The 288,358-nt window shown below is 38.4% G+C and overlaps 1 protein-coding gene and 1 long non-coding RNA gene across 6 annotated transcripts; one reads left to right on the top strand and one right to left on the bottom strand.

Annotated features, from left to right (window-relative positions):
- Positions 1-88,898: 88,898 nt before the first annotated feature.
- Positions 88,899-178,069, top strand: LOC141276035 (uncharacterized). Its single transcript, XR_012324887.1, has 3 exons — positions 88,899-89,013; positions 89,542-89,731; positions 177,756-178,069. It is a non-coding gene; the product is annotated as an uncharacterized lncRNA (long non-coding RNA).
- ADGRG6 (adhesion G protein-coupled receptor G6) lies at positions 143,812-280,603 on the bottom strand. Of its 5 annotated transcripts, XM_033867787.2 has the most exons (26): positions 280,151-280,600; positions 272,389-272,489; positions 216,279-216,620; positions 213,418-214,041; positions 204,770-204,838; positions 202,419-202,502; positions 196,453-196,538; positions 193,227-193,279; positions 192,143-192,205; positions 188,586-188,728; positions 185,549-185,660; positions 184,149-184,213; positions 183,344-183,554; positions 181,869-182,040; positions 180,371-180,511; positions 177,983-178,102; positions 176,281-176,326; positions 174,696-174,802; positions 169,930-170,057; positions 168,731-168,999; positions 167,456-167,552; positions 165,063-165,346; positions 153,066-153,167; positions 152,273-152,425; positions 149,104-149,149; positions 146,588-146,724 (listed from the first exon to the last, which is right to left on the bottom strand). In XM_033867787.2, coding segments are annotated over exons 1-25 (3,588 nt in total). In that variant the 5' UTR covers positions 280,153-280,600; the 3' UTR covers positions 146,588-146,724; positions 149,104-149,135. The 5 variants fall into 5 exon arrangements, with proteins under 5 accessions (XP_019807294.2, XP_019807295.2, XP_073645765.1 ...); XM_019951735.3 differs by lacking the exon at positions 149,104-149,149 and having other exon boundaries at positions 143,812-146,724; positions 280,151-280,603; XM_019951737.3 differs by lacking the exon at positions 202,419-202,502 and having other exon boundaries at positions 280,151-280,596.
- Positions 280,604-288,358: the final 7,755 nt, after the last annotated feature.

Below are 288,358 nucleotides of genomic sequence, written 5' to 3'. Positions count from 1 at the left end.
TAACAAGGACAGCATTTATTAGCACTTCTACAACCTTGGAGGCTCAAAGAACAGCTGTTTTACCTAATTCAGTGTTTTCCCCTCCAGTGGGAAGATGGGCACAGCAAGACTTCCTCATAGGAAGAAGGCTGGGGTGAGAGGTTAGGTGAGGGATAGAAATACTCTCTTCCACCTGGTTATTTTTCCACCTCAGTGCCAACTATGTTTCTCCCTGGAATTCCTCAGAAATGCTGACCATCACTCAGTGCTTCATCTTGCTTATAATAAGCTCTCCGTGTGTCCTTTTACATCTCTCTTACAGCTTAGCAACCTGGCTTGCTAGTCACACCGGTCATCTAGATGCAAGAATGTAAACATACAGTGCTCTGATAGCCAGAACATCACCCCACAAAAAGGAGTGGATAGGGCTTCCCTGGTGGCGCAGTGGTTGGGAGTCCGCCTGCCGATGCAGGGGACACGGGTTCGTGCCCCGGTCCGGGAAGATCCCACATGCCGCGGAGCGGCTGGGCCCGTGAGCCATGGCCGCTGAGCCTGCGCGTCCGGAGCCTGTGCTCCACAACGGGAGAGGCCACAGCAGTGAGAGGCCCGTGTACCGCAAAAAAAAAAAAAAAAAGGAGTGGTTAAGTTCATCAAAGAATAGTGGGGAAGAGAAGACAGAGATCCAGTTTTCTAAGGAAAATACTTCAAAGTAAAATAGTTCCCTAAAGAAAAACTGTCCTCTTTTGCAACCTACAGAGTTTTCAATTGACTGCAGCCTCTTTCTCTCCTAGAGAAGCAGCAAGCACAGCAGAGTAAGGTGCAGTGGTTTTCTGTGGAGCAGTAGGGTTCCTACCTCGGCTCATAGGGTAGGAGTCACATTCCAGAAGTGGTGAGCATCTACCTTCTCCTGCAGCTGAGCTCCCTGAGCAGCTTGGATGTGGGAGTCCTGAATGGAGCCCAGACTTTGGGAATTACGGCAAAGTGATAACTCCCAGCAATAATTTTACCTGGATAGTTCCCCATCTTTCTAGTGCTGAGTCCAGTGTTAGGCATATAGTAGGTGTTAGTAGCGTCTTTAATGAGAGAGAGGGAGATGGCTAGGATCCTAAAACCCTGAATCTTCCACTGCCTGCCTACCACCTTTGCAGGTCCTCAGGGAAGCAAGAAGATGGGACCCTCCAGGAAAAATAACACTCTATTCCTAGCTGAGGTTTTGGCTGTAAACTTTTATGTAGCTTCCTATTGAGAAAATGATTTGCACAGCACATTATCTATGAGGTATCTGTTACCCAGACTAGACGTTGGAGAGCAGAGCTGTCGACAGTTTTCCCACCCTTAACCTCTTCCTGAAGCTTCTTTTACAAGGTCTAATCACTCAGCAGCTCAGAGGTCACTTTCTCTCTCAAGAGACTGCCACCACCATTTTCCTATTGTAAGAAAAAGGGACAATCCAAAGGAAAATTCCCTAAAGTGGGATTTCACCAAAGCAAAAGAATTTTTTGTAACTTTGATCCTTTCTGGGAATGCTCCGATCTCTAGTTAAGCTTGCCTAATTTTTAAATCTATGACCTTCGTCCAAATTTTTCTCAATGTAGATTAAGCAGCTGGACAAAAGTTCTACCTTTAGCTCTTTGTTTGTGGAGGTTGGAATACGCATCTCACATATGATTTGCATGAATCAATGAAGAAACACAGAAACTCTGCCTCTGCACTTCTCTTTCCAGATCTCGAGATCATATCTGTACTGGCAGAGGATCTCCAAGCTACTGTTAATACAGAATCCAAGATAGCCAAGCCGGTGTCATCCTTCCAATAATTACACTAAGTGCTGGTAATTCACAAAATATTTTGGATCATTCAAATAGCAGTGACTGACAAATTTACTTCAATCCTGGTTGTATTTGGGGATCCTTAATAAGAATTACTTTTGATCAACTCTTATATTAACATTACTTTTAATAATCAAACACCTTACAGTACATCTAAATTATCTCATTATTATAAAATGGGAGTCTCTCTTGGTGATGTGAAATACGTTTTATGTCAGATTCAGTCACCCCCAGCTTTGCATGAAAACGTTGGAGGAGTTACAGTTCATTTTAAACATGATAAAATGTAGTCAGTTTAAAGGATGAGAAGGCCCAGGCAAAAATCCTGTTTCAAAAACAGCACCATAGCACAGGTAGCTTTATGAGAAGTAGGAACAACTGAAGATATGGTTAGAATAAAGAAAAACAGTGATGGAATCCTTAGGGAGTAGAGAGAACCTTATCGATGAATACATATGAAACACCTTAGGAGAACTCTCAGAAGTAGCTGGGAAATGTTTGAATAGTAGATGCAACGCTTGAAAAATTAATTTTGGTTATTCTTCTGGGGACCGTATGTACTCTAGAAAGAGAAGGTAGAAAAGAATCACACCACAGAAAGGAAAGTTCAAGGTCATCAAGTTCAATGCTCTCATGTTAAAAATGGCAACTAGAAATTTTTAGAGAAGGAAAGTATCTTAAAGGATCATCTGATCTTATACTCCCACCCATTTTACAAATGAGAAAACTGAAGCAGAGAAAGGTGAAGTGGCTTGCTGGAAGTTACATGGTTGTATTTGGAAGCATTACTACCCAGCTTTGGAAGGCATTATGTCTACTTACAGGGATTCAAAGATTGACAGCTTCAGTGCCCTGTCAGAGCAAAAGAGTAAGAGTTTTCAGCAAAATAAATTTTCATTCTGACTTCAACTATTATCTAGTAACTTCAAGACAAAAATTTTTTTACTGAATTGACATATCTAAGTGCTAAAATTAAAAAAATACTAAAACGAAAACCTCCTTTCCTTGGATTCAACAAATTAATGTATAAACCATATGGCACTATTCTACAGTGCATGCATATTCATTCAACACACATTCAAGAAGTATTTTAAGGGAGAACATTTTGCTTCCTGCCCTCCAGACAGTATCATTTTAATTAGAATGATCAGATTTGGGCATAAAACTAAACAAAACTACAGTACAGGGCAATAAGTGACAAGTGCTATGTGAGGTATATAAAAGAAGTTGCACAGGATTGGAGATTATGGAAATTCACTTCTAGCTTCTGGGATTGGAGAAGGCACCATGGAGAACACATACTTGAGAAAGGACATTGGCTAATAGGTGAAATTTTGTTACCGAACCAAACTTGGGTCTGCTTGCCCAAAGCAAAACAAAGCTAATCTACTGACACTGGCTCGTGGTGAAGGAAAGCACAGCACTTATTTGCAGGGCACCAATCAAGGAGAATGTGCAGCTTGTGCTCAAAAAACCCAAACTCTCTGATGGATTTTAGGGAAGGGTTTTTAAAAGCGACATTAGGGGTGAGTGTTGCAGGGTGCCTGATCAGCTTGTGGACATTCTTCTGATTGGTTAGTGGTGAGGTAACTGGGTGGTATTTTGGGAGTTAATATTATCAACCTTCTGGTTCTAGCCAGTCTATAATCTACATTCTTGTGTCAACTTCTTCCATCTGGCGGGGGTTTTAGTATCTGCAAAACAACTCAAAGCTATAGCTCAGAATATTATCTATAGCCCTTGAGGAGGAACTAAGGGTCTTTGACTTTGTTTTATGGCTAAACTACTATTATTTTGTCTTGCTTGATTGCCTTCCTTTGTTTCTGCATTTTCTCGCTTCTCTAATTAAATTTGCTCTTTGGAACTTGGGAAAAGCGGAGGAGGCTAAAGCTTTTCTACAGACGAGAGGCAGGGGACATGGGGGCCTGCCCCTGGGAATGCCCCATAGGGTCCTGCTTGGTTTCAATTTCAATGGATGAAAATATAAGAAACAAGAGAGGTTTGGTTTTGGCAGAATAAGTTAATTAAAAGAGGAAAAGGATAATAACAGCAATACAAATAAATTACCATTTATTGAATGCCTACTGTGTTACATATGTGAGTTCATAAACTCTTCATGACAGTCTTCAGAAGTACTTATTATTATTCCTATTTAACAGAAGAGGAAACTGAAGTTCAGGGAGGGAAAATAACTTGCTCAAATATATACAGTTCGTAAGTAGTTTGACTTTGGCTCTGTTTGATCCCAAAGCCTCAGTTATGACCTCCAAAGACCTCTAACAAAATAGGAAAACCACAGCTAGTATCCACAAGTCCTCAAGAAATCAGGATGGCTCTAGTTAGGTGCTAGCACTGGTGAGTCAAGGGGAATATAGAGACAAATTTGACTTGGTTAATTCCATGGCCAGTAGTGAAATCTCAGATCTCCTGACTACTGGGCAAAGTTCTGTCCATTAAATACTTTTCAGCTATTAAAACCAAGAGAGTTAGAAAAAGGCAAAAGGTCAATGCAGAATACATTTCCCTTAATAAACATGTATTTAGAATTGTTAAGTTTTAAAAAAGTACTTGAATCATAACATTGTGAATTTTAAGCCAATATGGATGTGTGGAGAAGCTTAATACTATTTAAATGTTTTCTTTTTGAAAATTAAATATGTGTGAAAGCTGGCTTCTGTTTCCCAATGGCCTCCCACAGTATTCATCCAAAAAAATATTGGAAGCAATTTTATTTGCCTTATTCTTGTGGAATAAGCCTCACTTGCCATACATGTGCTCAAGGGACCAGGGAGCAGCACTCAGCATCCTGTAAGTTAAAAATTTTTGTTTGAAGTCCACCATCTGAAAAGAGACCTCAACTTTGCCTGATAGAGACTCATCTCTAAGTCATCAAAATGCTAACTGAAGCACCCACAGGCAATATCTCTTCCATTTTCCATCTCTTGAATTATGTCTCTGACATTTCCCTTCCGTTGAGATGAAAGGCCAGATTGCCATCTGGAGTCTCTATGTTAAGGTTAATAATTACTCTTTCTATTTTTACTGCTGGTGCCACCTGGGGAGAAAACTTCCTGATTGACCACGATGAATCTCCAAGGGGATCAGGGGTGTTTCCTTATCTGAGTGTCAAGAAAAAGACAGACAACAATCTTTCTGGTTTGGTTAAAGAGCAGCATTTTCCAGAGGCCAGAGGTCCCTCCAGCTTATGGTCGAATGACTTCTCTTGTGAACAGAGAAACCAAGAGTTGTGTCTGCCTAGTCATTGCTTCAGGCTGCCCTGCTCTTCCTTGGCAGGGAAAGACATCATTAGCTAAGGGCAGGAAAGCCCCGAGAAAGTAGGTACACTGATTTCCAGATGGTAGTGAGGATGTCTGTGCAAACAACTGGTTATGGGTGATATTGCTGTTTGAAAGGAACCTGGATTTCTGTCTTAAATAAATACTGCTAGGACTCGCCCTTGATCAGAATGAACTGTCAGTTGTGTTCCAGAAGGACAAGTTTCAGCAACTGTGGAACAGTGGAGTGAGCTCTTCAGAGACAGAAGACCAGGCTGACTTTTATAGAATGACCTCAGGAAAGACCAACATCCCTGGAACCCATTTTCAAGTGAAAAGTTGGCGTAGAATACCTAGACCACTGAGTGATTTGGTGGATTAAATATGACAGTGCTTGAGAAGCATTTGACACATAGCAGGCATTAATTCCTCCACCCCTTGGTTTAACTGAATATTGCTCACATTTTGACCCATTCACAGAGGCATATGGGTAATTCCTATGTCTTTCATCTTTTATCCACAAAATGAAATATTTTACCCCAACGCTCTCTTGACCTGGGGCCATAACTCAGTAGCCCCTCATGTGGGTAGGATCTTTTCTTTTCCTTTCTCTGACTTTGGCTTCTTTGCCATAATTATTGCCATCTCTATCAACGCCATTATCACTAAGACATCTGCCACAAAACTAGCAAAAACCACTTTATCATATAACATTTATTGAATTTGCTTTGAGGTAACATTGTTAGGTTTTGAGGATTTAAATGTAAGGGGAATAGTTTTCTCATTCAAAAGACTTGCAGTCCACGTAAGAAGCCCACATGTTTCTTCTTGCTTCTATTCAACCAGTCCTTGGGGAATCCTATTATTAAATGCTGATCCTTGAGTACCTGTCTTTTTAATATCTAATGTAACAAAATAGGAAGTGTATATAAAGTAATTCTGCTAGATACCAAAGTATAGAAAGTGCTCGTGAGGTGCTTTCCGTTGCAAGCCCAACTAGCTAGTTCTTTCGTGGAATGCCAATTTTTTTCTTGAAAGAACAACTGACAGACTAGTTACGGTTATTCAGATTTGGGTATTTGGCAGACATTTTCTTTAAAATTAATAAAATCAATTAGTTCAAGGAAAATAATTATCACTCTTGGTTGCTAATGGTACAACAACAGCTTTCAAGCAAAAATTAGAATTTTAAAAAACTTGTATCTGCCACTTTTAGCATGACAGTTTTTCAATACTTAGAAAGTTTCTGATGAAATCAGTGGCGATTTTAATGAATGTGACTTTTTAAATATCGATTGATAAATATGTCAACGTTTAGAAGATGTGCTAACTAACTCAGGGAACCAATATGAGTTTTTGCAGATGAAAGATCCATTTAAAGTGAAGTTAGATTTATGAATATTAATGCAATGGATCATGAAACTTAATTGATATCATTTCTGACTCTATATTGCAACCAACCTTTAAGAAAGTGCCACTTGTCAACTTTGCCTATTGTAGCGAAGAAGAATATTCACAATTATCTAAAAAGACCATTGAAATACTCTTCTATTTCCAAAGGCATATTTGTATAAGGCTGGATTTTCTCCACATACTTTAACTGAAACAACATATTGCAACACACTGAATGCTGAAGACATGAGAATCTAGCTGGCTTTTATTAAGCCAGATATTAAAGTGATTTGCTAAAAATATTTTAAAACGCCACTCTTCTCATTATTTTTTGTTTTGGAAAATATGGCAAACTAAACAAACTATATTACTTATATTACTATGTAATGCGCTTATTATTTTAAGATGAATTAATAAATATTTTCAAATTCTCAGTTTTCATTTTTCATACTGTTAGTATTGATAAATACAACCCATAAGCAGAAGTTATTTGCAATGCTTAATAATTTTAAAGAGTATAAAAGGAAGCTTAGACCAATATGTTTGAGAACCACTTTTACTGGGTTTACTCCATTTTAAAAATGAGACACAACTACATACAGAAAAGTGCAAAGCATATAGATATATAATTTAACAAATGCCATTAAATGACTTCTTCCATATAACCTCTCTGTGGTCAAGAACGATGCTGCAAGCCCCCCCAAACCCCAGTCTGCCCTTTTAAATCACATACCCTCCCTCCCATCTTTCATTGGTTTATTCTCAAATAAATTTAAAAAATTATTTACACTTATAAAGAGCTTACTATGTGCCAGACACAGCCCTGAGTGCCTTAATTTATTTAATCCTTCTGTCCAACCCTGTGAGGCATTACTACCATCCCAATATATTGTTGAGAAAATAATGGCGCTTAAGTGGCTGGCCCAAGGTCAAGTGATGACTCAGCGTTTAAACACAGACAATCTGGCTGTAGCGTCTAGCTAGTGGAAAACTTAATTATTGTATTGTCTCCCTCTAAAACTTTAGATTCTTGGCTTGAGGTTCAGGGACCACTCAGGTGATGTGATTCTGTGCAGCAAATCGAGAGCAGGCTTGTGAATAGAACTACTGAAGGTGGAGATGATGGGCTTTATCAGCTCTGGGTCACCCTCACTCTGAGACTGTAGCCCTAGTGGAGGAGAGAGGGGCTCCTCTTAGACTCCCCATCCTAGGCTTGTTTTGGGCTTTGACTTCTTTTTTTTTTTTTACATCTTTATTGGAGTATAATTGCTTTACAATGGTGTGTTAGTTTCTGCTTTATAACAAACTGAATCAGTTATACATATACATATGTTCCCATATCTCTTCCCTCTTGTGTCTCCCTCCCTCCCACCCTCCCTATCCCACCCCTTTGGTCACAAAGCACCGAGCTGATCTCCCTGTGCTATGCGGCTGCTTCCCACTAGCTATCTACCTTATGTTTGGTAGTGTATATATGTCCATGCCACTCTCTCACTTTGTCCCAGCTTACCCTTCCCCCTCCCCAGATCCTCAAGTCCATTCTCTAGTAGGTCTGTGTCTTTATTCCCATCTTGCCCCTAGGTTCTTCCTGACATTTTTTTTTTTCTTAGATTCCATATATACGTGTTAGTATACGGTATTTGTCTTTCTCTTTCTGACTTACTTCAGTCTGTATGACAGACTCTAGGTCCATCGACCTCATTACAAATAGCTCAATTTCCTTTCTTTTTATGGCTGAGTAATATTCCATTGTATATATGTGCCACATCTTCTTTATCCATTCATCTGATGATGGACACTTAGGTTGTTTCCATCTCCTGGCTATTGTTGGGCTTTGCCTTCTGACTACTACCCACCCCCCGCCATAGAATCATCAAAACCAAAACTCAAATTCCCAGAGACTGGCAAATGTTTTCAGGGCAAAAGTATCTTGCTAGTTCTTCAGTGCCTTCTAGAAATATTTTAAAATATGCTTCCAGGCATTTTTAGATGTTTTCAGTAGAACATCTGGTCTGATTACTTAGCTTGCCATATTACATATTAATACAAAACTCCATACTATATTAAATTGAATCTCTATAAACATAATAAATGTTAATATATGTGCTTGGGCCTTGAGAGTTTGATGATATTCAGTGCTTTTCTGGGCTTTAAAAATAGCACCTTGACCTGTCAGTAATTTAGGGTTTTATCCATTTATTTATTCCCTGCCTGTTGCTAAAAGAGCTTTATGCATGTTTTCAGAATACCCTTCACAACTTCCCTAAACATTTTTCTGTGTTGTAGAGTGTAGCTCAGTGCCCATCAGTTTATATCCATAGCTGTGGTACTTTGCACTTACCCACAATGAACTCATCTGCCATTTTATCCCCATTCATTGGACCAAGTTAAATCTCCATGTACTCCTCATTAATTTGGTGTTTTCACTCTTCCAAAGAGTTTAACGCCGTCAGCGTTCCTCCCCAACTTCTCCGTGGCACTTACTTATTATGTGAGATTAGTGAGAGTACTGATCTTTCCCGTGGTTTAAAATCCTTCATCCGTTGGGGTGCTCATTTATTCCTACCCAAGGCATTTCTCTGTTCTTGATATATCAACTTCTTTTCTAGTCACCAGGCAATGGCAGGAATAGTCATATTGTGACTCAAGTTTCATGATGGTTTTTGAGCAAACTTTTTTTTTAGCTTTTTTTCTTTATATCATTATTGAGCAAATTTTTTGAAGGTTTTTGGATGTTCTGATTATATTTACTGAGTTCTATTTTACCTAGAAATTGATTTACTGTCAGAGAACTCTCTGATGTGTTAGGAAACTATGTTCCTTTTCCCTCTATAGGTAAGGTTTTAGTAAATATTTCATCATTCTCTCATTTTTTATAGATTCCTTTAAAACAGAAAAAAACAATTTGGTGTTTGTAACTGCAGAATGGGCTCCAAAATGGACATCAAGAAAGTAGCTTAGACTGAGGGACAGCCCCTGGAAACCCAGCGTGTCACTCTGGCGACCTCACAGTCACCAGACACCTGAGCTCTTCATTGTGGTTCTCTTCTGCCACATCTAAATAGCATTGAGAAGTCACTGGGTTACCTGCACTGCTACTATCTTTTACCTTTTCTGGAAGTAGTTTGATCGACATTTTTTGTTTGTTGGTTTCTACATCAATCTGGCAGAAACAGGCAAAGGTCAAGAATCAGAGTTATCCAGTGACCTTTTGAATAATCCTAGCATCAAATTGTTTCCTTAAATGACACAAGTGCAGCTGACCTCTCCAGAGTCAGAAGCCCCAGATGTAACAGCCTCTGGGAGCACGCCCTTCCCTGGAGAGGGTCAAGGCTGAGGCAGGGCCCTCAGACAATTTCGAGTGGCTGGTGATCTCAGCTCTCATTCCCTTCTCATCTGTACATGTCTACAGTTGCAAGTGATTAGATGACTCTTTAAACAAAACTATTTTGCACTGTACATTTTTGTCCAGGTCTGGGTCTCAAGAATGCCAGCCTCAATATTTGTGAGAGGAGAAGATGATTTTTTGTAATGCCAGTGTTGGAACACTCTGCTGAGCAGGACAGATAGTCCACTGCCCAGTAATTTTCAAAACCTCTTATTTCTCTTAAAGGAAAAGATAAAGGAGTTATCCCTTTCTCTTCTAAAGTGATAACTGGAAAAAGTAAAGGCTTGCTCTTAGTGGGCAGAATTGTGGGCAGAGTATAGGAAAAACTACACCTCTGCACATAATAGTAACTCAGGAATGTCTGTTGGAGGAATCCAACAGATAATAAAAAAAAAATATCCTCTCGCCAAATCTGGGTAATTTATGGACATAAATGGAAGGTACCTGTGCTAGTTAACTTTATGCGTCAACTTGACTGGCCCATGAGGAGCCTAGATATTTGGTCCAGCATGACTCTGGCTGTGTCTTTCAGGGTATTTCTGGATGAGATTACCTTCTAAATCAGTAGGCTGAGTGAAGGGGATTGTTCTTCTTAATGGGGGTGGGCTGTTCCTCTACTCAGCTGAGGGCCTGAATAAAACCAAAAGGTTGACCCTTCGGCAAGTAAGGGGGATCTCCTTCTGCCTGACTGTCTTGAGCTGGACATCAGTTCTTCCTTGCTTTGGACTAGAATGCAAGCATCGGCACTTTCTGGCAGCGTTTGGATGGAAACTCAACCATTTGCTCCCCTAGGTCTGCAGCCTGCTGACTGCAGATCTGGGCTTGTCAACCTCTGTAACTGCATAAGCCCATTCCTTATAATAAGTAAGTAATTTACTTGGTTGTGTTTCTCTGGAGAACCCTGACTAATACAGATTTTGGTAAAGGAGAAGAAAGGACACCAGGACTTGCTCTCCCTCTCCCTCTCTCTGCCATGTGAGGATGCAGTGAGAAGTCACCATCTACAAGCCAGGAAAACAGCCTCACCAAAACTGGTAAAACTTCAGCTGGTACCTTGATCTTGGACTTTCCAGTCTCCAGAAATGTGAGAAAAAAATTTCTGTTGTCTCAGCCACCCTGTCTGTGGCATTTTGCTACAGCAGCCTGAGCAGACTGAGACAATACCCATTGCAATTCTTCAGAGAATCTCTAAATAGTCCAGAGGTAACAAGATAGCAAAGCATATGCTCACTGCCTCATGCAGGGTACCTAGAAAGACTACATTCACTTTTCAACTTCAGTAATGTCAATGCAAGTGATCTGTACAAGGCATTGACAGTTGAGAGTGTTTCAGTGTAACCCTACTGTACAATTCTTATTTCAGAATGCTTGGCAAGCAAAACATAACTACCTCGAGAAGATGAGCTGTCCTTTTGGTGACTGTGAGAAAAGAAAATTCAATTTGCTTTTCAAGGGCTCTTTAAAGATTGTTTATATCAGAACTGTAGCTTAAGTAATGATATAAACAATCCTTAAAGTCCTTGTAAAGCTTCTACAGCTATACGAGGACTCTGTGAAGACAAAATGATCAGGTGACTTGCAGAGCTGAGAAGCGGAAGGACTGATAACTTTCTTTCCAGAATTCTGTTTATAAGCCATCCACACTGAATAAAATAAGCAAGTTACGCAGCAAAAATGGCCTTTGCGAATCCTCAAATTTCTATGTTCATACGATGTCCTCTATCCAACTTTTAGTTTTAGAGCCTAGGGAATATGAAGAGAATTTTCCAAGATCTTAGGAGATGGAGGGGAAAAAAAGACCAAAGGGCTGGAAAATAAAGAAGAGGAACAGTTAGAGAAATCAGAATCAGCTAAGAAAATTCGTGCAGCAATAAAATGTCTCTATTTGTCCAAAGTCCTATTTTTAGCAAGGTGATGGACAGTCTGTTTCTTATTCTACCTGAATAATGAAACTGGAATTTTTGAAGTTGAAGAGATTTATATTAGAAACAAGGAGAAATGATCTCACTAGAAGTGGCAATATCTACTCACAACATAGAGGCATGGTCATCTGAGTCTCCAAAAAGAGTCTTGGGGGCTTCCCTGGTGGCGCAGTGGTTGAGAGTCCGCCTGCTGATGCAGGGGACGTAGGTTCGTGCCCCGGTCCGGGAAGATCCCACATGCCGTGGAGCAGCTGGGCCCGTGAGCCATGGCTGCTGAGCCTGTGCGTCCGGAGCCTATGCTCCGCAACGGGAGAGGCCACAACAGTGAGAGCCCCGCGTACTGAAAAAAAAAAAAAAAAAAGAGTCTTGGTCTTAGGGCTTGTTATGGCCTCAGCACAGTCCTCTGGCCTGCAGAGCCAGAGCTGCCATGATGGTCTGGAGTAGCCAGTCAAAATGACCACTGGACAAATGTAGAAATAGCCCCTGTCAATGCTAAGTACAGAATTATAACTATTTTCTCACCATTCCCCCAAATCCCATTTTGTTTAAATTTTCAAGAAATGTTAGTTAAATAGTAGATATACTGGCCTGACTTCTTTACATTATTTCAATTTTCCAATTGATGGATACATAAACCGAGTCCAATCTATGTTAAATAATGCAAAGAATGGTTAAAAAGTCTATGTGAGGAAACTTCACACAGAGAGCTGGCTGAATTTTGGTCTGCAAGGATTTAGACAAAGCCCACCCAGAGACTGAAGACTGGAATAAACGACCTTTGCAATTCCTACTAGCCTCATGATTCCATAGTTTATATGGTAGTTTACAACAGGGCCCCAACCTCTGGGCCATGGACCAGTACCAGTCCGTGGCCTGTTAGGAGCCAGGCCGCACAGCAGGAGGTGAGTGAGTGAAGCTTCATCTGTATTTACCCATCACTCGCATTACCGCCTGAGCTCCACCTCCTGTCAGATCAGCGGAGGCATTAGATTCTCACAGGAGCAAGAACACTCCTGTGAACCGCGCATGTGAGGGATCTAGGTTGTGCACTCCTTATGAGAATCTAATGCCTGATGATCTGAGGTGGAGCTGAGGCGGTGATGCTAGTGCTGGGGAGCGGCTGCAAATACAGATTATCCTTAGCAGAGAGGTTTGACTGCACAGAGACCATAATAAATCAACTGCTTGCAGACTCATATCAAAACCCTATCAGTGAGTGGCAAGTGAAAAGAAGCTCAGGGCTCCCACTGATTCTGCATTATGGTAAGTTGTATAATTATTTCATTATACGTTACAATGTAATAATAATAGAAATAAAGTGCACAGTAAGTGTAATGTGCTTGAATCATCCTGACACCATCTCCCTCCCCCAGTCCGTGGAAAAATTGTCTTCCACGAAACTGGTCCCTGGTGCCAAAAAGGTTGGGGACCGCTGGTTTACAACACAAATAATAAACAATAGTTTTCTATTGGAGAAGTATCATGCTCTACAATAGTGAGTGTTAAGAACTGCTGTTTTCCCAGATCTTTTCATCATAAGAAAATAGCAGAGACTTTACATAAGGGGAAAATTAAAGGCAAAGGGATTTAGAAATTTTAATATTCAAGACTATGTTATTCATTTAAAAGAAAGGTTTAAAATGAGTTGTGGTGGCTTTGTAATGCATCAACTTGGCTAGGCTGAACTACATTTCCCAGAATTCCTTTTCTTGTAGGTTTTCTGCTGTTCAGCCCCAAGGGATAATCTTGGAAGATTTAGAGAGCAGAAAGGAAGCAGCAACCATTTTGTGCTTCTGACTCACTGATGCGCTGACTTAGCCTTTTGGCTTAAAGAAGCATCTGGGTCTGTACCTGCTTTACCTTTCCCAAGATTCTTCTCCACCTTCTCTGACTCCTGGGCCAGATATAGGTGTTTATCTTCATGGCTTCTGCAGGATATCCATACCATTAATGCCAGAAGCAATAGGAACCAACACATTTCAGTCCATCCTTCTGCGTTCCAGACCCAGTTCTGTGTGCCTGAGCTCCAGCTGGGTCTTGCTCTCTCTGACTTTATGACTGTTTATCTTTCCTGACTGCCTGCACTCTGGACTTAGAGCAACCACATCAGACATGAAGACAATAACCTTGCAAAAACCGCTTAACCAGTTCCAACAATTGTGAAATCCCCTAAAACGTACTTACATGTGTAAATCTCCTAACGGTTCTGCTCCTCTGGTTGAACCCTGGCAGGTACCCATGATAAAACTCTTCCAAGAGGGTTAGACATCAGGTGAACATTTAATGAAATGAGTAAATGCCTCCACTAAGATTAGAAATGTGCCGTCGAAGAATCTCAGCTCCTTCTATAATCAAATCACTTCCTTAAACGTCATTGGAGCCAAACCAAAAGAGATGAGCTGATACAGAAAACTATTTAACTATACTCAAGTCATTTGGTACTCTCTTTTAAATACGGATGGAGAAATACTCCCATCTCACACATAGGGAAAACTGAAGTTCGAAAGCTTAAATAAACCTGGGCCCCTGGTTGTGCTAGAAGGCAGTTCAAGGTTGAGCTTTTATGATACCCAGATGGTTCCATTTAAAGTTGGATGAATGGAGGAAAACTGTGATGGTTATCAGACTGACTTCCTGGACCCAGATGGAAGGAAATTTTATACATGGTGTATGCTAGACACTTGATGATTTTGTTCTGTACCACAGGGAGCAGTGACTTCCCACAGAATGTATAACAGAAAAACAAACACAGAATAATGTCACATAGAAGTCAGTGTGTATATATACACACATACATATACACAATTATTATAGCTAACATTTCTATAACACTTTGGTTGTATTAACTCAATTAGTCATCCACATATGCTGTGGCAAAGATATTATTATAGCTATTTTTCAGAGAGGAAAGCAAAGCACAGTGGGATTAAGTGACTTGACAGGGTCACACAGAGGTATACGGTGGAGCTAGAGCATGATAACCAGTGGAGAGCAGCTCCAGGGCTTCTGTGCCTGTGGGTTCACCTCTGATAACTCACTTGCAATTGTATGATACATGTGGCTGTGTAGCTTTGTGAACCTGATATTCACCATTCTTAATAATCCGGCTACAAATTCCTTTTCCAACCCTGTCTTTCTCCTCTCTCTTAAACGTTACATTCCTTATGTTCCAGCAAAGCTTTACTCTTTTCATAGTTTAGTATTTCTTTGTCTTATCACAGCATATAGAAGCCTCAAGGGATTCAGATAAATAGGCTAAGGTCAAGATACTTCCCTAAATTCCTAAAACCCACCCAATCCTTTCTTCCCTTTGCATCTTTAGTGATGCCATCCTGCTTCCTGGGAGGCCTCACTCTCTTCCACCCTCACCCACTCTGTGTTACTGTGATTTCTAGAAAATCTACCCATTTCATAGAGCACCCATTTCTTATAGTTTGAATAGCACCCCCTTCAGAATACATTCTGAGTCCCTTCCCAGAAGACAATCTCTCCTTCTTCAGAATTTTCGCAGCCCTGCTTTTTATGGATCACAGCATTGTGAAGCAATTTATAAACTTGCTTTATATTCATGTTAGCAGATCGTACATAGACCTACATCACAAATTTTAGCCACATTTAAAGACCCATCTTGGCACGCGGGTATTGTACTCTTTTTGTCTGTGGTTGCTCACTGCGTCTGCTCTCACTTTAAGGAAGACAAATTAAAAGTGCCATTGAGTGCTCTGTATGTGAAACCATTCCTCACTGAGCTCCCGGTGATAGATGTGACCACTGCGGAGGCCAGTTAGTTTTTCTTTATACTGTGGACACAGCCTTCTGCCTTCTCTGTGCAACTGCTTTTGATATTCCCAGATGAGAATCCCTGCTGTTTCTCACCAAGCATTTTATTAATACCTCTTCTCTACTATTTATCACATTCTGATAGTCCCCTGAGTACATCATCCATCCTCCAATAAAGAGTAACGTCCCTGAGACTAGAAACATATTTTATTCATCTCTACATGATTCCTGGAACAGTACATTGCATATGAGATGCTCACTGATTTTATTTGTTTAAATTTAAAATCAACTGTCTTCAGGCTTAATTTATCTAGAACAAAATACATCAATTGTAAGTGTACAGTGCGATGAGTTTTGATAAATGTAAACATTCATCTCCCAGTCAACATTTCCATCACCCACTGGTTTAGCAAGGGAGGACGAGGTCGGCGAGAAAAGCTTGGTGGTAAAGAGAAATTTGTCACAGACATTGTTTAGATATAATGATTTTAAAAATCCGACTTTTTTTGGTACATGTTATTCTTGTTTTAAAATCTCTGCAGACAATATACCCACTTTATGGCCAGTAACCAGGGTAGATCGTGCCCACTGCCTGCCCTTGGCATACCACTGCCCTCCCTCCTGCTGCTCTGAGGGTCCTTCTGCCTCCCTACCTCCAGGAAACCATCTGCCTCCTTTCTGCAAGAATAGATTATTGTTTTTCTGTTCTAGAGCTGCATATGAATGAAATCATACAGAATATACTCTCTCGTGTCTGTCTTCTTTATTCAGCGTGCTTTTGAGATTCATCCACATTCTCATGTATTATTAGTCTATTCCTTTTTATTTCTGAGTAATAATTCCATTGTATGAATACGTCACAAATTTCTAACTATACTCTTGTTGATATACTTTTGGTTTATTTCCATTTTTGGCTCTTAAAAATAAAGCTTCCATGAACATCTTGTACAAGTTTTTTCGTAAAATTTTCGTGCACATTTAACTTTAAGAAACTGCCAGTTTTTCTAAGTGATTTACAAATTTATTTTTTTACTTCCACAATAATTGCATGAGAATTCCAATTGTTCTGTATTCTCATCAACATTTGGTGCTCACTCTTTAAAAATTTTAGGCCTTCTAGTGTATATAAACTGGTATCTCATTGTGGTTTTAATTTAGTGAGCTGACGATTAATGATGCAGATTATTTTTTCACTTGCTTAAGGCCATTCATTTATCTTTTTTCATGAGGTGTCTGTTCAACTATGTTGCCAAATTTAAAAAATTAGGTTGTATTTCTTCTTACTACTGCGTTTTAAGAATTCTTTATATATTTAGGATACGGGTCCTTTGCATTTGTATATGTATTATAAACATTGCATCCTAGTTTGTGATTTGCTTGTGCATTTTCTTAATGATATCTTTCAAAGAGCAAAAGTTTTCAATTAGATGAATTCAAATGTTTTACTTTTTTTCTTCAGGTTTACTGCTTTTTGTGTCTTGTCTAAGAAATGTTCGCCTAACCAATGTTGAAAAGATTTTTCACCTATATTTTCATTGAGTCGTTTTACAGTTTAAATGTGGTCTTTACCACATTTAGCAATAAAATTTGTAAATGGTATGAGAGTAAAGGTTAATTTTTGCTTTCTAAATTTCAGTACTATTTGTTGAAAATGTAATCTTTCCATCCATTGAATTTCCTTGGCACCTGTGTCAAAAATCACTTGACATTTGTGTGGGTCAATTTTTGGACTTCCTTTGAACTATATGTTTATTCTTATGATATATTATCATGACTCAGGTAACATTTTAGTGATTCTTAAAACCTAGTAATGTACACTCTCTAATATAAGTCTTATTTTTTCAAAATTGCTTTTTATATCAAGGTCATTTGCAATTCCATATAAATTTTCAAATTAGCTTGACACTTTATACCAAAAAAAAAAAAAACCACTGGGATTTTGATTGATACTGTGTTGAATCTATGTAAGAATGTGGAGGGAACTGACAACTAAATATCAAATCATTTGATGCATGAGAATGATATATTTCTCCATTATTTAGGTCTTTGATTTCTATAATCAGTGTTTGCAGTTATCAACATACAGCTCTTGTACATAATTTTTTTTTTTTTTCTGTGGTACGCGGGTCTCTCACTGTTGTGGCCTCTCCCGTTGCGGAGCACAGGCTCCGGACGCACAGGCTCAGCGGCCATGGCTCACGGGCCCAGCCGCTCCGCGGCATGTGGGATCTTCCCTGACTGGGGCACGAACCCGTGTCCCCTGCATCGGCAGGCGGACTCTCAACCAGGGAAGCCCAATAATTTTTAAGCTTTATATTTATGCATTTCATGGTTTTAATTGCTGTCATATGTGGTACTTTAAAGTTTGACTTCTAAGTGTTCATTGCTAGTATCTAGAAATACATTTGATTTGTGAATATTGGTCTTATACCCTGAGGCCTTGCTAAACTCACTTATTAGGCCTAGGAATTTTTGTAGATTCTTTGGAATATTTTATGTAGATGATTTCTTTTTTGGTGACTAGATACATTTTATTTTCAATCTCTATAATTTTTATTTCTGAATCTTGGCTTATTGCACTGGCTATCACCCCCAGAATAATATTAAATTGAAGCAGTAACAGTATACTGCTATGTCTTCTTTCTGATCTTGGGGGTAAAAAAACCAGTATCTCATCATCAAGTATGATGGTAGCTATAGTTTTTTCATAGATGCCTTTTTTCAAGGTGAGGAAATTCCCTTCTATTCTTACTTTGATGGGAATTTGTTTTTGATCAGGAATATATGCTCAGTTTTGACAAATGCATTTTCTGCTTCTACTGAAACAAGCAAATAGTCTATTATTTTCAGCATGTTGATATGGTAAATTACATTGATTTTTGAATGTTGAACCAGCCTAACATTCCCACATGATTGTGATATATTTTAAAATACATTTTTGGACTTGATTAGCTAACATTTTGTGGAGGATTTGTGGATTTATATTCACTAGGATTTTGGCATATAGTTTACTTTTATTGTAATGTCTTGGTCTGGTTTTGGTATGTGAATAATGCTAGCATCATAAAATGAGTTGGGAAGCTCTCCTGTTCTTCTACTTTCTGGAAGAGTTTGAATAGAATTGGCTTTTAACAATACTTAAAAAACTATATCTAAATTCTTTTAGCAGTTTGTGTGGTTTCGGGTATCTCTTCCTCTGTCCTCTGTCCAAAGGAAGCAAGTGCTTGCATCCACCTCTACTTACGGTGCTTATCTTTCCTTAGAGTTTAGGTTAACTGGTAATTATGTGACCTCTGTGATGGCTTCAAGAAAAGTAAGATTGTATAGATTATCTGAATTTTTCTTTTCTTTTTTTTTTTTTTTTGCGGTACGCGGGCCTCTCACTGTTGTGGCCTATCCCATTGCGGAGCACAGGCTCCGGACGCGCAGGCTCAGCGGCCATGGCTCACGGGCCCAGCCGCTCCGCAGCACGTGGGATCTTCCCGGACCGGGGCACGAACCCGCGTCCCCTGCATCGGCAGGCGGACTCTCAACCACTGCGCCACCAGGGAAGCCCTGAATTTTTCTTTTTATTAAGCAGGAGCACTGTTTACTTTCTTGGTTTCTACCTCTATCATCTAATTGTTTACAGCCAGAAGGAAAGTCTGATTCCAGTTATTCCACTGTGACTAGAATTAGTCCAGTAATTTTGTTATAAATTAATTATAAATAGATACCAATGATCAAAATGAGACTGAGTATGGATGGATTGGAATAAAACTACTTTGACTAAAGCTTTATATTTGTAAATGAAAAAAGCACATATCAGTATGTCTGGCTCAGTTTTTATTTTCTAGGTTCTCAGTAGGATTGTGATAATTTTCACGTTTTTACAATCTTTTCCCTAATATATATCATCAAAGGTCCCTGATACACAGCTGTGTAAGGCACATCTGTGGATTTCTGTAAATAGTTCAACCATAACGGTGAGTTTCATTTCATGCTCAGATCAACTGTACATACACATAATGAAAATTTACTGGTATATATTTGTCTCTCAGTCCAGCCTTCCCAGGGGACAGATGAAAAAATGAAATAAATCCTATCAGCATTTTTACAACTTTTAAGGCAAAACCCAGTATACTTTTAAAGAAAATAGGAAGTATATTATAGTGGTCAAGGGACCAGAAGAGATAGAGGTACCCAAAGAAGTGCAGATACCCCAGGACACAAATGTTCTGGCGGCACACCTTTTCTAGGCATTTTTAAAGTCTAATTCTTGAATACCACAGGGGAGTTTCCTAGCAATGTGACCAAATTTATTATTCACAAGTTACGGCTCTGAAAGGAAGTCATGTGTCCAGGAAAATCTGGAACTGATTGTGAATTTCACTCCTACTTTGGGTGGGAGTCTTCTTTGTATCGAAAATACTTTGCTATCAGCTTTGAGCATTCAGTAGGTGCTCGATACATGCTTGTTAAATAAATCATTGTGAATGTTGAAGGCAGAGCTTTGAAGGCTTCTTCCAGCCCAGTGCTTCGCCCCTCTTAGGCTGTGCTTTCTCTCTCACCAAACAAGTACAGAGGCCTTTTATGGTAGGGTCATTTCCTGGGAAATTACCTAAAAATCAAGTGTGAAATTGATGCTTTAGTTGTAAATGAATATTTCACAGTATCGTAGGGCCAGTGTTCTTTATATTTCAAAGTCAAACTGTTTCTGTACAGAGTCAGCCCTCAGTACCTGTGGGTTCGGCATCCATGCTTCAATCAACCACGGTTTGAAGATCTTTGGGCAACCATGGATAGGCAGGGCCGACTGGACTACGCCCTTTTATATAAGGGACTTGAGCATCTACAGATTTGGGTAACTGTGAGGGATCCTGGAACCAGTCCCGAAGGGAGACCTAGAGAGGACTGTATTCTAACCCCGGACTATGAAGAAGAACCGTAATATGTACTGTGCAGCATGTAGCACATTCTTTCCAATTTGCTGCAGGTACATTAAAGGCATATATGCAAGCCGTTTAGATGCACAAGTCAGAATGACCAGGTCTTCTGTCATTACTCAGAGGTGAGGGGGCAGGGAACCACTCGGTCACAAAGCACTTCAGAACTCCCAGGAGATATCAATAAAATGAGACATGCCATATATAAAATATAATTATACAGCTCCCAATAGTGTTGTTTTGAAAAGATAATAACCCATTTAATATTCTGAAATGGCTTTGCCCAGACAGCATTCTTTGGAACATCTTGCACTTTCTTTGACCTCAGTCTCTAAGGTCTTCCAGCTTTTCAAAAAATTCTGTAATTCTTTGGACTTTGTGAGGAAAACAGTGAAGACTTCTAATTGTTGAAATGGGATTTGCTCAGAATTTCAAATTGCTTAACCAGCTAAAAGGGATAAAACTTGTTCTCCACTGTTCACTTTTTTTTTTAAATTTTAACACCTTTATTGGAGTATAATTGCCTTACAGTGGTGTGTTAGTTTCTGCTTTATAACAAAGTGAATCAGTTATACATATACATATATCCCCATATCTCCTCCCTCTTGCGTCTCCCTCCCACCCTCCCTATCCCACCCCGCTACCCGAGCTGATCTCCCTGCGCTATGTGGCTGCTTCCCACTAGCTATCTATTTTACATTTGGTAGTGTATATATGCCCATGCCACTCTCTCACTTTTTCCACTGATCACTTCTTCCCCTTCCACCCTTTTCTTATACAATGTTGTAAGCAAAGCATGGCTGTGCATCCAATTAGGGGCCTATTTCTTAACCTATGTCATTTACCTTGGAAATGAGGAAATGTACTCCTATTACTAATGATAATGACCTCCTTTTACAAACATTTCATTTACCTGACACATGCTCATAAGTCATTTGAGAAATAGGAATTAAATAAACTAGGATGTGTGGTAACATAGAATAGAGTTTTAAACAGAAGGCCTGGGTCAAACTTCTGGAATTCGTAGCTTTGTAATCATGGAAGGTGGTTTCTTAAATTATCTAACCATGGTTTCTTCATTTATGTAATGGGCAGAATATTATCTGCTTTACCTATTTCATGGGGTTAATAGAAAGATCAAATAAGATTATCAATATCTATCTATCTATCTATCTCTCCCCTACCCACATTAGCTAGGCTATAGTTTCAAATTCTTCCAGAAATTTTATACAAGCAATTTTTATACAATGTTTAAATGTAATATAATGTTTTGATAGTAAAGTGAATAAAAAGTAATAATACTAATAATGAATAGCAATCACTTTTGTGACACCTCTTTTGTGTCACATTTAATCCTTACACCTGTCCAGTTGAGGAAACTGATGCTCAGAGATTCCTTTGCCCTAGTCATACAGCCAGAAAGCCCAGCAAAGTAAAGCTCATGTTCTATACATCACTGTGTCCCTCTCTATCTCTCTGGATGGCAGAGTCAAAGGGACAATCAAGGAAATAAAGAAAACAAGTGACATGGATGGACATAGAGATTGTCATACTGAGTGAAGTAAGTCAGACAGAGAAAAGTAAATATCATATGATATCACTTACGTGTGGCATCTAAAAAAATGATACAAATGAACAGAAATAGAGTCACAGATGTAGAAAACAAACTTACAGTTACAAGGGGGGGGAGTGAGAGGGAAAAATTGGGAGATTGGGGTTGACTATACATACTACTAAAATAGTTAATTAATAATGACCTACTGTATAGCACAGGGAACTCTACTCAATTCTCTGTAATGACCTATATGGGAATAGAATCTAAAAAAGAGTGAATATACATATATGTATAACTGATACACTTTGCTGTAAGGCAGAAACCAATGCAACATTGTAAATCAACTATACTCCAATAAAAATTAATTATAAAAAAAGAAAACAAGTGATAGGCTTAGATTTTAAAATAATCCAGTAATAAAACCCTACATGAATAGGTGATGTGGAAAGGATTTCTTACCCAGATCACTGAAGATCTTATTGCAGGTGATTTATAATCTTAAAAGTCTGGTATTTATGTATCTGACATGGAGTGATAGGGACTTTTCAGAGCCTAACCCACTTCAGTTATAGCACACTCTATATTAGGACAAACTGGATGAGAAAAAGCTTAAAGTACTCCCCCTTACCCCCAAGGTCACCTCCAAGCAAGGAGGCAGGCAGAGCTTGAATATGCTCTCTACAACATTTGTCTTTACAGCCCTGGGGCAAAGGGTCCCAAGATTTTGGAGGAAAGTTAAAAGAGTTACTGTCCCAAGGGCACCAGAATACTGCATCTATTCAAACAAACAAGTTGGCAAATAAAAATTTTGTCTGGACCATAGCAAACGTTGAAACTTGTGATAGAGGTTTAACCTCAGTGGCAGCCCTAGAGTAAATGAAATGACACCAATAGATGGTCTCATCAGATAAGAACTTTTAAGCTAATAGTCCAGAAAGAACAATGAATTTTTCAATTATTTTATTTAAGAAGAAATTAAGTGTGAAGCATGAGACTGTACAAGCGCCCATTTGGCAGGAGTTTTGGAATAATATTTGTAAAGATCAGACGTCATGTTACATTTCAAATTAACTTTTCCATGTAAATTTAATTTTATATGGAGAGACATTTTCCATGTTTTACTGGTGCCGTCTGGAAAAGACTGAACTTTAAAGTGAATTCCAGAGAGATGGTAAAATCTTCAGACGAGGGTTTGGGGTAAGCGTATTCTTAGGGCTGCTACTGCTTTTCTTGTCCACTGGCAAACTGTTTTGAAACAGTTTGTCTTGTTTGGTCTGATTTTTAATATCTTATTAGAGAATAATGTAGGGTCTTGAGCTACAAGAATATATAGACTGTCACTGTCAAAAGAAAACTGCACTTTTTATTTACAATAATCTTTCTGATTCCAATATATATTCTGAAAAATTAATACCCAGTCATAAATATGACCTATTCTCTTTTTCTTATTCTGTCTATCATCTATCTATCTATCTGTCTATCTGTCTTACACTCAGATAGAGCATTACCTGACTATGCGTAGAGCATTACAAGCTTCTAGCCAGAGTTTTTCTTTTTTTTTTTTTTCCATTTTTATTGGAGTATAATTGCTTTACAATGTTGTGTTAGTTTCTGCTGTGCAAAAAAGAGAATCAGCTATACGTATACATATATCCCCATATCGCCTCCCTCTTGAGCTTCCCTCCCACCCTCCCTATCCCACCCCTCTAGGTGGTCACAAAGCACCGAGCTGATCTCCCTGTGCTATGCAGCAGCTTCCCACTAGCTATCTATTTTACATTTGGTAGCGTGCATATGTCAATGCTACTCTCTCACTTCGTCCCAGCTTCCCCTTACCCCTCCCCGTGTCCACAAGTCCATTCTCTCTCGGCCACTAGCTTCACCAGTACCGTTTTTTTTAGATTCCATATATATGTGTTAGCATAGGGTATTTGTTTTTCTCTTTCTGACTTACTTCGCTCTGTATGACAGACTCTAGGTCCAACCACCTCATTACAAATAACTCAATTTCATTCCTTTTTATGGCTGAGGAATATTCCATTGTATATATGTGCCACATCTTCTTTATCTATTCATCTGTCGATGGACATTTAGGTTGCTTCCATGTCCTTGCTATTGTAAATAGTGCTGCAATGAATATTGTGGTACATGTATCTTTTTGAATTATGGTTTTCTCAGGGTATATGCCCGTTTGTGAGATTTCTGGGTCATATGGTAGTTCTATTTTTAGTTTTGTAAGGAACCTCCATACTGTGCTCCATAGTTGGCCAGAGTTTTTAAAAATGACGTTGCTTTAGAGAAGGAGTAGCTCATTGGCTCATTATGATGCTGCTATGAGTTATTTCTTTATCAGAGTTTTTCTGTTGTACTGGATGACTTGTGGATGCAAAAAGACATGGTCAAAGATATACAGAATGGACTTTGGTGTGAGAAGACTCACACTTATTCATGCCATTGGGCAGAACTCTGGCCCTGAAAAAAAAGCCAAAAAATTCTCAATAAGCCATGTAGCCATGAGGTGACTTCAAATCACCAAGATCATCTATTTTATTTCTCTCTGGATGGTCTAAGGCAGGGACCACTAAGTCAAGTATTTAGAGGAGACTCAGCAGGTGACATTCATAAGCAAAGCGAGCCTTATAAGGCAGTGACAAACTTGAGAGTACTTTGGATGTGTAGTTCTATTTCCTTAGGTTTAAAAAAAAAAAGGTGGAATTCTGTATTACGATGTGAAATCTTCCAAATGTAAGATCTTTGCTCTATATTTTTATTAATTGCATAGATCATCAAAACAATATTATTAGGCTAGCATTGGCCTTTGGCTTCAATGTACCTTGTCTCTAAAATGCTTGATTCCTGTGCTTCATATGTCAATCCTAATCTCCCAATTTGTCCCACCCTCCCCTTCCCCCACTATGTCCATACGTCCCTTATCTATGTCTGCATCTCTATTCCTGGCCTGTAAATAGGCTTGTAGGTTCATCTGTACCATTTTTCTAGATTCCACATATATACATTAATATACAATATTTGTTTTTCTCCTTCTGACTTACTTCACTCTCTATGACAGACTCTAGGTCCATCCACATCTCTACAAATGACCCAGTTTTGCTCCTTTTTATGGCTGAGTAATATTCCATTGTATATATGTACCACATCTTTTTTATCTATTTATCTGTTGTTGGGGACAGGAAGCTCAGCTCGGTGCTCTGTGATGACCTAGATGGGTGAGATGGGGAGGAGGGAGGGAGGTCCAAGAGGGAGGGGATATATGTATACATATAGCTGATTCACTTCACTGTACAGCAGCAATTAACACAACATTGTAAAGCAATTTTACTTCAAAAAAAAGAAAACTAAAAGAAAAACTAAAAAAAAATAAATAAAATACTTGATTCTAGGTCTTTCTATATAGATAGAGTGAGGAAAATCAAGCAGCATGGGATGTGTGTGTTTATTATTCCTTCATTTATTTTACATTTATAGAGAACATACTATATCCTAAGCCCCAGTTCTACTCATTTTGTATACAGTTGTGAACTAAACAAAGTTCCTACCTTCATAAAATTTATATTCTTGTGAGTAGGAGTGGTAAGACTGCTAAAAAAAAAAAAAAAAAAAGTAAAGACTGGAAAGAAATGACATGAACAGCAAAGATCCATAAAATTTTTTGAGTGGTGTCAGAGTTTCTTCCTTCTTATCTCACAGACAAGGAAATGACTCCCATAGAGGTAAATGAATTACTCAAGACATAGCAAGTTACTGGGAGAATCCAGGTGAGAGCCCAGGGCTGTCTTTGTAAGCGTGCAAACTGTGCATTACACAGGACCCCATGCTTGCTTTGATGCTCTGTTGTCACTATTCAGAAAGTCTTAATCATTTTATCTTTGAACTTGTGATTTGTAAGAGAAATGCATGGAGTGTGTGTTGTTCTTTGTTACTTCATTTGCACATAGCATGTGGTATCCCTGATCACAGTCTTCTGGTAGACCCACGATGCATGGAGTTCAACAAGATTCAAAGCAAGTGCAAGGTACGCATGTTAGCTCTACGACTGAGTAACTGTGGGTGGTGGGGGTGGGGATCCTGACAGCCCTGAGAGACTACCCATTCCATTCCAATGAGAACTTGCTTTGAACACAGGAAGGCTCTGGCATTCTAAGAAAACACAAACAACCAAAGAACCCTATCATATCCTTTCTTAGTTATGTGAGTTCCTTGTATTAGTTAACCCCTTATGCTGAACATGATCACACAGAAGGAAAGGTAAAGATAGTGCAACCCATAGTTCCTCTTCTTTTTGATCTTTCCTTACCTCTAAGGTAGAGAGTATTGGTAGGACATGGGTGTATCAAGAATTGAAATAAAAACAGTTGAGTTAAAAAAGCAAAACGAAACAGTTGAGTTAGTTCTGTGCAGAGTTTCCACTGTCTGGTAAGAAGGAAAAACATATGCATGTAAAAAGTATTAAATATGAATTGTGTGATTTCAGCGATTTTGCATATGACTTATATGCCCTTATATTTGCATAAGGACAAATTAAAACTTCCCATGCCCAATATTATGGTAAACGGCAAAATTCATGCCAGTCATTTAAAATGTTAATTTTTCTTTACTTAGCACAATATTAAATAGAAATAAAAACACCATGATGCAGAAGAAAGCAAATAGCTTATATTTTATTACCTTCAATTACTCTTTTTTTCCTGCTTTTTGCCAAGGGTCCCTGCATTTTATTCTTGCACCGGGCCCTGAAAATTGTGTCGCTGGCCCTGCTACACCTAGGTTAGAATCCTTTCTCCTAACTTCTAAGTCACTATACCCACTATGCTCTGGTTTGGTGGTCCAGATTTTAATGGTGATGATTATAAGCCTAGAGCAAAGAAACAAGGAAGACTTGTTTACATAGTTTTCAGTTTACATAAGAGTGATCATAACCAAGATTTCATGGTTAAATATTAATGCATCCACACTTGCCCATCTTTGGTCTGTTCTGGGCTTTTAATTCGTTAGTGCCCTGCTCATGAGACAAAATAAGGTAGTGTAAAATGACAAGCAGAACATACAACAATTTATGTAAATTACCGCTTCTTTTAGTTAGATCATTGAAAATGTGATTATCTGACGTGGAAATAAAAGAGCAGTTCTTTGTCTTAGTTGGAAATAAATGATGAGAATGTAAGGTGCCCTTTTCCAAAGAGAGGGTCTTTTCAAATAGCACATTGTCATTCATTTTTGTAGAATCATTCTGAAGAAATAATATTTGCTCTTTCTTCTTTTCATTTTCAAAGCTCTTAACATACAAACTTGAAAAGATTTCGAGAGGCATTTATATGTCTTAAGAGGTTGCATATGAACCTAGAGACAATTCAGTACCTTGAACAGTGTAAGGCATTAGCCCTGTGTCTTAGTTTGCTGCCGTGATAAAATACCACAAACGGAATGGCTTAAACAACAGCAATTTGTTGTCTCACAGTTCCAGAGGCTAGAAGTCTAAGATCAAGATGTCATCAGAGTTGGTTCCTTTTAAGGGCTATGAGGAAGAATCAGATCTATGCCTCTTCTCGAGCTTCTGGTGGCTTGCTGGCAATGCTTTGGCATTCCATCGCATGTAGAAAGAAACATCATTCTGATATATGCCTTCATCTTCATTTAGTGTTCTACTTGTGTGTGTATCTGTCTCCAAACTTTCCTTTTTAATAAGGGCACCAGTCATATTGGGATAGGACCAACTCTCACAACCTAATTTTAATTCGATTACCTCTGTAAAGATCCTAACTCCCAGTAAGGTCACTTCTGAGATACTGTGGGTTAGGACCTCAATCTATGAATTTTGGCGGAGGGGACACAATTCAACCCATAAAAACCTGACATCTCTGCAAATATTAAACGTGGTCAGACAAGGAACGAAAGTCTTCTGTGTCCAGTCTCCATCTGGATCCTGATTAATATTCAATTCTTCAGTGGAGGCTGAGTCGTAGAAGACTCAGAGGTTGACATCAAGGTGAGGGAGACCAGCAGAAGGACGTGTCCCCTGCACCCCAAGACATCAGTTGTCTGAGCAGAAGGACATGTCCCTTCACCCCACCGCATCAGTAGTTCCAGACATGTATGCCAGGGACAATCATTGATAATAAGAATGGGAAAAATGAGGTCTTTGTGTAATCAGCAGTCACAGTTACACTTTTTTCCTTTGTCATAGAACAAGGTCTTAGCCACTGGTGACTTTGTGTGTGTGAGAGGGTATATTTTAAAGGAGTCAGAAAGATGTGAAAATGTTAGAGAGGCATGCTCTCCAGAAGACAGTAGAATTGATGGACAGCTAAATACCACCCCTACCATGTGCCATGGTTTAGATATCTGACAATGCCCGAAACATGGTGGATATTCAGGAATTTTTGAATTTTTGTTGACTAAACTAATAAAACTAATGAATGAGGGCTATGTTTCTTACATACTATTTTCAACTTCTTACTTCCTGATTTTTTTTCTCTGTAGTCTGGATCATAAAAATGAAGGAAAGGGATATTACATGATGGAGGAAGGGGATATTTTCATATGCTTAGTTCATGGCCCACTGTCATCCCTGACCACTTTTACCCACAGCTCACATGCTTTTAATAAAGAAGGTTGATTCCTGCAGTGCACAGCCAAGTTTACTAGATGTGGATTGTTTAACTTTCCCCTGCTCTCAGAAATTCATTTGACTTAGAGCTAATCAGTATGCAGACGTGTGTTTGTGACCGGTTGTGACCGAGATTGATGACCTCTTTTCCATCCTACCATTTGTTGCCTAAGCCTTTTTATAGACTTTGTATGGTAGGGCAGACTCTTCACCAAACCCACTTTTGGACATCTATTCTAAACTGAAGAAAGAAGTCATAATTCTATTTTTCAATTTAGTTTGACTTTGTGGATAGGGAATAGTCATGGCATTAAATGAGATTACCAGGAAGAGAGTGAAGAGAGAAAGGCTGAGAAAAGGGCCAAGAGAGAAACCATTATGTATGGCCTAAAGAAGCAAAATTCTTCTTTCAGCTGATCCCTGATTTAGGATTTGATGTCCCTTTCTGAAATATAAACAACTTTGATTCAGTTGAGGTAAAATCTTGGTCATATCATCTGTAAATTTATAAATCCATGAGAAACTTCTACTGCTTTCCATGATCGACATTCTTGTATTTCTCAATTTCTTCCCTGCAAACCAAGAACCCGTGCTTTTAATCAATGCATCAGACTTCCTCCCGTGTCTGTATTCCTCTAGATGGTAAGTCTCATTCACTTTTCTAATCTCTTTTCTCAGACATTACGGAAACCAGAAAATGGTTTAAAAGATAAGTAAATCATTCAATAACTATTATCCAGGGGCCTGTATTTTAATTTTAAAAGGTCCAAGTAAGCATGGACCTTTGAGTAAACTAGCATTCAGGTTTTGAGAAAGAATAGGTTAAATAACCTATTAAGTTTGTAGACTAGGCTTTCACAAATGTGCTCATATTATCTTTTTTCTTCCCATATCAACAATAGCTATCCCAAACCTTTTTCTCATTAAAGTTCCCAACTTCATCCATGTCCCCATCACGTTTACTGTTCACCACAGATCCTCTTACATTGCAGGCTGCCAGTAGATAAACTTTTCCGCTTCCCTCATATTCATGTTAGGACTTATTTAGAGGGTTACCCATCCTTCTGACTTTCCTACATTTTTCTAAGGAAGAAATGTACTTACCCAATTCCAAGGCCAGACCTTATTAAAAATTGCATATGAGCCTATGATCCTTTCTTAAACTAAGATGATAGAACAATCATAAAGTGTCAGTTGAATGGAAGTTCAAAAGGAGATTCAGTGACTTTTTGAAGGTGTGATATTCATGTTCGTATCCTCAGTACAGGGTCTGGCATACAGTAAATATCCAATGTGTGCCTTCTCAAACAAATTGGAGTAGGATGGAGGATGGATTTCTAGCTCAGATTAAAAAGGAAAGGCTATGTAACACAGTCAGAATTATAGGAAGTACAAAGAATGCTGGAGACCACAGGGCTCTTAAGGGGGAGGAGAGAGAAAAAGGCACTGGACATCAGTGCTTCTCCCTTGAAGTTTGGTCTCTGACAGGTGTGGGGATCTTTGGTGTCGCTCTCCACGGATGCCGACAACTAGCTTCTGCTCTTGTTCAGATTTATTTTAAGGTGTCCTTAGAGATTCTAAGATGCCATGATTCTTACAGTAAAAGAAAAGGTAGAAAGATAATTAATGCATCTTAATCATTTCAAGCATCTCATAAGAGCCCTTCAGTTTTCAAACTTGCATAAATATTTAGTACTCTTGCCATATATTTCAGCACTTAGCATATTTTGCATGTATTGGGAAAGTAGTGAGCAATGATCATTTGTTAAATGAACTCAAAAAAAAGTGTGTCTCTGAGAGACAAACTAAGACCAGAAACCATTATTCTATAGTACAACCAACCAGCTGAGTAATGCAATTTGATTGTCTCAGCACCTAGGGAGTAGATACAAGAAACAAACAGATGGCTCAATTGACCTGAGAGAGAGGATTGTCTAGGTTTGGTGGGTTGAGGCACACGAGGGTTTGGATAAGAATGCAGAGGGAAATGTTTGTCCCTGCTGGATGGAGAGTTAGGCAAACCAGGAGAGCCACCATGGAAGGACTAGGGGACTGAAGTGTGACACTATCAAAGAGAAGATTTGATGAGAAAGGTGAGTGGATTGAGGAGTAGGATTAGAAAGTCATGGCCTCAGAATGAAATATTTTAAAGTAGAAGAGTTCAGAAAATGGATGAAGGGCCAATGTTGCTATGCATTGTTTGATGAAATGGAATGAGCAAAGTCAGTTGTAAGATTTATTTGAACTCTCCTTGTGATTCTCTGCTGTCCCGTAGCTGAGGGATTAAAGTGGCCGGTGGAGACACATTTCTCTGCCTACAGTGCATCTCAAGTCATCCTAAGCAGGATGCTGAAGAGCAAGGTGTAAGAGAGGCTGTCTTAGGCTCAGTCCTCATATTCTCAAGGAACCTCTTATAGGAATATGCCCATTTGTGCTGGGCTCCGAACTGACTGCTCCCAGCTAGCCCATCCTTCCTGTCAGTCCTGGTCTATTCTCCCGAGACTATGCTGATCTTTGAATATGCCAACTGGCCTGTGCTTTTAGAATCTAGGACATCTTTAGTCCTTCTCCTAACTCTTAGGTGTTGAACCTAATCTCTGTTTAGAATCTACTTATCTACTTTCCCCACTTATATTTTGGCCTTAACTCTTCTCTCTAAACTATCGTATTTTTGTTTCCTTCCCTACAGTAGGTGACCTCACAGCTGTGATTCCCTCCCCTTACAGGATGTCAATGTCTGTCAAACTCTTTTGGTTTAGCTAGACATCAGGCTCTCTTTTCTTTGAGTCTATTCCATTTAGTTGCCTTTCAAGACCTTATTTAACATCTCTCAGGGATTCATTTCCAAAAGTATCTGCTCTTTTCAGTCTTAGTTGGAAAGATCTAAGAAATGAGTCCACACTTAGAATATTTTATCTCATCTTATTTTTACCTAATTTTTCTAAAATATGGCAACAAAGACACCATTTAAACAAGTGGGATAAATTTTTTAAGGCAGAAAGATCTTTCCTTGTGTCCTCAAATCATAATAGCTGGAACTCTAAGGGTAAGGAAGAAAGCCATCGCTGCCTCTCCCTCGGCTATTTCATAGCAAGACCAGACTAGCCTAGACAAAGAATAAGTCTGGCAGATAATATTCCTTACTCAACACAGTAGCTCAGAAGGTCTGATAAGGATGTTCATGGGCAATTTCTCTTCCTTGAAAACTGCTGTTTAATCTTGCTGACCTTTCTTGGAACGCTTGGAGGAAACATGTCCAGCAGTGGGAACTCTCCGCAGTTATGGGAGCAAGGAGACTATGCTACCGAGTGAGACTGACTTTGGAACGATGCCTGGGACCCCCCAGAAGGCACTCAGGATCCTAGAGTTAGCAGCTCTCATCCATGTCTTAAGAGACAGCTGGGTTAGGGGAGTGAGAAGTATTTTGTTCTCTAAGCAAAAAGCTTCAGGCTTTGGAAATCTGTGAGTATATTTTGCATATTCAGAATTGCTTTTACTTTCACAAGAATTAACTTTTTATTCTATCATAGTGTGTTTGTTTTGAAGATTTTGTCTTTTTTAAGCCTCTTTCTTTTCAGTTATTGTTTTTAGGTACTGATTTTAAATTGTTTTTATTCCTAACCAAGTAAAAATATTTGTTTCTTCAACTTTTTCTATGCCACTGGGGAAAATAATGCTTCAGATTTATGGACATTTGGCCAAACACCCCACCAATGCTTCTTCATATAAACACATCTACTGGTGACAAGTTTCCAAGGATGATACTCAACTCTGGCCCACGCACGAGAAAAAATGTCCTCTGGTGTGGAGCCCATGCAAAGTAGCCTTCCTATCGTGCGAGTGCAGGAAATGAGGTTGCTCTGCCCTCTCTCATATTTCCACCACCACAGTTCCTTCACAATGCAGAATCCTCAGTTTGACATGAGCCTTAGCACTTACATAGATATATTATTTCTTTGGACCACCTTTAATCAAAATGTCTTAGATAAAACGCTCACCCCTACACCCTACAGATACTCCGAAGTAAAGTACTCGCCACAAAGTTAACTTGGGAGACACAGTTGGGAAGTTAATTCCTGGCAAAATAGTTTGATACTACAGGAAATCATGTCATTTTTTTTTTGGAAATTCACAATATGTATTAATAAATTAAAACCTCTGAAAAGTCCTATAGCAATGAAATGTCTTTCATATTTTTAATCCAGTGTCTCTCAAACTGAGATATGATCCCTCTTTCTTTCCTTTTGCATAGCACCTGCTCACCTCAGGTCAAACCCAGTCATGACAGCCTATGGGACCTCTGTAGAGTGTGCTGGGCTGAACAGCCCTTTGGCTTTCTTCCACCTGCCCACACTGAGTAGCATGCTGGGATGTTGTCTGGGAAGCTCCTTATTAAACTCATTGAAAGGCTGCTGTTTATCTTCACGACTGTCCAGTTTTCTCTTCATGAAACTCAGGCAGAATTTTTTCCCATCTCTCAGTATCAGAAAAATCATGACATCTTTGGGTAACAAATACTCTTTTATTTTATGGACTCTGTCTGTATTTTGTCTTCTTTGTGCTGGTAGATAAAAAGGTCAAATTTTGAGCCTCTTGGACTGGACTCTCAACATGCAGTTTATTTACTAACCTATTTCCTTACTTAATTTAATTTTCCCCAAACACTTTTTTTTCTTAACATTCTTGCTTATTTGGTTATTATAATGTTGCCCTATTCTAGTGTATGCATTTTATAAATTAATGTGCATTGCCATTGTAATAAGGAGGGATATAAAACATCATTGTTTAAAATTTCCATTAAGGGTTATGAATGAATGAGATACTTGGGCTGATCAACTTTAATATAACTATATTAGACAATATACTAGATGCTTTGAAGACTATCAAATTCAGGAAAATAGCTATCCTAGAAGCTTTACAGTTTTCACTTTTACATTTAAGACTGTGATCCATTTTAAATTAATTTTTGCATATAGTGTGAAATAGGGATGAGATGCGATCTTTTTCCATATAGATATCCAGTTGTTCCAGTACAATTTTGTTGAAAAGAACTTTGTTTCTCATTAAATTACACTGACATCTGTTATAGGCTGAATGGTGACCCCCCTCCCCGCAACAATATCAAGTTCTAATCCACAGAACCTGTGCACATTATCCTGTGGTAAAGTTGTTTTTGCAGATGTGATTAAGTTAAGGCTCTTGAGATGAGGAGATTATCCTGCATTATCTGGGTGGACCCTGAGTGTCCTAAGTGTCCTGCTAAGAGAGAGGCAGAGGGGGACTTCCCTGGTGGTCCAGTGGTTAAGAATCCTCCTTCCAATGCAGGGGACTCGGGTTTGATCCCTGGTTGGGGAACTAGGATCGCACATGTCGCGGGGCAACTAAGCCTGCGTGCCACAACTACAGAGCACGTGAACAACAACTACTGAGCCCGCGCGACACAACTAGAGAGAGAAGCCCATGGGCTGCAACAAAAGATCCCGCATGCCACATTGAAGATCCCGCATGCATCAACTAAGACCTAACACAGCCAAATAAATAAATAAATAAATATTTAAAAAAAGAAAAAGAGAGAGAGAGAGGCAGAGGAAGGTTGGACACGGTCAGAAGGCAAAAACAGAGAGAGGTTGAAGCTGGCTTGGCAAGTGGAGGAAGGGACTGAGACAAGGAATGTAGTTCCAGAATATGGAAGAGGTAAGGAATGTATTCCCACAGACACAGTTGTGAGAGTGACCCTGTCAACACCTTAATTTCAGCCCAGTGATACTGATACTGGACTTCTTGTCTCTATACATGTGAGAGGATTTAAAGAAAGCAAAAATCTTTGGCGATGGTATAAGTCATAGAGCAGGAAAGAAATGAAGCCTAGCATGAAGGAAGTCTCCTCTCCCACTTCACGGGGCAGGAAGCAAAAGACACTCTGGATTTGGGGGACGCATTTGAGGAGAGACTTAAGGAGACTAGACTAAAGGTGGAGATGCTACCTGAGGTCTCTTGGGACTAGCATCCTTCATTCCCTAGGCCTGCCCGGGATGGAGAGAGGTGAGGCAAAACAAACCTCAGACAACGTGAGGTGAGAATCCGAAAGCAAAGAAGGCTGTGCTCCACTTTCTTTTTTGGAATACGAGGGCTCTGGAAGCCAGCATAAAGTGGGCATGATCAGGTAGCCATAATCCAGGGAGATTTCCAGGCAACTGGGTTGCCTGGAAGATCCAGGGGAGTTTCACGGAAAGCAGCTGATAGTTTCTGAGCACCTAAGGAGGATGAGGGAAAGTACAGAGGTAAATGGCTGACTAAAGCTTGAGTTTGAGATAAAGAAGCTGAAGAAGGCAGGGAACTCTCATCTGGAGGCAGTGAATAATTTCATCGTCTTTTGTGATGGATTTTGGCACAGTGCCCAAAAGACCAACTTTAGCAGGTATTGGCTGAGGATGCCTGGTGGTATGGCGGGCTTATGGCCAGAGATTATGGGCATGAGATATTTCCAACCAACGCCCCAGGGGCATTGTTTAACTTTTTCTTGGTGCCAAGAAAGTGCAACATAGGAACCTCCTTGGGAACTCAGGTCAAGTTTGGGCTTAATAATAAAGAAAAGGAAAGGGAAGAAACCTCCAAAAACTGAATATGAACCCCGAAGTGTCTAAGTATTAGAAAGTAACTGAGATGAGATTTCAATTTATTAATAAAAGATCAATGGATTGCTCTAGATTTATTAAAATTGGATAAAATAATAATTTTTCACTCTGTGGAGATTGGGAGCTTTAGAAAAAAGTTGAATTTTGATATAAGAAATAAATAATAAAGTTATATTTAAGCAATTCAAATATTACCGTGTAAATTTGGACACTGCCAAATACATGTATACATTAATTTCTATTGCAACAATAAATAGCTAGCATTTCCATTTTATAGTTAATAAAAGTTAGGCTCAATGAGTTAAGTAAATTGTCTACGTAAATATAGTTTAAAAAGATAGAATTCAAATCTTGCTCCATTTAACTTCCAAGTTGTGTCCTTTCCATTGCTTACACATGCCTCCAAGGGAGAAACCGCTATCAAAAACCTATTAACACCACAGAGAGCTGACCTCACTCTCCTCAGCCTCAGTTTCTCCATCTTGAAAATGAAGATCCTCCTAGACATAAAAATTTATAATTCTATACTATGGTGTGGCAGAAAGAACTCAGTAATTAATTTTCCTGCAAGATACTTTGAGAGTTACCATCTTGATTATGGTAAAGTTGAAATATGAAAAAGTTGAGAAATTGTATGCAGAGCTCAGGGGAAAGCTTAGCATATGACATTCTCATTTTCCCTACTTGTTGGTACATTTGTTTTTGCTTTTAGGAATGGGAGCAGGGAGTCAGAAAAGCCTTGACTAGCTACCAGCATTAGCCAACTTTAAGGGAGATAAAGTAGTTGAATTCTTCTTTTCTTTCTTTCTTTTTTTTTTTTTTTTTTTTGCGGTACGCGGGCCTCTCACTGTTGTGGCCTCTCCCATTGCGGAGCACAGGCTCCGGACGCGCAGGCTCAGCGGCCATGGCTCACGGGCCCAGCCGCTCCACGGCACGTGGGATCTTCCTGGACCGGGGCACGAACCCGCGTCCCCTGCATCGGCAGGCGGACTCTCAAGCACTGTGCCAGCAGGGAAGCCCGTGAATTCTTCTTTTAAAGAAAGGACTCTGCAATGCTTATCTGCTTCAAAGTGACTGGTGGGAACTAACCTTTATAAAAAGTTGTCAGACTTCTAATCAGTCTAAAATTTTCTTCTCAACTAATCTTTTATTATAGAGTTGGAGTTGCAAACACCTTCTTCAATTGTGGTAAGAATCAATACGGGAGAGAGAAAATAGAGTTTGTAGAAAATTTCCTTTATTCTTCCATAAGCATTGAGAACAAGCATATTCTTCAAATAATACAACTCAGTGCAGAGATATATTCTTCATTGCTCCATTGGGACTCCCCTCCCACTTATTCACTTTTAAAAACCCTTAAATTATAGTTTAACCAGAACTTCTTTAATACCCACCACACGCAATTAGACAAATTCTAAGATTCTGGTAACTAACATATTAGGAAATAACAGATATTAAATCTGAAACTTAGAAAATCAAATACATGGGGAAAAAATGACCATATTTTAAAGTAAGAGTATAAGAACAGGAGTTGCTAAGAAACTACTATCACTGAAGTTTTCCTTGGAAATACCCTATTTTAAACTTACAGTGAAGATGAACAAGGTGGGCAGAGTATGCACAGCTACAAAACAAATGCAGTGATGAGTTACAGAAAAAAGAGGAATGCAGTTTGTAGTCCACAGGATCAGATTTGTGGATCTAAGCAATTCTCAGCAAATATCTGTATGTTCTTCCTATTTTGTTAACTTTAAATTGAATTATAGCAGTTTTACTTTGTAAAGTTAGTAGTTGACAAAAGCAAATTATATAGAAGAACTCTAAAATTAGTTTCCCTAACTGGGTAAGATTTACCTCATCCATCTGAACCAACCAACTTCGCCATCCTTAGAGCCAAAAGAATGTGGATATTGGCCTATTTTAATAGTTCTAGTTCAGACAGAAGTCTACTATGCCCCAGAACTTCTCCCAACGATAAGCTGAGGCATTTGCAAGGTTCACCTTGTTTATTTCTTCTCTCTCAGAAATTACATTCTACACTGACTGATACCTAATATATGAAAACCATTGTTTCATATATTTGGGGGTCTTTTGGGGGGGATTTTGGTTTTTTGTTTGTTTGGGTTTTTTTTTTTTTTTTTTGATTTTTCAGTTATGAAGGTAAATCTGGTTCCTGTTACTCCATCTTGGCTGGAAGAGAAGTCAATTTAATTTTATTTAATCTCATCTTTTCCCCTGTCTCATGAACCATTTCCTGGCTTTTGCCTTAGTGTAAAGAAGTTAGTATCAGTAACATTTAAATTAGTTTGGTCCCATCTCTGACTGCTGCTCTTAAGTCCCAGGTATACTTAATTCTGTCTTATAATTATTGGGCATTTCCACTGCAAGTCTCTGGCACTGCAGTGCTCGAAATGACAGCCACTTCTCACATGGACTACTGAGTGCCTAAAGTGTGGCTAATCCAAATTGAGGTGGCCTATAAGAGTAAACTGCACACTGGACTTCAAAGATTTCCTACAAAAAAGTAAAATATCTCCTTAATAATCTCTTACATTTATTACACTTTGAAATAAATATATTTTACACATGATTTCATGTTTCTCCTTACTTTAAAAAAATTGTTTTAAATGAGTGCACTAGGAAATTAAAAATCACATATGTGGCTTACATTATGTTTCTATTAGCGCTTTCCAGAACACTTTCAAATTAATTTGTAAACATCTGCTCTTAATCCGAGAACCATCTCTATGTCATTGGCATTTAAAGATCAGAAAATGTGTGAAAATGAAAATGGAGAGAAACCTAAAGAGATGATTTGAGTTGTAATCTCAGTTCTCTAGGAAGACGATCACAGTGACTTTTGTAAAACTTTGCCACTTTTCCACAGGCTCTGATTGGCTTTTCTGCCACTCTCTGCAGGTAATCTTTCTGTCCTCCGAATTTTCCTCTGTCTGTTTCAACTTAAATATTCTTTCAGTTCTTTCTCAAACTGTGGCCTTTGCTTCAGCAGTAATAAAATTACTTGGAAGTTTGCTAGAAATGCAAATTATAACTCGTTAGTGATTCAAAAACTCAGCAGGTGGAGCCCAACAATCAGGGTTTTAACAACATTTCCTGTTATTTCAATGCATGCTCCTGCTTGAGGACCACTGCTCAGTATGAGGAACCATAGTTAACATGCTAAACATGTCGATTGTCTTCAAAGTCACCACCAGCTCCCCTTTTTGACTTCCTTATTTCTATTAACCTTTCTACTTGTCATCAAGGTGCAAAACGTCAGTGTCAATTCATCCTTCCCCCTCAAACCCTATGTTCAGAAAGTCATCAACTCCTGCCATTACTGATGAGCAAGTACCACAGCTTGGACTAAATATGCCCTCATTCAGTGTCTCCTTTTTCTCTCCTTCCTGCTATATTCTTCCTGCTATATTCTTATTCTCTCCTTCCTGCTATATTCTATATTCTCTCCTTCCTGCTATATTCTATATTCTCTCCTTCCTGCTATATTCTTCCTGCTATATTCTTATTCTCTCCTTCCTGCTATATTCTATATTCTCTCCTTCCTGCTATATTCTTCCTGCTATATTCTATATTCTCTCCTTCCTGCTATATTCTATATTCTCTCCTTCCTGCTATATTCTATATTCTCTCCTTCCTGCTATATTCTTCCTGCTATATTCTTATTCTCTCCTTCCTGCTATATTCTTATTCTCTCCTTCCTGCTATATTCTTATTCTCTCCTTCCTGCTATATTCTTATTCTCTCCTTCCTGCTATATTCTTATTCTCTCCTTCCTGCTATATTCTTATTCTCTCCTTCCTGCTATATTCTTATTCTCTCCTTCCTGCTATATTCTTATTCTCTCCTTCCTGCTATATTCTTATTCTCTCCTTCCTGCTATATTCTATATTGAACTACTTTTTCTGTAATGCTCTACTTTGATCAAGTTGTTCCCACTGGTTAGAAACTTGTCCTTACTCTGGAGAACTTACCCATTTCTAACTTCCCAGCGGTCAAATGACCTGTTCTTAAAATTAGAGTTCAAAAGCCACTTTGGGGAGGTTTCCAGTCTTCTCAAATCTACAGTTATTTCCCTCTTTCCTAATTGAGCAAAATCTCTACCTCTTTCCACCGTTAATTTTATTTTTATCTCTTTCATTACTCTACCACGTGTTTTACCCTTCTAGTAAATTATAAATTTCTTGAGGGCAGGCTTCAAGTCTGGTTTATCTTGTTATCCTCTAAGAAATAAGAAAGGGGGAACTAATATTTCTCACATAAACGCCTGTACCAGGGCTTTTGCACTTTCTATCCCTTGTGCTTCAAATATTCTTCCCCCAGTATCTTTATGGTTCTTCTGCTCACTTACTTTAAGTCTCTTCTTAAGTATCACCTCACAAAGAAAACTTCTCCCCCTTGTTGTCCTTTTGTCCTCTTGTCTTATTTTTCTTCATAAGACTTATCCCTAGGTAAGACATATAAAAATATAGGGGCTTCCCTGGTGGCGCAGTGGTTGAGAGTCCACCTGCTGATGCAGGGTTCGTGCCCCAGTCCGGGAAGATCCCACATGCCGCGGAGCGGCTGGGCCCGTGAGCCATGACCACTGAGCCTGTGCGTCTGGAGCCTGTGCTCCGCAACGGGAGAGGCCACAACAGCGAGAGGCCCGCGTACCAAAAAAATAAATAAATAAATAAATAATAAAATAAAATAAAATAAATAAATATATATAAAGATAAAAAGATATATATTTTTCTTTTTGATGACTGCTCTGTTTCAAGTATCTTGAATTAGAATTATTTGTTGAATGAATGAATTTAATTCCTGAACCTCAATCACTGCATCTTTAATGGTTAAACCATTATACGTACTTGTAAGAGATTGGGAGAATAAATGAGGTGACAGAAACACATCATGGAACCACATCTGACACATGCCCACCCATAGTAACTGATTATTATTATTTTATTATTTCATTAGTATATACTGTTTTGGGTTCTTGCCCTTTTGCCCTTAGACTGTAAGTTCTCTGTGTGCAATTACTTTGGATAATTAGTTTTTGCATATCAGAAAGAGGTATTCAATAAATAATTCCTGAATGCATGACCTTAGCAGTGTCTGGATTGCAGTTTCTTCACTTGTAAAACAAGAGAATTGAAATCTCCCAAGTCTTTTCAGGCTGTGTCTTTTCACTAAACAACTTGTTAAAAACCCCATGGTCTGATAGTTTGGAGGCAGAAGTTGGAGTATAGAGACTGCTCCTTTTAGTGATATAGTCTTCAAATCTTTACAATATCCTCAGTGAGAAACAGACATACGCCTCTTGGATTTGATATTTGCCAAAACCCCTAAATATCCTCTTATTCTTTTCCATATAAAAACGCACACATACATATTTCTTCTCCATTTCCTCTTGATTGAACTTAGTTCTTCTTTCTGCCTTTCTGGATCCCACCCCTAATACATTCTTATGATCAACCAACCAACTTTTTAAAACCGCTGAAATCTTGGTGTCATTTGGTGTGGGTTGTGCTGTACAGTGTTTCTAAGAAGTTATGTGACAATTGAGGCTCATTACAGCATTTTAAATTAGGTACCCTGAGTGTGAGAACAAAAACAGTTGTTCACAGAGCTGGGCTGGAATTCTGTCTTTGCTGGGCTGAAATTTCTGCACATCTCTTTGAGCAAGCATGTACTCCTCTCTGCTATGATTTCAGTGAACTTTCTGCCGGTTCCTGCAGATCCTACATTCTGTCTGGCTGACTAATGATATATTCCCTTTTTTCTTGAGCCATCCTATGATTTCATCACATAAATAGTAGCTTGGTTTCTTTCCTTGAATACTTGGAATGCTACCTTTTATTTGGATTGCCTCAGACATCAGTAGAATGAGATCTGAGTCATGATTTATTTGACCTGTTTGAAGGCAGAAAAGCAGAGGCATATTTCTGATGAGAAAGAGGCTTGCTTCTAACAAAATAAGTTATTCTAAAACTAACCACACATATTGTCATTGCTTCAGAATGACACAAAGGGTCAAGGCAGCAACCCCAAATCCCTATATACACCTAAAGGGGCAGCCATGCCTTGCTTTGGACATTATTGTCATGCTGAACCATATGGACCCAATTTTGCCAACACTTCTGATTATTCAAGAGAAAATATAAATCCAGATTTTAATGTGAATTTTTCTGATTTCACAGATTGACAATGAATTAACTTGAAAACAACAACAATATTTAAGTGCTAAACAAAATACGTCTGTGACCAAAGGCTATTAGTTTATAATCTCTGGTCTATCCATCCCACAGGTTTGGCTTTTTTTTTTTTTTTTTTTTTTTGTGGTACGCGGGCCTCTCACTGTTGTGGCCTCTCCCGTTGCGGAGCACAGGCTCCGGACACACAGGCTCAGTGGCCATGGCTCACGGGCCCAGCCGCTCCGTGGCATGTGGGATCTTCCCGGACCGGGGCACGAACCCGTGTCCCCTGCATCAGCAGGTGGATTCTCAACCACTGCACCACCAGGGAAGCCAGGTTTGGCATTTTTAAATGAAATAATCAAACAGGATATTATCACTGTCTCTTAAGTGTTTGTGGAGAAATACATCTTTCAGAACAATGTTATGACAGACTCTTCTCTAAATATCTTCCAGTTCCTTGAGAGTCTAAAAGGAAGTAAAACTTGCATCAGTTGCCTGCTATATGCAAGACAATGTGGGAGGTACAAAGCCGTCTAAGTCATCATCTTTCTCTTTCGCTTTCCTCAAGGAAGTAATTATTTAGTTTGGAGAAACAGACATTATACATTCTTTCTTATAAAGTACCATTCCTCCAAAACATGACAAATGTAATCACCAAAGAAGTATTTCTATAAGCTCTAACAATTTCTAAGAATTCAAAGGGGGCTGTAGAAGATAAACATGAGGACGTGTTGATCCGAGTAGACCTTATGAAGTGGAAAGCACAGATCAGACATGAACAAGAGGGTAGGAAAAGTAGATGGTAAGGAGCAAAACTGCAAAGATGGGATTGCATCTAACATTATTTGTGGGTAATTGAGAAAACCCGTCCATTGGAAACTAAGGGTTTATGTTGAGGAGTAAGGGGGTGAAAATGTGTTTTCCAAATTTGGCAAAAACAAACCAAAAAAACCCACACAAACATTTTGAAAACTTAATTATGAGGCTGAAATATTTGGGCTGTCCAGTCGTGGCTATGAAGGTGGACACATCAGCCTATCTTAGGCTTTTCCTATCTAATACTTTAATCTGAGTTAATTCTTTTTGTTTGGATTCTGTGCTCACCAAGCAATACTTCAATTCTCACTTGACATTCCTGTGAGCTTATGAGATTGACCCTAAGAGATGATACCTATTAGGTCTCAGACATTTTTGATCCAACTGTTTTGACCCTGCTGATTTTGCTCTTTGCTCTAAGGAAATATATATATTCACTGTTATATATTTTTATCTTAATTATATATGTTTATCATCAACTGTATGTACGTATACAGTTGATGATATATATATATACATATACACACAGATATATACATACATACATAGTATAATGATATACATTTGTGTGTATATACACATATCTAATGATAATTTTTACCAAATATTATTTTTCAGGTAAAAATTCATTAAGCTAACTTAGTTTATTGTTGATTTCCCTCTAAAGAGCTGTCATACCATTTTGAATTCTCTTTTTCCATTTTTATCTTACTAAAATTATTTCCAGTGGGATCAATTAATTTTACTACACATTTGATTTGATCACTTTTGAAATCCACAGTGTTTTATGCTGTATAAGTTCTTCCTTTTAGAATTTTCTCTTTTATGGTTATTATTTCTCCAAGTCTGATTTTCTGAGATCAAATTACTGCTATAACTTTTACTAAGATGTCTCATTTTTCTATAAATACTTGGACAATAACAAAATTTATAGGCCAGTCTAGCTATTTATATTTTATTATTTCTGTTAAATCTATTTTTGGATTCAATAGTATTCATTATGAGTTGGACAAGAGACTATTAGTTTATTTCTTAGTAAGTCTGTGAGATGATGGTGAGAGGTTTTTTCCAGACATTTCATGATTAAGTTTTTTTAGGCTTTTAAAATTCTGTTATTAATCACTTTATTCCATGGGCTTCTGATCACATTGTGTACTATGTACTCACCATCCTTGACATTGGTGTGGACAAAAAACAAACAATGGGGTCAAATTAATGGCATTGAAAGGTACTCCTTGATGTACAGCCACCTTAGACTTCATGGTGACCTTCTAGTTTTATACGACTGTCTTTTGAGCTTGCATTCATTTATTCAACAAGTGTTTACTAAGGACCGACTATGTGTCAGACATACCACTATGCAAATATAGTGGTGAGCGTGTTCCCAAGCACCTGTGCTCTTAGAGCTCACAGCCCAGTGGGGAAGACAATCCATTAAGTAGTTCCAATAATGTATGATGAGTTTTATGATAAGGAAAATGCTGGGGACCATGGAATGCAAAACCTAATCCAAACTGAGAGCCAGGGAGGCCCTTCTAAAAAAGTGATGTTTTGGCTGAGGTCTGGAGGATGAGTAGCAGTCAGCCTGATGAAAAGGAAGAGGGATGTGGTGGAAGGAACAGCATTATAGAGAGTTGTGTCACTAGAACATAAGAGTCAGAGGAGAGTGTGTCAGGACATGAGGTAGGAGGGAGGAGGAGATAAGATCGTACAGAGCCTTGTCAGCTATTTTAAAGTTCATCTAAAACATACTTGGAGCCCATTAAAATATTTTAAGAAGAGTGACATGATGGACTGAGAGAACAGTGTGGAGAATGGGCTAAAGGGTCCAAGGCTGGAAGCAGAGAAGCCAGTTAGGATGGATGGCTATTGTGAGGGGGAGAAATGATGTTGACTTGGTTAGCATACTGGTAGTGAGAATGGAGCGAGTTAGAGAGATTTGAGTATTTGGGAGGTAAAAGTGATTGGGTAATTGATGAGTGGCAGTGGGAATGGGTTGGGAGGGGGGGAACAACTCAAGAGTCGAGTTCCAGGTGATCACCTTGCATGACTAAAAAGTGAGTGGAGTGATTTGCTCCAGAAATAGCTAGTTTGGGGAATAATATAACATGTTCAGATTTGCAGTGTCAGTTTCAAGTGTCCATGAGATATCTAAGTGTCCATGTTCAGTAGATAGTCGGAAATAAGGTTGTGGAACTCTTGAGGGAGAAGTAGAAGGGAGATATTGAGAGTAATCTGCATATGACTGTTAAATAAAGCCATGGGCATGGATAAGAATGCCTTGGGACAGTGATTAGAGTAGGAAAGGCCTTGGGCCCCTGGTAGCACTCTGAGGATCACCAGTACCTGAAGGGGGGAAAGAAGTAGGTGACTCTACAAAGGACATTGAAGCATGGACACAGAAAGGAAGAGAACCAGGAGAGAGGGATGCCAGGGAAACCAAAGTGCTGAAAGTGCAAGCAAGGTGGGGGTCTGGAAATGTTCATTGGAGTTAATGACATGCTGGTAGTGGATTTTGGTGGGGCAGGAAACTAGATTGAGCAGTAAATGGGGAATGATGGGGTAAAAACAATGAATTCAACAAGTTTGCTTGCAAAGAAGAAGAAAAGAAATAGAACCATAGCTGGAGAGAAATATAGGGCAGAGAAAAAGATGTTTGTTTTTGAAAGAGACACGAAGGTATTTAAATGATGATGTAAAGACATCCGTTAAGATAGAGAGGATGAAGTTATGGAAGAGAAAAGAGAATAAAGAGATAGGGAGATAGAGGCCTGCAAAGCAGGAAACATTTCAAATGAGAGCACAGAGGTGGGGTGGCCCTTAAATTTCAAAGAAACAAATATGAACAAGTAAGTCCATATCATTTTTCCTCATGGACCACTGAAATCCACCTTAGCATTTTTCTTGGCCTCTGTGCTCAGAAATTCCTAACCACGTCTCTCTTTTATTTTTGAGATGTTGCATTTTGACCTCTTCTCTTCCCTTTCATTCACCATTCTCTATGTTAAATTCTTCCTCCTTTCCCCCTGTGAATGCATAAAGATGTCACATCTCTATGCTTTTTAATGAAAAAGAAGAGATGCTGGAGTCAGATGGCTGTGGATTTAACAGTGACTCCGTCACTCATATTTGTAGTTTCACTTTGGACAATAACCTAAACTCTCTAAGACCTGCTTTCTTATTCATAAAAATGGATATACCATTTTGAAAATTAAATGAGAGAACATTGTAGACTCTTAAGTGTATTCATTTTCCTTCTTTTCCCTTATAAAGAGTTATCCCCCTCAGCTGGCAATCATCTGCATGATTTACAAAAGCATTTCCAAGTTTTGGGACTTCCCTGGTGGTCCAGAATTTAGGACTCCGCGCTTTCACTGCTGTGGCCCGGGGTTCAATCCCTGGTAGGGGAGCTAAGATCCCGCAAGCCATGGGAGCAGCCAAAAAAAAAAATAATAAAGCAATAATAATAACGGGACTTCCCTGGTGGCACAGAGGTTAAGAATCCACCTGCCAATGCAGGGGACATGGGTTTGAGCCCTGGTCTGGGAGGATCCCACATGCTGCAGAGCAACTAATCCTGTAAGCCACAACTACTGAGCCTGTGCTCTAGAGCCCACGAGCCACAACTACTGAAGCCCACGCACCTAGAGCCTGTGCTCTGCAACAGGAGAAGCCACCGCAATGAGAAGCCCGTGCACCACAATGAAGAGTAGCCCCTGCTCGGCACAACAAGAGAAAGCTTGCACGCAGCAACAAAGACCCAACGCGGCCAGTAAAAAATAAATTAGTTGATTAATTTTTTAAAAAAGCTTTTGCAAGTTTTTCATTCAGTCTCATCTTATTTTTATTTTATCTGAATGCTGGTTTCGTCCTCATCCTAACAGTCATCTTAAAAGTCCCAAGCTCAGTGGGTCATCTGTTGCCATTCTTTAAATCAAAATTTTTCTGATAGGAGGAAAGAAATTTGGGGGGTGGGGAGGGAGGAGTTAGGGCAGAGTCATTTCTAAACTTCAATCTATATGCTTATAATATATAGCAAAGAATCAGAAAAAAAATAGCATAGGTTAGACAGAAGCAGAAACTTCAATCCTGGTTTCAATACCAGAGGACATTATTGACTATCTTAAATGAAATTGTTCACTTCCTCCATTTAAAAAAAAATTTACAGGGCTTCCCTGGTGGCGCAGTGGTTGGGAGTCCGCCTGCCAATTCAGTGGACACGGGTTCGTGCCCCGGTCCGCGAAGATCCCACGTGCCGCGGAGCGGCTGGGCCCGTGAGCCACGGACGCTGAGCCTGCGCGTCCGGAGCCTGTGCTCCACAACGGGAGAGGCCACAACAGTGAGAGACCCGCATACCGCAAAAAAAAAAAAAAAAAAAAAAAAAAAAAAATTTACAAAGCAACGCTGCAGGTCTTTTGAAAGGACTGGGGAGACTAGTGAATTTTTAAAAAATCAAGCTCTTAAAATAATAACTGTAACCCCAAGGTAACTTTGTTTCTGTGCAAATATGTTGATTTCTGAGACAGAGAGTAAAACTTGGGAGCAGCCAAAGACCTCTTAGTGTAAACAAATAGCTCAGAGACAACCATTGGTTTTTCAAGTGGTCTAGACCAAATCTTGTTTTCAATGAGAGTTCTATCTTGTCATAGGAATTTTGTACCTGACAGATATGAGATGTTAAAAGCTGTATATAAATCCTGTTTTAAAAAATTATTTGATGGGAACAAAATTAATCACTTCTCCTCATTTTAAAAACACAGGTTCATTTATGCATGAACCAGATCATTATGTCAATACTCACCTCACAGTATGATTCTTTTCTTCATGTTTCTATGTAGTTTTAAAAGGTGGTTTTCAACAGGAGCATATGTAATATTTCAACTCCTGGGCTGTGGGATGGGTACTTGGGGGTTCATTATAAAGTCTACTGAAATCAAAGCAAAGTACGAAGCCTAGACTATTCCTCTGACCACTTTGTTGGAGGCCCTTGAAGTGCCTGAAGTGCAAATACTTCTAAGGGGAGTAACTGCTCTGATTCAAGATAAATACAGAGTTGAAGACGGGGGGAGAAATTAAATCCTGGGAAATCAGAAAAGGAAATGTAGGGAAAGGCGCTGTAATACATTACACTACAGAGTTTTTCAAGCTGTTTTTATTTAAAATAAAATAACATGCAAAATGCAACTTATCTTTTAAAAATATGTAGGTGTTGGGAAGCATTTCCTTTTTGGGGTGGGGGCAGTTGGCTTCTCTTCACTCCCTCTAGAGCTGTGAACTCTCTCTAACTTGGAGACTAATCTCTCACTACATCTCATTTCCGAACTTCATGAAAAACGAGGTGTCAGACACCGAAGTGATTTCAATTTGGCTAACAGTTCAAGAAACTAAACTACTGATTGCTTTGTAAAAGTCTCTGTCCTGAACAGAGTAACTGAACACTGTACAACTATTTTAGAATAGAAAATTCAACTGATGGCTTTAAAAGTAATTGGAAAGTCCTTAAATTGGCCAAATTCAATGCTTGTTACCCTTTAGGCTGTCCTTCACATGCTGCCCTTCACATGCAGCCCTGTGAGATTATTTCAGAAGATCCAAACTCTATTTCCCATTTCAGTTCTGACTTGTACTTGCAAACATGCTCTCTTCTTCCTTGATTTTCTCCATACCTATTTACTCAAAGAGCTATTTTGGAGTAAAATAATGGAAAAGTGATCTTGGCAAGACAAAGAAGCTGCAAAAGGAATGAGAGGATTTGAAACGCTACTGAAAACAAGAATCTTTAAAAATAAATGTTTTTAGGGGAAGAGGGTAGACCTGTAGTCCATACATCAACCTACGGTTTTCAGGACTCTTAAGATCTGGTTAAGTTTGCTTTGAATGACCTCCCAAGATTTCTATGAATTTTGGGGAGGGTATTTGTACCATCTCATGATGACCTCTGATTTGGACTTTTGCCTCTACTGATTTATTATTTTTGACTTTGCATCTACAATTTCATTTCTCTCTACCATAGATGGTTCCCAGAGATGCATGAGGTCACTATTCTTGATTCCTATGACAAATCTATTCACAAAGTCCTGCTCATGCACTGAAAACTTTGCTGAAAGTTAGAGACTTTTTTTTTAGGAGCAGAAAAAAATTACATAGACTAATTTTTTTTTACAATAAACAAAGATGTAAACATCTCTGTTATTAAAGATCCTACAGCTAATCTCCTGTGTTTCTTGATCATCTTTCCTCTCTTCTTGCCACCCTACCATCTCCTTTTGACTCTTCTACTCTCTCTCTCTCTAAGGAGAAAACTTGATCCTCCCATTTCAGGTGTTTCCAGCCTTCCTTGCTTTTGCATACCTAACCATTCAACTAAAATTTTGAAATTTCCTATTAGTTTTTAGATAAGATATCGTTCTTTTTCCAAGTACTTTTGTGAAAGACAGGATGGGAATTAGGTTTGGGAAAGTAGGGATCTATACCTCTTCTTGTAGCCTTAGTGGCAGTACAGTCCCAGTGTTTGCCTCTTCATCGTGGTCTTTTGTCAGCCTTCCCCTTACTCTTTGAAGTCCAGCCACCCTGGCTTTCTTTATGTCTGTTAAGCTCACTGTAGTAGTGATCCCCAAAAGATGCCCACCTCTTAAATCACGGGAATCTGTAACTGTGTTAGGTTACAAGGTGAAAGGGAATGAAGGCTGCAGTTGGAATTAATGTTTCTAATCATTTGACTTTAACATAGGGAGATTATCTTGGATTATCTAGGTGGGCTCAATGTAATCACAAGGATCTTTAAATGAGGAGGAGGGAGGCAGAAGAACATGTCCGTGTGATGCAGTGTGATACGGTTCGACCTGCCATTTCTGACTTTCAAGATGGAGAAAGGAAACCTTAAGCCAACGAAAGCGGGTAGCCTCTAGAAATTGGAAAAGGCAAGGAAATCAATTCTTCCCTGGAGCCTCTGGGAAGGAAAACAGCATTGGCGGTACCTTGATTTTAGCCCGTTGACACCCAGTGTAGACATTTGACCTCAAGAACTGTAAGATAATAAATCTGTGTGGCATCTTTTCTGTCATTCTGCCTCTTTTCTTGCCTTTTTTTCTTGGAATAATTATTGTATTTTGTGGAATTCTACCTTATTTTCTCTATTGGTTTTTAGTGTACTTCTTTGCACTACTTATGTATATATATATAGGCTGTTGTAAAGATCATAATGTGCATCCCTAAAACATATACAGCTGATATTTCATATGAAATATAAGAACCTTGTAATAGTGTAGCTTATTTTACCCCCATTATTTGTGTGAGTTCTTCACATACATTATGTCCACATACATTATGTGCCTCACAATATGGCATTACAATTTTTGCTGTAAACAGTCATATAACTTTTAATGAAAATAAGAAAAAAATTAGTCTTTTATATTTACCCACATATTTGCCATTTCCAAGGCTTTTCATTCTTTCATGTAGATGAAGTTTCCATCAGATGTCATTTCCCTTCAGCTTAAAGAACTTCCTTTTTTCATTTCTTGTAAGCTCTGATGGCAATGAATTCTCTTACTTCTGTATTACATGCAACAGTCTTTAGTTTGCATTCATTTTTGAAGAATATTTTCTTTGAATGTAGAATTCTGTGTTAATAGTCTTTTTATTTTCTTTAGGCACTTTGAAGATGACATTTAATTGTCTTCTGTCCTCCATTATGGCTCTTGAGATGGAAACCAGGATTCATATCTTGGTTCCTTGTATGCAATGTGCCATTTTTTTTTCTGACTTCCTTCAAAGTTTTTTTTAGCTTTTATTTTCAGCAGTTTGACTATGATGGGCCAAGGTAGGGGTGTGTGTGTGTGTGTGTGTGTGTGTGTGTGTGTGTTTGTGTTTAAGTTATCTTGCTTGGTATTCACTGAGCTTGTTTGGTCTCTCAGTCAATTTTTTTGACCAAATTTAGAAAAGTTTTGGTAAATATTTCTTTAAAGTTTCCTCCATTGTCTCCTTTTTATTCTCTCCTTGTAGGACTCTAATTACTTGTAAATTAGAGTTTTTATATTGCCCCACACTCAAGAGGCTCTGTTCACTTTTGTTGCTATTGTTCATGATCCTTTATTCTCTTTTCTTAAGAATGAATAATTTTTATTGTTCTATCTTCAAGTTGACTTACTCTTTCTTCTACCATCTCTACTCTGCTGTTAAGCCTATCTAGTCAAATATTCATTTAGGTATTATATTTTCTAGTTCCAGAACTTCCACTGTGTGTTTTATATCTTTAGCTTTATTGATAAATGCTCTGTAAGTTCATTTATTATGGCCCAATTTGTCTCGAATATATTTGTAATACACTAAGGTCTTTGAATATATTTTTGTCTCGAATATATTTGTAATACACTAAGGTCTTTGAATGTATTTGTAATACACTAAGGTCTTTGAATATATTTTTGTCTCAAATATATTTGTAATACACTAAAGTCTTTGAATATATTTTTGTCTTGAATATATTTGTAATACACTAAGGTCTTTGAATGTATTTGTAATTGCTCCCTTAAGGTTCTCATCTGCTTTTGGCAAAATATCCGTTATCTCAGAGTTTGTTTTATTGACTGCTTTTTCCTCTCTCCTAAGAGACACATTTTCAGGTCTTTACATGTCTAGTAATTTTTATTGAATAATTTTTGTATTAGTTTTCTAGGACTGCCACAACAAAACACGACAAACTTGGTGGCTTAAACAAGAGAAATTCATTTTCTTACAGTGTCTTAATCTCTTCCTCTTATAGTGGCACCACTCATACTGGATTAGGGCCCACCATAATGAACACTTTTTAAGTTAATTGCCTCTTTAAAAGTCCTGTCTCCAGGGCTGCCCTGGTGGCGCAGTGGTTGAGAGTCCGCCTGCCCATGCAGGGGATGCGGGTTCGTGCCCCGGTCCGGGAAGATCCCACATGCCGCGGAGCGGCTGGGCCCGTGAGCCATGGCCGCTGAGCCTGCGCGTCCAGAGCCTGTGCTCCGCAACAGGAGAGGCCACAACAATGACAGGTCCGCATATGGCAAAAAAAAAAAAAAAAAAAGTCCTGTCTTAATACAGTCACATTCTGAGGTACATATGAATTTGGGGGAACACAGTTCATCCCATAACAATGGATATCATGAAAAATACATCTTAGAACTGTTGATTCTGTTATATCTAATTCTAAAAAAAATGTCAATTTTTGTTTGTTTGTTTTAAAAAGCAATAATCTTGGCTAGAAACAAATCCATACTCTCTCTTGAAGGGAGCAACAGCTGAGATCTTCTCTCAGCTTGTTGTTGTTTTATCTTCCAGCTGTTGCTTTTTGCTGAAATCCTTGAAGTCTACCTTACACATGAAGTCTACCTTACACCTGCATAAGTAAGTGTTCAGGCATGAAATTGAATGATGTTTGTGCTCAGATTTTGCTGTTCTCTCTCCTGTAGTTTTTGCCTTTCTGGAATTATCTTCACATTTTTCAGCTGCTTTGGCATCCCTGAACCCTGCACTTTGACCTTTAAACCAGTAAAATCAAGGCTTTCTGCTCCACTTCCTGATATCCCTGTACTGTGTAGACTGAAAGGTCTCCTCAGGGGAAAAGCCATATAAGGACAAATCTCACCTAGTACGATTCCTTTCTTTCACGGTTCAACTTTCTCCCAGTTTCTGTCTGATTTGATTTGTTCTATGGCACCTTCAATCATATTTTAAAAACTGTTTTATCCAGAGCATATAATTTTTTTTTCTGTGGGAATGTTGGTCTGATACAAGCTGCTAGTTTATTACCAGAATTTTAAAATAAATTTTGAATTTTTTGAGTTGTTTGTGTAAATACAGAGACAAGACACAAGATAAGCATATTTGATTTAAAATCCCATGTTAGAGGGAAGAGATATGGGAACATATGTATATGTATAACTGATTCACTTTGTTATAAAGCAGAAACTGACACACCATTGTAAAGCAGTTATACTCCAGTAAAGATGGTAAAAAAATAAAATCCCATGTTAGTCTGAATGTCTTATTAGAAATATTGTATTGAAGTGATATGCACTTGTGTCTTCAAAAAGAAGCAAGAATACATGGCAATTATGATGGAAAAGCAAGGAGCAACAAAGAGAAAATGAGCTAAAATAAAAGATGAGATCAAGGCAAATGTGCAAGTAAAGGAGACTCAGATAAAGTAAGGAATGCAAGGAAGCTCCAAATGCAGTGGCAAAACCAAAGTTTATGCATTTGAAGAAGTAAAGATAAAAATTGGGAACATAGCAAAAGGAATCAATAATTGCTATGGTCTGAATGTGTCTCCTGAAAATTCATAGGTTGAATCCTAACCCACAAAGTCATGGTATTGGGAGATTAGGCCTTTGGGAGGTAATAAGTTTATTACGGCAGAACCCTCATGAATGGGATTAATGCCTATTAAAGAGAAATCCCTCACCCCTTCTGCCATGTGAGGATACAACAAGAACTCCGCAACCTGGAAAAGGGCCTTCACTCTCAACCATGCTGCACCCTGATCTCAGACTGTTAGCCTCCAGAACTGTAGGCAATAACTTTCTGTTGTTTATAAGCCACCCAGTCTGTAGTATTTTGTTATAGCAGCCTGAGCAGACTAAGATGGTAATGTAATTTAGAGGATCAGTTTGAAACATTTCCAGATGGTCAATGATGTTGAGAATTGTGAGAGGAGATTATAATCACAGAGGAAAGAGAATAGTGGTCCATAATTAGAATTCTGTTTGTTGTAAAGGAAGAAAGGTAGATGAGTGGAATAAAAGCAATAATTAAAAGTACAAGAGAGAGTGCATAGAAAAAGAACTTGAGTCTACAAATCAAATAGAGCTTTTCACTTACCACATGTGTGTCACTATTGCAGGCTCTGGGCGTACAGTAGTGAACCATACAGGGAGGGTCCCTGCAACGGCAGATTTTCTGTTCTCACAGAGGTAGAAGTGCAATAATCAATAACTAAGTTAATAACATATATAATTTTAGATATTTATAATTGTCATGAAGAAACATACGTTTGCAAAAGAAGGATTATTCTCCAGGGCAGTACTTTACAATTTTTACATAGAATAACACACTAGAAAGGGAACTATTTCTATGACATAGTGGGGTAAACTTGAGGGAATATGAGAGTGATTATATATATTTACATATATATACACACATACAGTTTTGTTAAGCAAAATAGAATGCCAAGATTATAAAATAAAATAAATGCTGATATGGTAAAATACTTTTTTTTTTTTTTTTTTTTTTTTTTTTGCGGTACGCGGGCCTCTCACTGCTGTGGCCTCTCCCGTTGCGGAGCACAGGCTCCGGATGCGCAGGCTCAGCGGCCATGGCCCATGGTCCCAGCCGCTCCGCGGCATGTGGGATCCTCCCGGACCGGGGCACGAACCCGCGCCCCCCCCGCATCGGCAGGCGGACCCCCAACCACTGCGCCACCAGGGAAGCCCGTAAAATACTTTTAAAATTAAAATATTCCCCAAATATTTTTTTTAACATCTTTATTGGAGTATAATTGCTTTACAATGGTATGTTAGTTTCAGCTTCACAACAAAATGAATCAGTTATATATATACATATGTTCCCATATCTCTTCCCGCTTGTGTCTCCCTCCCTCCCACCCTCCCTATCCCACCCCTCCAGGCGGTCACAAAGCACCGAGCTGATCTCCCTGTGCTATGCGGCTGCTTCCCACTAGCTAACTACCTTACGTTTGGTAGTGTATATATGTCCATGCCTCTTTATCGCTTTGTCACCGTTTACCCTTCCCCCTCCCCATAGCCTCAAGTCCATTCTCTAGTAAGTCTGTGTCTTTATTCCTGTTTCACCCCTAGGTTTTTCATGACATTTTTTTTTAATGAGCACTTGAACTTACTTCTATGAACGTTAGTTTTTATTCTCTGGTTAAATGTATCCACAATTCCTAGCCACAACTTTTTAAGGATAATTTCTTTAGATAATTTATCATTACCACTGACAATAAACTTTGTTTACCCAAATAGATGATAACAAATTTAAATTTTAAAAAATAGCCACCCCAAATTTTACAACAGTTAAAATGATATTTAAAAAAAACTAAGAGCTCTTCCTTTTATTTCCCTGACAAATGCACTCTTGAAATAAATTGTGATAAAGCAAACGGGTTTATATGTAATTAAAGTTTGTATATCAATATTTAAAAATAACAAAAGCTCTAATTTGCAGTTTGTGCTGCATCACTAGAACAACCATTCTGCTGCTGGCTTGAAAGGCACATTAAACACAAAAGCATGGGAATACCCAAAATATGTGGTAATAGAGACTTGGGGCTGCTGCCTGGGCATGTTCCTGCTCTTGTTCCTTAACATTCAGCCTCAATCTTAGCTGCACAACCTGCTCCTTGGGCATCACTACATGAACCCCCTAGCAGCTGCAAGGCCTTTTGTCTAGACAGGCAGCAGATCACTCTCCAGGTGGATGCTGAATCAAATTCCTAAGTGATAGAGCGTTTCTTTGACCAGGCTCTGTGTACTGTGGTACAGAGAAAAGATGTTGTTATTGCATTCGTTGTTGCCAGAGTCATGTTGTCAGACTCTGTTCAGGCTATTCCCTGAGCAGTCCCAGAAAAAGCTCCCAATGCAGGGGCCCCGGGTTCGATCCCTGGTCAGGGAACTAGAGCTCACATGCCACAGCTAAAGGATCCCGCATATTGAAACGAAGATCCTGCATGCTGCAACTATGACCCAGCACAGCCAAATAAATAAATAAATAAATAATATTAAAAAAAAATTGCTGCTCAAGGTTGGAGGTAACCTATCTGAAATTTCCAGCAGCCTCAAGCTCCATGAATGATTGAAGCCTTAGTAGGTCTAGGACACAAGAGTGCTTATTAGTTGGGAAACTGTTTTAAAGTACAGAAGTCAATAGATGGTTATTTCCCCAATATACCAGTAGCTGAAACTTGTGTTTGGTTTTTGTTAATAATTCTTTGATTGTCTAAAATATTTGCTTTCTGTATGTTGATGCTATGTTTGGGGACATGTAAATGTCCTTGATTACTTTTGTTTTGTTATTAATTATAACTTTTACCAATTTACGAAAAGATTCCCTTCCTCATTGTAATTATAAGTTTACTTTGTCTGGATGGAAATACCATAACTCTGATCTCTTTTATGTTTAATATTTGCCTAATAAGTTTTATTCTTTTATATTGAACATTCCTTTGTCATTTTGATTTATATATTAGGAGCCTAGCAGCCTAGGTAGTTTTATGTTTCTTCTGTGTGTTTGTCCTTTAGAAAGGGATGTTTTCCTCTTTACTATTTTTATTGTCTAAACAAATTTACTTATTTTTTCCTCTGTTATTTTACCTTATGCTTCCCCTTTTTGATCTTTCTTGGTATTTATTGCATTTTATTAAATCTTTTATTTCTGTTTTATTCCTGTTAGCCACATATCTTTTTCTAGAACATTTATAATTTTATTACTCTCTTTCCCTGGACCTTTATGTTGATCATAAATCGTCTTGACTCTCAATATTTTAAACTCATTCATGTTTTAGTTGAAACTGTGGGAGACACTTAAGTTGATAGTTCACAGATCAATTTATTTTGTGCGTTGTCAAGTCTATTCATTAATGCCTCCAATTCAGATATTAATTTTGGTTCTGCATTAGAAGACTATTTTTATTTCAGAGTGCTTTCTTTTTTATCTGTCTTCATCTTAATGAATTTTCTTGGTAATTTCCTACTCCTTTTTCATAGTTGCCATGTAGTCTGACTCCTTTTAATGACATTAAGAAAATGCCATTTATAATTATTTTTTCTTTCTTACTTGAAGTTATTTTTCAAAGGCAAGCCTTTTCACTGAGTCTTTGGAACTATGTTTATATTCTCTTATAAATCAGTGTCATTTCTCTAAAGATTTGTTACATATTCTTGAACGTGAAGAGATTTAGTTAAATCTAGAATTTGCTCAGAGTCATGAAAGTCGATATGTGAATTCTCATTTAGTGCTCATCTAATGGTTGACCATTTACCCATTTTATCTAACCTGGAAGTGTTCACTAAAAATATTTGAAAACACATAGAAAGGCGTTGGTCAGAGATGGTTTATCAAGAGAACTGTTTGAAGTGAAGGGAATGAATTAGGTAATCACTCAAGACTAAAATTCCTTAGAACTCCCTCCTTGCTATTATTTATTAATGGCCCTGCCCACCTCTCATAACACCAACCTGGGGAGTTCCAAGAAGATAGTACAGCATGTGCCTTTGACTAGCAGCTCTGTGGAAAGTTGTGGTTGCTTGCACTGGATGACATCATTTCCTGGAGAATTCAAGGAGTCAACGTTTTAAAAAAAAATCTCTAACACTTTCAAAATGAGCATGAATTTTTTGCATCACTCTTTGCTTTGGGATTAGCAATACTAAGACAGCTGCAATAGCAAGAGAAATTTAAAACCTAGCCAACCACAAAGTTAAATACCAGGTTTCTACTCTTCCAAAACTCAGGAGAGAGTTATGAACAAGTCAAAACTTGTCAAGTGCTTCAGAAATTGGAATGTGTGAGGTGAGTTTTAGGTAAGCAGTGAAACAAGGTTAAATTGTCAGCTTCCATCAACATACTGAAAGTTTAAAGAAAACTCAGTGGGATTGACAACATTTATCACAACGTAATTTGCTTTGGTTGGCCTTCATGCTGGCAAAGGTCAGGAAGCTGGCAAAATAGGCTACATTTCAAAAGGTTTTACAATTTCCTTGGAAAAAAAGAATTCTTCCCCCAGTTAATTTGTTTTCTATTTGTTGTGTTAGGCTCTAAACTTGCATATTCAAACCCTGCATGGGAGTAGGTGTTTCTGGGGAGGATGAGCTGAGAAAAGCATGGATGGATGTGGTTTGGGAAAAGAATAGGATGTAAATTTCAGAACAGCAAAATGACTGTCTAAAACCACTTCAGAGAGAAGGAAGTGGCTTAGTGACAACATCTCAGGTGTGGGAAATGAGCTGAGATGCCTTTGATTCCATGGTGCGAAGAGAAGAATCTTTGCTTATCATTAAGCTGCTCAGACTCTTCCACCCCTTTCTTCCGGCCTCCCTCTCATGTTCTGTGAGTTCAGTCCTTTGGAAAATAAATCTTGCTGTTCCAGCATTTAACATCATGCCATTTGCTCAGCGATGATCAGGATCAGAAAAAATATCTCATCAGCAATTTAGATATTAATCATAAGTTTTTGAACTTTTTTGTGGTACGCGGGCCTCTCACTGTTGTGGCCTCTCCCGTTGCGGAGCGCAGGCTCCGGACGCGCAGGCTCAGCGGCCATGGCTCATGGGCCCAGCCACTCCGCGGCATGTGGGACCTTCCCGGACCGGGGCACGAGCCCGCATCCCCTGCCTCAGCAGGCAGACTCTCAACCACTGCGCCACCAGGGAAGCCCAAGTTTTTGAACTTTAAACAGATACTTGAACTCAGTGGCAAATCTTAATTTAGATAAATAAAAATGCACACGAGAGGTTTCCATTGTAGCTCAAATGCTCACAAGTTATTTGGTTTCTGCGTCTGTGGCACCTGTAAGGGGGAAGGAGTTCTTTGGTGCTGCTTTGCATTTTGGTACTTCTGGGTAAACACAGGCTGTGAAGAATATGTAAGGTGATACCTCATTATGCAACTTCTGTGAATTTCAGGAAAATGTGATGCTTGATGTTTGATCAGAGCTGTTATCTCTTTTTCTCCACAGCTCTGTTTCACACCCATTGATGAGTCAGAGCAGACTCTCAGGAAAAAAAAAAAAAAAATGAAATGGTACCCCAGAAGTTTTTAGTTACTGCTACAAGTACACTTATTAAAGAAGCCATAGAGGGATTTCTGAATCAAAGGGAGACTGAAATGTCATTGGTTAAAAATGGAGTAAAAGGGGCTTCCCTGGTGGCGCAGTGGTTGAGAATCTGCCTGCTAATGCAGGGGACATGGGTTCGAGCCCTGGTCTGGGAAGATCCCACATGCCGCGGAGCGACTAGGCCCGTGAGCCACAACTACTGAGCCTGCGTGTCTGGAGCCTGTGCTCCGCAACAAGAGAGGCCATGATAGTGAGAGGCCTGCGCACTGCAATGAAGAGTGGCCCCCGCTTGCCACAACTAGAGAAAGCCCTCGCAAAGAAACGAAGACCCAACACAGCCAAAAATAAAAATAAATAAATTAAAAAAAAAAAAAAAAATGGAGTAAAAGGTTTCTCCAGAATGCAGAAGACAAACTCTCAGCATTTTCTCAATGATGCTCAGTTATGTAAGAAGCAAGATCATCATCAGAATGTTTCTTTGGTGAATATGTGAATATAGAGAACGATTTTAAAAGGAATTCAGGGACTTCCCTTGTGGCACAGTGGTTAAGAATCCGCCTGCCAATGCAGGGGACACGGGTTTGATCCCTGGTCCAGGAAGATGCCACATGCCGCGGAGCAACTAAGCCCGTGAGACACAACTACTGAGCCCGCCTGCCTAGAGCCCGTGCTCCGCAACAAGAGAAGCCACTGCACTGAGAAGCCCACGCACTGCAACAAAGAGGAGCCCCCGCTCACTGCAACTAGAGAAAGCCCGTGAGCAGCAACCGAGACCCAACGCAGCCAAAAATAAAAAAATAGATAAAAAGTAAAAAGGAATTCAGATAATCTCACAAAGAGACCTTCAGCTGAGAGAGGGATAACCTTGCTCACGGGATAAGGCACTTATAGTCCCATGACCAACAGTATTCTCACTTGGTAATTCTGAATACACTCTTGATAAAATTCTGATGCAGCCCCTTTTTCTATGTTCCATGCAGGTTATGTGCTAGTCATAACTTTTCTTTTTAATTTATCTTTTATTGAAGTAGCGTTGGTTTATAACATTACATAAGTTTCATGTGTGCAACATTATATCTCTATTTTGGTACACAGTACAGCTTGCTCACCACCAAAAAGTGATAACTTTTGTTTTCTTTATAAACATGCATATTCGACAGATTTAATATATGAATGCCAAGGACTTCGGCTAAACTCTAGAGCAGGGTTTCTGACCTCTGCACTATGGACATCTGGGGCTGGATCACTCTCTGTGGTGGGGACTGTCCAGTGCATTGCAGGGTGTTTAGCAGCATCCTTGGCCTCTACCCACTAAACACGGGTAGCATCTCCTCTGTCCCGTCCTGCTCAGTCACAACAATAAAAATGTCTCCAGACATTGCCCAAACCGAAGCTGCTCTAGAGTTCCTTTGGTCATTTGTTTATAAGAAACCTTTAAGTTGGTCAGTCATTTACAAATTATTATATTGCATTTTATGAAGGCCAACTTCCCCTGCTGACTAACTAATAGTCCCTGAATGGCAGAATCTATTTTTTAAAAAATCAGCATTTATTATCAAGATTCTGACTTCTTAATGGCAGATGGATTCTGCTATATAATGTATTTGGTGCAAGGTTCTGAGAAATGGAAGGCTATAATACATGCAGTTTTTTCTTAAAATCTAGATTTTTTTTTTTACATCTTTATTGGAGTATAATTGCTTTACAGTGGTGTGTTAGTTTCTGCTTTATAACAAAGTGAATCAGTTATACATATACATATGTTCCCATATCTCTTCCCTCTTGCATGTCCCTCCCTCCCACCCTCCCTATCCCATCCCTCTAGGTGGTCACAAAGCACCAAGCTGATCTCCCTGTGCTATGCGGCTGCTTCCCACTAGCTATCTATTTTACATTTGGTAGTGTATATATGTCCATGCCACTCTCTCACTTTGTCACAGCTTACTCTTCCCCCTCTCCATATCCTCAAGTCCATTCTCTAGTAGGTCTGTGTCTTTATTCCTGTCTTACCCCTAGGTTCTTCATGACATTTTTTTTCTTAAATTCCATATATATGTGTTAGCATACGGTATTTGTCTTTCTCTTTCTGACTTACTTCACTCTGTATGACAGACTCTAGGTCCATCCACCTCATTACAAATAGCTCAATTTCGTTTCTTTTTATGGCTGAGTAATATTCCATTGTATATATGTGCCACATCTTCTTTATCCATTCATCTGATGATGGACACTTAGGTTGCTTCCATCTCCTGGCTATTGTAAATAGAGCTGCAATGAACATTGTGGTACATGACTCTTTTTGAATTATGGTTTTCTCAGGGTATATGCCCAGTAGTGGGATTGCTGGGTCTTATGGTAGTTCTATTTGTAGTTTTTTAAGGAACCTCCATACTGTTCTCCATAGTGGCTGTACCAATTCACATTCCCACCAGCAGTGCAAGAGGGTTCCCTTTTCTCCACACCCTCTCCAGCATTTATTGTTTCTAGATTTAAAATCTAGATCTTTTTATGCGTGGCAGAATCCCTTCATTGGCTCTACAGCTCATTTTCTCTTATATTTTCATGTACTCAACTTCCATTATTCTCCTTTACCTGATGTCAGCCCTCCTCAGGTCTCCTGGATAAACAGTGGCAATTGCTTACATACCTTCTCATTTAAATATTTAAATATTTAAAATACATTTAAATATTTGATATTTAAAATTATCCATCAATTGCTGCTGTCTACTCTGAAACAGGCATCACATAAAAATCTCAAAACCTTCCTTCCCCTTCTTTACATTATTCATTATCTAAAGAAAAATCTGGCTTCTTCCTGAGGGGGGTGGTGAAAAAAGAGTTCTTTCTTTGCTTCAAAGTTCCTTTTTCCAAAACACTGTAATGTCACTGGACACATTGTGTTACTAGTCATATGTCTGTCTTTCTCACTAGACAATGAGCCATTTGAAAACTTTACTGTCTATTTCATTCTGTGTTTGCACGTGCCTAGCACAGAGGCAAACTGTTAGGCAGTATTGTTAAATGAATTGTGTTAGGTGAACAGAGTTGTAAGAAGATGGTACTGTAATTCTAGAAGCTGCCCCAGAGGGTGACTGCTTAAGTCATTAGACATCTAATCACACTTCTCTTCTCCTGTCTCACCATTAAGCCCAACTCTCTCCCTTGTCCTACCTCACATACTCAGGGCAAATAGAATTCTGGAGCTTTTGTGTTTTGATTATGGGTACTATAAAATGTGATTCAAGGCTGAAGTGGGAAGGGGAATTTAGAAGAAAGAATTGATTAGGCAGAGGTATGTCACTATCAAGTTTAGAATAAGGAATGATGCACATTGAAATATGAAGCCCTTCTAACAAAAGGAATTAAGTGAATTAACTTTCAGGAAAGAAAGGGGCCATATAATCTGTTTGTAAATTTTACTTTTAGAACATATAGAGCCTAACGTCTTAAAACAGTAAAGTTTCTAGGTTAATACTGGAATACTAGGAGGGGGGATGGGGGCAGGGGAGGAAGGAGTTAAGCGTTTTCCCCCATGTCTCAAATTTGACCTTTTAAAAGACCTCCTCAAGGGTGCAGGTCATAAAAGATAGCTTAAGATCGAGTGATAGTTAAATAAGAAACTAAACCCACGTATTCCTAAAGAGACTCAGTCTCTAGAAATAAAATTTGTGATTGAAGAGTGATGGCATCTAGATCATATCATTCTAGAGCCAGGAAGGACTCAAGTCTCCTCGTTTGTGACATGAGAGGTTAGAATAGATGATTGTTATATATTTTTCTCGAGATCCTATAACATTTTGAATCAATTGAGGATGATTTGATTTGAAAAGCAAAACTAAAATCAAAACCAAAAAGCACCTTTTCATAAAATTCTTCAGGAGCACATCTCCTGTATGCAGTGATAGATAGGTGAATTCAAATTAGGTGTCTGCAGAAACAATATGATGTCGGAAGAGGCTGAGAATGATGCTAGGTAGCACAGAAAAATTTACAAGGAGTGATCACTTGGTAAAAATACATAAAAATTGAGAGCACCTCAGTGTTCGTAGCAGTACTACTTACAATAGCCAAGATATGGAAACAACCTAAGTATCAATCAACAGAAGGGGATGTTCTGGCCTGGTCTTTTCAATAATAGAGATGGATTTAGTCTGGTGCATCATAATACCCTCTTGCTTGTTCTTCTTTGTGGCCTTGGAAATAGGATTTCTGAGCAGCTCGCACATAGTCTGAGGTCATGGAACTGTATTAGACTAACAAGGGCCAGGGTCTTGTTTTTGGCCTCCTAGGTGAGGGGATCTCTCCAGGTGAGGGAAAGGTCACATAAGGAAGGTTCAGTGAGCATGCACCCAGCTGTTAGGGCAGAGGTTCTCAGTGTCACCTGCATCACTGCCCCTGGGGAGGGTGTTCAAAATGCAGATGTCTAGGCCCTTCTCCCAGAGATTCTGATTTTAAAAGTTATACGTTGGGGCCAGAACTTTGTATTTCTAACCAGCAGTCCAAGTGATTCTAAAACAGGTGGTCCTCTTTGAGAAATATAGTTCTAGAAGTTCAGTTGATTTCTGCCTCTCCTCCTTGGCTCAGGTCCTTTGAATTAGGCCCATTAAAAGTTTCTTTTCTTCATCTGCTCCTATTTTGATGAAGCCAGTTTTAGAATCATAATTTACTTCTAGAATGCTCTTACTGTTATTCAAAATAGTATCATTTGGCAAAGTGGAAATGATTTTGAGAAGAGGGAACATAAAAAGCTTTTGAAAAGAAAACCAGATCATAAGATGGCCTATTAAGCAGCAAGAATAGATTCAACTTTGAAGCTATGGAGAATTTTAGCAAATGGTCTCCATGAGGAAATGACTAATGGAGGTTTGGGAGCCAAGGGAGAGAGAGCATCATACTTCTGTCAGTAGTTAGACCAAGAATGTTTGTTCTGCTAGAAGACCTTGTGACACAGAGGGAGCCAGGTGACTGGGAGATTAGTGTTCCCGGCACAGACTTTTATTCACTTATGTGGAAACCATTCCAGCTGAATTTGCGTTTCCAAGACTGTGAAGAACATCTAGGGAAAATTTGCCTGGATTTATAGGAAGTCTAAAAACCTTGGCTTCAGCCTGAGTGTTTGGATCTTAGAGGTTAGAACAGCTGAGAGATCGATTTTGTGGTCCCCATTATTAGAAGAGGCCAGGGTGGTTAATTTTCCAGTATGGGTCATGGTGGGAAATGGACTTAGGCACACACACATGAAACATGGGGAAAAGTTTGGAAAGAACAACATACAGGTACAGAGGTGTTTGCCCTTCTGTCAGGAGGATCATTTTAGTAAAACAGAAAACAAACCAACAAAAATGCACATGAATTGACAGTTGGCCAATGTATGTCAAGAAGTATAAGGATTAACAGCAAAGGCAGTGGAAAATGCTCTGAAATCTGTTCTCACTATAGTTGAATTCATACATTCACCATGGGGAGGACTAATAAATAATAATAACATTGAAAAAAAAAAGTACTGTAGCAGGCAGTCTGAGCCAGTCCTTTTCTCAACGGCCTCCAGCTTACCTTTTTGATAACTGGGGCCCAGGCCTCCTGTGTCTCTAGACCGCCCTCTGGCCATCGCTGCTGGTACTACTCAGTCTCTTCTAGGCAGAAAGTCTGCAGAAAGCCTTGGAAAACAGATGGCTTTGCATCCCATTGCCTTCTTGTCTCACTCCCTTCTACTAAATCTGAAAAGCCAATGATGTTTAAATACTTCTAAGAATGGAATCCTTTCTTCAAATACCATTTCATGCAGAAGGGCAGTACGTAAAACAGATAGAAGTAGAACTGCTTAGCTTGAAGGGGGCAGGACCTGCAGCCATAATCATTTGGCCTTCAACTGGAGTCAACCCAATAGGGCACAGTTAGGCAACTACTGTGACAAACTCATTGTGGCAATGGACTCCTGTTAGTCATCTAACAGGATATATTTGCATTTAAGCAGAGGCATCCTGAAAATAATACATTCATCAGAACTCTTTAGGTTGGAATGGACAGAAACCCAAGCAAACTAACTACATCAAAAATGAAAACTTTTGTTTATGAATCTTGCAAATGCAAAGGTGTGATCTGAAATGGGACTAGATGCAGATGCTCAGAGGATGTCGACAGGAATTGTCTCTTTCCACCTCTCAGGTCTTTGTTAAAAGGTGTTGATTTTTGGGGCTTCCCTGGTGGCGCAGTGGTTGAGAGTCCGCCTGCCGATGCAGGGGACACGGGTTCGTGCCCCGGTCCGGGAAGATATCACATGCCGCGGAGCGGCTGGGCCCGTGAGCCATGGCCGCTGAGCCTGCGCGTCCGGAGCCTGTGCTCCGCAATGGGAGAGGCCACAGCAGTGAGAGGCCCGCGTACCGCAAAAAAAAAAAAAAAAAAAAATGTGTTGGTTTTACCCTTTGTAAGTTCTCTCCACAAAGTTGCAAAAGAAAATATCTAGGCTTACATGGTGGGCATAGCTAGACTGTCATAAAAAGAGACAACATCGTTTTTCCTCTGCCTGAGTCTTGGGCTCTTCCCACCACCCACGCACTCTAACTGGCCATGGTCAGGACCAAGCTCCATCATTGCATCAGGCACTGATGTTGTATATCCATGACTCCCACATGGAATGAGGGTATCATTAAGGATCCCTATTACAGAATATTCAACTTTTTTTCTCTTTTCTTAATAAAGGGAACAGATCATCTCAAGTGAAAGCCAAGAGGGGGTTCAGGATCCAGAGGTCCACAGTGTCATTAAAGCTGTAGGTCCAGCTCTGCACGCTTGGTTCTGCCCTCCTTTTCATGTCTGCTTTGTCCTCGGTCTTCACACATGCTAGTATGATGGCTGCCACATGCTCTCTCATTCATATATATTACCTAATGAAAGACCTGGGCTTCCTCTGACTAGATCAACTAGGCTAATGGGCACGGCCCTAAGTCAGTTACTGCTGGGAGGGATTGGGAAATCACTGTTTGGCTCAGAACAGTCAGGGATGACTCCTGTAGGTAGGGATGGCTCAGTGGATAAAAGGTTGTGGTTTGAGAATAAAGGGATAAAAGGAATAAATGCCCTTCTCTACAATATAGTGGGGGAATTTAACTCCCAATAAAGAACCGTGTCAATCTGTGTTTGATCAGAAAAGCAGAATCACTAGGAGATATAAACAGATGATATAGATATATTCTCTATCTAGTTATGGACTAGATGATGTCCCTCCCCCCCAAATTCATAAATTGAAGCTTTACCTCCAATGTGATTGTATTTGGAGATAGGGCCTTTAAGGAAGTAATTAAGGTTAAGTGAGACCACGATCTTGGACTTCTAGCCTCCAGAACTATGAAAAAATTAATTTCTGTTTTTCAAACCACCCAATCTGTGATATTCTGTTATGGAAACCTGAGCTGACTAATATAGATTTTGGTACCAAGAAGTGGCACGCTGCTATAACAAATGCCCGAAAATGTGGACGTGGCGTTGGAACTGGGTAGTGGGTAGAGTCTGCTAGAGTTCTGAGGTGCATCCTAGAGAATGTCAGGATTGCCTTGAAGGGACTGTTAGTAAAAATATGAACATTAAAGGCAGCTCTGGGTGAGATCTCAGAGGAAAATGAAGAACTTGCTGTTGGAAACTAGGGGAAAAGTGATCCTATGAAGCAGAGAAGGCAAGGACAAAGTAGAACCTGCAAAGAAGTATTAGAGGTCCCAAGGATGCTTTGGAACTTGCTGGTCTCTCACCACCTCTAGGGCAGCAACCTTGATGATGCAGAGACCTGAAGGAGCAGCTGGGCTCCCTTGCCATGGAGCTAACCATGCAGTTGTCATGGGAATCATAGAAACTAAAGGAGGTGATGTGGCAAAGCAAAGGGGCTGTGGGTCTGGCGGCTGCCTGATACTAAGCAGGTGACTCAGTAGGTAAGTGGTGGCATGTCTGAAAGCAACAGTGCTTCATGGTCTGCATCAACCTTTCAAGCATGAAAAAAAAATTAAAAAATGAAAAAAGAATTGCTGTTGCTTCATTTCTGCCTGCCAGATCTCATGCAAAATGTCTCGTGTAGCTAATGTTAATTCAGAACTATGCAGTGATGGGAATTCTAAAAAACATAGTGCTAGATTTGCTAAATTGGCACAGTACAAATCTACCACAGGAATTAACACAAGGTAGAAAGAAAGGTAACAGACAGCATCTTCACCATTGATCAAACTGAGGATTTTAATCTACAGGAGTCCTCCATGGACACTGGAGAACTTTCTGTGCCTATCCTAGGGCACTCTGTCTCCTAGCTGGGATTGTAGCAGGGTCTGTTTACCAGGAAGATTCAGGCAAAAGCTAATTCTGAATGCTGAAGTTCTGTTGAGGTTATTAAAAACAGCAATCACCTTACCTTGGAGTCATTCTTTTTTTTTTGAATTTAAGAATTGACTGTTTTCTGGAGAGTTCTAGGGAAATGTTTTGCTTCCAGATCTTTCTTATTTTCTAATGTTTAAATTTATTCACATAGAAACGAAGATGACAGAGAACACACAGCAGAAAGAGAGAGAAAAAAAAGACAGAGAGATTGGGAAATGGAGAGGAGAGAGAGAGAGAGAACAAATTTAGGATTTCCATCACTATCAGAAAATAGGTCGTACCATTGGGTAGTACTATTTTAAAAATGAGCTTTACTGTAGTGGTGAAGCTAAGTGTTACCTTTTTAAAGTCAGCAGGGAGAACTGGCTATGAGTTACACCTAAGAAAGTGCACTATTTGTATATATTTGTGTATAAGATGAAATAAGGAGACTGGAGAAGCAATACATTTATAAATCCAAGGATCAGAATTAGAGCCAGAGAAACCTGTGGGTAGCTGTAATACATAGAGCTGAAAACAATAAACTGTGTTTTATTTGAAACTATTGGGTGCTCTGAGAGGCAGTAAAGTGAAGTGCATAAAAGCATGGACTTTTGAGTCAAACTGTTTGAGTTTCTACCTGGTTTCCGCTGTATACTAACCAGCGGACCTTGGACGAGTTGCTTAAACTCTCCTTTGACTTCCTTTATTCATATTTAAATGGGGATGAGAGTAAGAATGGCTCCTTGTAGTAAAAGTGCTGACGAGTACCTGGCATATAGAAAACACTATGAAAGTGTTAACTATTATTATAATTCTACATCTGTAGGAATTAAAATGATGGAATGTCATTATTAGGGTTTTTTAATCGGCATGTTAAGAAACACCAAAGATACTATTTTGTAAGGGGTTATCGTCTGCTGAGCACCCGTTATACGCCAGCTGCTGTTACTGAGTCCCAGCTCACTCTGCTCACTGCACGACAGGCCAATAAATCGGGAGACGAGTTGTTGAGGCAAGGAATACCGACTTTATTTGGAAAGCCGGCAGACCAAGAAGATGGCGGAGTAGTGTCCCCCAAAAACATCTTATCGGGGTCTGGAAGCCAGTTTCTTTTATAGAACAGAGAGGGGAAGGAGGTGAGGAAGTGAAGTAAAAAGGCCATTAGCTTTGCAAAATATCTCCTGGCTTGGCCAGCATCTGGGAAGGGGATGTGTTAATTTCTTCTTTTCTGCAGCCATTCACAGGTGGGCAGGGTCAGAATGTCTGCCTGTGAGCTGAACAAAGGCACTTTAGTTTAACATTCAGCCAGAGGGTCAGGGTTCCCTGAGGCAGGCCATTATGTATGATTATAATAACAAAAGCAACGAAAAGCAAAGGTTAAAGTAAAATAAACAGATCAAACATGGAGTCAGATTTTGCTCTTCCCTGTTACAGTGCTACACAAACTACCTTCCAGTTATTATTTACTTCGTACAACAATCCAAGAGTATAGATTTCCTTATCCCCATTTTGTGAATAAGGGAACCAAAGCTCAGAGCTGTTGCGTAATTTACCCAAGGTTGCCTAGCTAAAAAAGAAAACAACACGGATTTTAACCTGAGAGCTCCTGAGAGCTCTATTATGTGGTAAAGCCACACCCCGTCCTTCCAGCAGTGAGCCGGCCCCTAAGGCACGCCCTTTTGTGCACGTTTTTAATCACTCTTTCTCTCAATGCTTTGACAAGAACCAAGTCTTGAGCTTTCTGTACAGGGGACAATTTTAGGCCTTTTTTTTTTTTGTATTTGTTGTCCTGACTTTTGAGGAGGGTCCATAAATCTAGAAAGCCTTGGGATCCTTAGCTAGTCTGGGGATGAAGGGGTTGGAGATAAAGCTATGAACATTGGGAACTGATTTTCACTGAGGTTTTGCCCTCAGATCAGAGCAAGGAGTTATCAAAGGGAAGAAGATGGAGAGAATTGATGGAACGTGTTGGCAAGACCCCTGAATATCTGAGAGCCTTATCTGGCTTAGGCAAGATAGCCAGAGGGGCCTACAGCTAAGGCAACTGCCCCTAGGCAGTTTTTGAGGGACAGAGTGATGAATCCCCTGAAGAAGCTACCGCTCCCCAGTACATCTGTGGCTGCCTTAGGCTGCTCAGCTCTTGGTACTGGACTTGCCCTTTAGGTTGTTCTCCAGTCCCCTGGGGATTATCTCTGAATAATGACTTGTGACTCAAATTGCTGATTAGAGACTAAGCAGTTCTTTCTTTGTCAACACGTTATGTGTGCTGCAGCCAACTATAACAGCTTTTTGTTGTTGTTGTTGTTTTAAATAAAATATTTGCAACGGTAGCACCTACAATGAATTTCAGGGCCACTATAGTCACATTGTGAGAAAGACATATGTTTTTATATAGGAAAATATTGCTCTATTGACCTCCTCTTTGTCCCAAAAGATCCTTTTTTTCATGTCCTGGGCGTGAAACTGCTCAGAAGACCCTGGAAGCTTCCTGACTACACCTCTGGTGACTGACAGGAGTGTGTGTGTGTGGGTATAAAGGTGCCACTAACTCATGTATCTTATTCCACACCCCCTCTCCTTCATCAGCTCCAGGGAACTGATGCAGAATCAGTACAGCACATATTGCCTACATCAGAGACCTTTCTAAATGGTCCTCAAGTATTTGAGAGAACTCCCTTTGTCACTTGTATCAGCAACTTCATGGCCTCAGGGTAAACATTATTTTTGATTCTATAAAGAGTCCCAGAAAAACTACCTGGAGAAAATTAAACAGAAAGAGAGGCTGTTGCTTATTTTTTAAGAGTATTTTTTCCTCATCTAAAAGTGATGTTGACCAAGGTAAGTTGATTCACAGACAGGAAGATAACTCTCTGTCTCTTCCACATCTTATCTGTTCCACCTGGAGACAAAAACTAATGATTGGTCATAAATGGTTAGCTGATGCTTCTGTATTGACTTGTGGTTTGCTGCAGCCTTACTTCCTTTGCTTTGTGACATCATGTTCCTGTTCATTTCCCACACTTGCATATGTGGGTTTATGGGAGTCACACTAATCCAACAAATGGAAGAAATTATGTACCATGTCAGAGAGCTTTCAGGAATAGAATTTGGAACAAAGGGGTGAACCCTTGAAGAGTTCATGAAGTAAAAATGATGATGAGATAACTGATGAGGAGTGCTTCTCAGCCAGCGATTAAAGAACCCTGCTTACCAAATGTTTTGAGTGGATTGTGGTGATTCTCTTTATCACAGATGCTCTTTGTGCTGGCAACACTCACTTCTGGGCTGGTGAGCATGTTGGGCAACTGGACAGATATTTACCCTACAAAGCCTGACGGGGTTGACCAAGACTGAGTAGTCACCTGTGGAAGTCATTTCCATCAGCAGGAGAGAAGAGGGCTTCTTTGAGGTAGTATGGTTTGAGGGAACCATCAGAAGTCCAAGAACCTTAGGATACTGCTGCAGTTCTCATGCAGAGAGAAAAGAGGGATTGAGGGTGTTCCATTGGGCCAAAATGCCTTCAAGCTGCAAAATGCCTCCCGAGGTAGCTCTGAGTCACTGTAAATTCTGTAATCATTTTAACCCTGACAACCTCACTGCCCAATGACACTAAGAGCATCCTGGAATTTCAGGGGAGTGTCAGAAGTGCCCCTTGACTGATGTTAACATTTACTCTGAAGGACGATACCTTGCATGGTACTTTTGTTGATGTTTTCTGCTATGAGGAGCACCTCTGGTAGTTGCTGACTGAGATTCTCTGTCAAACAGTTGGGGTCTCAGCTTGATAGTCAAAAATAAGGTGCACTGCTGTTTGGTGTCTATTCGTTTCCTGTGTCCTCCGTGCACTAGATGCTACACTTGTAGGAGGGAGAGACACTTACATGTTGAGCTGACCACTTCCATGAAGCCCGTTATCCAAACAGTTTTCACTCAGAACTTACCTGACTGTAGAAGAGGTACCCTCTTTTCAGGAGTCTGACATAGTTCTCAAAATGGATCTGGAATAAGCAGGGCTAGAACATGGCATCTGCAGAGGTTCAAGGAAACATTAGAGTCACAGGGTGTGTGGCAGTGCTTGATCATGGGAAGACCACATGGTTATCAGCAAAGCCTGGGAAGACAGCAGGAGATATGAGAAAATTAAAAATTTAAGTCCCAAGAGACTGGGTTATCTAAGTATCTTCAGTAGAGTTTTTCAGTATTTATGATACTGGCATATAGGAAGTCTCAGTAAATGTCTTTGAATGGATGCTAAAGGAGTGCTTAGGCTGGGCAGAGCCTGGGGAGGGCTCTTTACATGATACTGCAGCCTGACTGCAGATGCCTCCTGCAACTGTTGGAGCAAATGCTGCCATAGGACTTTCTCTTCAACAGAGAGTCGGTGGAGCTTGATATATGGAAGAAAACTCTGTGGTTACAGTGACTTAGCCTTCAGAACTTCAGCTTACTCATCTATAAAATGGGATACGGAGACATACAGGACTGGAGCAAGTATTAAATTGTATTATAGGTTATTGTAGTGGGAAAAGCATCTAGTACCTATACATATACACTTAAACACACATATAGAATGTCATATGCTATCTCCTCTACTCTTCCCAATAACTCTGTAATAGTCTGTGGCTTATATAGACCAGTTGAGCCTTAAATACTTAAATAACATATCCAGCTAGTAAATAATGAAACCGTAATTTTGGTCCATTCTATCTGATTCTCCAGCCTATGCTCTGTTCTCCACAGGATGCTGCCTCCTGTGGGTAGTGTAAATTGGGTGAGAAGAGTTTAGAACTGTTGAGTTTTTTTACTTTTGGCATTTAGTTGATGTAACTTAATTCTCTGCTTGTTTTCAAGAACATCACATGTAAAAGAGATCTGGGCAAACCTTGTACCTAATTGTCTAGTAGTCTATGCAAATTAATTTTAAAACAATTCTTGTCTTTGAGAAGTCAAGTAACAACTAACATTTGTAATTGACTGATTTGATTTTCCTTCAGTTTTAGTAAATTTCTATTTTAGCATTTCTTTGAAGTATTGATGCAATTGAATTTCTTTTTTTTTCTCTTTTTGCATTTTTTTCTTGTCAGTTTATAGGTTTGTCTTTTTCCAGAAGGAAAAGAAATTCCTTTTCATGTTTGAGAGATGAATGAACCACCATGGATAAAGATACTATAATACACGTATACACATTGGCATGCACACCCCCCCGTATATGTATATATGCATATAGGGTATGTGCACATGTGGATTACATATGATATATATGTAGAAGGTATATATATTCTACATATGTATATACACTCTTTATGTATTCCCAACAGGATCAGTGTGAAGCAAATTGTTATTCTTAAACCTCTGATTTGTCTCACATGCCTTCTACATCTCTCATCTAACATAGTAATTCTCTTTCCACCCTGTTGCAAAATGTACACCAGTATCACTCAGAACAAATATTCATGAGTCTTTCCTGAGAAATTGCTTTTAAGTGTCTACTGTCACCTCACAACTTGGACCATCTAGGCTTTGACCCCAGGAAAATTCCTATGTGCTATTGCCTTTAAAGACCTCGGAAAATACACTCCCCATCGGTCTAGATGTATACTTCTCTATCTTTTCAAAAGCATAGGTTCATCCACTTGTTATTACAACGTCTGTCTCCAGGCAAGATGCCACCAGGCTGCTGAGCCAGCCTTCCAGGTCTTAGGCCTGCTGTGGTGACCCCTTCATCCTGAGCTAGTGACCTCTCATTGCAGAGGCACAGCTGGTTCTCTCAAACAAGCTGAGGAGGACAGTGACCAGCTCTGAGCTGTTTGGCTGGGTGCAACTCCTCAGTCTGAAATGAAGGACACATGTAGGTAAGACTGGCATAAAATGGCTGAGATGAGGTGCCTTCTGAGTGCCCGCCCTCCCACTGCCCCTCACACTTCTGGACTCTGTAGCAAGCAAATGTCCGCTGTCCAGAGTTCCAGTGTGCGGGAGGGCTAACAAAGGTGACATGTCAGCAGTGTGGTCTTTCAGGTTCCACTGCTCAGGGGGTCTTCTATTTTCTGTCACGACAAGTGTCCCAAAGGCTGTCACAGAGCCTTCATCACCACCAGTAACACACATCTACATTTCTTTCCCTCATTTACTATCATCCCTGGGAGAATTTGGATGATGGGTTTTCACCCTTAATTGGATGATTAAGCCTAAGCTTTGATAGTCCATTGGCCCCAGGTTTATATGAACACTATCCTTTTATATGTCACTGTATACTTTTCTAAATCTTTTTTTTTTTTTCTTTTTTTTGCGGTATGCGGGCCTCTCACTGCTGTGGTCTCTCCCGTTGCGGAGCACAGGCTCCGGACGCGCAGGCTTAGCGGCCATGGCTCACGGGCCCAGCCGCTCCACGGCATGTGGGATCCTCCCGGACCGGGGCACGAACCCGCGTCCCCTGCATCGGCAGGCGGACTCAACCACTGCGCCACCAGGGAAGCCCCCTAAATCTTTTATTTAATTGCTCATGAGTCAGAACAAATCAAAGTTGTCTACTGATGGTAGGAACTTTTTTCTTTCAGTTGCTTCTGTGGGAAAAGGAGTGAGTTGGGGTGGGAGTGGTGTTGAGGCAGATGGAGGAGTACAGAGGGGACTGTAGCTGATCCTCTGACTCAGGTGAGTGAGTGAGTGAGGCTGGTGGAGCCGCCATCACCAAGACAATTACCTGTTTGTCTTCACCATCACCATCACCAAGCACAATTTGTAAGCACTGTTTGCACATGGTTGGAATGAACGACCACAATGCTCAGATGATTGTTTCTGAGAGCTATCGGGGGCCATGGGAGTCAGCCGGGATCAAGCCCAAGGTCCAGCACAGGGGAGGTCAAGGCCATTAGTTAGCTAGCTTAGAGTACCAACTGAGGCTTCCCAGTTTTTCCCTAATCATGCAAAATTAGAAAATGATAATGTTTTATGGCATTTGGATAAGTGGATAAAGATGCTTTTGGCCCAAGCCCACTGGTCCAGGAACTTGGGTGACTCCAGGCCCCACATGACTGCCCTAAGGCCAAGGAAAGTGGTATCTCAGCAGCCGATGGCCTATCCCTGGCCCAGCATTGCACTACTACCTGCCAGTAGAGAAGTGCTGATCTGCATTACCGATATTGATGGACCACACGTGTACCAACTGACAAAATTCTGTGCCTATATAATATTTGAACTTTCCCTTAAATTAATGAATGTATTTAAATAGTCAACAAAATGCTAAATTCCATTGATTGTTCCTCTGTGAATTCTAGCAGCTCAGTTGAGGGAGAGGAGGAGTCTGTCACAAAGTATGTCAAGGTTTCATTACTACCAGATGTCTCTAAACCACAGATCCACTGTTTTCAGAGTACCCAGGAATTTGGTAGGACTATTTCTACTTGGTTACCTTTAGAGAGATAAATCCCAGGCAAGTCCAAAAAATAAATCAAATGCTCCACTGGGTATGGTAGCATGAGAGGGAGACCAGATGGTGTTCCCAGGGAGCATGGGAGGTAGCTAGATGGTGTTGTCCAGGGGGTTTTCAGATTATAGCAGCACTTAATAGTTGCTTTAAATAGTCACAATGTAATAGACTCAGGCCACACCCTCTAAGAGAGTATTATGCGAGGATGCTCCTCAGGAGAAATTAAATGTACTTGTCGTTCAAGATACAAGTCTGGGGCTTCCCTGGTGGCGCAGTGGTTGAGAGTCTGCCTGCCGATGCAGGGGACACGGGTTCGTGCCCTGGTCCGGGAGGATCCCACATGCCGCGGAGCGGCTGGGCCCATGAGCCATGGCCGCTGAGCCTGCGTGTCCGGAGCCTGTGCTCCGCAACGGGAGAGGCCACAACAGTGAGAGGCCCGCGTACCGCAAAAAAAAAAAAAAAAAAGATACAAGTCTGAAGCCACTTCCTCCTAAAAGTTTGTGGCTGTGTTTCCCCAGGAGTCCCCTTCTCAGGAAAGCATCTTGTTTCCTCTTCTATGACAGTCCTGCACGTACCATATGGTAATTGCTTCTTAAGAGTATGAACTCTTTAAGAGCTGGGACCATGTCTCATGCATTTCTGAATCTGCAGCTTCTTACAAGTACCCAATAAACTATCAAATGACAGAGGATGTGAAATATGAAATTTGGGGAATATTTCTCCCCTATTTTATGAATTTTATTCACCACAGATGATAAACTGGTGTGTTATAGACAGTTTGCCCCCAGTATATAAACATTGGGCTTTCCCAAAGTCCATTTTATTAGGTAAGTTGTAGGAAATTCAGAAAGGGTTTCTTGGAAAAACATTTAAAACATTTTTTATTTTATATCGGAGTATAGTTGATTTACAGTGTTGTGTTAGTTTCAGGTGTACAGCAGAGTGATTTAGTTACACATATACATATATCTATTCTTTTTCAGATTCTTTTCCCATATAAGTTACTACAGAGAATTGAGTAGAGTTCCCTGTGCTATACAGTAGGTCCTTGTTGATTATCTATTTCATATATAGTAGTGTGTATATGTTAATACCAAAGGCCCAATTTTGATGTATGGTGGGTAGGTTCTCGCCTAAACTATAAAATTCAGTATAACAGGGAGTGTCGTAGAATCATCAGACTCAAGTAACAAGAAGGAAATCTGGACTGGGAGACAGGGGTCTCATAGTGCAGAAATCAAGGGAAAGGGTCTGTCTTCTCCTATCTGTTCGGGGTTGGCCCTTCAAGGAATATTTATATTTAAGATTCTTCCATTTATCGTAGAGCTCTATTTTGCCTCATCCTAGATCTGCCCTATTTCCTAAAATGCTGCACTTTTAAAAATATCCCCTTTAACTCCAATCACAACACAGATTTTCTCACTGGTTGAGATCTCGTGCTTGCATTCGGCACAAAACAATCTCATCCAAATGAATCCCACAAAAGTGAATGACTTATCTGTGAGACGCTTGCTCTGTGGAGTGGGGATTGAGGTTAGTCCTCTAAACTGTTCTTGATTTTCCCAGATGTTGCCTGGCTTTGAGGATCCACAGTTCTCTCAATGCTCTGTTATTTCATCCCGAATTTCTTGGAAACAGAAATGCCAGTGCTTCCTTTAGCCTGGGCAGGAATGACCCTCTGTGTCACTCCTGGATCATTTATTTATAAACCAGGAATGTGCAAGTCTGGTACTGTCTGTGCTTGGGAAGGCTGACTAAGATTCCCCACCCCAAGGCGCTGGGATGCCCACTTCTCTAAACCTTCAGAAGGCGGCTTCTGCCGCTCCCGTGAACAGCCTGGGGAACTTGGGAGCCACCCTGGGGTTTGGAGACTTGAGTTAATGAGATGCCTGGCTGTGGTTACTGGCTGCTTTGCCAAGGTTGTTCAGCTGGTTGCCTGTGTGTTGGAAGATTCTGATGCCCCCTGCTGTATCCTGGATTGCCAGGGAGAGCAGTTCCAGTGGGTTTAAGGCGAGCACAATTTATCTTTTCTCAAAAGCATCCTTGTTCCTTGGCTCCTGGCAGGTCGGGCTCGGCTCAGGTTGTGGTTACGTAAGTGTTATACGCTGAGCCATCTGCCTTCCCCAGAGACCAGGCTGATTTACAAGCGAGGCATGGATTTTACTTCAGACTTGAACCTCCGGAATATTTTGTGCTGTGTTCACTTCCTCGCATGGATAAGGCAAGCCTTCCATGTTTGTTTTTTTTTTTTCCCTTTTCTTTTTGCCTGGATTTTTTGTTTACCATAGTGTCGTATAATACCACAACCATTGCTTCAACTCTCATAATCTCCTCAGATGAAGATTGTTTTTGCCTTCTATTCAGTGGCTCTCTCTACAGCTGCTGGATGTGTTTCAAATTTATGCTTTTATTAAATATTTAAACATGTATTTTCAGGGATGGAACATATTCTCTGCTCAGAGCTGGGCCAGCAGTTTTATCTCCTCTACTGGTGGGGAGATGAATTTATGAAAGGCTATGAAGTTTCCCCAAGTAGCTAGCTGCAAATGGAAATATCAGAGGTTTTATGTTATTTGAAGCTTCAGACTGGCCCTTATTCCTAGAAGACACTTGGTATGCAGCAGCATTACAGGGCTGTGAGATTCCAGGGTCAGCAGCACAGAATTAAACTGAAATGCCTAATGCATGCTGATTTAAAGTAAAATGTGCACCCCCTGAAAGAAAATGGTAACATTTACATTCTTGCAACCAAGGCAAAAATCTTTTATTCAGTGAACAGGGCTCCTGCAAGTAAACTTTGCAAATGAGATCATCTTTTAACATTTGTGTGGACCCCTCCAAGTGTTTTCTGAGCCCCTGCCATGTGCTCAGCCTGCTGGTGGAGAGGGGCTGCTTTCAGAAACAGCATTTTAAAAAAGCCTCTGCAACTTTGCCAGAACATTAAGAGCTGAACCCAGTCCTGTGAGGGCATCAAAGGTTTTTTTCTGAACGCTGGCCTCCCCCATGCACTGCCTCCAGGGTAAGTGATGCTATCTTCTAAAAAGGAGAATAGAGCACAGAAGGGAAGACAGGTGCTTTGGCATCGACTAAGTAAGAACCCCTGGGAAATACCAAGCCAAGGTGACACGTAGTAAGAAAAATGTAGTGTTAAAACAAACATAAAATAATTTATTTAGTCTACCTTAAATGCAACAAGCATTATGATACCTAAAGGCAGATCAAAAAAAGTGGTCATACTAATTGTCTTTGCATCCTTTCAGCTCCTCCTGTTCTGAGCATTATAAGGGCTCTTATCCAGTGATTGGCCAGCAGTCCTCCAGTTACTGCACCAATCCCCACTTCATGTTTCAAAAAAGAGCAAGCAGACACTTGCCTTGATCATTATACCCAAATTTCCCTGGAACTAGCCTCCTGCTTGCTCCTTCCAGATCCTTGAGATACTATCTTGCCTCTTGACTCCAGTCCCATAAGTAGGTACCTGGTACTTGCCGCCAAACCTTCCTCAAGCTGCCTCCCAGCCTACCTGTCTGCCGCCTCTCACCTGTCACTACATTCTCTAGTACCCTCTCTGCCTCCCTGCTTTCATCTCCTCTTGTTTCCCACTGCTGGGTTTCACCCTCAGACCCCTCACCCCAACACACACATACAATTCAAACTGGACTTGTTATACACTGTCTCTTTGTAAGATATGTAATCTTTTAATTTTGATCTAATTTCATCGCTGCCGCTGGCTGTTTTATCATCTTTAAAATATATATACCTTCTGTTCTAAATAATTAAAGTCCCAGTGAAAATTACAAATTAATATTGTTTAGAGTTCAAATACCTTCCATCCTTCTGTTTTGCTTATTTCTTGGGTTTCAAAACAGTCGATTGCCTCTTCCTGAAAGAACCTAAAAAAAACCCAAAAAACCTTCCTCCTACATCCAGCTGCCATCTAAAGTGAAGACTTCTCTTCCTGGAGCGGCCTCTCTTGCTCTAAGCTTCTTGCTCTTGTGTGTGACCACCCTCCCCCCTCTGAAATTCTGAGATCGTGTTTAGGTACCTTATGCCTGTGCCGACCAGCTTCCGATGACTTCAGTCTTCCAAATCTTCAGGTTTGACACTAGGCAAATGATTTAATCACTTAGCATCTTTTGAAAAGACCAGAGTTATTTTCATGCACAACATATGTTAAAACGAATTTAATCTCACATGTAGATATAAACAAATAACTTCCCTCACAGTCCCTGATTACAGTCTACTTGGGGAGACAAGGCTAGCACACGTACATTAATTCTGGAACAATATAAGGGTGCTAAGCGAGGTGCTAATTCACGTGGACTGTCAATAAGAAACCAAAGTGTATAGGGAAGTATGGGAAGGATAAAGGCAGCAGGTGAGTGAGCTCTGAAGGGGTAGCCTTTGAAGACCAAAGGGGTTGAATTAGGAGAAGGAAAAAAGGGAGGGCATGTAGGCAAGAAGGACAATCGAACAGAGGCGAAAACAGGGATATGGCTTTAAGGGGATGAGAGGAGGGTGTTTAAAAGATTAGCTGACAAATGCATGGCTGGAAGTGATGAAAAATAAGTTTGAATAAGCAGGGTGAATCCCAATTATGGAAGGCCTTAACCAGACACTGGCACCTGGGTTTAGATGCGCAGGTATTAGGTGCTGAAAATGTTTATGAACACTGAGTCTAGAGAATCTGAATTCAGGAACTTGGCAACAGTTGGGAGGTTATTTTAGTTATAGATTTACAAGACAATGAGGTTCTTGTCCAGTGATATTTTTTCTTTAATAAAAGATTAAGGAAAAAATTTCCTTTCTATAATTCCTCTTTATTGATATTAAACAGAGTGTAGGTATGATTGGAATCAGTTGAAAAAAAAAGAGGGTAATAAGTGAGCGGTCAGTTTCCATCGGTACAAGTGAATCTTGCTTCACTTCATCCTCCGTCATTTTTCAAGTATCCCAGAGGCAGAAGGAGAGGAAAGGCAGGTTGAAGTTACCATTTAGCTTATTATCAATAATGGATTTGGTCTTGTGTGCATTAAATTAGCAGCAATGTCAGGAAACCCAAGCAGGAGTCAGAAGTGCTCAGGAGGTGCCCTCATGCCCATCAAATGACACGTTCTTGATGTGTCACATGCTGTTCCTGCATGTGGAAGGGTTTCTGTTTCCCTGCTACGTTGCTCTTATGGAATAAGCTGTAAACACTCTATTTACTTGAGAAATTTTTTATAATGAAATATACCCGAATTAAACTAACTGGCTAAACTTAGTAGATCTACCTTGTCTATTTGTCAATAGTAAATATAAATAAAGTCTGCTTTTTCAGTGCTATCTCTGTGAGCCGGCACTAGTTTTCTGCTATGCAATCTACTAATCTTGATTCAGTGGGTATTGAACCAGTACCAAAGAAGGGACTTCATGGCCTGAAAACTTTGTGTGTCATGTAAGCAATATCAAGGAGAGGGCCAGTAGGCAATGACAGGCTACCAGAGTGCCCCTAAGGGTCCTCAGTTAGATTTCACCATCATTAATGGAAGAAACCAAAGACCTGAGATAGGCCATTGCAAAGAATGTTGGAACATTCAGAATTTTGCCAGAGTGGGATGCAGAAGTGTTGAAGAAATCAAGGATAAGAAGTTTGGGGATCCGTATTTTCAAAACAGTGAGGGAAATGAGTAGCAAGAAGGGTTTAATGTAATTGTACAAGTCCCCTTACAATTTGTGTAAGGAGGACGAATGCCAGAAGTCTGAAGACTGAAGAAGAATGCTTGATCAGGTGAAGAGGAGCTGTTAGATTAAATATCAATATGGGGAGATGGGGGTTTAGATATGTTTAAAATAAGAAATGCTGAATTTATGTTTGGTATTATGCTTAGGTGGGTTTAGGACTTGTAATTGGGAGGTGACTCCTGTCCATTTAAGAAATAATTTAGAGACAGAATTTAGCCAATCTAGTCTAGAAAAATAGACAAAATTTTTGTTATTATTATTTTAATTTTAATTAAATTATTAACATAAATATTTTCAATTACAGGAATCAAAACATATGTCTCAGTAGCTACAATGTAGAGTAGGGAACCCAATGATTAAGATCTTACTGTTTGGGCTTCCCTGGTGGCGCAGTGGTAGAGAGTCCGCCTGCCGATGCAGGGGACACGGGTTCGTGCCCCGGTCCGGGAAGATCCCACATGCCGCGGAGCGGCTGGGCCTGTGAGCCATGGCCGCTGAGCCTGCGCGTCCAGAGCCTGTGCTCCACAGCGGGAGAGGCCACAACAGTGAGAGGCCCGTGTACAGCAAAAAAAAAAAAAGAAAAGATCTTAATGTTTGAATGAAAAGAAGCCAATTCCTAGCAGAATACCGGACAGCAACACTGTATCATAGAAACCTACCTTCTAATCTCCTCTCTCTAAAACTAATTTGTTCCAAATAGCATAGCTATTAAGAGTGGGACCTAAACCCAGATGATCTGATTCTGAAACATCAATATCAATTTTGGGTCCCTTGCTTCCACTTTGCTTTCATCTGTAGATCACGCTGAAGCAATCTGCAGCTGAACTGGTCTGTCTTTGCTCAATCCTCTTTCAAAGCAGAAACTTAAGGGATTTAATCTTCCCTTCATATATCTGTTTATGTCACTCAGAGCAGCTATACGTGCTCGAATTTGTAATTTCAAATTCAATGTATGCACCTTTAAAAAATTAATAATTGATCTTTTAATCTCCTAAGAAGGAATGCTAATGCAGACAGACAAATAAATAAGCTTTATTTCTGGTGGGTAGGGCTAACAGAAAATTTGAAAAGAGAATTAAAGGGAATGTAGCAGCTAGCCTGGGGGTCCTCAGGTAGGTTACAGGAAATACCATAAAGTAGGCCTCACCTTTTTTTTACCGTACACACGTCTGGGTTCCTATCAGGCTCTGTATCTTTAAGTGACTAATGAACTTAGGTTTTGGTGAGCAGTATATCCTTCATTCTATGTTCTGGGAAAGTATAGGTAAAGGAACAGCCCTTTGATTATGGTAACGTACCAATATTTGTCTTAGTCAGAAACAGAGGTCATTCAAAGAAGCTAATAAAAGTGAGTTTTATCAAGGGATTGGTGGGATTAAGGAAAAACAAAATGTGAACAAGCACCCTGGCATGGTAATACCACCTATAGGTCTAAGGAACAAAGAGAGGGACACGTTAACAGAACCTAAAGATAGTGTGGTACTTAGCAGTAGAAGTAGTTGTAAATGAGATTGGGCAGACAGGAGCTGCAGCCTTCAAACAAAAAACGGGAAAGAAAAGAAAAAACTCAAGCAACCCTAGTGATGACCCAGCTGTAATGGGACCAGGGAAACACACCCACCCTGATTGTCCCCTCCTTCCTCACTCTGATCTCCTCCCAGTGGCTCCCATGGCAGAAGCCAACCAGAAGCCTGGTGGCAAGAGAGGCTTTGCTGCAGAGGTGGAGCGCAGTCTCCCGGGGCTCCAGGAGCAGATGAGGGGAGTGGATCTGAGAGGCAAACAGAAAGTGACCAGAGCGGACAATGACTGTGAGTAAGATTAAAGCAAAGTAATCTCTTTGTAGACCAATGCTGATCATATATGATTGACAAATACTTGATCATTATTCTCTAAACTAAAGGCTCTTGGGAACAGAGATTCCCTGTTAATAACACCCTCAGAACCTGGAAGTGAACATCACTGTCTGAATCTGGAGTTCGAACTGGAAACACTTGAAGTCTGGCCAAAGCTGACAGGGCTCTCAGAAGGAAAGACAACGGGAGGATTGTGGCTTTCACTTTCCTAGAGAAACAACCAGGAGGGTGAAGTAGATGAAACCAGTGAAGAAGGAAGGGTTATTTCATGGTCAAGCTTCTTCTAGATATTGGAAACGAGAGCCAGCTTAAACGTTCTTTTTGCAAATGAGTTGGCAACATTTCTTTAAAGCCAGTTACACTTACCTCAGATTGAGAATGATTATGACCAGTGCTGTTCTCATTTTAAATCAAAGGTTTGAGGTTCATTTGTGAGAAATCAGTGTAACCACATTTATCCTTGGCCTAGTATTGAAACAAAATAGTTACAGTAGAAATGATTCTAGTCTTTTGAAGCTGTGGGTAATATGAGTGATACTGACTGACTGGAAATTTCAGGTTAAGTGTATGAAATAGCAATTCAATAATGATGTGGAATTTGGGTACAGAGCATGGCGGTAGATTTAATCTAAAGACACATAGGTAATTTATGTGCAAAAAAATATCATTGTGTTCCAGTAAATGATGTGACCCTGAAATGTTCATGGAGTGGGCACCATCACACTGCCACAGCCGAGCACATTTTCAGCACTGGTTAAATATACGCTGGGGATGCAGTAGAACAAGGCCTGTGCTGATGACAGCGAGCCTTGCAAAAGCCGTGCAAAAACCAGCCCCGGCAGAGTAGTCCCCTTCTGTTTTCCTGCTTTCAAGAAAGGGCTTCAAGCGTTCATTTGAAATTTGTCTCTTAATCTGTTTTCCATTGATGGCAGCAACCGAGAAAAGTTTTCAGCCGGAAAAAGTTAAGTTAAATCAAACCAGCCTTGCACACAGCAAGCATACAAATTGGCTATTTTTTAAAAATCAGAAGTTAACCATATGCTTTGAATTCAGAAGTGAGATTACATACTCAAAGGCTGCATTATCGCTAAATCATCCCGTCTGTGTGCGTGGGTGTGCCGGCACAGTGGTGTGTGTGTGTGTGTGTGTGTGCGTGCGCACACGCATGTGTTGGACTGTTCTCTCATCACCCTACCTCGCTGTGACCCTCAAACAGGGACAGTGCGATAGGGGACGGCTGCCACAGAGTCCTGTACAATGCCCCGCAGGCAGAGATCTTCTCTTAAGGACACTGGAGAGACAGGCTCGCTCTACGTACGCTCTGAGAGCATACGTACAGAGCCCCAGAAAGCACAGAGAAGATTTCTAGAAAGTATCTTTAATAAATAACACTTGAATAAATATGTTCTTTTAAAATAAAAATGGGGGGGTAGATAGTATTCCTTGAAGTTTAAATAATTCCCCACCAGCTACCGTGTATGAGAGGAATGCTCGGCAGACTAGATCTGAGTACAGGGAAAGGAATAAAGGGAGACCCTCCCACTCCCACATTCACACACACGCCTCTGCAGCAATTATGGAGCTGGCTGAATTGAAAATGTAAAATGGATGGCTAGTGGGAAGCTGCTGCATAGCATAAGGAGATCAACTCCATGCTTCTGTGACCACCTAGAGGGGTGGGATGGGGGGGTGGGAGGGAGACTCAAGAGGGAGGGGATATGGGGATGTATGTATGCATATAGCCGATTCACTTTGCTATACAGCAGAAACTAACACAACGTTGTAAAGCAACTATACTCCAATAAAGACGTGAAGAAAAAAAACAACGACAAAAAAGTAGCTCTAGAAGAGAGACTGCTTCAATGCCTCAGATTTACATACCAGGACTCCTGAAGTTTCAGTTTGGGGTTTGTTTGTTTCTTTTCTGAGCAGTGTGTATACGCACGTGGCACTAGCGCTCCTGTTCTCACAGCGGGTGAAGCCCAGACGTGGAGATATCCCATGGCGGTGCTGAAGGAACCAACCAGGGATGCAACCTCATGTTGTAACCAAGACTGGGTGAGAAGAAGTGGCGTGTTGTAAGACCCCTGCCCCCATTCGACCTTGTTTTAGGGCAGTCGCTTACCTCAGTGCTCGCCTTTCCTGGGAACCCTGGTATATTATCCTTAAAATGCAGGTGCGTCCTTTGCTCACTTTCCTACACATGTTATAGGTAAGTGAATTACTGTATAACCTTTCCCAGACCTGTTATTGAACCTTGAGGCAGAAACATGTGCTCCAAGGTCTTTGTGTCTCAGTAATGTTTCCAATTATCCACTAATATTTCACAGATGTTGCATCAGTGTTAGGAGACTGTTGGGGGCAGTGCCTTATTTGGGTACTGCTCCATTCTCACCCACACTAAGTAATCAGTGATGCCTGGTACAGGGTAAGAGTGGCAGCAACCAGCGACCACCTGGGGTCTTGCTCCTCTTTGAGTAAGGAAGACCGCCAGCTGGGAATCTCAGGTCAGGCTTGAGGTGGGAAAGAACGAAACTGGAGTGTGCATCTCCTTCCTCTGTCTCATGCTCGCTCCAAAATGTGCGGGTACCTAGGTTCTCTGGACTTTTGGAGGATGCATGTGACCAGACACATTGGAGAAGAGAGTGGAAACATAGCTACAGACAGAAGGATGACCGCCTTTACCTAACTGCTGGACAACACGCTGTGTTCATTGGGCCACCGTGGGTAGAAAGAGAGGAGCACGGCTGCCGACAATGTTACAGATGTCTAAGTAGAAAGTTTCAGCACAGCAGGTCCTCCCCCACCTCCAAGTCTTGGTAAACTTCCTCTCTAGTCATAGATAAATCTAATTAAATTTCTGGAATACTATTTTGTTATAATCCCTGTCATAGTCTATCATTAATATTTTTAATATAAAAAAGTAAGCAAACGTTTTGACAATAATTCCCAAAGTACTATGGCTGTGAGGTAACTCCTAAGAAGCAATGTATAGTTGCACTATAGCTGGATTCAGACAGAAATTTTGCTTTATTTATTTTGTTTTTTTTGTTTGTTTGTTTTGTTTTGTTTTGTTTTGTTTTTGCGGTACGCGGGCCTCTCACTGTTGTGGCCTTTCCCGTCGCGGAGCACAGGCTCTGGATGCTCAGGCCCAGCGGCCATGGCTCACGGGTCCAGCCACTCTGCTCTCAACCGCTGCATCACCAGGGAAGCCCGCTTTATTTATTTTTAATGAGATCAGCAATCACAGATGGGTTGACCTTCCTGTGGCTCCCACAGCACCTTACATTCCGCTATCACTTGTCACATTGTACGTAGTGATTTCTGAAGTTTTCAGCCCACAGCATGCATTTAAAATTAAAACACTTGCACCCATAATTGGGCTAACAGGATAGAGCTGTCCACAGCTAGAGGCAAAATTGGTCTGGGGCTCCAGTCCTCCAGGGCCCCACTGGTCTCCCTGGGTACTGAGTTGAAATCTTTGTAGGCTTTTAGAATGTCTCCACCGCCTGCAGAGCAATGGAGATGCTGGCTAGTCTTGTCTTTTGAGAGACTCGGTCTCTTCTGTGTATGAATGGTGTGAAATTCTGACAACTGAAAAATGCCCTGCAAACAGATTAGTGTGTGAAGTGACCTGAGCTGACTTGATGACACATTGATCCCAATCTAGGTGAGGTTCATTTATCCTGTGAGTGCTTATCCACCACATCTGATTTACCTTGTCTCTGACTGTTGTGTGCATGCTGCCTTAGGAAGTGAACTGTCACTGTGTTTCCTCTAGCATCATGGGGTCTCCCTATATCTTGACATGTCAAGAAACAATGAAAACATGTAACACATGATTCTAAAGGCCTAGTGTGACTCCCTGGTATTCTGCCTTAACTGTGAGAACATGATATACAGAAGTGTTAATAAAGTTAAATGCAATCTAACCCTCTAATAATATTGAACTTGAGTATGAAGATCCCAGACTTTGATTCTGTCAGTCAGGATAGGCTATGACACCAACAATCATTTGTCATTAATCTACATTCCATCACGATCTGGCAAGAGGGTTATCCTCACCATAGACACCCAGGAACCTGGGATGATGGAGGCCTCATCTCACCACACGGTTCCATAATGCAGAAGCAGGGAAGAGAGAGGGTGCAAACCACAGGCTGCTACTTGAAGTTTCCAACCAAATATGACACATATTTCTTCTGCTCAGATGTCATCGGCTAAACAAGTGCTATGACTGAATTCCCTTATAGGCAGGGACACGGAATATTTGTTAACTGTAATACAGTATACCACTGACTGAATGGCCTCATTACCCAAAAGAAGGCATTCATTAATTCAATGAACACTTTTGAGCACCTATTATATGTCAGGACTATTTGAGGTTTTTGTGATACATTAAAAAACAAAATGTACAAAGATCCCTGCCCTCATGGAGTTTATATTTTAGTGGGGAGAGAAAGACAAAACAGAATAAGCATCATGTATAAGAAAATTATATGGTTTGTTAGGAGGTGATAGATGCTGTGGAAAAAGAAATTGCAGAACAAGGTTGGAGGAGATAGCATGTGATTGCAAGTGCTAGGTCAAGAAGAATGGCAATTTTATTTCATTTTATTTATTTATTTTTAATTGCAGTGTAGTTTATTTACAATATTGTATTAGTTTCATGTGAACAGCAAAGTGATTTGGATATATATATGTATAAAATATTATATATATATATATAAAAAATGGAATATCTTTATTACAAGATATTGAATATAGTTCCCTGTGCTCTACAGTAAATCCTTGTTGCTTATCTATTTTATATATGGTAGTGTGTACCTGCTAATCCCATACTCCCAATTTACCCCTCCCCCCCTCCCCTTTGGTAACCATAAGTTTGTTTTCTATGTCTGTGAGTCTGTTTCTGTTTTGTAAATAAGTCTTTACTTTGAGTCAGTTAGGAAATCATTGATGGGTTTTGACCAGAGGAGTGACATGACTAATGTGACTTCTGTTTTAAAAGGAGCTGCTCTGTTGAGTGTAGACGGTAGGATGCAGGATAAACACAAGGAGACACATTAGAAAGCTGTTTCAGGAATCCCAGTGAGAAATGATGGCAGCTCAGATCAGGGTAACAGCAGTGGAAATGACGGGAAGTAGTCGAAGGAAGGAAGAGAGAAGTGAAGGAGGGAGGGAGAGAGGGGGAAAAGGAGAGGAGAGAAAAGAGGGAGAAAGAAAGAAAGATGCATGACATCCATTAGTGGCTTCCTACTGGCCTTGGGAGAGACTCACGTCTCTCATTACTTGCTTGCTGCCTCTCCAACTCTCTCCTCCCTCCCCTTCACCCACCACGGCTAACTCTTTCATCTGTTCTTACTCCTAAGGATCCTTTTCAGGTCTCAGCATAAATGTCAAGTCTCTGAACCCACCCCTCTACTCCCACCAGACTGGGCCAAGTGCCCCTGACATCTGCTTCCACAATCCCCTTATTTCTCTTATCATTACAAGCATGATACGGTGCTATATTTGGATTCAGACAGGTTGTGTTGCTCATCCACATACACCCAGAGCCTAGCATTTTGTGAAGCATTCAACCAAAATGTATTAAGAATGTTAGTAATAAAGGACAAAAAGGACACTACAGCTTTATTCCATCTATAGAGTGTTTGCTTTGTAACAGGGATGAAAGCTTTGATTTAAGAGCTGAAGCTGTCATTGGTGCTGGGGAAGAAAACTGCAAATGCGATTGGAGAGAAAACTCTGAACTGCTCAAAATGTTGGGAGCAGATAAGGAAGTGGCAATTCCCTGGGTCCTGCTTCCTTTAAAATGTGAGCTGAAGATGGAGGGTGTGATGTGTCCGACGGGGGTGTAAGTCCTGCACGTTCCTTGGCCACTCCCCTCTCCTCCTTCTCCTCCTTTCTGCCTTAGCATTTCACAAAGAAGGAAGCTTTCTTGCTTACTTGAATTCATGTAAATTTATTTGCAACTACCTCATTCTGAAAGCTGTTTCTATCTGCCTGTTTTTAATTTACTGGAAATTTCAGAGAAGAAGATGATTTATGGATGTGTCAAATAATTCATGTCTGAGGTAACTTAAATAGCAGCATTATTTGTCCTGCTGAATATTTCAAATATGAAACAAAATATCTGTCTTCAGTCTTCGGAGGCTGTAGTAGGAACTATCTGGGAATATGCGGCATCTTCCACAGCATTTTCATTGCTCCATGTACTCATGAAACGACCACCCAATATTGCAACCTTTCTCTTTCCTTCTTCCCTTCCCCTTTTCATCTATTTCTTTATATACAGATTCATGGACAAGCAAATTGCTTAGCCAGTTAATCAGGAAAGATTGGAAAAACAGGATTAAGGAAGGCTGGGTAGAGAGCCGTGTCTGGATTTACGGGAGTGGAAAGGTAGATCCTTGCATTCCATGTTAATGGTCACCAGAGAGCATCCACTACAAAAGAATATCTACCACTAAACCACCAAGTACACAGGACAGAAAAACTTGGCCAGATCGGCCAGCCTCTGTCATCAGATGCCAGTGCACAAACAATGGTGCATGAACAGAGTAGCCCTGGTGGCAGCGATGAAGGGGTCCAATATAATATGCCTTATAACTTGAGACCAATCAGCCACCTGGTGGAAAGTCCTGCTGTGCCACCACCACGGAGCTTGGAATCTCATTGCTAAGTGAAGCTTGTAGCACGATAGTTCTTCCTGCAAAGATCCTCTGCTATTGGCTGAACACCGCTTGTTCCTGACCCCCTCTAGTGGATGCGTCTCTGTGCTGTTTTTCAGCTCTTTTGCCCTCTTTCCTCACGCTGAGTTTTCATGGAAGGAACAGCTAGGAGAAGGAAAGTAGAAAAAAGGGAATATATGGAAGGAAATGCCTCAGGAATTGATGGCTGCATGATTATAACTTTGTATTTCATTGTCTAATTTGTAGGTTAGTCTATAACATTTATAGACACACTGTTTAATTCAACAGATATTTATTAAGCACCTACTATGGCTTAGCTACTCTTTACTAAGCATGTGCTAGGGTTGGGCAATGGTTATATAGAGATAAATAAGATAACGTCCTTGTTTTCACAAGAACTTACCTTCTTAAAATATGTGACCTATAAGCAGGTAAGTTAAGGGTTATAGGTGCTAAGAAAAAACTCTGCTTAGGTAGAGTAACTAAATAACTTAAGGGGGGCACTTAACTTGGGATAAGCTGACTTACATGGAATATCGGGACAACAGCATAAAACAGAATGGCCCAAGAAAAACCAGGACATAGTTTCACATTATGAATAAAATAAGGCACACAAAGGACAGAGCAGGCAGTTTCACAGGCTGATATGAGCAATGACTTCATTAAAGATATTTTTGAGCTGAATCATAAAAGATGGGCGGGTATTGCGGTGGACACTGAGAAAACTCATTTCAAACCATGAAAAGCACCAAGGTGTGGAAAAGAAAAGAACAAATAGCAAGTGATTCAGTCTGGCTGGAGTGGAGGATCTGAAGAGAAGAGGTGGAGACTGAGACTGGAGAGGTAGGAGAGTACAGACCATGGAGACAGGAGCTTGTATGTTATACTGGGGAGTCTGGAGTTCTCCAGCGGGGATAGGGAGCCACTGCACAGCTTTAAGCAGGAGAAGAACATGATTGCATTCGAATTTTAAAAAATTAACTCTGGCAGTAATGCGTGAGATGGATTGAAGGGGCTGGAACATAAGGCTATAAGCATATTTCAAGCTTAAGGATCAAGTTTGGGAGGATTTGGGGATCAGTGATCATACAAAGGTGGTTTGCTGGATATCTACTATGTTCCAGACTTTTACTGGGTATTGGGCCACTTAATTCTACAGCCACTGTTGGAGGCGAGAATTACTCTGACGGGTTGAATTGTGTCCCCTCAAGATTCATATGCTGAAGGCTAATTCTCAGTGCCTCAGAATATGGCCTCTTTGGCAACGTGGTCATGGCAAACATAATTAGTTAAGATGAGGCCATACAGGAGTAGGCCGGGATCCAATGTGACTGATGTCCTTATAAAAAGGGGAAATTTGGACACATACAGAAACAGAGAGAACACCATGTGAAGATGACGGCAGAGATCAGAGGGATGTGCCTGCAGCCAAGGAACACAAATGACTGGCAGGAAACCACCAGAAGTTAGCAAGGAGGCACGGAATAGACTCTCCCTCACAGCCCTCAGAAGGAACCGATTCTGCCAACACCTTGATCTTGTACTTCTAGCTTCCAGAACTGTGAGTCTATAAATTTCTGTTGTCTGAGCACCAAGCCTGTGGTAGTTCGTTATGGCAGCCCTAGCAAACTAATACAATTACTTTTTCCATCTTACAGATGAGGAAATTGAAGTTCAGAGAGTCCAAGTAACATGCTCATCAGATGGTAAGCAGAGCCAGGATAAGAACTAGCATCTGTCCTATCCATAGTCAGTGTTCTTCCCACCAACCGCACATCATTAATTCTTCAATGTTGCACCGTTGTTTAACATACATACACCACAGTGAAGTCATTGCTTCATGCAATGCTGTCTGTAGAGCTCAAATGGGAACTCTGGACTCTGTTTCCCTACAGAGCAGCTGCAGTGTTACTAGAATGTCATCATTTCTCCTTAGTATAGAAAACGATTCTGGATTTCTTGGTGGAGTAGGGCGGTGGGGGTGGGGGACTTTTGTAACACGAGAGATTTTATTCTAGACAAAGAAGTAGAGAAAATCTCTTATTTTGGTTGATGTGTCAGCAACAGAATATATATGAGCTGTAAAGACAAGCAGATGTGGCTACAAAAGCCAGGTTGGCATCAGAATATTTCGTCTAATGTTCCAAGACAACAGCCTTTCTGTTTAGAAATCTGAAAATGGTCAGAAATTCTGCAACCCTTTTATCCAGACAAAAGGTTGCAAATTGAAAGCCAGAGACTTTGCAGATGAGTCTTTCTTGGTCTTCAATATAGTGTAAATATAATACATTACACTGTTGCTTGGACATGGTCTTGCTTTCTAACATATTTTTTACTTATTTGACGACTGTGAAAAATCATGCCCTTAAGATAAAGATAAAATCATGCCCTACACTTTGCCATAGTCCTCACCATTCCACAATATTTACACTGGCCCTGCACCACTCATTTAAGATCTGTAAACATTTCAGTTTTTGACCCCTTGTCTAGGTATTTAACAGTTTTTTTTATGATGTTCTGAGTTTCATGATTTGATAGCTCTAGTGTTTAATATCCAAATGACCCAAATGCAAAGCCCTTTTCATTTTCTTTCTTTTTGTTTCTTTTTAAAACAAAAGAAGGAAGACAGTCAAAGCTTCAGTCTATATTATGTTTATACTCAAAGGAGCTAATGATATCCTAACCTAAGGACATATCTGGGAGAAAAGATTAGTTTTGTTATTTAAGTAGAGTGCAAATTTTACCTAGCAAAAGCTTTTTAAAAATGTATCCTCAGAGAACACTTACTTCTCTGCTTGAGTAGTGCTATATGCCATTCAGACTGAAGGACATAGATGTGAGGGTAATATTTAATTCATTCCTCTCATTTCCATGTCTTTGGGGCTTTTGTGCTAACACTTAGCTGTAATGTCAACAAACACTAACTTTGAAATTTCCAAAGGTTTTCTTTTTTTCCCCTCTTTTCTCAAAAACATCCCTCTTCCTTTTGCACATTTACAAAATAAATCTGAAGCTAGAACTTCAAACTTCCTTTAGCAAGAGCCCCATTTCTTCACTAATAACAGGGTTTGCTTCAACTAAGCCCCAGAGCTTGCCAGCTCTCCACCCTCATTGGATTCCAGGGAGGAGAGAGGGAGATGAAGCAAACTGGTGATTGATGAGATCTTGTGGGGATGGCAGAAAATAGTTCCAATTTTAATTTATTAGGCTTATATTGACAAAGAAACCATAGCTCTTTTTAAAAAATTAATTAATTTAATTTATTTATTTATGGCCGCATTGGGTCTTTGTTGCTGCACGAGGGCTTTCTCTAGTTGTGGCGAGAGGGTTTACTCTTTGTTGTGGTGCGCAGACTTCTCGTTGCGGTGTCTTCTCTTGTTGCGGAGCATGGGCTCTAGGCGCACGGGCTTCAGTAGTTGTGGCACACTGGCTCTAGAGCGCGGGCTCAGTAGTTGTGGTGCATGGACTTAGTTGCCCCATGGCATGTGGGATCTTCCTGGACCAGGGCTCAAACCCGTGTCCCTTGAACTGGCAGGCGGATTCTTAACCACTGCGCCACCAGGGAAGCCCGAAACCATAAGCTCTTAAAAGCTTACTTCATTCACATATTTTTTGGCCAGTGAAAAGTTTCACCATTGCCAAGTAAAAGTGCTTCCTTTATTTCTCTCACTTCTGCTGACATATAGATTTTTTTGGAAAGACTTAATTAGAATCAGAAAGCAGCGGATCCAGCCAGAACTGGTGATGGAGACAAGGTGTTTGGTAGCTGGATCTTGCTAGTTTTTTGCTATTTTCCTGGTTTTGCTATAGACGGGAGTTGAGGAGGTACAGTCCTTTGACACAGGAGAGCGCCTCTCGCCCTGGAGTCTATTCACTACTGGGGAAAAGGAAAATGAGGGCTGTGTGTACTATTCCTACCCATGTGGATGCTGCTGACCTTGGAGGTTCCAAAAGAATAAATGCTGTTTTATGATTCTTGGAATAGCTGCCGCAGTGAAAAAAAGACTTGAATTCTTGATGAATTCTTTAGAAAAATGATATTTTCAGTCTGCTCAGCTCTGTACTTAAAACCGGAAATGAAAGAGTTAAAGAAGCTGAGAAAATAAAGACCTTCTCTAATCACGAGTTTGGGGGAAGAAGTGGGTGGATCCATTTGAAGCTTGCCAAATCTTGCCTTTCTGTTTACTTCCCTCTTGTGCAATCATTCTTCACGATGCTCTTGTTGATGTTAACATTTAATGAGGGCCAAAAATATGCTAAGCCCTCAGTGGTACATAGAACGAGCAAAGCCCTTTCTCTGAAGTTCACATCAAGACACAAAGCGGGTAGAGAAAGAAAAGTTGAAGACAGGAGCCATAACTGTAGAATTATAAAATGAATTCCACCAGCTGTTCTCAAAACAACGCAAAATACTGCCCCCTCCCAATAAACAACAAAACCCAACCCACAATGAGACACATCAATTGATAGTCAGACTATATATACTAGAATATGTGAAAAAATATATTTTCAGGGAATATATGTTCATGAATTTATTCCTTTACTCCCCTCATTCGAAAAATCTTTATTGCGTTATTGCAAAGCCCTGGTTTTGCATGGGATAAAAACGTGTTTCCATAATATTCCTGACCTAAAGGAATTTCTGATCTGGTAAGAAAGACAAAATATGCACGTGGTATCTGTTGATTAGATAACACCACACTCTTATTAATAGGAAGTCAATGACTCTTCCCACCCGAGTACCATCTATTTCTCTCCATCCCCAAACCTTAGTCTGGATCCCAACATGTCCTTCCTGGTCTCCTAATTTCAGTCTTACTCTTCTCTTGTCCATTCTTTATTCAGTAGTTGGAGGGCTTTTCTTATCTGGAGAAGGCCTGGAGCGTATGTAAGATTTGCACTACAGAAGGGAACTGGGAATGTTCTCAGAAGAAGAAATTCCCATGTGAGGGAAGCAAGTGAAAGAATAATAGTTCCTTTAAGTAAATGAAACATGTTCCTGTGCCTGGGTGTTGGGTTATGCAAAGAAGGAGGTGGTGAGAGATGAGGAGGGACGTGCAAGGCAGGGTCTTGCAGGTTACGTGAAACAGCTTGTGCTTTCTATCATAGGAGAGTAATTGAAGGCGTGGAAGTGTTTGCAGAAATGCAGAGCATCCCTTCACATTTCCTGCTTTCCACACCTCTCCACCTTTTTGTGCCCATTGGATGCTTTACTCATCCTTGAGAGCATTCTATTATGATTCCTTTCCATATCTGCAAATGACTATCAGATTTGCATCCAGTATTATGGCAGATTGAGTTAACACAGATAGATATCTTTCCTTTTAGATATACTTGTCTGCAGTGGATAAAATACTTAAAACACAATAAAATACTATAAAATTTACCCATAGGGAAAGGAAACTCTCAAGGGCTAGGAGGTAAAATGGGATTTTCAAGTCAAAGCAGTGAGTGTCTAAGCCAATGCTAGGGGGTATCTAACCCAAATAAAAGCTCTTAAATGCTAAACACTGAAATTTTGATATCCTCACAGGGAATCCCAAGCCAGGACCATATTATTATAGTTTGCTAGACTCTCATAACAGCACCACAACTGTACAGGTTAAAGCAACAGAAATTTATTCTGTCACAGTTCTGGAGGCCAGAAGTCTGAGATCAAGGAGTTGACAGCCTTCTAGAGGCTCTGAGGGAAAGTCTGCTCCATGCCTTTCACCTGGCTTCTGGTGGCGGCTGGCAATCCTTGGTTTTCCTTGGCTTGTATATCACTCCAATCCCTGTCTCCATTGTTAGATGGCCTTCTTCCCTGTGTTTCTGTATCAAAATTTCCCTCTCCTTTCTCTTATAAAGATTCAAGTCATTGGATACTATATATTGGATCCAATACGACCTCATCTTAATTGGAGTACATCTGCAAAGTTCCTATTTCCAATTGAAGTCACATTCACAGGTATTAGGAGCTATGACTTGAACATACCGTTTTGGGGAACACAATTCAATTCACTACAAGGACATTAATATAAAATTTGGTCCCAGGGTAGTGAAATACTGATAGTGCCACATCAATGCAAACATCTCCTCCAATCAAGTCACGTAGGACTCCAACACACACACACACACACATACACATCTGAAGATTAGCTCACAGCAAAAAAAATTACAGTGCATACAAGGACATGATCTACCAATGTTCTACAATAAAGTATCAGGTAAAACACTAAGGGACAAAAATTTGAAATAATAAAAATATCCAAAGGATTTGCAATTATGAGAAGAATCCACTATAAAATAGTTACTGAAGTGTTTAAGACATAAAAGAAAAAACAGAAAATAAAATGAAAGATGAGAGGAAGAATAATGTGGACTTGGAAAAGAGAAATAGATCCTCTAGAAATAAAAAGTATAGTTATTAAAGTTACAAACTTAATAAATTGGCTAAGCAATAGATTAGACGTAGCCAAAGGAAAAAGTCAGCACATTGGAAGATGAATCTGGAGCAAGTGTTCAGAAAGAAGCACAAACTGATGAAGACATTAAATGTATATACATACATATATATGTAAAAGACTGAGTAAGGGGCAAGGAAGACTGGAACAGAAAATCCAATATGTATTCAAAATAACTCCAGAGGAAAAAAAGAAAATTAATGTGAATGAGGCAACATTTTAAAAGACAATGGCTGATAATTTTCCAAAATTAAGAAAAGTCATGATACTCTGATTGACCCCTGAACACTCCAGATGCTCAATAGACTGCAGAATACCAAAGACAAAGAAGAAATATTTAAAAACAAACAAAAAACCTATAAAGGAACAGCAATTAGATTGGCAACAAAATTTCTCATAAGTAAAAGTAAAGGCCAGAAGAAAATAAAACAATACCTTTAAAATACTAGGAACAATAACAGTCCACTAGAATTATACACCAGGGGACCTATCATTCAAGAAGGAGTCTAAGAGAAACCTAAACTGAAAAAAGGGTAAGAGAATGAGGCACTAGTAATATAAAAGCCATGATTTAGGAAGTAAAATGAAACCCAGAGGAAAAAGAGTAGAAATACAAAGCAATAGAAATTATAAAAAATAAAACCACTAGCAATCCCATCTAATGAACACAGTATAAAAACCATGAATGAAACATTAGCACATCAAATCTAACAGTGTACCTTAAAAATACAGACAAGGTGCGGAGAAAGAGATGAATCGGCAGAGCACAGAGGCTTTTTAGGTCAGTGAAACTATTCTCTATGATACTATAGCAATGGATACAGGTCATACCTTTGTCCAAACCCATAAAATGTACAACACCAAGAGTGAACCATAATGTAACCTGTGGATTTGGAGCGATAATGATGTGGCACTGAAGGTTCATCGATTGTAACAAATGCACCACTCTGGTTGGGGATGTTGATAATGGGGGAGGTTATGCATGTGGGGGGGAAATAGGTACATGCCTCTCAATTTTGCTGTCAATCTAAAACTGCTCTAAAAATTAAAGTCTAAAAAAATACATGTGACAAGGAAGGGTTTATCTCAGAAATATAAGGATGGATTAATATTAGAAAATGTAATAAAATCACAAATGTGTAGGAAACACATTTTAAAATGGAAAAGGGGGTAAAACAAAGTGCATAATACCTCAGTTGATCTAAAAAAAGTATTAGATGAAATCCAACATCCAGATGTTACTCAAGATACACACACACACATACACACACTTAGCTAACTATGAATAAGAAGGGAACCCTTTAAACAGGTAAAGAATATCTACCTAACACTTACAGCAAATAACATAATCTATTTATTAAACGTTAAAGACATTTCTGCAAAGTCCCAAATAACACAAGGATGCCAATTTACAAACATGATTTTTTAACTTTTTACTTTGAACTAATTTTAAACTTACAGAAAGTTGAAAAAAAACTAGAGAAAGTCTTTTTATATTGGTCACCCAGCATCCCCTCATATTAATATTTTATATTATCATAGTACAGTTATCAAACCAGGAAATTAACATTGGTACAATATAATCAACTAAAGACCTTATTCAAATTTTGCTCATTTGCCACTGATGTCATTTTCCTGGTCTAGTTTCCTATAAAAGATTCTAGTGATGTTTGCCACTGATGTCCTTTTCCTGGTCTAGTTTCCTATAAAAGATTCTACATTATGTTTCCTTGTTTAGACCTAACTGTCTCCAGTGATTTGTAATAGTTCACCAGTGTTTCCTTGTCTTTCGTGACCTTGACACATTTGCAAATGTTGGTCAGTTATTTTGTTGAGGGTCTCTTGGTTTGTATTTGTTTGATGTTTTCTTATGACTGGGCTGGGGTTATGCAATTTGGTAAGTCTAACACTGAAATAAGGTTGTATTCTTCTCAGTGCATCATACCATGGGGCTCCAGTACCTCCACATGTACAAGGTGTAACAAGTTGTCAGAACAGCAAGACACTACAAGCCAGAAACTTACTGGTTTAAGAATTGGAATGAATAAAGCAAATTGTCTTTTTTTTTTTTTTCACAGATAATGCTTGTCTACATAGAAAAGCCGAGACAATATACAGACCAACTATTAAAACCAATTACATAGTTTAGCAAGTTTGCTGGATAAAAGATCAAAATATAAACTACCTTAATATTTTTATTCACATGCATTAATTAATCTGAAAATGTAATAATAATAGAATAAAGCATAACATAAAAATATCCAAGGTACCTAGAAGGAAATATAACAAAGATATACAAGATTTATGGAGAAATTTATTAAACATTTATAAAACATGAAAGAATAACAAAACGCACATGCGATACACTTCATTCATGGACTGGAAAAATAAATAGTTAAAATAAAACAATTCTCCCTAAACTGATGTATAAATTCAATGTAATTTGAACCAAATTCTCAGCATAGCTTTTCTTGGAATTAAACAACTGATTCTAAAAAATTATAAGAAAATAAACCATCAAGAAGAACCAATACAATTTGATGTAAGATTTTTTTATAAAGCTTTAGTAAATAATACTGTGCTTTTGATGCAAGGATAAATAAATAGATCAACTGAAAAAAATGGAGCAGAAACAAACTTACATATTTTGGGTACCTGGTATATGAAAGAGATGGCATTAAAAACCAACGAGGAGGGGCTTCCCTGGTGGCGCAGTGGTTGAGGGTCCGCCTGCTGATGCAGGGGACACGGGTTCGTGCCCCCGTCCGGGAGGATCCCACGTGCCGCGGAGCGGCTGGGCCCGTGAGCCATGGCCGCTGGGCCTGCGCGTCCGGAGCCTGTGCTCCATAGCGGGAGAGGCCACAACAGTGAGAGGCCCGCGTACCGCAAAAAAAAAAAAAAAAAAAAAAAAAAAACCAACGAGGAGGGGCTTCCCTGGTGGCGCAGTGGTTGAGGGTCTGCCTGCTAATGCAGGGGACACGGGTTCGTGCCCCAGTCCCGGAAGATCCCACGTGCCGCGGAGCGGCTGGGCCCGTGAGCCATGGCCACTGAGCCTGCGCATCCGGAGCCTGTGCTCCGCAACTAGAGAGGCCGCAGCAGTGAGAGGCCCGCGTGCTGCAAAAACAAACAAACAAACGAACAAAAAACAATGAGGAAGGGATGGATTACTCAAAATGTTTTTTTTGATAACTGGTTATTCTTATTAACTGCCATGTCACACCATATGGATTAAAGGTCTAAATCAAAATATCAACGCCCTTAAAAGTCTAAAGGTCTAAAGTTAAAAAATCAAAATTACAGAAGTTCAGAAAACAACAGAGGAGACTATCTTAGTGGTATAAATTAGGACAACTTAAAGCCTAAATAAATAAATAAGCCATACAGTAAAAATTGCATACAATTGACTACTCTAAAATTCAAAACTTCCACACAGCAAAATACACATAAAGTAAGTGAAAGGACAGGTAAACAGAACATCACAAATTCGTATAATGGACAAAGAATTAGTATCCAGGACATCGCATAACCTAGATTATAAAATGCACATTTTCCACACTTTGATATCTCTAAATTTGGATATATCTTACTATTGAGAAAAAAATTGGCAATATCTGATCAAGTTAAGAATGCTCATACCCTCTGACCCAGCAATTCTGCTCCCAGGTATATACCTTAAACCAGTGTTTTTTCAAACCTTAGATCCTAACTCGTTGAATCACAGAAATAATTTAGTATGTCATTCTCAGAATTTAAAAAGGAATAGAATAGAATAAAGTAGAAATACAGCAGAACGTACCTCAATTTTGTTTCAGTTAAATGCATGTATATATGTTTATGCGTGTTTGCACCTGGGCCTGTGGATGACGATACATAATGCAGTCAGACTGTGGGTCCTTGTCAAAATGAGGATGAAAAACACTGCCCCTAGTGAAATTCTGACAGACATGAACAAGGAGGCATATACAAGAATGTTCACTGGAGAACTATACTTAATAGAAAAAACTTTGAAATGTGTAAATATTCATCAATAGTAGAAAAAATAGATTATTATAAACTCATAACAAAATAACATTCAACTGCAGAATATATTGAACTTAAGTCTACAAGGATCAACTTGGATAAATGTCAAAATCATAATTTGAATGGAAGATGTAACGTCCAAGAGGGCTTATAGAATCTGATACTATTTTGAAATATTTTTAAAAATCAAAATCATACATTTTATAAATACAGGACCACCAGGTAACGAGACTAGTAGTTACTTTTGGGAAAGGATGGAGAGAGAGAGAGAGAGAAGGAGAGAGGGAGAAGGAAAATTAAACTGTTGGTTGACAGCTCTTTAATTCTGTTGGTAACATTTTCTTTTTTACCAATACAAGATCTCCAGAAAACTTGGCAAAATGTTGACGTTTATTTCTACTTAGTGTTATATTAATTGCTGTACTTTTTGACTATTTGCTTTGTTTTATAGTAAAAAAAAAATAATTTCTTGAGAGCAAGACAAAGTAACACATGTATCATGTCCCATATTCTCAGCATCCAGGGCATGTTTGGGATACAGTGTGCTTAATTCATTGGTTAGTCAACCAATGGACTTTGGAATATTTAATGCCATTAGAGAACATTCTAGTACCATATCTCATGTATGAAAGAACCTGGTAGAGTCCTCAGGCTTGCAGGGAGAGGGTGGGCAGCATTGGCAGGTGATGACAGCCTTGTGGTCAGTGGCTCCATTCATTCCAAAGTACTCCACAGGGAAGCAATAGGAGACTTCAGACATCCCAGACAATGTATTTGTGATGAAGCTGACAGTATGGAGAAAAATATCATTATCCTTCCTTCTTTAAGAACTCGAGGTCAGAACCAGGAAAGGATGTTTGGTTGCCGGATGCCTTTCATCAGTGTCAAGAATTCCCAGGAGATCTTTCTCCCAAGAGACTGGGGGAAGGAAGAAAATCGTAGGGCAGCAGGGGACCACCCAGTGTGTCTTAGACTGCCATCGAGTTGGAGATTCAGAGAAAGGGTGGGGGGTGGGAAGAGAGAGGCAAAGAGGGTCTCTGGCTCTGGGGAGTGGCTGAATTCCTGCTCTGACCCTGTGTGGTTCTATAAATTCCACTGCAGCTCTCCTGGTGGGGAGTAGAGGCAGCTGTTTGTACTCAGGACACTTCCCCTTCCAGGCTGCAGCTGTGATGGATTCTGTTGCTCTCAGGGAGAGGACAGAAATAGGTTGGTGAAGGCGTACAATTCCCTGGTTTAGAGAGAGAGAGAGAGTTGACAGCGAGAGGAAAGATGGTCCACACCCATTCTTGCCTGTCTGAGATGCTGCTTTGGAGAATATGCAGTTCCAAGCCCTTTGAGGTTGATTAGAAGTGAAAGTCCACTTGATAGCTGATCACCCTGCTAAGGAATCGATTTGCCCCAAATTAATTTTTAGTGCTTGTTACAGACTGACCGTTGCTACCAATTAGGGGAGGTAGGGGGCAGAGGGAAATTTCTTAGGTATAATTTTAAAATCTCCCTGACTTGTCCTCTTTTAAGAGAGAAATCTTATTTACTTGGACAAAGAAGAGGGATTTTCTGTTCTTCTTTCCGTAGCAGTGGACTTGTAGGGGCGCAGGGAGAGAGGGTCTGTTCTCATTTGGAGAGTGAACGCACTGGCAGACCAGAACAAAACGCAGGCTGGACAGAGCAAGTCCAGGACTGAAAAAGGATGCACCAGAGGAGAAAGGAGTTAAGGAGAAGGAATAGAGAACTAGAGAATGAAATAATACCTAAAAGTTATTTGGAGTTTACTATAGATCAATCACTGTTCATAGCATCTTACTTACATCGTTTTATTTAACCCTCTAACAACCCTCAGATATAAGTATAGTAGAATTATTACAAATGAATAAAGTGAAGTACAGAAAGTTAAGTAACTTACCTGTGGGAGTCAATTAAGTCAGCTCACCACTATAGCTGTCCCTCAGTATCCGCGGCAGATTGGTTCCAGGACCCCCATGGGTACCAACATCCACGGACGCTCGAGTCCCTTATACAAAATGGCGTAGTATTTGCATATAACCTATGCACATCCTCTTGTACACTTTAAATCATTTCTAGATGACTTATAATATCTAGTACAAGGTAAATGCTATGTAAATAGTTGCCTGTGCATGGCAAACTCAAGTTTTGCTTTTTGGAACTCTCTAAAAAATTTTCCCCAATACTTTCAATCCTCATTTGGTTGAATCCATGGATGTAAAACCTAGGGGTATGGAAGGCCTGTACAACAGTGCCCCTGCTTCTGAGCACCGGATAGGATCTCACATTCCTGCTTCCTGAAGGCAGATATTACCATTGACTCGCTTTGTCCTATAAAATATGAGTGGAGGTGACACGTGCCACTCTGGACAGAGATTTAGGAAATGGTGCTTCCTCTGTCCTTGTTCCCTTCCCCTTACCATGACAAATCAGAGACACTCCAGATGGAGGCATTGCCATCAGCCTGGGTCACAGAGTGAAGAGACATGACCGAGTTGTGCATTGATCAGAAAGCCCAGCCTAGAAGCTTCAGCTATTTAAACAACTGTGTAAGCAGCTAATTCAATGAATTCAATTCTTTCTTACTTAAAATACCTGCAGGGGTTTCTGTTTCCTTCCCTGACTGATACACTTAAAAAAGGACTCCTGCAGAACCTGATACAGTGAACCACTCCCTTCTTGACCCTCTCCCCTCCGTTTCCATGGCACTGTTCTTTTTTGAGTTTTCTTACTCCTTCCCAGTGCCCTTTATAGGTTTAGCACCTTCTGTCCATCCATAAATGTTGGTGTATTTCAGATTTGATTCTTGGCAATCTTCTCTTATTGCACAGTTTGCCTGTAAATTTATATCCACATGTTTATTTATCATCTGTATCTATGCCTGCCAGTACATGGATGGCTATCTTCAGATCAGACCTCTCTTCTGAGCTCCAGATCTGTATTTCCAGCTGACTCCCAGAAATCTCTGTCTCAGCATTAAAATTCAAAACAAAATCCATCCTCCTCAATAACACCAAACCTGCTCCTCCTCTGGTGTTTCACATCACAACAAATGGCATCACAAATCAGTTCATGACTTCTAAGAGAAAACAGTCTTCTTCAACTATTCCTTTCACCAACCCTCATATGTCACCTCCCATCCATCAACAGTGTTTCTCTTTCTGTTACCTTTTCATTTGTTTAGAAAATATTTATGAAACACCTAAATGTGTTAGGAATATCATGTTAGACAATGGTGAACAAGATGTGGTCCCTGCCCTCAAAGAGCTTAGCTTAGTTCACACTGTCACCATGTCTCCCCAGCCTATTACAATAGCCTCCTAACTGGTGCATCTCTCCAATCTACCATGTTGTGGCCCAGTGACCTTTCATTATTGAAAAATGAGCTTAGAATATGTCTCCTGTGCTCAGACAGGTCTGGTTCTGAATACCTGCCCTTAAACTGGTTAGTTGTGTACCCTGTGCAAAGTAACTAAAAAAATTTTTGTGTGACTGGCCTTTTATGTGACCTAGACATCAGGTAGCTCAATAAATATTAGTTAATATTAGTAAAATGAAAATTTGACCAGATGACTAGCAAGCTTATATTTCCTTTGTGAATCTTTACTGTGGATAAGATAAAGTCCAACCTCTTTGGCACAGGGTACTAGAACCTTAATGACCCAAGAGAGGATGAATTTGCTTTTATTTTCCTCCTTCCTCACACTCCCGCCATGTGTTCCCACCATACCGAATGATTTGTACTGAATGTACCTGTTACAGTCTTTCTGGCCTCTGTGCCCTTGCACATTTTGTTCCTTCTGCCTAGAATGCTCTTTTCTTGGTCATCGTGGACTCCTGATCATCTTTCAATTCATCCAGCAACATTTACTGGCCATTTATAATTTTCCAGACACTGCATTAGGCATTCAGGACTCAATATTTTATAAGGCATTGTAGCTGTTCAGGAGATCCTTACAGTTTAATGAGAGAAGCAACCAGTAAGCAGGTCATTACAATATCAAGTGATGGGAGCCCTGATGGGCAGAGGAGGACAGAGGAAAGTTGCTTACCTTGCATTCGGAGGGTCCTAGAAGATTTCTGGGTTAAGGAGATGCCTGAGCTAAGTTTTAAAAGAGGAGATGGAGGAGAGGGAGGGAGAGTATAGTCCGTGCTTTTGAGGAATTTTGCTGTATAGGGGGACAGAGAAATAGGATACAAACTCTTGGAGGAAATTGGGTTGAGAGGTTATTTTTTTTAAGATAGGAAATACAAAAACATGTTTGTATACTGATGTAAATGACCCAACTGACCCAATATAGAGAAGCAGTAATTGATGGCAAAATGAGAAGGGAATAAGTGAATCACTTTGCTGTACACCTGAAACTAACACAACATTGTAAGTCAACTATATTTCAATTCTTTAAAAACGAGAGTGGAGAGTTGCTGAAGTGCTAGCTTCGAGAAGACAAAAGAAGACAGGATCCAATGTGCAAGTAGAGTGCTTGGCCAGAGATTGGAGCATGGGGGAGGGGCGGGCTCATCTGCAGTAACCTCATGTCTGCCTTCTCCTCTGGTGTACTCCTTTTCATCTTTCTAGAAGTCCTTATTACCATTTTCCCAGCAGGGATAGGATTTTAACCATACCTCTGTATGCAGAAGGCTCTCAAAAATTTATCCGTGGAATGAATAATGAATGACAAATGACCTAGATACTGTACCAGCATGTGCAAACCTAAAACACAAAACTTGCTGTCCAAAGGAAAGAATAATTGAATTACAAATTATCCTTTGGAGCACACTTATTCCTAAGTTGAAAAGTGCCTTTAAATTTCGTTATTGCCAACAATTTGACTTTTAAGTGGACTTAAATAATTTTGTAACTTTTTTGCGAATTCTGTTTACACAATTGTCCACTTCAAAAAATAATTTCGTGTTATGCAGAGAAGCCCTCAAGTTTTGATATTTTGAATATTTGCCATGAACTAAAGAAAATATTTCTTAAAGTAGAAAGATTTAATTATGTAATCGTTCATCACAGAAATGTTAATAATAATAAAAGAATTGGAAAAAAGTAATCTGTAAGAGGAAATTACATTAAAATATTTATTAAATTCGATACATCCACGAAATTAATGAGAAAAAGAATAGGCATATTTAATGACACAAAACCTATTTATGACATATATTTAAGCAAAATAAACAGTTTACAAAGCATATGTTCAATATTTCTTTTAGAAAAATATATAAATTTAGACATTGAAAAAATTCCTGGAAGGATATATACCAAAGTATCACATAATTTCCCCTACATGTTTGAATCAGGGGTGGGATTTTTTTCTTTTTTCTTTTCTTGCTTTTCTAAATTTTCTAGTTTTTTTGGTGATGAAAATATAGTATTTCTGATTTTTAAATGTTATTTTTAATCAAGAAAAATGCATATTCATTCTGCATAGTCCATCAACTCCTTCATTCAGCATTATACCTACATGGCCCATAGTTCTCCATCACTAACATCCTTAATAGACCACATTTTCCTATTCCTTTTCCTTTCACAGGCAAAAAGCAGTTAACTCCCGTGTTAAGTCTCTTCTGAAGCAAAAGACTGTCCACACAGTGTTAGCATTCATCTGGGAGGAGTGTAATGGTGTGGCAAACATTTTCTATTTTCCATTCCAGACCAGGAAATTTACAGGTGGTCTGGGTATGTCAGGAGTAAATATTCATGATCAGTGGGTATCTTGACTATCCTGAAAAATGCTCTGTGGAAGTGTGACTGTTTCTTCAGGTGGTAAATTATTATTCATTTATCATCTCAGAATATTTCATTTTCTCCAATGCAAGTGTGATGTTTAAAAAATAGCCTTTGGTTTTTTTTCAATTGAGGGAAGGGAAGCTTCATTGAAACTGGTGAATGCACTGTGCCTTTAATACAGAATCTATAGCATCTTCAAAAAGACATCGAAGAAATATTACAAAACAGGTGTTAGTGTTTCCGAGCTTGGCTCGTTATAGGTAAAAGTAACATTTTCAATTTTATGTACTTAATGCCCTCCATCTTAGCCATCCTTAATTTCCACTGTAATCTTCTCCAAAATTAACTTCCAATAGAACACAAGCTTCCTCTCCAAATATAGCCTCCACCAGCACTAAAATAGCAAGCTTTTTTTTTTCTTTCTTTCTATTTCTTCCTGGTCACAATCAGAGAAGAGAGAATTCAGTAAAATTCTTCCCTTTGAGGAGCATGGTAGCATAATTTGAATCCTTTTGGGAAAATAACAACCCACTCTAGATATGTAGAAGACAGGCGTTTGAACTGTTAATATTTTATGTGGCCAGTGTGTTCCTTCAGCCCTAGAATGGATTTTGACGATGCAGCTGTGTGGACTTCTCCGTAAGTCAGGTGATGGGAAGCAGGCAGGCTGTCAGTTCATCTCATGCTGTACATTTTCATTGGTACTGGGGCCGAGAAGAATGCTGATATGTGTGGAATAAAGAAATTTCAAAATAGAACATGAGAATGGAAAGGATCTTCACATTCATGGTGGGGGGGGAGTGCAGAATTATAAATATATGGGAAATAAGTGTCAGAGAGAAAAAAATGGAATAGAACAAGATTACTAGATTAATTAGATGTAGGATGCCCAGCTAACTGAGAAAATAATCAGTCCTAGTCAAAGGAAAAGAGGTATAAACTAGAGATTTACAGAGCTTTTTCCACATAAAAAATTAAGAGCAGAGCACAGGAGAGGTATGAGACTAGATGCATAATAAACGTTCTGATATGACACCTGTTTTCACCCTTCAAAGGGAGAATTTTGAAGTGAGCAGGGAACACATGCAAAGGGAAATGTAGTTTATTGGAGAGAACAAGGCTTTGGAGAGGAAAAGGTTTGAGAGTTGCTTTCCAGCTGTGTCTCATGGGGCAAGAAACCTTACCCCTCCACCTTGTCTTTGCTTTCTCGTGTTTAGAATGAGCAAGTTAACCTCTACCTCCTTGGAGTTTTATTATCTCTGAAAGTAGATGGTATAATGCCTGATATGTGATTGATGCTAAACAAATAGTACCTATAATTATTTCAGAGAAGGTTCAAACCTTTAAATATAGCTTCCCAAGAAATGTTTGGTTACTCTGGCTTTGGGGTATGAATAACATAGTGAGGCCCCAACACGTTTGTCCAATGTAGCCGATGTTCTTCACTCTTTACGAGTAAACCAATGTAATGCACCAGTTAATTGATAAATAATATGTTTTTTCACCAAGAATCATGATTCAGTGTTAAAAGTTGTAAATATATTGTAGATATGTTTTGCTTTTGTTATATAAATTTGGGAACTAGGGCTTCCCTGGTGGCGCAGTGGTTGAGAGTCCGCCTGCCGATGCAGGAGACACGGGTTCATGCCCCGGTCCAGGAGGATCCCACATGCCGCGGAGCGGCTGGGCCCGTGAGCCATGGTCGCTGAGCCTGCGCGTCCGGAGCCTGTGCTCCGCAACGGGAGAGGCCACAACAGTGAGAGGACCGCGTACCGCAAAAAAAAAGAAAAAAAAAATTTACTTCAGACCACTTGAAGTCTCCCTTGTTTAGACTACTTGTTTTTAAATTTTAGTGATGAAAAGAATCAGCTTATTACAGATTCTCTACGCCTATTTCCAGATATTCTGATTCAGTGAGTCTTGGAGTCAATATACATCTCAGGAGTCAGTATACATGACAAGCAGCGCCAAGCCATTCTGATGTAAGTAGTCCATAGACTGCCTGAGAAACCTGCTATAGATTTACTCAGCTTGATATAATGGCCTCCTTTAATCAAAGATCTAGTAAGTATTTTCTTCCTTCAGTTTCTAGAACACATCCTGTTCCCATTTTCACTTTTTCTTAAAAATGGCACTCATTTCTGGGCCAAATCTAGGCCAGACTGTGAAAGAGAAAAATATTCCTTGTGCACAACTCTTTCTAAATGCTCGACGCTAGTGGTCTTCTAAGTGGTGTGTGTACCCTAAAAGCTACACGAAGTGACTTACTGGGGTGTGGGGAAAAATTAGAATTTCTATTTCTATTTGCTTTATCTTAAAAGAAAAATTAAACGTCACCAATTTGAATGAATTGGGACAATAGTGTATATGCAGTGTTTCTAAGTAAGTGAACTTACACATAGAGGCACACACACTCAAACACTTTTCACTGATAGAAATGAGTAGGGAAGAGACTGAGTACCAGCTGCTGTAATCAATAAAGTTCCCATTTCCCTAAATCTTTCAGCATTTATTATTGCCTTGTATCATTGCTTACATTTAATGTATTTATGTCTTCTTTTCCCAATTAGAATGTAAACTGGAAGACAGGAACGGGTTATTCAACCCTCTCCCCACACCCAGCACTCAACCCCAAGTTTCCAATTAGTGGGCATTTAATAGCTGTTTGGAGATGAACAAACTTGTCTTATGTCTTTGTCTATTAGTTCTTCAATTTCAAGGTGATTGGCGGTACCGCTGACTGTCCTTTCTCACCTCTTTGTTTTCACACGTTCTGTCATCCAGAACCGCTCTTTACTCACATTCCCTTCCGATGAACATATATGTCTTCTCTGTGGCTCAGCTCCAATATTATCTCTTCTCTACTGGCTTTCCTACTTCCCCAGCTTCAGTTAGCCCCACTTCCTTCCTGGCTTTCCAGAGTAACTGATCCATGGCTCTTTCATAGTAACTGCTATGCTGTGTGCAAGCCTGAACTCTCTCTGGATTCCAAGTTTACACTCAATGCCTGTTCTTGAATGATTGGTTGAATAATGAATGAAGGAACCAAAAAACTGCCTTTATCCTTTGTCTGGGGATTTTTAAAAAATCTTAGAAATATGTTAAAAGTCTACAAGAGTAGATAGCATCATCTAATCACCCTAAAGGGATTTTTCACAACAGCTTTTCATTTCAATGTGTGAATAGAGAATTGTTGTGCTAGAGCTAAAAAATTGTAGGCAATGCTTTAGCTCAGTTTCCTCTCAAAGGTAGCAATTTATAAACAATTACGAATGAGAAATGCTCTGAAGAATGCACAAGCACACGAGTGCTGATGGGTTAATATGGTAATTTCAAGAAGTAAATAGATGAAGGCAACTATAAATAAAAGAATAAGAAATAACCTTAATTAAAGTGCACCTTATTGGAATAGACATTTTAAATGAATCTCTCTCCACGTTTTGTTTATCTAAATGAATATTTGAATCTAGTGTTTGGAAATTTTCTATAAATTGTTCCAATGATTTTTAAACCTCATATTTCCTAGCAGCTGAGAGTGACTCCACCACATTAAGTGCACATTTCCAGAATGATTTCAACTGAGATGTTTTGTAATATGCTCTGGTTGCTATTCTGTATTCTATACCTAAAACTCTAAAGAGATTACCAGAACTCTGGGGCCCAGGACGTGATTAAAAGGCCTTCTTTTATTCTGAAAAAGAGGGACAAAATGTTCTGATCTCTAAAGTTAGTGAATATTTACACCTATCAATGGGAAAATACTTTATTCGTTTATTTATTTATTTACTTATTTATGGCAAATCCAGTGATTGAGGTAAGTAATGGGGTTGTAAAAAGTAACTGCTATTCATCACTATTTGTCTATTCATCCATTTGTCTGTAATTTGTCACTATTCATCCATTTGTCTGTAATGGAATTGGCACTGAGTAAGAAAATGACTGTCTCATTTCCATGGCCAAATGTCCATTTACTATTGCATAGGATAATGAAAAGTAGGTCTAGGCCACTTATCTGACTCAGGAACATTTAGAAGGGCAAAAATTGCATGTAAATACAAAGTTGGTAACACCGACAACTTTGATGTCTTGTCTGGTGCTTTAAACATCAGGCATCTAACCCTAAATCTCGCTTCGGTAACCTATTACCCACCCTCCTTTCATGTTTGAAATTAAAATGACAACAAAGTGTACGGGAAGAAGAAATAGGAAGTCACAACTGTTTTTTCGATGCTGGAAATTCAGAAGTTAATAAAACAGAAGTATCCCTTCCCCCAAAGAACTTCTTGTCTGGGGAGACAGGAAATGAAGAAGTAAACACATAAATAAACAAAATCATTTCAAACAATGAGAAATGTCATGACAGAAATTGGATGACATGAGAGAAGAGACCTTCTGGGCATGGAGTGGAGGAAGGTGGGTCCTACTTTGATATTATGGTCAGTTTATACCAATTTGAGAGGACATTCAAGCAGAGACTTGGAAGTTTCCTCCCTATGAGGAACCAAGCAGGGAGAATTCAATTATCAAAGCTCTGTGGTAGGAAGGAGCTAGCGTATCTGAAACAGAATGAGCAAGGGATTGGGTACAGTAGGAAAAATAAGCCAGCTAATGTGGTGTCATTATATATATATGTCACATCACTATACGTAATGCCATATTTCTGCCAATAATACATAACCTGAATTTAATCATGAAGAAAGAAAAGATAAACCCAAATTCTGCAAAAACAACTGATGTATAATCTTTAAAAATGTCAGTAGTGAAAAATCAGTGAAAGATGAAGGAACTGTTCCAGATTAAAAGAGACAAAAAGAAAAAAAAAAAAGAAAGAAAAACACAATCAACTGCAATATTCAATCCTGAGACTGGATACTGGATTGAAGGACATGTGGTTGCTATAAAGAGCATGACTGAGAAATTGGAAAATTTTAAATAGGAAATATTAAATAATATTATAGTATCAAAGTGCACATTTGATCATTGCACATGATCTTAGAGAATATCCTATTTCTTAGGAAACTCACGCTAAAGTACTTAGATATACATAAGCATGAGAGAAAGAAAATGTGGCAAAATATTAATGATTAATACATTTGGGTAAAGTTAAGTGGGAGTTTATTGAACTATTATAGTTCTTCTCTATGTCTGGAATTAGCTGAAAATTAAAGGTTAAGAAATATCACTCTGGCTGCTGTGTGAATTCTTTTTAAGGAGACAACAGAAGCAGTGAGGCCAGTTAGGAGGTCTCTGAAGCCCTCCATGTGAAAGATAGTAGTGGCTTCAGGTAGGAAAATGATAACACATTTATCTTTATCAGATTTTAGGGAGAAATTTCACAATTAAGTATGATGTTAGCTTGAGGTTTTTAGTAGTCATTGTTTATTAGATTCAGGAAATTCCCTTCTATTTCTAGTTTATTGAGTCTCAGGAATAGATACTGGACTTTGTCAAATGCTTTTTCCTTCATCTTTTGAGATAACATATGTTGTTTGTTTTTTTTAGTTTATTAAAGTGGTGATTTTCATTGACTGATCTTTAAATGTGAAGCCATCCTTGCGTTCCTCAGATAAACCACACTTTATGTCCACTCTCACCGCTAGAACAAGAAGTGGGTTTTGCAAGATAGTAGAATATGAGCTCAATTTACAAAATCAGTTGTATTTTTACATATATGCAATGAACAATCAGAAATTGAAATTAAAAAACACTATTTACAATAGCATTAAATTATGATCTACTTAGTGAATAAATCTAACAAAAGATGTGTAAGACCTCTACACTAAAAATTACAAAATGCTCCTGAGATAAATTAAAAGATATTTAGATAAATGTAGAGCTATACCTTGTTCATGTCTTAGAAGACTCAATATTGTTAAGATGCTAATTCTCTCAAAATTGATCTATAGGGGCTTCCCTGGTGGCTCAGTGGTTGAGAGTCCGCCTGCTGATGCAGGGGACACGGGTTCGTGCCCTGGTCTGGGAAGATCCCACATGCCATGGAGCAGTTAGGCCTGTGAGCCACAACTATTGAGCCTGCGTGTCCGGAGCCTGTGCTCCGCAACGGGAGAGGCCACAACAGTGAGAGGCCTGTGTACCACAAAAAAAAAAAAAAAAAAATTGATCTACAGATTCCAAACCATCCCAATTAAAATTCCAGGATGCTATTCTGTAAAGATTGAAAATCTGATTGTAAAAATCATATGCAAGTGCATAGAACCAAGAATAGATAAAACAAATTTGAAAAAGAAGAACAAATTTGTATGACTTGCACTGCTATTTCAAGGTTTATCATAAATTGACAGTAATCAACACAGTGTGGTATCAAAACAAAAATAGGTAAACAGATAGAGGGAGCAGAATAGAGAATCCAGAAATAGATCACACATTTATGGACAACTGACATCTGACAAAAGAACGAAGGTAATTCCGTGGAGAAAGAACAGTCTTTTCAACAAATGGTGCTGGAAGAAGTGGAGGTCCATATGCACCTCTCCTCCAAAATGAACTTTGAGCTGTATCACACTGTATATGAAAATTAGGTCAAAGTGAACTGTAGAATGAAATGTGAGACCTAAAAGGATAAAATTTACTGAAGAAAACATGGGTAAAAATTAGTGTGACCTTGAGTTGGGCAGAGAAGTCCTAAACCTAAAAGAAAACAATGGTAAGTGGACTTCATCAAAATTAAAACCTTTAACTCTTCAAAAGAGGCTGTTAATAGACTGAAAAGATAGACTAGAGAAAATATTTAGAAGATATATATGATAAATAACTTGTGTCCAGCATATATAAAATCTTCAAAACCCAATAATAATAAAAAAAAAAAACAACTTGGGCTTCCCTGGTGGTGCAATGGTTGAGAATCTGCCTGCAAATGCCGGGGACACGGGTTCGAGTCCTGGTCTGGGAGGATCCCACATGTCGCGGAGCAACTAGGCCCATGAGCCACAACTACTGAGCCTGCGCGTCTGGAGCCTGTGCTCCACAATAAGAGAGGCCACGATAGTGAGAGTGGCCCCCGCTTGCCACAACTAGAGAAATCTCTTGCACAGAAATGAAGGCCCAACACAGCAAAAATAAATAAATTAACTAATAAACTCCTACCCCCAAAATCTTCTTTAAAACAAAAACAAAAACTTAATTCTTAAAAAATGATCAAAATATTTGACTAGACATTTCATCAAAGAAGGCATAGAGGTGGCAAACAAACATATGAAAAAATGCTCATCATCTTTAGCCATTAGGGAAATGCAAATTAAAATCATAATTGCAAACTTATTAGAATGGCTGAAATTAAAAAGACTGACCATACCAAGCACTGGCAAGGATATGGAAGAATGGGCACTCTCATTCACTTCTGGTGGGAATATAAAATGGTATGCCTTTTTGGAAAATTTTATCAGTTTCCAAAAAAGATAAAGATGCACCTTTTATGATCCAGCCATTCCCCTCATATTATTTATGTGAAAAGAGAGCGTTTGCTCATACAAAGGGTTATACACAAATGTCAGAGCACTTATGATCTCCCCAAACTAGAAATAATTCAAATTTCCATCTACAATGAATGGATAAACAAATTATGATTTATCCATAAAATAGAAAACTACTTGGTAATAAAAAGCAATGAACTATTGACACATGCAGTGATATTGATGAATCACAAAATAATTATGCTGAGTGAAAGAAGAATACATACTGTCATTTATATAAAATTCTAGAAAATGCAAACTAACCTCTAGTGACAGAAAGTAAGTCAGTGGGTGCTTGGGCATGGGGTCATGGATGGGATGGGACAGACTACAAAGGATGAGAGGAAACTTTGGAAGTGATGATTTCACAGTTGTATACATGTGTCGAAACTTTAAAATTGTACCTATTTTTGTACAAAATTGTACAAAAATTTTAAATTGTACATTTTAAATACATGCAGTTGATTGCACATCAATTATATCAAATTATGAGGCATGTGTTGAAGACTCTAATAAAGTATTTTAGAATTTATAAACCAAAAATGACCATTGAAAAGCTTTCTTATAATTGTATTTATTTCATGTTTCTTAAGAACGAATAAGTGAAATAAAAAGAACTATTTTCTCAAAAGAAAATTCCAGGAAGATTTGGTTATCCCACTAGTTCCTGGGTAGATGTTTTTACCTTTTAAGGTAGCTGGATCCAGGCATATACCTCCACAGTTTATTCACTATAAATTTTATTTAGGCTAATTTATCATATACTCCCACATATTGCTAAACGTTTTATTGCTTCTTCATCTCTGATAATTGCTAAAATTTTATTGCTTCCTACAACTATGATCAGAGTCAAGTATAGCCAAGTGACATGAAGTCGTGCTATGTGCCAGTCACTGTTTCAGTAAAAATTCCTTACTTCACTACTAATCATCTGAAGACACTCTGTCAAATTTAACTATAACTTCTTTATGGTTGGATCATCTTTAATCATTTATAATGTAGAAATAAGAAAAAAAACTCTGATATCTTTAGCCTCAGTATGCTATCAAAATGAAAAATGGCATATGAAATGTACTTAGAAAATTGCCAAGCATCGCTCAGCCAGTGGTTTTTAACACTGTTATCCCTTTCTCATTGTATCTCAATGAATGTCCATCCATACGTCTGTCTATAAGCATCACTCTCCTAGGTGTCTGTTTCTAGAAAGAGCGAACTATCAAACATCCCAAGGTAAAAAAACAAACAAACAAAAAAACCAAGAAAAAAAAAAGCAGCTAGTAAATGATGGAGCTGGACTTCAAACCCTCTCTACCTGACCCTGAAATCTGTGCTCGTCACCATTCTAGTGCTCTGCTCCCGACAAGTGCCAACCAATGCCCCTGAAATATAGTATAATAGATTCTCATAGTAGGTGCTCAATAAATATTTCTGGAATTGAATAGAATTGAAGCTTGTATTAGGAAGAGGAGATGATTACCTTCCAATACTTTTTTGCATGATAACATGACCTTTGTGTGGCTTCCTTAACAAAGAGCAATGCAGCTTAATTTCTCTGCAGTTCCCTGAATAATTTCCCACTGCATTTGCTATGTATCCTCCTATTGCCAAAAAGCCAGATGCTCTTTCTTTGATCTATATTTGTTCAGTAGTTCTATTGTGCATGCTATTAATTGGTCAGTAGGGATTCATAGTATTTATTCCTTCACGATCCAAACAGTACTAATTCTTTGTGGGCAGAGAGCAGTTGTTGATGATGTATTTGGGCCTGGAGATCTTATTCTGTGAAACATCAGCCTCTGCTTATACTTGCCTTTCAAAAACATTAGAAGTCGAGAATCTTTGTTTCTTCCTCTCAATTTTGTTATAAACCTAAAATCGCTCTAAAAAATAATCTTTTTAAAAAAAAATCCCTGTTTCTTCTTCTCCTTTAAATTGCATTCCAAACCTCACCACCAATCCAGAGAAACCATGAAAGAAATTCAGAGTGTATCTAAGCTTTCTTATATTTTACGTAATGGATATATGTGTCTGTGTGTGTGTGAGAGAGAGATTTGTGCTTGTTATAAATGGAGTTTTTAGCTGACATTGGTATATTCATATTTAAAAGATCTAATTTTCCAAAAATATTTTGGGGGAAAGACCCAACATGTCATGAGTGCCTACTGTATATATTAGGATTTTGCATAGTATAAGCAATCCTATGAGAAATGATTTTTAAAAAAATAGAGGTTCTGAGAAATTAAGGAAATTGTCACATTGTAGTGACCATAGTGATAGTATGTGGCACTATCTGGATTTTTCAATTCCAGTTTTCCCTATTTTAGTGTCCCACACTAGAGTTGCTGGGGTTAAAAGAGGATTCTTATCTTGGGAAGTCTGCTGCTTTCCAATGGTCCTAACACCCTTCTATCTTGAGTCCATCTGTTCTCCTCAAAGTTAGGAGGGGTTAAAGCTAATTTTAAAGAATCAAAGTTTAGTTCAGCTGTAACGTTGACCCTAACAAGAGCCAGTCTCCTCATCTCCTTGCTTCCTGTTACCCGCAGTGAAGCTCTGATAAACTGGTGAACTTTGGAGCAGACCAGTGTGCAGGAACTTGTCAGGCATTTCACAAGCTCCCTGGGGGCCCCGTCCATCTCATGGTGGCCACTGTGAAGTCCCTGTGGTTCTGCTCTGGAAAGGCAGAGTAGAAAACCTAGGAAGGCAGTTAGTGGAGAGGAGACATTAAAAACAGAACTGGGCATAGTGACTAAAAAAAAAAAAGGAAGAAGAAGAGGAAGAAGCAGCAAGCAGAGAGCATAAGGGTCAGAGGTCAATGATATGTTTCATTAGCTGCTCTGGACCTCTAATGGAATATGGATTAGTTTGCCCGGTGAAGGATGGCTACAGCATAAAGTTGGTGGTAATGTTCTTGCAGAATACATTATTAAACTTGTTCTTCTGCCGTAGCTGATATATCATGGTTTTATAGTAAGGCAAGCAGAAGTGTCATAGTGAATTTTTTCAAGGAAGAAGCTTATAGAATAAAATTGGTAAAACAACATGAGAGAAGATATTAGACACGTTTATAAATCTTCTCTTTTATAAAATGTACTTTCAACACATCATATGTCACCTAATTTTAATAATACTTTTGAGTTGTAGGACTCAAGGGTACCATTCCCAGCTTTTGGTTGGGAAAATTTAGGCAATACAGGCAGTTCCGAATTTACAATGGTTTGACTTACGATTTTTCAAATTTACAGTGGTACAAAAGTGATATGCATTCCATAGAGACTGTACTTCAAATTTTGGCTTTTGGTCCTTTCCCAGGGTAGTGGTATGTAGTGTGATACTCTCTTGTGATGCTGAGCGGCTTTATGGAACTTGCAGCTCCTGGTCAGCCACGTGACCCCCAGGGTAAATAACCAGTACACTTACAGTTATTCTGGACATGTACAACCATTCTTTCACTTTCAGTACAGTATTCAATAAATTACATAAGATACTCAACACTTCATTATTAAACAGGCTTTATGTTAGATGACTTTGCCCAACTGTGGGCTGATGTAAGTGTTCTGAGCATGTTTAAGGTAGGCTGGGCTAAGCTATGATATTCGGAAGGGTAGATGTTTTAAATGCATTTTCCACTTACGATATTTTTCAACTTACAATGGATTTATTAGGATGTAACCCCATCATAAGTCAAGGAAGATATGTATAATCAAGTTATTTAGCCAAAGTTTACATGGTTTGCGACAGAAACACAGGTCTCACAACCCCATGTGCTGTCAGTTACTGGTTAAACTTCGTATGTTTCCCTCCTGCCAGGAAAGACTATGCACTCTGCTGTGGTTTCTAGAGCTTGGCTAACCTGAAGTAAAATGTCATCATTGTTTTGAACTATCGCCATCATGAAAAAATAGGCAGATCCTAAAAGTAATGATGATATACCAAAAAGAGCAAAAATTTTAAATTGTCTTTAAGAAGATAAACATCCATGAATTAGGCTCAAGCAGCACCACTTCTGATCTTGACATTGATTTTTCTTGTCAACTACAGGGTTCTTTGAATATTTACGAATTAAATGACTATGAAGGAGGAACTAGGGGTCCACCAATGGCTTCCTTCCTAGGAAATAGTTTTTACACTTCGAGTTCCATGTCTATCTTATCAGGCTCTCATTGGAAGGAGGAAAAATATTTTTTTTTTCCTGTTCAGTCATTTAGATCAGAAATAGTCTTTTGGATTAACTTGTTTGACCACAATGCCTAATATAAGCCCTCAAAAAAAAGAAAAAAAGCTCTGATGAGAATTGCTTTGGATTTTGAATTGACAGAAATTGATGCGTGCAGACTGCCCTGTGTCCTGGTCAATGTCTCGTTGCCCAGTGGAAATACTGAAAGAGGACTTAACACCTAAACAAGAGAAGATTTTTTTTTTTTAATTCCTCATTTCTTGAATTTTGAAACTACAAAGGAATGTTAATTATTCCAGTCTTTCCCTCCCTCTCTAAGAAAAGAGAAAATATTTTAATCATTATAGAATATGATTCATCACCTCTCTCAGATTCAGGTACCTTTTACTTATTTGCCTTTTGAAATTTAAATGAAATGTTCCTGTAGTGACTGATTTGCAGCCTGACCCAGTTTCCTGGGCTGAAGTGGAACACAGTTTGTTGGTTCCCCAGAGATACGGGATTTGAAGTGATTTGAATTCAGGCGTTGGAGTTGGCCAGACTTGCATTCAGTCCTCATCTCTACCACGCGCTGGCTTTTGCACACCGGACTGTTATGTAACCATAAGTGTCTGAGGACAGTTTTCCTAACCCGTGAAATTTGTATTACAGTAGGAAACAGCCCATAGTTATTTTTCCTAAGTATTATCTGATACAATGCCTGAAAGTAGCTAGCCAAAAAAAAAAACAACAAGAAAAACCCCCACTCACTGTAAATGTTAGCTTTTATTATTAGCATTACTCGTGCTGGAAGAATTGATAAGGTTCCTAAGCCCGATCACTAAAGATGGAAGGGATCATACAACTGTAAAAGGCTCATAACACGTCTTGACTGATGTAGCTGGAGCTGGGATGGATGAGGTGCAAGTAAGGTCAAGATAACCACTGGAAAGGATTTCGGAGTAAACTGGTCAAACCAGGAGTTAGAACTGGGAACTAGTCATGTTATTGGAAGCAAGAGCCAGAACAGGACTCTGGTTAATGTAGCTCATGGAACTGATGGAGATACAGGCTCGGGAGCAAGCAGGGACGTAGATAGCCTAAGCAGAAGGTTCCGAAATCAATGCCCAGAACCCGCCTGGAGACGCCATCAGACACAGCCCGGGCACCCCCGCCTTTGCCGACCCTTCAAAGAGCCTGGTGTTGCCACTGCACCAAGAAGGCATAAATTCTCACTTTGCCTCCTTCTTTTCATCACAGTCTCCAAATTCAGAGCTCTGGAGAGGTGGGTCTGATCAGCAAAAGGGCCGAATAGAGCAAGCCTAACTGTCTACTTTCTAAATGGGAGTCAGTTCCACCCACCACGACTCAGAGGGCAGGCGGAAGATCCCCAAGTAAAGAAGGACAAGGAGATGCTAGCCAGCCAAAAATCTTTGTCCCCTGTTATGAGGACAGGATCAGTGTCAGTTGTATTATCAGAACCAAGGGTGTGAGACAGTCTGCAGTGGGATTCATGCTTAGGATGTAGTAGGGAAGGTCAGTAGTTAGAGCCACTGAGTTATCTGGTGCCTGGGACCCATCACTGGTCATTTTTTTCTGGGAGGCATCTGGCCTACTCCCATGACGGTCCCTCAGCTATCCCTGCTTGCTCTCAAAATGCTTATGGAAAAAGCTGTAGATTAACCTGTTTGGGAATTAAAGCAGTTTCCCTCATCTTGGTGGATTCAACAGTTCTTTCCAGGCCTGAATGGGAGAAGACAGTATAGGGCTTTGATTTGGAAAAGGGGGACACCCAGAATACAGGGTGGATATCCATGCCCTGTCCTCCCAAGTCCAGCCTTATCCCAGACTCCTGAGTTCTCATGTTTGGGGTCAGGGAAGGGGGAAGTCTTTGAATCTCTTCCTTAAAAGGGAATTAGTTGACTCAAATTTAGTCTAAATAGAGAACATAAAAATAATTCTACCAATTAAAAAATAAGCACATGGTTTTATATAAAAGTAATGTAAATTTATTATTTATTTTATTTTATTTTTTTAACATCTTTATTGGAGTATAATTGCTTTACAATGGTGTGTTAGTTTCTGCTTTATAACAAAGTGAATCAGCTATACGTATACATATATCCCCATATCCCCTCCCTCTTGCGTCTCCCTCCCACCCTCCCTATCCCACCCCTCTAGGTGGTCACAAAGCATCGAGCTGATCTCCCTGTGCTATGCGGCTGCTTCCCACTAGCTATCTATTTTACGTTTGGTAGTGTATATATGTCCATGCCAATCTCTCACTTCGTCCCAGCTTACCCTTCCCCCTCCCCAGTACTATAATTTTATAAAAGGGAATATTTAAAAACTAAAGAAAGGAGAAAAGTTAATTATCCCACCATTCTACAAAACCACTTTGGGCCTTTGGGACTGTTTTCTGTCACAGATCCTCTGCTGTTAAAAGCCATCTAATTGATCCCCAAAGTCGTTCTTATAAAATAGAATTTGAGGATCAGCTCCAGGTGTACTTACGCATCTTTGGAGGTTAGGGGGAGGGGAGAGGGAACCAGTCCTGGGTGTTGGCAACAGGAACGTGAATCCCATCTCTGCCATTTACAGCTAGTGGCAATGCCAACCACACATAGTTGATATGAGAATTAATGGAGAGGAATAAAGCAGCAGGTGGAACAGTGGATAAAACACACACACACACACACACACACACACACACACACACACAGAGAGAAAAGAAATCGTAAAAATCGCCACTTATTTCCTTTTTTCTCCATGGACTAGGCAACTTATGAGGAACTTCCAAACTCTAATTATGTTTATTAGTGGCTGTTATCTAACCAGCATTTAAATACAGCACTTCTGTATGTCAGGCCCTGTTATAAGGGTTTTATAAATTAACTCAGTTACCCTGTTAACAACCTATAGGATGGTATTATTCCAGAGATAAGATGACAGTGTCATCACTTACAGACCTCAGGTGGCACAGCTGGTAAATTGCAAGGCTGGGATCCAAGTACAGTGGCCTGGACCCAAATCCGTACTCTTCACCATCACAGTACACTGCCATTGGCTGAGCTTTGGAATACTGAAAATGGAAACCAATCATCCTGTCCCAGCCCAGTGGTCTCTTTGGAGTGGCCAGAGCGTTTCTTTTTAGGAGCTAGTTGGCTATTGTTCTCCTGAAATCACCTGAAAAACACAATTCTAAAAGTGGCATCTTTCCTACGGATTTTATCAAAGGCTGGCACCTTGGGGCTGCAGACCAGAAGGAAGACACATCTGGACAGAAGTGTGGCCCTGTCTTGGGATTATTCACTCACTGGAGCCATATCTTAGACTTTGCTTAAAAATAGACAGGCACTAAAATAATCTAAATATTTCCCAATTAGGAAGATAAGATAAAAGAGTAAAATTTCCCCAGCCAAAACAAAAACCCAAGAGCACAAAACCACCACAAGTTCCTTTGAATAACATTTTTAAAATATCTCAAAACAAAGAGATAAGTGTTGAGTGGATGCAGGCTCAATGCAAGGAGTGCTTCTTATCAGGAGGCTGGGGGTGAGGGATTCCAGAGGGTAGAATTCTCAGTTGGAAATTCCCTGTGGGAGAAACCTCACCCTGAGAAATAAGCCCCTTCAGGTGAATTGCGCAGTTTCCACTGGGGATGGAGAGAGGAGGGAGGTGCTGACCTTTTGGCCCATAGGGACAATATACACGTTTCCTCAAGTAGACACCCGGAAACTGCTCCCTCCCAAACCTCATCCCTCAACAACAGATGACCTCATTTTTGAAAATAAGAAAATTGACTGCCCAAGGGGCTATGTCTAAATTTCCACTGGTAACAGACCTGAGGTCTCCAAAATATCCTAATAAGCTATTCCCTAAGTACTTGTACTTACTGCCCTTTCTCTTCCCCCCTTTCTTCCTTCCTTTCTCTCTCTCTCTCTCCCTTTCTTTCTTTCTCTCCTCAACTCTGCCTTATTCCTTAAATACTTGCTCTCTCTTTGTCTTTTTCGCTGTCTCTCTCTCTCTCTAACATTTCCTCTCAACTCTTTTTGCCAGGTGGATTAGAGAATGTTAAAAAAGCTCTTTTCTTAAGAATTGTCAAAGCGTTATAAGTGCATTCTCATGTTACATGAGTAATAACAATAGATACTGTCCTGTTAAGCACCTAGTGTGTGCAAGATACTTTCTACACACTGTTTTTGATCCCATTAAAAATATTCTAACAAGTACTTGTTGTTAATCCCATTTTACAGGCAAAGAGAGTGAGGCTCTCAGAAGTAAGCGACTTGTTCAGGGTCACACAGTGACCTTGTATTAGAGCTGGGATGGGAAGTGAGGTGCACATGAGGCAAAATCCACATTCCTTCCTCAGGCAGCCTGTCCTGGAAACTCAGAAGACTGTCATGCTTGGGGTAGATTTGGTGTTTAACATGGAGTGCTTGTAGATAGGACTATTTAGTTTGAGATCAAATGGTTATATCCCAGAAGCATTTGGCGTAACTGAATCTAAGGAGGTATTGCACGCTGCTTCTTTGTCAATCTGTGAACCATGATGGGACTTAATTTTTATGACGTGTGTGGTCCTGAAGCAATGGCTCCAAATTGCCAATGAATGAATGAGTGAAGTGTGGCTTGAAGGAAAGTGGAAATAGGAAGCAGTGTGGTCTCTCAGAAATGATGTCATATCCCTCCCCCACCGCCCCCCGCGGTCTATAAAACATCTTCAGAACAGGAGTCCTATAGAATGGCAAGACTCAGAGAATCAGCGCTTAATAAGTCCAGGCATTTCTCACTCATACATCATGAAGCTCCATTCAGACCAGAGTACTCTGAGTTATTCCCCCTACCAAGTAAACTGTGTGACATTCCTTCTCCCACACTCGCTCCCACCCTCACACGTGGATTTGTTAGGGGAACATGCGGCACCATGATGTGTTTAGTGCTGCCAGGTGTGGAGTGTATGTCTCTCTACAGGAGTAGGAGACAGGCGTGGAGGGAGAAACCTCTTTATGTGCCTTTGAGTAACTCCTGGAAGAGGGAAGTCAAATAGCTAGTGCATAAAAGGCTTTTAGCTGGTCATTGGTGCAATTTAATAAACAAATTGTCCCTAGTAAAGGAAATTGTGAACTTTGTGGTCCTTGATACTCTTCCAGAGTTTTAAAACTGAACAAACATCCACTAAATAAGTATCTGAATCATTCAGGAAGTTTGCACAAATTCATCTGTCCAGCACTGTGTCAGCATCAGTTCTTCACACATACTTCATTGTTTTATGCTCCAACTGGCAGTGCAATCATTGTCATTGCATGTTGATCTTACGCTGCTTATGCCTTTGGAGCTGAGGTTCTCTCTTTAGGGTGGTGTGAGGATGAGAGGAATGAAACCTGAGTTTAGCCACCAGACTAGATCTTCAATTACCCCTGAGTTGTCAAGCCTGGAGAGTTGAACAGCTGCCCTTCCAGCAGGCAGATCATACTAGGGCTGCAGGTAACAGTTTGTGAGCATTAGCTGACACCATGCCACCTTGGGAATTTCCCCATCCAGGTACATTCAGTGGCTCCCAGACAGCCAGGAAGGTATCAGGGCTCCTCTCGCTGCCTCTCTCTTTCTCTCTCTCTCTCCCCCCTCTTCCCTTTCTTTTCTGGAACTGAGGAAAATATGAAGAAATTCAAGGATTCTATAATACATGTAGTAAGTGCTCATTATAAAAATTCAGAAAAATGGAAAGCTTCAAAGAAGAAAATAAATGGCTTGAGGAAATACACAGTTTATAGACAAACACTGTTAATATATTTTTATAGCTTTCCAGCTCATTTCTACTATGCTTGGAAGGGGGAAGAAGGTATGAAAGTATTAAGCCCTTCTAAGGACGTATTATGCTTCATCTTGCAAAAATAAATATAATTTACCATAAAATACTGTTGAAGTGTGAGGACCGAATTATAATATTTCCATGGGCCACCCTGAAACCTATATTCTTCATATTTTAGCATAATATTTCATAACCATTTTAGATTTATAAACAAGTTGAAAAAATACTATAAAGTATTTCTGTACATCCCTTAACCCAGATTCCCAAACATCAACATCTTCCCACATTTGCTTTATCATTCAATCTGTCTTACTTTCTCTTCTATAAATAATAGACCATAAATAGGTAATTTTTTTCTAAACCATTTGAGAGCAAGTTGTAAGTTGCAGACATTGTACCCATTCATTGATGAATACTTCAATGGATATTACCTAAGAATAAGAGCATTCTTTTCACAACCACAATTTGACTATCAAAACTAAGAAATTAACATTGATACAGAAACATTTGTTTCTGTATCTAAATCTACAGACCTTTGGCAGAGACCTTTGTTTGGTTCATGGGTCAAAATTTTCCAATGTCTGTGTAATGGAATAAAGCACACTTTATTCTTGATACTTTAGACAGAGCGGTCAGAGAAGACCTCTCTGAGGAGAAATGTTTTAACTGAGACTTTAGGAAAAGCCAGTGTGTTCTGGGAAAAGAAGCAGGAAACATGAGAGCTCTAGGGCATGGCAAAGGCTTGGGCTGTTCCGGGAACTGTCTGGAGGCAAGTGTGGCTGGAGTGTGGTTGGCAAGTGGCAAATAAAGGTTGGAGGGTGGACACGGAAGGCTGTGCAGGGCTTGCGAGTCAGCGTGGGAAATTTAGCTGTTCTCTCAAGTGCAAGGGAGAGTCACCGAAGGGCTTTAAAAATGGAGTGATGTGACCTGACAATTAAAGGTCATGCAGCCTGTGGAGAAGGATTAGAAGGTGACAGGAGTGAGGAAGCCAGCCTGGAGGCATTTGCAAGAATCCTGTGAGAGACCCACTGAAACATTTACTCCGTATTTACTTACTGCTATTATCTGTCCTATGAGGTCTCATCATTCCTAGGAAGTAGTTACTGCTATTATCCAAAATTACAATTTAGGAACCAAAGTAACTTGTCCAAAGTGATGAAGCAGAGATGGAAACCCAGGGAGATGAATTCTCAGGTCTGCGGCAGTCAGCCTCCCCTAGTCCTTTGCCCTTAAGTCGCCCTTCCCACCACTGCTTGTGGCTTTGTGTTTGAGTGGTTTCCAGAATCCTCTGGCTCCATTCACCATGATTCAGCAGTAAGCCGTACCACCTTTGGATCTGGGCACTTACCACAGCCAAAAGCCTGTGTATTTGATGCCTAAATGCAGGGAAGCCAGTGTTCTCCATGGGCAAACTTTTCACCTCTGAGATTCTGTGCCAGAAGATGTTCACAGCTGAGATCTGGCCGAGTGTGTGTCAAGCATGAAGATAATGTCGTTATTCAAAAGAAATTGTGTTGCAGGTATTGAGAATGCTTTAAATATCACTTTTTCTTTGTTCTTAACTGATTGCACCGGGTTGTCATAATCTTCAGGATTTAGGGTTGTTTTTTTTTAACCAAGCAGCAAGCACGTTTTGAGATTATTACTCTCACACTTGAGTCTATGCATTTGGGGAATGATGGATATTTAGAGCTGGAAGGTCTTTGCAAGATCACTCAGGGTGGTAGTTTTCAAACTGTGCTCTGGGGAAGCTGAAGATTCCAGAGGAGGAAGACAGAAGCTCAAGGGGAACAAATCGCTTTCAATTCAAGCACTTTGCTTTATTTTACTTACCGAACTCTTGGTAAAGATAAAAAAACTAAAAAAAAATACTCCATTGGTAAAAACGTTTGAACCTACTTACCTCATCCAATGCCTTAATTTTTATAGAAAAGTAAATTAAGGCCCACTTTGAATGATTTGCTTAAGAACCCACGAAGAGTCCGTGGCAGGACAAGGACTTCAGCCCTGAATTTGTCTCTTGAAGGATCACTGTGGTGAAATGCTAGAGAAAATGTTGGGTCAACTGACTTGCATCTACTACTAGCTGTGTGTTTAGGCAAATCATTTTACCTTCCTTAAGTCTCCTTGTTTATAAAAGAGTTATAGTTGTCTTTTGTTTTTCTTCTTTTCACTATAACACTCTGTCTCAGAAATATGACTTTCAAGGAGTTGAGAAAGGGTGAAGAAGGAGAAGAAATTTAAAAAAGACGAGCTGGAGTATTGTGCATCTTGCTTGTGCATCTTACTCCACTAGAATGTTCTTCTTCTGAGCAGAGTTAGTGTCTGTTTGTTTACCAGTGTAAACCGGAGTCTGAAGAAGAACCTTGCACACAGTAAGAGATCCATAAGCACTTGTTTAGTCTATAGATCTCCGGAGAATGGAACAACCTACCTTGTTCTAACGGTTTGCTCAACCATTACTAATGATGTAATGCCACCTGCTGGCAATGTGCATAATTACAGCTACATCCCTGGGAATGGAATCTTGAGGGACACTTGCCTTTTTTTTGCTTTTATATTGCTTTAACAGTGTTTTGAGAAAATATTGTGTGAACACTTCTTGTCTTTTATAATAAAATAAAAAATTAAGACCGATTTAGACCAGAAAATCTCTTCATTTTCCCTGCAAAATGATAAACTATGTACCCTCACCTATACTGAGAAATCTAAGCAAGTCTGGGAAAAGAAAGGCTGGATATAAACAGATGCGCCTGAGAGAGAAGGAATCAAACAATGGTGAGGGGCGCCACCCTGGACATTCAGAGCCTTACCTAGAATGAAGGGATGAAGGTTCTACCGGTAAGACCCTTTCTTAGAGAATTTAATAATGCTGAGATTCCTGAATCCCTAGAAAAATCCAGAGTCTCATTGATTATTGGGCCTGGTTCTTTACAAATAAAATCTCCCTGAGCATGTATAAGTTCTTCCCACCATGTTTTTGTTGTTGTTTGGTTTTTGTTTGTTTCTTTTGTCTTCCCACCATGTTTTAAGACAAACCCTTGTGAGCACAATTTGTTTATTAGAAGCCAGGATAAGTTGCTGCCATGTGGGATTTCTCTGGGCCTCGTTTGTCCTGTGAAATATGGATTGCTCTAGAGAAACTCTAAGGTAATTATAGCTCTGAAAACCATTGAATCGGATACGCAATTCAGCTTTTCTGTTCTCCCCATCGCTTCCCTCTCTAGGATGTAGTACCTGTGAATATGAGAATTTACATGGCAAATGGGACTTTACAGATAAATTAAAAATCTTCAGATGGGGGGGATTAACCTGAATTATCCGGGTCATCCCAATGTAATCACAAGGATCTTCATAAGAGGGGGAAGGAGAGCCAAAGACAGAGAAGGCAATATGACAACGGAAACGGAGACTGGAGTGATACGGCCACCAGCCAAATGTGGGCATCCTCTAGAAGCCGGAAGAGGCAAAGAATGGATTCTCTCTGGAGCCTCCAGGAGGATCCAGCCATGCCGACACCTTGATTTTAGTCCCAGAAGACTCAGTTCAGACTTCTGACCTCCAGAACTTTAAGAAAACAAATTTGTTTTTTAAGAGAACAAATATGTTGTTTCAAGTCACCAAATTTGTGGTAGTCTGTTACTGCAGCAAGCGGGAACTGATACTGTACTTATCTTTAAGAAACAAGAATTTTTAATATAATCGTCATGCTGTCACACTTCACAAAATTAATCATTCCTTCATATCAAATACCATATTCAAATTTCCTTGATCTTGTAGCTCTAGATATATTGTCTTCACCTGTTTGATACCTACTTTCCCCAACAGACCAGGAGCTTATTAAGAAGAAGGGTTGATTCCATTCGGTAATGTATCTCCTACAATGCCCAGGTCCTAGCATGTCATAGATGCTTAATAAGAGCAGGCTGAATTGAAATAAATCACATCAATAATAGCTTTGATGTGAAATTGCTGAAAATTCAACTTCAGTATTGTAACTATATACACCAATTCAGAAAGATATCACACTGTAATGGCGAGTCACCATTTATTGATTGGCCACTCTGTGACAATTCTTTTTATGTACAGTTTTAAATTTAATTGTTATAACAGCTCTGAGAAATAGTATTATCTTATCATATAGTTGGTCACACTGAAATTTAGAGATTGGTTACTTGGTAAATATTATCCAACAGGTGATTAACAGAGACAAGATTCAAATCTGCTGTTGAAACCACCTTACATTCTTCATGAATAGCTGCTGCTTAGAGAGCCAAAGTGTGCAGCAAATGTACGATGGGGTGGGGGGCAAAGCACGAGTGCTTAGGCAAGAACACCGCTTGCTCTAGTTCCCGTGGCAGAACTGTAGGTGGAGAGACTAACAGTCTAACAGAGAGAGTACCTGAAAGCCAGGCAAATTGGAATGTGGTGATTAATATCATTTAGTTCCTGAGTTGAGACTGAGTAAGAATGAATGTCATCCCGGCCCCACCCACACAAAATATCAGCTGCGGTAAAAGCAAAATGAAACCATTCAAAGGCTATGGTGTCATATGGTTCCTGGATATCGGCTGGATTTCTCACTCCTTGGCTTGCTCACTGTGGGAGGCTGAATTCTGCCTCCTAGAGATATCCAGAGATGTACCTGGAATCTGTGAATGTTATCTTGTACGGCAATACGGACTTTGCAGATGTGATTACATGAAGGCTCTTGAGATGGGAAGATTATTCTTGGTTAATTTCACAGGACTTAAATGGAATCACACGTGTCCTTAAAAGAGGGAAGCAGAAGGAATTACACACACAGAGAAGAAGGTGATGTAACTGAAGTAAAAAGAGATTTCACTTTAGAGGTAAAGGAAGGGCTCACAAGGCAAAATTACCTAGAGCCTCTTTAAGAGCAGAGCCTGGCTGACGCCTTGATATTAGCCCAGTGTAACTGATTTCAGACTTCTGGCTTCCAGAATCACAGAGAATAAACTTGTATTGTTTTAAGCCACTGAGATTGTGGTAATTTGTCACAGTAGCCATAGGAAACTAATACAGTCACACAAAGAGGTTACCTCCAAGTGCAGCTATACTTTAGTTTATGGAATAGGCATGCATCAGAAAGGACTCCTAAAAAGTATATAGGTGTCTCAAATCAATTTTTCCACTGCTTTTCATTATGAAATTGCAGGTGTTATTTTATAGCACCCCAAGGACAGCTGTCACAGTTGCTTCTCTAACAACCATCACACTGGTTTATTTTTAAAAATACGTACATAGAGAAGCTCACAAATCATAAGTGCAACTTGATGAATTTTGAAAAAGTGAATGTTTCCATGTTGTCACCATCCATCAGGAAATAGAACATTCCCAGCACCACAGGAAGCCCTTCCCATCGTGCCTCTTCATAGTCATTTCATATCACTACCAGCTTTTTCCCGAAATTTACCTCTATCTGATTTTTTCCTGTTTTGAACCTTATACAAATGAAATCAACAGCATACAATCTTTTCATTCTAGCTGCTTTTACTTGACATTGTGTTGTTGCGTTTTGTAGCTGGATTGTCTTCATTTTCCCAACTGAATAATATTTTGTTATGTGATTATAAAGCAGTTTATTTATCTATGGCGCTGTTTATGGACAATAACACTGGGGTTACTGCATGCAGTAACATTAGGAACATCATCATGCATAGTTTTCAATACACGCAACTTGTCTTTCCATTAGTCACATACTTAACGATGGACTAGCTGGGCACAGAGTATGTGTCTGTTCAACCTTAGGGGTTATTACTACCAAACAGGTTTCCAGACTGTTCTATCAGTTTATATTTCCACCAAGAATGTATGAGCGCTACGTTCTTTTGATATTGACGGTCTGTAAATGTTAGCCATTATGAGGTGTATATGATATCTCAGTGTGAGTTTAATTTTAATTTTGGGAAGTTCCTGTTCACGTCTTTGGCCCCTTCTGTATTAGACTACCTAACCTTTTTTAATTTTCTTTCCAAATGTAGGATTTAAAAAATATTTTAGATGTGAGCTTTTGCAGGATATATGTATTTCAATATTTTAATAATGTGCATTGTCAGTCTCTTAAATGGTGTTTTTTGATAAACAGAGGTTCTCAATTTAAAACTGAAGGACAAAAAAATCACAATATTTTTGTGTTGTCTCTTTAAGAAATATGTACCTACTCCAAGGTCACAGAGATTTTCTCCTATGTTACTGTATAGAAGCTGTATTGTTTTACTTTTCACATTCAGATTTACCAGCCACCTAGATTTGATTTTTTTGTGTGGGCAGTAGGAGTCAAATCCTATTTTTTCCATGTGGGTATTCAACTGGCTCCACGTTACTTATTGAAAAAATTATCTATACTTTACTCCATAAGCTGTTAGTTTTGTCAGAAGTCAAGATACCATAATAAACCTGTGGGTTTATTTGTGTACTCTCTATTCTATTTGTATATTTGTCAAATCTCCATGACCATATCACATTGTCTCAAATGTTGCAGCTTTATAGTAAGTCTTGATACATGGCAATGTAACTTTCCACTGTGAATCTTTAAGATTGCCTTAGTTATTATCGACCCTTCATTCTTCTATAAAAATTTGGGGGGACCTTCAAGATGGCAGAGGAGTAAGATGTGGAGATCATCTTCCTCCCCACAAATACATCAGAAATACATCTACACGTGGAACAACTCCTACAGAACACCTACTGAACGCTGGCAGAAGACCTCAGACCTCCCAAAAGGCAAGAAACACCCCACGTACCTGGGTAGGGCAAAAGAAAAAAGAAAAAACAGAGACAAAACAATAGGGACGGGACCTGCACCAGTGGGAGGGAGCTGTGAAGGAGGAAAGGTTTCCACACACTAGGAAGCCCCTTCGCGGGCGGAGACTGTGGGTGGCGGAGGGGAAGCTTCAGAGCCACGGAGGAGAGCGCAGCAACGGGGGTGCGGAGGGCAAAGTGGAGAGATTCCCACACAGATGATCGGTGCCGACCAGCACTTACCAGCCCGAGAGGCTTGTCTGCTCACCCGCAGGGCTGGGAGCTGAGGTTCGGGCTTTGGAGGTCGGATCCCAGGGAGAGAACTGGGGTTGGCGGCGTGAACACAGCCTGCAGGGAGTTAGTGCACCACGGCTGGCTGGGAGGGAGTCCGGGGAAAAGTCTGGACCTGCCGAAGAGGCAAGAGACTTTTTCTTCCCTCTTTGTTTCCTGGTGCGCAAGGAGAGGGGATTAAGAGCGCTTCTTAAAGGAGCTCCAGAGATCGGCGTGAGCCGCGGCTATCAGCGCGGACCCCAGAGACGGGCATGAGACGCTAAGGCCGCTGCTGCCGCCACCAAGAAGCCTGTGTGCGAGCACAGGTCACTATCCACACCTCCCTTCTGGGGAGCCTATGCAGCCCGCCACTGCCAGGATCCTGTGATCCAGGGACAACTTCCCCGGGAGGACACACAGCGCACCTCAGGCTGGTGCAAAGTCACGCTGGCCTCTACCGCTGCAGGCTTGCCCCGCATCCGCACCCCTCCCTCCCTCTGGCCTGAGTGAGCCAGAGTCCCCTAAGTAGCTGCTACTTTAACCCCATCCTCTCTGGGTGGGAACAGACGCCCGCTGGTGACCTATATGCAGGGGCAGGGCCAAAATCCAAAACTGAACCCCAGGAGCTGTGAGAACAAAGAAGAGAAAGGGAAATCTCTCCCAGCAGCCTCAGGAGCAGAGGATTAAATCTCCACAAACAATTTGATGTACCCTGCATCTGCGGAATACATGAATAGACAACGAATCATCCCAAATTGAGGCAGTGGACTTTGGGAGCAACTGTAGACTTGGGGTTTGCTGTATGTGACTGACTGCTTTCTGGTTTTATGATTATCTTAGTTTAGGATTTAGACTTTATTATCATTGGTAGATCTGTTTATTGATTTGGTTGCTCTCTTCCTTTTATATATATATATATATATTTTTTTCCTTTTTCTCTTTTCATGAGTGTGTATGTGTATGCTTCTTTGTGTGATTTTGTCTGTATAGCTTTGTGTTTACCATTTGTCCTAGGGTTCTGTCTGTCCGTTTTTATTTTTTTTTTGTTTTAGTATAGTTTTTAACACTTATTATCAGTGGTGGATTTGTTTTATGGTTTGGTTGCTCTCTTCTTTCTTTTTTAAACTACTTTTTAATTTTTAATAATTTTTTATTTTAATAACTTTATCTCTTTTTATTTTATTTTTTTATTTTTTCTTTCTTTTTTCTCCCTTTTCTTCTGAGCTGTGTGGCTGACAGGGTCTTGGTGCTCTGGCTGGGTGTCAGGCCTGAACCTCTGAGGTGGGAGAGCCAAGCTCAGGACATTGGTCCACCAGAGACCTCCTTGCTCCATGAAATATCAAACAGCAAAAGCTCTCTCAGAGCTCTCCATCTCAACATTAAGACCCAGTTCCACTCAACAACCAGCTAGCTACAGTGCTGTACACCCTATGCCAAACAACTAGCAAGAAGGAACACAACCCCACACATCATCAGAGAGGCTGCCTAAGATCATAATAAGGTCACAGACACCCTAAAACACACAACCAGATGTGATCCTGCCTACCAGAAAGACCAGAACACAGGCACTAGTCCCCTCCACCAGGAAGCCTACACAACCCACTGAACCAAACTTAGCCACTGGGGGAAGACACCAAAAACAACGGGAACTCTGAACTTGCAGCTTGCAAAAAGGAGACCCCAAACACAGTAAGTGAAGCAAAATGAGAAGACACAGAAACACACAACAGATGAAGGAGCAAGGTAAAAATCCACCAGACCAAACAAATGAAGAGGAAATAGGCAGCATACCTGAAAAAGAATTCAAAGTAATGATACTAAAGATGATCCAAAATCTTGGAAATAAAAGAAACGTTTAACAAGGAACTAGAAGAACTAAAGAGCAAACAATGATGAACAACACAATAAATGAAATTAAAAATTCTCTAGAAGGAATCAATAGCAGAATAACTGAGGCAGAAGAACAGATAACTGACCTGGAAGATAAAATAGTGGAAATAACTACTGCAGGGAAGAATAAAGAAAAACGAATGAAAAGAATTGAGGACAGTCTCAGAGACCGCTGGGAAAACATTAAATGCACCAACATTTGAATTATAGGGGTCCCAGAAGAAGAGAAAAAGAAAGAGACTAAGAAAATATTTGAAGAGATTATAGTTGAAAACTTCCCTAATATGGAAAAGGAAATGATCAATCAAGTCCAGGAAACACAGAGAGTCCCATACAGGATAAATCCAAGGAAAACAAGCAAAGATACATACTAATCAAACTATCAAAAATTAAATACAAAGAAAAAATATTAAAACCAGCAAGGGAAAAACAACAAATAACATACAAGGGAATCCCCATAAGGTAAACAGTTGATCTTTCAGCAGAAACTCTGCAAGCCAGAAGGGAGTGGCAAGTCATACTTAAAGTGACGAAAGGGAAAAACCTACAACCAAAGATTACTCTACCCAGCAAGAATCTCATTCAGATTTGATGGAGAAATTAAAAGCTTTACAGACAAGCAAAAGCTAAGAGAATTCAGCACCACCAAACCAGCTTTACAACAAATACTAAAGGAACTTCTCTAGGCAGGAAACACAAGAGAAGGAAAAGACCTACAATAATAAACCAAAAACAATTAAGAAAATGGTAATAGGAACATACATAATGATAATTACCTTAAATGTAAATGGATTAAATGCTCCCACCAAAAGACATAGACTGGATGAATGGATAAAAAAACAAGACCCATATATATGCTGTCTGAAGAGACCAACTTCCGACCTAGGGACACATACAGACTGAAAGTGAGGGGATGGAAAAAGATATTCCATGCAAATGGAAATCAAAAGAAAGCTGGAGTAGCAATTCTCATATCAGTCAAAATAGACTTTAAAATAAAGACTATTACAAGACACAAAGAAGGACACTACATAATAATCAAGGGATCAATCCAAGAAGAAGATATGACAATTGTAAATATTTATGCACCCTGGGGCTTCCCTGGTGGCGCAGTGGTTGAGAGTCCGCCTGCCAATGCAGGGGACACGGGTTCGTACCCTGGTCCGGGAAGATCCCACATGCTGCAGAGCGGATAGGTCCGTGAGCCATGGCCGCTGAGCCTGCGCGTCCAGAGCCTGTGCTCTGCAATGGGAGAGGCCACAACAGTGAGAGGCCCGCATACCGAAAAAAAAAAATTTATGCACCCAACATAGGAGTACCTCAATACATAAGGCAAATGGTAACAGCCATAAAAGGGGAAATAGACAGTTAGAGAATCATAGTAGGGGACTTTAATACACCCCACTTTCACCAATGGAGAGATCATCCAAAATGAAAATAAATAAGGAAACACAAGCTTTAAATGACACATTAAACACAAAGGACTTAACTGATATTTATAGGACATTCCATCCAAAAGCAACAGAATACACTTTCTTCTCAAGTGCTCATGGAACATTCTCCAGGATAGATCATATCTTGGGTCACAAATCAAGCCTTGGTAAATTTAAGAAAATTGAAATTGTATCAAGTATCTTTTCTGACCACAACGCTATGAGATGAGATATCAATTACTGGAAAAGTTCTGTAAAAGACACAAACAAATGGAGGCTAAATAGTACACCACTAAATAAGCAAGAGATCACTGAAGAAATCAAAGAGGAAATCAAAAAATACCTAGAAACAAATGACAATGAAAACACGATGACCCAAAACCTATGGGATGCAGCAAATACAGTTCTAAGAGGGAAGTTTATAGCAATACAATCCTACCTCAAGAAACATCTCAAATAAACTACCTAAACTCACACCTAAAGCAGTTAGAGAAAGAAGAACCAAAAAACTGCAAGTTAGCAGAAGGAAAGAATTCATAAGGTCAGATCAGAAATAAATGAAAAAGAAATGAAGGAAATGATAGTAAATAAATAAAACTAAAAGCTGGTTCTTTGAGAAGATAAACAAAATTGATTAACCATTAGCCAGACTCATCAAGAAAAAAAGGGAGAATACTCAAATCAATAGAATTAGAAATGAAAAAGGAGAAGTAACAACTGACAATACAGAAATACAAAGGATCATGAGAGATGACTACAAGCAACTAAATGCCAATAAAATGGACAACCTGGAAGAAATGGACAAATTCTTAGAAATTCTTAGAAAAGCACAACATTCTGAAACTGAACAAGGAAGAAATAGAAAATATAAACAGACCAATCATAAGCACTGAAATTGAAACTGTGATTAAAAATCTTCCAACAAACAAAAGCCCAGGACCAGATGGCTTCACAGGATACAAAATTAATGCACAGAGATCTCTTGCATTCCTATACACTAATGATGTAAAATCTGAAAGAGAAATTAAGAAAACACTCCCATTTACCATTGCAACAAAAAAGAGTAAAATACCTAGGAATAAACCTACCTAAGGAGAGAAAAGACCTGTATGCAGAAAACTATAAGACACTGATGAAAGAAATTAAAGACTATACAAACAGATGGAGAGATATACCATGTTCTTGGATTGGAAGAAACAACATTGTGAAAATGACTATACTACCCAAAGCAATCTACGGATTCAATGCAATCCCTATCAAACTACCAATGGCATTTTTCACAAAACTAGAGGAAAAATTTTCACAATTTGTATGGAAACACAAAAGATCCCGAATAGCCAAAGCAATCTTGAGAAAGAAAAACGGAGCTGGAGGAATCATGCTCCCTGACTTCAGACTATACTGCAAAGCTACAGTAATCCAGACAGTATGGTAATGGCACTAAAACAGAATTATAGATCAATGGAACAAGATGGAAATCCCAGAGATAAACCCACACACATGTGGTCACCTGATTTTTGATAAAGGAGGCAAAAATATACAATGGAGAAAAGACAGTCTCTTCAATAAATGGTGCTGTGTAAACTGGACAGCTACACGTAAAAGAATGAAATCAGAACACTCCCTAACACCATACACAATAATAAACTCAAAATGGAATAAAGACCTAAATGTAAGGCCAGACAGCATAAAACTCTTAGAGGAAAACATAGGCAGAACACTCTATGATATAAATCACAGCAAGATCCTTTTTGACCCACCTCCTAGAGAAACAGAAATAAAAACAAAAATAAAGTAATGGGACCTAATGAAACTTAGAAGCTTTTGCACAGCAAAGGAAACCATAAACAAGATGAGAAGACAACCTTCAGAATGGGAGAAAATATTTGCAGATTAAGCAACTAACAAAGGATTAATCTCCAAAGTTTACAAGCAACTCAATATCAAAAAAAAAAAAAAAAAAAAAACCCCAATCCAAAAATGGGCAGAAGACATAAATAGACATTTTTCCAAAGAAGATATACAGATTGCCAACAAACACATGAAAGGATGCTCAACATCACTAATCATTAGAGAAATGCAAATCAAAACTGCAATGAGGTATCACCTCACACCAGTCAGAATGGCCATCATCAAAAAATCTATAAGAAATAAATGCTGGAGACGGTGTAGAGAAAAGGGAACCCTCCTGCACTATTGGTGGGAATGTAAACTGATACAGCCACTATGGAAAACAGTATGGCGGTTCCTTAAAAAACTAAAAATAGAGCTACCATACTACCCAGGAATCCCCCTACTGGGCATATAGCCTGAGAAAACCATGATTCAAAAAGAGTCATGTACCACAATGTTCACTGCAGCTCTATTTACAATAGCCAGGACATGGAAGCAACCTAACTGTCCATCGACAGATGAACGGATAAAGAAGATGAGACGCATATATACAATGGAATATTACTCAGTCATAAAAAGAAACGAAATTGAGTTATTTGTAGTGAGGTGGATGGACCTAGGGACTGTCATACAGAGTGAAGTAAGTCCGAAAGAGAAAAACAAATACTGTATGCTAACACATGTATATGGAATGTAAAAAAAGAAAAACGTTATGAAGAACCTAGGGGCAGGACAGGAATAAAAACTCAGATGTAGAGAATGGACTTGAGGACATGGGGAGGGGGACGGTTAAGGTGAGATGAAGTGAGAGAATGGCATGGACTTATATACACTACCAAATGTAAAATAGATAGTTAGTGGGAAGCAGCCACATAGCATAGGGAGGTCAGCTCGGTGCTTTGTGACCACCTAGAGGGGTGGGATAGGGATGGTGGGAGGGAGACGAAAGAGGGAGGAGATATGGGAACATATGTATATGTATAACTGATTCACTTTGTTATGAAGGAGAAACTAACACACCATTGTAAAGCAGTTATACTCCAATAAAGATGTTAAATAAAATAAAGTAAAATTTAAAAAAAGGTTTGTTTTTTTTAAAAAAAAAATTTAGTTTTAGCTTGTCAATTTATACACACAGAAAGAAAGCCCACTTTGATTTTTAATAGGATTGAATTGAATGTACAGATTAATTTGAAGAGAAGTGATATTTTTATATTGTTGACTTTTAAAATCTATGAACATGGTATATATCTCCATTTTATTCAGTTCATCTTTAATTTTTGTCAAAAATGCTTTACATTTGTCAGTGTAGAGATCTTGCACATTTTTCTCTACATTTATTATGTTTATGCAATTGCAAATGGTATTTTATATAATTTTATTTTCATATAACTTATTGATATAAATAAATAAATAAAATGAATGCCAAAAAAAGAAGTAGATAGTAGAGTTTCAACATATAGAAATACAAAAGTACATCTGATTTTTTATCTGACATTTTATCCAGTAACCTATTAAATTTATTTAGTAATTCTAATAATTTATTTATGACTCATAGATTTTCTGGGTACAGAATCACATTATCTATCTACACATAAATAAACTTTTATTTTTTCCTTTTTAATTCTTATAATTTCCTTTTTTTTCTTGCCTTGTTGTTCTGCTAAGACCTACAGAATAGATGTGATATTGGCATGCATCCTTTCTTGCTCCAAAATGCAGCAGAAACTTCTAATATTTTAATATTAAATCTGATATTTACTGTAGTTTTTATTTTGTAGATAACATTTCCTTGTAGTTTGCTAACAGGTGTTCATGATAAAGAGGACTTTTGTGTATCTATTGAGATGATAATATGGCTTTTATTCTGTTTACATCACAGTGATTGTCTAAAATGAAACTCGTCTTGGTTATTACTCCTATTCAACATTGAACTGGTGGTTTTATCCAGTGAAGTAAAATAAAAAGAAATAAAAGTCATCCAGACTGGAAAGAAAGAGTTAAAATTGTCTTTATTCCTGGACGACACGATTGTATATATAGAAAATCCAGTGGAATCTATAAAATAGCTACTAGAACTCAGATAAAATCAAAGTCTATAAACTCTCCCCTGAAAAATGATGACACAAAAACATGTTAAAATAGCTTTGGGGAATTAGCAGACCCCTGAGAGCTCATGCATGGAACATGGTTTTAAAACAGTGTCCTGGGGAGTGCTGTCCCCCCGCACATGGGTAAATGAAAGATCATCACAATTTTTAGGGACTGTGTGCATGTCAGGAAGGAGGAGGTAAGGGCTTCAGTGGAAGATATGGTAAGAAATGAGGCTAGAAATGCAGGCAGGAGTGAGGTGAACCCACAGAGCACTGGTCTGACTTGATCAGGTTTATGTTTTAGGGAAAAAAAATCATTCCTGTGTTACAGGAGATAGACTGCCAGGTGGGTAGACAGAGGGAGAAAGTAGAAGGCTATCGTGGAAATCCAGGGCAAAAATAATAAAAACCACTATGGAAATTTCCTTATGGAGGCTTGAACTTCATAGTGCCTGGTTTCATATTTTCATTTATCCTTTTTTATAGGAAAAAAGAATGTTGATAACTTTTATGACCATTTCCCGTGTAAGATCTGCCAATGGTCAGTAAATGACTTTTCTGTTACTTTTTGCCTAATGAAGGATGAAAAATAAATTGAAAGTTCTTCTACTCAAAGTTTCTTTTTGTTGTTATTGATGATGTTGTTGAGGGATTCTTCTGGCTTAGTCTGCAGATCCCTCATCTATTTAGAAATATTTGTTCCTTTGTTTAAGGACTAGCCAAATGCCTGGACACGGGTTTTTGCCCGACAAGGAATTATGGGAGTAAGAAAGACCAGGAAACCTGCGCACAGTTCATCTGCCTTCATAGACCCAGGAAAAAGTACAATGGATAGGGAGGGGAGGGTCAGGACTCCTTTCAGTTGCTGTAGCATCTGCAGTGCAGCCACAGACACACCTGTCCTGCCCTCTGCCTTCAGTAGGAGCAGGTGTCCCCAGCTTAGAACCCGGGATCCAGCTGGACACTGGGTGTTTTCTGTCTTTGGGAGGCTGACTGACAGCGTGCTAGTAATAGCTAAGCAGAGCTTGCTCTGTGCATTTAATAGAAATTAAATGCGTGGAATTTGACATATTCTGTCTGTAGTTTCCCTCTCATTTGTTAAGAAGATTTGAGGGACAATGTAGTCTGGCACAGAAAGAAAACCCAAGATTGTTTTATTTTATAAATCCAAGATTTCCATGAATTCAGTTCTCATAGGAAATTTCAACTTATTGATTTGACTTCTTTCCCATTAGATCATGCTATCATCCTTGAAAAGCGATTTCGTTGGTTTTAAGAATAGGGAACTAAATGTGGTAAGGACTTGCTGACATATTTGAAGTCAGGAGAATAAGCAACTCTGAGTACATTTAACTTTGCTTTCTTGTAGCATATATTATAAAGATTGCAAAAGACCATATTGATATTTGCTCAAAGTAAGAAACAATTTAGTGGAGTACCTCTGCAAGAATTGTGGAGACAAATAGATGCACTGGGCATGGAAATGGAAAAGTAAGTTATCTTCATATATTTGGAACAACTGTTATTAATCTACCTACACAGGCGAAGACCTTGCCTCTCTCCACACAACGTCAGTAAGTTAACTCTACATATAAAAGAGACAGGAAGGGAAATTAGACCATAATGTAGGAATAAAATGCACAAAATATGTTAAATTTGAGATCTACTGAGTGGAAAGGGGAACCTAAAATCAGGTCTCTTAAGACTCTTTAAATAATTTCAGCGCCTTAGAAATGAGGGACTGTTTCAAGGTAATTTTTCAACCTAATCCCCACAACTGTATGAGGTGTTATAAGATATAAATGAAGAAAATAAAATCCCCATAATTATATAAGCTATTATAAAGCAGAGATGATGAAAAAATTAATAAACAACAACAAGAATACTTTGCCTCAGATTCCTCAGGCTTGTGCTTCTGTGCCCAGACAGTTCTAAAGAGAATCTTGATGCTAAAAAAACCCTGACTCCACATGACCTTCGAGTCTGGGGCAGGTGTTTCTGGGGAAGGAGATGCGAAGTGAGGTGAGACACAGCTTTCCACTCTCCTGGAGCATCTTTGGAATCTGAAGGTAAAGCTGTTTCAGTGTTTGGTTTCTATTAATGAAATTTCCATGAACAGAACTACTTGATTTTGGACTTGCCAAGCCTCCACAATCTTACAATCCAATTCCTTGAAATAAAACTCTCTTTATATATACACATATCCTGTTGGTTTGGTTTCTCTGGAGAAGCCTGAATACTCAAGAATGTTACATCTGTTATATAGTACATAACATATATGTACACACACACAATGCAACCACTGAAATGAATGAGCTCTACTGCCCCCCACACCAAGTTAAAACTAGCCTGCTGACCCAGTGAACAGAACATCCTTTTAGGAGGATGCCCACCATGCCCTGGTTGTCTCTAGGTTTGAGGTTCAGGGTTCAAGAGAGAAGACAATAATCTCAGCTAAATGCTTGAGTTGCTTTCTTCTCGGTGAAGGAAGCAAACAGAACTCCACTTTGCATTCTTGGACAATTTTCATTTGCCTGAACAACATGGAACAATTTTTAAGAGTAGAACTATTTCATGAAACCTCACAGTTCATTTTCATGAGTTTTAGGAAATAGCACTACCATCATTTAGGAGACAGATTCTGGGTCCCTGCCCACCCCCACGCGAGCCTTTTAGAGGTTTGTGCTAACAAGAATTTAGAAGGAAAGAGGGATTAGGGTCCAGTGGATTTGCCCTGCTATTTTGTTGTGACTGAAGAAAGCAAGACTTTGCACATCATAATTCTACCCAGAAGCACTTGGAAGCCCTGAAAGCCCCTCACACCGGTGAGAGTAATGGACAGAAAAGGGGTGACTGAAAACAAGGAGAGGCCGTGAAATACAGCTTCCTCCCCATGACTCTGGGCTCATCACAGCCCCCTTCACCCCACATACATGCTAAGTGAGATATGGGGAAAATTAACTTGAGGATTAGGGAGAGAGTGCCTAAACTTCAAGTGCTCTTTTTGAGTGAACAGAGATCATGCAAAACAGCAGAACCAAAGTTAGGAAAAAGATTCTGTGAAGGAAAAATGTTCGAAGTGAATTGGAAATTATTTGGAAGAATGAAAGCCACAACTATGTTAGCAATCCCTTAAAGCTTTTGCGGATAAGGGAAAAAAACCAAAAAACCAACCAACACTTTGTAACTACAAACTGAGTTTTCTATAACTGTGGCAAAGACCTAGTAAAACATTGTCTAACCCTTGTTTGGAATCCTTGCTTGGAATCGTTCTTGAGAAAATGTCCTTTTTACAATTCTTTATTTAGAAAACATTCTGTGTATATAGTTTTCTACCAAAGTTTTTGAAGAAATAATTTTCTATTACCTTCAGATTAAAATGTTAACTGGAAGTGGGCGAATCAAATAGTGACAACTTCTACTTGCAGAAATAGATCTGTTACTTTAAAAACAAATATTAAGATACTACTCTGGTAGCTGTATTGACCTCTAAGCTGTTCAAGCATCCCTCTCACCTCAAGCATCCCTCTCACCTCCACATCTTTGTATTGCCATAGATGATGTCCCATTGTAATGGGAAATCTGTAAACTGGTGTTTAATACAAATTAGGAGACTCTCAGGGCCCTTGAAAAGGAATCACATGAAATATTATGTCTTTAAAATGCTTCTCGGATATTTGGCAATGAGTTGCGCACTAGGAACTGCCCTCCATAACTTACGTGCACACAGCTGTCTCTAATTTGAATGCAAACCTGGCCGAGGCATCCAGAGCAAAGTTAAATAAGCTCCTCTGCACCGTGGGGCACGTCCATGTGCGTTTATTACGTGACACCTATTGGTTTTGTGTTTCTCACTTACCCAGCAAGAGACCCTGAATTGCCCATCTGAGGCACATTCTTGGCAACTGTCAAATCTGTTTTGCTTGCTGTCTTCGTATTTCCTGCTGATCTGTTTTCTTCTTTCCCTCTGTGGACCGTGCACAGCGTTGTAACACAGCTGGGGAGGAGAAATGGAACTTTTGTACCTATGTTGGGAGGATCATTAATTCCACAGATTTGCCGAAAGAAAACCAGGATTTTAATTCTGATTTTCACAATGAGTAAGTACTGCCTTACTGCTGGGGCATCTTCTCTTTTGTATCTGAGAGTGAATCTTCCTATTAATTTTATCTGCAAAAGATTTAATTAGTGCCCTGAAAATACTAAAGTGTTTGTATAGAAAAGGCATTTATTTTGGAAATAAAAAAGACATAAAGATGTTAAAAAAAAAGACATAGAATGCATGCATTCCCTTGAAACATTCAGATTGAACAAGATCAAATGATTTGCTTGACATTTAGTGTTTGGGTCTTTGGATTCTGTGTTTAAATAAAAACGACTAGAATTTTTCTATTTAAAGAAGTTAACGGGAACTATAAAATTCTAGTGCTGAAAACGTTTTAGCTCTTAAGCAGCTTCTTTTATTTACCAGATAAATAAACTGAGGCCCACAGCAGAGAGGTGACATACTAAAGTCACATAGCACAGACCATTACCAGTGACCTTTCTTCTACATTCTGTGATTCCTTCAGAGTGAAGGAACTGTTGGCTTTAGCAAAATGGGGTCAATCTACCTTTGTAAGCCTTAAACAATAGTAATTCTATATGACTGCTTTCTCCAGTTCTTCTCATCCTTACTAGTTAACAGTATCACAGCTCACCATCCTTCCTGCAGGTTGTACCATGGCTTTCTCACTGGTGGAAACTGCTAGACAGTAATAGAACCCCGGCTAGTAAGCTGGTTGGTATCTCAGTTTTTTCTTTATATGCAATGAGTTAGCCAGAACAAAAACATATTTATCAGAAGTTCATACAAAGCAAGTCTAGCAAATATTGGATTTTCGTTAACCAGTTACCACTGTTCTCTCAGCAACCTAACAGTCATTCAAGGAAACTGATGAATTTATCAAATGGGGTTGAACAGAAATAATTTTCAAATGATCAGTTCAGCTTGGTTTCTAAAACATCTCTTGACTTTATGTAGTAAAAGTAGAGAGAGAAAAATATCCCTCGGTCCCAGCTTCTTCAAAGTCTGGTCACAGGGCTCCACGAGGACCCTGTGTGCTCATACATTAAATTCCCTATTGAAGCCAGTTTGAGCCAGAAAACAGTTCCCAAGGCAAGTGCTCAAAAGTGGGTTTGTGTACTTATTCATCTCAGACTTCTTTGAACCTAGTTCCTTTGAACCTAGTTCCTTTTCCAAAACTGTTAAAAAAGATTTAGAGTTAACATCAAACTTGGTATCGTTTTGTTCTTATCTTACTTGCCTGCATCATATAAGGTGACATTTAGCAATGAGGGTAAAGTATCTTGAACTGCGTGATGCTAATATGTTTTTTCCCCTTTACTTTGTATTTCTAGTCCATATCCTTACAAACTCATGCAAATCCGAGGTACTCTGAGATCTACTTTTCCAAAATATAAAATGCAAATGGACCAGGTAAACTCCATATAAATTCAATAAACACGAACAGAGCACCTGTTATGTAGCCAGCAGTATGCTATCACCTATGAAAATGATGAGAATAAACATAACTCAGTGCATCAGACCTTAATATTAATGTCATTCAGTAGAAGAGTCACACATATGAAAATTAAAAAACCCAAAATACAGTATAACGTGTCACGTTCAAGTGTGCTAGACATTGCAGGAGCTAACTATTTATTGCTCTTAACAGTATTATGGGAGACGATGTATTAGCTCTAATTTGGCAGTAATGATTACATTTCAGAGCTTTACAGATAAACTGATTTTTTTTAGTTAAAATAGTTTCAAATGTGACACATCTGTCAGTTCAGGCCAGTGAACTCCTCGTAGGAAGGTTACAGGGTTGTCGTCACTTAATATCCTTGGTTGATTGATTGAACTTTAGGACGATGAAGGAGGAAAATACTGTGGTGCTCTGGAGATCTTTCTTTTGTTCTTAGAGTACTTAAACACTTTATTTTGCTATTATTGTGTTATTTTCTCACACGGTGTGACTATATATATCAATATTAAATTGTATTTAATGTGAATATCAAATGTTCTATTCTCACTGATATCCTGAATTTATAAAAATCATTTAAATTAATTCATGATGAAAATAAGCCAACCAGAAGATGTAACTTAAAAGATTAAAAAGGTTGTGGGGTAAGTGTGCAATCATTTGTCATCCAACTATTCTCAAATGTTTAAGATAAATCAATAAGGTTTGAGACTTTAGAATATTAAATGTTTGGTTATGAACTTGAAATAAACTACTTTTTCAAAACACACCAAATAAAAAATTTTAATAAGATGATTTGGAGAATGTACTTGCAAAAGCTACTCTAAGGGCAAACGCCATTTACCAGCTTATTTGAATTAATTTAGCCAAGGATTTGCATTCCCCGTAAGGTTGTTTCAAATTTTAATTTTATTCATATCCCCATCCTGATACTACCGCCCTTACAATACCCAACTTGTGAAGTGAGCCTCTAATTATTTTAATTGATAAAAATCAGGAAACTCAACACTGCCTCACTATCAGCCCCTCTATACCTCCTTGCTCATCTCATAACCTGTCCCTCAAACTCAGAAGAAAGCTATGCCTCTTCTTTGCCAGGGCTTTGCCAGGGCTAACCCTGTCCCTGTAATTCTCATCATCCTCACCCTTGCACCTTCACATTTATTCTTATTTTTTCTCTAGGGAAGCATAAAAAGAAAACGGTTAAGTATTCTTCCTCGATATGAAGAGGGAGGGAAGGAAGAAAGGGAAGAAGTGAAGAAAAGCAGGAAAGTTGGGGGGAGGTAGACAGAGAAGGGGAGGGAGGGGGACAGAAAGAGGGAGAGAGATTTAGTGCTTCTATACAAGAAAAATAGATTGTTACTCGACTGGAAACACGGGCATTCTTCCAAAACACGGTATTTACAAAGCCCAATTCCTTCAGATTTCAAACTACTACAAACACTGGTCAGCCTGCAAATCAAATAAGTGTTTCCCACCTACTTCTCACTGCTGCTCCCTCAGCTTTAACCTGCTGTATGTAACTGCAAATGAAGCTTCAGCAAATGTTTGCCTGTTTTCCTAACACGGCTTGGCCAGGAGTTGTGAATGTTGGCTCAGAAGACCTGAGTGAGCAGTGACCAGCCAACAAGCCTCACAGCTTAGCACTGGGTAGGGCCGTGAGCCAGAGTGGGCCTTGGCTCTCTGCAGAAGAGAGTTATCCTAACTAATCACAGCAAAAGGAAGGGAGGAGGTTCTGTTCTACTCATGCAAGTCAAGTTGGCTAAATTCTGTCATTTTCTAAGCCTCCTATAAATGTGAAAAAAAATATCCCATGACCTAACTTCTATGTAGTATTATTGATTTGTTTCCCTTTCAAGATGCTGAAGACTTCCCAAAAAGGAAACCTACATTGCTTTTAATTTGCCACAGAGCTTGGCTTTGCATCAGTCATCTTAAGAAAATCTAAGAACTTCAAAATGCATTAATCCCCAGTGAACTGAATCTTTCTAAAATATTCATTTTTAGTGTTTTGGCAAAGTAGCCCCATGTCACTAGCTTAATTGCTGCCAGGTTATTTTCCAGTTGTCAAATAATCTTTTCCTATTTAAGAGTCAGAAATAAAAACATTCACTCATAAAGGAATTGAATAATTTGGATCACAAACAACATAAGTATTTATTTGAAAAACATTTTCTATTTGAGTAAAATGGCAAATCAGGTATAGTAGCTTCTTACTACTAATTCTAATTTGCACTCACAGTCACTTTTTATTCATCAAATTCAGAGATACTACTACAGAAAACTATTTCACAAAGTATTTAGAAAAAAATATATACAGTCTCTCTGATAAAAAGTTAATTAAAAGGACAAAGCCAGGCAATATAAATGTAAGATATAAAACAAGCTCACATTTATAAACACAAATAAATAAATATATACAAAAGAGTCTACGTCAACATTGAACAAATAAAAGCTTTATAATGCAAGTCATCGTGACAGCAATGGAAAATACCTCAAGATCTTAGACTGACTCTAACATAATGTTAAAAAAAAAGAAAATAAAAACAACCAAAAATACCCCAGAGAGTCTAAATTGATATTATTCTCAAAGTTAAGCTAAACTAAATTTTGGCTCCACAGCTAAATTCCTGTGTTTCTGCTCTCATGCGGGGCTAGATGAAAGTGAGCACTACATGCGCAGAACTGAGGGTAGAATTTGACTCAGTCTTTTAAATCCACTTGCAAATGTTTCTATTCAGCTGTTTATCCATTGTTTCTTTCCTTACCGGATTACTGGAAATTTATAAAGTGGAGCTGATATTGTTGTCCAATTTGAAAAAAAAAAAAAAGTTTTCCCAGATCTGGATGAATACAAGTAGAAATCAAAGCTATTTTTAAAGCTATCTCTTAATTACTTTTAACTGAATAAGCACTTTGGGTAGAAATCTCACAGTCGAAAGCTAATTAAATTCTACCATCTCTAAGGCTTGGGGGAAAGTATATGAAGATTCAGTGACTATTTAAGGTTAATTTTCACCTAGATGTAACCTCTGCCCAAATAAGCAGCCTGTTAATATAGATGCCTGGAGAAAAGGACATGGCTCTACTGTAGGGTCTTGGTGACCTTAGATTTACTATCCTTTCCTACTACCTACACCCCTCCCCTGTGAAGGCCAAGCTGGGCAATGCTCCTGTCTTCCAGAACAGTGTTCCAGGATGCTACAAAACGGAACAGTATGAAAACCCATTATCATCCATTTAAGTCTGGCCAAAAGCTTCAGGATTGAAGATCAGCAAAAGCTGAGAGGCCCCTTGTTTGCTGCATAGCCTGAAAGCTTTCCTATGTTTCAGACTGAGAGCTACCCGCTTCCTGCACAGAGAGAAAGGTCCCCAGGTGCTCAGTCTGGTTTCTGCCTTTAAGCAGTTTGGTTCTGCCAGAATGTCTCATCTTCTCATCGCTTAGGCTGCCACCTCCCAGAACCTGAAACATCTCAGATAACCTAGAGCAAATGTAAAGGTAGAGCATGTGCTGAGGCCGATTTCTAAGAAACTGGATATGAGCCCATCATTTAAGAACAATTAAAATGTGGTCTCTTACACATTCACTAGCAAACATATTCCTCAGGACAGTTTGATAGCTAGGTTAAGCTGCTTAATATTATGCATGGCTTATATGCAGAGACCTAATCCATAAATAACACCCCATCTGTCTTGCCAGACCTCCTCTGGCTCTTATAATCAGAGGACTTATGTACAAATAGTTTGCAGACTGGCAAACGTAGACCCACACAATTATAAATTATTTTGATTATGATAAGTCACCCACGTAAGTCTCAGTTTATATTCTTTGGAACAAAACTCTGGAAAGAGGAAGTAAGAGGCTTTTCATTTGTGCAAATGGAAATGTCTTAAAAAGTTTCTGGAGCAAAGACAAGACCATAGAGTCTCAATGGTTGTTTTTCCCAAAAGGGAGAGACTACTGTACACGGCATGCCTAATGGAAATCTGCATTCCTCCCATGAGCCCGCAGCTCAATGTACAGTAGAGCAGCAAAAGCAGAGGTGTAAGAGGGTCATTCTTCAGCTCCTGGGAGCTCCACTCTAATGGAACATCAACACTAAACTTGATTCAAATGTATAGGACTAAATTATAATTAATGATGATGCTTAAGCCTTGTGTCTTGAATAGGACAAGTGAAATAACATGGCCTCTTATTAACTAGGTCAAACTTTGGAGAATTCTTTCTTTCTTAAGCATGTTGTGGTCTTCAGGGTTAAACATCTGAGATAATGAGAGAAAATTCCTTTCTAAACTTTGAGTCAGACATTAAATACTCTTTTATATCTGTGGTTGAAATTTCATTTAAAAAGAGGAAATGCTAATGCATTCATAGAAACCAGCACTGAGATGGGACCTGCGGGCATCCGAGATAGTTATAAATATTAGTATGCTTTTGATTGCAGAGAAAGATGATGGAGCAGGTGGCCATATCCAAATCTAATTATTATGTGGGGTGTGAGTGAGCTCTAAACTAGGGCTTGTCCCAAGCTCGGCCTGTCCCTTGCCCTCTAATTTTACTATTCCACCCCACAGCCCAAGTTCTGATTGATCCATTCAATCATATAGTTAAAAAAATCCTATCCCTGTGGCTACTGAGTGCTGCTCTTAGTACTGAAGTTGAGTGATGGTGGAAACTCCCCCATGGAAGAAATACACTGAAAAGACAGATTTTGAATTTCACAAAAGCCTTCTTCACAAAACAGATTCTTCATATATATGCAGTTACCTAGGTAATACCACGTTTACATCTGCTAGTCAGAGTTTTCACAGCTTGCACATCTTCACGTTGCTGCAGACTGATGTCTCTTCCTTATATTAAAGATATTAAAACTTTGTGCTGTGGCTGAAGGTGTCTGACATGATAATATTTTTATAGAAATTATCTGAATGAGCATTGCAATAACCCTTGACCTTATCAATGACCTGATGGACAGGGATGATTGATGTTTGTTCTCCATCAGCATGGGTCAGTTTTGATGAGGACTTGTCCATGGGAGCATTGTCTGCAAGAAATGATACAAGAAATTAGGCTACAAAATGAGCTGGTGACATGCCTAAGGGCTAACGTTCTGGACGCTCTTTTGCACATTAAAGAAGATCACAAAGGAAATGAAGCTCTGGTTCTTTCTTAGTTTAGGTAATAGGCAGCACTAAAATGTCATGTTTTTCATCTTCAAAGCGCATCCTTGCATATGAAAGAATGTTAATGTGCCTTCTAGTAATTTGTGTTGGGAGTTGTTTTAAGAAATATTCTTGTAAGTGGTATTTTTCAAAGAGCCAGTGAATAGAATAATCAGAAAATTGCTGCAAAAATATATGTGGCAAATCAATCAAACAAGGTAGTAACAGATTATATAACAAATGAATTAAAAGATGCTGAAATATCTGTGGAAGAAATGATATGATGTCTATGATATGTTTTCAAAATAATACATGGAGGGGAAAATGCGTAGGTGGCTATGAGTTGATATGAACAAGGAGATTCATTATATTATCCTCTCTATTTTTCATATGTTTGACACTTTTCATAATACAATTTTTAATAAAATATAATTTAAAGAATTTTGGAAAAGACAAGTGAATAAAAAAACATAAAGGCTATTTTGAACACATTTTCTCATGGAAAAAACCTGTGAAATGATTGCAATATAGAAAAAAGGTATCTTTTATTAATTATTTTTGAATTATAAAAATCAAAATTATCTTTATCAGAAATATTTTAAGTATATATTTTCTTTAACTATGCTACAGTCTCAGAATGATGTTATTGCTGGCAGCACTAATATCAGAGCAATTGATAGCAATAAAGGACTGCTAAATATATTTCTGTTCTGAATTTTCCAATATCACATATTTAAACATTATTTTCCTAGACCCAAAGCTTTCTAAAAGTGATACAGCTAGTGCCCTGAAACTCAGCTAAGCACTATTATCTACAAATACATATGGCTGTCTCCATGTATCTTGTAGGTATCTGCTTTCCACATTTTGGAGAAAAATGCTGTCTTAAAATTAACTACAGAGATTTCACATCAATGAAAGAGCAAATGACCTTCTACAAAGTCCTCAGTTCCCTACAGTTGTATCTTTTCTATTCACTATGGAAGAGGCAAAAACTCTATCATGAAAACCTGCTTCTAGGAATCATGGCTGAAAAATTGGAATGTTCACTCTAGGTGTTTTATATTTTGAGTAAGTTTGACCCAGTAAGTGACATAACATTAAAAATCCTCAATAATTGGTAAAAGCCATCATCATTTTATCTGTTGTCTTTGGAAACGGCTCAGATTGTTCAAGTGTGGTCTTGGTGTTGGAGCAGACACTAAATAAAATGAAGGCTAAAATAGAAAATGGAGTGTCTATCCCAGTAAAGGAAGCAAGAGAGAACAGATGGCCTTTGGGAAGAGTGGGCAGACCGAAGCATGGTGGAATGATCATGTCCCAGGATTGGTGAGAAAAAAGCTCAGGGAGTCATTTTATAAGGCCCCCTCCCCATTCGGCTCTCAGCAAGCTGATTGATTCTGTGCTTTCCTTCAGTTCATACGTTCACTAGCCATTGGTTTTCTGTTGGGAATTTTTCTATTGACTTAAATCTCAATAATGAACAATTTGTACTTGATGTTTTTAGAAAGCCACACATCCTCAAAGAAACTTCAAGGATACAATCACTCTGCTTCGCTGACAACTTCCAGGGTCACATTCTTTTTACAGATTTTGACCGGCTCCATTCCAAATACGTGACCCAATTTTCTGGGTCTTCACCGTCTAAGAAGGTAAAATTCTGAGCAAGGTTTGTATTTCTATATACATGCTATTCCCAGTCCTCTGGGTAGCTATTATATTGTGGATAATATAGATTTTGATTATGGCTACAAGTTTGAAAACCAGGGGCTAGGGAAATGAACTATTATTTCACCTATGCTTAAATTTCAAGCAGACAAAAGTCCTCAAAAAGCAGGCTTGGAATCGACAATTTCTCTTTCATGACTTCTGTGAATGTACTGTGACATATCCAGTAATTCATAAGAGCAGCGAAAAAGTAGAGAATTTCACTCTGTTCTATAACAAACCTCTCAAGTACTGCTTTTTTTTTTTCCATTATTTTACCTGGTAATGTGACCCACTAACTCCAGAGCATGGTACATTTCCTAAAAGGAGCGGCTTGCAGACACCCCCATGCAGAGAAGAGCCAGCACAGCACAGGACCATTTGAAATTTCAGAAACTCCAGCTCAGTGCAGGAATTTCCTTGTGCTAGCTGAGAAGTATTGTAAAGAACAAGCAACTTGGCTGGTGCGGCAAGAGTCTTAGTTTAATCCATGCAAATATTCTCTTACTACCTTGCAAAAAATTCATGCATTCAAAGAAGTAATAAAAGTTTACCTGAATGATCCACTTTTGTTGAAGGAATGCTCTTAGAAGACATTATCTACACCATAAACATATGAATCAATGCCAAGAAATAAACCATCTAGATATCCATGATGCTATGCAGTGACTTTTTGCACACCCTGAGTGACCCAAGAACGTCTGCAGTTTGACTGAGAACTGGCTAGCTCGCAGAAGACCGTTTGTACGTCAGCTGATCGGAAACTAGAATTTATTATACCGTGGAAGTAACGTCATACAGCTGACTACATCCTTATACTTGTTGACAAAAACCCATTTAACCCCAAGGGTTTTAAAAGAAACAGAAAAACATTAATGAATTCTTAAAAAAAAATACACAAGATTTTGAAACAGTTAAGTTTTCCTTAGGTACCCCCATTTCTGCAATTCATTTTATCTTCTAGTCAGTTTTCCCCATGATGCTTACTATTTCCAAATATTTTAATACTTCCAAAAGGTCCTCTGTTCCAAATTATGTACTTTGTTATCCTCTTTTGCCTTTTAATAGTGGTTCTTTAGGCCAACTATTAGCTGTGTTAAGAGGAAAACAATTCAATTGGTCTAATTCCTATTCATTCACAACTGACTTACAATGCATTAAGTATTTGCATTTTAGAAGGGGAAACAAAATGAGTATCTGATTTTAAGGCTGATTAAATAAAGTAAAAAGTTCACTTATTATAAGTACAGTTGAGCCTTGAACAATGGCAAGGGTTAAGGGCACTGACCCTCCTGCACAGTTGAAAATCTGAGTATAATTTACAGTTGACCCTCTGTGTCTGAGGTTCCTCTGTAGCTGCAGTTCTGTATCCACGTATTCAGCCAACTGCAGATCATGTACTACTATTTGTTGTTTTTACTACTGAAAAAAGTCTGTGTTTAAGTGGACCTGTACAGTTCAAACCTGTGTTGTTCAAGAGTCAACTGTACAAGATGTTTTGTGCCAGGGAACTACCAATTAGGTAGAATTATCTATCTCAGACTATATACCTGTTATTAATTTTCTTACACAGGTGTTTCGAGCAGGAGTGCACAGACCTCTTAATTTTAGGCAAAACTGTTTGTGTGCAGGACTCAAAGCCTGCACTCAAAGGCTGGAAGAGAGTCCACAGCTTTTATGCAATTCCCCAAAATGTCCCTGACTCCAAGAAACTTTAAAAACTGCTGTACTAAGCTGCTCCAAGTTTTCAGATCTTTCTTTACTTAACCTTGGAATTAAAAACCTCAGTAAACATTCATACTTTTTTTCCACAGTGCTATCTTGAATCCCAGGCAGTGGGGACCCTAGTGGCACAAGCAAGGACATGTGGAAGGATTCAAATGTACATACGGGTCATTTGAAATTCAAATGTTTGCAATGTGAACATTTATAGACACATTGCACAAATCACTCCCTGCTTGCAAAAAGCTAAATATGAATCTTTTTGGTGTCATTCGCCTTTGCCTACATTAATTAGCTAAACAAATACAAAATTTATTTCCATTATCCTTTTAGAATCATCTTTAATTAGGAAAGTGCTGGATGCTGAGTGTTGAGAGCTGATTGCTCGAGGTTTAATTAGTATTTAAAAGTAGCATTTCTGCTATTTTCAATTGAAATTATTAAAGGATTACACCTTTTCACACTGCTCACTGGCTATCAAGGACTGCAAAATAGTCTTCACAGGCTTATGTCATTTTATTTCACTTCACTTTGTTGTCCTTCATAGATTACAGTTGTTTTTTTTTTGCTTCCTTCTTTCATAAAGTATTTTTTTTAACATCTGTATTGGAGTATAATTGCTTTACAATGTTGTGTTAGTTTCTGCTGTATAACAAAGTGAATCCGCTATACATATACATATATTCCCCATATCTCCTCCCTTTTGCGTCTCCCTCCCACCCTCCCTATCCCACCCCTCTAGGTGGTCACAAAGCACCGAGCTGCTCTCCCTGTGCTATGCGGCTGCTTCCCACTAGCTATCTATTTTACATTTGATAGTGTATATATGTCAATGCTACTCTCTCACTTGTCCCAGCTTACCCTTCCCCCTCCCCGTGTCCTTGAGTCCATTCTCTACGTCTGCGTCTTTATTCCTGTCCTGCCCCTAGGTTCATCAGAATCTTTTTTTTCTTTTTTTAGATTCCATATATATGTGTTAGCATACGGTACCTGTTTTTCTCTTTCTGACTTACTTCACTCTGTATGACAGACTCTAGGTCAATCCACCTCACTACAAATAATTCAATTTCATTTTTTTTATGCCTGAGTAATATCATATTGTATATATGTGCCACATCTTCTTTATATTTTTTATAAATTATAGTTTTTATAAATTGAAGTTTTGTGGCAACCCTGTGTGGTCAGATGACAGGATAAGCATTTTTTTTAGCAATAAAGTACTTTTAAAATTAAGGTGCGTACATTTTTTGACATAATTGTATTGTACACTTAATAGACTGCAGTATAGTGTAAACATAATTTTTATAGGCACTGGGAAACCAAAAGCTTTGTGTGACTCTATTGCAATACTCGCTTTACTATAGTGGGTCTGAAACCAAATTCACGGTATGTCCAAGGTCTGCCTGTATTTGCACACTGTCTTCAGGATTGTTCCTATACATGCTCAGTGTCAGAAAGTGTGATCATTGTAAATATCATGAAGATTCAGTAGATGAACAAAGACACGGTGTTTCTCACCATCCTGTATCACCTTCCAAGTATGATGCTCCCTATTTCATACTTAGTCAGTGATTTGAAGAGCAATTGCCAATAACTCTTCCAATGGTTAAGGACTTAGGTATTTTTTTCTCTTTTGACTGAGGAATAATTGACATATATCATTATATTAGTTTTAGGGGTACAACATTATGATTTTATATTTGTATATATTTCAAAGGACTTAAGTCTTAACTGTAACATGTAAGTAACTTTCCTACTATGCTGAAATAATCTACAACTCAATTTCTGTACTTTTTAAATAAAAACACATAACTTTTTAAAACAAGAGACCATAGCTTTTAAGGAAAATTAAGTTTTAAAGCAAATGAAGTTACAAAAATATTCAAAGTTAATGATATTCTGGCAATATAGATTCAATTTTGGTTGCAATATTTTTAAAAAAGACAAAATATTCACAAAGATGTCCCAGAGAACATCTTTACCATGGCCAGAGTGACTCACCGGTGTGGCTATTCCTTTTGAAGTAGGTGGTAGAGCTGTATTTAGACTTGGATGTAAGGTAGGTTGAGTTAGAGCCAATGGAGCTTGAGGACAAAGATTTTCCTAGATTATCAGAACTTTTCTTGATGATATTGGTAGCTGTCTTACTCCAGTCTGAAAGAAATGACATCTCTCCATGAGTCTGCTTTGGGGGGAATATACTCTGCCCTGAAGAATCATCACCACATTATTTAAGTAACTGATCCAGAGCATTAGACGTTCTGACACGCTGGCAGTGACTCACACGAGAGACTGACATGTCAACAATAACAACCTGAAGAAACATAAAAGTTTCTTACTTTGACTCTATGTTTAAAATTATACTTTAATATATTAAGGGTGAGAAGTAACCACTGGTGGTTAAAAAAAAAAGTAATATTCTTCTTCCGGGATTTTTTATATTGAGAAAGATCTCTTTGCCTAATAACGTAATTAAAGACTTCAAAAATATGGAAAGGTATGTATGGTATAGTGGATATATGAGTTGTTAAATTAGACATGAAACCTTGGGCAACTCACTTAACCTGTCTGGAATTCATGCTCCTCCTTTGTAAAATAGGAAGGTCAGGCCTAGCGTCCTCAGATCTCTTGCAGTCCTAATAATCTAAGACTACAGCTAAGCATCTTTATATACACTGCCTTTACAGCTTGCTACCACTGGGACTGGGTTGCTCAGACCATAGAAAATCAAAATGACAAAGGTTTCTAACTACTCTCCGATGTAAGAAAAATGATCACCAACATGCTCCTTTACCTGAGTTGTCTGCTAATCGAAATCGACCACAGCAGAGGTGCCGTCTCCACTGCTTCTGAACATTCTCCTTCATAGCACAGTGGAAGATAAATATAAATAAGCCTGGGATGAAAGAAAATATAAACAATTAGGCCAAAGGACACATTTTTAAAGGTAAACCTTACACAACATATGGATTTATTTTAATTTAAATTTTTTTACATCCAAATCACTAAGAAACAGATCCTAAGGAATCTTTAGGTATGCAGTAGATGTTTTAATCCTTTAGAACAAACATGGAGGATCAGATAAAACTAGAACGATTACATGGATCTAATTCTGTCTTTGTTTTGTTTGGTATTCGTTATGACTTAACCTAAAGACTAAGCTGAAATAGGCAATATTCAATGTAAGAGGCATTTATATTTCCCTTATATCTGTTTCAAAATTATGTGAAAACATTTCACAAAATGTAGAAAAAAAGAGAAAACTGAAAACATCCATGAGCTCATCATCTATTTCAACTTGTATATTCTAAGCTATTTTATGTAAGCATATTATTGTAAGTTTGGGCAATAGAAAAGTGGTATTTTTACAAGTCAAAAATGGGCCCAAATCAGCAAATGCATGTGGCTCCACCTGGCCTGCTTTAGTTTCTCAATACTTTAATGCAGAAATATTTCTGTATTGTCAAGTGGTCTTCATATTTAGTCACTCCCTGCATCTATCAAAAACTAATTGTGTCATTTGTGCTTTGGGAGCCAACCCCTTTTAACTTTTCAAGGAATTTGCTTCTGCCTTTTTATTCTCCCTTTGCTGCCTCAATTTCTCCCTCTATTCCTCCATACTTGGGTTATTCCCATTACTTACAAGCATATTCTAGTAACTCTCTTTTAAGTAATCGAACAAAAAATTTCTCCTTTGAGCCCCAATCTTCTTCCAGCTTCCACTTCTTCATTCCCTTTCTCAGTACAACGTGAAATGGTTAACTTTCGCCATCTCTACCTTTTCTCATTTCTTTTCTTCTCAACCTGCTTCAAATAGGTTACTATCCACAGCTACAAGGCCACTACAACTGCTCTTGTGAAGGTCACAGGGACTTCCCTATTGCTAACTCAGTTTTCATTCCTGTTTTTACTAGATCTCTGAACAGTATTCAACACAATTGACCATTCTCTCATTTTTGAAATACATTCTTGGTACCACTTTCTCCTAGGCGTCTTCTTAATTTGCTTCCTGGTCTCTGTAGCACATCCCTCGGCTTTACTTTTAAAGGATGACACATCCATGACTCAGCCCTGGATTTCCATCTTTTCTACGGCTACACTGTCCTAGTAGGTACTAATCATGCTGTATAAGTACCATACACTACTTTTTATATGTGCCCCCATTGCCTTCTCTCCCCACCACCACCACCAGGATTCCAACCCACACTGCTTGCAGGACATCTTCATTTGGCTGTATCTCCAGTTTGTTGCATCTCACACCCCTGATATTCTAAATAGGAGTCTTCTTCATCACTACCCTCAAAGAAACACATCAAACTCATTTCTGCCCAATAATTTGAAGGCTCTTCCTTTAAAGCTTTCCCTAACAGGTTCTTACCTGTCATTCAGGCCTCAGATCAATTGTTAACTCCTCAAAAAGGCCATCATCAACTTTTTATTTTTTATGTTTTAGATCACACCCTTGCACACACCTATTTTCGCTATAGCACAGATCATTACCTGATATTCTTGTATTCTTAATTTATTCATTTATTTCTTTGCTTAACTGTCTCTTGCCAGTAAATAATAAGCTCCAAGAGCACAGGGATGTTTGTCTATCCAGTGTTGTACTAGCCATTCCCAGAATGATGCCAGGAACTAAGCGGGAACTCCATAAATGTTTGTTGAATGAATGAATAGTAATAGACTGTACAGTCTATTAAGTGTACATTTGATAGTGTATATATGTCAATGCTACTTGTCCCATGATTAACTGCTCATCTATTCTACATGATTAACTGCTCATCTATTCTACATGAGTTAATTGAATACTTACATGTACATCTGAATGCCTTAAATGTATTTAGGGGTAGGGGCTTACACTTACTTAGAAGGTGCTCCATAAATTCCTAATGAAGTTACTGGTTGAAAATCATTACATATGTTGACTCATAGAGGAATGCCATTATGAAAATACTAAATTTTGGTCACTGCTTTCGAATAGACAACTAGCCTATTAAAACATTCCTGGGAGGGGTTTCCCTGGTGGCGCAGTGGTTGAGAGTCCGCCTGCTGATACAGGGGACGCGGGTTCGTGCCCCGGTCTGGGAAGATCCCACATGCCGCAGAGCGGCTGGGCCCGTGAGCCATGGCCGCTGAGCCTGTGCATCTGGAGCGAGACCCGCGTACCACCAAAACAAAAAAAAAAAAAAAAAAAAAAATTCCTGGGAAATTCAAACACATTTACCTCTGAGAAGTATAAATAAGGCATTCAATGACCTAAGTAGTATTAGTAATCAGTAATCGTACCATTTTATTTATTATTATTACTATATAATTTTATACATATTTATTTAAGTAAAACACTTATTTTATTATTATATTACTAATAATACTTTATTAGTAATAAAATAATTAGTGAAGAAAATATATCCTAGTGACCTAGTTATTTGTCTAAGATGATATCAGATAGGATAGGGGAGTTCTAATTTTAAAAGAAAGCTCTAATAAATATGAATCAAATTTCATTCATTCAGAAAATACACACCCACACAAACCCCTCCTGGAAGTCCCTGTGCTGTGGACAAGGAGGGAAGCTGGGTTGGGGAGGGAGAGCTGGAGACAAGAAATTGACTTGCAGCCTGGCCTGGAGTCTGGACGTGACAGGTCTCAGAGTGGGAGAAAGACTTTGTTCCACACTCAAACCCCTCAGAATCAGGACCTGCAGGTGGATCTACCTTCCCAGGGAGTACAGGATAGACACTGGGTTCGGACCCCATCTTCACACTCTGACTAAATCTGATTGCCTTTCAAAGCCTTCTTCACGGACAAACCCCCAAGTCCCTAACTTGCTTGCTAACACAGAAAATCCCTTTAATAAGCACACATGTTCTGTAACACCGGTAGTGTGAATACCCAAAGAATATATAAAATGTGGATGGGTTTCCCTTTGAGAACCTTTCAAGTCTTTAAGAGGTGGTGGCAGTTTCAGAGTAAAGAGAGCAGAAGGCATGGAAGCTTGAGGTGACGTCATCATAGGTTACAGATGAAGGAGTCTGTGGTTGGAGAAGGAATCCTTTGCCTTGGCTTGACTCTTGAACTGGGACAGAATTTGCAGAATTTGTTGTTGGAGGTATTTTTGTCCTACAGCTGAAAATATAGCTAACCACGTGTTTCTTAAACAATTGTTTAACAAACTCACGTATCAGAGCTGTAAAAGATTATAAACTCCAATTAAGGACTTTGGTTCTAAGGCATCAATCCTGGCATTACTTGCTCTCGGGTCCCACACTGAGCAAATGATTTTCTTTTAGCTGAGGCAGAAGTTGAAAATTTCTAGATGTTGTTTCCCTTAACACTCAGAAGTTTTTATAAATGTCATATATATCGGAGGAAAAACTTCAGAGCATATGTCTGGTGTTTTGAGGACACTGGAAGAGACCTAGTTCTTGGATTTGCTCCTTTGGCCTTGCTGGGATATTAAGATGTGAATTATTTTGAGGCTCTGATGCTGACCACAGTCACATGGGAGTAGGTTAAAGCCAAGAAAAACTGACTTAATAAAACAATTTTTTAGATTGTGCAGTGCTGCTCTGTATCATAATTACATAGCATTAGATGACACTGCCTACTTTTAAGCAACCTGTAAATATACAGGCATCCACTAAGTTTAAGAGACACGTATATAAATTAGATTTAAAATCTGATACATCTCCTCTAAAATTATCTGATCGAAGTCATTTACATGCTCTGCCTCCCACTATGAGTTGTGATGCTATGGGACAAAAGCAGATAATAGGTGTGAGAAATTAGAATTCTCTGGAATAAATATATTTTAAAATTCCAAGGTATTATGCAGATTCTTTAGCCGTGAGGTATGTTTCCATTTTAAATTAGAATAGGATTCTCATAATAGGTTATTTTACTATTTGTAGTAACTAGCCCTTTTCACATGAATTTAAATCAGTCTGGCAATAAATATTATCCCAAGATTATTTTAGGACAAAATATCCCTCTTAGAGTTCAGCTGTGGGAAACGTGGAAGGTATCCACATCTGGAAGAGCACACATGCCGTATGGAAAGAAATTCTGAACACTGCAAGAAGGAGGAGTAGAAAATGCAGCAGGAGAGCCAAGGGCACTTGGAGGCCAAAGTGAAAAAACAGAGGGCTAGTTCCTCTTCAGTCTTGAGGGTTTTTTTTTTTCCATCTACTTACAGATTTTGGTGCCAGAGCAGCACTTAAAATCACAAAACTTTAAAGAGTTTTACATTGGCATCCAAGGGAATCTGTTTGATTCTAATCCCCAGCTCTGCTCTCTTTCAATGCTCATTTCAGTCAAATGTTTCCCCTTTGAGAATCTTTATATAAACCCACGCACCTCAAAGAGGCTCTTCATACCACCTGGAAAAATATGCTCTTCTAGTTTTCTGGAAAGCTGTGACCAGGGACCAGAATAATTGGTTTTTACTCCTCATAGCGCCTACAGCTTTATTTAACTGACCAAGGAGTAGGGAACATTGCCCATAAAAGCTGGACGCTAAAATGACTGAAAAGATAGAAATCAGAGGCAAAGTCACTGCTTCATCTTGACAGGCTTGTGCTAGTTTCACAATGGCCCTTTTGGGGTGAATTTTAGCCCAGAAAATGACCACTCTGATGAATGTAAGCCAGTTCCTTAGCAATAGTTTCTTCAGGTTGATAACTGCTTGGATTCTTTATCTTACTCATACAAACCCAAATTTTATGCTAAAACAAGAAAAAAAAGTTAAACTTTCTTTAAATGAACAGATCCTAACCAGTTCTCTACCTGCTCATCCCTTGCCTTCCTTTAACCTCCATCTTTCACTAACCAGAGGTTTCTGCTCACTTTTAAAAATAACTTAGACCAATATATGAATTCAAGATATCTTAATTCTCAGCAAATCTTGCAATTTTCTCAATTAAAATAAATGGCCTTTTCCATTGTGATGGAGGAAGGGCGTTACAGGCATGTGGGAAAGAGGGCCTGTCTGTGAGTCCTGGTAGGAAGGAAAACAAGGAATTCCACCTCGCCAGGCCCTCCTAGAGAAGCACACCAGGGGCCGAGCCTGACTCAAAAGACAAGGAGAAGGGACACCCAAGAGGGTGCTCTAAACCTCTAAATGTGGAGTGAGAAACACTCTGAGAAATCTTGTCAAGTAGTGGGTTTGAAAAAAAAAAAAGCTTCCTTCTAAAGTACTGGCTTTATATCCAGACTGTATGGGCTTGTGTTTAATCTTGGTCTTTATAAGAGCTGTTTAACTATTTATTTAGGAAAAATAAAGATATCCTTACATTCAATATTTTGGCTAGGAATTTGGCTCCCACATAGAATTCATTCTCTTAGGTTGAGTTTTGGCAGAAACATGTGGAGCAAATGTAAAACAAGTAGCCAAAAGGATGTTCTCAGATCTCTAGCCCGATTATCAAAAGTTTTTTAAAAACTGCCCAGGAACAGCTTCCCTTGGATTTGAAAATAAATGCCATACTGTAAAATTCAGGGAAACATGTATTGTCGTCCTTTTACTGGTCTACAGAACCACTTTCAAGAAGTCTGGTGAAGGAAAACAAAACAAAACAAACGCCTTAGGTGCTCATTTCCTAATGAGTTCTTTACCAGCCAAGGGCCATTGACGCTTTCAGCAAGGCTCATCATCGATACATTCTGACAAACGACCTAAGTTGATTTTCCTTACCCTGGATAATAAAGATCCAGAAACACAATGAAGGGGAAGACTGCAGATATAGATAACTTTTCAGACTGTGAGATGGAATCAATCAAGAATTAATCAAAGAAGGTGTTGGGGCAAAAAAGGATACGTGGTCTCGATAACTGATCTTTGACAAAAACGATCTAGGTAACTTCTGAGCTTCCCAGCAAGCCCAAGTCCAAATCTTCCAACAGCTCATCTGTTTTGTTGTCACACAGACGTAGCCAGCTGGCTGCTGGGCTGGGGAATCTCTAGAGTTTATGACTCTCTCTGGGAACCTCTTGAATCCTCCTTTCATTCGACAAGGTGCCCTTTAGAAAATTATTTCTCTGTGGCACAAAATGCTCTGCCAAAAGATGAGTAATTTATTTCCTTGCAGTGTGTAATGTCTCGGCCAACATGATGCCATTTCAGATGCTAACGGGTTTAAAGGTGGTTCATCTCTTTACCTTGGCGCCGATTCACCGTGTGTGTTGTACATGTGATCGTGGCCCAGCTTAACCGTCAGGAGGCTCCTAACCCATCATTTTATTTAATTTTCTTAGTTTACCAATAGGATTAAAATAATAATGATAAATACATTTCTATAAATGGTTTTTGCTGAATAAGGGTAAGAGTAAATTTCCATTTATTCATTAAATGTACATTTATGAACAATTTTTTTAAAAGGACATAGAGACTGACTTCCTAGAAACTTTGAAATAAAAAGTTGAAAGGGCAGTAATTTGTTTTATTTTTTTGGCTCATGGTTTGTCATCTAATAATGTGCTTTTCTGTTTTCATATATGCTATGTTATAAATATTACACTGATCTTAGGTAAGTCATTAACTCTTCTAAGCCTGTTTCTTCATCTGTAAAATGGAGCGAATACCCTTTTTCTTGGGACCTACTTTTCAGATTTGCTACAAGAATTAGATCACAGATGTTGTGTGAAAGGCTTTGTGAACCACAATGCACTATGCAAATATGTTATTTCTGTTGCTCTGGGTATCTTAATGTTACTGAATGAATTACTGGCATACATGACCTCTGAGTACACTGATGAGATACCCTTCTGTGTTCGCCATTGCAGTTTCTATTTGCACAACCATATGCTACATGGTATTATGCTGTCATATATACGTACAGAAGATGGGCTGATTACCCCCAAAACAATCAATATTGTTTCACGTGCATGGAAAACTAAAGTTGAAGATTAAGCTCTCAGTATGGGGCTAGACTTTAGATCCTGATGAACTTGTCAAGAGAGTTAAACCTCTCTCTATATTGGAGAAACCTAATCTAATCAAAAATGTCAAATACTTTTGTACGGTAATGAAAAAAATATACATTCCGAGATACTGTTCATCGTTTGTATACTAAGCAGCAATGTGTACAGGCTGCATCTCAGAGCAATAAATCAATCCTGCAAACACATCAATATTGCCAAGGGACACAGATGCCCAAGAGGACTCTGGCCAAGATCTTCTCAGCAACCAGAGAATTGCCTTTTACTTCTTTAGGACGAATTACATTATATTTCTTGAAGTACAGGCTAATGTTCTCAGGCATGTGAATTATGATGTACTTTCATCAAACATCTGTTCTCTTTTGAATAGCAATTTGTATACCATATAATTTTCTCAAGTTGTATTCTTTAGAAAAAATTAAAATTTCTAATAAAATGATTTGTCACTTTCATCCTGGGAAAGCAGCAAAGGTAGTAAAAGGAGTTAGAAACATAATTGTGCCTCGTTAAGAGAAGGTATGTTTATCTTTTCATCTGAGAATTAAAAATTCAGTGAAATGATTAATATATAACAATCAAATGAAGTCGGTAAGAAAAAAGAACAAAGCAATATACGGTGGAAAATTAGAAAATAATAAACTTGGTTTAAGCCTGGATTCGAGTGACTTCATTTGCTTATTCAAGTAGGTAAAATTTTAGTTAGAGCCACACAGACTATAAGAATTTTATCATATCCAGTTACCATGATTTTTTGGAATTAAATTGTATAATTATAAGTGTACCTAAAAAATAAAAATTCATATAAAAATAAAAATACATATTGAAAATAAACAAAAATAAAACATCTAAAATAAAAATACATATATAAACTTTAACATATAAGCTATACAAATATATGAGTACTGACATAGTTATACATGTATATGTCTTTGTACACACACACATACATACATACATGTATTCCTAAGAATCCTGAAAGATAAAATGGATTTTTAACATCTTTGAAAAAAATCTTTAAAGACATACACAAAAGTGAAAAGAAATCTGTTAGCAAAAGCCACTCCTCTGATACACGTGCCCTGACACCACTGCTCAAACACATCTTGTCCTCACAGGTCCCACCTCTGTAACACTACAGGGTGACTTGTGACCTTGCTGATTTTAAGATGTTCAATTATAAGCCAAATCTGAGAAGATTAAAATTTACTTTGGCATAGTTGTAGGTTTCAGAATATTGCATTACATTATAAACCTTTAGCCATTGCTAATTCTTATAATGACAGGCTTCAGTTCACTACAATATCGCATTAACATGAAGCTTTCTTATCCTAATCACTGCAGAAAAATAAGAGTTTAATGACCAAGCCAATGATAAGTGTTTTGCAGTAGCACACTTTCTAAATTTCTCTTGACTCTGCTCATGTGTCTCTAGCTCCCCCATTCCCACCATAGTCTAAAACACCTTACCTTACCTGGACCATTGCAATAGCCTCTCATCTACAGTCTCTATTGGGCTGCTCTAATCCATTCTCTACATTATATCCAACTTCATCTTTACAAAATGTACATCTGCTCATATCATTCCACAGGCCTAAAACCTTTCAAGGACTTCCAATTGCCCTTATGAAGATCAAAACAGAGAGCCTCCTGGTCTAGCCTTTGCCTCCCTTTTGTGTCACACCTACTGCTCTGTCACTCTCCTGCTCTTTCTGGGTTCTCAGCTTATATGGTCTTTCTTTTAATGCCTTGAGTATGTGCTATAATCACCAACTACAGCAAACTTTTTGCACACGAGTGCCCTCTACCTGAAACAGTTTCCCTCACTCCTACTCCCACCTTTCACCTAGTTAATTCTTATTGATCCTTCAGATTTCGGCTTAGACATCATGTCTTCTGTCATGTGCACTCTCAACACCACCATGTACACTTTATACAGTGACATATTGGATTAACCTTAGTCTCTCCTACTACAATATAAGCTCCATGAGACAAAGGGATCAGGTCATGTTTTTTTGCTGGAATAAAGAATACTAGAAAGAAGTCGACACAACGTAGTTCGCCTAAGTTCAACATGCATTCACCGAATTGTTTCTTTAAACTGTCTAAGTTCTACATGCTTCTCTTAATAAAGCATATACCTTTAACAACCAAGTCTCTCATGGAAGGTTCTGAAAATGATGCAAATAAAAGCCATTAAATGGCTTTCCATAGTGTCCTCTGAAGCTTTTGTACAAGGCTGGCCAGTAAGGAACTGTTAGACTCATGTGCTCTGTATCACTGTCTTTTAATTTACATTTCCTTTTTAGGAGGTGTTTTTGATATCACTGGATGGGCAGAAATCTGCTCTGAATTTATATCATTTAAAATCAGCCTTAAAAGTCAGTGATTTATGAAGAACACTCACTCTATGATGGTTTACAACATTTTTCCCTCCTGAGAGAAGACCTACGCTGGGAAAAATAAAACACCCCGATTCTCATTAATGGAAACGGAGCTGAAAAGACAACTGTAACTGTTGAAGGTTGCTGAAACTGCCAGGAAATTCTAAAAGCAAAAACAAGGTTGGGCTGGCAGATTAATGTGCCTTTCATATACAATCCTGAAATATAAAACCATGGAATTTTCTAATGTTAATGGACATTTTTGTCAATATTTGTCTAGGCACTTTTATGTTGTGTATGATAGAAGAGATTAAAAAGAGGAAAACTCACTTTACAAAGGTGGATCCCAGTGCAGAGGTATTCATATGCTACCTCTTCAGTTTCCAACTTCTGGAGGTGTACTTGAGGCTTATTATTTTATTCACTAAAGATAATGAGCCTACATAGTTCCTCTGTTATGGGAGAATGGATCTGAATAAAATTTGCTCAACTAATTAATGCATATTTATGCTGGAGGAGTCTCAGACTGAATTTAGGCCATCCCCAAAGCCCCTCCCTTCTTCATCCACCAATCCAGTTACTGATTTAACAAATAATTATTGAGCACCTTCTAAGTGACAGGTTTTTCTACAGGAGCTCATGAGCTAGTGGGAAACGTAGGAGGAGAAGCAAAACAGATATGTATGATACAGAGCAGTAAACACTCTCCTGCAGGTAAATACAGACTTTTCTTAGAACACACCTGTTGGGAGCTCCTACCTAGGCATCTCTCCTGGTGAGAAGCACAAACCTGATTTCCACACTTTCCATCCCAGCTCAGATTTGTTCAACTTTAGTCAGGTCTTCCTTTCCTAGACACCTTCAAGTGTGTGACCAGTAGCTTCAGGTAAGCCAGTAATACTGCCCTGCTCAAAAAGATTCCAAACTTTGTCACCTCATTCCTACTGGAGTGTGGGCTTCATGGAGCTTCCAACATTAAGGAGTTTCATCAACAACACAGGGTATATCCAATGTCTTATAGAATGTTATTGAGTTTTCAAAAAAATACTTTATGTTCAATTAAGCTTAAAAGTTAAATTCATCCTAAAAGGGAACCCTCCTATGCTGTTGGTGGGAATGTAAGTTGGTGCAGCCACTATGGAAAACAGTATGGAGGTTCCTCAGAAAACTGAAAATAAAATTACCATATGATCCAGCAATGCCACTCCTGGGCATATACCCGGACAAAACTATTATTCAAGAAGATACATGCACTCCTATGTTCATAGCAGCACTATTCACAATAGCCAAAACATGGAAACAACCTAAATGTCCATCAACAGAGGAATGGATAAAGAAGATGTGGCACATATACACAATGGAATACTACTCAGCCATAAAAAAGAACGAAATAATGCCATTTTTAGCAACATGAATGCAACTAGAGATTATCATACCATGTGAAGTAAGTCAGAAAGAGAAAGACAAAAACCATATGATATCACCTACACGTGGAATTTAAAACACGACACAAATGAACCTACCTACAAAACAGAAACTGACTCACAGACATAGGGATCAGACTTTTGGTTGCCAAAGGGGAGAGTGGGGAGGGAGAGGGATGGACTGGGAATTTGGGGGTGGCAGATGCAAACTATTACATTTAGAATGGATAAATAACAAGGTCCTACTGTATATCCAATCTCTTGGATAAATCATAATGGAAAAGAATATTAAAAAGAAGAATGTCTGTATGTGGATAACTGAGTCACTTTGCTGTGCAGCAGAGGTAGGCACAACACTGTAAATCAATTATACTTCAATAAAAAAAATTTTTTTAAAGTTAAATTCATCCTACAGTACACTAGGGTAAGTGTTACGGAATCTGAAGCATGACAGTAAGCTCCTTGAAGGAAGCCTTGTATTTCTGAACAGAGCAAGCCATTTGTTAGATTGTTGAATTGACTGCCATATCTTATGAAGAAATAAGCATTTCTGAACTAGATTGTTGGTATTTTTTCTGAAATCCAAGGAACCAAGGAATCAAATTGAATTGCTCTGTCCCTGCAGAGTCTAAAGATTCTTCTGGCCAAGAGCACTACACCCACATGGTTCCATGGAGAACACCAACACTCAGCAAAACTGTAAAGAAAGCAAACTTCATCTGTGCCTCTCTTTACACCTCCCATTGGGCACCTCCTTGCCTATATCCACTCATGCAACAACGTATATTTATTGAGCACCTACTATATTCCAGGCATAGTTCTAGGTGCTTGGTATATATATCACTGAAAACAAATAAACAAACTGATGTTCTACCTCTTCTCTCCATTCAAGGTCTTTTTCACGAGTACCCACCCTGTGCCTGGAACTGTGCTCAGCACTTGGGATCGTGACTTAGAAACTTAGCATGGCGTCTGTCCAACAGTGAAGCTCTTTGCAAATATGGTAAAATTAGAAAGAGAAAATGGTGCGGTTACCATTTATCTTACCTTGTAAAGAATTGAAGATGGAGAAAAGGTACATGAAAGGGACATTCAAAGGTCCCCAGGCAAAGAAAGCAAACCCCCACGTCATGCCCAGTAGAAACGTCAGGCTGACCACACTGCGCAGGTTCCTTAGAACCTCCTCGCGTAGCGTCCGGCTGCTCCTTTTGCCATTCCTCCCGCAGATCTGCACCATCACCACAATGAACATGGCGACATTCAGGAAAAACATGAGTCCAAAATACCCGGCACAGGTCACATAAAATATGACAGGATCTTTAATCCAACAGCTTAAAGGAGAAGAGACAAGAAAGAACGAGATTTATCATCACGCCCTGTTTACCTAAGACTCCTCCTGGCTAAGTTTGGGCTTCTGCAGATTTCATAGCTGGGCCTTCCTCAAATGCCTTTAGAAAGTCACTTCATTTTCTTGGGCCTCAGTTTCTTCCTCAATGTTTACATAGATTTGTTTTTGTTTTTTGCTTTGTTTTGGATAGTCATCCTCTTAATACCTAGTTATTTAAGTCAACAGTTAAGAAAACAAGGTGGTCTCCTGAACTCTGACTTGGCATGAAGACACTCTGTTTGGCTCACCCCAAACCAGTGCGCCTGCACTCCTGAAGGTGGGAAACTTTCTCGGTCTCCGTTGTAGTTAAAGGAGGGCCATGTGGACATGGTTCTACAAAATGATAATGGAAGCAGAGTCTGCTAAGGATTTTTTACACCTATTCTTGACAGACTCAGCTGGCAAAGCCCTTATTCCTTCTTTCTGCTTCAAACATGAATGCAAGCTCTGCAGCTGTAGTCATCATCTTATATCGAGGAAAGAAAGCCAAGAGAGCTGTAGAATTGCTGGTCCTAACATTTTCAGCCACAAAATTAATGCCAGTTGTTGCCTTCTTCCAAATCTTATCATGTCTTATCATGTGAGAAGAGTAACTCCTACTTATTTAAGACACACGTAATTGTGGATTCCATTACTGTGGACAAAATAATTCCTATTAATATAATTGGCTTAGTTGAGGCAAGACCTTATTGTAGAACGCTGATATTCTTATGCTGACACTTCTCATACACAATTAAAAGGCTTACATCAATCATAACATCCTTATGAGATCAGGAAGGATACACTTGATATTCAGAATGATATAGATTGGAAAATAGATGAAAGTAATTTTAAAGGGAACTAAGAGTAAAATTAAAATACTGCAATTTGTGGATGCCCCAGTGCCTAACTAATACTATGGAAGTTCTTAGGTACCAAAAAATATTAGAAGAATTATTTAAGACAATTAAATTAATCTTAAAATTCGAATGTAAGTGGTCATCATTTTGGTTGTGTCTTTCACCGTGGAACACAACCTTCACAAAGGCAAAAGCTGTCTTGAACATCTTTGAGTCCTATAACCTGATTCCTGGCATATAGTAAATGCTCAATTAATGAAAGTTGTTGCTGGCACAACAACTTAATAAGTCGTACTTTAAAGTTCTATAAGAGTTGACTCACATACTTTTTAAGTTCCCTTATTTAGAACATATGTATTGACTTCTACTTTTAATATATCTTATTTTAAAGGTCCCCCAAATGACACTGCTTGTCCCTGGAGCTAATCTTTCTTTCCATATGGAAGTTCCCCTAGAATCCGAAATTCCTGACCTAGATCCTTTATTTCCGACTAGTTCTCGTGGGGGCTTTGGACTGCTACTTTGGAAATATAAACAGGAAGGCCAGGAGGAATGGAACAGGATTGGATACTGACTGGATATAAAATTTTTATCCATCCATGAAATGTGCACAGAAATGTGGCATCACAGTCTGGAATAAACTCTTTATTCATTCAGTAATTCATTCAATCAACAAATAATAATATTGAGTACCATGTACTACATAAAATACAAGAGAACTAATTGCCAAAACTGAAGAGTTTAAAAACCTTAGCTTCAGTGATCTCACAGCCTGAAGGGAAATTTCCAAATTATTCAAGATCCACTCTCTCCACTTCCACACAACACTCATATTGGCACTGAATCCTTCACTGTCCGATGCTGCTACTTAACTCTCTCGAAGATGTGTGTGGTTTAAGGAGGTGGGAGTATTACAGAATCTCCTCAGATAGAACAGGTCTTCTGTGTCTAGAAGATAGTATCTTACACTTCTTCTGAATTCCCCCCGATCAGAAAGCACAACATTAATATGGAAAAGCAGCTCACACAGTTCAGAGCATTCAACTGAATTCATCTGTGGTGTAGCAGAGACCTTGGCAAAGACATGCAAGTACACTTTAACCTTCCAAAATAGAAGCTCACTCACTATTGGGATGGAAACTCACACTACACTTCAGCAAACAGAGGATATATACTCATCACAAATAAATTCCCAACAAGCTTTTATTACTTACAATTCATCACCTTGTTCTTTTCCATAACTCTCTTTTCCATAAACTTCATTTTGGTTTCTGCTTGCTAGAACAATGGACACAACTAAGGCAGGCAGACCTGTTATAACAAGACCATGATAGAAACAACTTTTCTGAAGCATCTGTAGACTGCTTTATAAGACTGATAATGGCAAGGGGAAAAAAAGAAAGAAAACACTGCATATCATAGAATCAAATTTCTTAGAACAGGCAACTTGGTTAAAAACAACAATAAAATCCCTTTTGTGGTGTGAAACATCCAACTTTAATTAGAAACAATCTAAACCTACTCTTAAATGACAGATATTTAAATATTCTGTTTGCTTACTGGTACCCACTAGAGCACCAGGACCTGATTTATACTGTATGCTGCACCAGAAAATGTAGTTTCATTAATGACACCTGTCAGACTGCCTGAGTTCAGGTAAGAAGGTAACTACAGCTTCATTTTGCCCCTTTCTATAGAAAGAAAAGTCTTTAGAAAAAGTTGGGGGGAAAACAATGGGGACATAAAGTCTTTATAGTCTTTTCTCTCAGGAGGACCAATATAGTATTTCCATGTATATTTCAGTGGGGAAACGCTACACCACCTGAATTCCCTGAAAGGTGCTTTTGTTGTCTCCTAAGGTGGTACTAAACACCTTGGAAACATCTCATTTCTACATGGCTATCTGAAAAAGAGATTTGTGAGAAAGCTCAAAAATGCCTGGCCCAATACAAAACCCAGATAAAGGAGCCCAATTAGAAGACTGCAAACAGGCTAACACAGCTGTCCATGTGTGGCTGAGGAATCATGGTAAGAAGCTCAAAGCAAGAATTCTGTCAGTATTCTGGTTGCACACACAAAAATAACCTTCTTGCTCAGGTTTCCAAGACATGGGCATGTGTTTAGGGCGAGTGGAGTTAGGAGTCTGAGCTGGCCTTTCTATTTTGAAATATAATAGAAATGCACCACTGTCTGCCAGCTGCCTCTTCAGACTTGCGTGGGCTGGCTCTGGACACAGGAAATAAGGTGGTGGTGACTCAGGAGAGCAAGGGTTTTTTCCCTTTACTCCTGACTTTAGTGAGGAATGTTGAACAGTTTTTAAAAACACCGTTCTGAGGAAGCTCCTTCCTTAGGTTATGTATATCACATCCACATCATTCACAATTTTGAAGTTTCTTTTAGCAGTGCTATTCTTTCAAAATAGGATTTTCCTATGAGAACCTAGTGATTTCCATGATAGACAAAAAGAAAACAAAATTTAGGAGGCTTACCCCAGCCAATGATGCAGAATTTCAGTATGTATCGGCGAATGTAAGTGTTAAATACTTTAACCAGAGCAATGTACATATGAATCGCTTCTAGCCCCATCCACGTAAAGGTAGCTAGAAGGAAGAAATGCAGCAGGGCTGCAATGGCCGTGCAAAGTCCATCCACATGAAACGAGGTGATCCAGCCATCCAGGAGGAAGAGGAGATTCAGGAACAGCAGGGCTGTACTCAGATTCATCAAGATTTTGGAGGGATAATCCCTTCGTAATTTTCTTATAAAGGACAAAAGAAAGATATATGAGAATAATATTGTAAATAAATCTTCTAAGCACAGGCAGTAAATTCGTATCTTATACAGCTCTGCAATAGCCTAGGTAGTACCATCTTTATGACATGGTTCCACTAGGAGGAGGGCTAAAGATATAGGAGTATTTAGCAAATTATAAAGACTTTTTTAAACACTAATTTTATTTCAAAACTGTTTCCAAAATTTCTGCTTGGTTACAACAGATTGATTTTTTTTGTTTTGTTTTGTTTTGTTTTTGCGGTACGCGGGCCTTTCAGTGTTGTGGTCTCTCCCGTTGCAGAGCACAGGCTCCGGACGCGCAGGCTCAGCGGCCATGGCTCACGGGCCCAGCTGCTCCGCGGCATGTGGGATCTTCCTGGACCGGGGCACGAAGCCGTGTCCCCTGCATTGGCAGGCGAACTCTCAACCACTGCGCCACCAGGGAAGCCCAGACTGATTTTTTTAATCCAGGAAAAATTTTAGATTTACAAAAAATGATATCTTTGTTGAAAAGCAATTTCCCTAAAATTTGTTGAAGTTTCTTGATTTTTAATAAGGTCAGGATCCTTTTTTTAAAAAAATTTCCTGTTTCAAAACCAATTTTATAAGATTTGTGAAGCAAATGTTTTCATCTTTTACCATGTAAAAAGCATTTCATACAATTGTTATTTACTTAGATGCTAATCATCTCTAACAGGCTTAAATACATTTTAAATAGAAATATAGTAACTATAACTTAAGATTCTAAAGGTGGGAAATTCGTGATATATCTTACAAGAAATCTGAACATTAAAACTGAACCACTGTGCGTGATTCACAAAGTGTATATGTGTTTTTAAAAGCTGAGGCAATTCTCTTATTCACATTCTGGGACAGTTAGCTCTGGACTTGGCAGACAGAAAAAACAAATACTTACTCAAAAGCAACATATGTCAGGAGGGTAGCTGCTGAAAAAATAGCAGATATTCCACACCCAATATTGGTAATGAAGGTGAGAACTTTAGTGTTTTTTGAATCCAACTGTGAGGCAGTTCCTTGAAGGTCCTACCAAAAACATGAGAAGCAGTTGTAAGAATCTCTCTTTTCATGAAAACGGCGTTTTGTTGTATTAGAAAGGTCACTGATGGCCCTTAGAATCTCAGCTCAATCTTAGGGGCTAAAAACAACAGTGTAAATCAGGACATGCGTACCTCGTTTTATTGTGCTTCCCTTCACTGTACTTCGCAGATACTGCATTTTTTACAAACTGAAGGTTTGTGGCAACTCTGAGTCAAGCCATTTTTCTAACAGCATCTGCTCACTTTGGGTCTCTGTGTCATACTTTGGTAATTTTCACAATATTTCAAACTTTTTATTATTATTATATTTGTTATGGTGACCTGTGATCAGTGACCTTTGATGTTACTGCTATGATTCACTGAAGCTCAGATGATGGTTAGCATTTTTTAGAGCAATAAAAATTTTTTAATTAAGGTATCTACATTGCTTTTTTAGAGATAATTGCTATTGCACATTAACAGACTATAGTATAGTATAAACATACTTTTATATGCACTGGGAAACCCCAAAATTCGTGTGACTCATTTTCTCTCAATATTTGCTTTATTGCAGTGGTCTGGAACTGAACCCACAAAAAAATCTTTGAGATATGCCTGTACTGGAATTTCCGTTTATCGCACTCTTGTGGATCACTCCGTGAAACAAAAATGTAGCATTATTTGAGAGAGTTGCACATTTTTTTTTTATCATTACCCTGTTACCCAAGCTCTTTGCACGTCAGTATAACTAGAAGAGCAAAACCACTGGGGCCCTAACAAACTGGAGAGGAGGTCATTGTCACGCATAATAAACGACCAGACCCTTCCTATCGTTTGCAAGGCTAGGGACACAAGTGAAAATGGAGGCCACCATGGCCCCGTGACCAAGCCTTTAGGTGGGCCCTGGGCTCTTTGATTGGTAGGGAGGGGCTCAGCCGAGACAGCCAGAGGCTGGCGCTGCTGTGTGGCTGCCCAGTCAGAGAAGAGTGCTGAGGTTCTTACTTACTGTGGTCATTTCAGAGCTAGGTATGTATCAGGTGGGGTGGTCTCTGTTTTTTTTTTATTTTATTTTTTTTCATAAATGAGAAGCCACCAAGAGTTTGGGGGTCATAGTTTTTTGATACCTATAGACCTGAAAGGGTGCCACTTAAAAGTGTTAGGGGTGGTTGTGAGGGGAAAAAGTCAACATTTTCTAACATGTGAATACGAAGCCTTAATTTTAATTTCACTGTGCAGAGGGAGGCAGACTTGCAAAGTCCAGGCCTGGTAGGAAAATCTTTCTTTTCTTCCTTAAATGTAGAATTGGGTTAGGGATAAATCTTGAATGAAGACCAACCACGCAAGCCTTGGTTGGAGGAGAAAGGCATCTCCATTATGCAGATGTTTGAAAACGGAGCCTTCTTGGAGAAGGGACATATTCCAAAAGGAATATCTGGTTTAAACTTTTAGGTCTTAAACTACGAAAAAAAGTTCGTGTTATAAGTTTTCATTCTATAATGTTAACTTTCTTTGCTTTTCACCAAAATGTCAATAAAATCTGCTCCTGAAACAAAGACCTCCAGGAAGTGGTATCTGTATGAGTGTACGTGTGTGAACTCATGAGACGGGGCTCAGTTCCAGGTTTGGCTGAGGCAGGGAGGAGCTGGTAACAGGTTCCCTGTAACACCAAGAAATGCACAAAGTGATGGAATTCAGTGGGCGCAGAGACTCAGGTCAGAGAGGACCGTCCCTATCCTCCTCTCCCGGGAATCCCTGAAAACACTGGGAGGAAGTGGGACTCCCACAGCACACGGGATGGGGTTTGAGTCAGTGCCACTTGACTCACTGGTAGCTTTTACCCCGACCAACATTTCGGTTACTCCAGGATTTGACGAGGTCAGAGAAATATCTTGGGAACCTCCAAAGGGCTTGTCATTGCCTCTTGAAAAACCTACGGCTCCCATTTAGATGAGGCAGTATACTTGCAAGTCACAATTAAAGCCACAATTTAAAATGTAAATTGAAAAAAATAATGCTGTTCACGGTTATACATTTACACACAGTTCTCATGCTGTTTTATACTTTTAGAGAATGAAGAATATGAAAATATTGATTCCTCTGATTTAGCCAACATGAGAATGTACTAATGTTAAAAATATGAAAATCAGCTTTACTACAAATAAATGTAGCAGAGGATATGAAATTTTTCATACATTTGTAGATTAGAAGATATAAGTATGAATCTGGGGTATGTTTTCAAATTTCTCATATGGTGAATGTGTCATGGGGCAAGGTAGACTCTGGGAATATCTTACACAAGTGAATACAGAGTTTATACATCAAGAAAGACTCTTAACAAGGTTGTGGTGGTCTGGAAAGGCTGAAAGGATATGGGCACATCACCAGAAAAGATAAATTCTGGGAAGTTTTTCTTCCAGAAGTTTAGAATCTTATAAAAGCAGCCGCAGTGGAAAATGGAAAAATAGCACTGAGAAATGCACCTATCCATATACATGTAAAACTAATTATTTAATCAAATGACAACAGGAAGAGTAATATATAATTACAAACTCATAACAACATTTGAACAATATTTGGAAAAACTAACCATTCAAAGTAACAGGAAGCCAAACCTTGGTTACTTATAGGTCATCTCTGAATAGTGACTGTGTTACTGTTATCTATTTATCTAATATTAGACTTACGACACACACAATCATGCTCAAACACACATGCAGTTGAAATAATTCAATGAATTACGCTAAAGCTTACATACCTGAAAGATTAATAGGCAAAACAAGCGTTTTATGAAAGAATGATGCTGTCACTTTTCAGGAAAAAGAGAATATGGAAGAAAACTGAGGGTTTTATTTTTAATTACTTAGGGAAAACATGCTATAGTTTAACTGTTCATTTTCATGGTCTGGCAGTAAATGAAAACATTTATATTTTGGGAAAGTTAAGCTGTTTCTTATGACTGTCCTCTTTATTTTTTTTACTGTTTTTTTTCCCCAGCTTTATTGATATATAATTGGTAAAGAAACACTTGCACATAATTAATGTATACAATTTGGTGAGTTTGAACTTATGTATACACTTGTGTTAACATCATCACAATCCAGGTAATAACTATATCCATCGCCTCCACAAGTTTCTTGTGTTCCTTTTTCATTTGCTTTTGTTTCTGAGGTAAGAACACTTAACGTGAAATCTACCCTCCTAACAAATTTTTAAGTCTACAATACCGTATTATTAACTATTTTATATAGCAGATCTCTGGAACTTACTCCCCTTGTGTAACTGTAACTTTATATACTCATTAAACAACTCCCCATATATCCCTCCCCCCATCCCCTGGTAACCATCGTTCTATTGTCTACTTCTATACCTTTGACTATTTTAAATGCCTCAAATAAGAGGAATCACGCAGTATTTGTATGACTGTCCTCTTTTTAAATGACTTGGTCTTATCCCTCAGAGCTTTAAGTACTGGATTGTCAGGAAAATTACAACGTGCACGGTTGCTATATGACAATGGCCATTTACATAGGCCAGGTAGATCCATGAGCCAATCACTGCATCCCACAGTTCCTCGCTGCTTCCTTCCAGTCCCACAGGAAGTAGCTGTAAGATTTAAGGGACGGGATAAACATATCTTGATGTCTGTGATTCGAATTCGAAAAACTTTATTGCCTCGGTACACATTACTCCCATCTCCAACTAAAAAATAAACTTGGTTTGATCCCGCTTATGGAAACTATACAGAAACAATGGCTCTGTTATGATCTGGAGGGTGTACTTCGCACCAGGAAAGTGTCTGCAGACACCCAAGCATATCAGGTTATAAGGTAAAGGTGTAAGTCTGTGGATGCAGTCGCACAAGTTGCTGGTTGTAAGGTGGCTCTTGAAAATTTGGTGGGCTGAAAAAACATATCAACGCAATCTAATTTCTGCTTAAAACTGTAGAACAGGCTGGCTAATGAGATAAAACTAGGGCCAAGGGAAAGAAAGCAGGAAGAAAGAAAGGAAAGAATGATATGAAGACCTAGTGGTGAGTGAAACGTAACACCCATCATCTCCATTGCAGGCTTGAAGCCTCTGTGCTATCCTAGTCACTAGTCTAGCCTAACAGGCTGTGATCTCTAGAGAGGGATTGCAGTCATTTGGGGGTAACAATTGGATCACCAAGCACAGTACCTGGTACAAAGTAACATTCAAACATACAAGTGATAACATATTATAAGAAAGAAAATTTTTGATGAAAATTTTCATAGCACCCTTCCATGTTAGTAAAACCTGACATTTTCTTCCTCTTTAACTTTTCTGTCTCTCCCTCCCTCCCTCTCTCTCCATCTCCCTAACTCTGTTTCTCTCTTAATTCAAGGGTTTCATGGTGATTTTCTTGTTTCTGGGATTATTTATCATTACCGTTAAAGCCAAAGGAAAAAAAACCAGTAAGATTCTTCTCTGTACTTATCTTGCACTTTTTAAACATATGATCTCTCTCAACAGATTCTTCATCAAGAATCAAGATTCAGGATACACATGAAAATTATCAGGAAGAAAATTTCCCCAAACACATAATCTAAAAAGGTGGACTCACAAAAAGAAATATGCCTTCCAAAACTATGTCATTTCAAAATGTGTTTAGATGTTCCTCCCCTACCATCAGAATCCCAAAGTGGGTCAGGTGGTTACACAGGCAGACCGTCTCGCTGGCGTCTGAATCTTTGTGTGCGACACATCCTGAAGTGTTCCAAAATCCAGAACCTTCTGTAGGAGGAAGTCAACAAACAGGGTGAAAATAACAGCAGGTCAGTCCCTGCTCTGTAATGGATGAGCCTTTTCCCTTGGGGAAATACGCCTCAGACCCTTCTGCTTTGCAGTTTATCTGTAAAATGGATACTCTCTTGAAAGCTGCTAATACACGGAAGAATTTCGATTCCTGGGATCATAGAATGTTAGTGCTAGGTGGGCAGTCAGAGGTTAGGTGGTGGTTTTCAGCTGTGTTCTACTGAAGTGCTTCAGGGGTCTGCGAAAAATTCAGTTTTTACATTTTAATACATGTTAATATTTCAACATGTATTTTACTTAAGTATATTTATATAATAGATTATATGTAATATAAATATATATTGAACATAAATATATTAATATATGAATTGATATATAATTTATTTATTTAATATATTTTAAAGTCAACTTCCATAAAAAGAATATCCCTTTTCAAATATGTTATATACTAACAAAGTCTCTAGAGATCAGCACAAGTTTTTACCCCCTTGGTCAGTCTATATCTCTGTGAAGACATGAGAACAAAGGAGGTCAGCTTCCTTGGAACATGCTGTTATGTACAAAGCAGTCACGCACAGAGACAACTTACTACAAATGCCTTTAACACATCTTATCTGACTTTTACGGTATGCTATGGAATATGAACAACTCATATATTTGAAGGGTATTTTAAGACTACAAGGTGATATCATTTGTAACTATGTAGCTAGTAAATTAGGATCTTCTCAAAACTGCAACTAGAAACCAAACAACAAGAAAAACTTCCCAGCTAAGACTGGAGTATCAAAAAAAGAGGTTTGGGACACTGGCGCTTGTTTGATTGGGCCACCATAATCCCACTGGGGAACCCCAAGGGAAGGTGACGCTTATAGGGCAGAGGTGGGCGGTGTTGCCACTTCCCTTCCCTTCACAGACATCTCCACACTTCACACCTAGTGATTACCCTTAATTCTGCCTTTCTCTCTTGACTGTCAAATGTCATTCTGGAGGCAGTTCAATTCTTTCAAGTAACATGCATCCATTATAACCAATCCTATAGTTACAATCCCCTAATATGATTTCCCCCCATAATCTGTGGTCTGGAAGCTGGATTTGAAATTGCAGGCCTTGTGCACATCAAATACCCTCCTCAGAAGTGTCCTAGAAGAATGTGGTCAAATGTACATTGACATTCATCTAGAAGTAGCAATAAAAACGTAAGCTATAGTTTATAAATAACTGAAATCAGAGGTGGTTTGTTTAAAAGTCAAGTCTGCCTATTTCTTCTTGCAATGAAGGAAAAGTTACAGAAATTAGAATTCGCTTCCCAAGCTACCTAAACTAAATTTTGCAGCTCAGTTGCCCTCAAACTTACATTGTGACTCACTCTGATTTGGGATGGAATTAAAGGAAACGGGGGTGTCTAACAATGTTGAAAATTCAGTTGTTATTAAGACAGCCAATATTTTAAAACGTACCGTTTTTGTTCAGATCCCAGAAGGCACAGATGGGATAAGGCACAGCCTGTATTAACATAAGAACAAACATGTGAAATTGTGTTTCAAAGAAATAAAAAAATCATACAATTTGAACATGGGGAAAGAGTAAAAATGCTAAGGTTTTCACAAAGAAATAGGTCATAATTAGTCACGGCAATATGACCAAAGAACGGCAGGCAGTTTAGGGGTTTGCTCTCATAGACTTCAAATGGAAATCAACTAACACTCCAGAGGAATCAGGTTACCATTTATCTGCAGATTACTAATTATGTCTCATCATAAAGTGTAATTCTCAGCATTTAGCAAGGCTCTTTACACTAAAATTTCACTTCATCTTCAAAACTCTCCTTTATGACTAGGTATGTGCCCAAAAGAACTGAAAGCAGGGACTCAAACAGATATTTGTACAACCATGCTCACAGCAGCATTACTCACAACAGCCAAAAGGTGGAAACAGCCCATCAATGAATGAATGGATAAACAAAATGTGTGTGTGTGTGAGTGTGTGTGTGTGTGTGTGTGTGTGTGTGTGTGTGTGTGTGTATGCAATGGAATATTACCCAGGCTTAAAAAGGAAGGAAATTCTGACACATGCTATAATATGGATGGAACTTGAAAATACCAAGTGAACTAAGCCCATCACAAAAGGACAAATACTGTATGATTCCACTTATATGAGATACCAGAGTAGTCAAATTCATGGAGACAGTAGAATGGCAGTTTCCAGGGGTTGCGGGAGGGGCGACGGGAGTTGCTGTTTCATGGGGACATAGTTTCAGTTGGGGAAGATGAATAAGTTCTGGAGATGGATGTAGTGATGGTTGCAGAACAATGTGAATGTATTTAATTCCACAGAACTATACACTTAAAAATGGTTAAAATAGTAAATTTTATGTTATGTATATTTTACCACAATAAAAATTTTTTTATAGATGAAGGAGCTGAAACAAAGGAGGCCAAAGGGTAGAACAGGGAAGTCTCAGAGGTTTCGTGACAAAGCAGGGCTAATTCTTAGAAGACTTCAGTTCCAAGCCTTAGTCCTTATCAGCCAGCTCACTTCCCGCCTGCCTTCCTGCCTGCCTAATGGTCAAATCATGACTGGGACCCTCTATAAATCAGGGGAAAACTGTGGTTGGGCCATTTAAGACAATAAGAACCCCACATAATTTTATCAAATAAACAGATGACAGCAAGGGTAATGAAGCAAAAAAAAAAAAAAAAAAGCACAACATTTGCCAAGATTTTAGACAACTGCTAAGCTCCCAAAAAATGTCAACTCTCTTCTGTTTCTCCCATTTCCCTTCTGCTTTCCTAGTTTCAGTATTCTCTGGCTTTAAAAAGACAACCAAAACCTGTAATGACACAACTGTGCATCTACATCTAAGTCAGCTGAAGTAATTATATGTTGTTTCTCAAAAGGTGTGACTCTTTCCTTCACTCTTACTCTCTTTCAGATGACTGAATCCTAGACAAGACTAACTCCCCCCATCCCACCCCTGCCCTGCCGCCACTGTTCACCAGGACATTACGGCACTACCTGACTAGCTGGTCTCGCCTTTGTGGAAAACTGCCCCCTGCAAAAAAAGTACTAGTTACTTCTAATCATGTATTTTAAAAAAGGCCCCACAATTCTATCAAACAGTCTGCCTCTGTTCCATGGCTATTTGTAGCTTTTCCTTACCTGAGTCCTTGTATGTTTGATTTTAATTCGAACAGGATCCTTCAGATCCTGGATAGTAATGTTTCCAATACTGCATGCCATCACATAACTCACTAAGGTGCCTTTCTTGGTTCCTACATCCTTTTAAAGAAGAAAAAATTGTGTATTAGTCAGAAGTACACACTTTTATTTTATTTTGGTGCTCCAAAATAAGCAATCTGTCAGCACTTTTTACACTTAAGATCTTCAGTTATAGAACATCCTGTTTATAAGATCAAATTGCTAGCTTTCCTGAAAGAGCTCTGCTATTTCCCTTATTATAATAAATACATTGAGGGAACAGTATGAACCAATGCTGTAAGGCGATGTTCATAAAACTTCATTCTTCACTGTTGTGGCTGATGCCAGCCACTTAAAATCTGAAACAATGCAAACCCACAAATAATACACACTCATAAAAAGCTATGAAATCATTAGATCATTTCCCTATCCTAAAAAATAAATGAAGTTGTTTTCCTTTAGAGAAGTACCAAGGAAATATGGTGTGAAAAATAAAAATCAATTCATCTTTCATGTCCATGACAACAATCTGAGTGTTTACTAACGTAAACCTAGATGTAATTCTACCGGATTAAAGCCCCACCAGAACTTTTACCATCTCTGGCTGCACACTTGCCGGCATCTGTAGCTTCCACTTCAAAGATAAGGATGTCAGGAAATCAAATTAGTGAATCTGTGCTGCAAAATGACTGGGACCAGTAGACTGTTTCTCCAGCAAGACCATCACCACTTTCTCCTTCCCTTTGTGTTTCCTGTTGAGCCTCCTGAATTTCTCTACAACAGCTTATAACTCAGCTGTTTTGAAATAATACAGGATTCCTTAAATGCTACCTAGCTCTCAGAATCCAGAATATAGCTTTTTATTACATTTGTGTGGTCTCTCTCAATAAAGTGGCTACGGCTTGGGGATACCCAGCCTTTCCTTTAAAAATACTCTTATGCTGTTCCCTGTGTGAGGGGAGTACCATAGAACCCTTACATTTTTTTCACTCTGCCATAAATTTACTTTAAAAACCAAACATATGTTTCCTAATAATGTCGCTGATTGGGAGATGCCAAAGGAGAAAGAAATGATCGCGTGAGAAGATGAGACTCAAAATGAAACTGTGACAGATTCTTACAAAGCTAAGACTTCTCCCAACTCCTCCGGCTGGGCTCCACCTCTCCTCTCAATGGTCCCCTCTCCCCCATTCACATCATCTAACACCTACTACATTTTTTGTATTATTATTATTATTATTTTGGCTGCATTGTACAGCATGCAGGATCTTAGTTCCCCAAGCAGGGAAACCTCTGCCCCCTGCAGTGGAAGCGCAGAGTCTTAACCACTGGACGCCAGGGAAGTCCTCTTGCATTATTTTTAAAGGCGACATTGTTATAAGCCTCAGATAACTATAACAAATGCAGTTTTACGTGTTTGTAGCTATTAAATTCTTCAGAGCAATTGCATGTAATTACATTCTTAATCTGCTCAAAATTTTTATATAGCTTGTTCTTAAAGCATTTGCTGATAACATTTTAAAATTTTTGAGTTAATGACTGTAAATGATTCCATGGTCCTCCTTTTACTTCCCTGTAGCCTCCTTTGCCATTCCTCTAAACATGACGTATGGCACAAGTCTTTTAAAAACATTTCTACTGGCTTTGAAACTTGCAGTTCTCTCTTACATAAGTCACACTGTTTGATATACACAGGTATCTTCAGTTTAATAGGTAACTTTTATTGAAAGGGCTCGGTGAAACTGCTCAGAACGGGTTGTACTTTCAAAGGCAACCAGAGGTCACCAGTGTTTGCTGGCAGGGGACCTTCTAGTATCTGGAAATGATGCCAATAAAAATGATAATATGTGCTCAGCACAATGCCACCCTACTCAGGGGATGTGGGAAGGCCAAAGGTCATTTGAAATACTAATGGGAAAACTGATTAAAGCCAAGAATGCTGCTCATTATGTAAACAGTGCTTCCTGCTGAATTAAAAAAAAAAAAAACTTTCCTTTGGCACACAATTTCTTTAACTCTGAAGATCTAAATTGCTGGAGAGCGTAAAATACTTAACAAAAGAAATAATAAATAATAACTTCTCCACAAATTCCATTTCTAATTGTATCATGCAAGTCTTAATCTGATTTATCTAAAAACCTTAAATGAACACATCCTATTAATAAGCATATAATTATCTAAAATAAAATATTTAAACAGTTATGTTAAAATTTTTCAGTTTTGAAAATACAGTAGATTAATTTTTCTATACCTCTTGATACATTTTCAAGAAATCTGAACTTTTATCTTTCCTTTTGAGCAATGAAACTCAATTTACGATTGAAAAATAATAATTTAATGAACTCTTACCTGGAAAAGTCCAGTTTTATTGAAGAAAGTAAACTGTGCTCTTTTAACTAATACAGAATCTTCTTCACTCAGGTTCTCAAGCAAGTTTGGAGGCAAAATTACAGAAGCCAGTGGATCCATTTGTCCACTCTCAAAATCCATCTGTCATACACACAGAGTATGTCAGTTGAGTAATCATATTTAAATTGCAGTAATAACTTTACTCCACAGGAGAGTAACTGCCAGCATCAACTTGGCCAGGACCAGGGCTCCCCTTTACCTCCGCCACAGTCACTGCCTTCAAGGCTGAATCCCTTACAGACAAAGGCCTGGATCTCATTCGCATTTTGCAAATGGGGCAAAATGGGATATGCACCGACATTAACTAAACACAAACTGAGAGATCTATAAATCAGTTGCCATTTTCAAGTATAAGAATTAGATTTACACTTAATAGATTTTGAGCTTTTCTCAAAACACACTACCAGAAAAATAACTACCAGGAAAAAGAAAAAAAAAAAAAAGACGAGTTAATTTGTTTGCTGAGAATGAGTATCTTTGCATAGAGGAAGCAGCTGAAGTTTTCTGAACATTCTTGGGTACCATTTTTACTGAACCCACAGATCAGTCCAAAGAATGTTTTCCTGCAAATGGACTTGAAATGAGACGGAGGCTGACCACATTTTCACTCTTAAAATGTGAAATAGAATTACCCAAAAGAGGCTTTGGTCCAAAGTAGAAAAATAAGTTCTTCCTTATACTCAGATTTAAAAAAATATTCTATCTTGGTTTATCTCCACAGCTAAGAAGCGTTAAATGCCACTTATGTGTTCTCCCATGTCAAGGGTGATGCTTCAATCATTTCATTTGCCCACGTGGCTAACACTGTCTAGCACACAGTAGGAACTTGAAAATGATTTGCTGAAGTGTCACTTGAACATGTCAGGGAGGATCTCCGTTAATCTGGCCCCAGATTTCGTGTTCAGCCTGCTTATCACTTGCCATTCCTAGCCTCTATACCATTGGTTCTCTAAGTACAATCCTCATACCAGCAGTACCAGCAATATCTGGGAACTTGTTAAAAGTGCAAATTTTGGAGATCCACTCAAGATCTACTAAATTAGAAGCTCTGGGGATGGGATCCAGCAATCTGTTTTGATAAGTCCTCCAGGTGATTATGATGTAGTTTGAGAACCACTGGCAAAGAGAATATACCATGCAGCTTCCCACCTTTGTGTCCTTAATAAATGTCTTCTGATTGAACAGCTCCCCATACCCCACTCTCAATAGGGTGGCACTCACTCATAATTTAATGCTTAGTTCCACTATCACCTCCTGTAGAGGGTAAACTGAAAGTATACCTCCTCTCTGCATCCACATGTCTTATGGTTACTACTGCTGTTAACCAAACTTCGGACTAGCCTTCCACCCCTGGAACTAAGATGTCGTTGCAGTAGCAACTAGCAGATGATCAGATTTTAATTCGTCGAATTAATTAAAGAAACCACTGGCTTATTACCTGGAAATATGATTCATTATTGCTTGGAAGACCAATGCTAAAATTTGAAATTTCATTGGTCTCTGGGGACACAGATGATACTCCAAGAGCCAAATTCCGAGTTGTGATATTCACATGCGATGTGCTATGTAGGTCAATCTTGAAGGCCAATTCATCAATTGTTTTTAAAGCTCTAAAGAAATGACAAATAATACCACTGTTAAGTGACACATTTTAGGTACTTGCACACATGTGATATCCTGCAGGACAAAATACAAACCAAATAAAATTGTCCTTAAACTTTTTCATCTTAACATGAATACCCACAACATTCCCCCAAACCACAATAACATCAGTTAAAACACTGAATCGTGGTGATAAATTCATCCTCAAGAGAAATACATGCTTTAAGGAAAAGCAACAATTAAGTCATCCTAAACAAATATTCTGTTTTTCATCTGTTTTAGCCTTTCTTTCCTCATATGAAAAATACCCTTCCTACTTCATAACTGAGTGAGAATCAAAGGAGATAACATGATAAAAGTATTTTTTGAATTGCAAGGCCCTGTAAAAAAAGTTTGTAATTGTTATGTGCATAAGGTAAGTTAGGGAATACATTTTAACAAAGACAAAATTTTCGTCAAAGAAATTTGGTTGAAAGGAAGGAAACAGAAAAAATTAAATATCTTAATACTAACACGCTAACTGATATAGTTGGATACAAACTGAATTGTGTAAAAATAGGTATATTTCACCCTGCCCTAGGCATTTTCATTTCAGAAGTATAACAGTCACAGAGGTGTGGCAGTTTTGTGTCACAGTCTGTAGGATAGTGACCTACAGCGACCAAGTTATGCCTAAAACATGTGAGCTGTTTGCTAACTGTCTCCTTTGCAAGCAAAAAGAAGTGTCATAAATTTATATATATATAATAGTTTATATTTTGAATTAACACCAGTTAACATTTTTCAGATGTAAACATTTTTCAGATGTAAAATGAAATACCAATTATGTCTTTTTTTTTTTTTTTTGCGGTACGCTGGCCTCTCACTGTTGTGGCCTCTCCCGTTGCGGAGCACAGGCTCTGGACGCGCAGGCTCAGCGGCCATGGCTCACGGGCCCAGCCGCTCCGCGGCATGTGGGATCTTCCCGGACCGGGGCACGAACCCGTGCCCCCTGCATCGGCAGGCGGACTCTCAACCACTGCGCCACCAGGGAAGCCCCCAATTATGTCTTTCTGGGACTATTTATATGATCTATCCAGATCGACAATCCCAATCAATTTGTAAATTATTTTCTCAGAAAAAAAAACCCAAAATCAAAAACAGAACTTTGAAGTTTATTCTGTGAATGATCTTGGGAAATATCAATGGATCTTCTAGAGATTTAAATTATGAAAGCTGGGCACCAAGCATTCAGATCTGTGAGAAATTGTATAACAACATGTGTATCCAATAAATTTTACTCTCCAGAAGAAAACAAACAAACAAACTTACTCAGAAGAAGACTCAAGCAAGTCTCTGTCTGGACTGGTTAAGATATTAGAAAATATATTCATTAAAGTTGAGCCAAGCGTTATATCAATGTTTCCTTCTTTATTTACAATCCTTTTGACCTGTTCTACGATGCTGGTGATATTGGCTGAGTTTAATGTCTGCCCATCACCAGTTAAATTTAAAATCTGATTGGCAACTTCATTTGCTTCACCTAAAAAATGGCAGAAGAACAACATAGAGTTTTACCTGTGTATTATGAGCATTTCCAAGAATCCAAAACATAGTATGGTATTTCACTTCATAGTAAAGTAGTAAATCAGTTTTCCTGTGTGTACCCCTTACCACAATTTTAACAGGACAACAGTATTTCGTTATACTCAGAAACTAATTTCTCTCTTTAGTAAGACACAAATGGTGCTTTTAAGCAACTTAGGTAAGTAACTTGGAGGGACCAATATTCACAAATGGTTCTAAGAGAGATACCCCCAGAATCACTAAATAAGTATATATTTGCTGCTTAAAAAAATACAGAACTATAAAACATTGATACAAATTTTAATTTATATATTCTCTTCTCCAAAATTTTATTACTATTTTTAATCTCCTACAGAATGAATAGAACAGAAAGTCAGAATGAGGCAAAATGGTATTTTCTATCTTAAGTGAGTGAAGCAATCATTTGCTTAGCTTTTAATATTATAGTGGTATCACAGAACAGAAGAACATGTTTGAAGAGGATGAAAACCGTGAAGCTCGAGGTCATCTCATTTTGCCTTTGAGAAATGAAGACAAATCTCTCACTTACTTGAGCAATTGGAGATATCAGGAGGACCCCAGTAAGCTAGAGATGTGTTGGCAGGGTCATGGTGACTATAAAACAAACAAACAAAAAAGGTATTGTAAATATTTGGCATACATGACACTATAGCTGACAAAATTGCTTAATAATAAGCTTTAGAATTTCCCTTAATATCTAGGTAAGTTTCATTTGAAGATAAGACTATAATACATTGACATAAAACTCATATTAAAAGTTCTTATTGGAAAAAAAATCAGGTGCATGCATCAGGGAGAGAAAATACTAGCAACAGCCTATTGTAACCTAGGCTACCTCAGGTTACTAAGGTTAAAAGCAGAGTTGGTAACGTGGATCAAGTACTGCTTTAAGAACTTTCCAGATAAAATCTCATTTTTGATTTCACTTAACTCTGTAAAGCAGATTATAATCCACATTTTAGAGATGAAGAAATAGACTGAGCTAAATCAAGGAATTTTCCAAGGTCTCACAGCCAGGAAGAGGTAGAGCTACAATTCAAATCCATGTCCGCAGGGCTCTGAAGCCCCTTTCTTTCCTCTCCACCACGTGTCAAACCAAGCAGTGGGGGCAAAGTATTTCTATGTGGGCAGTTTCAGTGTATGAATTTCCCTGCAAGAAAACTCTAACTGAAGGAGGGTGGAGGGTGAGGAACTAGATCTGACTTGTTATTCGGCGAATCCTCTGCAGTCAACCTGTCTGAGGTTTCCGTTCAATATTTAGGAAAAATCCACACCCTAACAGTCTCCACTAGCAGACTGCCCTAACCTGGATCTTGTCTTTATTCTCTTACTGTCTCTTTCCCCTTCCAACAATAACCACTCCAAAAAGTTAAAAAGACTCAGAATGTCAGATGTATGTTATGAGGCTGTGAGTTTGTTCATCCACACATAAGGTGCTTTGCTCTAGAACCACCCTCTGGTTTCCAAATTGCTCTGTCTTTCTTTGGAGAAGCCTAAATTAGCATGTTTCTTGGAGAGAGAAAGAAAAGGCTTTTCTTGGTAACCTACCTGTCTTGTCTTTACCTCACATGGATTTCACATACACAACAGAGATTCCCGCCCTTCTTTCCAATTAATATACACTGCACGGGAACTACGGTGCAACACCTGTAACCCTGGGAAGGTAGGTTACATGGAATTTGCTGGCAAGAGTCAGGGACTTCCCAGGTGGCACAGTGGATAAGACTCCGCACTTCCAATGCATGAGGCCCAGTTTCGATCCCTGATCAGGGAACTAGATCCCACATGCATGCTGCAACTAAGAGTTCGCATGCCGCAACTAAGGAGGCTGCCTGCCGCATCTAAGGAGCCCACCTGCTGCAACTAAGACAAGGCACAACCAAATAAATAAATAAACTAAATAAATATTAAAAAAAAAGAAAGTATTACCATGTCCGTGAAGCATAGAAGCCCGGCTTCCCTGGACAGGGAGCATTGTATACAGAAGGTTGGATGGCTGGCCATTTATAGCCTTTGGGGTCCTCATCATCATGACATATACCTATGTGAAAATACGAGAAATATTAACCTATTTTTTGAAATTAGAGGTGCAAGATGAGAACAAGACAACAATGTTGGTAATTAGGTATTTATTCCATGCAATACTAAACTACTAGGTTTTTATGTTCAGAATTTGTAAAAGTTTAGAAGTTATGAAAAATAAATGTTAACTACATTTCATATTTTAAATTACGTGTTACAAAACTATCAAATAAAAAAACACACTTATGCAAGTATAAACATGAAACTTATAATATCATTCTAATGTAAATCATTAGTAGATAAAATTAGTAAAACAGAGGTTTATTAAAAAAAAAAACACACTACATAAAATGAAAACTGTCCTGAAAAATTCAAAATGTAATTTAATCTTTTTCAAAGGGGAAAGCCTATAAAACAGCGCCTCAATAGTGCTGTCACTGAGTTGCCAGCATATTTTATGGAAACATTTTCTAGCTGCTCTGAAAGCATATTTCACCTGGAAGTTTGCTGGGGGAATGACAAGAAGACACCTGTAGGCCACACATTGTACACACATGCCTTCATCTTCAAATCATCCCACCTGTTGTTTGAAAACTCTCCAGGCGAGTTTTATGACATAAATCACTCAGATTTTACACTTAAAAAATATCAAAATAAAAGCACTATATCAACAGCAACAACAAAATCTCGTATTTCAGTACTGAAAAATAGTAAGTTACACTAAGACTACTGGCAACCAGTGTTGTAGTCACCAACTGAACATTTAAATAACTTTCCCATTTATATTCTGAGTTTTTTTTCCAATTGGTGGAAATTTTTCTTCATAGACCCACTTGCAGAAGAACAATAAAGTAGAGGATTTAAATTAAGTGGTATAAATTACTTGTCTAAGTAATTCCTCAGCCTCTGAGGACAGAGATAAGGTTGGTCCTCATGAGGCTCCTTTGCCACATACAAACTACCATTCATCAAGCTCCTTCTCTGTGGAGACCCTTTATGTGTGAAAGGGCAGCGTTTGGACTTTGCTCATCCCCAAGAAGCTCTGTTTATTAAATAAGCAAGCATTTTCCCACAGAGGCTCAGAAACTGCTGTTGTTGATGACGATAATGATGATTTGCATTCTTTAACCTCAACGAGTTCCTTATACATCCATCCCTCAGTATTCTCGAGGGACTGGTTCCAGGAAACACCCCCCTCAACACACACACACACACACACACACACACACACACACACACAAGATAACAAAATCCGAGGAAACTCATGTCCCTTGTGTAAAATGGTGTAATATTTGCAATAACCTATGCACATTCTCCTGTATACTTTAAATCATCACTAGAGTACTTATAATAACAAATACTGTGTAAAAGCTATGTAAATAGTTTTAAATATAATGTATATTTCAAGTTTTGATTTCTGGAACTTTCTGAATTTTTTCCCCCAAATATTTATTTATTTTTTTTTTTTGTGGTACTCAGGCCTCTCACTGTTGTGGTCTCTCCCGTTGCAAAGCACAGGCTCCGGACGCGCAGGCTCAGCGGCCATGGCTCATGGGCCTAACCGCTCCACAGCATGTGGGATCTTCCCGGACCAGGGCACGAACCCGTGTCCCCTGCATCGGCAGGCGGACTCTCAACCACTGCACCACCAGGGAAACCCCCCCAAATATTTTTGATCCAAGGTTGGTTGAATCTACAGATGCAGAACCCGTGGAAATGGGGGGCTGACTGTAACTGTGTATGTTGACAAATTAGAGATGGGTGGTTTCTCACAGAAGCAAAGATGCCTGCTTCTTTATTACATTGTGATTCTGGCCTCAGCCATAATCCTGCTCTTAGAGGCTGAGGAATAGCTGCTTCCCCCACTTCAACCTCCTGCATGTGTGTATAAGGAAATGTGTCAAAGCTTCCCTTTCTTTTGAGCTCTACTAATATACCTAATCAACTGTCATCATAACATTAGAATGATAACGTTATTTTTTGTTATCCATATTTTGATCATTTACTTTTCTAAAATATGCCCATCAAGCCTCATTTGTTTATTTATTCAGGTATGTAAGGGTTGAGGGATATGCTGGTTGCTGGGGGGAGGTAGGAAGTGAGGGTGTTAGAAAAATAAGATGTGTTCTCAAGCCAGGGGAAATTCCTGTTTAAAGAAAATGTATGAAGCTGTGGACAGCTTGAAGTGGAGTCTCCAAGACAGTGATATCTATTCGTACATGATGAGGTCAGAAAAGGCTTCATAGAAGAGGTGACTTTGGACTGTCCTTAATACTATATAGTTGATCATCAGGTGGGCAGTGAGAGGAGAGGAGAGAAGTGTGGGCAAAGACAGAGAAAAGAGCACTGCACGTTTGGGGAGGTGCTCGAAGCACCACACCTGTGGCTGGGGTTTAGGATGTGAATGGCATCCAGGTGAGAACTGAATCTAGGTCCAGGATAACTCCCAGATTTCTGGCCTATCCAGCAAAGACGGTGGTATCTTTAATGGAGACAGAGAACATAAGAGAAGAGGATGTTTTATAACACGAAATAGTCTTTTATAAGATTTACCTCATTAGAGATCCCAAATGCACACACACACACACACACACACACACACACACACACACACACTCTTTATTCCTAAAGTTGAAGCCAATTCTGCTCAAGGTTATCTTGGCATTTTGCTCATATTCTTAGTATTTTCATAATAGGTTCCTAAAATAGGGTATAAACTGCCTCTTTCATTCCCTTGGATTCACAGGTATCAAGGTACTACCTTTTATGCTAACCTTGTCACCCATTTGTTAACAATGTCACCAATAGGATGAATTTCATCATCAGAAAAAAATAGCTTTAAATAAGCAAACACACAAAGGAAGAATATTTTTGTTGTTGTTTCAATTAAACCTGGATAGTAGTCACATAAAACACATATTATAAAAATATTAAAGGCACTTACCCAGTCGCCTCACGTTCACTCTGTGTAGCCTCAAGCCCTCATCCAGGGACTCATTATTTCTTAAGAGCTTCTGCTGAATGGTTCTTCCTTCTAAATCAGGATTGTTGGTAGCATTGTAAACTAGAAGGGCCAAAATCACCAACCTAGGAAAACAATTCCGATAGGATTGTTGGTGGTGCTATTGACCAGTTGGTTGTTTTTTGGGTGGAAAAATAGAACATTTGGATATGGTAGTAAGAGGGTGACCATAAAGTGCTGAGACTGAAGAAATATGCCAAGGCACTCAAAGACTTCTGCCACTGCACAAATTATAATGTTAAAAAAAATCTCAATATGAATAGATTGTATAAGATACTGCCTGTATCATCTACCATATCACCCCATTTCTTTTGAGAAATATTTTAAGTAATGTTTTACAGCATACATGCAAGAAAGGCCATATTTGTGGTTAATTCCACATTGTTTCTTTAAAGCAAAAAATAAAGTTTTTCAAGAAAAATTAGAATTTCAACTAATCTGACTAAACTTTTAACTTTTGAAATTATTAAGTGTTATTGTTTACAAATACATTACAATTTCTCCAGAATTGTGATAAATGATTTTCTATCTCCATGAAGTATTTACTAGTACTTTGTACACTGAAAAGTTACAAAATAAGTACTTGAAATTCACTCAGTGATTGGTCAGCATATCACTGAAGAAGTTTATAGACTGCCTGACCCTGCATGTCTTTAAAAAGAAAATATCTCTATGGGAAGCAGAGACATACCCTAAAAGCCCCACCAAAACTTTGGTTCTACTATTTGAAGTAATATAATTTTCTCTTCTATTGTAATCACAGCTGTGGTCAAGAGCAGAAATCAAAAGATGCCCAAGTGAACTCAGTAGAACTGTGTTACTATGAAGTCCTCAGAGGAGAGGCAGTAGCATATTTTATTTATGAAATTCTGTGGGTATCAGTATAAATGAAATAGAGTATTAACATATTTGTGATGCTTAAAAAAAGAAAAATAAGTGAAATATTTGCTATTCAAGGTTAGGTGAAATTTAAAAGTGGCCCTATTTTTTCCCTAACTATCTGTGCTAATCTCAAGGACAACATACTTCACAATTCTCATAATTCACTCTGAAAAGCTATTTATCTCTAAAATCATTTACTGCTTAATGTTCATATATGAGTCATATTTTAGGATGAGACAAACATAGGTGTGAAATATAAGCTGAATTGTGATAGCTTAATAATTTGTTTAACGGCCTATTAAAAAAAAGTATCCCTTGATTAAATTATTGTTGGAAACTAACCTTTGCCACTCCAGTAACTGAGAACTTATAGTTGGGAATATGACCTTTCACTTCCTTTGAATATTGAGAACACAGTACAATGTGGATGGTACTGACCCAAATTCAGCAATTCAAGAACGACCGTGCGTTTTCACAGGTCTTATCTGTGTTGCTTTCCTCTCTCATCCTGGAAACTGAAACTATTTTATGGTTCTGTAAAGTCCAGTTCTATCTGTTGTTACTATCAATTGTTCTTTATTTGAATAAACCAGTCTCTGCAGCTTTGGTTTCCTGTCTGCCTAGGTAATAGAGTATGATAGCATTATCTAAAGCTAGGGTCTGTGTTAAGTGTAACAATCTGATTGAAAGAAAAGGTTGGGAAAAAAGCGTGTGTGAAGACTAGTAGATTGTTGTTTGGACAAAAACTATGAGAGACTATAAAAGTTCATCCATGAACAGAAAAGAAACAGCAAGCAGAAAGAAAGAAATGGAGGTAAAGCCAGTAAGAACAAATTTTAAAGCAATGCCGGAGTTCATACCAAAGAAAAACAAAATGTGTGGATTTTCCCATATACATTGTCTAAGTTCATTCTCCCTATAATTTTCTGTAAAATTACCCATTGGTTTGACAGACAGGAAACTGAGATTCCATGAACTTAAATGCTTTTTGAACAAGAGTCTCTAAGGTGCTGACACATATTCACGATGGCTGATTTTAGTATTGTCAGGCAGTAGAGGAGTCACTTCAAGTGGGACTGCAGCATGGCAGCACAAAGTCAAAAATCCCGGCTTTTCATATTGGTTGGTTGATCTTGGGCGATTCACTGGGTCTTAGTTTTGTCACTGGTTGAGAGGGCAGGATGCTACCTGCCTTATCTATGTCAGGGAGTAATTGGGAGAGGGAATCCAATGAGCCAGTGAATGTGACAGTGCTTGGAATCATAAAGTGCTGTGCAAATGTAAGGAGACACTGCGATGAAGCTTACAATGAGGATGAGGATGATGATTATGCTTCCAAGAAGCATTGGTTTAATATATTTATACTTCTGAGAAATATGCTATTTGGCTCTTCTTATAAAATTGCACTGTTAGAATCTGAGTTGGAGCCCTCTGCAGAGGGTATACCATTGGGGATACCCTGAACTAGGGCTGCCACAACTGCAAGACAAAGTGTCCAGCAAAGCGATCCAGATAATTGCTGGATCCATTATTCAAGGCTCAATATGATCTAGCAGTAAGGTTTGGAAAAAAGAAATTATTTGCCTAAATAGAGGAGAAAAGTCCTGTTACCATCAAGAATACAGTGTTAAAATACATTAAATACATTATTTGTTCTTTAGATCACAAAGGAAAAGGAACAATTCCAGAAAATAAAAAACAACTTTCCCTAACCAGGTGGCCCAATCCAGTCTGTTGAATACTTACAGAAATAAGTTTGAAATATAATCTTAAAGACGTGTTTTTCTAATGCCGAATAGAAAAAGAAAAAAAATAAGAAAACTCTCTAGTCAACTCTCATATGAAATTTTATTACTAGCTTCTCATAGTAAGAATGTATCACCTGAAAAGAGATGTATTCCATCATTATAGTTGTAAATACATAATATTAATTCAGTCAATTGAAACTGAGTAAGAGATGTGAACTTTTGCTTTTCAACTAATATTTTTATTCTGTGGAGATGCAATATATCACCTGAACATAACTACATTTATTTCATGTAGGAGTTTACATTATTTTTTAAGAACAGTTGGCCTTTAAATGCCAACTATTACATATGGTGAACATATCCATTAAATTACCTGCCTGCATAAGTCATGACCTTGATATAAATTTAAAAATGAAGACTTCAGAAAATTAGCCAATGGCTTTGAATGTTGAAAATATTTCAGCATCTATCACCCATATTATTAGATGCTATTGTACATAAGTACCTTACTTGAAATAACACTATAATTATTTTCTTTCTTTGAAGGTCTCTGAAATTTCAAATAAGAGGTAATTGGTTATCATAAACTGGAAATACTAAAACTAACAAATGTTCTACTTCTGAATTATTTTTTATCAGATGTACATTTCTACCCAGTCTGCTATATTACAGTTTTAACTACAGGAAAAAAAAAGAAGACTGTCCACTAGAGATAAAGACATAATTTAAATGTGCCACTGGATTGAAATGTTTCTCTCCTACTGCACTGATTTCATTTCTCTACCAGACAGTCAAAGCAGAGAGCAAGAGAAAGATGTTACATTTTCTGCAAGACGTTGCCAGCGTTACCTTTGATCATTCACAATGCTTCTCCTCACTTTAATCTTGTCCTCTCCAGTGCTCAGGTGAAAACTAAAAATACAAATAAGTACATTCATTATCAGCTTCATCTGCTGTACGATCAACAACAAAATTTGAGGACGTGAGAGAAAGAGGCAGAAAGGACATTCTAAGTCAGTGTTTGCAAATGTGTGTTCTGAGGTCTTAGTTCTTTCATATGCCTGAGACGAAACAGCTCCATGGTCAAATAAAGCTTGACAGCTACGTGCCTGCTCTCTCTCTCTCTAAGATTCATGATGCATATCAGTACACGAAAGAACCTGAGATGCTTGGATATACAGAAACTTGCTTCAGTTTGTTTAATAATTTAGCTCCTGAACTAATTTGACTTTTTGATCCCTTTTTCTGTGTTATTACATCTCTTAGGTTCACAGAAAACATGTTTAGGGTTCATCAAATACACTTTAGAAACTAATTTAAGTATAAAACTGTAAAAACAAGGTGCAGAGGAAGACAGGTGAATGACAATATCTGCTAGAGATTCAGTGGAGTGTTTAAATAGAAGATTAGTGAAAGATAATTTTGAAAGGCCAAGTTGCAATCAGACTGTAGATGTCTTATCTTGCAGAAAAATCGTCTCCAAACTGGGGTGCATGCAACCCAGGGGGTGCTCTAGATGATCTACTGGGGTATGAGAAGCAAGTAACAGAACTTCCATTTATATTTATTTATCCTCTCAGTTTATGATACATTATAACATAATATATTGGTTAAGTAATATACACACATGCATATATACAATTTATTTAAAATCACAAATATATTTTGGAAGTACAAACTACATTCTAAAAAATGATTGGGATCTACAATCAAAATTTTTAAAACCATTGCTGCATCACTGAAGCTTTTTGTGCAAAGAAATGATATAATATAGAGTTGTTTTAGAAAGATTATGAATATGGTGTGTGTGTATGTCTGTACTTACATGTATGTGTGTGCAGGAATAACCAGAGAGAGAGGGGGAGAGAGAGAGGGAGACAGAAGTATTAAATTAGACACTACTTTTTATTTCTCAATTTATTCTGTCATTTACCTGATATTAACCACATAAACAGTATAGTTCCAATTCTGGAAGGTTGAATTGAGCTGAAAATACAATAGAAAAGGATAAGTTTGAGTAATACTTTTAAATAATTTTTTAAAAAACTTAAATCCAGTTTCTTCTCTCCCATAAAGTGTTACTGAAATAAGACCCTGGGAAAATTCCGAAGAGCTAGAGCAGTGAAAGAAAGTACAGATAACAGTTACTAGATCACTGTATGCCAAGAACCTTACAAATGTTATTTCCTTCATTCTCACAACAACTAATGAGATAGGTATTATCTGCACTGTCCTCCCACCCACTACACAAAGAAACTGAGCTTCACAGAGACGAAATAACTTGACCAAGCTGCAACTAAGAAGTAGCAGATCCCAGATTGGAACCCAAGTCTTGTCTGTCTGCAAACCCTATACGTTCGTCTCCAGCCCCTATTATAAAGGGCTTTCTCTGTAATGGGCCTTCAAATTAGCTGTAACACTGAAAACTTAGCTGCAATAGGGTACACAGGGAAGATGAGCACAATACACACCTTCCATACTCTTCATTCAACAATCACTGAAATGCATTAACATGTTTTTCTAGCAATTACCATGTCAGAAGAATATTAGTAGTAAGAAAAATTATAAGTTAACAATATAAACCTTTAAAAAAACAAAAAAGTTCAACATTATGGGGAACTGTGTTATAATTGTTATGTGGTCATTTAAAAATTTTTATGGGTCTCAGCACCAGACTTTTTAATGAAGCAATGGATTCCTCTCAGTATAAATAAAAACCTCCCATATGCATTGTCTAACACAATCACAGACCACCATTTCTTTACTGACACTAAATTCTCTTACTTATATATCTCCTCCAAAGAGTTTTTTAGGTCTTGTTTCATACACACGTTTAGCCTTCCTTGTAAGCATTTTTAAAATGAATGTAAATTCTAGGAAATTCTGGCAAGAAGTATTAAATTATTTTTAAATTATAAATAGTAATAATATGAAACAGTATGAAATAGTAATAATATGAAACAATAATATGAAATAGTAATAATATGAAATATATTTTCCTGTTTCCAAATACCTGCTCTGGTATCTTACACCTTAAGGGAAAAGTGTCCATTAAAGTTTAGCTTCAGATAAAAATGATGTTATGTTGAAAACCATGCATGAAATAAATATAAATGTAAAATTATACCTTGTCTAAAGCACAAACTTTCCAATGAATGCTAATTTACAGAATTAATAATATTAGAAGTGGTTCCTTTGAGAATAAAAATAAAGAATTTTATATTTTGACTAACACAGCATTGTAAATCAACTATACTTCAATAAAATAAATTTAAAAAATAGAAGTTTTATCTTTTGAAAACATTCTGACTTTAAAAAAGCAGAGAGAAGAATGCTGGAAAGAAAACAAGATGCAAGATTATACTCATTCAGTAAAGCCCTTTCTTGCCTTTAAAAATAAGACTATGTTTTCCTACCATTCTTCAAATATCTATCTATATCAATATCTATCTACATATAAACATATATATGTATGTATAAAGTATTATCACCACTACCTCTTATTGTATGGTTTAACTTTCTTTTCCTACCAAGGACACACTTATTAGACAGCTACCATGTACGAAAACCCATTTTTCTTACTTCAGAATGTATACCCAAATGACAAATGACTTTTTTCACAAAAATTGTCTGTAGTAGTACATAAAAACAGTACATGGTCTCACAGTATGCTGTAGATAGGAAATAAAATAATAGAAAAAATAGAAACCTATGGAAAGTTAAATTTTTGATATTATTATAGAGAAGAAAATTTTTTTAACCCTTAGGCTGTATTTGTAAGAAAAATAAGAAAATAAAATGCTTAGGGTTTTTTTAACTGGAAATTACCAAAATTTTAACCAATAGAATGCTGGTTAAATAAATTATAACCCAAATATCCATCAGCAGAAAACTTGTTAAATAAATGACTAGAGAGCCACATAATGGAATATTGTACCCTGTTTTTTTAAAAAACGATAAGGACGGTCTCTGTGTACTGATACTGCAAATCTGGCAATAACAAAAATAAGTACAGTGTGGAATGGTGTGTGCAATATGCTACGTTTAATATAAAAAGGAAAGAAAAAGGATGTATAGTCATTTTCTTTTACAGTCACAAACAAATTCTTGAAAAACCCAAGAAAAACTAACAGTGATTTCTATGCAGACAGGTTGGCCTCCAGGCAGATGAGTGTCAAGGATGGTGAAAGATATTCATGATATATCTTTTTATATTTAGTGGTTTTTGAATCAAACACTCAATTAAATAAAAAAATAAGAAATGTATTTTTAAAAACAGTGCTGAACAAATGAATGAATTCACTGCTTGTTCCAGCCAACACCTGAAGATAGGGCCCATCTCCCAGTCTCTGTGGGAGGATAGGAGCCTAACTTCGATAGGCACCAGTTAGCAACCCCAGAAGGGCTTCTTATGGACCAACCACCCCTCCCACTTTTTTGTAATTTTTCACTTTCCTGACTCTGTTCAAGTCCCTACCATTCCTCCTCCCTCCACCCTCACTGTTCCTTTAAAACCCCCAGTCACCTCTGCACAAATCAGAATGGGGCTCAGCACGTTCTCCTACTGTCAGTGGTTACTGAATAAAACCTGCTTTCACTGCTTTAAAAAAAAACAGAACAGGGCTTCCCTGGTGGCGCAGTGGTTGAGAGTCCGCCTGCCGATGCAGGGGACACAGGTTCGTGCCCCAGTCCGGGAAGATCCCACATGCCGCGGAGCGGCTGGGCCTGTGAGCCATGGCCGTTGAACCTGTGCGTCCGGAGCCTGTCCTCCGCAACGGGAGAGGCCACAACAGAGAGAGGCCCGCACACCGCAAAATAAAATAAAATAAAAAATAAATAAATAAAACAGAACAAAAACAAAGTGCTGAAAATGTATGGATATAACAGTAAATAAACATACCTCTCAAAACACTTTTCCATTTGTGAGGCACCTTTCTTATTTGACATAATAGTCTATTAGGCTCTTTCTTGTCATTCAAATGTATCTCTCTTTCTATTCAAAAGTGCAATATCTCACTTACATATCTATACATACATTTATAATGAATAGTATCTATGTTTCAGTATGATCTGTGGATTCAGTTAGACAGTAGAGTCTTTTCCAGATTTCCAGAGATTAAAGTCTTAAAGCCAATAAAGAAATTTTACAATTCACTTACCCATTCGGCCACCTTGCTCTGTACTTTTACCTCGGGGTGATGAAGGATGTTTTGAATCTCTATGAAAATTCTATAAATAATTCCATCTGTCCATTGGAAATAAGATTTAGTCCATTAATTATATTTTACAGTCATATACTTATCAACTTACACTTACAAGGACATGATTTCATACAACTTAAAAGAAACGCCTTCTACATAGGTACAGAAAATTTACAAGATATTTTAACTTCATTCTCATTGACCTTTGCAACTTTTTAGAAATAGTTATCATTTAGTTTACTCTTATGAAGTCATTGCTTCTAAATTATCACCTGCATATGTTTCTTCATATTTTTTAATTCTATAGAATTCTATCTCCTGTATGTAAAATGGTGATTTTTCAGGTACAATTTGATTTGTTGTAACAAAAAATTATCCTTTTTTTCTATATTACGAAGAATGATAGTTTGGAATGTGAAAACTTGAGTAAGATGATGGGCAGAACTTAATTTGGAAAAGAACAGGCATCACATATTTTTGGCCCACAGTCCCTTATCCTCTCTGTCCTCTTTCCCCTCTTCACTAAAGCAATTACTTCCATTAAGTTATTGGGTTGTATTTCACCAGATTTTTTATCAAAATTCTATAAATGTCGTCATTTGTATCAAGTAAAGGGGGAAAAAAGAAAGAATATTTGCAGATGGAATTTTAACTGGACTCACTTGCTTTTAAAAGAAAATCCTATGTCAGAAGGAGGTTCAGGTTTTTTTTGGGGGGGTGGCAGGGTGCAATCTTTAAAGTAGTCTGCCATATATATATATTTTAAAAATGAAAATCAAACTGACCAGCCAGGGTTTGCTAAATCTCTCTCTATGTGTGTTATAGGGTACCTTACTAAAAGTAGCTAATGAGAAAAAAAATCTTTTTAAAAATGGTAGGTTATATACAGAAAAAAATATTGATTCTTCATTATTGTCAATCAATCATCTACCTTCATGCTTACAAACATGAGAAAAATATGCATAGAAAATGTAAAAGTATATAATTAAAACAATGGGAAATAGATTTAATGAAGATTTGGGGGAGGCAGTAGATAAAAGTACAAAAGTATGCCTCTGGGAACTCCCAAATCTACCAAAATGCAAATTCCAGTCATACTCCTAAAAGAATGTTTTTCCACTACAGGGGTCAGAAACTCATGCTAAAATAAATTGCCGCTTCCAGGTATAATAATATAAATCTATGAAATTGGTACAAGTCCAAGGATATTTAGTTTAATTTATGCATACTATTATTCCAGCTTCTAAAACTCTTCAGGTATTTTAATGATCCTGACCTCAGGGTCCTTTAAAAAATATTCTGAATGAAAAATAATTCCAGGAGTATATTTAAAATAAATGATAATAATTCAGACCAAAAAACAAAAAAAAAACCTTTTTACACTGTAGCTCTCATCATATCAAACCATGGACATTCTGAATGAACGAGAGGAAATTCAAGTTGCAGAAGTCCAGGATTCTATATTGATGTCAGGATCTGAGGGCTATTTTGGGCATGTTCCCGGGTGCCAATAAAGTAAGTGACAAGCTACCACTAGATGGAGACCTAAAGCATGTGTTTATGTTAGGAGCTGTATTCCTTCCCTCTCAGGAGAATCCTGCAAAATACTAAAAATCAGTATTTTTAATCATTCACATTTCTGAAATTTTATGGAAGCATCCAAACGCTTAAGATGTTTTTCTTTAAATTTAAAATATTTCCACACTTTTTTCCCAATTCAGTTTTTATAAATAAGAAAGACATTACATATCAGAGTCAGCCTAAATCAGTTTATAAATATATGACTCTCTCTAGAGTCACACTGCTTATGCTAAATAAAATATGTGAATACACCAGAGAACCTACTCCTAAGTGTTAGAGATTCTCCGGTTCTGTGGATCGTTTTCCAGTAGTCTCTCTTCAGAAGCCTCAGAATGAGGTATATATATATTTATATATATATATATATTTAGCAAAAATTATTCAATAGTGTCTACTGGTTACACTTATTTAAACTTTTTGGATAATGTAGTCAACAAGTAATCCTAGGAAATGTCCAAGAATGAACTGTCAAAGCAAGATAAAATGTCCACTGGAGGGGACATTTTGGACCGCAGTGAAATAATTCTCTCAAGCATTGACATTACAGAGAACGCACAACTAAGATACACTGATGCAGGCTTTTCCCTGTCCTCCTGGTAGTCAAGTTGCCTTCTCCTATAGATGTAACAACTCACATTGTGTCTCAGTAGAAAAGCTATTCACAAATCTTCATATGTTCCAGACACTTCAAAAGATGTATTGTCCTAATAATGACATCCAAGCCTGAAGAATTTGTGATAGACTTTTTTCCAATTAGATAACTCGTCCAGCCTCACAAAACTTCAAAGTAGAAACCATTGCTTGCCATAACAGATGTGGTATCAAAACATGTTCCTGTCTGTAGATCTTTCTCCAATTATCTTTCCCCTTTTTTATCTTCTTAACACTCTCCTGAGAGTTTCTTAAAAGATATAGAAATGACAGACACTACTTCATTCTCCATTCAAGGGTATGAAATATAGGTTTGAAAAGGTAGGCTTTAAAATATACATTTGAAAAGATAAATGTTAAAGTATAAACCAAATGTTATTTTAGATTCAAGATTATTTCTTTGAACTGGTGATGTGGCAATTATAGTATGACAGTGGCATTTATAATATGACTGGAGTCCTGTTCATCCTACACACATGATTTCTTTAAGATCCTTGGCCTATAAAGCTAGATTGATTGTTGGGTGCACACAAATATCCTGAGAGTGAATTTTTTTGAGTAGTCAAACGTATGGGAGGAACTAGAAGCAATGATACAATTTGCACTTGTAAGTTAGGTTTTTAGAACAATAATAAGGACTAACAAAGTTAGTTCCTTACTTGGATGGCTTGTGCTAACCTCACAGAAGTCTAATATTCAGCAGCAGGACAGTGATGTTTCAAGCATAGAACATATGATTTGGAATGGAAACAATGATTAGTCCAAGAGCTTTTCTTGGGAATGTAATGCAGAAGGCACTAAGGTTATTTGTAGGAATACCTAGATTATCTCTCATATACTGAAATATGTGTTTATGAAAAGTAGCTTAGAAGATAAGATTTTCTTAGTATATAATCTGAAGTATCAGATAAAAATCCTATTGAAAAATAACAAAAAGAACTTTACACAGGGGGATAGGAACATTTTACAAAAGCCAGGAAGATAAATTTGATTGATATACTGAAAAAATATGTCTGATTGCCAAACAATCTCAATCCCTCTCCCTCTGACACCAGCATATCATGATTGACGAACTCAGTAAATCTCTTTAATAGTCCAGAGTTTAAAGGACTAGATAAGGTAGATAACAGATTTGATAGCTGTATATCTTTCTTACAGTGAACAAAACAGGGTTCCCTAATATATCAGATCGTAGGCCTGAGAATGTTTATTACATCAGTTTCCCAAGGAGTAAGAAAAATATATTTGAAACTGTTGACAGTATGTGAATAAGCTTAGGTAGTCTAGGACATGACACTAAATCCCATTTATTCACAAGGTAAACAAGTAATTCTCTTTTCAATTATTTCAAATTTGACTATACCAAAGAAAAAACATCTTAATTACAGTGTGTCTCTAACCCTTTGTTACCCTCTCTTTTTAAAAAGATAATGAAGGCTTTAGGTGCTGAGATGTGAGAAGGCAATAGGATATAGAGAGAATTCAACAGCATTGTTTTCATTACATTTATTTTCACTTTTCACTTCTATTTTAAAACAAGTAGTACTGGTTTCATTTTACAACAGTGATATTAATTTATTTATATGAATATAAATGTTTAAGTAAAAAAGTGAGTCAATTTAGGGGGAAAAACTATTAAATAAATAGTAGAGGTGGTTCAAGGATGTGGTAAAATTGTTCAGATGGTACATCAATTTGAGTACACCATTCTGAGACTTGCTACTACATGACTTTCAAATATTTTTAAATATTTTTAAGTGCTAGGATTACATTTTTATCAAGAATGATCTGAATTAGATTTTTTTTTCTTTAAAGTGGCTAAGTCAAACCATTTTAACTGATTCTAACATTTGCTTGCTTTGTTGAAACTCCAGTGAAGGTTATGACGCAGAGAGAGATGGACTGAACAAGGCTCTCTTCAAGAATGTCAGAAATGACATGATTGAGTGAATACAGCTCCACGCCACCAAGTCAAGGACTCTGAAGCATCATGTAAACGTTCTTGGGCAGCAGAGGATGTGCCAGTCCTAGAGGGAGAATGCCACAGAGGCTCTTTGTATGTTCATACAAAGGGTGAAATACTTAGTCAGAATTATAATATTCGCATCTACTGGCTGGGGCCCATGTGAAATATGCACTGGAAATTTCAGCTGCTGTTGCTTTCTTGGGGATTGTTGGAATTTTTGCTCCACCATAAATCTCCTTGGTGTAACTACCAGAATAACCATGAACACTTCCCTGAATCGATGTCTTTATATCCCTAATGAAATTTATATCTACGTTTCATGTAAAATATTCCGTACTTCCAATTTAAATGTCCTTAAATGTACAGGAAGTTGATGTAACCCCCAAAGCCAAAAGAAAAAATGAACTATGTGGGTTTCTTTTCTCTGGGTTTTGGTCCCTGGTGATATATTACAGATGTCTTGGCCTTGCAAGTTAAATGATTGGGGTTGAGAAAATTCCTTTGTTTCTTTTTTTTAATTTATTTAATTTATTTATTTTTGGCTGCTTTGGGTCTTCATTGCTGCCTGTGGGCTTTCTCCAGTTGCAGCGAGCGGGGGTTACTCTTTGCTGTGGTGTGTGGGCTTCTCATTGTGGTGGCTTCTCTTGTTGTGGAGCACAGGCTCTAGGGACATGGGCTTTAGTAATTGTGGCACTCAGGCTCAGTAGTTGTGGCTCGCGGGCCCTAGAGTGCAGGTTCTGTAGCTGTGGCACACAGGCTTAGTTGCTCCGCGACTTGTGGGATCTTTCCGGACCCGGGCTCGAACCCGTGTCCCCTGCATTGGCAGGTGGATTCTTAACCACTGCACCACCAGGGAAGCCCCCTCCTTTGTTTCTAATACCTCATATTTGAGAATACTACTGTGTTTGAAGCAATGGTGTGGTCACCTGATTGGAATTTCTCTTTTTTAGAAGAAACTGAAATCACTTACACTGAATTACCAGAAGGCTATGCGTTGTAGTTAATATAGGTAGCAGATTAAATAATAACTCAATTCACCTGGCATTTCTCCAGTTCATTCCTTATCTTATGTGACTGCTATATTTGCAAGTTACAAATAATATAAACAAAAACATGTATATAGAGAGGGAAAAAACAGAAGGTATTGGCAGTTACTTGAAGTTTTGTCAGTCGAAAATTGATTTATGATTTAATTGATATACAATCACATTCTAACCATTATTCTTCAACAAATAAAAACAGAGAGCAAAGTATTACCATATAAAAATAATTTAACTGTCACAAATGTTTGAACATAAAGTTGGCCTTAGTGAGAAATTAAATTACTAAAATTATTTAGCTTTTTGAGATTATAAAATGCTTTAAAAACTAGTTTCCTTAGAGAATAATCTGACAGAATGTGATGAACATTTTTCTTCTCAGATCTCTAGTATAATGCAAATTAATTCCTTTAATTTAATGCCTTTCTCTTAAAGCTTCCTTTGAAATAAATTTTAGCTAAAAGTGCAGAAGCGTGGCACTAGAAATGTACTCATTCCATTGGTCATTAGAATGGGGAACTCAAAGGAGTCAAGTGATATTTATTTTACTAGTCTTACAAATGTACAAATGTACCAATTGATTCTAACAATAGAAACTTTGTTGGAACATTAGATATTTCCACCCTTAAATACAATTTTTCATCAAGTCAGACATACTACAAGTATAAAAGATAATGATTTCTTACCATTCCTTTGTTTATCAGTTTTATTAGTAACAGGCATGTTAGTGGTGACAGTGGGTGGTGTAGTACTAGGAGAGTTTACAGTAGCTGGTAAGAAAGATGAGAGAGATGTAATTTTGCAAGGAGCACATGAAAGTTAATATGGATGAGCAATCTATGGTTAACGCATGAAAATATATAAAGGAGGAATGGAAACCATTTCTTGCCACTAAACACAAGTCCCAAGGTTATAATGCATAAAATGAAGCAACGCTTTCTATGGCACATTAAGAATCTGTTCCCATGGCCTTTCATGCCATATTGTATGAGAGTCTGGAACCGGCACAAAGGGAGTGGAGAAAGAACATTTAGATTCTAGATCTAGGTTTGCCATCAAGAGGCTGATGACCACACAGTAAATGACTAAACCTTATCCAGAACTCAGTCTGCTAAGTTTGTAAAAAGAAAGGTTAGAGAAGGAAGTCTGTACAGCACCTGTCAGCTTGAAAATTATCTAAAGTCAGTCTTTCTGATATACTGAGACTAGCAAAATAAAATCTCAGGGGAAAATGCACTTCTCCTAGAGAAGGTAAATGTAAAGGGAAACAAAAGAGAATGAAATGTATAGATGAAATCAATCATCTAAAGATCCCAAAATCTTTACTACACACTGATGGATGAAATGGATTTCATAAGGGCAAGTCATACAGGAGAGACTTTTCAAAACAGTATGTCAAGGCTATGCTTCTGATATTACTAAAACTCTCAAAGATTAAGCCCTTATGTAATGCTTTAATACCTTTCCAAGAAATTCTGGAGGAACAATGTAAGTAGTAAAATAGCTATACACATTATTTTCCTTTAGTTTATCTTTGGAGTATATTTGTATAAGATGTACCTTTCTATGTACAATAACCATTTGTTACGTATTTCTCTTAATTAGAAAAAAGTTACCTAAATTTAAAACATTTCAGTGATTATAAAAAGAATTACCTTCCAAAGCCTCTTTAGAAAATATTGAATTCCTTATTCAAAATGTGTATTCTTAACTAAAATAATTTTCCATTCCAAAGTAATATATAACACCTAAGAATGGGGATTCTTTTTGAAAGTCCTTTATATTTTTAAATTATGAACAATCAGTTCTATTTATTTAATGTAAAATACATCAATGAATATGAAAATGCTTTTTGGTCATTTAGGACATAGGGGGAAAAAAAGCTGGGCATCTAGTCCTTTGACCCAAGGAATCATTCCTACCTCAGATTAAAAGAAAAAAACAAAATTAAAATTAAAAAAAAACTTCACACCTTGAATTAAGCAAAACCAAGGCTTTTTTCTATTTCATATAACTATTTTAAAACTACACTGAGTTCATGGAAAGAAGCTACTTAATGACTTTATTTTCTTAGGGTATTCATCAATAATAATATCAAGAAATAATGTCTCAGAAAGGAAACAAAGATAATAATGAATTACACCCCTTCTCCCTGCCTACTCTACTCCCACACTGGAGCTACAGAAGAGAGCTTAGGTTTCTATTCCTTCCATCTCACTTCTAACCCCCATCACTTTCATGTTATGATCCTCTTAATAAAAGATCCTGCTTCACAAAAGGCATGGTCATGATTCTTAATGTGGCACATGGAAATGCTACTTCAAAAAGAAGTATATAATAGAATAAATGGATGAAAATGGGTCATGGATAATTAGAAGAAGCATGATAAAATTAAAGTAAAATATATTATGTTAAAATCTATGCAACCATGTATTATTTAGCATGCAACCATTCAGTACGTAATATATATACTGACCACAGTATAGTCATTATGCATTATAATAATTAATAAAAGAACATCCATATTAGTTCAAACTATTTTTATCTTACATACATTCAAACTATTCATACATTCAAACTTATCATACATTCAAACTATTTTCATGTTAATATTGAAGTTACATTGCACATCATAAATTGCCTCATGGCCTTGTCTTAACTAACTATTCAACTTAATTTTTCCCCTTGTTTTTTAAACATGAATACTTTTTCAAAATATTGTATGGCTATATTATACTGGACAATATTCTTGAGACCAAATTGAGGGAAAAAATGAAGTCAACCTTTCCTAATAGCGTATAATCATTCACATTTAAAAAACTCAGTGCTTTATGGAAATGTGGTCATACAGTGTGTGAATGCATTCCTTCTCTACACTGCACACCCACACAACTAAAACACATCCAGAAATTCTTCTGGTTTTCTGGTTTCTGGCTTCTCAAGTGAAAAGATAAAATTCAAAACAATGACAACTACATTTTCCAAAATAGCAAGTAGGAAACAGAGACTCCAGAGGAGGACGATGTTGACTCCCTACCTTGGCAAAGGGTCCCCAAATCTGCACAGTTGGCTAGTTCTGCGGCCGGGAGCGGGATCAGGTAGGAACCTCGATCAACACAGAAAGATTGTACAAATTTGACTTATGATTTAATTATAGTTTTTCTCCCCAAAAATCATGAATCATCTGGTTGGTGTAATAGGAGCAACCCTGGAAGAGTCCACCAGTAATATTCCAACATCAAGAAAGTCTCTAACGATCTTTATGTATCAATGTCAAGCTATTGAAATGTAAAATCAAGCTCCTGAAATCTCCCTCAAAATCTTTAACTCAATCTACTGGCCCCATGCACACATGAAAGGAAAATAAGTGCTACTGCCCCTTAAAGTGTGAATAAAAAGTTCAGGCCCTTTTTGCATAATAAATTATAAGGCTTTGGTGGAAATTCATACAAATGAAATAATAAGAACATCAAAGATAAGTTTCAAAAGTGAACTTGGATATTACTAACACTCATAAAATGCAAGTTTTTGGTTCATAGGCACTAGCACATGCTAGCTGCAATTCCAGAAATAAGTTTCCGTGACTGGAAACTTATTGGTCTCTGTGTCTTTTTATTTCAAGCTTTGCCTGACTCATCCTCAGCAGGAAACAAATTTTGAGCTGATTTTCTAGTAGGAGTAGTGGATTTTTCTCTGTTGCACTAAATCTCCCTTTGGCTGTTAACAGACTTTTACCAACAGGTTGAGGCTGAGGAAGATAGGCTAAACTTATCGCAAGGCATATTGTACTATGAATAAAGACAGAAGAATAAATACAAATATATATACATACATACACACATATATTTAATTTTTAAAGAACATTTCTATAATAGTGACTACATTCTAATGTTTAAACATTTTCCAAACTTTCCTGTGGGAATGGTACATAAAGGCAGAGCAGGTACATGAGCCAACAAAAGATGTCTAATTAGGTTAATTGTGTGCATAGTTAGAAAGCATCCCAGCAATTTAGCAGCATCTCGGGAGTCGTGGTTTCTTCATTCTTGATTGCCTCAGGCAGCTGGTCCAAGGAAGGAATCATGTTATCTCAGAAAGACTCAACCCTGTGGCCTCCAGCAGGTCTGCCATGTTAACTGGCAAGAAGATCTCATCACAGACCTTTACATGTTCATCCAATAAACATTCACTCACTGTTTAAAGTGTGTGAGACATGGAGGCTAGAAGAATGCTTTAAAACAATGCCTCTGTTCTCAGAGAGGCATGAATGGGAGATGGCTTCACAGTTCTCTGCATGATATAGATGCATAGTGGCCAAAAGGAAGATGTGACCAGCAGTTTGGTGAGAAGGGTGAATAGGAAATCCACTACAAAGATTAACCGGAAATATGAGGGGTCACTATACTGATCAGGGGAGAAGAGACTAGAGATGGTTATTACTAGCAGACAGAATTACTGAAACATATACCAAGAAGGCAGTGAAATGGTCTGGGAACCCAGGTGGCATGGCATTACTGGAATAGGACATTTGTAGCAAATTGGTAGGAATGATCAGATATATAGGTAATGGACAGCTTGTGGAGGGCTTTGTAGAATGCAGGCACTGTGAGTCTCCAGACTTTTGTCTTTCTTCCAATGGCACATCCCACACACATAGTCGGTGGGTCCTCTGAATAAATTATTGAATGCGATACGAACGACTGAACATTTTGAACTCTTTCTTGAAGTAAATGGGAAAACAATGAAAGGGAGTTTGGTGAGAAAATTGACTTAAATTTAAAAACAGTCACATTTGAGGCTCTATAACTAAAAGACAGGCAATACAAGAAGCATGAATAATACCAATAATTCATGCTTGATATCATAAGTACAGTGAGGATAGACAGAAAGATATGGATACAAGACATTTGAAGATGGAATATATAGGATTTATTTAGTGACTAACTGGAGAACAGAGAAAGAAAGGGAAGAATAGAATTTTTCTGGTTTCCAACTTGAGAAATTGGTGCACAATGATCTCATAAAAGGACACAGTAAATACTGGAAGAAAAGCAAACTTAGGTGGGGTAGGCTAAACAGTACATCCAGGAATAGGAACTGAGGTACCTGTGTGACATCTGGTACAAGGTGTACTTGTTTTTGTAAGAGGCCTAGCCAGGAAGTACTCCACAGAAGCTATAGATGTGTCTGGGATCACCTGAGCTAGAAGATTTGATGGAACCATAGATATTCTTATATTTAAGTTTCAGATTAAAAGAAAAAAAAAGAGCTATAGATTTGAGAAGACAAAAATAGCTCTTGTAGAAGGTGATTTTACAGAATTCAAGTGAACAAAGTTTCATGGAGGGTGTGGCCACCATCAAGTATACAGAAAGTTCCAGAATGATAAAGACTGAGAAGACCCTTCACTTTGCACTGGAATTTCGGCAACAGCTCTTCAGTAGAAGAAATTCTCTTCAGTAGCGTGGGAATGATGCACTCTAGATTTCCAATGTTTGAGAAGTGAATGCAAACAGAGGAAGCTTGGCTATGAAAGGAAGCAGAGATGGGCGGGCGGGGCGGTGGGGGGCGGTGGTGTGTGTTTCCGATTAAAAACTTAATCTGTGTACTATGGAGAAAGAGCACGTGAGGAGGTAGAAGTTGAAGCCAGCCTAGAATTCGATCTTGAATGTTTTCTGCCCATTATTCCTTCCCATCATGCCCCCTTCTTGCATGACCTTACTTCTCCTTTAGGTATTTATATTTTAGTAAGGAACTTCTGAAAACTAAAAAGCTTTTAAAACTCAGAATGACTGAGGAAATCTCAGCCACTATAACATGCAAGAGAGGAGACCCATGGACTGAGTGTTTGTGCTTCTCAAATTTCACACAATGTTGGCAGACAAAGGCTCCTAAGGCCACTTCCGGTGCTGATACAATATCTCTGGAAGACAAAGGGAGATAAGGGGACAGCATTGTGGGAAAGCAAGTTTTCAGGCTAACTACATTTCCACTGCAGATATCAAAGAGCTGAGAGGTGGAAATAAGGAGAGAAAATCAGGAGAGTTAGGATTTAGAGTAAGATGTTTAACAATTTTCTTTAACATTTCATCAGTTTCGTTGTATGGTAGCAAGTCTAAATTTCATCATGTGATATGCTTGTTATGGAAAATTGTAACATTTACTTCTCAGTATTAAACTGTCAGTTGTTCCTTCTTGGGTACTTTTAGTTTAGCAAATTGACATTGCTTTATAAATACTTTATGAACACTATTTTATGATGATTCAGTATAGCAACAGAAATTAAATTTGAAGCATGTTTCAGTGAAAATGGTTTGAATACAAGGGACAAATTTAATTAGAAAGGTCCAGAATATTGATAAATGAAATCTTACATTACAAATATACCAAATTACATATACATAAAATATTAAAAATGTGCACAAACTTTTTATTTGTACCCAGTTCCATTTTCAGCATATCTACATAGAAAAGTCATTCTCCCAATCAATTTTTCTAGGTGGACAGATTTACAAACCAGAAGATTGTTAAGGAAAAAGAGACAATTCTTTGTCTTGGCTATTAATATATTTATCATTAAGGAACTTTTTTCAGAATGTGACCTATGTATATTCACTGATATTTGTGGATACCAAATATTTAAAGGTATTTACGGTTTAAAGGTATTCACTTAATATTATCTGCAAAATTTAAGGTTTAAAGGTATTCAGTTAATGTTAACTGCAAAATTTAAAGTCAAATTTCCTTAAAAAAAAAGTAATCTCTAAGAAAGGGCAGTAGACGAAAAGCTGTAAAGCTGTTAATCTTTCTTCTCTACTTTTGTTCTTCCAAAATTTTGCTACTGAAAGGAGTCAATATTTACACAAGTTGTAGTGAAAAAAGACTGAGTAGCCAATAACCCATCTCACACCCAACTTAATGACAATCCAAATAACAGCTGACAGAGCTAAACTCTCATGTGAGTTGCACTAATAAGACAAATAATAATCCCTTTCAACTCCTTCTTTGCAGCTGTTACTAAATTGAATTTGGTTTTTTTCATAAATATATTTAAAATAAAATTATTTTTGGATGCCATTTATGCTCATAAAGAGTTTGGGCATCTTCAAAGAATAACATCCTTTGTAAAGATGAGTGATTTCATCTTTATTATTTAAAAAAAATTCAGTCATCTAAAAATGCTACACTCAGTAATTTGTTAGGAATGAAAGGAAGGAGCCAATAGTGAATCAGAGTTTTATGGCTGTGAGGGACAAAACTGCAATAATTGAAAATGAAAGGGTAGGAATCCAGGAGTTGATGAAGCCTTGGTAATTAAGTATAAAATTTCAGAGAGGAAAACAACAGTCGGTCCAAATCCAAAAACTTCTAGAAAAGGATTAACATCAAATTTGGGTACTTGTGAGCTGTGTCTTATCTCTACATCCACAGTGGTTAATAAATGGAAGTGATTAATAAATGCTTCTTAAATAAATGTAATTTGTTTGAACTTAGACTCTTCATTGAGTTACACAGTAGCACTCAGGAAAGAGCAGTCATGAGTAAAATAAATATAACTGGTATAGAAGGCACTATCTGTACTTTGTGAAAATTGATGGACATTAGTCAGTATCTAAACTCGAATCATAACTCAGGCAAATACTTGCACTTATGATTAAAGAGTCCGTTAGGGAAACTGTCTATCCACGGAGGTTATAAAACTCATTATTGTTTAATAACATTGTCCTAAGAAAAAGAATGATGATATAAAATGAAAAGGAATTGCTGCTAAATAAAGCATTTCTTTCTGAAAAGGACTGACAAGATTAACCATGATTAAAAAAAAAAAAGTGCTGGAAATTTCCTAATTACGTATATTCCCTAACTATACTTAGAACAGCATAGGAAAACAAAAGTCCAGTTATGAAATTACTAAAACGTTTATTAATAAAATATTGATTTTATTAAGGTTAGGATATTTAATATTTGAAACAAACGACAGGATGCTTTAATGTTGAATGCAGTCAGTTCTGTTCTACCATCCTATTTTCATATTAAAATTTACTTAGCAATAGACCTTTGGAAAATCTATTCATTTTCTATCACAAGTTGACTCTGGAATGAAAGCTCATATTTAACAGACATTGTCAAGCCAATGGAATGTTAGGCATGAAATTCTGTTTTCCCATTGGCTACTGTACTGATCATTAGTTTTGGGAAATTACCATTACCAAAAACAGCAAGCCACAGAGTTCTGGAAAAAAGGAAAGGTTAAAATGTTAATAGAGCATACTTTTTTTCACTTATTCAAGTTTTGCTTAGCTAACAAGCTTAGATATAATCTCTGATACAGGTATTTCCTGTCAGTTAATAAGTGACTTGGGTTCTTCAACTCCCAAAGCTTATGATTAAGCAGCAGGAAACTCCCTCTCCTGTTATTAGTCCTGATATACAGTCCAGGATATCTGACTGTACGGAACGGGGGTGTTTAGCGTCATTGTGGAATGTCAAGAAGATGACTGTAAAAGTTAAAGGAACTCAGACACTGACTCTGTAAACTTGTGCTACTCCTTTGATTGAAGTCATTTTGAAAACTTACCAATGGCTGAGCTCCACGAGCACATATCTGATGCTTTCCAGTAATCGTAAGGCTTGGAAAGGAGCTTTAAAAACCGTGTTAAAGAAAATATGAGGACTCCCAAGTATAACCCCTGGGCACGGGGACAGGAGACGAGAATTTTAGCCCACCAACTGCCTCGGCCACTTGTGTTTTCTAAGCTTCAGTTTCCTGCCCTTTATAAAGTGAAGGGCGTGGCCTAAATTGGGGTTCTCAAACATGAGTGCCTACCCCGGCCAAAGTCAATCTACCGGGGGCTGGCGTGGGGAGAGTATGGAGGGTGCTAAGGGCCGAGGGCACCTGGAAAGCCCCTTCAAAGGGGGTGGTCACCACTTAGCTTAAGCTGCGTTGCTCAGGCAGAAACACTAGACTAGTGTTCATTTTTTCTTTATCAGAGAATCCAAACATTCATTTTTATGTGAAATCAAATTTTTTAATGTTGGAAATAAATCATTATTTAAAAGCATTGCGTGGAACAAATGTAAATAAATGAAAACAAAGCAGTGCTGCCACCACCACCTATGTCTAAGGGCTAAATTAGCCCCTGAGGGACTGGTCTATTATCTCTGGCCCAGAAGATCTAGCAGGTCTTTTCCAGTATTGTCCAAAGTGTGTGCTTCAGAAAACTAGACCCTTTGATTTTATTGGTCTAGTTTCAGGGGTTGGCAGATTTTCTCTTAAAGGGCCAGACAGTAAATGTTTTAGGATGGTGGGCCATGTCATCGCTCACAGTCAGCTCTGCAGTTGTTAACACAGAGGCAGCCACAGGCAATATAAAACCTCATGCGCATGCCTGGGTCCAATAAAACTTTATTTACAAAAACATCCTAGTTTGCCAACCCCGGGTCTAGAGGATTTCTTGTTTAGGAATTCTTGTACACTACAGTCCTCACATTTTATTATATTAAGGTATCAAAGAAGCACTGCAGGAAAGAAACCTTATTTTGTTTAATACAAATACCATGCTAATACCTGGGAAAGCTAGTGTTTTGGCCAGCAGTGCTTTCTGGCCCGAAGAGACAGCTCTTGGACCTTTGTATTCCTCATCTTGGCAAGAAATGACTCGCCTACTCTAGCACTACATCTCATCTTCTAGTCCTGCCTATTCTGAAAGACAGTCTAAGAGAACACAGTTCTAAAACTGAACTTTGTGACTTCAATTCCTGGCTTGGCCACTTATTAATTAAATGACCTTGGATAAGTTATTTAATCTCTTTGTGCCTCAATTACTCATCTGCAAAATGGGATTAATAATAAAACTCACATCATGCAAAATGGGGTTAATAACAAAACTTACATCATGGGATCTATGTTGTAGGAAATAAGTTACCATGCATAAAGCACTTAAAACAGTACCTAGTACATAATATACATTCAATTTAAGTATAATTTAAGTATTTTGCAACTATTAATATGACTAGCCAAATCCTTTTTTCTTTTTTTTCTTTTGGCTGTCATAGTCCTCAAATACTGACCCACAGGAAGGCAAATATTAAATAGTCTATATTATTATGAGTTTTTAATAATGGCCAAGGATATGATGAAAACAGGTCCCTAGACTAAAGATAATCACCCTGAACATAGGAAGTACACCACTGCCCTCTCCTCGCTGTTCACCATGCCACACCAAACACACACACGTGATTTTCTCAGTTCCCTTGCTGAGTGAAAGACTTCTTGGGAGTCCCTGAAGGTCGTTCTCTGTAGCTAATCTCAGAATGAGATGATGCTGGGAACACCACTAACTCTTACAAAGTTCCAGGGTCTCCTGGAACAGGAGGTTTACCCTCTTTCCAACAGCCCACAAGGAAATACCTCTCAAAAGACATCACATAACTGCCTCCCACCATCTTCAGGAGCACTAGGGACCACACGGAGAGATGGGTGGCCCACAGAGGGATAGGTGACAGGAGCCCCCCAGGCTGGAAGGGCAAACGCAGGTCAGGGAAACAGGGCAGGTGACCTCAGGTCTTCACAGTGGGTCCTACTTTGTTAAAAGTATTGGGAATGAAGCTCTGATAGAATTCCCTCCAAAGTCACATACAAATGACTTTTGAATATTAGGCCCCTTCTATCCCTCCTTTATTGACAGTTATCTCTGTGACTAAAAAAATATATATTATCAACACCTTAGATTTAGTCATGACATTGATAATGAAATTTATACTTTTTATATTTGACTCAGTCCTACAGTAAAATAAGGACTTAATTGACTTATGTACACAGAGAATAATTGCTAGAAGTTTATTTTCATATAATTTTTGTAACTTAGAATTATTTCCCTAAATATTTTGCAGTTAGCTCCTCAGAATAATATCACATTTAAAGTCTCCCAAAGAGCAACCAAAAAGACAATAGTATTTTTATCAAACAACAAATGCTCATTTTCAAATAAATGGAGAAAAAAGTTAAAGAAAATTTATAATTCCTGATTATCAAGATTTTCCATAAAATGAACAATCTTTAATATTGGCTAAGTAAATACCATTCTTTTTTTTCTTTTTTTTTTTGCGGTACGCGGGCCTGTCACGCGGGCTCACTGCTGTGGCCTCTCCCGTTGCAGAGCACAGGCTCTGGACACGCAAGCTCAGCGGCCATGGCTCACGGGCCCAGCCGCTCCACGGCATGTGGGATCTTCCCCGACCAGGGCACGAGCCCTCGTCCCCTGCATCGGCAGGCGGACTCTCAACCACTGCGCCACCAGGGAAGCCCTGTAAATACCATTCTTTTAGGTGGCGATTGTTTAAGTAATGCTCTGGAAATTTCATTCTAGGATGAACAAAGGTCAGCTTTTCACTGTATCATCTTCATGATTAAAGACAGTAACTTATTAATTTCTTTTGTTTTAGTCCTGGGGTTAACATTTCTATATGAGACGCAATAATTATACACAATTGTTTATATTAGGTATAAACCATGTGATATTTTATGATACAGGAAAAAGTTAAAAATGGTAGGACTAAAGCTTTGATTGAATATGTATGGCTGGTAAGCACACACATATATGTGTGTCTATATAATTTCTTGTTGACAAACATATTCATAGAACAATGGAAAAAAATTAAAGAGTGACTATGCCAGAGACTTACCACAGCTGAGGTTGCTTTCAGCTTTCAGAGCTAGGGTTGGGATATTCCAAAAGTCATTTTGCCAGTCCACCACATTCCCTTTCACATTGCAGCTGAGGTTGAAGAGGATTTTGGAATTCATGGCAAAATTCCAAAGTCGAAAGTTATAAATGTCCCCTTTTAGAGAGGCAATTTCATTTTGATTGGAGCCCAGCAACAATTTCCCATTCCCAGGAATAACTTTACTAATGGTAGAATCACATGAAACTGCCCCATAGTTTCTTTTGAAATTTACACCAACGTATCCCAAAGAATTATTCCAAACGATGCAGAGCTGCTCAAAGCTTTCTGTGAAAATATCTTCCTTATCTTTTACAGGTAACGCACTGTTTAGTAAGCATTTTGAGCCAGAAATAGATAGAAAGTAGCCATTCTTGGTCTTTCCGAAACTGAGCAATTGTGTGAAGGATGCATCTGAGTAGGAGAAAGCTGTCCATTCGTTGTCTTCCTTGCCAATTTTGGTTGCTTCAAAGCAGAGTGTGAAAGCTCTGAGCTCTGGAATAGAGACACTTTTTGCAAGAGATACCTGGTAAGTATCTAGTGTCTGGGGTAAAATGACCTTTTGATTCCTTAAGGACACGGCAACTAGGACAAAACACAGTAACAGATAAAGCCTGTTAACGTCAGACATGGACTAATGAGATGCAAAATGTCTGATACAGCCAACCCCTCCACACTCTCTACTAATTGACTTTTACCCACCCTTTGTCCCACACTCTCCTCTTTCTCTGTCCACCACTCTCTTTCACCAACCCAGTACCTTATACCCATAACAATAAGTAACCCCACCCATTTTTAACTCTAATCACGGTTGGCTCTCACACCTAAACCTTCCAGTTATAGCTGCCAAGGTGACAGTTTTTTTCTTTTTTTAAATCCCTGATTTGGGTGGGGGGGAAAATTAAAGAACCTACTGGTTTCAAGAAAGTTCTGTTTATACATTATGATTTTCAAAACTATGTTTCTTTTCAAATAACTTCTAAACATAATAACTAATAGTTCCATTTTTCATTAACTTTCACCCTTCTCAAACATTCCTGTGCTACCCTTTCCCTTCAGACACCCCATATCCTACTTGTCTTCCCCATCACCAGGCTATTTTAGGATCAAAGGCAAAGACAATTCCACTGAGGAGAGGGAGTCGGGTAAAAAAACAAACAAAAATGGCATTTTAAGCTATATTTCTTTTACATCTGGGCATGTGAGCTAGTTTCTGAGAGACAGTAAAGAGCAGTGGTTAAAGGGCAGACAGTGGAGCTCCCTGCCCAGCTCTCCCACACAGTGCCCTGTGACCTTGGGCATGCCACTCTACTTTAGCTCCCTTGTCCATAAAACAAAGGGAAGGGCATCTATTATACAGGTGGGCCATAGGAACTGAATAAGTTAATCCCCTCAAAGCGCTGGAGCGGTATCTGTGTCATAGTCAATATACAGCTATTACTGATTACTAATATAGATTACTATAATTCTGTGGATGACAAATTCAAAATAAAAATGCTTTAGCCTAGTCCTTCTGTGACATATCTAAAATTATTAAGTAACACAATGGATTTAGCTCTGTGCTAATATTATAGATATTGTGAAACATTATGTACTGATTTGAGAGAGAAGTAGCCCTCCCCAAAAATACTGTTCAATACTGGCTTCATATGAATACTAGTTTGAATATATTCTAATACATACCAAGAATAGCTCTATAGTAATAACATCATTTTAATATAATATTCTAGTCAAAAATTCACGATGGAATCTAATAGAATGATTATTTTTTAGTCTACTTCTTATATATAAAGCAGTTTCTAGGTCTACTTACCCAAAGGGATACTTATACAATATGTAACCAGTATTCTACATGCATTGTTAAAATAAGAAGGCTGGAAGGAAATATGTCCATCAACATTTTATTAGTGGTTATGGCTGGGTGGTAGATGTACAGGTAATTCTAATTTGCTTTTCTTTTTTAATCTTCAAATTTCTTACAGTATTTTATAACCTTAAAACATTATTTGAAAAATTAAAGCATGCGTGTTTCAATTAACCACATATATATCTAATGTCAGTCACAAACAGTAAATAAAGCTGAAACCAAAAACACAATTTGTAATAATAATGGTCAGAATGGTGCCTTTCTCTTCTGTTTCTTTTTTTGATACATAACACCTACTTAAGCAGCTCAGAAGGAAAAAAAAAGTATAACTAAATCTCACAGTCTCAAAGCTTGAGATTTCCTTAAGGAAAGACTGGCTTGGAGAGAATGAGATTATTTAAATGTTCTGATATGCCGGAACCCGGGAAATACGTCTGATAAAAATATATTTCTTTCCTTCAATTAGCCATTTTCAAGGGGCTTTCCTCAGGCTCTGCTGTTTATTAGCTTCAGTTATACATAGCTCTTTTTACATTTAAATTTATATGTTTATTTCCCACATTTGTCCCCCTAGTTCCTGAAAAGGGCAACATCTTAAAAGCCTAAAATAAAAGGATTTCTAAATAAGAATGTTTTAAATGTTTGACGGAGAGATGTTAGAATTACAGATTCAATTATTAGCTGTGGGATATCTACAGGGTCTTTCAAGCAGCCTTTAAATGTTCTGTATATAAACAATATAAAAGAATTCAGCTCTACTGTAACCAGATTTTGGATCTGGTAACTATATCACTAATGAGAACGTTCAGAGAACACTAACAGATTCTTGCACTCAAATTCTAATCCTAATCATTCACATTCACATAAAAGAGCATAACCGTCTTCTGGTCCTCGTGTTTATTGTAGAACAGGCTAAATGAAACCAGAAGGTTGGCGCTGCCTTTGGTTTACATACCTCTGATGTAGCTGGCATTGAAACCTTTCTTCTGGATGCTAAAGTCACTTGAAAAGGACACATGCATTTCATTCGCACTTGAGTTAAATGATAGGCCTTTGGCAGTTGCTCCACAAAATTTAGTCTGGCTCTCTCCATTATCAAGGGATAATGAGTCATAAATGCAATTGGGAGCTTCTTCAATGTCGAAGTCATTAAACGTTATCTGAATGATATAGCCCGCGGGGGCTCGGAGGGTCCACATGCAAGCCTGGCTGTTGGGGTAGTCGTTAGGGTAGCACGGAGAAGTAAAGGTCCCAGAAGGGTTGGAGAGGACAACCCTGCAGTTGGCACATCCCCACGCTGCTGGGCAGACAAAAGAAAGACAGAGAGAAGGACTGGGATCAGAGGCGTGTAATTACCCAAGAGTACCACACAATGGGGACAATCAAACAGTAAACATTTTAAAATACCAAAACATAATCATCAACATTAAAAGGAAAATGAAACCATCTCAAGAAGAAAAAGAAAAACCAAGAGAGCAACAAAAAGTAAAAGAAAAATACAAAATTTTAGAGCACTGATTTTTTAAACTGGGGGCTCATAAATGCTGAGAATCTGATAAAAGTCAGGGGAACTCCCTCCAGTAAAGTGTACAGGGGCCACTGCCCTTGGCATACAATTTCAGGGAGTACATGAGGCCTCAGGAGGCAACACTGGATTTCACATAGGTACACTGACTCAGATGAAGAATCTCTACTCTACAGGCTAACTGAGCTGGGGTGGAGGGGATCTTATAGAACCATAAATGTAGAACAATATTACAAACCATGGAAGAGAAACAGGAAATAAATGTTTAAAGAGAAAGCTAGCTACCAGTACAAAAAATTCAACAAGTTATCTCCTGGTAGATTGTAGTTTTTTCTAAAATTCAAATAAACAGCATCACCTTGTATGTGTGAAGCACTTATAGTTTTGTTTTGTTTTGAATTTATTTATTTTATTTTTGGCTGCGTTGGGTCTTCATTGCTGCATGCGGGCTTTCTCTAGTTGCAGCAAGCAGGGGCTACTCTTCACTGTGGTGCACGGGCTTCTCATTGCGGTGGCTTCTCTTGTTGTGGAGCACGGGGTCCAGGCACAAAGGCTTCAGTAGTTGTGGCTCACAGGCTCAGTACTTGTGGCTCGAGGGCTCTAGAGCGCAGGCTCAGTAGTTGTGGCTCATGGGCTTAGTTGCTCCGTGGCATGTGGGATCTTCCTGGACCAGGGCTCGAACCCGTGTCCCCTGCACTGGCAGGCGGATTCTTAACCACTGCACCACCAGGGAAGCCCAGTACTTATAGTTTTGAAAAATACTTTCACTTCTCCCGCTTGTTTATTTTAGTTGGTAATTATACACCTGTGCGATTATCTTATTTATTCATTCATTCAGTGAATATTTATTGAGTGCCTGCTACACGCCAGGCACTATTCTAAATAGTATATACCAATGAGCAGGAAAGACAAAGTCTCCGTCTGAATGATTCTTACACTTCAGTTTTGGACCCAAAGATAAACAAACAATAATGTAATGACAGATGATAATAAGAGGTAGGAAGAAAAGTAAAGCAATCAATTATTTCTCAAGTAGTACTTATCCAGGGCCTGGTCACCAGCTGGATCCAGAAACCAAGGTCTACTGTCTTTCTATTTAGTGATGCTTTTGAAATTAATATTCATGTTGTTTTTAAACATTTGTATAAATGTAGGCAGCAATGTCATTTATCCAACATTCTGGATAAATAAACTGTCATAAAACTGACACATACACTTTCTAAAAGTAAAAGACTTCTACCAGGTTAATGGAACTCACTCTCAACTTACTGTGTTCTTCCCTCTTTTACTGAGTTGAGTAGAATGAATATGCAATGACTTTTCTTGAAAACGGTAGTTAGTACAAGTATTACTTATTCTTCTATGATACAGTGATATATTCAAGGATTTAGATGTGTTATGCTGCTAGAGTTAGGTTTTTCTTTTTTCCTTTCCCTGTGGCCACCTTGTGTTATGCAGGGGTTTGCTTTGCCAATTCTGCTCCCCAACCATTCTTTCTAACTTGCCCTCCCTCTGGCTCTTTCTCCCTAAGTCTCCAACATCTTTTACAGGGCTGAGGATAGACAGAGAAAACAATCTATGATCATCAAGTGTTAGCCAAATACCTTCTCTTTTTTTTTTTTTTTTTTTTTTTTTTTTTGCGGTACGCGGGCCTCTCACTGCTGTGGCCTCTCCCGTAGCGGAGCACAGGCTCCGGACGCGCAGGCTCAGCGGCCATGGCTCACGGGCCCAGCCGCTCCGGGGCATGTGGGATCTTCCCGGACCGGGGCACGAACCCGTGTCCCCTGCATCGGCAGGCGGACTCTCAACCACTGCGCCACCAGGGAAGCCCCAAATGCCTTCTCTTATCCATCCCTGGAGCACGATGCTCCTCTCCTTGTAGCAGCTGGGTTAATTCCATGTGTGAGATTATTTTGTTTATTGTCGGATTCTCCCACTATTCTCTAGGCTGAACAAGCAGAGGGTATGTACTGTCATAGTCACCATCTTACCCCTCAGGAACTCACAGCACCCCTGCCACATGGGAGACCTTTGATAAAATTTGTTAAATTTAAGAACAAATAAATGAGTCACTTAAATGAAAGAAAACACACCTAACTTAAAGAATGACTAAGTACAGTATATGAAACTAAGTCAACCAAAGTCTAAGTCCAAAAAATGGCTGAGCGCATAAGGTCTGGGATATCTCTTTGGATGGGGTTTCGGGGCTCTTTTTTCCAATGGTTTCACTCACAGCAAGAGACTGAGATGAGCGGGGCCTGCCTCTCTGGCACATTTAGCTTTCTATGACTATACCTTGGGCTCAGGAGAGAGAACTAATCCTAGTAGATTAACAGTAATGTATCCAGTGAAAGGCACTGGAGATTATAAAAGAAAAAAAGAAAGGAAAATAAGATACGGTCTCTGTGTCATTCCAACATGCATGCAAGCAGCATCATTTTTCCAAAATGAGATGCTATCCCCTACATCCAAGACCCAGCTAACGTTCATTGTTGTCTTTATCATGATACATTATTTTTGCCAAATTCTTCCCTAGAGCTAATGAAAGGTATACAAACAAGTCAATCTGACAGATCACACTGACCATGTAATCTTGAATAAATTAATTTCTCTGTACCTCAGCTTCACCACTTTATACTGGTGGTAATAAAAGTGCCCCTCACCCATGGTTATAGGGAGGACTAGATAGATTAATACTGGAAGGTCCTGGAAACTGTACTGGCCACAGAGTTAGCACTATTTAAATGTTGGCTATTAATCATTACTATAACAAAATCTGTGAATCAATAATTTAAGAGAGAAAAAGTAGCACCCCACCTTAACGGAATCACTTTTTCCCTTAGGCACTCATTGTGATAGAAAAGAGAAAGAGAAGACACCCATAATAATCACTTAAAAAGCACTTAAAGCATTCTTCTATGTGATTCTCATCTGCAGTAGCTAAACCGCATTTAGAGATAATGCTACCAAATAGCGATTATCTTAATTGGATGAAATGTCAATTAAACTAGGCACAGTATCATGGTGTTCATTATATTTATAGATCACAGTAAAGGGCTTTCACATAGATTATCTCACTTGGTATCATAACAACCCTGGGAATTAGTACCTCCTCCCTCTTCAGATGACACGAATAAGACTATTATAGATTATATAACTTGTCCAAAGTTACATATCTAATTGATAGCAGGACCAAGGTTCAAACCAGCTCTTTTGAATATAAGTCTAGTGTTTTTCTAGAGGAGGAAAAAAGTTGCCAAGATTAAACAAAAGACACAGCAAAGTGATGAGCCCAAGTCTTGTTTTAAGAGACAATGCTTTTTAATGGGCAATTTCAAAGTTAAACATATGAAATTAAGTGTAAACACATGTTTAAACTTAGTGTAATCACGCTAACATTGATGTATTTTAAGAAACTAATTTTGAAATATTTTAGTAAAGAATGTTAGAGAGTCTAAAATGTAGTGCTTTGGATTTGTCCACTTGGAGCAATCAAATGTCACTGCTAATTGATTCCTACACAGTGAGCCAGTTCATGAAGAAATTAATTTGTTTTCTCTTAAAGGCAGGGCTACTTAAAAAGATGGCTACTGAAGTAGCCACTGAATGAGGGCTTGGTAAAACCAGAGTTAACATTTTCTAAAAGCGAGCCAACTCAAAACATCTGGCTCAAGTTGTTCTCAAAGACAGATATAATAACATATTCACACTCATAATTCGTAAAAGCAGTTTTCCGGTAATCTAAACAAACAAACCAAATTCCACCCTTGGTTCTTGCCTATGCTTGCAATGTTGAGTAATAATTTACTTCTGCATATTTTCACAAAACTTTACTCTTCAAAGAAACGCAAATCTGAAATGGAAAACCTCCCAGTTATGCCAAAGGCTATCTCAATTTATAAAGAACACTTAGATTTAGACTTAATGGAACCATTATCTCATTTTTTTTAAATCTGAGATTTGGATTCTTACTCCACCTTTGCTGTAAGTACTTCTCTATAAATCAAATACTATGTGCTTTAAAATCTAAGACAGGAGTATCAGATCCTAAGAGATAAATAGAAAGAGATCAATTTTAGCGGCTTTCAACCCACATCTGTAGACAAAATAACTGATTTTCCTATACTGTGTTAAGTGGTGAAGAAATGAATGTACTTAAATCTTTTTTTTTTTATTTTGAATGTGTGTAAAACTGACACTAATAAATTTGCTGTAAAATCTGGCCGGTGAAAAAAATATCTCCAGAAAATTTCCTTTCAGTTGCCTGTTCAGTTTGCATCTATTCAAAGTCACTGTTTGAATTACCTATGTGAATCTATTAAATTCTAATCAATGAGTTGCTTAAAAAGGTTTAAAATATTTAGTAGCCTTGGTGGTTTCTGAAGATTAAGCCTAAGGGCAGCAACTGAGAGCTCCAGGATCAGCCTGATGCCTTAATCACTACCAAGCCAGGACAGCCACACACCATTGCTCCAGATCAAGAGAAATGCTGCCAGATATAGCATCATTGAAACGTAAAATATAAATAATACTTTAGATGCTGGCATGTGTTAAATGACTGATAATACACAGAACTGAATGACTTCATCAAAGTAAGTATTTAAATTTAAGTGATTTCAGGCCTCTATGCATATTTTTTCAGGATGGCAAGGAATCTGAAGGCAATCTGGCTGTGACATCTGCGTTTCTGTTAATGTGACAGACTTGGCAAGCATCCCCGCACTCCCTCACCACTCCTCTTCAAGCTCTGCACTCAAAGAGAGCATTGCCGTCCAGGGGAAAGTCACTCTTTCACCAAGGTTACGTTGTCCATTCCATTCTCCTGCTAGAACTCTCAGAAGCCAAGGAAGGATATCTGTTTGCTCTCAAACTCCTCCTCAAGCACTGGCTTCCCCGGGGTTAACCGGAAAATTGTCTGATTTCCCTCTGGGATGTTTCAACCTCAAAATGTTCTTTGGAAGCACCATGAATACGAAGGTACCGCAATGACTTAGGCCTGGGTTCAAAAGTGTACCACTCTACTCGAATGAGTTCAATTAAGTCTGGCCTTGCTAGAAAACTAACAAAAAGTTGAAGTGAAGGTTTCTTGGTGAGGCACCATTAAGCTTGACAATTTTTTGAAGCTCCAAAGAGATTCATACGCACCACACCCTCAAACACATTTCTGTCTGTAATATTGTTAATGCTTAAACTTTGAATCCTGTCTTTCCATAACCACCTTGGCATGAAAACATTCCATATGTAACTGCAAAAGCTAATACTGTGGGGAGATCCAAACAAGTGAACTGCTGTAAATCCTTCTAGAGTCAGCTTATTATGTAGATATATATCCCTTGCAAGAGGATTAAACACACAAGCACACATGCATGCATTTGCACACACACCCACACACATTCTCATGGGAAACTATTCTCTCTTAAGTAATGGCTGAGTTTTTCTCCAGGTGTTAAAATAATAATAATAATAATAATCTAAAGGCAATGCACCATTTGAAACAGTCTACAGCTGCTTGGCCTATCACTTAATCTACCTTCTGGTTAATACATTCAAGTCTCTTATCCCCTCCCTTCCTGCACTGTAAACCCCTAACTCTGTATTAATCTAGCCATGGACCTTCTTGCTCTCTAATGCATAGACTTCTGAGCACTGTTGAAAGAATTCTCAAAATCATGCAGTTTATTTATACTAAAGAGGCTTCCAATTTGATCTTACTCATGCTCTGTAACATTTGATGCCTCTGAACACTCCCTGATTCTGAGTCTCTCCACTCGGTTCCTACTGTCTCCTTGCTCTCCTCCTGCCTTTCTCTCTGCCCTCTCTGAGCTTACCTCTGCTCTACTGGCCCTTAAAATCCTTGCAATTCAAAGTATGGGCCTCAGACCAGTAGCATCAGCATCAGCTGGGAGCTTGTTAGACAAGTGGAATCACCCAGACCTTCTAAACAAAATCTGTATTTTAACAAGATTTTCTGGTGATTTGCAAGCACATTAAAATCTGAAAAGCACTCCTTTAAGTAACAACATACTGCCAGAAGCTATTCACAATCTCCACCTACGCACCTGCTCCCAGGAAGATCTGCCTCTCCTACATCTCTGGTAGTTGTATTTGTCCCATGACCCCAGGGGAGGACCCCTGACCTGAAGGGAACCAAATCATGGGCTTGGCTACTCAGTCAGATTCCCTCTCTTTGAAGTTAGAGGCACAGATAATTTATTCAGAAAACGATGAACAATAGAATGACAAAGTTATATAAACTCAAAGTAGCAGCTTCCTTGGCCACTTGCAAACAAAGACACTGATGGGCAGAGAAAAGAGAAAGAGAAAAAAATGTAAGAACAGAGAGATGAGAGAAAACCAGAACTTTGAAGAGCAGAGACTTTAATTCTAGACATGCCATGTCCAGTCATCAACGGAGGAGCTGTTCTTTGTGGCTTCTCCTTGGATTCTACGACAAGAACTCTTACACCTACCGTGCCACTTCTGTTGATCCTGCATTATGGATTTCTGATCCTTAAAACCAAGTGTGCCCCAAGCCACTCCTTTATGGGGCTCTCCTCTCTCTTCAGCTCTTCTCCCCCATGTTCATTCTCTCTGGGTGATCTCATCTAAACATAGGCCTCCATTATGTCCAAATGCTGATGACATACATGGTCTAGTGCACACCACACCCACACTCGAGAATGTCTACTCAACATCTCCACTTGGATATCTCATAGATCCCTCAATCCAAACATCTTTCCTCAAACCACTTATCTGTGTTATAAGTGTTAGTTGTAAGAAAATCATCCAAGCTAGGACTCTGAATATCCCTTCTCTCTTCCTTCTTCCACACCCCTTAAAATAGTTTGTCAAGGGCCATGACCATATATGATTTTATTCATGGTTTTTCATTTATCCCCTTCTCTCATTCCCATGGCTACTTAGTTTAAGTTTCTTGTCTTTTCTCTCCTGGAGAAAAGCTCAGTAACTAGTCTTTTTGTCAATAGTCTTGTCACCTCCAATTCATCCTCCCCATCACTACAAGAAATATCTGTGAAAATGCAAGTACAAAAATGTTTTCTCAGAGAAAACCATAATTCAAAAAGACACATGCACCCCAGTGTTCACTGCAGCACTATTTACGATAGCCAGGTCATGGAAGCAACCTAAATGTCCATTGACAGATGAATGGCTAAAGATGTGATATATATATACAATGGAATATTACTCAGCCATAAAAAAGAACGAAATTGGGTCATTTGTAGAGATGTGGATGGAACTAGAGACTGTCATACAGAGTGAAGTAAGTCAGAAAGAGAAAAACAAATGTATGTTAACGCATATATGTGGGATCTAGAAAAATGGTACAGGTGAACCGGTTTGCAAGGCAGAAATAGAGACACAAACATAGAGAACAAACGTATGGACACCAAGGGGGGAAAGCGGGGTGGGGAGTGGCATGAATTGGGAGATTGGAATTGACATATATACACTCATATGTATAAAATAGATAACTAATTAAAAAATAAAATAAAAAAATATTACACCCTGTAGCTAGCATTCTTACACTGTTTCTAATTTAAACACAAATAAAAACAAAATGAGAAAGAATTGGAAAAAAAACTAAAAATATAAAATGTTTTCTCTAACTTGAAATCTTCTCTGAAATCTAACAAGACAAGCTTCTTTGAATGACACATATAGCATTACATATTTGTCCTGTTCACCCTTTCTAACTCATCTCTCACCATCCCCCCATAACCATTCACTCAGTAAATACTTGTAAAGCATTTATGTGCCTGGCACTGTGCTGGGCACTGGGAATACAGTTGTGGGCAAGATATAATCCCTGATGTTATGGAATGTAGAGATTACTACAAATACAGATAAATAAGTAGATTGTGATAATACAATGTGAAAATTGCTCTAATAGAGCAGGTAGATGAGTGCCATAACCAATGTTTAGATTTCGTAGAAACAGAGCCATTCCTAACAGATGAGAAAGAAACTGAGATCTGAAAATGCAGCAGAGAAGTGGGCCAGTGAAGAAGGGAAGCAGAGGAGAAAAAGAAGAGAGGGTTCTGTGCAGTAGGGTCAGCAGGTTGCAAAGGCTTGTGGGTGAGAGAGAGCAGTAACTTAAGAGTTTAGTTTAGCTGAAGCAGAGTGTGCAAAGTGGGGAGAAACATGAGATAAAGATGGCAAGATAGGCAGAGATTAGATTCTACAGGATTTTGCAAGCAATGCTAAAAACTTTCTTTTTCAAATGTAATAAAAGCAGTGGGAAAATAAAAAGGTCTTAATTAGGGGAAAGTAAAATAATCAGATTTGTATTTAGCAGATATTTTTTAAAACCTAACCCTTGTACACATAAACAACACAAAATTACCAGTGAACAAAGACTGTTGTAAGAATCACAGCAGCCTAACCCAAAGGGCTGACGGATGACAAGAAGAGAGACAAAAGACAGCAAACCATCCTGGCAGCTTGTTTGTGGAAAGAAAAAAGCAGTTACAGTGGTAAAGGAAGATTAATTCTACAAGGATTCAGTGAATCAGAGCCTAACTGTTGATGGGTAAGATAAAAAGGTAGCAAAGTGACCAATGTAGCATTTATCGAAGATCTGTCTTACTTTGACGTATTATTACCCCTAAAAAAGAAACTGAGGGAACTATAAAAAAATAAACACTCACCTAATGTTCATTTTACTTGAGAATGTCACAGAAAATCTTTCCATATGGACTATCTAGGCAGCATTGCAGGGTAAAACTGGTTTATGTTAGCATTAACCAGAAAAGTATTGGTAAATATTACCAACATAAGTAGAGAATGTCTTAGCCTAATAAAAGCTAATTATAGTTCTAATACCCATGAAGGCAATGATGTAATTACTGGCTAAATAGCGCATGACTAACTTCTTAAGCACATGAATGCAGCTAATGAGATATCCATGTAAAGTACTAGGACTGTACTTGGTTCAAAGTGAGATGCTCAAATCATATTCATTTTTACTGTTGTGACTGTGGTTGTTATTTAATAGCAGAGCATGTTAGCCATATTTCAGTTTGTTCATTCATTCGTTTATTCATTCATTCATTTATTCAATTTTCTGGGCCCCTACTTCCATTCATTTTCAGTTTTCTTTTAAATATCTTTACATATGTTTATCAGAGGGTGGTCAGAGGGAAGGTAGGATTAAAAGGTCCTTGTTATGTGGGTGCAGGTAAAGTCCCTGAAATTAATAGCTACAACTAGTTTTGCTTTTACAAACTTGCCCTCCTAATAAGTTGGGAGAATATATTGGGAAGAAGACAGTAGTAGCTGAGTAAGTGTATATATCTTAGCTCACATTTTCCAAATGAGCCTTTAATTTGAAGACATAAAAAAACCAAAAAACACTCAGGTTTGTACACATAATGGAAGCAGTTTAAATAGTCAAGGTTTGGAGCAAAGCAAATTATAGATGCAACTGGCATAATTTTGCCCCTTTACAGAATACTTTTTAATGTAAACATCTTAGTAATAAGAAAGAGCTGATGTAAAAATTACATAATATAGATTTTTTTAATGTTTTTTCGTTAAAACTTTCTATTTTATACATAAATAGGTTGCTTACAACTGTTACCTGCCTTAAGTTAATCCATCACAGGAATTAATTACTTTTCAAAGTATTTATATAATGTTGACTTTGCACATAGACCTCAAGTAAAATACATTAGAGAAGTGTGTGAGAGAGGGAGAGAAAGAAATAGATTATCCCAAGATATTTTCAGTAAACTCTAAAGTTGAACTTTAAAAAGATTTCTTCTAGTCCAACTCCTTTCTAGCTAAATCACAAGGTCTATCTGATAAAAAAAAAAATTGTTACTGTTGTGGGAAAAAAACACTGTAGCAAGAACAATAAAAAAATCATTGTAGCAAGAACAATATGCTTATGAAGCTGAACTAGAAGCCTTCTCAAGATCCTTTCCAGATCTAAAGTTATACCTTTCAAGGTATTTTTTAATGTGAATATAAGCAATATAAACACATATAAAAGTCATCAACCCGTCTTCTCTGGAGATGCAGAGAAATAAAAATAACAACTGTAATAGCAACTAGCATTTAGTGAGTGATTACTTTGTGCCAGATGACAGGGGATTAAATTGCCTTTATCTTGAAATAATCTATGGTTGTGTGACTATTTGGGATATATTGCAAGTGGATCACAGTGGGTTCTGCCCCTGGCTAGTGACTAGCCATTGAGGTCTTGGTTTCCACAGCTGAAAGAATGTCTCTTATGGTTCTAAAACCCTAGTATGAGTGATGAACTTAGGGCCTCGCACACATCAGAGCTTCAACTGCTCCCGCCACTAGGAAGAAACTTCCAGGAGAGTCATGAAGATATCTGATGCTCCCCAAGGAAAGGAGTATGCCAACGTACAGCTCAAGATATTATGAGGCAAGAGGGTCTTTTTGAGTATTCATGAGTCTCAGCTTGTTTGTGTTATTTGTCCACTTCGGAGCCATGAATCAGCCAGTGCAGGTTGAATGCAAGTAGAGCTAATGCTCGGCAAACATCCTGGCTTCTGGGATATATTCCGACTGCTCAAGAAATTTCCACATCTTGCTAACAGTACTTATTGTGCTATTTTGAATATTGCTGGCTTAGAATTACAGAGCAAGCTGTGACAGATTGTGAAGATTTAGAGTGTGGTTACATCAGGGAAAAAAAATCACCTCCTTTCTACTTAAAATAGCTGCTTTTGTGTGTTCTTGATGCCTACCAACTTACTTTACAAAAGAAAAAAAATCATCTATTACTTTCATAAAATTAATGCACCTATTGAGCAGTGAGGTTGAACCTTGGTTTGCCACACCATTGCCAAAATGTTTATCTGATTTCAGATTGCACTGGGTCGGGGACAAGGCGATGTAGGTGTAACGCTGTACAGCCTCTGGCCGGTTATGCATATCCAGGCAACTCAATCAACTTCTCCACAGTTAAACTGCTTCACCTCTGCCCTGAGGGAGCCTCCACATCAATCACAAGTCTGCAGCAAAAACACTGGAAGAAGTTCATGAAGTTCACCAAGCTGCATAATTATAAGTTTCCAGGAGAACATAAAAATCTACTTGCTTACTGTTTTCTTTCAGCCAGCTTTATTTTTAAACTTCAGAAAAATGGGAGAGTGACTTGTTATAGGTGGGGGAATAAGGTCACACCTGCAGGCAAGCCAGAGAGGAAGCCAAGCCACCAAAAGTGGGTGGGCTGGTTGGCCTACAGAGCAAACAGGGCAGCGTGTTTCCAGTCGGAGGTGCAACCTAAGAACAGAAGTTGGTCAGTGTCTGAGAGGGCTGAACTGGGGCAAACCTCTCCGTCGCTGGACAGTGTCAGAGTACTCAGGCTGCACATAACTGTTTCACTCACTACTGAGGGAGCTGAGCCATCATTCGAAATGTCTGGAAGTTGCTTCTATGCTCTCGATCATTTAGCTTTGCCGTGTTGTTTGAGGGAAAGGGAAATATTATTTTAACATACAGATTCCTTTCACGATCCCATTATTATTATTTTCCAATAATAATAGGTATAATATTATTCTGGTTCAGTACCAGGTATCATGCATAGTTCAGTCACCGCCCCCCTTCATCAAAATAACACTGATGCTTAGGCAGACTGAGCCCCAGGGATTATTGAAATGACATTAAGGAAGTCCATCTTAGAGAAAAACTGAAAGGGAAATTTCAAACAATGGCGATTTGGGATTCTAATATAAATACAAAGCTTTAGAAACACATATATCATTTTCCCAGGGAAGGGTATATGGTGGGAAGGCTATATGTCATTTTGGCGTCAAATCTCAATCCAAAAAAGGTGAGAAACTTTAGATTTTTTGATTCTTTAATAATGAATTAAGTAGGAGATATCTGGATAACAGATCTTTTCTGAAAATTATCTGCTAAGATAATCTGAGTAAAATCTCTACTCAAGGAAATCAAAATGATTTTCTTCTCCAATATAATTGGCTAACTTTCCATTTGGGGGATGAGTAAGACATCAGGCATTTTTCTGAAGGACCACCCAGCCAGAATGGTACTGCTCTAAGTAGAACTGCTAGCTTCACTATGCAAAATGAGCCAAAACAAAAGAAGTTTATTGAAATTTTAATGAAAGTTAATATTTGCTTGTAAAGCGATATTAATAGTTTGCATATAGATGATTTTGCCTGAAAGGAATATTTTCTTAAATTATCAAAAATACTTTTCTCTGACACACCATTTTTCTGGATATTATTTTATGATGTTTTACAATTATTCTTCTACAAAACTACAAGTCACGATTCAAAAGTGAACAATGCAGATGAAGTTCCTCTGTCTCATAACAAACAACAGTCAATAAGAAATATATGAACCACGCTGAACTTCAAATGCAGGCCAAAGCTCTCGGCTAAAACATAAAAGAAAAATGTTCTAAGTGACTGTATGAAAAACTTAATGTATAGCAACAAATGCAACTCAAACACAACAAAGACCCTTTTCACAGAAGAAGATGAGAAAAGCAAAACCTTAAAGGATAGCCTAGCTTGTCATTTCTGTTTACTATGTTTAAACATTTGCTCACTGGAGAACTGAAAATTAAACACCTATAGTTCACGTAAGACCTTTTGGACGCAAATCTAAGTTTCCATTTGAACTGGCTTCGGAGTTGCTCCTATGCTAACATCTGTACAGCTGCTCTCAGTACGTAAACCCTCCATACACTTGACTAGAAATAGCACACTGCCTGGCTGGAACTTTTTGCACAGCGTTTCAATGAAAGACACCACTGTCCTCTAAAACACATTATTCAACAATTAGATTTGGGCTGCTGAAGCAAAAGACAAAGGCTCCACTATATCCTGTTTCGTTCTATCAATTTGCTTCATGATATCATTTTTAGGTACAGCCTTTCAATTCACAGTTTGATATTTTTACAGGGCTTCTAGTGATATAGAAGCTATGTGAAAAGATGTGCATCTACCTCCTAGGGTACAGTCTTTTCAGAAGTATAAAAAATAAGGACTTTAGTAAGAAAATTTCATGTTGGAGTAACTTTTCTATCAAAACCTTTAATAAAGGCAAATTTTAATGTTAATGAAATTTTAATGAAAAAAAGTATACCCAATGGTACCCCACTTGGTACAACATCCAAGTAATGTAAAGGTGCCGATCCTTTGGCTGTCTTTAGCAGACTGAAAAAAAGAAATAAAAAAGAAAAGATAAGGCCAATGCTCAGCTGATTTGATCCAGGATTTTAGGGGAAGGCTGGAGGGAACATTCTGCACTAAGAATGTTTGAATAAGGTGTGATCAAATCATCTCAAGATGAGTGGCATCTTGTTAGATATAACTGGAATAGCATTATGGCAGATTAAACTATCACATTTTCCTCTTGACCCCCTTTGGTAACTGGGGTAAGGAATACAGAGAAGTAAAATAAAATAGATTTTGGACATAGCTTGGGTGGGAGCCCTTTGCTGTCTGCTTCCTCTTTGACTCTTTGGGTTATATCCAATAAAAATGTAAGTAGAGAGAAAAAAAAAAAACAAATGGATATCTCTAAGATGACCGACTTATCTTCATTTCATTCCGTGACACTGTTTAATGCCAGTACACGAAGGTACAGATTCCCTTCATCCCACATAGAGAAAGGCTTGGGTTTCTTGTTTCTTCAGGGTTTTTTTGTGTGGGGGGGTGGAGATCTGAAAATCTTGTGGTACACATTCTGAAATTCAAGACTATTTTTCTTGGCACTCTTCATCTAATTTTATTTGCTTGCTTTTTCTTTGTCAGATTTTTTTTTATTGATTAAATACCACAAATTCATAAGATGAGCCAGGCTAAACAAAAAAGTAAAGAATAAAAAAGGACAAAGTTCTACATGCACACACATAATATGTACGCCTTCTGGATGCATATATGATATAGACGCAGACAATTTCCATGACGTCAGGCATCATGGCCACTTAATTCACTGCAAAATACCCAGTGCCCAGTGTTAGACATGGCAAAGATTCACAACTCAAATACCCAGAAATTGAGAAAAGAACACACACACATGTGTGTACTTCAAAATATATATACAACACTAACATATATGCCTTTACATATATTTTAAATATATGTATTATATATGTAACACAAGATATATTTTTTTAAATAATCAGGATTCTTATATGATAGAAAAACATCAACTTGTTTATTCTTTCCTGGTTATGATAAAGTTAAACTAGAACTCCATTCTAGGCTGAGATTATATTTGATTTCATAAAATATGTTTGCTTCACTCTAATCAATCTATACTTACTCAGCACATACTATGTTTAAGGCATAGTTTCTAAGTATTAAAGAGGAAAATGATTTACTTTGGGAAAAACATGAAGCCATAGCACAGGGGTCATGAATTTCCCAAAGTAGGAGGGTCACTGTATGTAAGACCAGTTATTGACGTCATACATGTTTTCATTTTGAATCACCTGGATCTCTATTATCAATAACATTTAGCAGGATATCACTGCTTGCAGAAATCTAGGTCACCCACCTCATGCCCCTCATTTTACAGATGTGGAAGCTAAGGCCCAGAGATACCACTGACTTGCCAGAGAGAAAATTATAAATTAAAATCAAAATGAGAATTGTTTCTGTTTCCCAACTATGGTAAATGGAAATATTCTCTAATATGTGCATGCCTGTGCTATATTTAAACCAGAAAATAAACTTTAGCCTGCCTAAGATGTCTCAAGTCATATACAATTATCTTTCCATATTTAAGTTAAATTCTCATAACAACCTTGCATAGTATATCACTGTTTTATTGAACGGAAAACTAAGGTTTCTGGTATACCATCTTAATGCATCACTTTGCTTGTATAATCTAGTCTGTACATTTCTGAAAGTCAGGGGTCACATCTAATTTGGGTTAGTAATCAACATTATATGCTAAGTCTATTTCTAGTGGTGGCCATAAGGGTGCCCACAGTATTAACAATGACAATTAATAATAATCTTCAAATTTTCTCTAGAATCAAAGGATGTTAAGGAATCTCAGAGTTTAGATAATCCGCTCTACCATCTTTCTCACTGTAAGGAGGAGTAACATGAAAAGAACATGAACTTTGGAGTCAGGGACACTTGCCATTTGTATGTGATCTTCGGCAAGTCATTCAACCTCTTTAAACCTCTGTTACTTCTTAGGAAAGAGAAGACATCACCTCCTTTTGGGGGTTACTGCATGAATTAGTGAAGCCCTATATAAAGTGCCTTACAAAACAGCTGACACAGCGTAGTCATTCGATTACTGGTGATGTAACGGATGCTGCCCAACACTGACCAGATCCCCCCTTCAGGATTGTACTAATTCTCTCAGCTGCTGAGGCTGCTTGCCACTGACAGCTCACAGGTGAGTCTCCCTCAGAAGACTGCCGTCACCTGAAGAGACACTGCACCCAAAGTCACGTTTGCTTCCCAGAGTAGCCCTGATCCAGTGACTGACCACAGTAGGGTCACAAGGGCCAGCCCCCTTGCCCCAATCTGAGAACTCAGAAGGGTATCCCAGCTCCAGAGCTGCCTGTAGTATCTGCTGGGGCCATTTCTGTGACTATGTCGAAGCCCAACTTCTCTCTCTGCCCTAGGAGACCACTCCCTGATACACCTCCTACATCTAATCCCCATTTCAGTTCCTTCTGAGTTGCAGAAAGAACTCAACCTGCAACATCTGGTCACTTCATTGTCTCATGCTTGAATGGAACAGTAGGCACTGAAGATGCTCAGTAACTAAATCTCCATGGAAACTGCAGTGATCCAGTAGAAAACATACTGAAGTGAGAATTAAAAGATGTTACGTCTGGTTCCAGTCATTACCTAGGAATGTTGGGTCACTTTAATATCTCAGCTTTAATGGTTTAAAATGTGAGGGCATTATAATTTTGACATAACATTTAGGTTCCCTCATTTTAGTTCTCTCTTTAGTCCCTGGTATTTCTACAAGGCCAAGAATAAAATTACCTGTATTGAAAACACGTCAATAGTTATATTTTCATCAAATCCCAATCAATTCACAGACCAAGATGACTCATTTAAAGATCATGATTTTTTTTCTTAACATACTTGGAATGCAGAAATTTCCAGATTAATCTAACCAAGTGACAATTGATTAAATAATTCATTGCGGAATACTAATCAAAGTATACTCTTGATCAATGAAACTTCCTATACTATTGATACCATTAAGATTTAAAGTAATTTTTAGGAAACTAGTTCTTCTTTTTCTGAAGTCTAAATATCTCAGAAGAAAACTTTATGTTCAAATATCGCTTTGCTCATGACCCATGAACTTTTTTGAAACAAAGAAAGGAAGTTACTTAGTCACTGAAGTACACTTTGCCTTCACGCTGAAGTAGCAGATGCTTTCAAATGATGTTAGGAATGAACAGAAGAGAAAATTAGAAAATGATATTTTCCATTATCCTATTTTTACCAATCCAAAGATACACAATGTTCCTGCTGGAAAAATGACCTTTCTTAACTTATGTCTAAATTTGCCTCTTTCTTTTGATCTTTTAACATTTGATGCAGAGTCCAATTGTAAGACGGCTCAGTTGATCAAAGACGGATTTTCATATTCCTTTTGATGTATCTTCTAGAGGGCTTAACAAACACCATTTTAAAAACATACTGTACTAGAACATAAACCTATCACTCATGTTTGTTTTTTATTGAATTTCTGGTAAGCGAGTGGTGTGATGATTCTCAAAACCTGAATTCCACCACTCTATTACCATGTAGCTAATGGGTTCAGAAAAATCCAACCACAAAAACATAATCACAGTAGTTCTCTGTAAAGAGGTACCTGAAACCTCATTGATTATGACACTTAAAATGTTCCCTGTGAAGGTCAAATTCAAAACATATTTATGAAAAATAAACCTTTATGTTTAGATTTTAAATCTGTTGGCCAGGAAAAACATGGTAGTTTGGTCCAAAATATAAAAAACTAACATAGGAATCCAGGAGTATATTTAGCTACCTTATTCAAATAAAAACTCTTGTCAGTATTTGGAAGCTATGATGAAGAGTTCCCTAGGAATTTAGAAATCAGATTGTTCTTTAAAGCATTAAATTTTCACTCTTTTGCATTGATACCAACAGACATATTCATCTTAGAAAAAGAGAATCTTCCTGAGAAGAGGAAGACTTGACTATTATCAAAATGAATGCAGAGAAATAAAATAAATATGGTAAAAGGAAAATCTAAGAAGAGCTCAATGGGAATACCTATCTATGTACTGTACTAGGCCAGCAAGAAAGTCCTAGAAAATGGCCCAGAGTCCTTGTGAAATGGATACACAAGGCTCATTTGGATTGATAGGGTTAAAAACTGGATTCATCACAATCTTTTAATTCATGCTCAGACCACTATTTGGCTTCTTATATAGGTGTACCATCTATTCTTCCAGCTCCTCTGATAGATATTACTCATCATATATCAACAAATTTGTTCATTAAAATTTGGTTTCTCAAGTAAAGAGATAGATATCCCCATGACAGCGATGTGAATAGGGGTAATTTTAAAAACATTTAACAACCTGTAACAATTAGGACTTGGGCCCCAACAAGTTAGAGGAGATGCTGGCCAGCTGAATATCATCAGTTCTGACTCAGATTTCTGTACATCCTTTTACTTATAAGGAAACTTTCAGTTACTTGTTTTAATATTTTTCTTCCCTCTCATACTGTTAGGTCCATGAGCACAGGGACTTATTTACCACTGTATCTCCAAAACCTAGTCTAATTCCTGGTGCTGGTCCTGAAAATGAATGAATGAATGAACAAAGGAGCAAACAGACAAGTATTAACTTGGATGAACCTACCATTAAGAGATCGATTTACTTTCACAGTGGGCTCAAAATCAAACTTCTGAGCCTCCAAGACTGAGGGTTAGACTAATTCACCAAGAAGACCTTCAGTGAGGTCACCTGGGAAACAGTTTTAGCATCCTTCCTACAAGCAGCCGGCTATCTTGACCCAGCCCTCCAGACACTATAGGGATTTTCCCCACAGGACCTACAGTGAGATTACCAACATAAGAAACCTTTATATTCTTTGTCTCCTCAACACAAATCTAAGACATAACAGCAACCAACAAATTTAATGGATTAAGATCTTAAGCCAATTTTGCTGCAAATTAAAGTCTGCCTAGTAGTTACAAGTTTGATTACTGAAACAGTCACTTTGACCATGTAATAATTAAACTTCCCTTTTCAGTTTGTTGTTTTAGCCCCAGACTATTAACCATGTTGCCATCAGGAAAAACGCATTTTTAGTTGATGAAATTATCTGATCATAAATTTATGTTTCAACACAAAATATACCATCTTAAAGGGTATATTCGGAACATGCTGGGAGGGGGGGTTCCAATATTTATATTTTATTTCCTTCCCTTTTGTGTGTCAGAAAAACTCAGTGAAAAATCATGTACTTAACTGACATGCAAACCAGAAAGACTATTTTGAATTCAAACACAGTTGATCATGATACGAAAAAGATTTCTAACCAAAAAAGCAAGAGGTTTAATGTAGTGTTTTATATTTACAAACCAAAATTTTGTTCAGTATTTTCATTGTGTCTACCATCTTTATAGATAACAGCCAACAAGTATAAGTAGAACAGCCTTCATCATGACTGCCAAGGATACCAAGATATTCTTTCAAGTTACATACATTTTCCCCTGGAGTAGTTCCTAACTGAAAACTAAAGAAAGATTAAAGGCAACTGCATTTTTAGATCAAAAACTCGCAATGCATCAACAAATCTGTAGCACCTATTTCTCTCCTATGCCACTCGGCAGGAAATTTTTCAGTCATGCAAAGCTTTTACTGCAAAATGAATATTTCTCAAGTCCCCTTTGACTTTTATAATCGACTGTATTTTACAATCCGATTATTGAATGATTCATAATTCTGATCTTTATTGGGGCTGGTTTGACTCTCAGTTCTCTTACGCTCCCATTCCTTCTTTCTGCCTTGTTCTAACCTCGGGTCCCTGGAATTATTTGAAGTGGGAGGAGAATCAGTTCATTGCCTAATATCCCCATCATCTAAAGAGATCTTCAAATATCCTGTAGTCATCAGTCTATTTTATTGCAAAGACAACTTGATAACTATAATTCTAGACTCATACTGAATATCAATCACAATGTTAGATATGTTAAAAGTAGTGTGTGTGTGTCCTGTCTGTCTCCTTTCCATTAAATCTTATCTACCAATTATTGCCTAAAATAGAATGGAAGCAGAAGCTTTTTATTTAAGTTTTGAGGCACCCAGCTACTTTAACAAAAGCTTCTGGAGGAGGCAGTACCTCATAGTATCAATTGTCTAAAGAAAACATCTTTTAACTAGTTAATTGTAAAAGTTACTAGACTGTCTAGCTTCGGAAATTTCCTTCCTGTAAGTGAGAATCCTTTAAATATTCTTCCACACTATTTTCTTTAAAATATGTCTATAACTAAATGCCAAGTCAATTTTACACACATCCAAAGGATAAATCATATCATATCTTTAAGATTGGATATCTTGGAGGAATTCCCTAGTGGTCCAGTGGTTAGGACTCAGCGCTTTCACTGCCGTGGGCCCGGGTTCAATCCCTGGTTGCGGAACTAAGATCCCTCAAGCCGCAGGGCTCGGCAAAAAAAAAAAAAAGAAGATTGGATATTTTGTATGTACTGTAGCCATGACCTAGGATAGCTCTGTGTGATGTGCTCAAACTCACATAAAACATTCAGATTATATTAATAAAGCATTTCAAATACTCTTTTACTACAAAGTTATAGTATAAAGAAAAACGTTTACAGTATACTGATCATACATTGTTATGACAGTTTTTTCTCAAGTATGTATTTCTTTTACTTGAGCTCATGTAATATTTTTCTTATCACTAATACTTTGGAAACAAAACAATCAAACACCATCTATAAAAGGCTTTTTTTCCCCCTTTTCACAGAGTAATAAATCCAGAATAATAAATCACGTATCAACATGTAAGCTAGATCTTTCTGACTTCCCTATGAATGCCCTTTCAAGTCTTCCAACCAAAAAAAAAAAAGAAAAATCCAGTAGGAAATGTAGCTATTGTTCAACAGAGATATCTTTCATACATTTCATTTAGTATTTAGATAAACTGTAGAAACAGGAATTCGGTGCTGTAAATTTTAAGTATTACTGAAGTGTACCATATAAAATAACTATGGGGTATTATAAATTTTAATGGTATTATAAATTTTAATGTTTCAGTCCAGGAGAAAGTAAATTAAGAACTTCCCCACTTTGAATTTTGTTTTCTTTTGCCAGATAATTCACACAAAAAGTCTTGACTTTTTGTGCCTTATTAAAATAAATAAGTAAACTGCAAATTTTCATGTCTCTGGATCTGGTCAATCTAAAAGTTATGGATGATTAAATATTATGATGCTTGGGAGCTAAATGTATTTTTCCAAACCAAATTACTCTTGCTCTCTTCTTCAATGGCATTTAAAATATTAATACTAGTTTTATATTATTCAAAATTCGAAATCCATAATCTTATACTTTATAGATTTTTTAATAAACTAAAATATATAAAATACTTATTTCTAAAAACTTTATCTTTTTATCTTTCATAGAACAATTTCACTAAATGAAATCATTAGGGAAAAATAATAGTTTAAAATAAACAGTAAATAAAGATCTTGTTCAAAGACACTGGTGCCCCTCCTCGTTCTTATTAAATAAGTGATAAATATAATGTTTTCAGAATGTTATTAAAAATAGGATTTAATATTTATTTGCTTAAAGATGGTTCACTAGTTCCAGATATTGAATTTTTGAAAGATACTGTGTTATTTTCTTACTTTCAAGTACTCTCTTCAAACAACCATGTAAGTTCTAGTTAAAGGATACATGACTATGAAGAATACACAGACACTTATCCAGGTATCATTAAAATTACTAAATAAAAATATAGGAGGGCTTCCCTGGTGGTGCAGTGGTTAAGGATCCTCCTGCCAATGCAGGGGACACAGGTTCGAGCCCTGGTCTGGGAAGATCCCACGTGCCGCGGAGCAACTAAGCCCATGCGCCACAACTATGGAGCCTGCGCTCTAGAGCACGTGAGCCACAACTACTGAGCTCATGCACCACAACTACTGAAGCCCACGCACCTAGAGCCCGTGCTCCACAACAAGAGAAGCCACTGCAATGAAGAGTAGCCCCCGCTTGCTGCAACTAGAGAAAAGCCCACGTTCAGCAACAAAGATCCAAAGCAGCCAAAAGTAAAATAAATAAATTTATAAAAAAATATATACAGGAAAAGCAAGAGATTAATTTTATATAGTTGTCAAAAACACATATCTAATTTTGCAGAAAATACAGAGAATATATTTATAGACAAGTATGTATATTGTTAACCAGTTTAATATAAAGAATCCATTCGCATGTATCTGGGAGCCATGTTGGGGTACATAGAGTATGTGAGTAAATCAGAGGCAGAATTTCATCTGTATTTTCAGCAGAAATTTCACTTATTTAAATAAATAAAATTGCATCTTTTCCAATATTTTTTCCTCTTCTAAATAGCTAAATATATATTTACTGTGGGGAGATGACAATTTATGCCAGATGAGCATGAGTGAAACTGATTTCATTCATTTTTCTACTATGTTATCAGCTTTGTTAAGGAATTTTGATAATTTTTTTAAATGCTTATAAGGTTAGTAAACTTAAAAAAATAAAAAAACTCAGAAGAAAAATGGAAACTATACTACCACCAGGTCTGTGGCTCACTAATTTTGATCTTGCTAAAGAACAACTGAAATGGTCAGTTAACTGAAAACTTCTTTGTGCTTTATTTAGATGGTAAAGCTTTAATAAGAATGCTCAAAAATTGGGAGTTTTATAATAAATATTTTCAAGTTAATGATAGGGATCGTTACTCCTAAAGTTCTTTTTAAAAGAATACATTGTATGCTGTGGACCAATAAAACTCATTCAATTTTTCCTTGATTATTCAGGACATTATAACTTCTCATTCTGAATAATGATCACTGTACTACAGCATAAATATGGATTGGGAAAGCATTGTAGAAATGCGTCTCCTCTGGAAGTTGATTTTTGGAATAAACCCTGAGATAAACTGAGTCTCCTAATGTTTTTCCTTTCAACAATTTTCTCTTGCCTCTGGAGAATTTTTTTCCACTCAGTTGTGCTCTGTCTCTACCACTTGCTACAATCTCTCCAAAACTCCTACTGCCTGCGTGCCTTCCACTTCAATTTATTCCCTCTTTGCACACAGGTCCTTATAGCATCAGGCTCATGACAAGCTGAGTCACCAAACGCCGGAACTCTGGGCCTCTTAAGAGGTGAACTGCACCAAAGAAGTGTTTTCTAAATGGCAAACCTTCTAGGCGTGGGATCTGACTCAGATTCCACTTTCACATTCATTTCAACTAGTCAAGTTCCAGTGATCAAGTTTTTTAAAAATTTGGTATTCATTGGTTAAATGCTCACAGAATTATAGAACTCTAATTGGAACAGAATTAGAGAGCATATAGTCCACTGTTTCATTTTATAATTTAGAAGGAGGAGGAAGAAGAGAGGGGAGAGGTAGAGGGAAAGAAAAGGAGGGCACAAAGCCTCCAAGGCCACAGAGTTACTCAGTGGCATAACTACAATTAGAACCTTGCTCTCCATTCACATTTCCAAGCAAGCAATAAACCAAGATCTTGACTTTTCCATTAAAAAAATGTGTTCTTACACTGTGCTAGGCAGCCCAATGAAGCAGACACTATTAATAACCCTATTGACCCAGGGAACTTTATTCCTTATCCTGTGATACACCATAATGGAAAAGAATATGAGAAAGAATGCATATATATGTATAACCAAATCAGTGTGTGGTACAGCAAAAATTAACACAACATTGTAAATCAACTATACTTCAATAAAATAAATTTCAAAAAATATCTGTCTCTGGAAAAGTCTACAACTCAAAGGGCCTAAGAGTTGAGAAAGAATGGAAATCACATTATCTCTTTATTTTATTCTTAAATAAAGAGTAAGGATATATTCTTTTGAATATTTTCTTAGTGCATCCAAGGTTTTGTTTCACATGATATACATGTGAGCACTTATGACTATATGCTCTGTAATCTTATTTACCTATAAGAGCACTTCTAAATTCTTACAAGTGACCTTACTATCATTATAACCTCCTACAGTGAGTTGAAAGCACACTCTGGGAATTGAATAAATACAGCGTTACTCATGAACAGGAAGACCTGTACATAGTAGATAATCAATAACTATTTGGCAATATACAAATTGCCACAGATGGGTATTTACTTTTCGGAATACACCTACATTTCATATTGTCTTCCTTGCAAAATAACTTGCAGCAGATGTTGGTACATAAGCATAACTACACTTGTTAATCTAACTCTCACTATCTAATGTTTCTCTTTTCACAGATGTGTAGTTACTTGCAGGAAAGACTACCTGGTCCCATTGCACATATAAGCTACTGTTAATATGCAATATTTTTGATTAACAAAGATGTTAACTTTATTAAACAAGATTGGCTTAGCACTACCTAACTCTGCATCTAACATGTGTCTGTAGGTCAGGAGACAGAATTTCCAATGCCAACCACACCTGCAAAACACATGCATAAATAACAATGCAAGACAGAAGGGAAGGCTTACCCTATTATGTTGAAAAGTAATATACGAGAATAAAAGCATAAGAAAAAAATCACCTGGTTTCTGAAGTTTCCTGGTGTAAGACAATCCAGAAAGAATTATCTGGCATTAAATATAGAGGGCTGTAATAAAAAGATTAAGTAGGTAATTTCATAGTGGTTTTTATTTTGTACTTCTAGTAAAGCCCATAATAATCCTTAAAGTCGAAACATCCCAGGAGCATGCGTCTTGAAGAAGGCCTGCTTGTGATTGTCAAGTGTGACACAGCACTGCACAAATCAAACTCTTGACATCACAAAACGATTATGTTTTTTAACAAAAGACAACATCAGTAACGACATGGAATGACAAATCTGGGTACTCAAGCAAAGCAGAAGTAAAAAAGAAACAGCCAAAATTGGTCTCAGTACTCGTTCTTGGCACTGTACAAGGAAAGAAGGGATTCTAATTTTAGTGTGGTTTCTAGAAAGCTCTGAGATCAGCCCTAACATAACCATGCTTGATAGTTCTTAAATCAATTCTTAGTTTCAGTGCCTCATGCCAATTTTACTCTCTGCGGGTCCCCAGCCTTTCTGAAAGCATTCACATTGTCGTTGCATCTCCAAAGCCAAAGGGCAGTTAACAGTGTAGAAGGGATTCTCTACCTGCCTGGTCCTCGCATGAGCTTCAAGTGGTCTCTTAACCTCCAATAAGTGATTATGGAAGCTTGTGCACAGTAAGCATCAGATTCTCAACAGGGTCCCTGACTCAAAAATGTGAAGAACACTATCAACAAATACAAATGTTTAAATTAATATCTGAGGTTTGTACAATAGCTAAGACACATTACAAATTAATAACTGTTCTGAATATGAACATTTCAGAATACAGAGAGAAAATTCTTACCTTAATTTAGAGAGTTGGTACAATGTCAATTATATCCAGTGGGATGCAGATTGTGTTTGTGTCTGTGGAGGTGGTGGGGGAAATGACAAATTTCTGGAACAATTAGTCATGGGGAGAAAAGTCCATTTATATTTGGGTTGCTTCCAAGTTTGTGTGTGTGGGTGAGTGGGTGGGTAGGTGGGTGGATGGATGACAGGTATTACTATTTGAATTACAAAAGTCATTAAACTTGTTCGATTACACATCAGATGAAATTAAGAATTATATTTAACTTTTTAAAGATTATTTTTAGGATTATAATATATAAATCTAATGATGTTAACTATAACTATTTATGAAATGGTAATTACCTTGAGAACTCTTTATATTAAAATGAAGAAAATTAAATTAGATATTTTAAAGTTTTAAGGCTAAGATGACTCTGATGATATATCAGTACAAAGTTTTTAGTCAGTATTTAAACACCAAGTATTTGTTTTAAATTTATGGACTATGATAAATACTCTTATTTAGAGCCTCCATTAAGAATTGTTATTGAACTACAAACAAAGGAAATTAGATTTTCTCAACATAGTTTACGACACAACTTTAATATTATTAAAATTAGAGCGCTTCCCTGGTGGCGCAGTGGTTGAGAGTCCGCCTGTCGATGCAAGCGACACGGGTTTGTGCTCCGGTCCAGGAAGATCCCACATGCCACGGAGCGGCTTGGCCCGTGAGCCATGGCCGCTGAGCCTGCGCGTCCGGAGCCTGTGCTCCGCAACGGGAGATGCCACAACAGTGAGAGGCCCGCGTACCGCAAAAAAAAAAAATTAGAGATTTACCTCTTTAATTTCAATATAGTGTCAAAGATACAGGGCATAGGAAAATTCATCGTCAAAATACTTGTTAATTTGCAGCATAAGAAGTATATTTAAATTCAGTGTCCGACATGTATATAAAACGATCAGATATTAACTATTCACTAATAATATTCATTTCACACGAGTCCACAGGGGCTTCTATGGAAATGCACTAGGAAGCCCTAGAATGCCACCTCCCCTCAGATAGGCAGCTACCTATCGGCACATAGGAGGGCAGAGTCAGGATGAGCAGACCCAGTTATGCCTTCCACAAATTACCAATCATTTAAGTCCTTCCAGGAATAAAGTCAGCTTGGAGGTCCCTTCACAGGGAGGAACTATCAGAAGAAACAGATGTTTCTCCCTAACATGTACTGTTGCCATTTTTCTGGTTTGTTTCGGTTTCATTGCTTGAGTCCTACTGCAGCATTCACTAAAAGAGTTGTATAAGATTAAAACAGAACCACAGTCTATTTTATTTTAATTATAACTTCCAAAAGACAAAGTGCAAAATCTTAAATTCTGACGTCATTGGAATACTTCCAATAGATGGAAATTTCCTTCACCCTAAGAGTTGCAGGCTTTTTTTTGGTAACACACAGTCCCAAACTCACAAAGAATACAAGATCACATGAAATTCTTGAAGACACATAACATTATAATAAAATTTCAGCATATTATCCTAAAGAATGCTAACGGCAAGAAAATTTGAAGATGAAAACTGGATAGAATGGTGTCTGAAATTTACCTGAAAAGAAAAAACAGTCCCTACAGAGGCACCCTATGGTGAAAGGGACACTGTGCTGAAGGATGCAGGCTGCCCAGCTGGTCCTGAACCCCAATGTGCTTTAGCTCCCTCACTCACTCACCCTGACACTGACGTCTGAGGGAAGACTCCACATCGATGTCTCCATATTCTAAGAAGTACAGCATGATGCAGGGATGGGGAATATCGGATTTGAAAACACACTGCCTAGGGTGCTTTCTCGGCTACTTCCTCTGTTCATCTGAGCTTGGACACTTATAAGATCTCTCACAAACTCAGTTTGCTCATCTGTATAATAGCAATAATACCGCCCCTCTAAAGAGGTTGTCATAAAAGATGATAATATATACACAAATATATATATATAATTATATATAATGTCCAGCACAGTACCTTAGAACATGCCTTGATATATATGTGGTCGCTGTTACATTTATATTAGAATACTAATCAGAAGAAACAGAGATCTAAACAGAGATCTAAACAGAGATCCACAACTAATTAGTAGAATTAATGTATTTGATTACCAGTAGCATATAAAACTATAGCTGCTACAATGTAATACGTGAACTATTTGAACCAAAAACTGAAGTTTCAGTTAAGGCAGTTACTTTTTTTAAAATCATATCAGATAGCAAAACATAAAATAGCAAACCCTTAAGTACTCCCCGATTACAGTCTTATCTGTATGTATAAGGAAACTAGGTGTGAGTAGGGATTTGCACTTTCTGAACTACTACTTAGACCAAAGTCAGTCTTATAAGAAAGCTATCGCACGCACATCATTTCAGAGATAACTGGGTGTTCTGTGCTAGTATGCTCCAATCATCTACTCTCCCCAAGAAAGGAAAGTAAGGGCAACCCTGTCCTCCAATGGAGCTTAATCCAAAACCGCAAATTTAGTCTGATGTGAAGTCTTTCTCCCAAGAGAAGTCTGAGCAGCCGTGTGGGGAAGGGTGCTGCACCCCTGGGCACAGACAGGCATTGCTCGCTATCACCCAGAAGGGAGGAAAAGTAAATCATGAAAAGTCGCTTTGAGCAACAAACACAACTTTTACTAATTTATAATTTGGCTGCTTTGGGTTCTTTCACATTTACAAAATTATATGGTCACCCCAGTTCCCAAGCTCTTGAAAGGTGGTTAGAATCCTCCACGGAAACTTCCAACTTGGCTTTGCCTTTACTTCCCACCTTTATGGTCTCTGAAATGATCACATTTTCTGGAAGTTGTGCTCTTTCTCAGCCTCCAAGAAATACTCTCTCTTGGGTTTTCTCCTTATTCATTAAGTATGCTTTTATTACTAACTTCTTTCATTATTTTTCCTTCTCTTTCCAAATACTTTGCTGTTCCCTAAAGCTGAGTTCAAAGGTCTCTTATCTTTTCACCTGATAGTCTCATCTCTGGAATTTCATAAAATTGCATTTTCAGTTCTGTCTTCCATGTAAATAATTCCCGAATCTGTGTCTCCATTCCTGACCTCTGTCCCATTTACCAGTTCTGCATTTGTGGCTGCCAGATGGACAAGAGGACCTGCTCTCACACTGATACCCTCCAAAAGCTTTTCTCCCCCATGAGTTTCCCATTTCAATGAAAAGCAGCTCTGTCCTCCCAAGAGCTGAATTCTCACTACTTCTGCTCTGGACTTCAACTTTTCTCACCTAGACTTTTTATCCCTCCCTTCTCTTTTCTAAACCTTCCTTTCCACCACAACCAAATTAATAGTTATGAAACAAAGTTCATATCATGTCCATCTCTATTTAAAAAATCAAAAACTTTCCAAAGAAATCAGGTGTCTACCAAAGGCCAAACCTATGAACCTGAAATCCAAGTTCCTCAATTCCCTGACACGGATTTCTGATTGTTTTCCCTCAATACTGTCCTCCAATCAGCTATATTAAAGGACAACGTTTGCCCTGTAGCCCCTTACACGTCTTTTGCTTACTCTGTATAAGTTCTTTCCTCCAACAGAATAATACAATACAGGCAGACCTCTGTATTGTATTATCGTGGGTTTGGTTCCAGACCACTGCAATGAAGTGAGTATTGCAATAAAGTAAATCACACGAATTTTTTTGTTTCCCAGTGTATATGTTATGTTTACACTGTACTGTAGTCTGTTATGCATACAATAGCATTATGTCTAAAAAAATGTACATACCTTAATTTAAAAATACTTTATTGCTTAAAAAATGCTAACCATCATCTGAGCCTTCAGCAAGTTGTAATCTTTTTGCAACAGTAACATTAAAGATCATTGGTCACAGATCACCATATCAAATATAATAATGATGAAAAAGTTTGAAATTTTGTGAGAATTACCAAAATGTGACACAGAGACACTAAGTGAGCAAACGATTTTGGAAAAATGGCGCCGATAAGACTTGCTCAAGGCAAGGTTGCCACAAACTTTCAATTTGTAAAAAACATAGTATCTGTGAAGCACAATAAAGTGAAGTGCAATAAAACAAGCTGTGCCTATACTAAATGCAACGGATAAATTCTTTCCTAGATGTGTTTACATCCATTGCAAATCACCTTTATTCATTCTACTGAGATTTATTATAATCACTATGACGGGCTTTATTCAGTATGACTTTCAAAAGAATCTCCTATTTTGGTCATTTTCCTCTAACATCGATTATTCTGAATTAGGTTTGATTACTTTTTTTAAAGGACTGTCAAGTTAATCTTATTTCATAAGCCCAAGTCCCTCCCTGTGTATATTAAAGGATATTCATGAAAAACAGTAAACCTTTGAGTATGAGAGAGAACGAAGGTGTAACCAAAACAGTCACAGAATCATGGAGTCTTGGTAAGGGATCTTCAGGTTCATCTGATACAAACTGTGACCCTCTGCTGAAACCCCCAATGGCACCCCTGCCAGACAATGTTCTGGCTGCTGCCTGATTCTCCAACGGGAGGAAGCTCATTACTTTGGAGGATAGAACATTCCATTGTCGGCAGCTCTTATTGTTAGAAAGTTCTTCCTTACTCTGGGCCAAGATATACTTCCTGGTAACTTTTCCTCATCACTCCCAGCTCTAGTGCTACAAACACTTGGGCTTCTGTTATTTCTGGAAAGTTAGGTAATAGGACTCCTACAGTCTGTTAATGTTTGCAAATCCAATGTATTATTTTATGGAACCCAGGATGGCATAGTCTGGATCACCTAGGTGCTACCCAATGTACTATATGTCTACTACATCTGGTAATGTGGAGTAGTTTTACCTTTCTTTTCTTTCCTTTATCACTTTCTTCCTTCAGCCAAACTTGCTGTTTTGACTCCCTGCTTCTTACATGAAATGGTATTCTTTCTAGTTTCCCCACTGGATTATTTCTTCCATCCTTTGTCTTTCCACTAATGACCTTATTTCTAGCATTTCAAGTTGACTGGTCATACTTTGGGGCTCACCTTGGAAACACCCTAAAACTACCACAGAACAGACTGCCGTACCCATTCATCGAGAGTTATTGGAAAACTCACTTTCCTCCCCCAGTGAACAATCTGATATCATTAATCAGCAATAATTTATATCAGCTTTCCTTCAGTAAACACCATTAGTTTACCTATACACTGTTCCCTAGAAAAGATGAGCAAAAATCCATTTGAAATAAGGGGAATGACAGTGTGGACAGGACACAGGACTGGAGACAGAAGGCCTGAACCAAGCCCTCCCTGCCTCTAAGTCCCTAAGGTGATGATGGGCAAATCAATTAACTTCTCTGGAACTCAATTTCCTCATCCCTAAATAATGATCAACTACAATGCACCAGAGACATCTATCATCGTTTCAGCTGCTCTGTAGTGTGACATGGGTATTTTTAATTCCATCCTCAAAAGATCTGAACATGAAGTACTGTTTCCAAGTTCCCAGGGCCTGAAGTTTAAAGGTGATGAAGGTGAGTTAACAATCCAGTGGGCCTGATTCCAACACCCATTCTTGAGTACACCACACTAAAATGAGGAAGAAGAATTTGCTGATGATCAAGGTCTATCATATTTTATCATTCTAATGACATATGCAAACACTTAGGGAACAGTAAAATCACTTAGAAGGGATATAACCCTAAAAAGCCAACATTGAATATGCTTGGTGACGAATTAAAACAAATGAGTCATCACACAGCGCTCTTTTTCTGGCCATTCGGGCCTCTCATTCTATCTGAAGATGTTTCCTGGGTGGGTTTAATCACTGAGACATTGATTATTTGACAAATTCAAGCAAGAAAATAATATAATGTTGCCTCATTAATCAAGCCTTGTATCATATATTCTCTTTGCTGTGAAATGTGAGGCAAATGACAGGATCATGCTTTTCCAGGGTTGTCACCATTTGGATAATGTAAGACTGTTCAGACACCTCTGAGTCAGTGAGGTGAGTACTAGGCTGTTTTTATGCTCAGCAGACTTCCTAGTGTAGGTAGCTAGGATGGTAACTAGACAACACACTGGCACTGCCATACGCTTAACCTTCCAGGCACCTGGACAGAAGTCCTTCTCTGGAAGATTGAAGAACTCCTATTGGCCTCTTCCTCTTGCCATAATCCTTCAGCCCATATTATAGTTTTTCCCTTGTTCCTCTGGAGTGGGAGGGAAAGGACCTCAAGGACATTCTTACTAATTCACATAAAATAATTTACAGAGGAGGAAGGTCTGGAAAAAACCCCAAAGATTAAAAAAACAAATGTATATAAAATAAACATTATCATTATCTCTCTTACAAAAGCTCTAATTTCTTGACTTGGTAAATAATAATGTTTTATGGCCACACAACAGCCAAGCTTCACAGCAAGATTTATAAGGAAAGGAGATCATTTCCTCGAGAAACTGCCTTGGAATGAGGTGGCTCATTATCTAAGCCAGCAGAATGTCAACTCTGCTTAACCCAGACTTCCTTCACACATGAGTCAAAAAACATCCTGGTTAAAAACATTCTAGTTTAGTGGAGAACAGAGAAAGGTCGTCAAGCCAATATTCACATAATTTACTTTTATTAAAAATAAAAAACTTTCCATCTCTATGGAATGTCATCTAATACTTACATATGTTTACATTTCTTTGTGAATAGAATTAGAAGAGATTATCACTTATATTCCAGACCATGCTACTTACTCATCACTACGCTAGCAAGTTCAGTAACCAAATCTTTTTTAAGGAAGGATGGGAACCTATTATATATTACAGAGATATAGTCATGCTAAAGTAATCAACAAGGGGTAAGCTACCCATGTGTTGATATTAAATTCTGTTATATCTACTTTAAGAAGAATTGTGTGCCGAACCAGAATTTATATATGCTTTCTCTTTTTTCTGGAACTCCAATATATATATTTTAGATTTGACAGTATTTTATTCTAAAGTTTTAAAGATCTTTATTTAATTTTCCCATTGTAAAGTTCTCATTAACACGAAGTATCAATAGAGTCCTGAGTTGTAAAAATGCAGTTAACTTTTTTGACATAATCTTTCCTCACATCTCACTAAAAGATGGCCAGCCTAATACACAAGACAAAAAAATTAACATGAAAACATGCCAAACTCCACAAGCTGTGAATTAAGTTGATTAGTTAACAGAGAGGGGGTGGGGAAAGCAGTGACATGTATTTTCCTACTTAGTCATAAGTACACTAAAAAAAAAAAAAGCAATTAAAAAATAGAGCAGAGGGCGATAGTTTTCACAAACTATTCTGTTTCATTAACCCTGCTAATAGTGATCAATATTGTCTCTTTAAATTTTTTTAAAAATATTCCAATCTAGATCTATAGTCTGTGAATACAGTGCACTTCAGAACAATTTTCATGAACAAAAATAAAATGAGGTTAAGTTAGCGACATTTCTAAAAAGTTTTCTTTTAGCATCCTTTTCAGAGGGTATGTTGGATTCCCACTACATTTTTGTCATTCACAATGATGATTATACCGGCAAACACAGAACGGAAGAATCTCTTTTCATTTCTGACCCTGCAAGATGAGATCACAGAAAGCCTCACACAAAGCCCATGGGCTGCAGGACATGTTTCACTGGGCCTAAAAGAACACAGTCCTTTTCAGTGTGGCTTTCTTTGAACTACACACTTTAAAGGAGCCATAAGACTTGAGGTGGGTGGGAGTGGGCGGGTGGGGGGCAGGAAGGGAGGCAGTGACAGAGGGAAGAAGAAGAAGAGGCAGTCTATCTTCTCAGAACTAGAGGCATCAAGATGGCAAAGGTGAGAACCTAGTGGGAAACACTAAAAATCCAGGACAATTGAAAAACAGTAGTTTGACAGCTTTTTTAAAAAAAAATTCTTTTCCTGCTATATTCTGTAGAATATCCATGTCACTCACAGGCACTTCTGACCTCAACTCCAAAGAAGGCTCATCCTCCTGGGCCCCATCAGTGACCTCCAGGCAAAGGCAAGTTTCGCTTCTGTGATGCCATGGACAAAATTTTGATCAAGCCCCACTATGTAAATGAAGCTCAAAACACCCTTTTTGAAAAAAATTCCCAAATGTTTTTATGTGGGCAAGAACTCCATGCTTTAAAAATACTGTTCTACAGCTCCTCTGATGTGTAATAAATTGGAAATTGACTTTCCAAGATACAAAAAGCACGTTTTTATACTCTAGTAATAAACACGGAAAGAGTAAGTTGTAAAGTCCTCCTCCTCAAAACCCCAAATTAAAGACCATTAGGGAAAAAGGCATATAAACTACTTTCAACTTTCAGCTCACTGAATGCATTCAGTCCTACAAGGTTATAGTAAATCAAATCTGTCTTCTCAAGCACATTTTGTTTATTTTCCTGAGGGGAAAAGCAAGGTATCAAACATCATCTGTTTCTTGATTCTGAACAGAGTATAGAAAACTCTGAGCCCAAAAATGGACCTGGTGGCCTGGTATATGACACTGAGGGTTTGGGGAAGCCCTTTGCTTAATACGGTTTTCACAATTAATTAATTATATTACCATATATCCTCCCACGTCCTTCCGGCTTGCATAAGACCCATCTGGCTTGAGAACACCACCAAGAAAAAAATGTTTTCACCACCTAATTCCTAACCTCTCCCTTACCCTGTTTTGTTGTTTATATATATAAAAAAAATTGCAGTGGCAAACAAAAAAATTTCTTTCAGGAGGACATGGTTTTTCTTTTTTTTCTTGCCAGGGTCTGTTAAAGACTAAAATAAAAGAGGCAACAGTTGCTGGCGATGGGCTGCAGTGAAAAGTGAAGTTGAAGAGCAGCACTCACACACCTAACCTTTGCACAGCTGCCTTTCCCCTACAATCTCCTTTTCTACCCTCTTCTCGTTAGCAGTGGCAGATTGGTGGCAGATGCGTGACTAACGCAAACTTACGGGAGGAGCAAGAAAGCCTAAGGAGTAAACTGGGAATGCCTTAGCAACCTAACTATTAAAACACCAACGTTTAAATGAAAAAGAAACCTTCAGTGTAAGAACACCTTTCCATCACTTCCGGGTCCTATCGCGTACCCTCTGTGTGGATCACAACAGCAATGACTCAGGGATGAGAGCTTTCTACAAATAACAATTATTCTCTGAAGTAAAGAGGAAACACTAGAAATTGTAGATTAAATTCACTGTTAGAATTATCTTTTAGTAAGAATCATGAGAAATCTCATGGATTAATAAAAATAGATGTTAAAGGTTGCAGTAGATGGCAGAGGCCCAAAAGCTGGTTGCTTATGTAATCTTTTACTTCCCTTTCAGAAGTGAAAACATTAGAGGAGAAAAAGGACTATTACCTTGAAATGATTTTTTGGACAAACATTCTCTTTATGCCGCTTTTAGTTATTAACAGTTTATTAAGATAAACAAGCAAACAACATTTAGAAAGGAAAAACAACTGCTAATGAGACATGCACATTACTGTGCTAACCCCGGAAAAGTCTTCTAAATTCGTGGTTTCCCCCAAAGTTCATTTTTAAGATCCTTAGTTGAAACAAAATATTATTTTCCAAAATAATATTTACTTGGTGAATAACCCTTCACTGTGTTTAACAATTACAGCTAAAACTTCATCGGTGTTTTCCAAGGGGTCAGGCTCTGCTAAATACGTTACATGGATTCTTTTATTAAATTACCACAACAACCCTAGGAAGTAGGAAATATCATGACTTCATTTCACAGAGAAGTAGCTTTTCCCGAGGCCACATAACTGGTACGTAAACAGTGGTACCCGTATTCCAACTCATAGTTTGTCTTCAGAGCCCACGTACTGAGCCATTCTACTCTCCAATCTCAGGTAGCTAACGTGGTGGATGCAGACATCAATAAGAACAGTATTATAAATGCTGGATAGGCTCCTTAGATATCTCAAGAAAAACATCAAACTTAATTAACCAGAATTTCAACTGCAATGGATGAGTTAAAACAGTGGTCCTCAAACTTTAGCTTGCACGGGAATCACCTTGGAGGGTTTGTTTAAACGGACTGCTGGACCCCATACCCAGAGTTTTTGAGCAGGCAAGGATGGGGCCCAAGAATGTGCATTTCTACCAAGTTCCCAGATGATACTCATAGTGTTGGTCCCAGGACCAGATCACACTTTAAGAACCGCTGGTATAAAACATCACTCTGGTGATATTTATAATTGAAACATAAGGGAAGAATTTTTTGAGTACTATTACTGAATAAAAAATCAGGCACAAAATACATACCCTGCCTCCTGGTTATGGAGATGAAGTCAGTTTTGTCAGAGAAGGACAGGCACACGAGGGTGTGTGACTCTTTGTAGCCTTTGCGTGGTCGGTGTCTGTGGGCCCTTTGGGGATCCACCTCTAACATTAATAGAAAGAACCAGGACGAGGAGCCAGAAAAGCTCTGTTCTGCTTCTTACGCTACACAGCTGGGTTTAAATATTCTTCAATTCAGTCTCCTCCCCTGGAACACCGGAATAATAATTCCCTTGTTTTTGTTTTTTTTAATGCACCAAAGAATAATACACAGAATAAAGCAGCATTACTGAGACTCTAATCAAATTTGATTTAATCTCAAAATGTAGGACTTTTGTTTTCTTTAGAGAAGATTACCTTTTATACCAGTTTATGATTGTTGATCATAATAAAGAGTCATGATTAGGGCATATTTTAATTCAAAAATGTCCTAAAGAGAGACAATGAAGGTGGGAAAATTGGAATAGAGTTTTGCCCCTTATAAAAGTAACTGACTTCTAAACAATAAAATGAAGAGAGATTGGTTAGCAATCCTCTTGAGGAGAAAGAACAGAAACAGAAGAAGAGGTAATGGGTAACAAGTTACCACAAGCACAGGTACAAGAGTTCTGGGGTTACACACTTATTGAGAAAAGGTAATATGTATTTCCTAGACATATCTAACAGCTTATTTTTCAACTGACTTAACAGTGGTCAGCCTCAAAAGTGTATTCTATGTCTGCACTAATAAAATCTGTTTCTTACTAGCACTGATTTTCATACTGTGTTCAGAAACAACATTTCCTAATATAAAAGGTGGACCTCACTTGTTAAATTTGAATTAGGGGATTTTTCCAGTTTATACAGAAAGTTGTTGTTATGATACTTCCAGTTCCTCCTGGTCCTCAAAGACTCATTAAAAAAGAAAACTAAATTCCTCTTTTTCTCTTCCTGTCATTATTTTAGTTGAAGCAGTGGTCCATTTGCTTCATCCTTTATTTTATGAGGCTTTAAAAATTAAAACAATTTTAGAAAAATAATCTCCCACTGGCGATTGCATTACATCTGAAAACAACTTAATTAATAAGTATAAATACCCAAACAAAGTTTTAGGGCAAGATGGGATACTAGTCTTTCATAATCAGACCAAGATGAGAAATTGCAACTTTCACAATACCCGTGATTTGGTACTGAATCACTAAATAATGTGTTAAGACTTTTCTGGATGCTATCAGTTTCTGAAACAATGACATACGTCAATTAATCTAAAAAGATTCTTAAAGTGAAAAGATTTTTAAATTAAAAACAAACCTATGCAAAAACAATCCCACAAGTATACAAAAAGGGCTCACCAACCCCCCAACACACACACACACTCTTCTTTAACCCTCACACAACCTGACGGTATAGCCCTTTCCACAGATGCTTCTGTGATCACTTCAGCCATGAAGTCTCTGTCTCCACCTAATAACGGAGTTTTGATAACAGATGATCTCAGTCTCATAGAATGAGTCTGTCTCTGCACCATTAATTTAAAAGAACAGCAAACAGTCAAGGGGTACATAGGAACAAAACAACTTTGTTCCGGACAAGGAGTCAGCATTCAGCGTGACACTCATCTTGAACCACGTTCAAGACCAAAAAAAAAAAAAAAGAAGAAGAAGCTGAGAGCCTGAAAAATGATGATAATATTGCATATTATAACTATGTAGGCCCAATGAGATCTGCCAATTATCTTTCCAAAAGCCTTGCTCATTTTTAACTCCTGTTTCCTTTTGTATGGGAGTTCTGAAAATTCACAAATCTTGAAGCAATGCAGGGAAAAGGAGCCACAACAACTGGGAAGTGCTTATTAATAATAACTTGTTAGGAGGGAATATAGAGAAACAAAAATTACAGTTCTGAGTCTGTCTTGAGGCACACTGGTTTCAATCAGCCTGCCTCATTATTCCAGAAGCAACATGTTTAAAATCAAGTAGAATTCTTTTGAAGACTCACTTTGAAAACCTGAAGCCATTAGTCTGAACTTTCTTCCTCCTATTTTAACCCTTGCGCACTACCGCCCTAGACTCACACATACTTCGCACACATGGCACTCACACATACATCTAGACTCACACATACTTCGCACACATGGCATATCTAACATTGAGTATTGCTATTGCTTATTATTCTAAGCCCTGCGTCTATTTCTATGTTGTAATTGTAGTCATTTTGCCAACTTCATAAAATTATTTAGTGTTAATGGAATTTTAGGTGGTTTGTTTTTTTTTCTACTGTAGATAGTATTAAACGAGCAGCTTCACATGTGAAACCTTTGTTTCTATTAAATTATTCTCTTTGCTAAATCTCCCAGTAATTAATCAAAGATACAACATCATCTTGCTGGATGAATCCAGCATAGACTAGTTTTAAAAATCAAACATCTAAATTTAATTTTAGTATACTAAATCCTTTTTTAAAAATCTGTAAATACTCATCTAAATGAGAAGCATATCATATAAATTGAAAAACGTTTAAAGCACTGATTATGTCATGTTTCTAAATAATGCATACTGAGAATATTTTAATTTGATTTAAAAGAATTGGACACAGACACAATGAATTTTGAAATATTTGGTCATAAAACGTCAAGAATACCAAGTCCAAAATGTACTAATTCCTATATTACAAAAAATAAGCTCCTAGCTGGTTGTCTGGATTTTAGAACTGTTTTTCCCATGGAAATAACATAATAAAATTCAGTTAAAATCCCAGGCCAACTCATAACATAGCTAAGACAAAATTAATAGCAGCCCAGAATCCCAAATCCACTTAATACCCTGGAGCCTCAGCCCAAGATTCTGCTAAGCTAATGAGCCTCCTGGGAAATGTACAGAATATGAAGATCATGGAAGCTCCAGTGCCTCTCCCCCCTCCTATGGAAAGGGGAGGAAAGCGGGTTACAATAGGGAATGTGCTGGAAGCAGAAACCTACCATGGGGATAGCTCAGTCAAGAAAGGACAGGAAGAGACAAACTTCATGATACTGGACTTTTAGACATGTTTTGTTAAGGCAAGAGTTCTTACGTTATCAACTTCTTAGGAAGTTTTTCTTAAGTACTATGTAACTTGGGGTATACACCAACAGAGCCAAAGTGAATAAAATGCAGAATGAGCCACCAGGGTCTGCAGCACTCTGAACAGTTCAAGTAGACCTGCTCCAGTATGATAACTGAGATGCACGTCTCGTGTCTTGGTCTACTTGTTCAAGACAGAGCCTCTATGCCTTTCACGTCAAACCTGTAGAGTGGATGGGTTACCTTAATCTCAAATGTCTCCCTTTCAATAATATGCTTTAATTCCTTCACATTGCAGTACACACACTCTCTTGGTTTTGTGCAGAACACAAGAAAAAAAAAAAAAGAAGAAGAAGAAGACATAGCCCTTACATTTTAGGCACTCATAATCGATAAAAAAGAAAACACAAACAGCAATAATCATAAAACGCAATTCGACAAAAAAACATAGAATAAGTACAAATTATTATAGAATTCCAAAGGAGAAATGAAAAAAGAAGTGGGGATATGGAAAACATTTCCCGCTCCATTTCTACCTTTAAAATGTTATCTAACAGGTGGTTACGTTGATATATACATACATGAAAATTAAGGGAAAAAACCTACTCGTCTTACCAGCCTCATTTTAAATGCTCCTGGCGTGAGGAAGCATTTAGCACATGTCTTGAGGTGGGGAGGCACCTTATTATGTAGCAAAGAAGGAGAAAGCCTTTTTAGGTTGAGGAAATAGTGTAAAGAAGACTTAGAGGCAGGGAAATATATGAAATGTCAAAGAAAAATATGTTTTTCAATTTGTTTGTTTCTTAGATTATGAATAAGGAATCTTAGAAACGGCTTAAAAAATACTAGTTAAGAATATATGGTGAAGGATCTCGAATGTCAATCCGTAAAGGCAGTACTTAATTCAGCAACCAAAAGCTCTTCAAGGTTCCTGAGCAAATTACACTCTAAGAAATGGTTATATGAAAGTGGTCTATTACTAGCTTGCAGATGAAACCAGGAGATAACGGCATCAGTTTTTCTATCATTACAAAAGTTGAGGCAAGAAACCATAAGGGTCTGCATTAGAATGAAGATCATTCAAAAAACCAAAGAGATACAACAGATGCTCCCAGATTTAGCAATAGATTAGGTCTCAGAGAAGGGTTGCTAAGGGAGTGTCACAGATACCTTTGACATCTTGATTCTGGAGGGAAGAAAAATTATAGTAGTGACACACTGAAACCAGGAAAAAGCAACTCTGAAGAATATCTTAGGCTGCAGCCCAGAGGTCCGAGAGAAACTCTCCTAATCAACCTGCACTTAACTGATGCCTCAGGTTAACCTACTCTCACGACTTTCTTCGTAAAAGACACTGAATGACACTCACAGTGAGCTGAATATTCAAAGCTAATAGTCCTCTGAACAGCTGCTCCCAGAAGTTGAGCTGTACTTATTAGATCATGTTCGTTCCCAACTATTTTTTGCCAGTTATACTTCATATTCTAGCTATGAAATTTACTATATTTTACATAACCCAATAAAAATACAAAAGTAAAAGGATATATGGGTCTATGAAAACTTAGTTGAATCATTAGGAAAGTTGTGAATAGAGGTAAATAAAAATAGCTGTTTAATTAGATATGGGTGAGATGATCTTTAATGACTAAATGGTAAAACTCTTAAAAATGAGGATTCTGTGTTCAGATCACTTCAAAAGCAATCTCTCTTCACTCTAAAGGAAACAAAATTAAAAATCACTGAGCTGTATGTAAATTATATCTCAATAAACCTGGAAGAAAAAAATCAATGATGACACTTTATGGGCATAATTTATTCAAAAGAGAAAACACTCTCCAATTAACAAATCTATCCTCAAAGAAAAGGACTTTGTTTTATATCCAAAGATTGGCTAAAAATGTAAGCTTACATTCAGTTCAAATAAAATAGTAGAGACTCCCGGCTCCAGCCATAATGAAGTAACAAATGTTGGACTCCTTCTCTCAGCAAAAGCAAACATATAAGTGGACAAAATACACACACACAAGAAAAACTGTTTTCAGACACTGGATAACTGATAGAACAAACCTTTGATCCTTAGCAGAAAGAAACACAAGAAGTGTGAGCCCCATATTTCTGTCTGATGGCACTTTCCAAGCCACTGCACAGGTAACTGGAACCCTAATAGAGAGCAGTAGCTTCACAAGATAGAAGAGCCATAAAATTTCCCCTCCTCTATTACCACATAGGCTTGGTTTCAAGGTACCCCAGTATCTTAATAATATATGAAGATTTTTAAAAATAAAATAAAGTGCTGTCCTATCCAATGGCTAGAGCCAATGGAATTGTAACTACCAGCACAGGTCCCACTGAGTAAAGCATCAGCTAAATCAGCTTAATTTTAAACTTGTCTGAGATCAGACTTTAAGATGTAAAAGTTGAGCGTCACCTTTTTGTAATACTTACTGAAGTTTAAAATGATGCCACTTTTCCCCTTTGGATTTACTGAATTATACATAGTACTTCCTCAAAGTATCCATCCAATAAGGATACATTCTCGTTTTCGGAAGATGTTTTTGTATAATCTGTGTATCATCTGGGATCTTAATATTAACAGTTGATGATTATTAGTCTCATTATTTTGTTTCCATTGATGGCCACATTCTCATTACACCATTCCTAGGCAAATAGTGACCTTTACCCAGGGACACAGTCACAGCAGGTGCATCTTTTGAAATGAGACTGTCTTGACTGATGCTTTCAACCCACTATTTACCCATGAAAACCTCTCAAGTTAGGAACGAGGGCAGAACAAATAACCTCTCAGAAACCATTCACCAGGTGCTGAGTGTAGTCTAGGTTGGAATTTTCAAGTGTTTGACCGAAATTCACTTTCTGATTCATGCTTTATATTTGCTGAGCAATCAAATTTACAAAAAGATTTGTAGAGTTTTTCACAAATACCACATGTTTGCGAAATGAGTACAAATCACTTTACAGTAAATGATAAACAGCTCTGTAAAGATAAGATAAAATGAACAGAAAGAAAAACATGCTTATAACACAACAATGAATGGAGTAAGTGTTCCTGAAGCACCCTTTTTTATCTTTCATGTTATGAAGCAAGCCAACAATATCAATAAGTCTTCCTTAAGGTCTTAGTGAGGAAGCAAAATCTTATACATGAAAAATATAACTAATAGAAAAAAATTATATCCTGATCATTGCATGCACTTTTTTTTTTTGCGGTACGCGGGCCTCTCACTGTTGTGGCCTCTCTCGTTGCGGAGCACAGAGCGCAGGCTCAGCGGCCATGGCTCACGGGCCCAGCCGCTCCACGGCATGTGGGATCTTCCCGGACCGGGGCACGAACCCGTGTCCCCTGCATCGGCAGGCGGACTCTCAACCACTGCGCCACCAGGGAAGCACTGCATGCACTTTTATTAAATGGAGGAAAGAAGCTCTCAAGGAAAAGAGCTTCCAGGTAAAGGTACAGTATATAAGTTGAACTTTTGAATGTATGTAGAGGCTAAAGAGGCATGACATCGAAGCTTACACTTGAGCTAGGTGAAGTTTATATCGTTCACAGAAATGTCTTCACACACACACACACACACACACACACACGAGTATTCTTAGCTACTGAAAATATGTAAATAAGCCTAACTAATTCATAAATAGTAAAACTAAATATGCCTTTCCTGTTAGCCAAACAAAAGCCAGCATATCAACAAAGAAGTTGTATTGTAGAAAGCTATTATTTAATTCTTGATATAGCTAGTAAAATCCTGATAGTTCTGGAGGCATTAGAATTCTATTTATTGTGTCCTCTTAGAACTCTTATGAGTATTTTTTCCAATTAGCTGAGATTTTATTTTTTGGAGGTATAAGTGACCCATTAAAATGCATAGATTTTAAGTGTGCTGTTCAATCCGTTTTGGTGGTCGTATACCCCTCTGTAACTACAACCCAACCAAAATTTGGAAGATTTCCATCAATCCAGCATATCTTGCAGTGTCCCCTTCCAGTCAGTTGCTCCTTGGAACTCAGTCATCCAATGTAACCACTTCCAACCACCCTCTGCCTGATTTTGCCAGAAACAGAATCTAAAAAATCAGGCACACAAATTTCACTGCATGTAATAACTTGTCTCCTCCTACCTACAGTCCATGAGGAATAAAGCTCCAGTACACACACTGAGAAGGTATTTCTGACTATAAAAGAACATCTTGGCAAAATTTTATTTCAGAGTCAGCATTTAGCTCATGTTACTGATGGATCAAGTTACTCAGTCAACTTAGCAGTGTTATTGACATCGAACCAACCTTTTCATTCTCGTAATTAGTTTAAACGCATCAAAAAATACATTGACACCATAGTATGTACAGTTCAAGTTTAAATAAAATCCAACATAGGTTTATATTTTTTAAAATATGCTTTTCAAAGGCACATTTTCTCTTAAGCAATACAGGATTCACTTGTATTTTTAACCTGAAATAGCCCACAATAGATTTTATTTATGACTAGGATTATTAAAATTTAAAATACTCAGAAGGTACTATGATCTTACTTTGGAAAAAAATTAAAAGTTCTCCTTTAATAACAGGGAAAAACAAAATTATACAAGTTCAATTTGATGATTAGACTTCAAATCTGATTTTTTTAGCTTCCAGATGAATAACAAAACTGGTTTAGTTTTTATATTCTTCCCTAAGAGCTAAAAGACTTCTAACACACAAAGCCTAATGAACTGCTTTTCTAACCAAAACAATGGTAAGTTCTGACTTACAGCACTACATTTTTATACCTATGTACTTCTGCTTCAAACAAATGGGAGTTTTAAATGTAAATTAGTTCTCAACTCAAGGTGTTTTTAAATATAACCATAACAAAGATAAATGTTGTTGTAAAGCAAAGCCAGGCACACACAGCAGACGAAGAAAAACGACAGTCTTTCAGCTTCACTTGAACCAACCATTTTGAAATAAGTATCCTAATAACTGGCATATAGAAAATTTTAAGATATGAAAAGTACTCAAAAAGAAAGAAATAGGAATGGGAAACAGAACTAACTGGCAAATCAGGATGTAAATCTGATTTAAATGAGCAACAAAAAAAGAGGTAACATAAGCTTCTAGGAAGTCAGAGGCACCTAAAGGAACAATTTAAAGAATATGAAAAACATGCAAAGAGGTCTATTCTAAAAGTTGAATATAAGTCATCTCATTTTCTGACACAATTTCAACCTAAAACAGACTTCTATGAAGAAAGTGTTTTCTTGTCCTCTTAATAACAAAACGTTACTGCAGTGAATATGGTCCACCTACTTAAAAAGAATTTTTTTAAATAAATAAACCTTTGGGGAAGTTCAGACTAACTTAGGAGATCTTTAGAGAACCATAACATAATTGTTTACATACACACACAAATTGATAACCTGTCAAGGCATCTTCAAAACAGAATAATCTATTTTTAGGGGTGAGGAAGTAATAAATCCAAGTGTAGACTAGTCTTTGAAGACTTTAGGAAATGAAAGGAATGACAAATGAAAATGAAAACTGAATAGAACACAAGTGTGGAGGGGATGTGGGAAAAATTTGTTTGCTTTATAAAGAAAAGACTTGGACATGTTTGTGGGCTAAGCAGGGAAGGTTTAACCCAAGATAAGAAGCTAAAGTTACAGGTGATGATGGGGATAACTATGGAAAAGACGGCCACAGGGCAAGGGGGGAACAGCTTAAAGAATTTAAAGAAAATAATAACTTTTACTATTTTCAACAAAAATTGATTTTTTTTTAAAGAGTGTACATTTTAATAGTGATGAGATCAGTTTGGCACTAAAAAAATGTATTTCCATGAGAAGCTTAGCCCTTGGAGCAAGTGAGAATAAATACTCTAGTTATTTTTACTCATTTAGAGGCACAAATAACTATTTTATGAAACTTCCTCTCTCAAATAGCTGGTCTTCCACAAAGATGGAAGGGTTGAACCATTAATTTCTAAACCTCAACGTAGTACCTAGGCCAAGCACAAATTTTTTCTTTTAAACAACTGAATACCTATGACTAAATCCTCATTTTGCTTAGCAAAAATATATAAATTCTTCAATTTCTGTACTCATTCAATATTTAATTGAGACGCTACTGTCCGGCAGGCACTTGATAGGGCATTACAGAGCTAGGGAGCTGTGACATTACATAAATTAAGGACTGTGGACTGTATCCTGTAGGCAATGAGAATCTTCAGGGGAACTTAAACAGGGCAGTGGCATGATTCCAACAGTGGTTTAACAGAAACACTGGACACACCTGGTGGAGATGAGAGCCTCAGAGACAGTCGTTATAAAGATAAAAAAGGCATTTCTAACCTAGACTCAGCAACTCTTGGTCACAGCTAAATGTGAGTTTGAGCAAGAAAGAGAAGGCAGCAAGTGTGCCTAAGATTCTATTAATATCTCCAGGTTTTCGATATATACATGAACGCTGTTCACCAAGGAGGAAAGTAAGACTTGCTTTCCTGAAGTAAAATGGTACCTGATAGAGAAAAAGCATAAACCACAGACTCAGTAAAGAAAAGACAGGTCTGACACTGAGTTACCTAACTATAATCCTAGGGAGTTCTTACCCTCTGTTCCCTTCAGTGTACATTTTTGGTTGCACGTGTCTCACTGAGCTATAGTGGGTAATGACATGTCTATCTCCCCTACTGAGCTAGAATTCCTCATTCAGCTCTGACAGCACAGTCCCTCCATTGACATCCTCCACAGTCAGGCCTCCTGCGTAAGTGTCTACGTTCATTCCTTATTCTCTTCTGCAGAGACCCTTTATTCTAGGCACAGGAAGTATGGATCCTTCCACAAAATCAGTTTCAGTGAATTCCTAGGTTTGTCCTTTCCCTTTCTCTGCGTACCTCACCCTTCTCCATTTCCATGCTCACTTTCCATCTTTTTGTTTTTGGTCAAGATCAGATGAAATTCAGTGGGGACGAACCAATCCCACAACTGCAATCAGTTTGTTTGTTTTTTTTTTTAATATCTTTACTGGAGTATAATAGCTTTAGAATGGTGTGTTAGCTGCTGCTGTATAACAAAGTGAATCCGCTATACATATACATATATCCCCATATCCCCTTCCTCTTGCGCCTCCCTCCCACCCTCTCTATCCCACACCTCTAGGTGGTTGCAAAGCACCAAGCTGATCTCCCTGTGCTATGCGGCTGCTTCCCACTGGCTATCTGTTTTACATATGGTAGTGTATATATGTCCATGCCATTCTCTCACTTTGTCCCAGCTTACCCTTCCCCCCCCCCGTGTCCTCAAGTCCATTCTCTATGTCTAAGTCTTTATTCCTGTCCTGCCGCTAGGTTCTTCAGAACCATTTTTTTTAGATTCCATATATATGTGTTAGCATATGGTATTTGTTTTTCTCTTTCTGACTTACTTCACTCTGTATGAAGACTCTGGGACCATCCATCTCACTACAAATAACTCAATTTCATTTCTTTTTATGGCTGAGTAATATTCCATTGTATATATGTGCCAAATATTCTTTATCCATTCATCTGTCGATGGGCACTTAGGTTGCTTCCATGTCCTGGTTATTGTAAATAGAGCTGCAAAGAACATTGTGGTACATGACTCTTTTTGAATTATGGTTTTCTTAGGGTATATGCCCACTAGTGGAATTGCTGGGTCATATGGTAGTTCTATTTTTAATTTTTTAAGGAACCTCCATACTGTTCTCTATAGTGGCTGTACCAATTTACATTCCTCCCAACAGTGCAAGAGGGTTCCCTTTTCTCCACACCCTCTCCAGCATTTATTGTTTGTAGACTTTTTGGTGATGGCCATTCCGACTGGTGTGAAGTGATGCCTCATTGTAGTTTTGACTTGCATTTCTCTAATGATTAGTGATATTGAGCATCCTTTCATGTGTTTGTTGGCAATCTGTATATCTTCTTTGGAGAAATGTCTATTTAGATCTTCTGCTCATTTTTGGATTGGGTTGTTTGTTTTTTTGATATTGAGCCGCTTATATATTTTGGAGATTAAAATATCCTTTGTCAGTTGCTATGTTTGCAAATATTTTCTCCCATTCTGTGGGTTGTCTTTTCATCTTGTTTAGGGTTTCCTTTGCTGTGCAAAAGCTTTCAAGTTTCATTAGGTCCCATTTGTTTAGTTTTGTTTTTATTTCCATTTCTCTAGGAGGTGGGTCAAAAAGGATCTTGCTGTGATTTATGTCATAGAGTGTTCCGCTTATGTTTTTCTCTAAGAGTTTTACAGTGTCTGGCCTTACATTTAGGTCTTTAATCCATTTTGAGTTTATTTTTGTGTATGGTGTTAGGGTGTGTTCTAATTTCATTATTTTATATGTAGCTTTCCAGTTTTCCCAGCACAACTTATTGAAGAAGCTGTGTTTTCTCCATTGTATATTCTTGCTTCCTTTATCAAAAATAAGGTGACCATACATGTGTGGGTTTATCTCTGGGCTTTCTATCCTGTTCCATTGATTGATATTTCTGTTTTTGTGCCAGTACCATACTGTCTTGATTACTGTAACTTTGTAGTATAGTCTGAAGTCAGGGATTCCTCCAGCTCCGTTTTTCTTTCTCAAGATTGCTTTGGCTTGCAATCAGTTTTTACAGCCAGCCATCCAATCTGATTACAGGGAAAGCTCTTCAAATGGTCAATGACAAAGCCATGTGATTTTGTAAGTATTTTTTCATCACCCCTAGTAGAAGATGCAGTTTTAACATTATCTCTTCTGTGCAAACTTTTCTGAGATCTCTTCTGTTATCCCTTGATATCACAGTCACAATTCTATTAGACCACATATCACAGTGCTTCCTATTTGTCTCATGCCAGTCTCCTTATCAACACTAAAACTTCTTGAGTTTAAGGATCATGATTTAGCTCTGCATAGCCAGGACTTTGAAAAGAGTCTGATACACACACACATGTGAAACGCTCAAATATTATGGTATTATTGTGACATAGCCCTCAGCTTTTAAATGCACTTAAAAGTAGCATGCTAACTATGTTCTCTGCAACTCCATTAAGTATTATAATGCTGTCACAAATGTTTGATTTACTTTAATAATATTGGGGGAGGGAAAAGGTTCTGATTAAGAATACCTAACAGTTAGATCTGCTAGACTCACTTTGGTAAGGAAAATCCAAAGTCACAAAAGGGCAGCGTGGAAAGCAATTTGATTCATTCACTACACAGTTACTGAAAACCTCTTCTGTGGCATTACAATCACAGCATCATGTCTGTAAACCGACAGGACCTTAAATATAAGAAACAGTCACATAGTATAAAGTTACATGTCAATTCTTTTTAAAAAGTATTGTTGCAAATTCAGAGAGAACCTTCCTCTGAAACAGTTACTGAAAAAGTCAGACCTCTCTAATATGTGTGTGTGAGAGACAGGTAAGCAAGTCAGATGATGAGAAGTAATGAGAGTCCTAAACAAACACCAATGAAAGTATCAGGGCTTACTGAACTGGAAGGAAAGTCCTATGTCAAGTTAGCAAAGGCTCTGAGAGAACCACAGACCTTATTGTTTATTGATATATTTGTACTTCATCAGTATTGTTACAGAAATTTTTTGGTCATGAACTTACTACAAGTAACAGATTTTCAGATTACCATTCTAAAGAGAGATGAGATTAGCAGTCCAAGTAAAAACCTAATTTTCACCTCTGATGACCCAGCCAGGAGACACCGATTCGGAGAATTCAGGAAGAAGTGGGGACCATATTCCATGATGCCTTAGTGTACATACTTAGGAGTTCATTCTCTCTAAAAAACCCAATATGGAGGCAAAATATCTCTATAAGTCTAGCTTTCTAGCTTTCCTCACCCCCTGTAGCATCAGTACTGAAGACAATCAAATCACTATGACTTGAAAACCCTCATTTTCTGTCTTAAGATTCTCTTCATTAAAGCCAGTAACCCAGTAAAACTGTTACTTATACTCAACTGAGGCCAGTATTAGCTGTATATAATGCCATATTTCTGTGCATATATTTAAGGCAAAAAAAAAAAAGGAAGGAAGAAACTGTGGGTGTGTTTAAAAGCAGTGATTAATACTGTATTCCCATTAAGAGTATTTTCTTTTTTTCAGATCTGTATTTTACTTTAACAGTACTCTTTAAGTTTCAACCAGGTAAAGAATCTTCTAAAAATACCATTTTGTTTACGTATTTGTAAAAATCATAAGCATTAACTCATTCTTATAGCTTTGCATAGTCCAATAATAGTGATTAGTGTAATTTTATAATTAAAGAGATGAAAAAATTTTTGATTTTCAAGGGGGTTGACACAATCCATCACCTGGCTCTACTGCCAACAGTTTCTCTCTTCCTGTTATCTAAACTAGCAGCACCAAGCTGGGAGCAGAATGTATTAGCAGAGGCATCTTTTTTGACTCATAATAGTTGATTTATTAGAGAAAATTCTGTAATTTTTTAAAAAAGTGTATGATTTTTAAACCACAAGTTTAAGATGAGCCTGGTTTAGGAATAACTGTAAACCAAGATATTTTGACATCAAATAATCCAAACTATTTTCCTGACAAAGGAGCCCTCATCTAAAAAGATTAATTGGTTATAAATAGTTTTAACGATTTTTGAAAAAAAAAATCAAGATAATTAGTCTTAACCATAGAACTACAGTAGTAACACAGTTCCCACTGGATTACTTTATTCCTCACTGAGAGGTTTTTTTTTTGGTAATGGTTAAATAGGTTCATCTGAACTGGTGATAGCCACCACCCATGTGCTGGCAAATGACCTCATTTTTTTTTTTCAGGTGTTTAATCATCTTTGTTCAGTGAAGGGGAAAAGATGTTTACAATATTGTGACTTCGTGCTCATTGTCAGATTAATATATTTTGTCATCTAACCTCCTTACTTTCCTACCCTGCTGCCCCACCTTATAAATCATATTTACTCATTAAATCTGGAATAAGTTTTTTTTCCCTCTCTCTCCTTGGTTCTTTTCCACATTTTTAATTTACTAAACACTATGACACTGAAATCTTAGGAAGAATGGTGCCAAAAAGCACATATTCTACTTGCTGAAAATAAAAGGAAAACTCCATAAAGAATTATTAATTTGAAAGTGGCAGAAAATTTTGTACCTGCCAAAGTCTAGAGTTCCCCAGGTTTATCTTGTCTAAGAAAGTTACCTTCCCAATCTCTAATTGAGTATAGAGCTTACCTGCTAAAATTGAAAGGAAATACACACAGAAGAAACTTTTGAGGTAACTATTAAGAGAATGTGTACATCAAGAAAACAGGCTCTTTATCATACTAAGTGAAGTAAATCAGACAAAGGCAAATATCATATGATATCACTTATATGTGGGATCTGAAAAAACAGTACTAATGAACTTACTTACAAAACAGAGACAGCCTTGCAGACATGGAAAACAACCTTACAGTTACCAAAGGAGGGTGTGAGGGATCAAAAAAAAAAAAAAAAAACACAAAAGTTCTATAACACACACACACTCACTCTATGATTAAACTGTAGGCTGAGGAGGCCTTCACGGTTTTTAGTACAAATTCCTCTTCAAAATGAAGACTCCTTCTTCATACCTTCTTCATCACCAGTGATGGCGATTTCGAAGGTCAGCTGGCTTTATCTTTTGGCAACCAGTTACTGAGTCATTTGGTACTTGGAGCATCAACCCCAAAATACTTAGACTAAGTCTGTTTTCACTTCCAAATGACCACTTTTCAAACATCTAAAGACCACTATCGCATTCTTACTGACATCACTATTCCAAAGTAAATGTGCCATTTAAATCGATTTTTTTAATTCAGCAAGATTTTTATCTTTCAAAAGAAACCAAATTGTTACACCAAAGCAACAATGTGGTGGCTGACTCAAAGGGCATGGGTCCACCGCTGCAACCCAGCCCCACAAAGGCTTCACATAACAGTGGAGACAGAGATGCTCTGAAACATTCCTCAGATTGCTCGAGACTCATCACCGGGCTGATCTGCCTGGTCTAGATACTCTGTTTATGAACTCTCTCTAAAGGATAACAACCATGCCTGGAGGCGAGCGTGATCTGACCAGCAAAGGGGAAGACTCTTTGCTAACACCTCACTCTTCCTAATGCTTAATTCCTACATGGTGTCAGTTTCACTGGAGGCCCCATCACACTGCTTAGTCACTTGAGATAGTCAGTGTGGTGACAAGATGAGTCACCCTCATTCCACATTTACGTAATTGACTTTATGACCCCAATGTAGGATTTCATATTTACCTACATCAAAATCAGATCATCTCAAAGGTATATGAAGGCAGGCAATTATCTACAGGGAAGACGCATCAAAGAAACTTCTGTATACAACTTTCTAAGGTTTGCTTATTCAATCACATTGGCTCTTCTCATCTGAAGTGTAGAATGGGAAAACAGCCTTTTAGCTGAAAGCTTCAGACAGTAATTTGGAGCACTTTGACCCTAACTGGAAAAAACCCCCACAAATATTTATTGTCATATATTATAGTTTTCTGTTAGTCACTTAAGCATTACTCTGGCTCTTTCTTCACTTAATAAGAATAGTTTGCACAACTAGAGCCTTATTTTTGACCTTTCAAATATACTTATTTAGTAATTAATGACATATTAATGTTAAAATGGCTAGAAGAAAAACCTGGCAGATTTATAAAGGGATTATTTTTTTATGCATTCGAAAGCCATTTGATTGCATATAAAAATATGTATAAAAGATGTCTAACACTCCAATACAAACTGTAATGTAATTGATGATCATGAGTAAAATTAACACACAAACCAAAAAAAGCACAAGATTAGTCCAATCATCTGCCTTCCAGAACCGTGCTGTCCTCTGGGCTAGAAAGCACACAATTCAGGCCAGACTGTACTTTCAGAAACATTTCCCCTTTTAGCTGTTGATGTATCATAACTATCAGAATAACATTGAGCTTTGAAATAATCTGCTGACGTCATCAATTTTCAGAAGAGAAGGGAGGCTCCTCCCTCAGTGCTCGTGACTAAGGCTATCTGTGTGGAAACAGGCTCCTGGTTGCTAAGGAATCCGTTGGCTCTTGGCTGTCTGTTTCCCACTCTGTTTGAAGCCACAACCTTCTGTCTGCTTGAGATATCATCATTCATCTTCAAATCATAGTGTGTCACGCTTCATAAAAAGAGGTTCTTACTTGAAACAACTTTTAGAGATTCATATCAAGTGAAGGAAGAGTCGGAGTAACGGTTACATGACTAGCATTATAACCATACTTATAAAAGTATAATATTCATACATGTCAACAGTCTCTCTGGCAGTTTTTTTATTTTTATTTATTTATTTTTGCGGTACGCGGGCCTCTCACTGTTGGGGCCCCTCCCGTTGCGGAGCACAGGCTCCGGACGCGCAGGCTCAGCGGCCATGGCTCACGGGCCCAGCCGCTCCGCGGCATGTGGGATCTTCCTGGACCAGGGCACGAACCTATGTCCCCTGCATCAGCAGGCGGACTCTCAACCACTGCGCCACCAGGGAAGCCCTCTGGCAGTTTTTTTAATGGGGCTTCTTTTTTTAATACCAAGGAATCTTATTAGGATTTTTTTGTTTTCCCAAATTCCTACAGTAATACATGTTCATTGTAACAAGGCAAATCATTCAGAGTTGTATTAAGTTCCATCACCTTCCCCCTTCTCACTCCCACCCTGAGATAATCCACTTTACGCCCCTGTGATAACCCATTTTAAAACCTGATGTGTATCATTCCATGTTTTATTAATGTTTATACAGTCTTACACAAAAGTATACACACATAATAATCCCAGTTTTGTAGTACAACTTATTACAAATCTAGGATAATCTTATATTGTTCTGTAATTTGCTTTTTAACTTAACTTTATCATCTTTCCAAGCCAATATACATAGTTTTGAATGGCTACACAGTATTGCATGGTATGAATATAAAATAATTTACACAACCATTCCCTTGTTGATGAACAATCAGTCTTTACCAATTGTTTGCTATAACAATGCTACAGTTAACATATGGGTACATATTTCTCTATATATTTATGGGTTTTATTTCTATAGGATAGATGCGTACATGTGGGAGTGATATGTTAAAGAAAATACACATTCTTACTCTAAAAAAATATTGCCCAATTACTCTCCCAAAAGACAGAGCCAACAGTGTTAGTGTGTCTTCTTTACCTAAACTTTAATAATACTGGATGCTATCAACCTTTCTAAATACTGTCAAGCTAGTGGGTAAAAAACAATCGTATTTTGTAATTTGTACTTCTGTGGGACCGGTTTAAATATTCAAATGTTATTCTGCTGTAGTTCTTATTAAAAGTTATATCCAGGGCTTCCCTGGTGGCGCAGTGGTTGAGAGTCCGCCTGCCAATGCAGGGGACACGGGTTCGTGCCCCAGTCCAGGAAGATCCCACATGCTGCGGAGCGGCTGGGCCCGTGAGCCATGGCCGCTGAGCCTGTGCGTCCGGAGCCTGTGCTCCGCAACGGGAGAGGCCACAACAGTGAGGCCCGCGTAACGCAAAAAAAAAAGTTATATTCATCACCTATCAAGAGACAAGGTATTCTGTTTCTATACTACTTTTTAAAATTCTAAAGGGCATAAACGTTGTATACTATTTGCTTTGTAAATGTCCACGAAACTACAAATGTTAACTTACCTAGAAGATTTAACATTGCAGTTCTATTTTATGAGTTAAATTGTGGATATTATCAGAATTAAACTACAGGATCCTAATTTTTACTCATCTGAACTAAGTGTCAAGCTTAACAATCAAGAGGTTTTGCCAACCCTCTAACCCAGCTACACAGTCAAATTAACAAAATATTAACAACCAAGAGAGTAACCAAAATCAATAGATTATCCCTAAAGGGTGAAATGAGAGTGATAAGGGGACTCCTTTGAATTGGGGGATAGGCAGACTTATCTGAGATGGTAATAATTAAGACCTGAGTATCAAAAAAGAACCAGGCGCATGTGGATTAGGGAGAAGAGGGTACTAAGAAAGCATGGTTAAGGAATAGAAAGGACATGTATCTGAAACACAGTGACTGTAGGAGAGACTAGCAGGATAGTAGGATGCACTGTAATGCATGAGAGTGAAGCAGATTTGAGGATCAGAGGTAGGGATCAAGAATCTTGTTCAGGGCTTCCCTGGTGGCACAGTGATTAAGAATCCACCTGCCAACACAGGGGACATGGGTTCAAGCCCTGGTCCGGGAAGATCCCGCATGCCACAGAGCAACTAATCCTGTGCGCCACAACTATTGAGGCTGCGCTCTGGAGCCTGCGAGTCACACACAGCTACTGAAGCCTGTGAGCCTAGAGCAGGTGCTCCGCAACAAAGGGAAGCCACTGCAATGAGTAGCCCGCGCACCGCAACTAGAGAAATCTTGCATGCAGCCACGAAGACCCAACGCAGCCAATAATAAATAAATGTTTTTAAAAAGTTAATATAAAGAAAAAAGAACCCTGTTCACACATGTGAAGTCTGAGGACTATTATATATCCAAGTGTATGAGAATAAGCAACCCAAGAAATGACTCTGGGTCCAAGAAGGGGCCGGGTACAAAGATAAAGACTGAGGAGACACTGGCGTCAAGATGCCACTGAAAGCCACTAGATTCGATGAGATCACCTAGGGGTCATCCAGAGAAGTGAAAAAAGTCAAAGATTGCCTATACAGAGACATAAATCACAGTTAAGTACCAGATGTTCTTCAAAAATATAGTGGTATTTCACCATGATTGAAAGATAGGACTCTGAAAATTAGATATAGCTAAAGTTTCAATATGCATTATTTTAACAAACCCTACACCGAGTTACTTATAAGGCACAATTTTGATATTAAAATGCCAATAATAGCCCCTAATGTATTTCTGTGAGTTCAAATATTCATGTGGGAGGTGGTGGCATTTTAAGTGAGTCATATTTAAGATATATAGACACAAAACATTCTGGCTTCATGAGAAAACACAGGTAACTATCTGTCACAAAGCCTTAGGTGATGCACACAACATGTGGGGTAATAAAAGAAATTTTTTAAAAGATTTCTTGTGTCAGACAGTAACTTAAAAACACATTTAAGTACTTTGATTCCCATGCCCTTGCGAATGAGCACCTCCTTAAATTTTACATCCCAGGTGCTTCCCTTGCCCCATCCTAGTCTCAGCCCAGTTGACCCCATTTACTTAGTCTAAAAACATGTGTTTCATTTATTCAAATGATTAAAATAATGAAGGTGCATATACCAAATAAAATGTTGACATCTAAAATAAAAAGTCCCAATTTAAGGTTTGAAGAAGCCTTGAAAATTTACAAATGCTATGACCTAACAAAAATGAATTTTAATCTCATAATTTATCTTACATCATGTAATTGGCTCCTGGAGGGTCACTTTTGAAAGTTAAGAAATAATTCAACACTGTACATGATAAAATCTAATGTATATATAATTTTCAGATCTCTTTACAAGTGTGCTTCCTCTTTCTGGCAATGAAAGTAACAGAAAGATAGACTTTATAAGGAAATTGAAACAAATACACCAAAAAAACCACTCAAAGATCAATTTTGTTTTGAAGCCAGTAAACAAATACCAGGGATTTCCCAAGTAAGTAGCTGAAACTACCTGATGGCTTGGAAAAAAAGTATTTGTATATTAAACACTAGTTAAATATCTTGATCCATGAATTAGCAATTTTAGCAGATAATCTGTTTCCAGATTTGTTAAATGTATTATTTATAATAACATACAGGTATGTTATAAACGTGGAATGTATAAAATCTTGAGTAAATCCCAAGTAATCAATACATAAGGCTTCAGGAGTAATGACTTCATTCTAAAGGAAAATATAATAAACTGAATAAAGGCAACAGTAAAAAAAATAAAAAGTGTAAAACAAAATGGGCTTAAGAAAAATGCAGTTTGCTCAAGTAACAAAACCAGATAACTTTTAAAGATCACTCACATTCCTCAAGTTCTTATTGGCTCATTCATATAATTAGCTGTTTATAGAAAAATCTGGCTTTCAATAACAGCTAAAAAGGTCTTATTTCAAAGTTGAGAAAAAAATTGTACTCTTTTTAAAAATTAAATATTTTCATTCCAAATGTACTGTAATTAAAATTAACTTTGTCACAGCATTTTAAGTCAACTAAATAACCTTCATGATCTAAAAACTTAATTTCAAATTCCTGTCTGATACTTGGCAATAAATAAAAATAGCAAAGCCTATACTTTACTTTTCATAAAGAACTGAATGAAAACTTGAAAAGAGAGAGAATTAAGTACTGTATATTTATTCAACCGTAGAAGAAACAGCTAGCACATTTTTAATGTCAGATATGTAGCTATCTCATCATTCAATATGGGCGAGATAAATAAAACTAAAAGAAATGTAGCTAAGATTAAAGAAATACACTCATTAGAAAATAAAACAATGATCAAAGTAATAGAATTCACACATAATTAAAGAGGAATGAGAGGCCATGGACAGAAAAAGCCTGTAAAGACAGAAAACATCAACAAATAAGAGGCACACTTACACTGAAGGCAATGTAATCATTATTAAATTCTGAGTTTGAAAGAAAAAGAGTCTTACTTACCTGAGGGAGGAACATACACAATATATAAAGCAAATAAGAACAAAAGAGAACTTGGCTTCCATTTCGAATGACAGCTCCACATTCGGCCTGAGTGAAACATCCTGTCATGGAAAAAAGCAACAGTCAGGACACTTAGATTCAGTAAGGCATTCGGTTAATAAAATCTGTAGGTTTCCAGCAGGTACTGGAAAATAGGAACCTTCAGATTCAGCCTTGCTTCCAAATAAAAAAAAGAAACTTTGAAGATGATAAACTAAGCATCCCCTTTAAGCTAATTAGGCAAAAGAGAAAAATCCGTGCATTTTATTTGTCACTTGGTGGCACCTTCCTTATCAATGAATATATAATAGACGATTTCTTCATGAAGATGGGGAAGTATTCAGATAATACAAGATAAAAATCACTTATAAAAAAAAAAAACTATTTTGGCATCAACCTTCAGCATCACCAGTCACATGCCCATCTGAGTAGCAAGAGGATGTTTTTATCAACCTCTTCTATAATCTCCCAGAAATTTAGGCTCTAGGGAAACGTTTTCATTTTATAACATCTGCTGCTTCACAAATGGAAATATTTAAATTAAAATGCCCAAACTTTCTTCCTTCCCCTAAAATTAAGTACAGAAGCACTAACATTCTAAAAAGATTAATTTCTTTATATATAATAGCTATCAAAGTTTTTAAATGGCTAGTAAACACCAAGTATTATAGAAACTAATAAATGACATTAGATGGAGAGGTGCTGCTTTGAAAACTCTCAAATAATTCTCCGTACAAGAGTCTCATTTTTTTAAAAACATTTTTAAATTTTTATTTATTTATTTTTGGCTGTGTTGGGTCTTTGTTGCTGCACGCAGGCTTTCTCTAGTTGCAGTGAGGGGGGCTACTCTTCGTTGTGGTGCGTGGACTTCCCATTGCTGTGGCTTCTGTTGTTGCAGAGCACCAGCTCTAGGCGCACGGGCTTCAGTTGTTGTGGCACGTGGGCTCAGTAGTTGTGCCTCGCAGGCTCAGTAGTTGTGGTGCACGAGCTTAGTTGCTCAGAGGCATGTGGGATCTTCCTGGACCAGGGATCGAACCCATGGCCCCTGCATTGGCAGGCAGATTCTTAACCACTGTGCCACCAGGGAAGTCCAACAGTGTCATCTTTAAACTCACAATTATACTTAATGATTTAGATGGGGACATACATATTATCTTGGCTTCAGACAGTGGTGTGATACTTTTCATTGACTCAGCCCTATCAAAAAAGGCAAACCACTGAAGGGGGCAGCAGCTGCAAAAGTCAGTCACAAAAAGATGAACTGGTGAGCAGAAGAGTCATGAGGCAGGAAGAACAGGTGAGTAGCAGTAAGAAACCTCCAGATCTTAAAATCCCCAAAGAGAGTTACTTTGATTGTAAGTGGTAATCGAGAGTCATTTTATTTCTAAAAAGAGGAGCAACTAATAAGATACTTTAGGGCCACAGTAATAACTTTTTTCCTGAAGGTTGCTTATCTGGAATAAAATGTATAATACTAAATAGAAAACCAGAAAGTTGTAAGAGAAATACTTGAATAAGCAAAAATAGACATCAAACTGATTCTTGCACTTGCCTTAAGCCTGCATTTTCAATCTGCCTTTTACTGTTAGAGACTACTTAAGTTACAAAGAGAACAAGATCTAGAGTCAGACAGACCTGGGTTTGCTACTTATGAACTATGTAACCTTGGAAAATTGACTTCACCACCTTGTGCCTCCTAGTTTTCACCTGTAAAATAGGAACAATAGAATCTAGTCTACGGAGCAGCTGGATGATCAAATCAAATCATGTCATTTAAGAAATATGCCTAACATTCAGCAAGTACTCAATAAATATTAGCTATTTTTATTTTTACTACCATCCTGAGCATTCTAATATAAGAGTGGTTATTCTGTCAACAGCAAAGCCAAAAGAAAGGACTGAACCAGGAACAGATAATAGGATCAATGTTATAAGCCAAAACCAATCTATTCACTTTGTGGCTACTTCTGGGATCCACTTAGAACAGAGAAGAAATGGATTATTCATGTATGCCATTATTACAGAAATTTAAAATAGTATCTGATACTCAGGACATGTTTTTATATTCACCAAACTACAAGCTCCAGCATCATGCAACTCCTAGGGGAATTTCTACATGAGAAAAAGGCTACGTCCTAAAGAGCATTTTTGCACAACATTGTAAATCAACTATACTCCAATAAAAATTTTTTAAAAACAATAATAATAGAGGATTTTTGTATGGAAGGTATGTTTTCAAATACATCCATCCAAAATATTTGAAATTAAAATCAGTGTTACTGTTTACAAGAAGCAAGATGTTATAGTGAGTCATTAATAATAACGTAATAATAATGGATGTGAACTCTGGAATAGCACGTAGTTACATCCTGGTGCTTCTGTTTACCGTGTGCTTTGGGGGCAGGGTCAAGTACTTAAACTCTGAGCCTATTTTCTCTTCTGTAAATAGAATATTATCCACCAAAAAGAACTAGATGTAACATTGCATGGAACTTAGTGAGTGCTTTAAAAAGGGTAGCCTGTAAATTTTTGTCACATGGAAAGTTCACTTTTTTGGAAGAATGGGTCCATTTCCCATTGATGCTGGATGAATGAGGTGTTTCCCATTCGTGCTGGGGATGAATGAGTGTACTTCTGAAACAAAAGAACAATTATATATTCAAAGAAGTTATCATCTAAAGGACCAAAGATGAAGTCTAACCTCCTCATTTCACCGAGGAGGAAACTGAGGCCCAGAGGAATAAAGGGGCAAACCAGTGAAGCCTGGCTGCCAGCCTTATAGATATTAATAGAAGGAAGTATCAGCCCAGGAGAACTCCTAGCCTCTTAATCTTTGTGGCGCATGACGATCCTCCGTTATCAATATGTGAATAGTGGCCTCCTCTTATGTTCCCGTGCTCTCTAAACAATACTCAGGGAATGATGTTCATTAGTTTGGCGACACTCAATACTATTTCATGTGCTCGTGCAACTTTTTTTTGCTATAAAAGGTTCTGACACTTAGGAATTCCATATTCACTCCTGAAGCTATTTTATAAAAGCTGCCTGCAATCCTGTCAGACAAGAGCTGCAAAGGACAACCAAGGGCTTAATGCATTCCAGTTCTCAGGACTCCATCACTTTGTACAGAAAAGGAACCCAGGACAGGGCAAGAACTTGTAACCAACATAAACCACCTTTCATCCACTTTACTGAAGAACAGAAACAAATAAAGAATAGAACAGAGGAAGGAAAGCATTGTATGTCTTCTCAGGGGACCAATTAGCAAAGACACATCCCTGGGATTTAAACAACTTTCTCACAAGAATGGAAAATCCTGAACAGGGTTACTAAGGTTCTAAACAGGAACTACAAAAAACACAGTACAATTTTGTGTCACTCAAGTTGTGGCCTCAAAGTTCTATTGAAAAGAATAAGAATATTTTTTAAGTAGAAAGAGTCATAGATTTCTATAACCTGAAAAGAATCTAAAAGTTATGCAATAAAACCTATCATTTCACAGATGAAAAAACTATGATGTTAAACTACTTGCCCAAGATCACATAATCAGTGGTGTCAGAGCCAAAAAGACCCCCTGTGTCACCTGCCTTCCAACTCAACTGTCCTTTTTGAGAAACAAGCTACTACTCTATTGCAAACTCACTCTCCTTTTCAATGAATATAGGCTACAAGATACAAAATACTTAAATCCTGTGTCAGAAAGCTTTAGAATTCAACCCTTTTATAGGAATTGTTTTAAATGTCAATATGACTCCTTGTAGATGTCATTTAATCCAAATGCATTAAAGTCTAAAAAACCTACTGTCTTCCATCTCTTTACTCCTACTGACACCCCTAAAAGTCACAAAGAGAAATTAGTGAAGAAATTTTGAAATTGGTGGAGAAATTAACATGGTACTAATTCTCTTAATATCAGCAATAGTCAGAAATAACTTCATTCTCCATACACCAACTGTATTTCTATGGCAAATCTTTTCAGAAAGGGACATGAGGAGTAGCACAGAGAATACCTTAATTCTTCCAGAGTAAAAAGAATGGTAATTTGGTTTATTCAAGCCTGCTTACAATTTTGTTTCATTTTCTGGTTAAAGATCATGTTCCTGAGCCTAAACAATGAATAAAAAGAGAAGTGCTATTCTATTACTCATTGTAACTTCTTTTATTAAGTTGGGTTCACCCTCCCCACTTCAAAAAGGCGGAAAGATTTATTCTTCAAATCTGCACAAATCTTGACCCTTATTTGAGCTATAATGTACATAACTGGCTTTACCATAAATGAAATTAAAAGGTAATCGTGAGAAATACACACACACACACACACACACACACACACACACACACACACACACAAATACATGTAAAACTGGGAAAATCTGAAAAAGAGAGGTGTATTGTATCAATATCCTGGTTGTGATATTGTACTTTAGTTTTGCAAAATGTCACCATTGGGAGAAACTGGGTAAAGGGTACGTGGGCTGTCTCTGTATTATTTCTTAAAACTGCATGTGAATCAACAAATACCTCAATTAAAATTTCAATTAAAAAAGTAAACCCTGAAGCCCTGATGAATGTAAGTTACTTTCAGATGGTTCAGTAAAAAAATGTGTGTGTGTGTGTGTGTGTGTGTGTGTGTGTGTGTGTGTGTACGTACGTACAGACAGCGGAGGGGAGAAGAGAAGAAGAAAAATGATAAAATGAATGGGGTAAATATTTACAATAAGTGTTTCTGTGTAAAGAGTATACAGCTGTTCTTTGTGTTATTTTTGCAACTTCTCTGTAGGTTTAAAACTATTTCTAAATAAAGTTAAATACACACATACACATTTACACTGAAGGGTATCAGTGTTCATCTGATGACACTTTCATCACTACTGAGTATTATTGCTTTAATCATTGCCAGTTTGATAGAAGAAATAATGTCTCATTTGGATTTCCTTTGTTCAGATTGGCATATTCAAGTCATTTGTATAGTTTTCCATTATAAATAATTTTCTTTCTAGTGATTTGTGATTTTTTAACCAATTCAATACTAAATATGTTAAGCCTTGTTCATATCTGCTATAAATGTTTTCAATACAGCAATATTAAAGTTTTCCTTAAGGCATTCCAAATAATTTCATCCTGAGGAATGCTCATAAAGGAAAGTAAGATGACACTTAAGTAGCACACTCAAGTTTTATTGGCATTTTTACTTATGATTGAAATGTCCTTTAAATGTTATCACCCCAGTCACTCAGTGTGCTTCTTAATGTCATCCAATGTAGGTAATGTAATAATGTCATCCCATTAGAAATGAAGTGGAAAGATGTAGTTTTGGCCCAAGCATGCCACACACACTGAACAAAGTCTTTTCCTATTTAGTCTAAAGTCTAAATAGTTTCAAGAAATTTTTGATCATCCCATCAGAGATGTAAACTCTTGTATGACATGGGCAGTCAGAAAAATGGTTAGGTTTAAGGAAGTGGTTATCAGTTTATTTTTAATATATAAACTGATTCTCTTTCAAATCATTATTTCCAGAAATCAGAGTGACATGCTTCTAGTTGGGCAGTAAAGCTACAAGCTTCTAATATTTCCCATAAGCCAAGAGACAATAGCCTCATTCACCATTCACATTGGAAAAGCACAATGTCATGTAATTTATATAAGCCATAAATGGAACAGTAGCTTCATGCAGCTTGAGACCAATTAATGCAAGTCTTGCTAAATCTATTAAATTTCTTAGGGTATGAAAAATATGCAGTCACTACAACTCCAAAGTATATTTATAAAGTCTGTAATTCCAGAACTTGAGTGTAACAATATATACTCTATCCACAGGAGTAGGCAGAAAATATACTTGAATAATTTGTGTATTTGAATCTATCAAAATTAAAATTTAAAAGGTAGATAATATAGTTTATGTTTCCCTTTTGAACGTTTTTCAACAAGATAGTAGGAATCTTTACCTTGGAAAGGTTGGTATTACTTCCATATACTCTAACATACTAATATCTAAAAAGAATCAGATAATCTTAAACCATTCCATATGAATTATAAACAGCAAAAGGGAAAAAAGAAACAGTTATAATCTGGCAAGAAACGGAAAAACTTTCTGTCAAAATAGTTCAATAAAGAAACTCAAATCAGGGTATTAAACTCCATAATTTTATGTGATTAAATATTCATGCTTTTACTATATAATGACATGAGATTGTTTTAATCATATAGAATTCAAATGGACTATATAACTTAATTTCATAGCCAGAAATTTTTTACATCACTTGTTGATCAGTTTCACATCTTTTATTTTAAAACCTGGTATTCATATTTTCTTCATGTGTAACGTAGTTTTTTCCCCATAAGATTTAAATCACCTAGGAAAGCTGAAAGGAAGCTAGACAAATATCTGCTGTTAAAAACCTTACTATATTTTCAGAAAAAACTGAAGTTTAAAACAAACTCACATTCATTCAAAATGTGTTGCCTGTATATGAGAACAAGTCTTATATGAGACTGTTGGCTGTATCCCAAAATAAATTCTTTCAGGTTATACCTTGCTAATTCCACTGGGTAAATGGAACTTTAAAACTCACAGGTGTGGAATTACTTCACATGCAGTTTAATAAAAATAAGTGGTTTCTGTCTAATTATACTGCTCACTACCAGGAACAGAGCTGCCAAGTGCTAGGCTTCTGGGCACTAACCCTTTTTCCTATTTTGAAAATGTGTGCTGGAGGGAGGGAGGCAGACGGTGCAAGGAATGGACAAAGGCCTGAGGGGCTTGTCTCTTCCCGGGTATTACACTGAAAGAGGAAATTTAAGTGGAAATAAATAAGGCTCCAGAAGGTGGGGGAGGGAGGGCGAATATCAATTTCTAGAAACTCTTGTATATTAGTGGAAGGGAGTAAAATGTCTGCCCAAGATTAAACAAAACACCAGAGGGAAAATTACATATTACAAGAAAAGGTAACTTCTGAGTTGGCCACAATAATAAGCTTGGTCCTTCAGAGAACAACCTTCCTTTTTCCATTCTGGAAGGCTAGGGGGTGCTCGGTGGCCCTTCCGCAGGGTCGCTCTGAGGCACTTCACCACTTGGATGACAATTCCAGAGGCAAAACCCATTAGGTTTCTCTAAGCGTTTCATCGCCCTATACCCCCCACTTCAACTTCTATACAAGACCCATCACAGATCCTATCACGTTCAATGGCATCTTCTTTAATTACTTTTTAATCTACAAAGTACACCGTGAACCTTTTCTGCGCGCTTTTTTTTTTAAAACCATTCAAATAACCCAAAGATCCAAGAATAACTTCTACAGTCAAGGGTGGCAATGTGTAAAGTCAACATTTTCTCGGCATACTAGTACCTTCCAAGCCCCCAGGTGCTGATCCAGGAGAGCGGCTTCTTGGCAGGGCGAGGCCCCTGGATGGAGCAGCCGCGCGGGTGATTCCTTGTTTAATTTGAATCCAAAACCTTTTCCCCATTCTTGAAGCCCTGCCCTTTTTATTATGCTTTACGCCGCCCAAACGTGAGGTTTACCTCTCGCTGGAAAAAAGCCAGCGGCACACACTTGTCACAGCTCCGGCAGGCAGCAGCAGCTCAGTGCCTCGAGGGGCCAAGGGAAGACAAACCGGTTTATTCCGTCAATGCGGTTGAAGTCCTTACAAAGCCCTTGGGGTGGGGCAGGGGGAGGCACAGGTAAAGGTGTGAAGGAATTCTGAGCTGAAAGGGGGGACTTACATGTCGGCATCACTGCGCTGAGGTCCCCAGGGGCCGCGCGGTCATGCTCCACCACCTTCCCCGGCTCTGCTGCTCCGAGTTCCCCGATGGAGCCGCCCTGGCGCCTGGGCCGAACGCGGCGGCCGAAGCCTTCTTCACGCTCTTTCTGGAGAGGTCATCGGGGCTTCCCGACAGCCGCTCCTAGCCGGCGCTCGGGGTGGCGCAAGGTGGACGGCCGGCTCCGCGGAGTTCAAGTGCGGGTCGCGGCGGCCAGGGGGCGGGCGGGGCGGCAGGTTCCTCCTTACAGAGAAGTTGGAGGAAAGTTAGGGCGAGAACGTTGAAGCTTAGCGGCTGGGTCTGCCTTCGAGCTGGTGCTGGGTGCTCGGGGTACCCCGGGTGCTCCCAGGGCGGTGGGCGGGTGGGTGAAGGGGTCCGTTTCCGTAGGTCCTCGGCCCCGCTGGCGCGCGGCGGCACGTGGTCACCCCCTTTGTGGCTCTCGTTTCCCCCCCTCCCCCGCCGCGGGCTCGGGCTGTTCCCGGGGCCCGTCCACCCGGCCCGCGCTTCCGGCGCCGAGGCTCTGCCCGGGCAGCGGGCTCAGGTGCTGCTGCCCTGGCGGCGCGCGGCGTCTGGCCGGGCCCCGCGCGGCCCTGGGGCGGCCCCAGCCTCGGTGCTCGGCGGCGGGGACCGTCCCGTGGGCGCAGCCGCCCCACCCAGGATCCCGCCCCGGGGCAGGAGGGAGAAGTCTCGCTGCGGGTTGGGAGAGGCGCTCCCCAGACTGGCAGCGAGGGGCAAGCTGCGGGGGCCGGAGGGAGTGGGAGACTGGCTCCGGGCCCCGGCGCGGCTGCCAGCCGGCGAAGGGGGCGGGGCGGGGCAGACCCGGAGGTCACCCGAAAGCCGGGCGCCCTGAATCCGCGAGACCCTCCTCGCGAGAAATGAGCAGCTCGGAACGCCCGCGGGGATGTGGGCACCTTCTCCTTGCTCGCCGGGGTGCTGCGCTGCCAGCCCAGCTGGGTCTGCGCGGGACCCCTCCGCCAGGTTCCCGGGCCACTGCCTTGCTTTTCTTTTACTTTTCAGTCGCTTTTTTTTTTTTTCTCCTCCTCCCTTTTCTTACATCTCTCTCTCCCCTCTCCCTTCTTTTGTTCTTTTTCTTTCTAATAATCAGAGCGAAGTGAGAACTGTCTGTCTTCACAGCACACTCAGACCCCCCATACCATCACCACATCTCTTGGTCTCTGCTGGGGTAGAAGGGGTGAGAGTCCCTCAGCCCCCCCCTCCAACCAAGGATGAAGACCAGCCTTAAGAGGGGGCTGAGCAGGCGGCAGTCGCCATATACCTATGCTTACCACCGCGCCTTCCACAGAAATACACCCACTATCTTCTCCCACTGATTTGTTGACACGTGTAGTTCCATCCTTTTGCCTTAGAATTTTGTCTTCTGTTGAAATACATCTAAATACCCCAAGGAGTGGAAACACTTTAAAGCTTTGCCATTGCCCTTGGTTTGGATTGTTCAGATCGCTTCTGGAAAGAAGCATTTGTGCTGTGATATGAGGTGGAAACAGCCTGAGAAATCTGAAAGTGGGTGCAGAGGGATTCAGTGAAAGCCAAAACTTGGCAGGACTAGTGACAAACTGATTGCTCCACAGTTTGGCCTGGGATCCTCCTCCTTCAACCCTCTCCTGCTGCTTCACTGGGACTCTGGGATAGGACTAGATAAGTCATGCTTCCTTTTAAAATCTGCACCACTTTAAAAAAAAAAATGAAGGGATATTAACATGGGGCTGAGTAGATATTCACCTAACATTCAGCAGGATTGATTTGCAAATGCAAATCCAGTTACTCAGTAGGGAAAGTCCACTGCCTGGCCTCCAGTGCTCCTATAGAGTCGCTGCCTGGCAAAGGGATCTGGACACACCTCCTTGGAAATGAGAAGAGAAAAACAAGGACTCAAACTCTCAAAGACGTTCCCTTCCCCTTCGGAATCGCCAGTTAATCCATGAAAATGCTGGAGGCAAAACCGAATGCCAGTGCTGTATGCACATCCAGAGCCAGAGCAGCCCGGCTTGAACTGTGAACATGCACACACACGCATCCACACACAGGGCACACACAGAAGTGCCAAAAAAATGCACATAGCATTGATTGGCTATTGCTAGAGAACAGTTGGGGTGGAAAAAAAGAAGTAGAGCAGGACTTGAACACAGACAGCTAGCTACTTGCACAAAGGACGCTGGAACACTGCCGCCAAATCCAGAGGCCTGAAAATCCAGGGTGTGTTCTTTTTGTGACTTTTATCAATATTTACTCTGATGACTAAACCATATGATTAATAGAGACATTGAACTGTAGCACTTAAGGGAAACTTAAGTTCTAGTGTCTAGTCCTCTCATACTACAGACAGGGAAATGAGACTCAGAGATGTGAGAGCTGTACAAACTAGCTGGAAGTGACTGGGAACTAGGACCCAGGTCTACAGATTCAAGTGACCAGAGGCTAGGACCCAGGTCTTGCAATTCAAATCTGTGTCTATTACACCAAACCGTCTCAAGGGAAGTTAAGTTCCACTCATAGAATATTATTAAAGCAAAAAACATTTATTATTCCGCAGTTCTCAGGTTCAGGAATCTGAGCACAGCTGAGGACGGTGTCTCTCATGAGACTGCAATGAAGGTGTTGGCTAAGGCTGTGGTGTTACCTGAAGGCTCAGCTGGGGAAGGATCTGCTTCCCAGCTCATACATGTAGTTGTTCCACTCATAGAATTTTAAAGCTAAAAGAAACCAGGAAACACAAGGGCAAAGAAAGAAATATAAATAACTGAATTTATCAGAGTTCTCCAGAGAAACATAAACAACAGGATGTGTATATGTATATAGAGAGGTTTAAGAAATTGGCTCACATGACTATGAGGTGCCAGTCCAAAATCTACAGGGTAGGCCAGGAGGTTGGAGACTCAGGAAAGAGTTGCAGTCACGTCCAAAGGCAGTCTGCTGGCAGAATTCCTTCTCGGAGGAGGTCAGTCTTTGTTCTATTCAGGCCTTCAACTGATGGGATGAGGCCCACCCACATTATGGAGAGCAATATGCTTTACTCAAAGTCCAGTGATTTCAATGTTAATCTCATCTAAAAAACACCTTCACAGAGACATCCATAATAATGTTTGACCAAGTATCTGAACACTAAGGCCCAGCCAAGTGGACAGATAAAATTAGCCATCGTAGTAGCGGAAACAAATGTACATACATCTAAAAGACAGGAGTAGTATACTTAATGTGCTCTTATATGTTAAATAGTCATAAACTTATGTACTAATATTGCTATACAAGTACATGAATCATAGCTAAAGTATTTCAAGAAGCCAGTGCTTTCGACTGGTCAGTACATCAGTAAAATCTGTGTATTTTGATACTTCTGTCCTTAAACTAAGGATTTGTTCACTTTCTTCAAAAGGGAAATGGAGTGTGTAGAGGCGAGTACACCGTCTTTTAATGCAACAACCTGGGTTTAAAACTTGGTCCTGTAGTTTACCGGCACTATAAACTCTGGTAATTTACTATGTAAACTACATAAGGCTAATCTGTAATAACACTTACAGTGTTTAGTTCATGAGACCATCAGGCAGACTCAGTGAACTAATGGTACAGAGCACCCAGCATATTTCCTGGAATTTCATAATATTGGTGGGCCTCCGCCTGCCCCACATATCATCCTAAAATGGAAAGTACGAGGCCACATTCCTCTGCATACAGGAATCCTCTGACAGAATTCCAGACATAATGAATATTGAACATCTGCTTGAATCCTTAGCACTGAAGAACACTCAACTAAGAGAAACTTCCTCTTTCTGTTGATTGGATCAAACAATCATGCCATCAACTTCCATTCAGAACAAGGACATGCTATCTTCCACAAAAAGCCTTTCAAATCTCTGAAGACAGCTATCATCTCTCCCTTCAGCCTTCCCTTATTCACTTTTCACAGCCCCAGTTATTTTAACCGTTCAATGCCAGACTTCTCACTACCTGTGTGATTCACCCTTCCCTATTGACACATGAGTCATTATCAGCCCTCTTGACAATGTACTCAAAGTGGATTCCATACCTCCCCCATGATGGGTGGGATCCTTACCTTTCCTGAACTAAAGATTACTTTTGTGTAAATAAAAGTTAATATTGACCTTTTGAACAGCCATATAAGATATTTATAGTTGGGATAGGAGTAGCTTTTATTATATTGATCTTCTACTGTGTGCCAAGGAGTGTATAAATTGTATTCGAACAAAAAAAAAAAAAAAAAAAAAAAAAAAAAAAAAAAAAAATTGTATTCGAACAAATCAAAGTTGTTCAAGGCATTACCTTAATCTGTAAATAATTCAACCCAATTTTTGTTTTAATCTCTCCTTCTGCCTTAATCAATCGTATCCCTCCCCTTTCACGAGGCTTGTTATTTTCTTCGGCTGGGGAGGTGGGGCAGGGAGTGAGGTGCAGAAGGAAAGCAGTCTTTGACTTATCTGTGTCAGCAGGTACCAAGCTGTCTGCTTATCGGTTCACACAGGTTATCGGTGAAGGTCCTCCAGGTTTATGGCTCTTTCTTGACTCCCTGATGGACCACAACTGTCCATCAAGGAGCCCTTCTCTCTCTGGGACCTTGACTCCTCTCTGGGTCTCTAACTGGGAGGCAGGGTGCAGGAAACCACTTAACTCCCTGCTCTCAGGACCGCCCCCCACCATCTCTCTTCCTTCCCTCCAACCTGAGAAGGGAGAGATAGCTTCTCTTTCTCTGCTGTGTCTCAACTTTTTATCTGTACCTCAGCTGCCCTCCGTTCTCTTGGTGCTTAAGGTTATGAAAAACATGGGAATGTCCGGAAGGTCCAATGGTTAGGACTCTGCACTTTCACTGCCGAGGGCGCAGGTTCAATCCCTGATTAGGGAACTGGGATTGAACCTGCATTCAAAAAGTCATGAAAAACAAATGCAGACATCCTGAATGCCTTCTATTTTCTCCTCTGCCCCACCATTTCCAGAAGCTATGAGCATACACCCGCTCGAAGACCGAATAGGGAACAGGAGAAGGGGAAAAAAGCAGAGGAAGAAAGGAAAACAAAAAATCTCACAAAAATATCATGCCTCCCCCAATTCAATTTCTTCACAAATGATTATTATTCCTATTTAAAGACAAGATTAAACTTCAAAATGGTTATGCAAGTTACCCAAGATCATGCAACGAGCAAGGGGAGGCTGAGCCCATACCAAGATCTGAGTGACGGCTTTGCCCTCATGGCCTCTCCTCATGTTGGCCCAAGTGTTTTCACAGGAGCTGTCACCAAGTCAGAAAGCCCATCCTGCCTAATGCACTGGTCTGAATCCATGGTCAGGTTGCTGAGTACATCTTATCCTGTTGAATTCAATCCAGTGTATCAGTGTGAAGAAATTGATTCCTTCATTAATCCTGTTAACAATCTTTTCTAAGTTTTTGCTACATGCAAAGTTAATAATTATGTTTCCTATATTTGGAAGATTTACATAGAGTTTCTAGTATACAGTCTGGTCAGAAGAAATGCATGGAAAAAGACATATAGGGAAATGCAAGCATAGAGGTGTTTCTGCTATTGCATTATCCAGTTTTCAAAAGCACTCCAAAGCTGGCTTTCACTAGGTGGGTGGGTATTCATTAATGTTTCTGAGAATCCAATTGTATATATATAATACATTGCTTTTGTAAACTTCACAGTTTCAAAAACTGGGAAACACTCCTGAATTATATAAGAAAATCAAATATGGGAAGAAATGCAATAATGAGAGCTATATTCATACAGGTAATTATTAATTGCCCTTTTCATTCATTCATTTATTCATTTGGTAAAAATACTGATCACCTACTATATGACAAGTATTGTTCTAGGCACTGTCATGACAGCCGTGAACAAAAATAAAGTTTCTGCGTTTGTCAAGCTCATATTCCACTTGTAGTGGGAGGGGAAGTAGATAGTAAAGTAATAAAAAAAATAGAAAGAGAGAAAGAATATAGATGGTGATAAGTTCCATGAAAAAATAAAGCAGGAAGAGATTAAAGAAGATAGGGGTGTCAGGTGTTATTTTCTACAGAGTAGTCATGGAAAGCCTCTCTGGTAAAATGTCATTGTAGAAGAGATTTGACTGAAATGGAGAATAGAGTCAGGCAGTTGTAGAAGGGAAGAGTTTCCCAGACAAGAAGAACAAGCAAGTGCAAATGCTCAGTGGCAGTATGGACTTGTCCTGCGTACCAGACCAAGGAGAACCGAGAGGCTGAACTTGAGGGAAAAAAATGGAATGTGGTCTGAGAGACAGCAAAAGGCCAAATTTTATGCCTAGTGGGCAAGAAAACAAACTTTGGATTTTATTGTAAGATAAGTAGTCATTGTAGTAATTTTGAATAGAAAAGAGTACAGTCTGGGGCTTCCCTGGTGGCGCAGTGGTTAAGAATCCACCTGCCAATGCAGGGGACACGGGTTCGAGCCCTGGTCTGGGATGATCCCACGTGCCGCGGAGCAACTAAGCTCGTGAGCCACAACTACTGAGCCCACACGCCACAACTACTGAGCCCCCGTGCCTAGAGCCTGTGCACCACAACAAAAGAAAGCCACCGCAATGAGAAACCTGCACACCGCAACAAGAGAAAGCCCGCATGCAGCAACGAAGACCCAGCACAGCCAAAAATAAATAAATTTTAAAAAATAAATTAAGGAAAAAGAAAGAAAAGAACACAGTCTGGCTTATGCATAAAATAGACTCTAGGGAGTTCATAAGCATAAGTAGAAGACTATTTAGCAGGCTGCACAATCAAAAAAAAAAGAGATAATGATCGTTTGAACTGTGGAGGTAGAAAGGGAAGTGGTGAGAAGTAATTGGACGTGGGATAGTTTGAAGGAGTTTTGCTGATAAACTGGATACGGAGTATGAGATAAAGCAGAGACAAGGTATACTCTGGGCTTTTCACATATACAGCTGAGTGAATGGAGTTACTAATAACAGGCTTGGAGAAGAATGAGGGAAAAGCACGTTTGAGAGGGAAAAAACAAGAGTTCCATTTTGGTCATGGTTAGTCTGAGATGTCTATTAGACCTTCTAACACATGCAACTACCACACTGCCTGGAATATATTTGGTGCTCAATGAAAGTTAATTAATCAATTAAGCAAGCAAGCATTGCATTCTAAGGTTTTACCTGAGATCAATGCCAAGCTTCTTTAGCAAATTGTTTGTAGAATAAAATTTCATAGAGGAGTTGGAAGTTCAGTTAAGTCTTGAAGAATGGGTTAGAGTGACAGCAAAAGAGGCAAAGAGTAAGAATTTGAAGCAGGAGAACTATTTTTAACAATGTAGGGAATCCCTGGTGGTCCAGTGGTTAGGACTTGGTGCTTTCACTCCTGGGGGCCCAGGTTCAATTCCGGAGCAGGGGATTGAGATTGAGCCGGGGATTAAGATCTTGCAAGCCACCTAGCGCAGCCAAAACAACAACAACAACAACGTAGGAATAAATATCTGAGGGTAAGTGGGCAAACAGTCTGGATGCATTTGTCAATTCTAGAAAAATAAAAGCTAATTGCTGGTAGACTGTGGAAGGCTTGAAGAGTCAGGCTAAAGAGTCTGTCTCATTTTTAACTGTCTTCTGTTTTTATGTGTCTTGTTGGCAAGGGAGTCACATGATGAAAGCAGTGTTTGTGGAGAGCTAATCAGGATGGACTGCAGCAGAGAAGATTTATGCAAGGAGAAGACTGCAGTAACACCAGATGAGAAAATGAATACTGTGCAAACAGTGGAAATAGAAAGGAAGTAATGGGTTCAAGAGCCTTATGAAGTAATGAAGACTTGATTCTTATCTAGTCCAAACCCACATAAGAGTTATCTAACCTCTTGATGCTTGACATCATGCAGACAAAGTATGGTTGGCTGCATTCTTGTTAATTTATACATGATCCTTCATTATTTGTACATGATACAGCTCTGGGAGTCATTAGGGCTGTTTATCAGGGTGGTGCTTCACCTTCTCTGCACACGGTAGGAGTGCTCCATCCTTTCCCTTGGATGTTAGGCATGATAATGTGACTTGCTTTGGAAAATAGGATGTGAGTATACATGACGTGTACCATTTTGGGACAGAAGTTTTTAAAATATAGAGTGCAATTTGTCACTGTCTCTTCCTTTGACACAGCAAATAAGCTTTTGTTCCTATAAGCCACTAAGATTTGGGGTT

This window comes from Tursiops truncatus, chromosome 12 (genome assembly GCF_011762595.2).
Source record: "Tursiops truncatus isolate mTurTru1 chromosome 12, mTurTru1.mat.Y, whole genome shotgun sequence".
Classification (NCBI taxonomy): domain Eukaryota; kingdom Metazoa; phylum Chordata; class Mammalia; order Artiodactyla; family Delphinidae; genus Tursiops; species Tursiops truncatus.
This window is presented reverse-complemented; position numbering and strand designations above follow the sequence as displayed.

Coding starts and splice junctions, on each gene's coding strand:
- ADGRG6 (XM_019951735.3), bottom strand. Junction 188,729..192,142: donor AGCATTGTGAATGATCAAAG/GTAACGCTGGCA, acceptor TTGTTTTCCTAG/GTTGGTGATTTTGGCCCTTC. Junction 167,553..168,730: donor ATTCTGCATCATTGGCTGGG/GTAAGCCTCCTA, acceptor TTGTTATAACAG/GTCTGCCTGCCTTAGTTGTG.